A 288358-nucleotide genomic window follows, 5' to 3' on the forward strand; every position below is an offset into this window, starting at 1 on the left:
AATGAGAGCACATGGTATTGGGGGTAGTGTGTTGACATAGATAGAAAATTGGTTGGCAGACAGGAAGCAAAGAGTAGGAGTAAACGGGTCCTTTTCAGAATGGCAGGCAGTGGCGAGTGGAGTGCCGCAAGGCTCGGTGTTGGGGCCGCAACTGTTTACCATATATATTAATGATTTGGAAGAGGAATTAGAAGCAATACTAGCAAGTTTGCGGATGACACAAAGCTGGGTGGCAGTGTAAACTGTGAAAAGGATATTAGGAGGTTGCAGGGTGACCTGGACAGGTTGAGTGAGTGGGCAGATGCGTGGCAGAGGCTTTATAATACAGATAAATGTGAGGTTATCTACTTTAGACAATAGACAAAAGGTGCAGGAGTAGGCCATTCGGCCCTTCGAGCCAGCACCGCCATTCAATGTGATCACGGCTGATCATTCTCAATCAGTACCCCGTTCCTGCTTTCTCCCCATACCCCCTGACTCCGCTATCCTTAAGAGCTCTATCTAGCTCTCTCTTGAATGTATTCAGAGAATTGGCCTCCATTGCCCTCTGAGGCAGAGAATTCCACAGATTCACAACTCTCTGACTGAAAGAGTTTTTCCTCATCTCTGTTCTAAATGGCTTACCCCTTATTCTTAAACTGTGGCCCCTGGTTCTGGACTCCCCCAACATTGGGAACATGTTTCCTGCCTCTAACGTGCCCAACCCCTTAATAATCTTATACGTTTCGATAAGATCCCCTCTCATCCTTCTAAATTCCAGTGTATACAAGCCTAGTCGCTCCAGTCTTTCAACAGTCTTACTTTGGCGGCAAAAACAAGGAGGCAGATTATTATCTCAATGGTGTTAGGTTAGGTAAGGGGGAGGTGCAGCGAGACCTGGGTGTCCTTGTACACCAGTCACTGAAAGGTTGCTGGAAAAATCAGTGATGGACCTGTATTTATCTACATATGCTGTTAAACTGCTCCCTCTGCTGGTTACTTCAATGCTCGTACCAACTCATGATTGCAGAAACAATCATTTGTCACATACATTAGATATTAATCCAAAAGGTTTGATTTCCCACACAAGAACCAATGCAACTAAACTGAACAAAAAAGGTACCATGTAATATCTGTCATAACCTCAGGATGTCCAAAAGCACTTTATAGTACTTTAAAACATATTTTTATTGAAATGTAAGAAAATAAGGCAGTTAATTTACCCAAAAGAGCCACAAAGAGCAATGAGATAAATGGCTTTGATGGTTTTGGCTGAGACTGTCGATTAGGACTGAGGACAGCTTCCCTTGTTCTTTAATTGTTGCTTTGATATGAGTCCCAGGGGAAAAATAAGGTGCTTTATAGTATCCATAAAACGGCAGCTCCAAAAATGTGGCACTCCTGCAATTTACACTAAAATGTTTGACTCGGTTAGTTATCTGCTCACATCAATGAAGTGGAGCTTAATCGCTCAAACATCCCACTCGAGTGAGAAAGATTTATTTGAGTCCTGTCAGTAACTTTGCTTTTTTTTTGATGAATGATCCAAAGAAGCAAACAATTTTAAATTTCACTGCCTGAAAAATTCAAACTATCTCCATGAATTAGTTCCAATGGGAAAAAAATGAAATAAGTCTCTCTGAACCTTTCAAAATCTGGTGTTCCTTTTGGATTTATAATATTACAGGCAAGGCATAAACCAGTGCTTCTTAAACTGGTGAATGGTTCACCCAAGGGTGAATGAAATTATTTTTGGGGTGAATGAAACTAGAGGGGGGAATGAAGGGTGAATGACTTAATTTATTCAGATATTTATATATTTGTTTTCTATACTTAAAGGCATTGCCATTAAAGGGGTTAGTAAGCTCTTGTTGGTTTTAATGGCAGTGGAGCTGGAAATTTGATATGTTTTTCTCTCTACCTATGGTTTTCTAATTTCAAAGTAGCAGGATATTTACCAAATTTACTGTAATGTAACCTTTTAGGGAAGACCAGACAAGCCAGTGGGATCATAAATTTATAAATGGCAACACTGGAGGATCGCCGTAGGCAACTGTTGAACTGTAACTTTACTTTGTGCTGCCAATTTAGCTACTTTTCTACTAGAACTAGAATTCTATATATATTTACTGTACTTCAATCTACCAGCACTTATTTGCATCGCAACATGAATTCTAGCTATATTAAGATTTGAGCCCCATTTTTAGGCAATCTAAAGTCAGATTGTGCCATTTTCTTGTAGTGATATTCTACATTTTCTATTCTAACGACTTCAGTATTTTGTGAGTTTGATTTGCAGATTAAGACACTATGTCTTTGTTGAAGTACCTAAAGAAACCAGCTCTAGAGGAAGAGTGTGCAGGAGGAATTAGTTCATTTCTGAAAGAAAGTTAAATGAACAGGACTCAAGAGAAGGTATCTTCAGGACACAAATCACTTGTGAAGGGTGACAAGGAAACTGAGGATAATGAACTTAAAAATGCAGTTACTTATATGACTTTGTTAATGATACGGGCAAGAAAAAACTTCATCTCAAGAGGAAATGCCAGGAGCAAAGTACCCTCTCCTCAAAACTCAAGAAAAGAAAGTGGAACGAAGAATATATCTAGTACGGCTTTCTCCTTCCCCAAGGTGAACTAACCAGCCCTACTCCCTCAGCTCAGTGCCTGTTTTGCAGTGCAAAATATAGCAACCAGTGCTTGGCTCCTTCGAAATTACACTCACTTAAGAACAAAGCATGGCAATCATCAAAACAAGTCCATACAGCTTTTCAAAAACACTCGTGAGTATTTGTGGAAGCAGCAGAATTTCTTCCAGTCGATGGTAAAGAATGACACTGCGACTAAAAAAACTCTTCTTCTTGCCTCTTTTCAAATAGCACATGTGCTCATGAAAGAAAAAAATCCATATTCAGAGGCTGAGAAAGTTGTCAGACCATGTTCAAAAATCATTGCCAAGCAAGCAGTGGATAAAGTAGTGCAAATTTCTTTGTCCAATGACACAATGAAACTTCGATCTACTACGATTGCTGAAGATCTGAAGCATCAGCTGGTGGAAAAAATGTTGGAAGCACCATTTTTCGCTCTGCAGTTTGATGAACCTACAGACATTAAAAATTATTCACAACTTATTGTGTACTGTCGTTTCCCACATCAAAGCTTGGGAAAAATTGTCGAGCATTACCTCTTTTGCTTGCCAGTTGGAAAGCAAACTACAGGTGAATTTATTTTCCCATGCTTGACGAATTCATGGAAAATGAAGATTTATCTTGGAGCAAATGTGTTGCTGTGACTACAGACGGTGCTGCAACCATGATGGGGAAACATAAAGGAGCCACCGCTCGAATCAAAGAAAAATCCCATAATCGCACCTTTTTACAATGTCGTTTACATCAGGAAGCACTGGCTGCCACGAAACTGAACACTTGTTGCAATGACCAGAAAAATGAGCTGGAAGAATTGTTGCAAGATGAGGTGAAAATTGTCAATGCTATTCGTCCACAAGCTAAATAATTTTGGCTATTTTCAGAGCTATGCAAGGATATGTCTGCAGATCACATGATTCTCCTCCTGCATTCTGAGATTTGATGGTTGTCACATGGAAGAGTCCTTGAAAGTGTACTGTCCATGAAGAATGAACTGTCTGCATTTTTTACTGAGCAAAGTGACGTGAAAGCAATGTATTTCAACAATGATTTTTGGCTGGCCAAATTGTGTTACATGACTTCTATTTTTGAACATTTGAATCGGCTCAACTTGTCACTTCAAGGTAAAGGAGGTGACATCTTCAATGTCCTTGGGAAAATAGAAGCCATGAAAATGAAGATCACCATGTGGCCTATTAACATTCGTAAAGCAAATTTCTCCAATTTCAAACATTTGGAAAGCTTCCTCAAAGAGTGTGAGTGGGAAGAAAAGCAACCTGATTTGATTTCCCTTCAACACTGAAGGACATAATTTCCGACCATCTGCAATTGCTATCTAAAAATTTTGAAACATATTTTACTCAGAAGCATCTGCAGGACTTCAGATGTGAATAGTTAATCCTTTTATCACCAGCCACATCAAGCGAACAGATTTTGGGGAAATGTCAGAAGTGTTGATAGAGCTTCATTATGACCACTCAAAAATCATCTTTTGAGATGTACTGTTGGAGACTGTTGGATTGGATAACTTGCTTTCCCTGAATACAAATTAATTGCCTTGAAGGCCCTTCAACCACTAGTAATGATGACAACAACTTTCCTGTCTGAACAAAGATTTTCGACCTTGGTAGAATTGAAATCCAAAAAACGCAATTCACTTCAGTATGTTGATTCAGTAATGCGGGTTGCTTTGGAGAAGGAAATTGAACCTCGGTTTGAGAAGCTTGTCACAGGAGTACAGGAACATCCTAGTCATTGATGATAAGTGTAGGTATACTGCTTGCCATTTATTTGTGGTAAACATGCACAACAAGAAAACATTGTTTCTAAGAAACTAATTCTAAGTTCTAAGACAGTTGTTTACTAACTTTACTTTATGTAAACTAGAAAAATTCTAATAATGTTTCTGTTCTTAATTTTTTTGTCACTCCTAGTTGGGAGGATGCCAGATATTCAGAACTGAGCAACAGGCAATGTCGTGATGATGTTTTGAGCATGCATGTGACATATACATGTCAGTACACATGCACAACCTTTAAAATATATCTGGATTTGGAAGAGCCAGCTTCTGGCGAGAAGTATACCAAATATGGCAAGTTGATATTTGGTGGTATTGTGAGCTTTCGTCGGGGAGAAAGTTATATTAGTTGGATACTAATATATTAAATCACATACTCCATGGTGTTTTGAGCTAGTTTTCCAAGGAAAAATTACTTTTCCAAGTAATCAAAGCCCAAAAGGGTAGGATGGGGCTGAAGCCTAGTGTTTAGACATTGGAATTTTTTTTATCATTCTAATAATGATTTTCCAACTCCAGTGGTAATTAAACTCCTCGTTTTCACTCCTCGTTTTCTTTACATATTTTTAGGATGTTCAAAAAGTTGAATAAAATAAACACAAGAAATTAGTTGATTTATATTTTTTGCTCATGTGACAAAATAAATTATATATAAAATTATACACAAGGGAGAATAAGAAGAAAATTCCCCCAAAACATAAGAAAATTTAGTCGAGGGTGAATGAAATTTTGTGATAAAGACTCAAAGGTGAATGAGACTGAAATAGTTTAAGAAGCACTGGCATAAACTACATCAGTGCATCCCTGGTTTTACATACATTTGCAAAATGTGTAGGAAATAGACATTTTAATTTGCACAATTCCTTTCTCCCACATTTCCATGATCAAAAACAAACCTGCTCACAATGCCATATTTTGATATACCCACTTTTTGAGGAAACATCCGGTGAATATTGGAACACCGGAGGTAACAAAAAGGGCAAGTTACCAAAGGTAACAAAAAGGGCAATACGGGCTGAAAAGATGAAGTACGAGGGGAAGCTGGCCAAGAATATAAAGGAGGACAGTAAAAGCTTCTTTAGGTATGTTAAGATAAAAATATTAGTAAAGACAAATGTGGGTCCCTTGAAGGCAGAAACGGGTGAAATTATTATGGGTAACAAGGAAATGGCAGAAGAGTTGAACTGTCGGATCTGTCTTTACTAAGGAAGACACAATCTCCCAGTTGTACTAGAGGACAGAGGATCAAGGGAAACAGAGAAACTGAAATTTGCATTAGGCAAGAAATAGTATCGGGTAGACTGATGGGACTGAAGGCTGATAAATCCCCAGGGCCTGATGGTCTGCATCCTAGGGTCCTCAAGGAAGTGGCTCGAGAAATCGTGGATGCATTGGTGTTCATTTTCCAATGTTCAATAGATTCAGGATCAGTTCCTGTGGATTGGAGGGTAGCTAATGTTATCCCACTTTTCAAGAAAGGAGCAAGAGAGAAAACGGGGAATTTTAGACCAGTTAGCCTGACACCGGTGGCGGGGAAGATGCTGGAGTCAATAATTAAAGAGGTAATAACAGCACATTTGGATAGCAGTAAAAGGATTGGTCCAAGTCAGCATGGATTTATGAAGGGGAAATCATGCTTGACTAATCTTCTGGATTTTTTTGAGAATGTGACAAGTAAAATGCATAAAGGAGAGCCAGTGGATGTAGTGTATCTAGAATTTCAGAAAGACTTTGATAAGGTCCCACACAGGAGGTTGGTGAGCAAAATTAGAGCACATGGTATTGTGGGTAGGGTATTACCATAGAGAATTGGTTGGCAGACAGGAAGCAAAGAGTAGGAATAAATGGGTCTTTTTCAGAATGGCAGGCAGAGGCGAGTGCCGCAAGGCTCAGTGCTAGGGCCGCAACTATTTACAATATATATCAATGATTTGGATGATGAAATTAGAAGTAACACTTGCAAGTTTGCAGATGACACAAGGCTGGGTGGCAGTGTGAACTGCGAAGAGGATGTTAGGAGGTTGCAGGGTGTCTTGGACAGGTTGAGTGAGTGGGCAGATGCAGTTTTATGTAGATAAATGTGAGGTTATCCACTTTGGCATCAAAAACAAGGCGGCAGATTATCTCAATTATGTCAGATTAGGTAAAGGGGAAGTGCATCTAGACCTGGGTGTCCATGTACACCAGTCACTGAAAGTAAGCATGCAGGTACAGCAGGCAATGAAGAAAGCCTCTGGCATGTTGGCCTTCATAACGAGAGGATTTGAGTGTAGGAGTAAAGAGATCCTTCTGCAGTTGTATAGGGCCATGGTGAGACCACATCTGGAGTATTGTGTGCAGTTTTGGTCTCCTAATTTGAGGAAGGACATCCTTTCTATTGAGGCAGTGCAGCATAGGTTCACGAGGTTAATCCCTGGGATGGCGGACTGTCATATGAGGAAAGATTGCAAAGACTGGGCTTGTATTCACTGGAGTTTAGAAGGATGGGAGGAGATCTTATATAGAAGTATAAAATTATAAAAGGACTGGACAAGCTAGATGCAGGAAACATGTTCCCAATGTTGGGGTAGTCCAGAACCAGGGGCCACAGTCTAAGAATAAAGGGGAGGCCATTTAAAACAGGTGAGAAGAAACTTTTTCACCCAGAGTTGTGAATTTGTGGAATTCTCTGCCAGAGGCAGTAGAGGCAAATTTAAAAGAGAGTTAGAGCTCTAGGGGCTAGTGGAATCAGGGGATATGGGGAGGAGGCAGGCACTGACTACTGATTGTGGATGATCAGCCATGATCACAGTGAATGGCGGTGCTGGCTCAAAGGGCCAAATGGCCTCCTCCTGCATCTATTTTCTATGTCTATGTTTACATTATGAAGGAGCATTCATTGAAACCTAAATAGGCAAAACACATAATGAAACTAATAATTTTAAATATAAACCAAAATCTACAATGTGTGATGATCCAGATCTACATGCCCTGAGTGGTTGCATTTTCACAATGTTATGGAAGCATAACATTAAAGAGATAGATTGCTGTGATACAGCCACAAGTGGAAAACACTAAACTCTTGTGATGATAATATATTATGATGCAGTTCTTGCCCAATAGACAAATAGTTCTGGACCAATTTATTCACAGGGCTCAGCACAGGTCTAAAGCTTTACACACAATATCCAATAATATTCCCATAAAGTGAACAGGTTGTAAATCTTAAATATAGAAATTAAACATTTGGTGCCTGTTTTTATAGAATTAAATATATCGACTGAAATTGTTTATATATTTGTTATCTTGCAGTTATCTGTTCTTTTTTGTCTTGCTTTGGAGGTAGCATTTTCATTTCAAAGGGTTTGAAAAATTCCAGCAATGCTTTAACATATTGAAGTTCTAGACTGTATTCTTCAGCTATTTTATCAGCAGTCCATACTTGAGATTGGAGCTTGTGGTTGTTGAGTACTGTAAGAGCTTCCACAATGCTCAGCTTGCCTTTGGGAACACGTTTAATACCAAAAGGCTCATGATTCAAAGTGGCTTTGGGAAGTCTGTACTGCGGCACTTGCTTAGATGTTTGATCAATTAGCAGGTTCTGTAAAGGCAAAAAAGTGATATCGGTAAAATGTCTGTGCTACCTTTAGACAACAACACTTTGAGTCTTCTTTCAGCACGTGTTTTTAAAAGATCCGTTGATTATCAAGGCTTTGTATCAAACAGTCCATTTTTTGCCTGTTTTACATAGACATCCTCATGTTCTACAACTGGGTTCTAGGTTCATTTCAACCAGGTGGAGCCAATTTCAGATATAAACAATCTATTACTTTTAATAGAACCATTTACAATACAAACATAACAAGAAAAAAATCGCATACCAAGATTTTATCACTTTTTTCTGGAATGGCATACAGAAAGACTAACACAGCAATGGAGTGTAAAGTGAGGCTTTTGCTTTCTCTGTTCCTGAGCACCTTCAATACCTGCTCTGCTGCACAACTGAGTTAACAGGAACTGCTGAAAACTGCTCTCTCTTTTGGTAAAGGTTCAGCTCAGCACTTTACATTTTTTTACAGTGGAGATTTAACAATGCTCTCTATCTTGGTCTATGAATGAATCAGGGTACTTGGTGATACACAGAATAAATTAATTTGTTGTTGCAGTATGAGGTTTCACTTTTTTGATATTATTGATTCAAAAGCCATCCATTTAATTGCTCAATTCAAAAAGTCTTCACACGAGCCTTCTAAACCATTGTTAAAGTCAGTAAAACTCAAATTAGAGATGCAGTCAATAAGAGATAACTCAAATAGGTCAGTGAAACCAAGCCTACATCTGCTATTGACATCCAGTAAAATGGACAAAATGTAGGCCCTGTTACTAAATGAGTTGCGCATGAAAAGATAGTGCAAAAATAATTAAGATTTCTCAAAGCAAATATTCTAAACAAAAGAGAGCAGAATTGTATAATGTTTTGGTAGTTTCAATACTTCAATACTAAGATGTTAATTTTGAAATATTAAGATTTCTCCAAACCATGACAGACATGCTACAAATCAAGTTAGATGCTGCAGAAATTCTCTTGAGTTTTAAGATCCAGCCCATAAATAACAATCAACTGAAATATCTTGTACAAAATTATATTTCTTTCTTGAGTTCACCTGATCTGATTAATGGTATTCAATTAGGTTTCTGATCTTCTAAACCTTGATTCCCAGATCTTTGAGAAACATTTGGTCAGAGTCATACAGCATGGAAAAAGGCTCTTTGGCCCAACTTGGCTCTTGCAGACCAAGATGCTACATCTACACTAGTCCCATCTGCCCGTTTTTGGCCCATATCTCTTTAAACCTTTCATATGCATGTACCTGTCCAAATGTCTTTTAAATGTTGCTATAGTACCAGCCTTAACTACCTCCTCTGACAGAGAAATTATCTTAAATAGCATTCAGGTATTCCTCAACCCAAGTCTGAGTACACATTCTGTGTGAAATATAATCATTCTCACAATTTATGGACTTACACTGGAAAAGATGGTCACAGGAATAGCCAGATTTTCATACAAACCTATATGGTTCACCAATGCCTTTTAGAGAGAGGCATGCCGTCACTTTGTCTGGCCTATCGGCATTGTGAAGACCGTAACTAAACTTATAACAGTATTTCTATCAAGTTTACATTGGTTTCTGGTAGGCCTTTCTCATTTCCCCATACTTATCCCCAGAGCCTTGCAAATTATTTCTCTCAACTGCTCATCCAATTTTCTTTTGAGACCACTGATTGATTCTGTTTACATAAATTGCAAGCAATGAGTTTCAGATCTTACCTACTCAACATTTGCGACCTCAAGATTAGAGGAGAGATTGAAAAAAAGAAAGGGCCTCCAATTATACAGCGTTTTAATGTCCCTTTCAGGACTTCACAAAACTCTTAACAGCCGATGAAGTATGTTTGACCTGTAACCACAATGGGAATGAAGAGAAAGTGGTACCTACATTTCACGCAGCAAGCAAAGTCCACAAGTTGCAAAGTGATAATGATTTGATACTCTATTTTAGGTGGCCGTGACTGACGGAACAGGACAACAGTGATAATTCCCCGGCAAAGCACTCCCTTGGATCTGGACCAGAGCATCAACGTAGATTGGGTCTTAAACCAAAAATATGACTGCTACTAACTGAGGCACAGCTGACATAGGACAATAAACACCACAGTATCAGCATATTCATATCCGACCCACTCTAAAGGAATACTTTAAACGTACATGGCACTTTTCTAATAAATTTTATATTATTTAGTTTAGAACCTATCAAAAAATTAACTATTGTAGAGTTGTCAATGTACTAAAACTGGTAGTTTTACCAGTTTTAAAACTACCCAGGCTAAGTTATTTCAGAGGCTAAATTATTACATTCTTCCCCCCATGGTCCAACGCTAAACATTCACTGTGTGTAAGAAGGAACTGCTGATGCTGGTTTAAACTGAAGATAGACACAAAAAGCTGGAGAAACTCAGCTGGACAGGCAGCATCTCTGGAGAGAAGGAATGGGTGACGTTTCGGGTCGAGTCAAACATTTACTGCTGTGTATCTTTTACAATATTTACCTTTGAAGGAGAATCTGTTGAATCAACATAAACATCTTTCAGAAGAGACACAAGTTTTTCATTCTTGTTGTGAACTTCATTTACTTGAGGGTGGTCTGTGGAATTAAAGTAAAAGTTTAATGTTCATGGCTCAGTTAAGGAATCAGACGCAATCCCAGAACATATTCATGCGGGATGCATTTCATGAATTTGAAATTCGAGTACAACTACCCCTTAGTTTCTCTGTTGTTTGGTGTGGTAATTTATCAGTAATGTATTTGAAACGTTAGCAGTGACCATGACTGAAATATACAGCTAAAATATTAAGATGACAAATTAATTCATCACATACAGTCGACACAAATCAGAGGACTTTGTTCCATATTTTCATATCAAGTCATATGGGTACCACCTAAGCTCTCTGAATGTTTCAAGGACCAAAGGCTGATTTGAGAAAAGATCAAAGAAACTCCTGTTCTTCAATGATTACTTCATTGGTCCAGAATAACATTTTATTTCATGAGTATAAGAAAATAACTGCAGATGCTGGTACAAATCGGAGGAGAACTCAGCAGGATGCTGCCTGACCTGCTGAGTTACTCCAGCATTTTGTGAATAAATACCTTTTATTTCATGAGTTAACATAGACAAGAGTTTGAGATCAATGTTGCTGTTACTTAATAGGATGAGCTCTCTAAAGTTCTGCAAAAATATTTGGCCAAGGATATAATCTGAGAGAAAGAACTGAAGATGCAGTCTGTGGGAAAGGACTGAAAACTGTGGTGTTAGCTCAAATTACATTTGCTATAATTGAAGAAATTATAATTTATCAGATAATTTACATTGGACAAGGTATGTGACTGCAGAGATAGCCAAGGGTGAGGATGGGAGGTGGGCAGACAACAAACAATTAGACTAACCAAGTGGCATTGAAGAACATCAATGTGTATTCTACTTCAATAAATTCAATTTCTATAATAATCTTAACATTGCAAATTTCCCCCAAAGCATTTTACAGGGGTGTAAAATACATACATGCAGGAATGACTACCAGAGTTAGCCAGGACATTCAATCGCACTTCCAATTTTATGTTATGAGAGCACAAACTCAAGTCCAATTTAGCTTGGGATTTATTTTGATTAGGTTCTTTGGCATCAAAGAAGGACAGAGCAAAGGCAGCTAACAAACATGGATATTAAATGTTTGTGTTTGCATGGATTTGGAACGGATTAAAGGCTGAGCTCAGGCACCAGGAAATTAGATAACCTCAAACAACAAACAATCTGCCTGAGGGACTCCAGTCCTGATACTGGGTCTCGATCCGAAACATCAGCAATTCCTCCTCCACCCCACCCCCCCCCCCCTCTCCCCCCATAAATATAGCTCAACCTGCTCCAAGATTGTTTGGAGCACCAGATTTCAGCATTTGAAGTCTCTTGAATCTCTAAACTAGATTGGCAGGAGGGTGGGATCCAAAGCATTAGTGAAGCAACTTACACAAAAGTTGATACAAAACACAACAACAGCAAGTCTACATGACAATACGGGCAGTAGCATGGCAGGGAGTATAGGAGCAAAGACGTCTTTCTGCAGTTGTACAGGGCCCTAGTGAGACCACACCTGGAGTATTGTGTGCAGTTTTGGTCTCCAAACTTGAGGAAGGACATTCTTGCTATTGAGGGAGTGCAGTTAATTCCCGGAATGGCGGGACTGTCAGACATTGAAAGACTTGAGCGACTGGGCTTGTATACTGGAATTTAGAAGGATGAGAGGGGTCTTATTGAAACATATAAGATTATTAAGGGATTGGACACGCTAGAGGCAGGAAACATGTTCCCGGTGTTGGGGGAGTCCCGAACCAGGGGCCACAGTTTAAGAATAAGGGGTAGGCCATTTAGAATGGAGATGAGGAAAAACTTTTTCACTCCGAGAGTTGTGAAGCTGTGGAATTCTCTGCCTCAGAAGGCAGTGGAGACCAATTCTCTGGATGCTTTCAAGAGAGTTAGATAGAGGTCTTAATGATAGCGGAGTCAGGGGATATGGGGAGAAGGCAGGAACGGGGTACTGATTGTGCATGATCAGCCATGATCACGGTGAATGGCGGTGCTGGCTCAAAGGGCCGAATGGCCTACTCCTGCACCTATTGTCTGTTGAGTGAGGAAAAACTATTGGATGAAATTTATTTGAATACAAGAGGCCTGCCAGATGAGGTGCTCAAACTCAGAGTATGGAGAGGTTCACGGGTTTAAAATATTACAGCCATTATAAAAACATGGGTAAGGGAGGAACAGGACTGCCAGCTTGTTGCTCCAGGTTAACAGGCAGGATAGAGGTGGAGGAAAGAGGGAAAGGTGAGTTGCACTTTTGGCATTTTGAATGTCATTGCAGTAGTCCGAGATTAATTTAGAGGGATCATCCAGTAAGACATCATGATGGAGCTGAAAAATAAGAAGGGGGTTGATCACTTTGTTGGATCCCACTGTAGGCCCCCAAATAGTCAATGGAAATTAAAGGGGAAAAAATGCAGGGAGATTATGAGATTTGCGAGAATAATAGGGCTGACATACTTCCACTTTCCAGATATAGACTGGGACTGCCATAATGCTAAGACACAGTGGAATTCGTTAAGCTTTCTTATATATATGTATGTGTGTGTGCCCATGTGTCCAGAACCAGGGATCACAGTTTAAGGATAAGGGGGAAGTCTTTTAGGACCGAGATAAGAAAACATTTCTTCACACAGAGAGTGGTGAGTCTGTGGAATTCTCTGCCACAGAAGGTAGTTGAGGCCAGTTCATTGGCTATATTTAAGAGGGAGTTAGATGTGGCCCTTGTGGCTAAAGGGATCAGGGGGTATGGAGAGAAGGCTGGTACGGGGTACTGAGCTGGATGATCAGCCATGATCATATTGAATGGCGGTGCGTACAGGCTCGAAGGGCCGAATGGCCTACTCCTGCACCTATTTTCTATGTTTCTATGTATATACACACACACACACGAATGGGGGGGGGGGGGGGGCACTTTGGGATCAATTTATGGGCTTCACCTCAACTCTTCAATTTCTTGAGCAGAGCTGTTGCCAAACCAAGCTGAGATGCATCCAGATCAGATGCACCTGGAGTAGTTGGTCACAGGCGCTGGAGACAGAACAAATGTCCTAAGCCTCCGATGAAGTTGAAGCATCGGCATATAAAAGACAGGTCAATGAATAGGAAAGGCCGAGAGTTGTGTCGGACGCAGTTAATTGGGACTAGCTGAGTGGACCGAGAGTTAGGCCCAAGGACCAGGTAGGTGTTGTTTCCCTGCTGCCTGTGTTACTCCAGATAACCTCACAAAGTCACCTTCACCTCAGGCACCCGGCCGGCCGGCCTGTGTTTACCAAGTCGCCGTCAGGTTTACACACACACACACACAGACACAAGACAGACAGGCACCACACTGGAGGCGGAGAGTTGAGCTGCGAGTCCCATGGCTGCTGGGGCCAGTAGTCGGTCAGCTTGCGGGAGGGGGGGGAGAGAGTGTGTGGAGGGTACAGCGAGAGGGGGAGAGAGTGTGTGGAGGGTACAGTGAGAGGGGTAGAGAGTGTGTGGAGGGTACAGCGAGAGGGGGAGAGAGTGTGTGGAGGGTACAGTGAGAGGGTAGAGAGTGTGTGGAGGGTACAGTGAGAGGGGGAGAGAGTGTGTGGAGGGTACAGTGAGAGGGGTAGAGAGTGTGTGTGGAGGGTACAGCGAGAGGGGGAGAGAGTGTGTGGAGGGTACAGTGAGAGGGGTAGAGAGTGTGTGTGGAGGGTACAGCGGGAGGGGTAGAGAGTGTGTGGAGGGTACAGTGAGAGGGGTAGAGAGTGTGTGGAGGGTACAGTGAGAGGGGTAGAGAGTGTGTGGAGGGTACAGCGGGAGGGGTAGAGAGTGTGTGGAGGGTACAGTGAGAGGGGTAGAGAGTGTGTGGAGGGTACAGTGAGAGGGGTAGAGAGTGTGTGGAGGGTACAGTGAGAGGGGTAGAGAGTGTGTGTGGAGGGTACAGTGAGAGGGGTAGTGTGTGGAGGGTACAGTGGGAGGGGGAGAGAGTGTGTGGAGGGTACAGTGAGAGGGGTAGAGAGTGTGTGGAGGGTACAGTGGGAGGGGGAGAGAGTGTGTGGAGGGTACAGCGGGAGGGGTAGAGAGTGTGTGGAGGGTACAGCGAGAGGGGGAGAGAGTGTGTGGAGGGTACAGCGGGAGGGGTAGAGAGTGTGTGGAGGGTACAGTGAGAGGGGTAGAGAGTGTGTGTGGAGGGTACAGTGAGAGGGTAGAGAGTGTGTGGAGGGTACAGTGAGAGGGGTAGAGAGTGTGTGGAGGGTACAGCGGGAGGGGTAGAGAGTGTGTGTGGAGGGTACAGTGAGAGGGGTAGAGAGTGTGTGGAGGGTACAGTGAGAGGGGGAGAGAGTGTGTGGAGGGTACAGTGAGAGGGGTAGAGAGTGTGTGGAGGGTACAGCGGGAGGGGGAGAGAGTGTGTGGAGGGTACAGCGGGAGGGGGAGAGAGTGTTTGGAGGGTACAGCGGGAGGGGGAGAGAGTGTGTGGAGGGTACAGCGGGAGGGGGAGAGAGTGTGTGGAGGGTACAGTGAGAGGGGGAGAGAGTGTGTGGAGGGTACAGCGGGAGGACAGGTGGAGGAGAGCGCGGCGGGCTTTTCAGTTGCTTGTGCCCAGCACTCATTGTAGGGCCCTGTAGTCGCTCGCTTGTGGGAAAGGGAGTTTGTGTGTGTGTGTATGTGTGCGTGCATGCATGTATGCATGTATGTGTGCGTGCATGCATGTATGCATGTATGTGTGCGTGTATGCATGCGTGCATGTATGCATGTGTGTGTGTGTGTATGTATGTGTGTATGTGTACACGTACGAATGTATGCAGAGGGTGGAGGAAAGCGCAGCGAGGTCTTCAGTTGTGACTCTGCAGTTGCAGGTCCCGGTGGCCATTCGTTTGGGGGAAGGGGAGGATGGTGCGGTTTTGAGTTGAGCCCCTTACACTTGCAACAGGAGCGGGGGAAGGAGGAGAGCGCAGCGGGGTGTTAGTTTCTTGTGCCCTGCACTCGCTGCAGGGCCCGGCAGCCGCTCGCTCGCTCGCTCGCTCTCTCTCTCTCTGGCTGGCGGTCGGGGGGACACACACTGACTGACCGTGCAGCTGCTGCTGCAGCAGCGCCTCTGTGCCCGGGTGCCGCGGTGAGGGACGCGGCCGTTCCCGCCCGATCTCCCCGTGCGCCCGCTGCTCCAGGTTAAAGTTCCGCAGCGCGCGCGACACACGCCCGCCCATGGACCGGACCGCCTGCAGAGAGAGGGAGAGACAGAGAGCAGCTCCCCAGCACCGCCCGCCTGCACAGAGAGGCAGAGCAGCTCTGCAGCGCCGCCTACAGACAGAGAGAGAACAGCTCCCCAGCGCCGCCCGTCTGCACACAGAGACACAGAGCACCTCTCCAGCGCCGCCTACAGACAGAGAGAGCAGCTCCACAGCACCGCCCACCTGCACAGAGAGACAGAGCAGCTCTGCAGCACCGCCTACAGACAGAGAGAGAGAACAGCTCCCAGCACCGCCCGCCTGCACAGAGACACAGAGCAGCTCTGCAGCGCCGCCTACAGACAGAGAGAGCAGCTCCCCAGCACCGCCCGCCTGCACAGAGACAGACAAAGCAGCTCTGCAGCGCCGCCTACAGACAGAGAGAGAGAACAGCTCCCAGCACCGCCCGTCTGCACAGAGAGACAGAGCAGCTCTCCAGCGCCGCCTACAGACAGAGAGAGAGAACAGCTCCCAGCACCGCCCGCCTGCACAGAGAGACAAAGAGCAGCTCTGCAGCGCCGCCTACAGACAGAGAGAGCAGCTCCCCAGCACCGCCCGCCTGCACAGAGAGACAGACAAAGCAGCTCTGCAGCGCCGCCTACAGACAGAGAGAGAGAACAGCTCCCAGCACCGCCGTCTGCACAGAGAGACAGAGCAGCTCTCCAGCGCCACCTACAGACAGAGAGAGAGAACAGCTCCCAGCACCGCCCGTCTGCACAGAGAGACACAGAGCAGCTCTGCAGCGCCGCCTACAGACAGAGAGAGAACAGCTCCCCAGCGCCGCCCGTCTGCACACAGAGAGACACAGAGCAGCTCTCCAGCGCCGCCTACAGACAGAGAGAGCAGCTCCCCAGCACCGCCCACCTGCACAGAGAGACAGAGCAGCTCTGCAGCACCGCCTACAGACAGAGAGAGAACAGCTCCCCAGCGCCGCCCGTCTGCAGAGATCCACAGAGCAGCTCTCCAGCGAGATAGAGAGATAGAGATAGATAGAGAGAGAGAGGCTCTCTCTCACCCTGTCTCTCCCCCCCCCTCTCTCTCTCTCTCTCTCTCTCTCTCTCTCTCTCTCTCTCTCTCTCTCTCTCTCTCTCTCTCTCTCTCTCTCTCTCTCTCTCTCTCTCTCTCTCTCTCTCTCTCTCTCTCTTCACAAATGCAATCACATCTGCAAAGCAGTCATGGAGACATACAGCAAGAAAATTCTTTCTCCTCATTCTCTTTCTCTCTCTCTCTTTCTGTTCACAAATGCCATCTCACCTGCAAAGCATTCAGAGAGACATACAGCAAGAAAAAAGCACCTCGGTCATACTAGTCCATGACGGCCACGATGCCACATCTAAGATAGTCCCATTTGACTGTATTTACCCCCACATCTTTCTGAACCTTTCATATCCATGTACCTGTCCAAGTGTCTTTTAAATCCAATCATGGTACCCGGCTCAACTACCTCCTTGCAGCATTATTTTTTTAATATAATTTATATTGCAGATTTGCAACATTTTGTTTTTGGATGATGAACAACAGATAGTTGGGTTAGTAGGAACACGGAAAGAATACCCGGCCCTTCAAACTCCTTCGGTACTTAAATGAGACCTGTGACCTAATAGACAACATACATTTCTCTTTCCTGCATTATTACTTAACTTGTGGAGAAAGGAACTGGAGCTGCTGGTTTATACCGAAGATTGACACAAAGTGCTGGAGTAACTCAGTGGGTCAGGCAGCATTTCTGGACAAAAAGGATGGGTGATATTTTGGCTCCGACTTTTCTCTAGTCTTGGTTCGGAACCGAAAGGTCACATCCTTTTTGCTCCAGAGATGCTGCCTGACCTGCTGAGTTACTCCAGCACTTTGTGTTTATCACTTAATTTGTTGGCTGCCAAGAGAGGGGAGAGGGTTTCAGATAACAATATTGCAAAGACATGAAACCATTGATTGATGAATTCTCCTGCCATTCACAAACATACTCATTTAATATAATTTTCCTCCATGTAATTTGTTGATTTGAAATCGAGAATAACATAAAGAGCATCGCCGAGATAATGCTCCTGCAGGCCAGAAGCTCGAGTTAATCGTTAAACAACTAAATTGGAATTGATCTCTGCGGCATCGAGCATTAAAGAATCCATTGAAAATAAACAAACTAAATTGGACAGAAAATTGAGTTCCCTCAAAACATGAAATATGAACACTCGTCAAAAAACTGTACTGAAGTAAAATCTTGATGCAAGTTCTCACACAGTACAATATTTTCATGCGAACATTTTTTTTAAAGCCAGATGTTGGATATCTGAAACAAAAGCAGACAATGCTGGTAAAATCGATTAAGTCAGACAGCATAATGTGGAAAGAGGTGTAGGAAGGAACTGCAGATGTTGGTTTAAACCAAAGATAAACACAAAAAGCTGGAGTAACTCAGCTGGTCAGACAGCATCTCTGGAGAAAAGGAAGAGGTGACGGAGATGCGATTTTTCTCCGTATCGTATCTCCGTCCCCACTGCGGCATAACACCGAGGAGTTGGTGGCCTTTCCTGGAGACTGGCCCGACGCTTTATGCCGCGGGCACGGAGCGGATTTTAACATCGTGGAGCTTGCGATCCTTTGCCGAGGATCGACTGTGGAGAGCTCCAACCGCGGGGACTGTGGACTTTAACATTGAGAAGCCCGCGCGGTCTCTGGTAAAAAGAGGCCGACTCGGAAGCTCCAGGCCGCGGAGAGTTTTTCAACCGTCCCGGCGTCGGAGTTTTGATCATCCCGACGCGAGGGCTTGGACAGCCGGCAGCGGCGACTGCCAATGGTTCAACAGTCCTGACCGCGGGTGAACAAAGAGGAAGATGATTGAACTTTAGTACCTTCCATCACAGTGTGGAATGTGGAATCCGCTGTGGTGGATGTGGATGTTAAATTTTATTTTATGTGGTTGTGTGAATTGTTACTTTTTCACTTCGTATGGCTGTATGGTAACTCAAATTTCACTGTACGTTAATTGGTACACGTGACAATAAATTGATCTTGAAATCTTGAAATGACAGGCCATGTTGTGGTCATGTCCTACATGGCTAATGCTATGCCTTTATCTAAGAAGGATTGCAAGGAAAACCCTGAGAACTACAGCCAGTGAGTTTAACATCGATGATGCAAAAGTTATTGGAGAGTTTCTGAGAGCAATCACCTGCGGATTAGGACGATGCTTTGTGATGTGACGATTAGACCTTTATCTCTAAGAGGTCAAACATCAGTTCTCAGATACATCCTCATACCTTCCTTCAGAATATGAATCTACAGAATATCAGGCTGTTGTCACTCGAACATTCACGGACCTTGTTTTCTCCACAGATACTTTTCCTCCACACCTTCCAGTCTTGTAGTGTACCTGCTCTATGCTGCTCACTTTTAGATTTTTTTTAGATTTTTAGATTTAGAGATACAGCGCGGAAACAGGCGCTTCGGCACAGCGGGTCCGCGCCGCCCAGCGATCCCCGCACACTAACACTATCCTACACACACTAGGGACAATTTTTACATTTGCCCAGCCAATTAACCTACATACCTGTACGCCTTTGGAGTGTGGGGGGAAACCGAAGATCTCGGAGAAAACCCACGCAGGTCACGGGGAGAACGTACATACTCTGTATAGATGGCACCCATAGTCAGGATCGAACCTGAGTCTCAGGCGCTGCATTCGCCGTAAGGCAGCAACTCTACCGCTGCGCCACCGTGCCGCTTCTACCTCCTGCCCAAATCTTCGGGCAGACTTATTGTTTCAAACTGCTTTTGCTCCACCAAACCGTTGACATGATGTATTGACACTGCATTACTGAACTCCCTATCTCCTGAACTTCTCTTTGTTGTTTGAGATCCAGCCCACTATGGTGGTGTCATCTGCAAACATGTAAATGGAGTGAGAGCAAAATTTGGCCACACAGTCATGAGTGTATAGGGAATGTGATAATGGGGTGAGAACGCATCCATGTAGGACATCAGTGTTGAGAATTTGTTCTCACATTAAACACATCCATGTAGGGCATCAGTGTTGAGAATTTGTTCTCACATTAAACACATCCATGTAGGGCATCAGTGTTGAGAATTTGTTCTCATGTTAAACAACTTCTTCTCCAGCTGCACTCATGCAAAAGGGCCCAAAAGGCACACGTCATATCTCTAAACTAAACTAATCACAACAGACAGAATACCTATCTTTTCACTTCTTCCTTCCCATCTTACAGATGCCCAAACAGAATTTATCAGATGAAACAGCATTTCTTCCAATCTACTGCACTGTATTTGGAGTTCACAATGTGTTTCTTTAATTGGAGAAACCAAATGCAGATTGAGTGACTGCTTTGTGGAGCATCAGTGTTCAGTCTGCAGGATTGACCCAGGGCTCTCTGTGGCCTGCCACAGAGACACACTGATGACACACAGCTTTACCTCCCCCTGAAACCCAACAACCGGTCAAATTTAAACAGCCTCTTACACTGCCTTGAGGACATAAAATGTTGGATGGCTCAGAACTTCCTCCAATTAAACGAGAGCAAGTCTGAGGTCATCCTATTCGGCCCTCCCGACTCCATCAAATCGATAACAGGCAGTCTTGGAAGCCTATCCTGCCTAGTCAAACCGCATGTCAAAAACCTCGGCGTGATATTTGACTCTGCATTAAAGTTTGACAAGCAAGTCAACGCTGTGGTAAAAGCCAGCTTCTTCCAACTTCGTACCATAGCTAAAATCAAACCTTTCCTCCAATTCGACGACACTGAAAAAATCATTCACGCTTTCATTTCCTCCCGCCTAGACTACTGCAACTCCCTATACACTGGGATCAGCCAATTATCCCTGTCCCGCCTGCAACTGGTCCAAAACGCCGCAGCGAGACTCCTGACGGGTACCCGTAAAAGGGACCACATCACGCCGATTCTGGCCTCTCTCCACAAACTTGTTTTTCTTTTTTCCTCTCTTTCCCATTCATGACAAAGGGTCTTCAAGCTAGAGTATTAACTTTGTTTCTCGAGCCACAAATGCTGCCTGAATGTTGAATGTTTTAAAAATGTTCTATTTTTGTCCAATTTTGTGCATGGATTTTTACAGACATAAATTAGGTCATTGTGGACATGGGAGTGATGTTTTCAGTGGCCTAGATAATTTTCTTGTGTCTATTTTTGCAAAATTAGGCCAATGTCTGAATGCTGCCCCGTGCATGTATTGGCATGAGCTGCAGTGATAACATAAAAATCTCATCACTGCTTTTATCATCTTTAATAATCAGGGGGTTTTTTCTGGTGACATACTATCTTCATTAATTCATCACTGTTTTTTAAAATGAGTTTCATGTTAGAAGAATTTTTTATTACAATGCAGTTAGCTGGAGAAGTAGTTTGCCGTGACATAAAAATTGAACTATTTTTTTCTTATTTAAGCAGTGTCAAGGACAAAGCAAAGCAGATAGGTTACTGAAGCTCCTTGCATTACATGCAGAACACAATAGTCAGATATTCGTTAATCTTCCAAAGAGGAAACGCATCCAAACAAGTAGGATTTTAAACAAGGATAATTATTGACACAAAGTTCTGGTGTAACTCAGCGAGTCAAGCAGCAACTCTGGAGAAAATGGACATGATGACTTTTCCAGACAGGACACTTCTTCACACTGATTGAAGAGGGGGAAAGAAAGCTGGAAGAGAGGTGGAGGGGGGGGGGGGCAGGACTAAACCAAACACTTGTATCCACCTACCACTTGCCTAGATTTGGCCCTCCTCCACATCTCTTCCAGTTTTCTTCCAATTGATTGTGGGGGGGGGGGGGGTAGAAAGTTGGAAGAGACGGCAAAGCCTGGCAAAAACTAGATGGATGCAGGTGAGGGGGTTGGTGATGGGGGTTGGTGTGGGTGATTGTATCCTCCTATTGGTTACCAGGCTTTGTTCTGCCCTCCTTTCTTCCAGCTTTCTTCCACCCCTCACCACAATCAGTCTGAAGATGGGTTCCAACCCGAAACGTTACCTATTCATGTTCTCTAGAGATGCTGTCTGACCCGTTGAGTTCCTCCAGCACTTTGTATCTTTTTTTGTAGATCAGCACCTGCAGTTCCTTGTTTCTACAATTCTAATTATTGAGTTGGATTGAGATAGGCAAACATAATATTGCTCTAGTTTTCAATTATGAATCCTCAATATGGTAAGTATTCTGTCAGAAATACACTATATCCCCAGATTGAGGATCGAAGGCGATCGAAAACCCTGTGTCCTGGTGTCAAGACAAAAACCTTTCTCTCTATGTCAGCAAGTCAAAGGAGATAGTGATTGACTTTAGGAAGTGAAGCGGTACGCATACCCCAGTTTGCATTGATGGAGCTGAAGTAGAGATGGTTGAAAACTTCAAATGTCTAGGAGTCAATATCGGCTACAACTTCTCCTGGACCATCCATATTGAAGCAACAACCAAGAAAGCACACCAATGCCTCTACTTCCTTAGAAGGCTTAGGAAGTTTGGCATGTCCCCTACAACTCTCACCAACTTCTACAGATGCACCATAGAAAGCATTTTATCAGGATGCATCACAGCTTGGTTTAGGAACAGCTCCATCCAAGACCGCAAGAAATTGCAGCGAATTGTGGATGCAACCCAGACCATCACACAAGCCCTTCTATTGACTCCATTTATATCTCATGCTGCCTCGGCAAGGCAAGTAGCATAAACAAGGATGAATTGCCCCTCCGGCCACTCCCTCTTCTCCCCTCTGCCATCAGGCAAAAGGTATAGAAGTGTGAAAAAGCACATCTCCAGATTCGGGGACAGTTTTTCCCCAGCTGTTAGCAGGCAACTGAATCATCCTACCACAACCAGAGAGCAGTGTTGAACTACTATCTACCTCATTGGTGACCCTTGGACTAGCCCTGACCAGACTTTGCTGGCTTAACCTTTGACTAAACATTATTCCTTTATCATGTACACTGTAAATGGCTCGATTGTAATAATTTATTGTCTTTCTGCTGACTGTTTAGCACGCAACAAAAGCTTTTCACCATACCACGGTACACATGACAATAAACTAAACTAAACTAAATAAATAATCTAAACTAAAACTAGATCTTGTATCACAATTACCTAATTACTTCAGATATTAATCATTACTACTGTATATGTTAATGATTAAAGTTTAATGATAGGAAATTGGCAATATTGACTATTTAATCTAGACCGTCAACTCATGGCAAACTGAAAGATTTTCCAATATAGAATGTAACATATAAAACTTACATTTGAATCAGATGGCAGGTGCTTATCCTCTTTTGACCTATGGATTGTTGAAGTCTGCTCTCATATGTACAGTATGTTATTGGAGCACAGACTTGCAGAGTCGATTTACCAGTAATTTAAAGTATATTCGGATTCTAAAGTCTGAGGTTAGACAATAGACAATAGACAATAGGTGCAGGAGGAGGCCATTCGGCCCTTCGAGCCAGCACCGCCATTCAATGTGATCATGTCTGATCATTCTCAATCAGTACCCCGTTCCTGCCTTCTCCCCATACCCCCTTACTCCGCTATCCTTAAGAGCTCTATCTAGCTCTCTCTTGAATGCATTCAGAGAATTGGCCTCCACTGCCTTCTGAGGCAGAGAATTCCACAGATTCACAACTCTGACTGAAAAAGTTTTTCCTCATCTCAGTTCTAAATGGCGTACCCCTTATTCTTAACCGGTGGCCCCTTGTTCTGGACTCCCCCAACATTGGGAACATGTTTCCTGCCTCTAACGTGTCCAACCCCTTAATAATCTTATACGTTTCGATAAGATCTCCTCTCTTCCTTCTAAATTCCAGTGTATACAAGCCTAGTTGCTCCAGTCTTTCAACATATGACAGTCCCGCCATTCCAGGAATTAACCTAGTAAACCTACGCTGCACACCCAGGTTGATCATAATATTTGGCAACAGCTTTCTTAACGTTTGCATTGAGCAAATTGTTGACACTTTTGATTAAGATGATCTTCAACTCTCTTAGTTTCTTATTCCTCATGTTTTTTTGTTTGCATTTTTGTGAGGGTGATATATTGTTCAACATATTTATCTTATAAAGCATTAATCTGGTTTCAATTCTCTACAATTTCTTATCAGTTTGACTCTAGGTTTACATCCAACTACGAGTTAAATGTTGGTGAAATACAATATTTATTCAGGAATTTGGACAAATGATCCAGATTGCTAAAGGAATCAAGTGAGGTGGGGAGAAAGCAGGAACAGGGTACTGATTCTGGATGATCAGCCATGATCATATTGAATGGTGGTGCTGGCTCGAGCGGCCGAATGGCCTACTCCTGCACCTATTTTCTACGTTTCTATGTTTTAATGATGAGGTTCTGAGATGATACCATGTTTCAGATTAATTATTAAATTAAAGCCTTATCTGATGATATACAGTACAGGCCCACCAACGATTTTTCAGCACCCTTGGTTCCAGAGCCTTGCCGTATTATCTGTTTTGCCAGACCAACAGAGGTCATGGCCTTGGGGGTGCCAAGATACTGGCCCATAAAATTGGCCCTGGAAGTTGGCTCAAGGAATGATGGCTCTTGCCAGGCTTGAGTTCCAGAGCCCTGGCCGCAGTTGTCTTTTTTGATCCGACGATCAGCGCGGAAGTCCCGATGAGGTTGAGATCGGCCGCCTTACCCGGCCTAGGCGCTACATTTTCGGAAGATCTTCCAGATGGGATTTCAAGTGTGTTTATTAGTTATTAAGTGCTTTAGGATGCTTGAAAATCATGATGGATATTTTCTCTTTATTTTCTTTTATTATATAAAATTCTCTCTTTATTCATTCACATTTTCTCTCTCTTGCACAAGGTAAGAAGATAAACAGGAGCAGGAATGAATCACATGGCTCCTCACACCTGCTCCATTGTTCGATGAGATCCAAGCTAAACCTCTATCTCATATCCAGTTTCCTGCTCAATCTTCATAATCCCTTGATTCCATAAATCTGCTAAATCCGCTTTAAATATACTCAGCAGAAGAGAATTCGCAGCTCTTCAAGAAGAATTCCACAGATTCACACAACTCAACAAGAAGATTTTTTTTCCTCATCTCGGTCTTAGACTACTTATCCTGAGATTGTGCTCCCTGCCTTCAGAATGTCCGGTTATGGGAATAAAAGCTCATTGAGCCCACCTCCATTCGTTTGAACTCTGGAGAATATCGACTCAATTTATTCCACTAAGATAATGTCCAGACAGGACAGACTGCTAATCCTAAGGATCAACTCAGTAAATCTTTATTGCTCTGCCTCCATGGGAAGTGTAATGTAACAAGGCACCCTTGGTCTTGTATCTTTTCTATTAAGAACGGAAAAATGACAGATGAGTTTAGAGAGCTCTTTAAAATTATGAAAGGATCTCATACAGCAAATGCAGGGAAAATACATCCAGTTGTGAGGAAGAGCACACCTGGAGGCCTTCTTTTTAAACTTATTGCCATGCAATCTAAAAATAAATTAATAATAAAATCCTTTATTCAAAGAATGTTGAGAATGTGGACTTTGAAAGCTTAGACATCCAGATCGAACGACCAACTTCTTCCCTGCTGCTATCAGACTACTGAACCAATCACCTTTTCACACCCACTTGCCAGAGATGCTGCTGTGTACTCTTATTCTTAGTTCTATCTCATTCGGCTATTCCATTATTGTATTTTAATAATTTTTGCAATACCTTAGGTTGCACTACAATTGTTGCACCATGCTGCTCATTTGCACTCATTGTAACAAGTCAACAAGTCAAGTCAGGTCAAGTTTATTTGTCACATACACATACAAGATGTGCAGTGAAATGAAAGGTCACCCACAGTCCAGCAATAGAGCAATAAAAATAAACAATTTCACACACAATCACAACCAACACAAAACAAAAAACAAAAAAAAGAAACATCCATCACAGTGAGTTTCCTCCAGTCACCTCACTGTGATGGAAGGCCAGAATGTCTTTTCTCTTCCCCTGCCGTCTTCTCCCGCGGTCAGGCTGTTGAACTTGCCATGTTCCAGGCCGCGCCGGATGGTGAAAAGTCTGCAGCGGGCCGACCCAAGCCCTGCGATTCGGGGCGGACGAAGACGCTGCCGCTGCCGGAACTCCCGATGTCGGTCCCCACCCAGGGGCCTGCGAGCTTCCGACGTCCACGCGGCCCGCGACCCGCGGCCGAAGCATCCGGAGCCTCCGAAGGCGAGTCACAACCGCTCCCGCAGCGCCACCACAGCCTCCAAAGGCAGCCAGATGGTAAGTACAGTCCGCGGGCTCTGCAAACCAGAGCCCAGGTGGTCCCAGGTGGAGGCCGCCAGCTCCAGTGTTTGGCCGATGGTAGGCCGCAGCGGGAATGGAGACACGACCCAGAAAAAAGGTCGCGTCTCCGTTCGGAAGAGACCCCCCCCCCCCAACGTAGTACACAACCACAAAAAACTACATCACATCTAAACTACAATCAAGACAAAAAACAACAAAAAACACAAAAGACAGACGGACTGCAGGTGAGCTGCAGCTTCTAGGGCAGTGCGGCTCACCCTTGTATTTATCATTACTGTATAAATAGTTTACTCTGAGCTTCATGTGAACAAGTAATTTCATTGCTATCTGGCCAATATGATGATAAACTAATCTGAATCTGAAAAATGAGAGAAAAGGGAATGGGAGTTGTGTTGAAAGTTTAGATGTGGACTGATGGGGCATCAATGGATGTGTCATCTCAGCCTATTAAGATGTGAAAATGGACTGGATGGAGGATAGTGACAGGCCTATGATGGATGGGATGTATTCAATACTCTCAGCAGGTTCAGGCGGTCAAGAGAAGACAGATACTAAAAGCTGGACTAACTCGGCGGGACAGGCAGCCTCTCTGGAGAGAAGGAATGGGTAATGTTTCGGGTCGAGACCCTTCTTCAGACTCAGCATTTCCCTTACCAGGCTGAGATGCCATCACGATTTTGCTATAACGCATCCATAGCAGTTTGAGAGAATCCTCGTGGACACTCCAAATCTTTTAGATGCCTAAGAAAATTAATATGCTGATACACTTTCTTGATCGCCACATCATTGTAAAGGGACCAGATTAGGTTGCTGGTGAAATGGATATGTAGGAATTTAAAATTGTTAACCATCTCTACAGCAGCTGTGTTGATGAAGGTGAGTTTATGTTTACTCATCACTTCTTTAGGTCAACAACCAACTCTGCATTCTTGCTGATGTTAAGGGCTAGGTTGTGTAGGAAAAAACTGCAGATGCTGGTTTAAATTGAAGGTAGACACAAAATGCTGGAGTAACTCAGTGGGACAGGCAGCATCTCTGGAGAGAAGGAATTGGTTAAGTGGTAGGTTATTGTCCTGACTCTATGACACAAGGTTTTCGAGCTCTTTCCTGCACTTTGTTTCATCGTTGTTGTTCTGGCTGACAACGGTAGTATAATTGGTGAACTTAAATACCAAGTCAGTGTTGTACCTGTCCACAGAATCATGGGTGTACAGAGTCGAGCAAGGGACTGGGCACATAATCCTGAGGAACACCAGGAAGGAGGTTAGGAAGGAGGAAATGGTATAACCCATTCTAACAGACTGAGGTCCACTAGTCAGGAAGTCCAGAAGCAAGTTGCAGACAGAATCCTCAAGGTCAAGTTCCAGAAGTTTCGGGACGAGCTTATTCTTTATAATGGTGTTGAAGGCTGAACTGCAGTCATTGAATTGCATCCACACATAGGGGCTCTTACTGTCAAGGTGATCCAGGGCTGAATGTAATGCAATAGAGATGGCATTCTCCCACACATTGTGAGCTTCTTGGAACAGAAATAATGCAAAAAAAGCGAATTTATCGATTCTGATTTTTTTTGTACCGGTGACTTGATTATAGTTTGGAACCACAAATGATTATTTTAGTTCATGCTTTTTTTTTTGCTCATTAAATAACTTAACTATTTAATTCTAAACTTGTCATATTTTGTGTGTGTGAGATATGACAAATTTCAGTATCGATGCACAAAGTTCATGAAAAAATTAAATTAATGCTATTTTAATGCAAATCTTCTTTGTCAGCCATCACGCTGAGGGCATAGTGTTGCAATTGGGTGAGGTACTAATATGTGGAAGTAGAAAGAGATAATAGTTAAAGCAAGAAAGAGAAAGTCATCAATGAGAGATTTTTTTTTCACTTTGCTATAGTCACTTTCAAAATGGCATTACCAGAAGCGTATGGGCAAGTTTTCAGGACTTATGTTTTTTGGTGAATGTTTGTAGAAAATAAAACACAATCGCCAATATTTTAAAGATGCTTAATTTTGGTACTATACTATAATGTCATAACATTTTTAATTCTGGACTTTTCAAGTTCATAATTCTTATTCAGTCAAAACAAAAAAAAACTAAATTCCATCTGGATAAAGGGAAGAACAATATTGAATGCACACTTTTTCCTCCACTTAGAAATCTAATTGTTTATTTGTCAGCAGCAGAGTCCAAAGTAAAACGAAGGATTAGTTTGAGAATCCTATTAATCAGAGTGCCCATTCTTTATTTTGATTCTCAAAATGTAGACCTATTTTAAATTCATGCAGTTTCATTTTCAAATGGATGCGGGGCCCTGTGATTTTCTTTTCTTCAGCGACTGCAGAAACGACCAAAAGCTGTGCAAAGAGTGAGCAAGAAAAAAATGCAAAGGTGTTGCTTGCAGTCAGGGCCAAGGTGAAATCCTCAAGTCTCCCTCAACTCCCCCCGCCCTCGCCCTCGCCCTCGCCAGCACAACGTTCCACAGATTGACAGAAGCGGACAGAGCAGAGCGCTGCTCGTCACGCGTAAATCACAGTGCGCACGGTGGCGCTTTTGCTCCAGTTGTATGTTAAAGCCGTGCTCTCAGCAGCGTCGGGCGTACAAGAGACCAGGAGATTTGCCAGTGTACGTCTACGGTGCAGATGAAAAATTATGACTCGCATTTGCAAAATTCTCAGGATGCAAAGCCGGACAATAAACGCAGCACCCAAATAATTAAAAGCAGACGCATGGGGTGAGTGCAAGTTGCTACGTGTAATTAAGGATCAGACAGTGGTTCCGGGGAGTAGAAATTACCGGAGGGCTTCTGAATGCAGGGTTAGAAATGGCAATATTCTGTTGGTGGTCCGTATATATTATCAGCTTGGCGTTAAAACTGTTTCCGAGCCTTTAAGATTTGTGTGTTCGCCGGGATTGTATGGTTTGCATTGCCCTGTTATATGGGACGCTGTAAATGTGGTGAAAATAGCTTATTCTGTCATAAGACTTTAATTGACTTTAGCTTTACCATGGCAACATAGCTAGCTGTAAGACAGTACACTACGTGACCTTGCTTCAAAAGGGAGAGTTTGGACAGGAATTCGATATTATGATCTCATCCGAGTTGCGAGTAGATATTGGATATAATTAAAATTATAATCCATTTTACAACAAAGTGAAAATATAAATTTGATACGTTCTTAAACTAATGAATGCTGCGATAATATACTTAAAATGTTTAGGGAATGTTATGAATTTATTTGTTTTGAAATGTTGTAATTCATTGTAATTATAAACTGCCTTACTATTGATTTAAAGGTTGTTCCAATTTTAACTTGTACTCGTCATTCACGTGAGGAATCAGAACTGTAGTTTTCGGTTACGATAGAGGGCAGGTGATGATATCAGCTATTTTGTCCATTTTATACACTTGTATAGAAACATAGAAAATAGGGCCATTCGGCCCTTCGAGGCAGCACCGCCATTCAATATGACCATGGCTGATCATCCAGAACCAGTACCCCGTTCCTGCTTTCCCTCCACATCCCTTGATTCCTTTAGCCCTAAGAGCTAAATCTAACTCTCTCTTGAAAACATCCAGTGAATTGGCTTCCACTGCCTTCTGTGGCAGAGAATTCCAAAGATTCACAACTCTGGGTGAAAAAGTTTTTCCTCATCTCAGTCCTAAATGGCCTACCCCTTATTCTTAAACTGTGACCCCTGGTTCTTGACTCCCCCTACATCGGGTACATTTTTCCTACATCTTGCCTGTCCAATCCTTTAAGAATCTTATATGTTTCTATAAGATCCCCTCTCATCCTTCTAAATTCCAGTGAATACAAGCCCAGTCGACCTATTCTTTCATCATATGTCAATCTAGCCATCCCAGGAATTAACCCGGTGAACCTACACTGCACTCCCTCAATAACAATAATGTCCTTCCTCAAAGTAAGAGACCAAAACTCCAGGTGTGGTCTCACTGCAATAGGACCTCCTTGCTCCTAAACTCAAATCCTCTCGCAGTGAAGGTCAACATGCCATACCGAATTATTATGTGCTCATTTATAATCTAAACTGCAGTGTCTCCATGCAAAGAGTGTACCACCTTCGTCTTTAGGTATTCCTTTGGGATTGGGGTTAATTTCCTTTCACTTAAATTCTGTGGAGTTTGAGATGCTATAGAGTCTTGTGTTATCTCAGCAAATGCTGCTTCTTATGGGCCAAGTGCTGCTTAATGGAATGGGTGGGTAGTTTGGCATTTTATGTACTCCTCTGCTTGTGAATGGTCTTAGTAGTACTGTTTGAAGAAATGTGGTGCTGAGTGCCTTCATGGAGAATCTTTCTCTATTTTAAGTGGTCAAAGGACAGGGATTCCTCGAAGTGGGTAATGACCTTTACGACAAGGTGACTTTGAGCACATCCTTGAAGTGTGTGCCCTTCTGGGAATTTCCTTGCATGTTGAAACTTAGAGTAAGGTGCCCGTTTTGGAGGTCAGGTGCTAGATGTGCAGAAGGTATGACCTACATATGGAGCCATGATGTTGCTCGAGGAGTGGATTCAGAAAATTTCCAACATGTGCAAATAAATTATCAGCACCACTTTTAATGATCAGGCAACTTATTAATCAAATGTGTGGTGAAAAATTTAGTAATTAAATATTTCTGATATTAATCTTGCATCCACAAAAAAATGAGTCAGCTTTGCTATTATATATTTCTATATCCACATTAATACAAGCATAATCATGATCTGTTGTAATTGCACATATTGAAGTGATGATACAAACTTGCGCTTCAAATTATTATCTGTTGATGATGCTTGCATATGTGCAATCAGAGAAGGAAATCCAAACCAACATTGATTCTGCCATGGTTTATCAGAAGATGGGCCTTACATTAATGAGTAAACAGTTTGATAAAGAGTTACCTCCTTTGAACGTGCTCTTTCCACACAACGCCCTACCAAACAAGGTGCGTCAAGATTGAAATATTGTAGGAAAGAACTGCAGATGCTGGTTTAAATTGAAGGTAGACACAAAATGCTGGAGACCCTTGGTCTCGGCTCAAACGTCACCCATTCCTTCTCTCCAGAGTTGCTGCCTGACCCGCTGAGTTACTCCAGCATTTTGTGTCTTCCTGAAATATTGTAGATTATTTTCAGTTGAAGGGGAATCACTGCTCACTGAAGGTGGACATCAATGACAAATTCACCTCCTTTAACCCTTTACCTACCCTACAGAACTGTGTAGTTTTCCCGCTGACTGGATAGCACGCAACAAAAAGGTTTTCCACTATACCTCAGTACACGTGACAATAAACTAAACTAAACTACACCGTCCTTTCTCCCATGAACCCTGATCCTTCAATCCCATCCCTTTATCTGATATTCCCACATCCTCAACCTTTTCCTGATCTACGAGCTCAGAGTAAATGCCTTGCAGATGAAGAGCAGGGCAGCATGGCATGTTTAATTTAGTCTAGAGATACAGCGCGGAAACAGGCCCTTCGGCCCACCGAGTCCGCACTGACCAGTGATCCCCTCACATTAACACAAGCTTACACACACGAGGGACAATTTACACTTATACCAAGTATACAAACCCAAGTCAATTAACCTACAAATATGTACGACTTTGGAGTGCGGGTGAAACTGAAGATCTCAGAGAAAACCCACGGGGTCACAGGGAGAATGTACAATGTCCATACAGACTGCACCCGTAGTCGGTTTCGAACCCGGGTCTGGCGCTACAAGCGCTGCAAGGCAGCAACTCTACCGCTGTGCCACCGTGCTGCCACCAGCATTCTGAGACGTGTTGGTATTTCCCTAGACTGGAAACGGTGTGGCAAAGGAGTGACGGTTGGGATGGCCAACTAAATTGACACGTAACACAAACCCAAAACAACTGACAACATTTATTGTTTCTTTCGCATGATACTTGACCATCCCCCAAGCCTAATGTTGGTCTGAGCAACAAAATAACGTTGGCAGGTTCACTTGGTCGTCACTGGTAAAATGACATGATTTGAGAAAACAACATTCTGTGGGACCGTATCTCTGATGGGGAAAAAGTGCTTTACATAAATTTTCAATGGTGATGGTTTTCTTGAGCTGTAATTCAGGGTTCATCAGTTTGGTTATTATTCTGTGCTCTGTCAGAATTTTATATTTTTAAAAAAGACTCAAAATGCTGGAGTAACTCAACAGGTCAGGAAGCATAGGTGACGTCTTGGGTCAGGATCCCTCTTCAGACTGTTTTATATATTTTGAATCTTATTTGTACAATTAAATATTAAAATTATATGTTTCTCTCTTTTTTTCAGACATTATAGATGGAGTGCCAGGATTAGCATTGTTTTATGAAATGTACATATTATTGTGAAGATTTGTCGATTTCCTGAAATGGGTGTAAATTTGGAATAAAAAATAATATATTTCAAGTGAAATGGTATTCGAGTGCAGGGTAATAATTGCATCAAGTGTGCTTATCCACTCCAGTTCACATTTTAAAATGTGCATTTTTCATTTTTATGTTCCCTTGCATATCAAATATTTATATTAAATATGGATGCAGTCTTTGGAAATATGTTGCACTGCAATGGTATTTAGCAATAGTGGCACAACAGGCATATCATTTTTAATATGGATTGGAAATAATTTTAACAGAATAATAGTTTGGAATCTGGAGCATTGATGTGTCTTTGATCTATGATCAAATGAGGTTTAACTATTTTTAAAGCCACTACTTTAGAGTTGCTTGCACTCAAGCTGGAAAGGGTTCAGAGAAGATTTACAAGGATGTTGCCAAGACTCGAGGGTCTGAGCTATCGGGAGAGGTTGAGTAGTCTGGGGGCCCCATAGCAGAAGCGTCCACATCGCAGGGCTGGAAACTGGAAGTGTCCTGAGCTAATTCTGCTACCACCATCGTCTACTGTACGTGAGGCTCCCACTGATTGCTGCTGGAAGCTTCCTTTTCAGGACGGACGATGATAGTGATGTAACATTTGAATAATAATAACAATAATAATATATTCCTTTATTCGTCCCACACCGGGGAAATTTACAGTGTTACAGCAGCAAAGTGGATAGCAAGAGAGCAAGAGATCATTCATTATAAATAAAAGATACATAAATTGTCATCAGTTTTCTGTGTGTTCTTAGCTGTTATTGTTGACTCGTCTGCTGGGAGCAGTGCTGGTTGTGCAGTCTCACAGCAGCGGGAAGGAAGGACCTCCTATATCTCTCCTTCATGCACTTGGGGTGATGGACACGAAAGAAGAAGAAGTAAGCTGGGACTCTATTCTTTAGAGTGCAAGAGGATGAGGGGTGATCTAATAGAGCTATATAAAATCATGAGGGGAATTGAGCAGGTAGATGCACAGATTCTCTTACTCATAGCTGGCAAATCGAGGGCATGGTTTAAAGTTAAAGGGGAAAAAAATTAATTGGAATCTGAGTGGTAACTTTTTCACACAAAGGGTGGTGGGTGTTTGGAACGTGCTGCCGGAGGAGGTAGTTGAGGCAGGGACTATCCCAACATTTAAGAAACAATTAGACAGGTACATGGATAGGACAGGTTTGGAGGAATATGGGACAAACGCAGGCAGGTGGGATTAATGTAGCATGGACATGTTGGCCGTTGTGGGCATGTTGGGCCGAAGGGCCTCTTTCCACGCTGTATGACTCTATGATTTGAAGGGGTTTAAATGTACGCAGATGTCAATTTGAGGGTGAAGTTTCTGTAGGTTGACAGCTGCTTGGAAATTCTGAGTTCGAGCTCTTACAAAATGGACAGGTTATGTCAGGCTATTTTATATGCATATATTCATTTGCATCTTTAAAAAATGGAATGTACTGACTGCAAGGTATTTTTATATATGGGTGAGAGTTTTAAATTATTTGTGTATTCAATGAGCACTAATTCTGGAATTTTAAGGCTTGTTCGTTTTGCAGTCTGGGACTGAACAAAGTGTAAATTACTAATCAGTGACAACAACATGTTCACAGCACTTCGAGCTGAATGCTAAATTTCTGGCTCAATGTTGAGAATCTTTCCAACCAGATAAATAAGGTACCTGTACTTTGAAACTACATTCTGTCTTCTTTCCATTATTGCAACGTGGATATTGGAAAACCCATTAAAAATGATATAAGAAAATTATGTATATAACAGATTGCCACAACACTGTCTGTACGGTGTTTGTATGTTCTCCTCGTGACCTGCGTGGGTTTTCTCTGAGATCTTCGGTTTCCTCCCACACTCCAAAGATGTATAGGTTTGTAGGTAAATTGGCTTGGTAAATGTAAAAATTGTCCCTAGTGGGTATAGGATAGTATTAATGTGCGGGGATCGCTGGTCGGCGCGGACCCGGTGGGCCCTAAGGGCCTGTTTCCGCACTGTATCTCTAAACTCTAAACACTAATTAATCATGCAGTTAGACATATTAAAAGGACATGTGCAAACTCTACACAGTCAACACCCGAGGTCAGGATCAAACGTGAGTCTCTGGCGCTGTGAGGCTGCAGCTCTACCAGCTGCATCACTCCTGTAACTACACTTGTCTTGAGGTTTTGATGTCAACTCTGATGTTGCCGTTGTAATTTGAGCTGCAATTGGTTATTGATTTGAAAACTTGGTGCGATGTATAATCTTTCTAAGGTGAATTTAAGAATATTCTTGTCTTTTCTTCTGTTCATCTGGCAATATTTCACTGTAACAGAACTTTGTTTGGGGTGTTTGGTTTTGGACATGCAAACAATACTTTGCTATTTGTCTCTCAATGTTAGTAATGTCTTTAATATTAAATCTGTGAATATCGATGTATCTTGGGGGCCCCCATAGCTCCTGATGGCATTATAACCTCAGAGTTTGAGGCCGACATCAGAAGATCCTTCATGAGGGTGAATCCTCAAAGCGTCTGGACACGACATTGTTCATGGCTGAGTGCGTAAAGCCTGTGAAGACCAATTGGCTGGCGTTTTTGTGGACATCTTCAACATCTCATTACTAAGATCCGAGGTTCCAACCTGCTTTAAAAAGGCATCAATAATACTGATGCCCAAGGAGAGTGAGGTGACATGCCTCAATTACAACCGATTAGTGGCACTAATGTCATGGTGATGAACTGTTTTGAGAGATTAGTTATGGTGCATATGGAGTCCTAACATAGCAAGAACTTGGATCCCCTACAATTCGCCCACCACCACAATAGATCCACGGGGCATGTGAGTTCACTGACACTCTACTCTGCACTGGACTAGTTGGACAATAATAACATGTACATCATGAAATGGGTCTCTCTGCTCGTTCCTATGTAACTGGATCCTTGACATCCTGGCAGACCACAATCAGTACAAATTGGTAACAACACTTTCTCCGTGATAACCATTAACTCAGGAGCATCTCGGAGCTGTGTGCTCAGTCCCCTTATCTACTCACTTTATACTCATGACTTTGTAGCCAGACACAGTTCCAATGTCATCATTAAATTCACTGATACATCACCGTTATTGGACGAATAATGAGTAATGATGAGTTGGATTACAGAAGGGAGAATGAAAATCTGATTGTATGATGCCACAACAACAATCTTGCTCTCAACATCAGCAAGACCAAGGAGCTGATTGTTATCTTTGGATGGGAAAACCTGAGGATCCATAGCTAGATGATGGGTTGGTGGTAGAGAGAGCAAACGTCGTTCCAGGGCATACATACCTTTGAAGATTTGTCCTGGGCATGGCTCATTGATGCATCCAATCACTGTAAATGGTCTATTGTTCAGCATATTCACAGCTGAGATGACAGATTTTTAATATTAAAGGAGGAGGGAAAAATGGGAATTGGGTGCAGAAAATTGGAGCTTTGATAGAAAGTTAGATATAACATCATTGAATGGCAGATCAAGCACACTTGAGCTATGCTTTTATTCTTGCATATGTTTAAACTGAACAGCTGCTGATTGTGTTATTGTGAAAATTGCCACTTTGGCTGAAAACAGAGTGTGAATGGAAATAGTTGCCTCTTCTGTACTGAATTTTTTTTTTCTCTAAGTTCCAAACAAATCCATGTGTCAAATTGGTGCCAGATCCTTTGTGGATCTTGATGTGGAACCTCTGTTAATGGATGGTAGCAGATCCTACTCTGGGACTAGCACACAGTCGCCATGCTACAGGGCCATCATCTCTGTTGGTTGTGATGTATAAATGACTTGCACAAAAATGGAGATGGGTTGGTAAATAACTGTGCAGACAACAGATTGGTTGGTGGAGTTGTGGACAGTGAAGTTCAGTTAAAGATATGGGTGGAGAAATGGCAGATACAGTTTAATCCAGGCAAGTCTTAGAACTTTGGGAGGTCAATTGTCAAGTAAATGTACAGTAAATGGTGGGACTTAACAGCATTGACGTTCAGAGGCATCTTGGGGTCCAAATCGAGGAAAGTGGGTGCACAAGTAGCTAGAGTGGTACATAGGCGTATGGTATGCATGTCTTCATCTGTTGGGGTATTGACAGTAAGAGTCAAGAGGTCACCTTGCAGGTTTATGATACTTTGGTTACACTGCATTTGGAGAATTGTGTGCAGTCTGGTCACCCCAATGAGGAAGCTTTGGAGAGGCTGCAGGTTTACAGGATGTTGTGTGGATTAGCTACAAGAAGAGGTTGTAAACCTGGATTGTTTCCCCTGGAGTATCAGAAGCCGAGGACAGACATGATAGAAGTATATAAAATCATGAGAGACATATATAGGGTAGAGAGCCAAAATCTTTTCTCTGCTGCACGGTGGGTGACCTTAGTGACATATGCAGAATTATGAGGGGCCAGTATGGTCTTAATCCTCAGGTAGAGGTTTCTAAAGCCAGAAAGCTAAAGCTTAAATGAGAGGGGAAAGATTTCAGAAGGAAGTCAGGGTCAACTTTTTCTCTCTAGCAGTTCGCATCTGGAACAAGCTGTCAGAAGAAGCTCTTGGAGTAGATACAATTTAAGACTTTCAAAAAACACATGGATAGGAAGGGTTTGGAGCAGTGTAGGTTAAATGCATGTAAGTGGGATGAGCACAGAATGGCTACTTGTCTGAAGAAGGGTCTTGACCCGAAATGTCACCCATTCCCTCTCTCCGAGATGCTCCCTGCCCTGCTGAGTTACTCCAGCATTTTTTTATACCTTCGATTTGTACCAGCATCTACAGTTATTTTCCTACAGAATGCCAACTTTATCAGCATGGAAATGTTGACCAAATGGTCAAATGTTTCCATGCTGTATAGCTCTCTGACCCTGTTTGGTGTCATTTTTTTACCAAAAGCACCTTGCACTTTGTGTAGACTCATCAACCATTTCCTGTGGCCTGGTTAGGTGCTACCTAGTCTTTTGAAGTGGAACTTATAGCCCTCATCTCTAGATGGCAACAGAGGAACATCAACATGACTGAAGAAGGGTCTCGACCCCAAACGTCACCCATTCCTTCTCTCCAGAGATGCTGCCTGCCCCGCTGATTTACTCCAACATTTTGTGTCTACCATCAACATGACAGGTCCCAACCAAAACAAAACCTCTAAGCATCTCTCGGTCAACTTGATACCCTCAACCAACAGGAGCCACTGAATGTCTTTTGTGCTTGGACTGTCCTAGAGTACAGTAATTAACACCTAGAAGTTATTCTCACCCCAGAAAACAACAAAAATATTATATTTTATTTTTGTTTGGGGGGGTGGGATGGGTAAGCAAGGGTATCTTAACGTTGGTTATATACATTAATGATCTGGATGTGAATGTAGGAGGTATGGTTAGTAGGTTCAGAGCTGACACAAGTGGGTGGCAGTAATGGCGGCACGGTGGCGCAGCGGTAGAGTTGCTGTCTTACAGCGCTTGCAGCGCCGGAGACCCAGGTTCAATCCCGACTACGGGTGCTCTCTGGAGTTTGTGCATATTCCCCGCGACAGCGTATGTTTTCTCTGAGGTCTTCAGTTTCCTCCCACACTCCAAAGACGTACAGGTTTGTAGGTTAATTGGTTTGGTAATGGTATAAATTGTCCCTAGTTTGTGTAGGATAGTGTGAATGTGCGGGGATCACTTGTCGGTGTGGACTCGGTGGGCCAAAGGGCCAGTTTCCATTCTGTATCTCCAAACTAAACATAAACTAAATAAGTATCACTGGGGTCATTTATGGTGAAAACGGTAATCCTAGGTTACATTCGATAATGATGAGTTAGTAAGATCAGTTGAGCAATGCAGATGAAAATTAATCTGGATAAATGTGAGGTGATGCAATTTGGGAATACTACCAAGTATTTATATACATATAAAATACATGGCCTTTTAGAGTATTGAGCAACAGAGACTCTTCTGTTCAAGAATTCTAAAAGGTGACAGCACAGATCGATAAAGTGATTCAAATACTTGCCATTGTTAGGGCATAGAATGTGAGAGCCGAGACCTTCTGGTATGTTTAGAAAACATTGGTTTGGCCACGGCAGGAGTTCTGTGTACAGCTTGGGTCTCTGCACTATATGATGTTTTTACACTGATGGGGATGGGGAGGATATTCATCAGGATGTTTGTTGGGATGGAACTTTCACTTTTGAGGATAGTGTAGCTAGACTGGGGTTTATTTATTTTGGAATGGAGGAGAGTTTATCGCGATATCCAAAATTATATTGGCAGAGATAGAGTAGATGGTAAGAAATTTTGTTTTCCCATCGGCAGATAATTTTTAAACTAAAAGGAAAGGAATCTCCTTTAGAGGAGATTAGAGGTTTTTTTTAGTTAAAGATAGTTGGAATCTTGAATCAGGCCGTGTTGGCAAATGGGACGTGTAAATGGATAATTAATGGATTGCTAGCACATGGTGGTGGATGGGCCTGTTTTTGTGCCATGTGCCTTTATGATTTTGACACTAAGCCAGTTTTGAGAAGATTGACCAGGTGATCTCAAAACAGATTATGAGCAAATACAAAATGTTCTTCAATTAAAATTACCTTGTCTCGACGGAAGTATAGGTGTAACGGGTAAACACATTTATAGACTGAGCTCATTGTTGACTCTTTTGACGAAGGATAAGCAAGGATGGATTATTCCTAAATATTCAGAAAATAGGAAGCCCCTCTGTTAACTTGCTCTTGCATTACACCAAGCTTCACGTTCACCCTTCCCACAAATAAAGGTTCGTGGTGTGGCCCTGAAAGTTTTAATTATTTCTGTACCTTGGGAATCTCCACCCGGTGATAAAATTCACCATTTTCACTCGTGTTTCGGTATGGTATTTGACCAGTTTTAGGCCAAAATATACAAAGAGCAATTTCTCAAACCGGTTCTGCCAATGAACAGTGCTCCCTACCCTTGTGTATACTTTGGAGATGAAGACAACCTACAGTTGGCACCTTGAAGCACTGGACAAAAGCTACCAACATTTATCTGTGGATAATCCACTGTACAGAGGAAAAGGACAAAAGACCATGACTGCTCATGATTCAACAGTCTCCTTGTTGATGGTCTGATCATGCTCAAGCAGTTATATTTGAGAGGTCACACTGTCTACATAGCTAACACCATACTGCTGAAACAGTAATGTGGGAAGGAACTGCAGATGCTGGTTTAAATCGAAGATAAGTCTGAAGAAGGATCTTGACCCGAAACGTCACCCATTCCTTGTCTCCAGAGATGCTGCCTGTCCCTGTGAGTTACTCCAGCATTTTGTGTCTATTTGCTGAAACAGGTGCTCTGCTGTATCTTCTGGAAATCCCTTCCCATGATGGAGCTCGGAGTAAATAATCCAAGGAAGTTCTCAAAGTTGTCTTGGGGGTTGGTGGGATAATGGTGGGTGGGAGGTGGGGGTATGTGAAATGATAACTTCCCATCTTACTTGCTGGATTCTGACCATTCAATTTTGAGGAAGAGTGTTTGGATAAGTACTGAGCCTCTTCATTCCATGCAGCAAAAGCACATGGAGAAAAACACTGTAAAAGTCTGGCCTACCCCAACAGCTGCTGACGACATTCTACCGCTGCACCATAGAGAGCATCCTAACACTTGGCATCCCTGTGTGGTATCTCAGCTGCATGGAGGCAGAGAGGAAAGCTCTTCAGCGGGTAGTCCATAGAGCTCAGAGGACCATCGAACACAGCTACCAGCCTTGGAGGGCATCTACAACACACGATGCCTCAGAAAAGCCACCAGCATCCACAAAGACTCTTCACACCCCTGCAACAGTCTGTTCGAACTTTTACCATCGGGCAGACGATACAAGGCCTTCTAAGCCCTCACCTCCAGACTCAGGAACAGCTTCATCCCCAGGGCCATAGCTGCTATGAACCAGTCCTGCTGAGCCAGATGGTCACATCGCACAGTGAATCGGCACAGATCTACTTGCACTTTATTCTGTTTTAAAACTGTTCCAATTTGTTTCATTGGGTTGTTTAAATTAATACTGACTAGCTAATTAATTTATTGCATCGTATGGGAGGCGCATTCCCAATCTCGTTGTACCCCTGTACAATGACAATAAAGATATATTGTATTGTATTGTATTGTATTGGAGGCCACGTGCATATTGGAAGGAGTAGACATTATCCACTGCCCCTGCCACTACCATCTGTCCCATCTGTGGCAGAGATTACAGGTCTTGCATGAGACTTCTCAGCCATTTTCAAACCCACCAAACTGAAGTGAAAGCAAGTCATCCTTGATCCTGAGGAACTGCCTAAGAAAGTGGTGTAATAAACAGGATTAGATGTGACAAAATGGCATATTCTGTACCCTGCCCTGAGCATCCCATGAGAACTGCTCATTTTACTTTTCACCAATGGAGATTAAAGTTGGCATTTCAGCTCACGTAAAAATGATTCTGTCTGGAATCTCAGCCCATATTTTGCTTAAATGGCTTTATTTTCTTCTCTGTTAATGTTCGTTTTTGTTGCTGTAAGACATTTTGACAGCTTCATTTCTTATACTTCAGTACTTGAGTACAATTTTAAGCCAATGGGCAATGAAATATTGATAGCAGAAACAATGTTGATGTAAATGAAACATAATTTAATGACATTTAAAGGATGCATGTATTGTCTAAGCATGAAAAAGTGAAATGTATATCGAGTCCTCCTCACACTGCCTTACTGCCACAAGATGCCTTTTTATTACTTATTCATACTTGACCCTGATGTGCTGGCACTGATTTATCTTTCAGTGCTGAAAGAAATAGCAGAAAACCTGTGATTATCTTGAGAGTTAGATGGTGGGAATTACTGATAATCTTGTGCTGTATGTCAGGCAAACAATCTTTAAAGGTAGAGAAGAGGTCCCATGAGATGGGGGAACCGCCATGAGGGGGGGGGTAGAACGGTAGACAATTGGGACCCGTCGTGGGGGCCCACCGTCAAGAACAATGGACAATGGGGGACCTGGCATGGGGGGAGGTGGGGAAGAACTGGAGGGGTGTCCTTGTAAGCGCCCCTTGTGGGCGGCTAATTGCATACCATGGCAAATAATTTCACTGTGATTTGTCATGTGACAATAAAGTATTCAATTCAATTCATTTAGAAAATAGTCTATGCCTTTATTCCTACTACCGCAATGCATGACTCCACACTTTGCTACACTATATTCCATCTGCTATTTCTCTGCCCACTCTCCCAACCTGTCCAATTCTTTCTGCAGAGTCCCTGCTTTCTCTACACTGCCTGCCCCTCCACCTATTTTCATATCATCTGCAAACTTGGCCACATAGACTTCAATCCCCTCATCCAAATCATTAATATACAACGTGAAGAGTAACGGCCGCAGCACCGACCCCTGCGGAGTTCCGCTAGTCACTGGCAACCAAGCAGATAAAGCCCCCTTTATTGCCACTCTTTGCCTTCTGCCATCCAGCCAAGCTGCTATCCATGGTAGTATCTGCCTTTTGAAACCATGGGCTCTCATCTTCCTAGGCAGCCTCACGTGTGGCAGCTTATCAAAGGCTTTCTGAAAATCTAGGTATACAACTTGCATTGCCTCCCCTTTGTCTGTCCAGCTATTTACTTTAAAGAATTCCAGCAGATTTGTCAGGCAAGATCTCCTCTTCACAAAACCATGCTGACTTCGGCCCATTTTATCACGAACATCTAAGTACTCTGTAACCTCATCCTTTATAATAATAGACTCTAAAATCTTACCAACCGCTGAAGTCAGACTAACCGGCCTATGGTTTCCACTATTCTGCTTCGCTCCTTTCTTGTACAACAATCTTGCACAACAATGTCAACAATCTTCATTTTAATCAAAATTACTGCAAATCCATGTTTTTTTTTGTCGAACATGATCTATTAGAAATAATCAATTCATAGATTAGTTTTCATTTGCAAGAGATTCAATAATCTCATCATCAGGCCACGGAAACTACAAAGGAGATGCAATGATTTGAAAGACAATCTATTTGCCTTGATAAAACAGAGGTTGCGTTCATGAATTGCTGATATGACTTATTCACTGCAATGTTGTTAGCTGCTTTGTCACACCGTTCAACGAAAATCTATCAATTGATTACTTTCTTTCATTTAGCTTAATTGGCAGCTATTTATCTTCTAAACAAACACAATATTGTGATAATCTTTAATTTTGAAAACAAATGATTTCTGCAATCTGAAATAGAAATTGGAAATTATGTATCACTAGATAATGCTTATGGAGCCACAGAGGTATTGCTTCTGCTCAATGACACATCATTATTGTTGGGAAAATAGAGATCTTGAACGGGCTAGAGATTTTGTGACATTGCACCATGTTAATCTAGTAATCCCTGTAAAGCGTCTTTGAGTGTTTGAAAAGCGCTATATAAATGTAATGCATTATTATTATTATTATTATAACCTAAGAGATGGTTCCATATTGCACGATTCAGGAAATTTCTTTGAGGAAAAGAGGGCACTAACATGGGGAGCCTGCCTTTGATATTACAGAGATGTCAATCAAAGCACAGTGCAAAATTGACGACTCCATAACAAACATGCATTGGAAGTAGACACATTGCTGGAGTAACCCAGTGGCTCATGCAGTATCTGGAGAAAATGGATAGGTGACATTTCGGGTCAGAATCCTTCATTGGACTGCTGAGTTACTCCAGCATTTTGTGTCTATTTTTTGGTATAAACCAACATGTTTACCAGCAAGGAATCAACCAGTTCCTTTTTATTACATTTAATACACTTGAAGTACTGGATGTTCCACAGAATGACATTTTACTCAACTGCAAGAAACAGCTTTTATTAGAGAATGAAGTCGTGCTCCTGCATAAATTGAAGGGATCATGAAGTGCAAAGATGTCCTGTAATATAGGATGTCTTAAACTTCATCACTGGGGAGAGGCACTCCGTAACCAAGGTTTCTGAAACAAAAGCGCTGGAAGAACCCAGTAGGTCATGCAGCATCCGTGTGCAGAGATTTAGACTTTATATTTTGGGTTCTCGATCTTATATGAGAACTGGAAAGATGAAACATCCATAACTGGAATGGTGTTAAGTTGCAGAAATAGCAGGGTATGGATAAGAGAGGGAATGTCTGTCAAGGTAACAACTACTTTAAAAACTGGGAGATGGAGATGGACGAGAAATAAATAAACAGAAAGAAAGGTCCCGCCATGTCCATGGACAGACGACAAAAGGGGCAACCTGAAATGGTTACATTTAATATTAAGTTCTGAGAGTTATGACATTGGCACGATGGTGAACTGATGTTTCTTCGTCGTGCATTGGGCCATGTTGCCACATGTAGGTGAAAGAAGATGGGTCAAATTGAGAGTTGGATGAAGAATTAAAGGTACATGAGACAGGACGCTCAGTGTCACTCTTGCATCAATCTGTATTTGCTTCCTGCAGTGTAGCGGCGACCATATCGTGGGCACTGAATGCATTGTGCAAAATTGGAACATGTGCAAGTAAATTGTTACTTCACCAGGAAAGTCTATTTGGGACCCTGCAAGGGAAGAAATAAAAAAGTTAGGTGCTAGCATCTCGACTGATTGCATGGGGAAAGTGTTGCAAGAAGGAAAGTGAATAGTGATTTCCCCCCATCCCATTGATACCCCAACAAGAAATTACAGAGAATGATCAATTGATTGTAGAAATCGAGGACCAGATAAACAGATTGTTCTGGTGGTCGTGAGAGGGAATGAGAGCAGAAGTGCAGGAAATAGAGAAGTTGTGGTCGAGCGTATCCGAGGAAAAAAATGTTTGTTCCCCTGAAGAGTGGGGAGGGAGGAGGTGAGAGGGCATGTGTGACATCTCCTGTTGTTGTGTGGAACGGAAAACAGAAATTTGATGGAGGTGCAGGAGTGAATCAGAGGTCCAGTAATTTTGCAAATGCTGAAAGTTTCATGTAGCGATGCGGCATGGAAACGGGCCTCTCGGCCCAAGTCCACACTGACCATTCACACTAGTTCTATGTTATCCTACCTTTGCAATCACTCCCTGCACAGACCAGGGATAATTGACATATTAACCATTATTTTATTGTATTTATTGTATTGTATTATTTTATTGTATTAACACATACTTTTTGGTGATGTGAGAAGAAACCATAGCACAGAGGAAACGCATGTGGTCACAAGGAAGACATGCAAGCTCCGCACAAACAGCATCCGAGGACAAGATGCAATCTGGGTTTCTGCTGCTGAGAGGCGGCAGCTCGACCAACTGTGCCACTGTGCTGCCCACAGTGATAGGGGCAGGGAAGCTAAATTGCGATTGGAGTTGTGTTCCAAGTGCTGAAAATGTCAAAACGTGAAAATGTCAAATTGAAAATGTCAAAAGGATGTCGAGGCTGGTGATTGGAGGTGAAATGTAAGATTTGCTTTGTTGTTGCCTGCTAACCGTGAAGGAAAAATCACAGCTGGCAACTATAAGTAAGCAATCAGATAAACGGAGCAAATGGAAATTTGTAAAATATCCGAATATATTTGCAAAATCCTATTAACGGCCTTTGGTACTTAAAACATGATTCTGAAAAGTATTGGAAAATTACCCGAGCATTTAATTCATTCAATGTAATCGTGTAATTGTTTTCTCTGCATTTGAAGCATTATCGTGCGGAGATCTTGCCCCTCTCAGTCTCCTGGACTTGAGTTTATGGGATTTGTATAGATTTACAATTCCAGGAAAGCGGTATTTTTATTCTGTGGATTTAAATTCACAGAATGTAGCTCAAAGCTGCTTTGCTCTGATCTGTACAGCGTGTTGTGCTTTGGATTAGTTAAACATTATATAACTTAGCATTCCCATAAGAGAAGGAGCGAGTCGTTTACATGCAGGTGCCAATCTAGAAGTAACTTTTAAATATAAGCAACAATTAATTAGTAATATACCTCCATATTCTCTTGTTAAAACACATTGTGATCTTGGAAATGTGGGCCAAGGGCTACCAAAATCCAGTTTGCCAGCTAGTCATCAGTCACCTTTCCTCTGAATTGTTCCTACATGCCTCCATATTAAAGGTGTACCATGACATAAATAGTTACCTATTGACTGATAATATGAATGCAGTATTATTCATTCCTTGGTGCCAAACCATGTCCTCGAGGCTTGCTACCTGACCCTCTGAGTTACTCCAGCATTTTGTATCTTGCCTTTAATGATGGTTTGCATGTGAATTGATTCCAATATGGTGGTGAGCGAACACAATGGTTGTTATATTGTACAGGATGGACACCGGTCCATGAGCCACGATTTCTCGCCCACCACAACCTCACAGTCCTTCCAGACAGAGTAGACTGTTCTCAATGTTAGTTCGTGGGCAGTGTTAATTTCTGGCAGCACTGCCAAACTGCAACTCCATGTGCCAATTGCAGCTCCATGTTCCTTTTAAGGGCTTTCCTCGATGTTGCATAGTTGAAACTGAATTCCTCATTTGCTGAAGCTGTGCCTAGCTGTGGAGGGATCCATCCCTCCTCCATTAATGATGTTTAAGCAACTTTCAGATTTGTTGCTAATTGATTCTGCTGTCTGTTGCTACAAATCAAGAGTGTTTCATTGTCTAATGCATCGGGATGTGAACAATGAAATTCTTGCTTGCTGCAGCTTTACAGACGTGTTGAAGACAACAATGCAAATAAAGAAGGCAGGGTGCTGGAGAACTGTTGGGACTGAAGGAAGATAAATCCCCTGGGCCTGATGGTCTGCATCAAAGAGAACTCAAGGAGGTGGTCCTAGAAATTGCGGATGCATTGGTGATCATTTTCCAATGTTCTCTTGACACTGGCTACCCTCCAGTCCACAGGAACTGATCCAATGTAACTCCACTTTTTAAGAAAGGAGGGAGAGAGAAAACGGGGAATTATAGACCAGTTCGCCTTACATCGGCAGTGGGGAAGATGCTTGAATCGATTATTAAAGATGTTGTACCAGGGCATTTGGAATGTAATGACAGGATCGGTCAAAGTCTGCATGGATTTATGAAGGGGAAATCATGCTTGACTAATCTTCTCTAATTTTTCAGGATGTAACAAGTAGAATGGATAAAGGAGAGCCAGTGGATGTGGTGTATCTGGACTTTCAAAAAACCTTTGACAAGAGATTAGTGTACAAAATTAGGGCACATGGTATTGGGGGTAGGGTATTGACATGGATAGCGAACTGGTAGGCAGACAGGAAGCAAAGAGTTGCGATTAACGGGTCCTTTTCAGAATGGTAGGCAGTGACTAGTGGGGTGCCGCAAGGGTCGGTGCTGGGACCCCAGTTATTTACAATATATATTAACGATTTAGACGAGGGAATTAAATGTGACATCGCCAGGTTTGCAGATGACACAAAGCTGGGTGGCAGTGTGAGCTGCGATGAGGATGCTATGAGGCTGCAGGGTGACTTGGATAGGTTGGGTGAGTGGGCAGATGCATGGCAGATGCAGTGTAATGTGGTATAAATGTGAGGTTATCTACTTTGGTGGCAAGAACAGGAAGGCAGATTATTATCTGAATGGTGTCAGATTAGGGGAAGGGGAGGTGCAATGCGACCTGGGTGTGCTTGTACATCAGTCACTGAAAGTAGCAGGTACAGCAGACAGTGAAGAAAACTAATGGCATGTTGGCCTTCATTGCGAAAGGATTTGATTTTAGGAGCAAGGAGGTCCTACTGCAGTTGTACAGGGCCCTGGTGAGACCACACCTGAAGTATTGTGTGCAATTTTGATCTCCTAATTTGAGGAAGGACATTATTGCTTTTGAGGGAGTGCAGCGTAGGTTCACCAGGCTAGTTCCCTGGATGATGGGACTGACTTATGATGAAAGAATGGGTTGACTGGGCTTGTATTCACTGGAATTTAGGATAAGAGGGGGTCTTATAGAAACATATAAAATTCTTAAAGGATTGGACAGGCTAGATACAGGAAAAATATTCCTGATGTTGGGGAGTCCAGAACTAGGGGTCACAGTTTAAGAATAAGGGGTAGGCCAGTTCGGACTGAGATGAGGAAATATTTCTTTACCCAAAGAGTTGTGAATCGGTGAAATTCTTTTCAAGCCAGAGAATCTGTGAAATTCATTGCCACCATTGGCTGTGAAGAGCGAGACATTAGGTATTTTTAAAGTGTAGATAGGTTCTTGATTAGTGACAGCGTTAAAGGTATCGGGGAGAAGGCAAGAAAATGAGGTTGAGAGGAAAAAGCAGATCAGCCAAGATCGAATGGCGGAGCAGACGCGATGGGCCAAATGGCCTAATTCTGCTCTTGTCTTATGGTCTTGTGGTATGAAGCGAGAGTGAACAAACACGGGAAGAGCAGCTGCCAGCCAGCCTCACTGACTCACTGTGTTCTGCACTCCCTGCTTTGCTTGACTAGACCCAGGCCCCAATTGTCAGAGTCAGGGAGAGAAGGTACGTGGAAATGCCATGATTCCCTTCACGTGGTACATAATGATTTGGATAAGAGGATTGAAGGCTTTATGGCTAAGTTTGCAGATGATGCTAAGATAGGTGGAGGGTCAGGCAGTGTAGAGGAAGTAAGGACTCTGCAGAAGGACTTGGACGGGTTAAGAGAGTGGGCAGAGAAGTGCCAGATGAAATTCAGTACAGCAAAGTGCGGAGTCATGCATTTTGGTAATAACAATAAAGGCGTTGATTATTTTCAAAAAGGAGAGAGAATCCAGAAATAGGAGGTGCAAATGGACTTGAGAGTGCTGGTGCAGGACTCCCAAAAAGTTAATTTGCAAGTCAAATCGTTAGTGAGGAAGGCAAATTCAATGCTAGCATTTATTATCAAAAGGACTGAAATACAAAAACAGTGTTTTAATACTGAGGCTCAATAAGGCACTGGTCAGGCTGCATTTGGAATACTGTGAGCAAATTTGGGCCCCATATCTGAGGAAGGATGTGCTGGCTCTGGAAACGGTCCAGAGGAGGTTTACAAGAATGATTCTAGGAATGAGTGGGTTAACATATGATGAGCGTTTGACAGCACTGGGCCTGTCCTCGCTGGAGTTTAGAAGGTTGAGGGGGGACCTCATTGAAACCTACAGAATAATGAAAGGCATAGATAGAGTGGATGTGGAAAGGATGTTTCCACTGGTGGGAGAGTCTAGGACCAGATGTCATGGCCTCAGAATTAAAGGGCACTCTTTCAGAAAGGAGGTGAGGAGGAACTACTTTAGTCAGAGGGTAGTTAATCTGTGGAACTCATTGCCATAGAGGACTGTGCAGGCCAAGTCAGTGGATATTTTGAAGGCAAAGACAAATTCTTGATTAGAAAGGTGTCAAGGATTATGGGGAGAAGGCAGGAAAATTGGATTAAGAGGCAGCCATGATTGAATGGCAGAGAGACTCGATGGGCCGAATGGCCTAATTCTCCTCCTGTAACTTGTGAACTTGTGATGGCACTCAGCAGAAGATGACTGCAGTCGGCAAATCCATCTCTGTTCATCCCGCCAGTCCCCTAAGTATTCATTCATTTATAAGGGGTGTCCATACGTCAGGAATTAGTAATCAGGGGAGGACTTGTAACTGTAATAATTCCTCCAATGGAGATGATCGGGCAAGAAACATTATGGTTTGTATTGGCTGCATATGCTATCATGTAGCTCAGCAGGCAGCATGAATTTGGTGTGCTGGCTACACTGCGTGGAAGAGGCAGGGGCAAATATACATCTCGACCTCTCGCCCATTCACAGGGTCCATCCTATCTCAGCCCCATCATTTGTTAAATGGTATAAGAAGCCTGATGCACCCAGTCTTATATCCAGAACTACCAGATGAAATGTAACACATTAGTTTTAGATATTACTAGACAAAGTGGACCCGTTGGGCCCAAACCTCTCCTACATGAGTGCAGCACCCTGTCCTCCCTCCTCCCCTCTCTCCTCAACCCCCCCTCCCCTCTCCCTTCTCCCCCACTCCCCCTTCCCCCCTCCCTCCTCCCCTCCCCTCCCCTCCTTTTAAACTTTAAAATGTGAATAACTTTAAAAATATAACACCAATTTCAATAAAACTACTTGCATTATCACTAAAGTGACAATGGTGAGTAAGATGGGCCTAAAATTGTCGCGCTATCGTGTATCGTTTTGGCTGAAGTTCAGTCACAAACAAGATAACAAACGAGAGTTTTAGTATATAGATTGCAATCTCTTACTTTGAATTTGGATGGCCTTTTATTCTGAACAACCACGTGAAGCATCTGCTCCAGTTTATTATTTCTGTTGTGACATCTATAATGTACTAGAAAGCAAACTTACTGGTATAAAATCAACAACTTTTCAAATGAATGTACTGGACTTGAGATCTGATTCTCTGTCTGAGCAAATAACTTCCCATAGCCAACATTTACTTTAGTAACAGCCCATTGTCATTCAGCAAATAGACTAAATTGGAATAACTTCCTTGGTCAGCAGGTACGTTTTGAAAAGGCTAAGATGCAAATATCTTTGAGGCAGTGAAGAGAATTTTTTTATTTTAAGGGTTTTGTTTTAATGCAGCTAAAATTCATATTTTGTGTGGGCTTTTTAGTAATCCAATGAATTGTGGCATGCATAATGTTTGATATAGAGTGTGTATATTGCTGTAAGAAGATTATGTTGGTGGAAAGATGTTCTTTTGCTCAATAACTTACAAAAACATTGTGAAGCATGGAGAGCATTTTGCATAATACTCTTAAAATTGAGAATGTTGCTGTTCAAGTTAATGCAGAATTAATTTGCATGATAACAAGGTTTTTAAAACCTACTCTAAACCATCAAACCGTATTGCGGCATAAATGTATGTTTTCTTTCCATTAAACTGTGATCTTTGATTAACTTGGATGCGGTGTTGCTCATGAATATTATATGACAGCTTTTATAACATAATATAACCATTTTAATTGAGGTGTCCACCTTTGACTACTTTTAAACACAAGTAAAGCAAATATATAACTTATTCAATGTACTTTGTCCTCAAGGCATGCCTACTTTGTGGAAGTTCTCCTCCTCACTCCAGGAGTTCTGTGAGACCTTCTTTTACAGCTCCCCCTCAGTGATTACTGCTGTTCTCCTGCTCCTCCTGTCTAGCTTTCTCCCACCAGGTAGTCTGAAGGGTCCAAACCCAAAACAACGCCTGTCCATTCTCCAGAAATGCTGTCAGACCCGCTGAGTTACTCCAGCACCTTATCCTTTTTTTGATAAGCCAGCATCTGCTGTTCCTTTTTTAAATCCATTTTACTGCTCCACTGCAAAATCTCCTTAAGGCATGCCTACTTTGAAGAAGTTCTCCTCCTTTCTCCAGTGGGAGTTCAGTGAGATCCTCTCTCACTGTTTCCCCTCTGCGATTACTGCTTCTTTCTTCCTCTTCCTTCCCAGCTTTGTCTCTTCCCCATCCCTGACACCACAACGAATCTAAAGAAGGGTGCTGACCCAAAACGTCACCTATCCATGTTCTCCAGAGATGATGCCCGCTGAGTTACTCCAACACTTAGTCTTTCTTTTTGTCAACCAGCATCTGCAGTTCCTTGTTCATTTATTTATATTTTAACCGTTTAATTGGTATTTGCATGTTAGCATTTTTGATCTGAACATAGTTTTGAAACTTCTAATGCCAGTGTGCCAGTGGCGTTTTGTTAGGGTGCACAGGATACATACTATGTGCCTGAACATAAGGTTAGCAATAAACATCCATTACAAGCCTACAGACTCCCACCGCTACCTCAATTGTACTTCTCAACTGGCCTCCGCATGTTTCTCTGCCTCCGTTGTACCTGCCCTGACCATGAGACTTTACATACCTCCTAAAATATTTCTCTGTTTGAATTGTGGGTTCCCCTCTACCATAGTTGATTAGAGCTCTTGGCCTCATCTCGTGTTTTTCCCAGACTCTGCTGACACCCTGCAATGCAAACTCAATGCTGGCATTTATTTCGAGAGGGCTTGCATAAAAAAGCGGGGATGTAGTGCTGACGCTCTATGCGCTAGTAAGGCCGCATTTGGAATATTTAGAGCAATTTTGGGCACATTTATCTGAGGAAGGATATGCTGGCTCTGGTGAGGGCCCAGAGGTGGTTTTACAAGAATAATCCCAGGAATTAGTAGGTTGACATATGATGAGCATTTGACGGCTCTGGGCCTATACTCGCTGGAGTTAGAAGAATGAGGGGGGGACCTCATTGAAACATACAGAGTAGTGAAAGGCTTGGATAGAGTGGATGTGGAGAGTATTTTTCCACTAGTGGGAGAATCTAAGACGAGAGGTCATAGCCTCAGAATTAAAGGATGTTGTTTTAGGAAGGAGATGATGAGGAATTACTTTAGTCAGAGGGTGGTGAATCTGTGGAATTCAGTGGATATTTCTAAGGCAGAGATAGATAGATTCTTGATTAGTATGGGTGTCAGAGGTTATGGGGAGAAGGCAGGAGAATGGGGTGAGGAGGGAGAGATAGATCAGCCATGATTGAATGGTGGAGTAGACTTGATGGGCCGAACTGTCTAATTTTGTTCCTATCACTTATGATCTTATGAATCCTCTTTCCTTCTGGGCATGGCAAAGAGCTTCTCTGGTCCTCACCTTGTACCCTTTCAGCTTCTGCATGCCACAGATCATCCATCACAATTCTCACCACCTTCAATGAGATTCCATCACCAATTACATCTTTCCCTCCCCTTTCCTATCAACAGTCCACCATGGCTCCTTGGTCCTCTCATCCATCTCCACCAACTAATCCCCTTCTTACGGTATTTCAGTTTAGTTTATTGTCATGTGTAGCGAGGTACAGTGAAAAGCTTTTGTTGCATGCTAACCAGTCAGCCGAGAGACAATACATAATTGCACTTGAGACCTTTACAGTGTATAGACACATGGTAAGGGAATAATGTTTAATGCAAGTTAAAGCCAGTAAAGTCTGATCAAAGATAGTTCGAGGCACACCAATGAGGTAGATCGTAGTTCAGGACTGTTCGCTAGTTGTTGGTAGGATGATCCATTTGCGTGACAACAGCTGGGAAGAAACTGGCCATGAATCTGGGGGTGTGTGTTTTCCCATTTCTTTCCATATTTTTCCATGCAAGCATTGGAGATGTAATACAATGGAGATGCCATACAAGGTCCCAAACATTCTAACCAGGGGAAGTGATGATTCACCTGCAGTTCTTGTGTACTGCATACATTGTTCACATATTGGTCGTTTGTACGTTGGACTCTCTCTCTCTCTTTCTCCCCCTCCCCCTCCCCTTGCTTTTACTTTCCTTTTTCATGTTATTTCTTTTCGAGAGTCCTTAATAAGCCATTAGCCAGATTGCTTCATCAACAGCTAATCTGCATGGTAACCCAATGCTGACCTAAACCAAGATCTTCACATTCTTCCATCCAACCCTCCCCCACCTTGTCTGCACCTTAAAACCAACTAATTTACTCTCTTTTTTCCGTCCCACTTCTGAACGAGCCTCTGTGACCTGAGACAGTAACTATAACCATATAACATATAACCATATAACAATTACAGCACGGAAACAGGCCCGTTCGGCCCTACCAGTCCACGACGACCACTTTCTCTGACCTAGTCTCATCTACCTGCTAAACTTTTGTCCCTTAATTCTGAACTTATGTCCCCTTGTGGGAATCTTCCACACTCTCAAAGGGAAAAGCCTACCCACGTCAACTCTGTCCGTCCCTCTTAAAATTTTAAAAACCTCTATCAAGTCCCCCCTCAACCTTCTACGCTCCAAAAAATAAAGACCCAACCTGTTCAACCTCTCTCTGTAGCTTAAGTGCTGAAACCAAGGCAACATTCTAGTAAATCTCCTCTGTACCCTCTCCATTTTGTCGACATCCTTCCTATAATTTGGCGACCAGAACTGCACACCATACTCCAGATTCGGCCGCACCAATGCCCTGTACAATTTCAACATTACATCCCAACGTATATTCGATGCTCTGATTTATAAAGGCAAGCATACCAAACACCTTCACCACCCTATCCACATGAGATTCCACCTTCAGGGAACAATGCACAGTTATTCCCAGATCCCTCTGTTCCACTGCATTCCTCAATTCCCTACCATTTACCCTGTACGTCCTATTTTGATTTGTCCTACCAAAATGCAGCACCTCACACTTATCAGCATTAAACTCCATCTGCCATCTTTCTGCCCACCCTTCCAAAAGGCCCAAGTCTCTCTGTAGACTTTGAAAATCTACTTTTTTTAGACTCTGTTTTAGTTTTCTGCAGATGCTGCCCAATCTGCTGCGTGATTCTTGCATTTTCCGTTTTCTTAACATTTAAAACGCTTTCTTACTTTGTGGAATTTTGGATTCCAGCCTGGAGCTGTGTCCTTTGGGCAGAGTCCATTTTGGACCAGCTGAAATCTTGAATCTTCTAAAGATCATAGGTAATATGTATTATGTTTGTTAAATTTCTATTTTTTTGTGTTTTTGCTAACAGTAGGTGTAAAACTAGAGGGCTTAAGACTTAATGTATAAAACAACGACAAATAGTGGTGTTGATCTTTCATCCAAGATATTGAATGGCATTATTTATATGGCCAGTGTGGATTAAGTGGGAAAAAACGCTTGCTTTGTGCTGTACCTCTTTAAGACTCTCTAACAATCCCAATTAAGTCTCTTATTTTGCTAAACTGCTTTGTATTAAGGTTAATGGTCCAATTGCACTTTATTGTCGTGCGTACCCAAGTATAGTGAAATTCTTTTTTTGCATATAGTTCAGTGACATTCCTGCTGTACATCAGGCAAAATCATTCTAAGTACAAGAGTGTAAGATAGTGCACTATAATGAGGCCGTACACAAGATTCGCCACGTTTTAGGTTGTGATTCATTTTTGACATTTGCTCAAGTGTACAACATGCAAGGTTTGGTTACATTTCAACCATGAACTTTTTCGAGAGGGGCCCTGGTCAGAAAGGAATCCTCTGCATATTATTACAAAATGTCCCATAAATCAGAAGCACTGTACTTGCCTAACAACAAATGTTTAGAGCGTCATGGTTGATCTGTCTTTCCCTTTCAATCCCATTCTCCTGCTTCTCCGCATTGTTGCTCTTCCTTCTTCACCCCCCCCCCCCCCCCCCCCACTACACTGTTCCTCTACTTTCTGGATGATGGAATATGGGACAGCGAAGACAGCATTTTGTGACAGTGAGCCAAGGTGGAATAGGTAATGTGGCATCAGGGATGACAGCGGGTTCGGCAGTGATCACACCGACACTCTCAGTAGGGTGAGCTTGCATATGTATTTTATTTACAATGTAAGAAAGTCCAGGATCGCATGGGGCCACTGCCCCTCTCTATCAGGGCATATGTACGGAAACACTGCCGATCTTGGGCTTGCCCCGGCAGCTCAGTCCTGGTCTTTGATGGAGGAGGCATAGTGATCTTGGGCTTCTTCCTGTAGTTCGCCTTTGCCTCAAGGGGGGATGCTGGCGGTCTCTGGATTACCCTGGCAGCTCAGTCTTTGCCTGTGTGTGTGTGGATCCGTCCGTGGGCAGGAAGAGGCAGTGGCATCACAGGCTTGATACAGTCTTAGCCTGAGTACATGTACTGGCTGTCTAGGGCTTCTTCTCAGCAGCTCAGTGTTGACGACACGGTGGAGCTGGTGGTCTTCCCAGTGGCTGTCTTCTTCAAACCTGGGAGGTGGACGATGAGCTGTCACAGCAGATAGGCTGCAGATATATTTGGAGCAGGTTGAAGTTGTTTTTAGTTTATTGGTTTATTATCTGTGATACAGTGGAGAAAACTTAGTATGTTATCTCGTCAAAAACATGCTTTATATGAGTACAACCTAGTCATACACGAGAACTGCAGGTAGTGCAATGAGAAAAAAACCCAGAATGTAAAATATAGTATTACAGCTTTAACAGCATTATAGTCACATAGAGATTGCAAATTATTTTTTAAAGTGCAGTGTCTGCAATAAGTTTGGTTGGGAGATGAGGGCTACACCCTAACTTACGTAAGGACCATTCAGTAGCCTGATGGCAGTGCGGATGAAGCTGTCCTGAATCTGTTGGTACATGCTTTCAAACTTTTGTATGTTTTTCCTAATGGGAGAGGGTAGAGAAGAGAATGACTAGGGTGCACATAGTGGTGAAAGAGATAGATATATCAAGGGAATGGAAAGTATGGGCACAAAATGCAGAACATTTGATGGGAATTTGGAAAGAGTCACTGTAATTAGAATTGTAAATGAGAACGTTGACACTGAGCTTGGCAGTGGTTGAAAGATCTGAGAGAAGGGTGATGCACTTCACGGTATCAAAGGCTGGAGCGATCAAGGAGGAATTTTGCACTCTGCAAACTCAGGATGTTGTTTATGACTTGGAGTCGGGCTGCTTTTGTGTTGAGACGACACTAGAAACCAGATCAGAAAGATTCACATCAGGAATGAGGTTGAGATATTAAATGATATTTGAAGAAACCTGACGCAATCACCTGGATTATTTTAGTCTCTGAAGAAGGGTCTCGACCCAAAACGTCACCCATTCCTTCTCTCCAGAGATGCTGCCTGTTCTGCTGAATTACTCCAGCATTTTGGTTCTACCTTTGACTTAAACCAGCATCTGCAGTTCTTTCCTACATACTTGTTTTAGTCTCTGTTGAGTATGAACCTCTGAACTAGGTAAGTTGTTAAAGTGACATAACTGCATGCAGTATATAATTAGTAAATTGATTGTGTCAATGACACTTATCGAACCTGAATAAGTGGGGATGCGGAAATAAAATAAAACGTTTACGTTTCTCATTTGCTGAGGGGGAAAAAGCGATTTCAATTCTGTTCAGTATTCACGTTGCAAATAGCCTGCATTTTAGTGACATAATATATTTTCATTTTTAATTTTCAGCCTTTTAAAAACAGTATTATCCAACTTGCTGTCAATAACGACTCAAAAGACCGGTTGCTTTTCCAAGCTCGGAAGACCTACAAGCGTTGGCAAACTACTATCTTCGATTTCATCAGAAACTGTGGATGCTTGCCGTTGGTTCCACCCCCTGCCAAGGCGGTAACTTAGGCTACTGGATTGTTGCAACCTCTGCTTTCTGTGGTATTTTTCCAATTCATTGTCTGAAGAAATGTCTCGATCTGAAACGTCACCCATTCCTTCTCTCCAGAGATTTTGCCTGTCCCGCTGAGTTACTCCAGCTTTTTGTGTCTATCATCTCTATCTATTATTCATGTCCCATTATTTCACTCAAGAAATACTTTCCTTAAACAGAAAAGAAGCAAGCCACCAAGTCACTCTGTGTAGGAAGGAACTGCTGATGCTGGTTTAAACCAAAGATAGACTCAAAAGGCATAGGTGACCTTTCGGGTCGAGACAACTTCTTCAGACTGAGAGCCGGGGGAAAGGGAAACGAGACGGTGATTTGGAGAGATACATGAAAAATGAATGAAAGATATGCAAAACAGTAACGATGATCAAGGAAATGGTCCAAAGCTGGCTGTGGATTATGTGATAATGAGTTGTATAGACAATGAAACACACCAGGACAACGGTGAACTGGTACAATGACGAGGGTGGGGGAGGGACGGAGAGAGAACATGCAAGGGTTACTAAAAGTTAGATTGCCCAAGCGAAATATGAGGTGCTGTTCCTCCAATTTGATTTTGGCCTCGCACTGACAATGGAAGAGGTCCAGGACAGAAAGGTCAGTATGGGAATGGGAGTTAAAGAATGTTTCGGGAGTTTACCTTGGCCAACGTGATCTCCCGGTTGCCAATAGCCACCAACGGACTGTTTCCTTGATCATTGTTACTAGTTTGCATATCTTTCATTCATTTGTTCTATGTCTCTCTAAATCACACACAGCTTATATCTCACCTTTCCCTTTCCCCTGACTCTCAATCTGAAGAAGGGTCTCGACCCAAAATGTCACCTATTCCTTTTCTCCAGAGATGCTGCCTGACCCGCTGAATTACTCCAGCTTTTTGTATCTATCACCAATCACTTTGTTCTGTATATTTGGGTCCAGCTTGGTATTTACAGGAGGTTGCTAACCGACCAGGAATAACATTGCTTCTTTTCATTTCAAAATGTGCCTAACGGGGCAGATTAGCAAAAATACCTAAAAGACACAGGATTTATTTTTGCCAATCATTTATATATGTGTGTGTTTCACATAAAACTGCAATTTGTCCAATTTACCAAGAGCACGACTACAGTGTTATAAATGGATTTGTTGAAGAGAGTAACAGTGAGGCATGTAATGTTTGGAAGGTACAGCAGCATTTCATTGTAAATCAGCTGGTATGTATGTTTTGAAAGATATCGAGTGCAAGAAAGGATGTACTGAGTCAACAACAAATGTAACGAGTTTGTCAGCAAAGTGATTTAAAAAAAAAATAATGCATCACACATTATAACATGCAAAACATAATAGCAGTAGTTGCATAATAGTGTAATGCATCCTTTCATTTCCTGTTTTGGTGTTGGATGAATCCACACTTGTACAATTCACTCGAGTCCAGCCTACTCATGCTCATGTACTGCTGTCCCTTGTTGCATTTTCAGCTGGGATCCCTCGTGCACGTCCAAACATCTTTCACACCGATAGCTTCTGGGTCTGGATTGGAATATGCCATCTGAAATGTGCCTCAGGTACAGTGCATCTGCCCATTGAGTGCATGTGATGTCGCCTTGAACTGGTTGCGTCTAATTCAATTGATGGATTATTGTGTTAGATTGCGGAATTGAACCAATGAAATATTTCAGCAAATTGCATTGCAAGAAGTGCTGTTCGGAAGATGTAGAAAATTTAGTCAATTGATTTGTTTCTAGTTTCATTTTTAAGCTTCTTTTCGAAAGTTTATGTTCAACTCATAAAAATAGTTCTAATGAATGCTATGTACAAAATAACCATGTATTCTGTGCATCACCTCGGGTTCATTCGAAAGGATTTAGTTGTGAGCCAAGCAGTCATGAGATTTTCAAGGCTTTGCTTCTAATCCAGCATGTGGGCCACGCTAACTGAATGGTGCTTCCATTGTTTTCCAATTATTTATTACAGCGGGTGCCTTTTAGTCAATTCAAAAGGCTTGCTGTTTCTGTTTACTGTGCAGAATTTGACGCAGGAGATTTTTGTTTTTGTGTGTAAGTGGAGCACATTGCTTTGGATAAATTTTGAGTTTTGTTTGCTTGCAGCATTCAAGAAATGCTAACGGGTCACAGGCTTTGCCAATCAAAGTCTCACAAGGAGGCTGTCCTGGCAGCTCTGAATCAGCAGAGGATCGATGGGATACTCTGTGATATCATTCTGGTTGCTGAGGATCAAAAATTCCATGCCCACAAGGCAGTGCTGGCAGCGTGCAGTGATTATTTCAGGGTAAGTTTGAGATTGCCTTCATGTTCACGCAGGGATTTCAGAAACAATACATCCTAATAGACAATAAACAATAGACAATAGGTGCAGGAGTAGGCCATTTGGCCCTTCGAGCCAGCACCCCCATTCACTGTGATCATGGCTGATCATCCACAATCAATACCCCGTTCCTGCCTTCTCCCCATATCCCTTGACTCCGTTATCATTAACTCTATCTAACTCTCTCTTGAAAGCATCCAGAGAATTGGCCTCCACTGCCCTCTGAGGCAGAGAGTTCCACAGCTCCCCAACTCTCTGAGTGAAAAGGTTTTTCCTCATCTCCGTTCTAAATGGCCTACCCCTTATTCTAAACTGTGGCCCCTGGTTCGGGATTCCCCCAACATCGGGAACATGTTTCCTGCCTCTAGCGTGTCCAATCCCTTAATAATCTTATATGTTTCGATAAGATCCCCTCTCATCCTCCTAAATTCCAGAGTATACAAGCCCAGTCACTCCAGTCTTTCAACATACGACAGTCCCGCCATTCCAGAAATTAACCTCGTGAACCCACACTGCACTCCCTCAAGAGTAAGAATGTCCTTCCTCAAATTTGGAGACCAAAACTGCACACAGTACTCCAGGTGTGGTCTCACTAGGGCCCTGCACACTGCAGAAGGACCTCTTTGCTCCTATACTCAACTCCTCTTGTCATGGCCAACATTCCATTAGTTTTCTTCACTGCCTGCTGTACCTGCATGCTTACTTTCAGTGACTGATGAACTAGGACACCAGATCTCGTTGTACTTCCCCTTTTCCTAACTTGACACCATTCAGATAATAATCTGCCTTCCTGTTCTTACCACCAAATTGGATAACCGCACATTTATCCATAATAATCTGCGTCTGCCATGCATCTGCCCACTCACACACCCTGTCCAAGTCACCCTGCATCCTCATAGCATCCTCCTCACACTTCCCACTGCTACCCAGCATTGTGTCATCTGAAAATTTGCTAATGTTACTATTAATCCCTTCATCTAAGTCATTAATGTATATTGTAAATAGCTGTGGTCCATGCTTCGAGCCCTGCGGTACCAATTGATGCTTGTAAAATATTGCACAAAGTGAGTTATATTTAGATTGTTACCTGATCTTCATTTCTAAACTCTGACCTGTTTTATGGTTCTGTCCTGGGATTAACCTTTTTGTAAATGTTTGAATGTTTTTTTCTCATTTGATCATTTGAGATTACAGAAGATGCTAATCCTGGAGGTTGAATAGTGAGGGATATAATTGTCAAGTGCAATGCTTGTTTCAAGGTTTGGGAGCGATGGAAATTCATTTGTAAGATTTGTTTTATTTAACTTACATTTTTCTGAATGGGGTTTTGACACGTGCTCCAGAAAGTATCTTGAATCAACGATATTCTTAATAGGGAGGAGTTGGCTGCGCCTAACGGCTGCGGCTCTCTGGCAGTCTGTTTGTCTTTTTTTCTTTTTTTTTTGTTTGTGTCGGTGTTGGGATGGTTTTTGTTTCTGTTTTTGGCTGTGTATGTGTGGGGGGGGGTGGGTGGGTGTGTTGGGGTGGGGCAGGGGAAACCTTTCTTTTATTAGGTCTCTTCCCCGGGGCGCAGCTCGCCCGCGGGGCCTTCCATCGCCCGGCGCGGCTCGGCCGCTGGACTTAACATCGCCGGCGCGGCTCGGCTGCGGGACTTAACATCGCCGGCGCGGCTCGGCTGCGGGACGTTTCAGTGCCCGGTGCGGCTCGGCCGCGGGACGTTTCGGTGCTTGGTGCGGCTCGGCCGCTGGACTTAACATCACCCGGTGCGGCCGCGGGACGTTTCAGTGCCCGGGGCGGCTCGGCCGGGGGGCCTTCCATCCCCTTGCGGGGGCTGTGCGTGTCGGTTGCCTCGGTAGGGGTCGAGCTGTCTGTCCGTGGGTGCGGGGGGAGGAGAGGGGAAGTTTTGTTCCCTCCATCACAGTGAGGGGGTGTTTGGAGTCACTGTGATGGATGTTTGTGTTGGGGTCGTGTGTCCTGTGTTCTTTTCTTTTTTTGCTGTGACTGCTGAAATTTCGTTCGGTGTTGTGCCGAGTGACAATAAAGTTTTGTTATGTTATGTTATGTTATGTTTGTACACTATGCCGAAACATTAATTGAAAAATAATTTTTTGAAGATTGTTGAAGTAAAACAAAAGTTACTTTATGTCTTCAAGAGAGATTCTAGTCATTCAAGTTTTTTTTTGTCATTGGTTTGTGCTTGGTTTGTGGTAGGTGAATGTTTGTGGATGGCTTTGGCATTTGCAAATGTCCCAATATATTCCCAAACTATTAATAAAATTAATGAGTTTAAAATGATTGTTTAAAAAATTAACTGAAGTCCTGTAGAACCGGGTTATGAGTAGATGCAAGAAACTCCCAAAACTTTTTGACTTAATTTAATTTATTTGAATTTATTGTTTTTAATTGTGGTCTAACGTTCTTACTGTTTTTTAGAAATATTTAACTCATTTTAAAATAGTTTGCGCATGTCTTGCAATATTTGCAAATACCAGGTTGACCTAATACTGGTTCAGTGGACAGATCCCAGCCTCAGTGGGAATACTGTGAAAGTTTGCTCTTTGTCAACAGCGTGCAATAGAACTTTTCAGTGGTAGATTTGCCCCATCATTGTCAATGCCTATTGCAGATTAACTACATTCCTCAGCACATACATACAGGTATAAATGATTTTCTTGTCACCTCAGCAAGGTTTCACATTTCATTTTGATGCGTAGGGAATATATATTTCAAGTATTGGACCAGTGTGCGATGAAGTATTCAGTCACTTGAAAATTCCAATGGATTTTGGCTTTTTTTTAGTGGTCAGGAGTCATTTGATGTATATGCTGGAGCGCACAGACACCAATTTGTATCTGAAGCTGACAGCGCCCTAGTTCTACACACAGAGCTTTTTTATCCACGGAAAAGATCTCACTTTCTTTGAACATATAACATGTGGTCTATTGTGCATACCGAAGATACCAAATCATTTTTTCCATGATGTTCTAGCCATTAATCAGTCTATTTATAAAGTTTATCAAATTTATGGTCAATGTTTAACAATTGCAAAGATTGCTCAATACCCAGAACAATGCTGGGTTGTGATTCAAGATTACAAAATTAACACAAAGATAAAATTAGCTCATGAACATTGTGATTATTGTAACCTTGCCTCGGTGTGCTGTTTTGCACTTCAAACTTAGTTTTAGTTTGACCCATTTACAATCTTACTTTATAGTTCCCTTATTTATGATGGACTCATCAAATATTTAGCTATGGACTCTGAAATGAATCTATATTCTTTTTCATTACCGTTGCAGATTCCTGGGTGGAAGGAATGGGTGACGTTTTGGGTGGAGACACTTTTTCAAACTCAAGTCTGAAGAAGGGTCTCGACCCAAAACAGAGTCTGAACGTCACCCATTCCTTCTCTCCAGAGATGCTGCCTGTCCGGCTGAGTTACTCCAGCATTTTGGGTCTACCTTCGATTTAAACCGGCATCCGCAGTTCTTTCCTACACATTGGTAATTTCCTTTCACTTAATTGAATTAGGTTAGTGTTTGTAGCGTGCTGTCCCTAGTGTGTAGGATAGTGCTAGTGGACAGGGTGATCGCTGGGTGGTACAGACTCGGTGGGCCGAAGGGCCTGTTTCCATGCTGTACCTCTAAAGTAAAGTATAAAGGAAAGATCTTTATGCAAAGCTGCTGGCAGCCCATCTAGAGCTTTTGCTGATCGCATCTATTGACTGATATCAATTTGCAATGCTTTAATGGTTTTGATTAGAACGGGTGTCAAGGGTTATGGGGAGAAAGCAGGAAAATGGGATTTGGAGGCAGAGATCAGCCATGATTGAATGGCAGAGTAGACTCGATGGGCCGAATGGTCTAACTCTACTCCGATAACTTATGAACTTTAACCTCAAGGAAAATATATTGCCATATTTTATTTTACTTTTTATTGGTAGAAATTCAAATTTGTCATTATCACAAAATAGGAGTTGGCGTGTCAGTTGCTTATTGTGTACAGCTTCTGACATTTGCTTCCATTGAAGGCAGGAGGAGTGCAAATTAGATACTTCAGCAAACGTTTAGCGTGGATGAGCCAGGATGCATTGGTGCCAAAACCGTTGTTCCCATTTATTTGGTCAGAATCTGTTTGATGCATATGAGGAGAAGTCATTGAATTATTAAATTAAATTAAATTAAATTAAATTAACACACAGCCCTTTGTTAATATTAAACTATTGATTTATGGATTTTAAAAACAGGACTTGGTATCAAAGTTGTATTAGTACAGGCGACATGACATTTTACTGTGGCAAACAATTGAAACAGCTTTTATCTGAAATGAGTGATTATATGGAATCCAACATTTGTTCACTCCTGTATTCAAACTCTTTTATACAGAAAACAAATATGTAAAAAATGCTTGGACCAAGAAATAACTTTTGAGAATGTCTGCTTGTTGCTGTATAAATAATTTATTTCATTGAATTAGAATTATAAGGAAAAATTCCAAAACTAAAATGCTAATCTTTTACAGCTTGTCCATAAATGAAATTGTGAACAACAGTGACTATATTATTTCAAGAGCAGAAACACAAAATTGCAGATGCTGGTGTGAATAACTGGCCAGTTCCATTTAAGATATCTGTCCAAAATAGTGACTATAGTTTTTTTTCCATTCTCCATAGGCACAACCTAATATGTTGAGTATTTCCAGTGTGAGTCCATGACTTAGTCATAGACAATAGACAATAGGTGCAGGAGGAGGCCATTCGGCCCTTCGAGCCAGCACCGCTTGCTCGCCTGTACTGTCATGTTTCTGATAGTTGGTTTTTTTTTTAATACCCGAGGGTGTTTTTGTTGAGGCCAGAATTTATTGTGTCTCTCTAATTGTGCTGGAGAAGTTGGAGGTAAGCTCTCATTCTGGTGAAGAAAATCCCTCAGTGCTTTTGGACAGGGAGTTCTAGGAGTTAGACACAGAGAGGAAGAAACACCAGCAATGCACTTCGAGTTTAGTTTAGGTTATTGTCACATGTACCGAGGTACAGTGAAAAGGTTTGTTGCATGCTTACCAGTCAGCGGCAATACAATACAAGATTACAATCGAGTCATTTATAGTGTACAGATACTTGATGAAGGGAATGACATGAATAACATTCATTGCAAGATAAAGTCCAGTAAAGTCCGATCAAAGATAGTTCTAGGGTCTCCAATGAGATAGATGGCAACTCAGGACCGCTCTCGTCGTTGGTGGGATGGTTCAGTTGCCTGATAACAGCTGGGAAGAAACTGCCCCTGAATCTGGACATGTGTGTTTTCACCCTTCTGTACTAACACTTGCCTGATGGGAGAGGGGAAGTGGTGTGACTTGGAGGGAACTGCAAGTGATGATGTTCCAAGGCTGTTCTTGCCTTAATTGGTGGTAGAATTCACAGATTTAGGAGGTGCTTTCCGAGTAGCTTGGGTGAGTAACTGCAGTAGGTTTTGTCGATATATTTGTGTGCTGGTGGTCGAGGGATTGAATGCTTGAGGGATTGAATGCCTGGGGTGATGGATGTGTGGCAATCAAGCAGACTGTTTTGTTGGATGATGTTGAGCATTTTGAGTTGTGGCTGCTGCAATAATCTAGGCAAGTGGAGAGATTTCCATCACACTCCTGAGGGGGGCCTTGCAGATGGTGTAAAGGCTTTGGGGTGTGGAAAGTTCAGTCACTTGCTGCAAGCTACTCGGCCTCTGAGCTATTCTTGTGGCAATCGTATTTCATTTGAGTTTCTGCTCTTTGGTGCACTCAGGATATTAATGGTTGGAGATGCTATTGCCATGAGTCAATGATTATGGAGATGGCCATTGCCTGATTTATTTGTGGTGTGATCACTACTTGCCACTTATCAGCCTGTACCTGAAGGCAGTCCAGGTCTTGCTGCATGTGTGGACTACTTCATTTGTTGGGAGAGCTATAGATTGAATTGAACACTATGCATTCATAAGCAGAATTTCCCCTTTGTGACTTTATAGTTGAAGTAAGGTCATTGATAACGCAGCTGAAAACATAGGAGCAATCAACAGGAATTGTTATCTAATTGGAGGGACACCGCAAATGAGTGGTTCAGAAAGATCTAACGATCTAGAGCATGAATCACAAAAAAATGAGCAGGCGGATCCAACAAAAGGCATTTTAGCCTTAATTGGAAAGGGGTTGTAGATTTTAAAATAGGGAGGTTTTGGTACAATTGTACCAGGACGCCTTCCGGAGGTGCTGCTGTGGCAGAAGCATTCCATAGATGCCGCTGAGAAGCCGAGATCGGCAGTGGAGCCTCGCGGGCCGAAACCTCGCGGGTCGGAGGTGGAGCCGCACGGGTGGACGAGCCCGTGGGTAACGGTGCCTGGGTCAACGGAGCATGCGGCTGGGGCCTGGGTCGGCGCCATGGAGGCGTCCGGAGAGGACTCAGCAGCGTTACTAGAGAGGTTGGTGCAGCGGTCGATGATGGCGCTGAAAGATGGAAGACGACGACGGACACGTGGAAGTGCGGACGCCGCTGCGGAGGGAAGGAACAAAGGAGGACCTGGCTTGGGGTGACCGACGTGAGGGAGGGAGAAGAACAAAGGGGGAACTGGTGGGGTGGGGGGGTAATTTGTAACCTTGTTAGCGGCCCTTATGGGTGACTATTTGCATACCTTGGGTATGCAAGTAAAGAATTTCACTGTGACTTGTCACGTGGAGGAATATCTGGAATCTTGTGGCCTTGCTGTTTATATAATGTGGTTTGCAGAAGTCATTTGGTATTATGCCATGACCAATATTCAAGGGTTTTATATCTGGTTATTCCACTTTTATAGTTAATTAATAGGATGATTTTGAAATGATCCATTATGCTGAGGAGCTTTTGAGTTCTTTGACATCATAATTTGATTTTAAGTAGAATTCTGATCTTTTATTGAATTAATAAAAAAATAATTTAATTAATAAATTCTGTGTGGCTATCGTAGTTATTCTCCAAAGCTATCAGTATTTGATAAAGGAGACATTTTCAATGAATTTAAAAGGTAACCTCTTGAAAGGTTTCACGTAAAAAAGATAATTCATTATGAATTAATCTGCTCAGTTGAAACCCAGCAGTGACATTTACAGTTTCAGAGCACAGCTTGAATCCTTTGTTCAGAGTATTTCATCAATGTCTTTGTATTTATCCATCTGATCTTCAATCCTGCTATTGTGTGCATTTAGCTTCTCCCTTTCAAAGATGTTAATAAATAAACTATTAACTGATTCTGCTTTGAGTTCATATGATACACCTGCCGCCCTTGAACAGTGAAATGAGAATCTACTCTGCCATTAAAGAGATGGTAATGGGAGGTATTTACATCGGCTGCACCCCAATGTAATCAGTGTCACGTGATTCAATAATAGCTGCAACAACGTCATATTTATTTAACTTCTTCTAGAGTATGGTGGCGCAGCGGTAGTGTTGCTGCCTTCCAGCGAATGCAGCGCCGGAGACCCGGGTTCCAATTCGACCACGGGTACTGTCCGTACAGTGTTTGTACGTTCTCACCATATCCAGCGTGGGTTTTCTCCGAGATGTTCGATTTCCTCCCACACTCCAAAGACGCACACATTTGTAGGTCAATTGGCTTGGTAAATGTAAAAATGGTCCCTAGTGTGTAGGATAGTGTTAATGTGCAGGGATCACTGGTCGGCACGGACCCGGTGGGCGGAAGGGGCTGTTTCTGCGCTGTATCTCTAAACTAAACTAAACTAAACTAAACTAAACTAAACTAAAAGTAGAAGGTTACCCTAAGGACATCACAGTAAAGTTTCCAAACAAAATTTGAAAGGGAACAAAATTTGGCGATAATAATGTTGCTGCTCAAGGGAGATGCATTATTATTGGGGAAAACGACCAATTTGGCATCTGTATTTGTGTGCATTCTAAAGAATATATTTTACTTAGCTCTTGTGTCATGCTGTTTTGTAATTCATTTGGTGTATCTATGAATAGATAATGTGTTTGTTCTTTTTTTTATTGGGGCTTGGGAGTGGATGTAGTTTACTCCTGACAGATTTCAGTTTTCTTCGTCTCATTATACCTGTTTCCAAGTTGCCTATCCTTGCCGACTCCATAATTTAGTGGCTGCTTACTACTTGTTTATTGGTAAATAATCAGAAAAGCCAGGAATTGCTTTTAGATATGTGGTCTAATGAATTTCCTGTTGTGTTTTCCCATGGAAATTGGAATAAAAAACAATTGAGTTTGTATTGCAGGTTTCCTCTTCCCGTTGTTGTAATTATTTTTCTCTTATCTTGTCTCTTTCTTGAATTTAATTTCTTCATGGTTTGTGAGAACTCTTCTTACGTTTCGGTCGATTTCATGTGGGAGATGGAGGGAGCATTTTGAGTCTGAACGCCCTCAATTCAGCAACCTGAAATGCCGACCACCACTTTGCCTCGCAAGAGGTTGCTTGACCTGCTGTTTTTTGAGCTATGTGGTTTTTGTTCTAGATTCCAACGTTTGCAGTCTCTTCTGGAGCTATTATTTTGCCTTGTTTTTGCACTTCAGAGGTGCCATGTTGATTCTGCATTGTTTCAAGGATGAGAGTGATGGTTCCTTTGTATTAGATGGTTGTTCCATGAAGGAAAATGTTGGCAGAAAGGGCCTGTGGTCTCTGGAATTTAATACAATTTGACGTGATGTTTATTGAAATGCACAGGGTTATGAAGGAACTTTACTGGTTGGATCCTGTGTGGTTGTTTCCCCTTGTGATGAACCTAGAGTTGAGGGGCAGGGGGTATACTTTCAGAATAAGAGGTTGACCATGTAGGAATTGGATAAGTGAGCTGGCCTCTGAACCTCAGTCAGTATTCCTGACCATGATAAGAGGAGCATGTTGGCATGTAATCATCCTAATTTGTAATTCATTTTGGCCACTCATCAGAACAAAAACTTCAGTGCTGGTTCTATATCCCATTTCTTCCTCTTCTACTACTTCTCCTGGATTCTCACTTACAAATGCCTCCTTTATATGGCATCTGTTTCTGATCCTTCAGGCCTCGACTGTGGGTTTGACCACCTATTTGGACCCACGGTTTCCTCCTGCTCCAGCTTTGGGCTCTGTTGTGCCTACCATGATACCTGCCATTATTTCTCAGTAATGTCAGTTCCTTTATTTGGTTGACTAATACACCGCCTGTCGTGCTCCCACCCACCACCTCTTCACTCCATAACAAGTCTTTCAGATACAGCTTAGTGGCGCAGCAGTAAAGTTGCTGCCTTACAGTGCTTACAGCGCCAGAGACCATGGTTCAATCCCGACTACGGGTGCTGTAATAAAATAACTGCAGATGTTGGCACAAATCGAAGGTATTTCTTTCACAAAATGCTGGAGTAAATCAGCAGGTCAAGCAGCATCTCAGGAGAGAAGGAATGGGTGATGTTTCGGGTCGAGACCCTTCTTCAGTCTGAATAGGGGTCTCGACCCGAAACGTCACCCATTCCTTCTTTCCTGAGATGCTGCCTGACCTGCTGAGTTACTCCAGCATTTTGTGAAATGACTACCTCCGACTACGGGTGCTGTCGGTACGGAGTTTGTTCGTTCTCCCCGTGACCGCATGGTTTTCTCTGAGATCTTCAGTTTCCTCCCACACTCCAACATGCATATTTCTAGCTGTAAATGTAAATTGTCCCTAGTTGTGTGTAGGATAGTGGTAATGTGCGGGAATCGTTGGTTGGTGCGGACTAGGTGGGACGAAGGGCCTGTTTCTGCGCTGTATCTCTAAACTAAACTACTGCCTTGGCCTGCCCTTTTACCCCAGCAACACCTGTTCCTATTTTTAAATAATTCAATTTTAATCAATCCTCCTGTTGCTACTTTTGAGTTATTTTTGTCTGCTGCCTTCCAAAACCCTAGTTGTCTTCCTCCTCCTAATGCACATCACTTTCCTGCACATTTAATCTCTACCCTGACAGAGTTCAGCCTCTTCAACCTACAGTCAAGCTTTCATTTCCCACTGAAGTAAGATCTAATTTGCATCGATCGTTGGAGATTATAAGATCATCATCTGCGGCCAACATCAAGTGAATTAGGGTCACGGTGGTATTTGCATCAGAAAGATGTTCTGTTGTTAACTCAACATTAATACTCTCTGATCTACAGACCGGCTTGAAAATACCTGTTTCAGAAACCTGCCCAAATCGTGCATCTGCGATATTTTGGTAGCTGGACAAAACTTAAGTCTAGCAATGCCTTAAGAGATAATGTTTGGCCTTCTGTTGGACGTTTTATTTGACGTTAATTGATTTTACTTCTGTTTTCAGGCCATGTTTAGTCTCCGTATGGTGGAAAGTGTTGCTGAAGAAGTGAGCCTACATGGGGTAACCAGCCTGGGCTTGAAACAAGCGCTGGAGTTTGCATATACAGGACAGGTACAGAAATATTTGTTTTATAAAAGCAAAACACTTGCATTCATTTGACTTCCTTTTAGAAAATAATCTTGTGAGATTGTGCATATATGGCAGAGGGAAAGCAGGTATCAAATTATTTGTTTAAAATTGTCTGAACACTGCTACTGCAAGTAAGAATGTCATTGTCCTATCTGGAACATATGACAATAAAACACTCTCGACTCTTGATAATACCGAACCGCGCATTGTTCATCAAATACTTAAAAATAAAAAATGGCCCTTTTCACTTAAGAAGAAAATATTTATCAAACTTCATCAATGTTTGACACAATGCGATAAAACTGCTTCAGCTATTCAAGTGTATATTTTCCTTCGCCTGTAATGGATTAATAGTGTCACAAATTATTAGTGACTCCAAAGCCTGAATGGGATTGGATCATGACTTTTCATGACTGTCAACTTCCATGGAGGTCCATCCATAAACTTGAAAACCATTGAGAAAAACAAAGATCGACAATGCCAATAAATACACATTCTATTTTTTAAATTCTTTCCCCAGCCTCATTACTTTTAATTCTGAAATGGCTCTGATGTCTGGGATCTCAAACCCCTTTCTCTGCAGGCCCATGATGAATAGTTTATAAAACAATAATCCTAGAGGGCCATTCTTGTTGCTGGGAAGCAGAACCGTGGTGACTTCAGCAATGTTTTTGCACCAAACAATCATGGAATAGTGCCTGATTCAAGAATGGCTTCTTCCCCACTCCTATCATTGACTCTTGAATGGACCTCTCATATGCTAGGTCCGAATTCCAAATCTGCCTCATTGTGACCCTTGCACTTTTAGACAATAGACAATAGGTGCAGGAGTAGGCCATTCGGCCCTTCGAGCCAGCACCACCATTCAATGTGATCATGGCTGATCATTCTCAATCAGTACCCCCGTTCCTGCCTTCTCCCCATACCCCCTGACTCCGCTATCCTTAAGAGCTCTATCTAGCTCTCTCTTGAATGTATTCAGAGACTTGGCCTCCACTGCCTTCTGAGGCAGAGAATTCCACAGATTCACAACTCTCTGACTGAAAAAGTTTTCCCTCATCTCCGTTCTAAATGGCCTACCCCTTATTCTTAAACTGTGGCCCCTGGTTCTGGACTCCCCCAACATTGGGAACATGTTTCCTGCCTCTAACGTGTCCAACCCCTTAATAATCCCCTTTTATTTTATCTTCACTTTCTCTGAAACTGTAACACTATATTCTGCACTTTTATTTTCTCCTTCTGTACTATCTGAGGTACTAATGTATAGTACGATGTTTGACTGCAGAGCACATGATAACATGTTTTCACTATCTCGGTACACATGACAATAATAAACCAATACTAATGCAAACATTGAAATACCTGCAGCTGATAAACTGGTGAGAATAAAGTTGAGTATGTTGTGGCGGCTCCCAAGGGTCGGGCCATACTACTACCGACCCCTCGGCACGGGAATGGACCAGTCCAGGGAGGCGGTCTGGTACCATGTATATAAGGACAAGGTTTTGGGCGCGAAGCCATTCCGGCAGACTCGACCCGTCTGATAACCGAGGTATAATAAAATATAACGTCCCCGAAATACCTGGCTCCTTGCCTTTATTTCGGGCCTTTATCGACGCGCCACAAAGTCATAATTTTACTCGCCCTTGTTTAATTTTAGATTGTCTGGATTCTTTGAGTACTTGCAGAACCATGCCATTCCAGTTGTATATCACTGTGGCTTGGCTACTGATGGGTCTCTTGTTGCTATGTGGTGGAGGTTGAAAGAGCCTGGAATAATGCTTGACTTGTTATTCTTTAACATGAAATAAAGATGCATTTATGGTCTGTCGAGCAGTCCTCTGCTTTCAAAACTGAAGGTTTTATGTGATCATGAGGGCCAGTCCTATCTGCACAAGGATTGATAGGCCATCAATAATGAGCCACATATTGAAAGATAGTATCAGAAAAGAGGCCAAAGCTGGCAAGTTCTTTCCTGGTTGACTAAAAGCAAAGAAAGAAACTGTTTGCAAGTTTAGTTTCCTGGTGTTGTAATTTATGAGCAGACTTTTCAGGGAGGTGGGGGGGGGGGGGGGGGGCGTGTGGAGAGCTGAGAGTAGAATCAGAAGGTAGTAAAGCTAAGCTGGAAATGGGTGAAGGTAAGGAGATATGCTGGAAAGCCAAGGAAAAGGGAAATAATAGGGGTAATGATAATTAGAGTGGGTCATGATGGGGTTAATGATAATCAATGCGTTTTCTGAAGGGACAGAGCTTGCTGCCATAAGCAGTCTGAATAAGGGTTCTGACCCGAAATGTCACCCATCAATTTTCTCCAGTGATGCTGCCTGACCCGCTGAGTTACTACAGCACTTTGTGTCACCACAGTCCTGGCTGGGGAAAATAATCAGATAATAGTTAAATGCAAAATAAAACAATAAAAAGGGAATATATTTAACATTGGATTAGATTAGCATGTGGGTCTTATAAGGATAATTTGAAAATGGAATTAAAATAACAAACTAAATTCGGTTTTCTATACCTGTATTCATATAAATATGCAGAGTGCGGTAAATAAGAATGATCTTCAGACACAGGTAGCTGACCTACACTTGGGAACAATTGGCAATTTCAAAAAGTTGCATGTTACACCAAATTTGGGAGTAATGTGAACTGTGAAGAGGATACAGATAAATTACAGCTGGATCTACACAGAGAGACACATGTTAGATAAAACCTAATGTAGAGAAGTGTGAGGTGATGCATTTTGGGGAGAGGAATGATGAGAAGCACTAAGGAGTAAAGGATTCTGGTGCAAAAGGGGAGCAAGGGATGTGAGACTATGAGTGCACAAATGCAAGGCCCTTCACTAAAGTAGTTAATGAGACAAACACAATTTTCTGCACTTTGTCAGAGTCATTTAGTATAAATGCATGGATGTCATAGAAACATAGAAAATAGATGCAGGAAAAGGCCATTTGGCCCTTCGAGCCAACACCGCCATTCATTGTGATCACAGCTGATCATCTACAATCAGTAACCCGTGCCTGCCTTCCCCCCATATCCCTTGATTCCACTAGCCCCGACAGCTCTATCTAACTCACTTTTAAATTCATCCAGTGAATTGGCCTCCACTGCCTTCTGTGGCAGAGAATTCCACAACTCTCTGGGTGAAAAAGTTTCTTCTCCCCTCATTTTTAATGAACCTTTTATATAAAGCAGTACTGGCTTTAACTGGGTATTAGTTTCATTTCTGGTCACAAATTAGTAAACAGGATGGGACACATTGGAGAAAATGTGGAAAATAAATAGAATAATTCCTGAGTCATAGAGTGATACATTGTGGAAACAGGCCCTTCGACCCAACTTGCCCACACCGACCAACATGTCCCAGCTACACTAGTCCCACTTGCCTGCGCTTGGTCCATATTCCTCCAAACCTGTCCTATCCTTGTACCTGTCTAACTGTTTCTTAAATGATGGTATAGTCCCCGCCTCAACTACCTCCTCGTGCAGCTTGTTCCATACACCCACCACCTTTGTGTGTAAAAGTTACCACTCAGATTCTTATTAAATCTTTTCCCCTTCACCTTAAACCTATGTCCTCTGGTCCTCGATTTCTTCTACTCGGGGCAAGAGACTTTGTGCATCTACCCGATCTATTCCTCTCATGATTTTATACACCTCTATAAGATGACCCCTCATCCTTCTGCTCTCCAGGGAATAGTCCCAGCCTACTTAACCTCTCCCAATAACTCAGACCATCTATTCCTGGCAACATTCTCGTAAATCTTCTCTGTACCCTTTCCAGCTTGACACCATCTTTCCTATAACATGGTGCCCAGAACTGAACACAATAGTCTAAATGTGGTCTCACCAACGTCTTAGACAATTGCAACATGGCCTCCCAACTTCTGTACTCAATACTCTGACTGAAGAAGGCCAATGTACCAAAAGCCTTTTTGACTACATTATCTACCTGCGACTTGACCTTCAAGGAACCATGCACCTGCACTCCTATATCCCTCTGCTCTACAACACTCTCCAGAGGCCTACTATTCACTGTGTAAGTCCTGCCCAAGTTAGACTTCCCAAAATGCAACACCTCACACTTTTCTGTATTAAATTCCATCAATCATTCATCCGCCCACCTGGCCAATCGATCCAGATCCTGCTGCAATCTTTCACATCCATCTTCACAATCTGCAAAACCACCTACTTTTGTATCATCAGCAAACTTGTTAATCTTGCTATGTATGTTCTCATCCAAATCATTAATGTAGATGACAAACAGTAATGGGCCCAGCACCGAACCCTGAGGCACGCCACTAGTCACAGGCATCCAGTCTGAGAAGCAACCCTCCACCAACGCCCTCTACTTCATTCCATGAAGCTAATTTTCTAACCATTCAGCTATTTCTCCTTGGATCCCATGCGATCTAACCTTCCAGAGCAGTCGACCATGCGGAACTTTATCAAATGCCTTACTGAAATCCATGTATACAACATTTACACCTCTGCCCTTATTGACCTTTTTGGTCACATCTTCAATAAACTCAATCAGATTTCTGAGACATGACTGCCCATGTACAAAACCATGTTGACTATCCATTCAGCTATCTCTCCTTGGATCCCATGCGATCTAACCTTCCAGAGCAGTCGATCATGCGGAACTTTATCAAATGCCTTACTGAAATCCATGTATACAACATCTACAGCTCTGCCCTTATTGACCTTTTTGGTCACGTCTTCAAATAACTCGATCAGATTTCTGAGACATGACTGCCCATGTACAAAACCATGTTGACTACCTCTAATCAGCCCTTGTCCGTCTAAATGCCTGTGTATTCTATCCCTCAGAATACCCTCTATTAACTTTCCAACTACGGATGTTAAGCTCATTGGCCTATAGTTCCCAACATTTTCCCTGCAGCCCTTCTTGAAAAGAGGCACAACATTTGCCATCCTCCAGTCTTCCAGCACCTCTCCTGTATTTAAAGGCGACTCGTAAATTTGAACCAGGGCTCCTGCAATTTCCTCTCTAGTTTCCCACAATGTCCTCGGATATTTATGATCAGGCCCTGGAGATTTATCTACCTTCAAACACAATAGTACCTTCAGTACCTCTTCGACCTTAACACTGAGTGCTCTCAAAGACACTTCCAAGTTCCTCTGTCCTCCTGTCTTTCTCCTCGGTAAATACAGATTCCTGAGGGGTTCCACTCTCTCTCTAGTTAATCTTTTCTCCCTTATGTATTTATAAAATCTCTTGTGATTGCTCTTAATGCTATCTGCCAGAGCTATCTCCTGGCCCCTTTTTGCCCTTCTGATTTCCTTTTTCACTCTGCTCCTTAGTTCCCAAAACTACTCCAGGGATACACTTGATCCCAGCTGCCTATACCTGTCCCATACATCCTTCTGATTCTTAACCAATGCCTCTATTTCTCTCGTCAGCCAAGCTTCCTTGCGTTTGCCTGCCTTGCCCTTCACTCTAACAGGGATGTGCCCATCCTGAGCTTTTGTCAGCACACTTTTAAAAATATCCCACTTGGCTGATATTCCTTTCCCCTCAAATAACCTGCCCCAATCAAGTTGAGGGAAACCTTGGCTGCGGCAGAACCTGCATGATTCGGCTCTCATTGAAGCTGGCACCAAAACATGCGGGTGAAAGACTGCAGTTGCCAATATTGATTAGCGTGGTTAGGACGGTTTCCTTTGGAGAAGAGAACGTTGAGGAGAGGCACTCCTGCCTGTTCCAAACACAATTGTGGAGAGGATATTGGTCATTATTCAGAAAGGTCTTTCGTGAGGCCATGGCTTCTGATGCAGTTGGAGCTAATAGAAAGTGATGATATTCCCCTGTAATCTCACTTGTCCACAATCCTTTCGAAGAGAAGCAGTTGGATTTTGTAAGCAGCGACTATTTCCCTTTTCCTTCACTTTCCTTGCAGCCCCACTATCGATACTTTTCCATTCAGGACCTTGATTGGAAACTCTTCAGTCGGTGGAGGAAGAGGAAGAAAATAGCGATAAAACAAAATCATTTGATTTCTCCACTCTGACACTAACACCACATATAATGTATGGGTTAGTATAGAGGCGGGATGTCTACTTGGGCTGGCACCAGGCACTAGAACACTGCAGCCTGCATGTTTTGGTGCCAGCTTCAGTGAGTGTCGAATCATGCGGGTTCTGCTACAGTCAATGCAGAAGATGACCTCAGTGGATCAGGATGCAGAGGTTGAGCAGTGACCCTGCACACCCACAAGCATGGTCCACTGTGATCTTTGCCTGGATGTCTGTCCTCAAAATGAAACAGCTCAAAATGAAACAGCTTCAATTTGGCTCAGTGCTTTATGCAGAAGTTGGAACCCATCCTTCCGAAAACCAACAGGTGGACATCCCCATTAATGCACTTGTGAATCCAGCTAACGGCTGGTGTTTTGGTTTCTATTGAAATGCCAGTCCAGTGTTTGAATGCAGCATCACTATGAAAACAGCATGAAAGTAAGCATACAGGTGCAGCAGGCAGTGAAGAAAGCAAACGGCACGTTGGCCTTCATAGTGAGAGGATTTGAATATAGGAGCAAGGAGGTCCTACTGCAGTTGTACCGGGCCTAGTGAGATCACACCTGGAGTATTGTGTGCAGTTTTGAACTTCTAATTTGAGGACGGATATTCTTGCTATTGCGGGAGTGCAGTGTAGGTTCACCAGGTTAATTCCCGGGATGGCGGGACTGACATATGATGAAAGAATGGATCGACTGGGCTTATACTCACTGGAATTTAGGATGAGAGGGAATCTTATAGAAACATATAAAATTCTTAAGGGATTGGACAGACTAGATGCAGGAAAAATGTTCCCGAATTTGGGGGAATCCAGAACCAGGGGTCACAGTTTAAGAATAAGGGGCAGGCCATTTAGGACTGAGTTGAGGAAAAACCTTTTCACCAAGAGAGTTGTAAATCTGGAATTCTCTGCCACAGAAGGCAGTGGAGGCCAATTCACTGGATGTATTTAAGAGAGTTACATTTAGCTCTTAAGGTTAACAGAATAAGGGATATAGGGAAAAAGCAGGAATGGGGTACTGATTTTGGATGATCAGCCATGATATTGAATGGTGGTGCTGGCTCGAAGGGCCAAATGGCCTACTCCTGCACCTGTTTTCTATGTTTCTAATGTGGGATCAGATTGCTACCACTGTGGCTGTCGATGTGATGCATAAAGCAATTGCAGGGAGTCACAGTGTTCCAGTAATCCGTATCGACTTCCTCAATAATGTGGACATGGCTTTTTGTTGAGACCCCTTGCTTACAATTCTTCCTTTTTTCCATCTCAGACTGCTCAGTCTGCCTGTGGCTGCTCAATGCTAAGAGGAAGCCTTACTGGACCAGCCCTGAGGAGATGCAGTAGATCTATGTGTAGGCTGATAGAATAGTGCTTCAAGACTTGTAAAACCAATTCTCTAAAACATGTACAATTGTGTGAGATGCAAATTTGAGTGCTCACAATTACGATGCTCGAGACAATCTAGAGAAACAAGTATTTTATTTGCAAGTCTGCAGAGTTGGGTGCCTTCCCTCTCAAGACACACCGAGGTCGGGAAAATCCCTTCTTTTTATTCACTTCACTTTACAATTGTCACATCTTAAATTCCTCCCCTTCGGGCTCCTTCCAATCGGAGCACTGAGGTGCACAATCTACCGTCATCGCCCCTGTTGCCTCCCACATCATACATCGCATGTACATTTAAATGAGGCATCTTGTCATGCGGGGCGTTTTTGCAATATTCATTTATCTCATTAGGCATGCGCAGTACAGAGTAGTTCATGCCCTCTCCCCTAGTGCTCTGGTCATCTTGCCCTCTCTCCTAGTTCTTTGGATATCTTGCCCTTATCCTTGGAACGTCACTAGTTCCTTGGGTATCTTGCCCTCTCCTTGGAACGTCACTAGTTCCTTGGATATCTTGCCCTTATCCTCGGAATGTCACTATTTACTCTTGCGGTTCTTAGTCAGGTCAGCTATTTCTCATGGTCCTTAGTTTAAATCAATTAACCCTTTTTACTTCTCTCTCACAATCCACCCTTTTTCTTATGCCACGCTACTTTGATTTATACTATTTCCTCCTTTTCTAGTGCTAACAGCAGAGTCTTTGCCTCTCTATATTCCTCCTGCAGGTCATACTGTACTCTGCAGGCCATCATGGTGATGTCGTTCTTTGTCAGGGCTGTCTCTATCAATCGCTGAGACAACCGCCGTATGCAGGGAATGATACAACATCCGAATAGACACATCAACCCCATCACAACTACCACTGATGTTAGGGCTGATGTAAAGATGTGCTTCCATTTCCCAAACCAGGAGTCTAGAAACCCGGTCCAAGAGGTGTCTACCCCAGAGTTTTCGGCCAATTCGATAGAGAGGGAGGTGAGACTTGCTAGGGCTCTTGACACAGACCCATCAGGAGCAGTGTTGTTGGGGATGTAGGTGCAACATTGTTCCCCAAACATCACACACACCCCCCCTTTCTCAGCCAGGAGCATGTCCAAGGCTATGCGATTTTGCCAGGCCATTAGGCTGGTAGCTGTCAGTTGTTCCACTAATCCTTCAACCGCATCTCGAGTGTAATTTATAAAGCGTTGTTGATTGTAGTACAGGTAGTTGATCCAGTCCACATTTTTATTAATTGTGGACCACCAGAAGAGTATGGACTCAAAGCCAGCAGCTATCTGGTATCTGGCTTTGAATTCATCGGGTACCCCTCTTGGCACCCCTATTGCATCTATATAGATGTGTGTGTCAAATGATCCTCTCACCTCTCTCCTTTGTCGTCGGCCCCCTTCATTGAGTTTGACCGCATGCTCTACTGCTATGGTGAAGGGCATCATTAGTTGTGTAAGGGTACAGGTTCCTGTCCATGACCCTGGTAGCTGGGGCCATAGGGTATCCTCTCCGCACCACCACCAGACATCGGCTCTACTGACTATCTGCTTTATCAGCCAGGAGCTACTGAACAGTGACCCCTGTTCCTCAGCTGTTATGTTATACGTCTGATTGCAGTTTAGCACCTCCCCCATTTCCTGTCCATCTGGGTTATATCTTGTATAGCACTCAAATCCCTCCTCCCCTAGGGGAATGGTGAATGGCGGAGGTCGAGGGTCTTTCCTTTGGCCCTTCGTGTTGTTGTTACTAGCCGGGTATAGGTAATGGTAGCTCTGGCAGGTCTCATTCTTTGGTAGTATGGGATTCGTGAATAGTTGTAGTATACATGACATAGCCCCAGGTGTCCTATTCCAATTCAGGGGAAATGGTACGGGGACCAGCTGAGGCTTAGCTCCGGCGCAGGCATAGCAATTGGTTTGTTGCATACTTCTGGCCGTGTACATCATCCAGGTAAGCCAGGTGTTGGTTCCCTTTCCCCCTGTTGGTATTCCCTCCCCATACAATTGCATTAATTCTATTTCTCCTGTTACTATCATTATATTTAAATCCTTAGGCTCATATTCCGTGGTGACATTGTGGACTACAGGTGGTGCTGGGGTTGCCCAGGGATCCCTACTCTGACTGTCTTCTATCTGGAACATTGCCCCCTTATCCTCATATTTTACCATATATCCGTCCCGTTCTACCTTTATTTCAAACCTCAGGCATGCGTCCTTCCCTGTTCTATCTGCACATATCCAATACCTACCACTTTCCTTTATTCGAACCCTCTGTATGCTTACATATACACGTCCTGGCAATCCCTCATTTGGGTTTTGATATACTCTCCACCTATCAGTTTGATAGGTGGGCTTATGCCACCCCCCTCTAGATGAAGTGAATACCTCGTGCCAATCTTTACAGGGATGGGTGCATACATACATCCTATGACCACACCACCATTTTCCTTCACATATATCAAATGGGTTGGTGGTGGCCCTTCTATTCTGTGGTATAGTTATTTTTATGCATGTTACATTACTCACAACCTGGATAACCACCCAGCACCCGATCCACCAGCACAAAGTCTTCATTTTCCGTGCGGGGTCTTGGTGAATACCAAAGTCAATGGCTCCTTTCCTCCACGTGCCGTCTACGGGCTGATATTGTCTGGTGGGGCCTCCACGGGACCCTTAAATCGACTTGCGTGTGTCCACCCTTTTTCTTTTGTTCGTACTGCTGTCTCGGTGGTTAATAACACAAGGTAGGGTCCAGTCCACCTAGGTCGCAACTTTTCTTCCTTCCACGTTTTTATTAGTACCCAGTCTCCAGCCTTGACTGAGTGAATCGGAAAATCCAGTGGCAGGCTCTGGGCCAGTAATCCTTTAGTTTTTAGTTCTGCAAGAGATTGGGATACTGCCAGTAAATAGTTCCTTAAGAACACGTCGTTCCCTGGTATTGTTGGGATCCCTTCTATCTTTCCTAAGTACGGGAGCCCGAATAACATTTCATATGGGGATACCCCTATATCTTTCCGAGGTGCCGTTCGGATTCTTAACAAGGCTATCGGAAGGCACTTAGTCCAGGGGAGTCTCGTTTCCTCTACTAACTTGGTGATTTGGGTCTTTAAGGTGCCATTCATTCTTTCCACCTTTCCGGAACTCTGGGGATGCCATGGTGTATGTAATTTCCATTCAATTCCTAATGCTTCACATATCATTTTATGTGTTTTAGAGGCAAAATGGGTCCCTCTATCTGAGTCTATTGTTTCCACAATCCCATATCTGGGTATAATCCGGGGCAACTCGGTGAAGTCTACCTGTATTCTTTGGAAGGGCCTTATTGCCAATGGTTGTCCTCCTCCTGGGACTGCTCTCATGATTTTTTTGTTGATCCGCTGACATATTACACAACCCCCTATGACTTGTTTGGCCATGGTATACATCCCACGGCAAGCGTAGGTATAGAGGAGGGTATCACAGAGGGCTTGGGTTCCCCAATGGCTTTGCCCGTGCAACCTCCCTAATAACTCCCTTATAATTTCTTTGTTCAATTGCTGCTTTCCATCATTTCCCATTTGGGGTACGCCGGGCTCCCATTTCTCTCATGTGTTCCTGCTCTTTTTCACCAAAGATAGGTATCTTTTCCTCTGGTTCCCTTAAAGGTATCAGTGACATCATTTCTACCGTCTGATCTGTGGCTGCTCTCTTTGCCACCTCATCCGCTGCCCTATTTCCTCGGACTTCCAGGGTGTTACCCTTCTGATGCCCTGCCACATGTGCTATGGCTACCCGTTCTGGTTTCTGCAAGGCCTCCAGTGTCTGTCCTATCAATTGCTCATGCGCTAATTCTTTCCCCCGAGCTGTTATCATTCCTCGCTCTTTCCAGATCTTCCCAAAGGTGTGTACTACCCCAAAGGCGTATTTTGAGTCGGTATACACTGTTCCTTCCTTTCCCTCCAATAGTTCCAAAGCTCTCATTAGTGCATATAATTCACAAGATTGGGCTGACCAACTATCAGGCAGCCTGCCACTTTCAATTTCCTCCATAGTTTCCCCATTCACTATACCGTATCCACTATATCTTTTTCCATCTTTACAGAGTATACAACTGGACCACTACTCTTCCCTCTACCGGTGCTGTGCCTATTCCCAATTGTATTTGTAAATCTCTGCCCATTAAATTTACGCCAGCCTGGGGTACTAAGATCAGGTCCTCTACCGCCTCCCGGTTTCCATACCTTACATTCACTCCTCCTATCTCGGGAGCTACCATCACAGTTCCCCATACCCCGGTTATTTTTACTCTCCCTTGTCCTGCCTCCGTACCTGTTGGTACTTTGGTCACACTTGATCGCTCCGCTCCTGAATCTACCATGAACACCGTATCTTCTCCTTGGGGTCCTATTTTTAAATTTACCAGGGGCTCCCTTCTATAGTCTCTCGACCCCACGGACAGGAACCCCTGACCCCCCCTATTCATTTTCCATCATACTGTACGTGCGGGACTCCGCTACAAGCTCAGGGCACTCCCTTTTGAAGTGTCCTTCCTTATTACAAAAATAACATTTTGAAGGCCCTGTCCTCCAACCTTGCCCCGTACCCGTATTTCCCCGGCCCCTGCCGTAACCTTCTCCATATCCCCCTCTTCCACGGCCTCTGCCGCCTCCTCTCCCTCTGCCTTGGGCGTAACTCCCCCGCCGTCCTGTACCTCCCTGTTCCTTGTCTACTACTTGCTTTACTGCCTGTAACATAATCTTTGCCTTTCCCTTCTGTTTCTCCTCATCCCTCCGCACCTACACTTTCTGGGCCTCCGTAAGCAACTGAGGTAGTGATCTCTCATTCCAATCATCCATCTTTTCTAACTTTTTCCTCACATCAGGCCAGGATTTGCTCCAATAATACCTTGGCTACCGACTGTGAGGTGGCAGTTACTGTAGGGAATGCTTCTACCCATCTAGTGAAATGGTCTACTACCACTAACAGGTATTTCCATCTCTGTATTTAGTCACGAAATTTGCCCTGAGCAGTTGTTGTCCTGCCTCTGATGCCTGCTGATTACATGCCTGTGTTTCTGCGTTGCTGTCTCCCTCATACTCCTCATTTGCTGCCTGACGGGTCCCATAAATCTTTCTGTCCCTGAGGTCCCTGAGGTCCTGCAACCTTTTGATGTTTGCTTCTAGTTCCCGTGCTTCTTGCTTCATCCTTTCCTTTTCCCGCTGCCCCCTTCTCTATCTATATTCCTTTATGTCTTGCTCATCGTTCCAAGTGGTGACTTCTCCCTCTATCTCCACTATTCCCTTTTACCAAAGGGCACTGCTTTGTTCCGTCCTGGCTGGAATAGGGAGGGGGATACCCAGGGTCCCATAGGCTGGGGTACAGAGTTGATTTTTTTCTCCTGAAGCTCCTGACTTTCATGCTGTTTTGGGGGTCTTTCACCCTTGTTTGGGGTGGTATTCTTTTCCTGCTATGCTTTCCTCAGCCTTTCTCCTTCTATTCTAAACAATTTAAGTACGTCTAGTTATTTTTCCTTTTTCGTTACTCTGGTTTCTGATTTATCCTTAGGCTTATAGTTCTTAATTAACACTCCCATTTCATCACACATATTTATATCAAAATATAAATATATCAACATTTATATCATATTTATATCATTCCGTGGGCCATTTCGTAACCAATTCATATCATATCATATCATATATATACAGCGCGGAAACAGGCCTTTTCGGCCCACCAAGTCCGTGCCGCCCAGCGATCCCCGCACATTAACACTATTAACACTATCCTACACACTAGGGACAATTTTTACATTTACCCAGCCAATTTACCTACATACCTGTACGTCTTTGGAGTGTGGGAGGAAACCGAAGATCTCGGAGAAAACCCACGCAGGTCACGGGGAGAACGTACAAACTCCTTACAGTACAGCACCTGTAGTCAGGATCGAACCTGAGTCTCCGGCGCTGCATTCGCTGTAAAGCAGCAACTCTACCGCTGCGCTACCGTACCGCCAATTGTTTCGTCCTTTTTTTTTTTTTCCATTTCTCAGAGTGTTTTTTAAAAATAAATAAATTAATATCCTCTTTGGATACGGGGAACTTCCTACTTAGTAGTTGAACTGCAGTTATTTTATTCATTGTATTCGTCTTATGTTAGTGTACTTGGTCAGTCAGTTTAAATGCAGTCCTTGTTCTCACTCCGTTCCGTCTCTATAGTCACTGTGCTACCTATTACGCTATTTCTATCTTCTATAGTTCTACTATATTCCTTTAATATTTACTCCGAGGCATCGGCAAGCCTGTGATTTATTCTTTGCTTTCCCCTTACAAGCATAACAACTTTCCTCCAGATTAGGGGAAGCTTTTGAATTAACAAACACATTTAGTGCCTGCCGTACTCAATCCTCATCGGAGCCCAGTCGTGGCCACCAGACTGAACTCCCTTTTATTGGTTCCTTTGGCCAATCAAAATAACAGAACTTAATAATTTTTGTCTTCTCCAATCCCTGGGTTTTTCCCTGCCACCAATGGCTCAGCATTCGCCCCAACGGACTATCAGGCGGAATGCGGGGGTTGGGCTTACCGCCCTTCCCCTCCCTTTTGGGCTTTCCGTTTTCACTGCCAATCCTCCCGATCGGAATTTCCCCCTCCGATCTTTTATTCTCCCGATCGGAATTCCCCTCCGATCTTAGCTGTAATCGCCCGAGTAGTACTTAATAGTCAGTTTTCTTACCCGGGTCTTGTGCACAAGAATCACTCGATTTAGCTCCTCGCGATTTCCTGGTCCTCCCACTTGTTTCTCGAGTCTCTGGTCCAGGTATCACTCGCTCAAACTGCTGACGGCAAGCAAGGAGTCTGAGACCGCTGAACTCAGCGGGGTGCACCATCCCTTCTTCCGTATACTCCCGTCAGCCGGCCGGAGTGGCGATCCCGGACGAGCCCCCAAGCTGTGAGATGCAAATTTGAGTGCTCACAATTACGATGCTCGAGACAATCTAGAGAAACAAGTATTTTATTTGCAAGTCTGCAGAGTTGGGTGCCTTCCCTCTCAAGACACACCGAGGTCGGGAAAATCCCTTCTTTTTATTCACTTCACTTTACAATTGTCACATCTTAAATTCCTCCCCTTCGGGCTCCTTCCAATCGGAGCACTGAGGTGCACAATCTAACGACACCGCCCCTGTTGCCTCCCACATCATACATCGCATGTACATTTAAATGAGGCATCTTGTCATGCGGGGCGTTTTTGCAATATTCATTTATCTCATTAGGCATGCGCAGTACAGAGTAGTTCATGCCCTCTCCCCTAGTGCTCTGGTCATCTTGCCCTCTCTCCTAGTTCTTTGGATATCTTGCCCTTATCCTCGGAATGTCACTATTTACTCTTTGGATATCTTGCCCTTATCCTTGGAACGTCACTAGTTCCTTGGGTATCTTGCCCTCTCCTTGGAACGTCACTAGTTCCTTGGATATCTTGCCCTTATCCTCGGAATGTCACTATTTACTCTTGCGGTTCTTAGTCAGGTCAGCTATTTCTCATGGTCCTTAGTTTAAATCAATTAACCCTTTTTACTTCTCTCTCACAATTGTAGCAATGGACGGCGGAAGTGAACTCTCGTGTAATCTGCGGGCAGTTGAAGCTTTTGTTAAATTGGCACAGCTGGGAAGGCTTGATATTGCTTGGTGCTTTTTCAGCAGAGCAAAGATTAAAAGGAGTGTGAGGTGAAGTGTGAAACTCTAAAGAGGTATTGTTGTCATCTGGGTAGCTTTGTTTACTGATCAAAGTTATGGTCTTCATGCTCTGTATATTTCTGTTAAACAAGCCATGTCCGCTAAACAATTATCAAGATGAGGTGCTGTGGACTTTGTGCCGGAAGAGAATTTATCTGCTGTTTATTTTGGACCTTAAAATGGCCATTGAGTACAAAAGCAAAATGTTGGCGCGTCAAAATGGCTTTTCTAAATAGTGAACTTGTAAAGGGAACCTACAATGTACGTCATTCATTTATTCATGTGTAAGAAGCAACTGCAGATGCTGGTTTAAACTGAAGATAGACACAAAATGCTGGAGTAACTCAGTGAGGGAAATTGGCTGTTTCTGCGGTCGAGGAAGAAACGGAAGGCTTTAAGACCTTCCTGGTGGGGGATGGAGGTGTAGAGTGACTGAACGTCCATGGTAATATAAGAAGGGTCTCGACCCGAAACGTCACCCATTCCTTTTCTCCAGAGATGCAGCCTGTCCCGCTGAGTTACTCCAGCATTTTGTGTCTGTCATTCATGTATTCATATCTGGAATTCTCCCCTTCACTTCATTATTTGTTGTTATTCTTATAATTTATTATCACTTCCAAATAGCAGACTTGTTTATCAGTTGACATTCAAAATTTGTGTTCTTTCTTGCCTTTGGGTAATATATTTTTGCACATATTCATGATCTTTAATGCATTCATGACCCCTTGTGGTAATTAATTTAACTACAACGGAAATGCTCCGCTTCCTGACAGAATGAGACCAGCAACACTTACCTCATTCTAGGCTGGCTCAAACTAGATATATAGGAATTCCGAACAACTCTTCTCGACTCAGCGGTCAATAAACATTTATTAGCTGGTCATCCCCGAAAACAAAAGCCCCAAGTGGCCATAGCTAAATATTTGATACAATACAATACAATACAATACAATATATCTTTATTGTCATTGTACAGGGGGACAACGAGATTGGGAATGCGCCTCCCATACGATGCAATAATTTAATTCAGTATTAGAGTCATAGAGTCCTACAGCACAGAAAGAGGCCCTTCGGCCCATCGTGTCCGCGCCGCCCGTTACCAAAAACAGTCTAATTTTAATCCCATTTTCCCGCATTTGGACCGTAGCCCTGAATGTTGTAGCATTTCAAGTGCCCATCCAAATGCCTCTTAAACGTTGTGAGTGTTCCCGCCTCCACCACCACCCCAGGCAGTGAGTTCCAGACTCCAACCACCCTCTGGGTGAAAAAGTTCTTTCTCACATCCCCCCGAAACCTCCCTCCCCTTACCCTGTATCTATGTCCCCTCGTTGTTGAACCTTCCACCAGTGGAAGAATTTCCCCGCCATCTACCTTATCTATGCCCCTCATGATCTTGTACACCTCGATCGTGTCTCCTCTCAGCCTTCTCTGCTCCAGGGAAAACAACCCCAATCTGCTCAGTCTCTCCTCATAGCCGAGGCCCTTCATCCCTGGCAACATCCTGGTGAATCTCCTCTGCACCCTCTCCAAAGCTATCACATCCTTTCTATAATGTGGTGACCAGAACTGTACACAATACTCCAGCTGTGGCCTCACCAGTGTTCTGTACAATTCCATCATTACCCCCCTACTTTTATATTCGATGCCCCGGCTAATGAAGGCCAGTAACCCATATGCCTTTTTGACCACCCTGTCCACCTGTCCTGCTGCCTTCAAGGACTTGTGTACCTGTACTCCAAGGTCCCTCTGTATCCCTGTCTTCCCTAGGGTCCTTCCATTCATGGTGTACTCCCTCTCCAAGTTATTTCTGCCAAAGTGCATCACCTCGCACTTTTCAGGATTAAATTCCATCTGCCACTGCTCCGCCCATCTGACCATCTCATCTATATCTTCCTGCAGCTTGCAGATCCCTTCCTCGCTATTCACCACCCCCCCTACCTTTGTGTCATCTGCAAACTTGCTGATCATGCCCTGTACGTTAACATCCAGATCATTTATGTAGATTACAAACAGTAAGAGACCCAACACCGATCCCTGCGGCACCCCACTGGACACCGGCCTCCAGTCACAGAAGCACCCTTCTACCATCACCCTCTGCCTTCTGTCACTAAGCCAGTTTTTTATCCATTTTGCCAAGGTGCCCTGGATCCCATGGGCTCTTACCTTCTTGACTAGTCTCCTGTGTGGGACCTTGTCAAAAGCCTTACTGAAATCCATGTATACCACATCCACTGCACTACCCCCATCTACCTCCTTGGTCACCCCTTCAAAAAATTCAATCAAGTTAGTCAGACACGACCTTCCCTTAACAAAGCCATGTTGACTATCCTTAATTAACCCTCGATCGTCCAAGTGAAGACAGATTCTGTCCCTCAGAATCTTTTCTAGCAGCTTCCCCACCACCGATGTCAGACTCACCGGCCTGTAGTTCCCAGGTTTATCCCTACTGCCCTTTTTAAATAATGGCACCACATTAGCTATCCTCCAGTCCTCCGGTACATCCCCTGTTGCAAGAGGCTCTGAAAATTTGTGCCAGAGCCCCCGCAATCTCCTCCCTTGCCTCTCTCAGCATCCTGGGATACATCTCGTCAGGGCCCGGAGACTTTTCCACTTTTAAGCCTGCCAGAGCCTCCAGCACCTCCTCCCTGTCAATAGCAATATGCTCAAGAACAAATTAATTTAAACAACCCAATGAAACAAATTGTAACAGTTTTAAAACAGAATAAAGTGCAAGTAGATCTGTGCCGGATCACTGTGCGATGTGACCATCCGGCTCAGCAGGACCAGTTCATAGCAGCTATGGCCCTGGGGATGAAGCTGTTCCTGAGTCTGGAGGTGCGGGCATAGAAGGCCTTTTATCGTCTGCCCGATGGAAGAAGTTTGAACAGACTGTTGCAGGGGTGTGAAGAGTCTTTGTGGATGCTGGTGGCTTTTCTGAGGCATCGTTTGTTGTAGATGCCCTCCAAGGCTGGTAGCTGTGTTCCGATGGTCCTCTGAGCTCTATGTACTACGCGCTGAAGAGCTTTCCTCTCTGCCTCCGTGCAGCTGAGGTACCACACAGGGATGCCATGTGTTAGGATGCTCTCTGTGGTGCAGCGGTAGAATGTCTTCAGCAGCTGTTGGGGTAGACCAGACTTCTTCAGTGTTCTTAGGTAGAACAGTCGTTGCTGTGCCTTCTTGACCAGCGCAGCAGTGTTATTGGACCATGTTAGGTCCTCCGAAATGTGAGTGCCCAGATACTTGAAGCTGGACACTCTCTCCGCACTGTCCCCGTTGATACATATCGGGACTTTTTCCCTGTTATGTGACCTACATAAGTTGATGATCAGCTCCTTGGTCTTGGTGGTATTTAGGGACAGGTTGTTATCGGAGCACCAGCCCGCCAGGTTCTGCACCTCCGCTCTGTATTTTGTTTCATCACCGTTGGTGATGTGTTGAAAGGAACATCAATGCTGGTTTATACTGAAGATAGAAGGCTGGAGTAACTCATTGGGTCAGGCAGCATCCCTGGCGAAAAAGGATGGGTGACATTTTGCATTGGAACCCTTCCTCAGACAATGTCTGAGACACCCTTCCTCAGACACCCTTCCTGTCATCTGAGGAAGGGTACCTACCCGAAACATCACCCATCCTTTTTTCCAGAGATGCTGCCTGGCCTGCTGAGTGTGATGATGATGATGATACTTTATTGTTGCTTGTACCTAGCCAGGTGCAGTGAAATTCTTTCTTTTTGAATACAAGTTACTCCAGCACTTTGTGTTCATCTAAATATTTTGATAGTTGTATTTCTGTTTCCTTTTTTCATTCATTCCAACCTTATTTTTCTCTCTTCCTCCTCTTTACTTTTTTTGTTTTGTTTCTTGACAATTTCCTTTCATCTCATTTGTTAAATTAAGAGAGTGATGATATGGGTCTCAAGCCAAGAATGGTGAGCTGGTGGGATCTGATGAAGGCAGTCTGAGTCTGTGATTGTTTCGGAGGAAGTGGCAATAAACCAGCAGAGAGTTCTTGCAGAATGACGCTTGGGGAAAAAAAGACACTGCAAACCGAAAGGGAAAATTCTGTACATTACATAATATAGGAAAATTGTGGAAATTTAAACAAAAGTACCACGGTAGCAAAACTGGGATGAGAAAGGTCATTAAGTCAAATGAAAAGCTGCAAATCAAGTACTAGTAAAAATTCCGTTAAATGAATCCATATTTATTGATGCATTTTGAATTCCTACAAGAATTCGCACAGAGATCTTCAAATATTCAACCCTGTAAACCTTCTGCTGGTCATCTTCTAAGCGAATGTAAATTGCAACAGGTAATGACTTTTGGTTATTTTAATAAATCTACATGAAATGGGGGGGTCTGATAAGCAAGAGCACTCATTTATATTCTTCCTGGCAGCTGGCCTCATTTGATTCTTCATTCCATATAAAATTAAGAGAGGCATAGATAGAATAGGTTGTCAGAACCTTATTTCAGGGTGGAAATGTCAAAAACCAGACGGCATAATTTTAAGGTAAGAGATGCAAAGTTTAAAGGAGATATGTGGGGCAAATTGTTTAACATAGAAGATGTCGGGTGTCTGGAATGCACTGCTAGGGATGGTGGTGGAGGCAGATATGATATTGGCATTTGAGAGGCTCTTGGATAAGCATGGATATGCAGGGAATTGAGGAACATAGATCACAAGATAAATTTAGTTTAACTTTGCATCATGTTCAGCATGAACCTGGTGAGCCAATAAGCCTGTTTCTGTGCTGTACTTTTCTGTGTTTTATGTTCCATGGTGGTATTGCCACATTAACTAAATATATCTTCATGTGTCTTGTTCAACGTGTAAAATACTTGTATTCACATGTTCACAAATTATAGGAGTAGAACTAGGCCATTCGGCCCATTGAGTCTACTACTCCATTCAATCATGGCTGATCTCTGCCTCCTAATCCCATTTTCCTGCCTTCTCCCATTTTCCTGCCTTCTCCCTACAACCCTTGACACCCGTTCTGATCAAGAATTTATCTATCTCTGCCTTAAAAATATCCAATGACTTGGCCTCCACAACCCTCTGTGGCAATGAGTTCCACAGATGAACTACCCTCTGACTAAAGAAGTTCCTCCTCACCTCCTTTCTAAAAGATCGCCCTTTAATTCTGAGCATGTGACCTCTGGTCCTAAACTCTCCCACCAGTGGAAACATCCTTTCCACATCCACTCTATCTATGCCTTTCACTATTCTCTAAGTTACAATGAGGTCACCCCTCAACCTTCTAAACTCCAGCGAGTAGAGGCCCAGTGCTGTCAAACGATCATCATATGCTAACCCACTCATTCTTGGAATCATTCGTGTAAACCACCTCTGGAGCCTCTCCAGAGCCAGCACTTCCTTCCTCAGATATGGGGCACAAATTTACTCACTGTACTCCAAATGCGGCCTGACCAACGCCCTGCAGAGCTATTATTGGGTAAATGCAGGGTTCCCCAAATGACCAGATTTCCCAACCTTGCTGGATTGCTTGCAGCACAGCCAGGGGCTGCTATTTAGAATGCTGACCGTCAGACTCTCTGATCTTTGTTCTGGCTGAGATCTTTGATCTGTGCCCTCAAATATAATTTACACACGTCTGCTTTGCCCATCGAGGTTAAGGCCACTGGCACTCTCAATTTCCCAGGATCATGCCAGGCTGCTGCTGCGAAGCTCTGCCCCATCTCTCAGTTTGAAACTCACTGCTACATTTGGTAACCCATCGACACCCCATGCTGGAGAGGAGGTGACTTTTTCTATTTTTCCTTCAATGCACAAGAACCGAAAGGACACCTGTGGAGAATTGCTCAAATTGCTGCTTCAACAAAATGCAGTTATTCCTGAACTGCACTCTTGAAGTGTTTACCTTTGGGAAAACTCCTCAGGCAGCCTCTTTGCACAAAGAGCAAGCTTCGTTTGGGTGTAGTTCTTCACCTTCCTTCTAACCCACTGGGAGTACTCTCCCTTCCCCAATTCCATCATTGCAACTTTTATTCTATAAGCAGCAGCTCATCCAAGTAACTAAATGGCCTAACCCTTATCCGAACTTCGAATTCAACTTCGAACCATAGCTAAAATCAAACCTTTCCTCCAATTCGACGACACAGAAAAAATCATTCACGCTTTCATTTCCTCCCGCCTAGACTACTGCAACTCCCTATACACTGGGATCAGCCAATCTTCCCTGTTCCGCCTGCAACTGGTCCAAAACGCCGCAGCGAGACTCCTGACGGGTACCCGTAAAAGGGACCACATCACCCCGATTCTGGCCTCTCTCCACTGGCTCCCTGTACGGTACAGAATCAACTTCAAGCTCCTCCTATTCACGTATAAAGCCCTAAATGGACATTCCCCCCCTACATCAAAAATCTTCTAACCCCCCTCTCTAACTCCAGGTCCCTCAGGTCGGCCGACTTGGGGCTACTCACTATCCCGCGGTCTAGGCTAGGTCAGGGGTGACCGCGCTTTTGCGGTTGCAGCTCCTAGACTGTGGAACAGCATCCTTCTCCCCATCAGAACTGCCCCCTCCATCGACTCCTTTAAGTCCAGGCTCAAAACCTATTTCTACTCCCTAGCTTTTGAGGCTCATTGAGGAGGTGCTGTGAACTGTTTGCGTGCTACTGTATGTTTCATTTTTTTCCTTAGTACCTAATCAGATGTACAGCACTTTGGTCAACTTGGGTTGTTTTTAAATGTGCTATACAAATAAAATTGACTTGACTTGACTTGACTTATTCTTAAACTGTGGCCCCTGGTTCTGGACTCCCCCAACATTTGGAGCATGTTTCCTGCCTCTAACGTGTCCAACCCCTTAATAATCTTATATGTTTCAATAAGATCCCCTCTCATCCTTCTAAATTCCAGTGTACACAAACCTAGTCGATCCAGTCTTTCAACATACGACAGTCCCGCCATTCCGGGAATTAACTTCGTAAACCTACACTGCACGCCCTCAATAGCAAGAATATCCTTCCTCAAATTTGGAGACCAAAACTGCACACAGTACTCCAGGTGCGGTCTCACCAGGGCCCTGTACAACTGCAGAAGGACCTCTTTGCTCCTATACTCAACTCCTCTTGTTATGAAGGCCAACATTCCATTGGCTTTCTTCACTGCCTGCTGTACCTGCATGCTTCCTTTCAGTGACTGATGCACTAGGACACCCAGATCTCGTTGTACGTCCCCTTTTCCTAACTTGACACCATTTAGATAATAATCTGCCTTCCTATTCCTACCACCGAAGTGGATAATCTCACACTTATCCACATTAAACTGCATCTGCCATGCATCCGTCCACTCACACAAACTGTCCAACATACTCTTGTTCCTTGCCTGTTAGTTTTTTCTATATTAATTTGTTCATTACTCGCTTGGTTAAAACGTTATAGTTGTTTGTTGATGCTGGAATGACACAAGCCGCATGGCATTTCAGAAACTTGTTAAATTAGGTTCCACAGGCCCTGGCGAGACGAATTAGCACTGAAAAGTACATCCTCCAGGGCTTGGCATAAAAACCTAGCTTGACACTCCAGTGCACTGAAGCATGAGTGTGTAGTCTGTCATAGAGTGCAGAACAGTACAGTTTAGGAACGGGCCCTTTGGCCCACAATGTTCATGATGAATATTATGACAAGTTAAATAAATCTCCTCTGCCTGCATGATCCATATCCCTCTTTTCCCTGTACATCATTGTGCCTATCTGAGGCCTCTTAATTGGCACAATTGTATGCGTTTCCATCACCGTCCCTCAGCACATTTCAGGCTTCAAGAGTGTGTTAGAGTTCATGCCACAAGCAACATCAATGGTGCTGAAATGGAAATGGTTGAGAGCATTAATTTATTGGATGTTAATATTACCAATGATCTGTCTGGCCCAATCACCTTGATGCGACAGCCACGAAGACTCACCAATGCTTCCACTTCCTTAGGAGACTGATGAAATTTGGCATGCCTCCAATGACTCTTACAAACTTCTATAGATGCACCATCTTTCATGTTGGGAAGACGTTAGATGGGTCCAGTACAAATGCTGCCATCTATAGGTGGGGTCTGGTGCTGGGAAAGGTTTGGGTAGTGCTCAGTCCAGCTTCCTGATTTCACCTGCAATTAGGGTTGCCAACTGTCTGGTATTGGCCGGGACATCTCGTATTTTGGGCTAAATTGGTTTGTCCCGTACGGGACCGCCCTTGTCCCGTATTAGGCCCGGGGCGGCACTGTAGCCCCGGACGCTGTAGGCCCCGGGGACGCTGTAGGCCCGGGGACCGCTGTAGGTCCGGACAGTGTAGGTGCTGCCTAACGGAGGTTGCGTAGCAACCCGCCTCCCGGCCCGGGCAGCCGCCATTGGTGGAGCGGGAGCATGTGGCCGCTGGCTGGGTGAGATCACATGGAGCGCGGGGCGGTGATGTCACCTTGTCCCATATTTGGGAGTGAGATAGTTGGCATCTCTACCTGCAATGATCGTGGGTGATCTACTCTGGGTAATACTCTGACCTTTGCACTATTTGCTAACTTATTTTGGAGAGTCATAACAAATCACTGTCTCTTGGCGTTTGTTTTCCTTGGTCAGTTTTGAGACTGTGGGTTTCTGTGATTATGTACTAGTGACTTAGATATGACTAAGCAGCACAGAACCTTAAACTTTGAATTATATCAGACTCTGAGACATGTCAATAGTAAGGAAGAAGAAGTAGACTGCAGTGTCAGGCAGGCAGGCCAGCAGCAGGGAACATTTAACAATTGTGTGAAGTGACACATTTTTGTCAGAAGGAACAAGGAATCCCTATCTAAACATTGTGTGGAATCCCGGGGACTTAGTTTTATGAAAACATTAATCTTTGAAACTGGCTTGATATGTTGAGAGTGTTTGGGATCCAGGTTTCATAAACAAAGACATAGAATGCAATAAATGGTAGACACAAAATGCTGGAGTAACTCAGCTGGACAGGCAGCATCTCTGGAGAGAAGGAATGGGTAACTTTTCGGGTCGAGGCCCTTCTTCAACGAATGCAATGAGTGCCTATATTGAAACTTCTAGTTCCATCTAAACTTTGCAATGCTGCATACCTTTTTTAAATCGGCAGACTTAGACATATATTTCTCGATTTCATCATCTAAAATGTTAATAGATACTTTGAATAGTTGAGACCCCAATATAACCTTGAGATACTGTTAGTTGTTTCTTACCTGTTCGATTACCTCCCTTGCTGCCTCCTACCACTCAACATAACCAATACTTTGTCTTTAATTTCATGAGCACCTTCAGCCATCATTACTGCCTTGTGGCACCATGTAAACAAAATCTATGGACGCTCGCATGTGCACTGCTTCCAGCCATTGCTCAGAGGATCAAAAATCAGAGAACTCAACTTGCAGATATTTTGCAAAAAGACAAGAACTGTTAAATATTAAAATGATCTGTAACGCTATTAATTGTGAAAACACTTTGTTAGACACTTTCGAAGGAATATTGATGAAGATGAAATTTAAGAGCTATTGGGAAAATACATGGTAGTGGAACTCGATTGGATAGCTCCAACACTGAAACATGCACGAGATGCTGATTGGGGTCCTCCTTTGCTTCATTTTCAGAAAGGTGCTCCACGTGAGGCTGCTTAGATGATACTCCTATCACTTATGACCTTATGACATTACACTGTTTGCTGAGGACGATGTAACTTAGGGTTCAATAAATATTAATCCTGACCCATCAGTGTGAATAAAATTAAAGCTAACACATTTATCTTTGTATTATAAGAAAAAGCAGAATGAATACCTTCTATAGACACCTGTATTGATCAAATTTGTTATTTTTCCAGTCAAGGCTAAAGAACAAACTGTTTCCATCGTGCTGCTTCTTTTTAACATTGAGAAGCCCAGATCAACCACATTTACCCTGAATCCAAACTGGCATCCTTGTGAAGCTTTCGCGACATTATTTGTTCTGTGAAACTGCAGAGCAAGATCAATAGATGTCGGAACTCTCTTTATCCCTAAAGGTTGCTTAAACATTGTGCTGGATTGAATGGTTTGCCAGGAGGTAGGTTTGTGAGGGAAGTTAAAGGATGATTGAAGAAAGAGTCATAGAAATATTTTGGGGCTATAAAAGCAGTTACTTTCAACAAAAAGCCCAAGAAAGATCGCAAAGCAGAAATGATGGTAATTATTTAATTCTTCCAGTTCATGCTGCAACACAATGAGACGGCCCCTCCATCATAGAAGCTAATTGTCACTTGCATGATTCAGGAACTTTTACCTCCTTACTCCAGCTATTAATTACTGGCAACGTGAACAGGGCTCTCAGATTTAAATGGTCTTTTTAAAAAATAGATTTTACTGATATCCTTTTAAGTTGCGTGTTAAAAGCTGTCCTCAAAATTAACAGTTTCTAAACCAGTTGCTACTTCATCTTGATTCAGTTTAAAACTTCTTCCCCAAGCTGCTTCAGAGGTTAAGATGTTTCTTGTATTATCTCAATGGTGTCAGGTTAGGTAAGGGAAGAAGTGCAGTAAGACCCGGTTGTCCTTGTACACCAGTCACTGAAAGTTGGCGTGCAGGTACAGCAGGCAGTGAAGAAAGTTAATGGCATGTTGGCCTTCATAACGAGAGGATTTGAGTACAGGAGTAAAGAGGTTCTGCAGTTCTATAGGGCCCTGGTGAGACCACATCTGGAGTATTGTGTACAGTTTTGGTCCCCTAATTTGAGGAAGGACATCCTTGTAATTGTGGGAGAGCAGTGTAGGTTTACGAGAATGATCCCTGGGGTGGCGGGACTGTCAAATGAGGAAAGATTGAAAAGACTAGGCTTATATTCACTGGAGTTTAAAAGGATGAGAGGGGATCTTATAGAGACTTATAAAATTTATAAAAAGTCTGAACAAGCTAGATGCAGGAAGGATGTTCCCAATGTTGGAGTCCAGAATCAGGGGCCACAGTCTTAGAATGAAGGGGAGGCCATTTAAAACTGAGGTACGAAGGAACTTTTTCACCCAGAGAGTTGTGAATTTGTGGAATTCTCTGCCACAGAGGGCAGTGGAAGCCAAGTCACTGGATGAATTTAAGAGAGAGTTAGATAGAGCTCTGGGGGCTAGTGGAATCAAGGGATATGGGGAAGAAGTTGGGCAAGGGTTACTGGTTGTGGATGATCAGCCATGATCACAATGAATGGCGGTGCTGGCTTGAAGGGCCGAATGGCCTCCTCCTGCACCTATTTTCTATGTTTCTATGTTTTGTGGTCTCGACCATTTGCAGCCTTATTTAGTTCTTTGAATGCAACTGTTGTCCTGTGTGTAATTCATGAATGCTGAGCCACACCGTACTTTACCATGTGCTGAAAGATAGACCGTTTAACGTGTAGGCATTTATCTAGCTAAAACACAACTTGAGCTGAAATCAAACTTGAAATCTACCCCAATCGATCGCATAAATTATTCCACCCATTATTTAATTCAAGGTCACAATCCACAGGGTCGCCGAGTGTAACTAAACACTTTTTGCATGTTAGTCATATTAGAGTCTAATAATTCCACCATCCTTTGTCAACTCATTTCATTAATTTACTTACTGCATTGAGCTCTTTGTACCAAATTTGAGTTCCGTTGATTTTACTTTGCCCAAGTCACACAGACTTTTACTGACGGTAGACACAAAATGCTGGAGTAACTCAGCGGGTCAGGCAGCATCTCAGGAGAGAAGGAATGGGTGACGTTTTGGGTTGAGACCCTGCCTCAGACTGATGTCAGGGGAGGGGGCGGGACAAAGATATATTTCCCATAGCTATCTTGACTACACTTCTTCCCACCCTGTTTCCTGTAAAAACTCTATCCCCTACTCCCAGTTCCTCCGTCTGCGCCGCATCTGCGCCCAGGATGTGGTGTTTCATACTAGGGCATCAGAGATGTCCTCATTCTTTAGGAAACAGGGGTTCCCATATAATAAATATTTATATCACTGGAGTTTTATCTGAGTAAATGTGAGGTGTTGTACTTTGAGAGGTTGGATGTAAGGGGAAAGGTAAAAGACTCTGCATTTACCTTATCTATTCCTTTCATGATCTTATACACCTCTATAAGCTCACCCCTCATCCTTCTCCATTACAGGAGACAGACTATTGACGGACATCTACAGAAACCTACTGACTCCCATACCTATCTAGACCACACTTCTTCCCACCCTGCTTCCTGCAAAGACTCTATCCCCTACTCCCAATTCCTCTGCCGCATCTGCACCACATCTGCACCCAGGATGAGGTTTTCCATACTAGATCATCGGAGATGTCCTCATTCTTTAGAAAACGGGGGTTCCCCTTTTCCATTATAGATGAGGCTCTCACTTGGCTCTCCTCAATATCCCACAGCTTCACTCTTGCTCCCCCTCTCCCCATTCGCAACAAGGACAGCCCCCTTGTCCTCACCTTCCACCCCGTCAGCCATCGCATACAGCATATAATCTTCCAACACTTTCGCCCTCTCCAACGGGATCCACTACTGACCACATCTTGCCATCTCCACCCCTTTCTGCTTTCCTCAGAGACTGTTCCCTCCATATCTCCCTGGTCAACTCCTCCTTTCCCACCCTAACCACCCCCTCCCCAGGTACTTTCCCCTGCAACCGCAGGAGATGCAACACCTGTGACTTTACCTCCCCTCTCGACTCCATCCAAGGACCCCGACAGTCTTTTCAGGTGAGGCAGAGGTTCATCTGCACCTCCTCCAACCTCGTCTATTGTATCCGTTGTTCCAGATGTCAACTTCACTACATCGGCGAGACCAAAAGCAGGCTCGGCGATCGTTTCACTGAACACCTTCGCTCAGTCCACCTTAACCAACCTGATCTCCCGGGGGCTCAGCACTTCAACTCCCCCTCCCACTCCCAGTCTGACCTTTCTCTCATGGGCCTCCTCCATTGTCATAGTGAGGTCCAGCGCAAATTGGAGGAACAGCATCTCTTATTTCGCTTGGGCAGTTTACACCCCAGCGGTATGAACATTGATTTCTCTAACTTCAAATAGTTCCCCTGTCCCTCTCTTTCCCCTCCCCCTTCCCAGTTCTCCCATTGTCTTCCTGTCTCCTACTACATCCTATATTTGTCCCGCCCCCTCCCCTGACATCAGTCTGAAGAAGGGTCTCGACCCGCAACGTCACCCATTCCTTCTCTCCTGAGATGCTGCCTGACCCGCTGAGTTACTCCAGCATTTTGTGTCTACCTTCGATTTAAACCAGCATCTGCAGTTTCCCACAGACTTTTACTGTCCATCCAGTTGTCGGTGGCTCACCACCGGGTGGCTCACCACTCTCAAGGAACAATTGTGTATGGGCAGTAACTGCTCGCCTTGTCAGTGACTCTCGGATCCCTCAAAAAAGGAAGAAAAATGTACAGCGCATGAACAGATTTTGGAGATTAAGGAATGACAACGAATGATCGGAATGCTGATGCAGATCTAAACTTGCAATAAAGCCGATAGCGAAATTTGGATACCGTAGATGGCAATGGAGAAAGAGCAGTGAGGTTGGATAAGTTATAAAGCTTTGCCAAAGAATTGGAACAGGCATAAAAGGCCAAATGATGACGTGATTCTCAGACAAAAATTGAGGCAAATGAAGAGGAAGAAATAGGTTAGTAGTTACGTGAAACATAGAAACATAGAAAATACAGTAGGTGCAGGAGTAGGCCCTTCGAGCCAGCACTGCCATTCAATATGATCATGGCTGATCATCCAAAATCAGTACCCCATTCCTGCTTTCTCTCATATCCCTTAATTCCGTTAGCCCAAAGGGCAATATCTAACTCTCTCTTGAAAACATCCAGTGAATTGGCCTCCACTGCCTTCTGTGGCAGAGAATTCCTCAGATTCACAACTATCTGGGTGAAAAGGTTTTTCCACATCTCAGTCCTAAATGGCCGACCCCTTATTCTTAAACTGTGCCTCCAGGTTCTGGACTCCCTCAACATCGGGAACATTCTTCCACATTCAGCCTGTCCACTCAATAGCAAGAATGCCCTTTGTCAAATTAGGAGACCAAAACTGCACCCAATGCTCCAGGTGTGATCTCACCAGGGCCCTGTACAACTGCAGTGGGACCTCCTTGCTCCTATACTCAAATCCTCTCGCCAGGAAGGCCAACATGCCATTTGCTTTCTTCACTGCCTGCTGTACCTGCATGTTTACTTTCAGTCACTGATGTACAAGGACATCCAGGTCTTGTTGCACCTCCCCTTTCCCTAATCTGACACTGTTCAGATAATAATATGTTCTTGCCACCAGTGAATAACCTCACATATATCCACATTATACTGCATCTGCCATACATCTGCCCACTCACCCAACCTATCCAAATTACCCTGCAGCCTCATAGCATCCTCCTCGTAGCTCACACTGCCACCCAGCTTTGTATCATCTGCAAAGTCTGAGATGTTACATTTAGTTTATTCGTCAAAATCGTTAATATATATTGTAAATAACTTGGATCCCAGCACTGAGCCTTGCGGCACCCCACATTATACATAATGTTAAAAAGTTTTAGATAAAGAATAATACAAACCAAATTGTTAAACTAAATCACTGATGGAATTAAATGTAAAAGAAAATCTGGAGACAGGGTAAAACTGGAGTGAAATAAAAAAAATGTATATTTTAACTCTTCAGAAATTGTATTGTAATCCACAAGCCTAGCCTATATACATAATTGATTTGACTATTGTAAGAATATATATATATATATTTTTTAATATCAATAGACAATAGACAATAGGTGCAGGAGGAGGCCATTCGGCCCTTCGAGCCAGCACCGCCATTCAATGTGATCATGGCTGATCATTCTCAATCATTACCCCGTTCCTGCCTTCTCCCCATACCCCCTGACTCCGCTATCCTTAAGAGCTCTATCTAGCTCTCTCTTGAATGCATTCAGAGAATTGGCCTCCACTTCTCCACAGAATTCCACAGATTCACAACTCTCTGACTGAAAAAGTTTTTCTTCATCTCAGTACTAAATGGCCAACCCCTTATTCTTAAACTGCGGCCCCTTGTTCTGGATTTCCCCAACATTGGGAACATGTTTCCTGCCTCTAACGTGTCCAACCCCTTAATAATCTTATACGTTTCGATAAGATCTCCTCTCATCCTTCTAAATTCCAGTGTATACAAGCCTAGTCGCTCCAGTCTTTCAACATATGATAGTCCCGCCATTCCGGGAATTAATATCAAAAAATACTTTATTCAAGTAATAAATATTTACAAAACATCTTCTTTTCAACAACTCCATCCGACATTTCCGGAGGTTACACATTCAATGCAGATATTCATTTCCAAATTTACACAGAATCCCTTATTTGGAGGGGAGTCTCCACCACACCCTGCCCCCCCTCGTGTAGAAGTTAATTTGGGGCTGTTGTCCAGGATGACTGATATGGCATCCGCTGCCCTTTATGTGAGCTGCACCATCTAATAGAACGGAAGAAACATAAATGTGGTTTCTATTCTTTGTGGAAATGGATAATGGTTTGCATTGTACTTCTTCATCTTGAGAGTCAGCGTGACACAGCAACTATATTCAATCAAGCCTCCTGTTTGAAACTGCTGAAGAATAAATGTGAGTAATCCATTGGAATGAGATGTGCCTGGCCAGTTTATGACTGGGGAGATGCGGTTGGGGAGGAAACCAGGGAAATAGCTCCTCTCAGCAAAAAGAACATTGTAGACAGTCGTGAAATTAAGTACAGTTCAACATTTTCTAATTTTTGGATAACCAAAACATAAGTGACTTGTTCATTGATCTAATTTAATTTGTGTAGTTTGCATTTAATGTCACTCCAAACTATTAAAATAAATTTGGGTTTGCAGAAAGTTATCCCCCTGTCCGTGAATTTTATCAAGGTATCGCAAAATGCTGGTTTTGTGCTTCAGAAGAAGTCTGAAGAAGAGTCTCGACCTGAAACGTCACCCATTCCTTCTCTCCTGATATGCTGCCTGACCTGCTGAGTTACTTCAGCATTTTGTGATACCTTCGATTTGAACCAGCATCTGCACTTATTTTCCTAATGAATTTTATCAATCTCGCTGTTCTTGTGATTTTCATTTCTTATTATATTTATTTTTTGTTTACTTTAATCTATTTTAAGGTTCAGCAAAATAGTAAGAATTGTCAATGTTATTTTAAAGCATTGACTTGGTATTCTTCCCACTTCTGCCACCAGGTGGTGGTCCTGGAGAAGCTGGAGGTTCCCGGGTATTTAAACCAACACAAGTAGAAGAAAGAGGGAAAAAAAAGGGGATTTTGCTTTTCAGACTCTCTCAATCAAGATTAATATTAAAAGTCACACTGTTTGTCACATCTGCCCTTATTTTCTCCATGTCATTTTTCATTTAATCAGCTTCCTTTGTTTGCTTAAACAGCCCTTGATTATCCTTTTCATCAGCTTGAACTATTTGCTCACTCCACCACCACACACTATGGCTGCAATGTTTTAAATCTGCAAAATGCAATTACCAAAACCACTCTGATGGCACTTTTCATCCTTATGTTCCCTACTACTAAGAAGAACAGGCACCTGGGAACACTATCTCCTGTCCTAAGATGCACACCAGGTTTTTATTCACAAAATGCTGGAGTAACTCAGCAGGTCAGGCAGCATCTCGGGAAAGAAGGAATGGGTGACGTTTCGGGTCGAGACCCTTCTTCAGACTGATGTTTTATCTGTCTGAAGAAGGGTCTCGACCCGAAACGTCACCCATTCCTTCTCTCCCGAGATGCTGCCTGACCTGCTGAGTTACTCCAGCATTTTGTGAATAAAAACCTTCGATTTGTACCAGCATCTACAGTTATCTTCTTATACTACTAAGATGCACACCATCCTGATTTAGAAATATATTGCTGCTCCTTCATCATTTTGTGTCCAAATTCTGCAACACCCTTCTCAATAATAATAATAATAATAATAATATTTTATTGTAAGATTTTATCACAATAATAAGATTTTGAACATTGAATTGGTTCAAGAAGGCAACTACCTACCCATCATACAATACAATACAATACAATACAATACAATATATCTTTATTGTCATTGTACAGGGGTACAACGAGATTGGGAATGCGCCTCCCATACGATGCAATAAATTAATTAGCTAGTCAGTATTAATTTAAACAACCCAATGAAACAAATTGTAACAGTTTTAAAACAGAATAAAGTGCAAATAGATCTGTGCCGGTTCACTGTGCGATGTGACCATCCGGCTCAGCAGGACTGGTTCATAGCAGCTATGGCCCTGGGGATGAAGCTGTTCCTGTGTCTGGCGGTGCGGGCGTAGAAGGCCTTGTATCGTCTGCCCGATGGTAGAAGTTCGAACAGACTGTTGCAAGGGTGTGAGGAGTCTTTGTGGATGCTGGTGGCTTTTCTGAGGCATCGTGTGTTGTAGATGCCCTCCAAGGCTGGTAGCTGTGTTCCAATGGTCCTCTTGAGCTCTATTGACTACCCGCTGAAGAGCTTTTCTCTCTGCCTCCATGCAGCTGAGATACCACACAGGAATGCCATGCGTTAGGATGCTCTCTATGGTGCAGCGGTAGAATGTCGTCAGCAGCTGTTGGGGTAGACCAGACTTTTTCAGTGTTCTTAGGTAGAACAGTCATTGCTGTGCCTTCTTGACTAGCGCAGCAGTGTTATTGGACCATGTTAGATCCTCCGACATGTGAGTGCCCAGAAACTTGAAGCTGGACACTCTCTCCACACTGTCCCCGTTGATAAAGATCGAGGCGTATTCCCCGTTGTGCAACCTACGGAATCTTCCTGTTTAAACAAAAAATGCACTTGAGAAATCACTTATTGACTTCAATACTGATTTGTGAAAGAAAACAGTGGACGTGAAGTTTTCAAGGTAAAGAATTTGTTTCCAACTGCACTTTTGTTCTTTTGTTGTAACCTTAAATTCACTGAGCTTTTCGAACAACTGATGAGTGATTATTCATGTGATCATAATCCTGTAAATTTTGAGTATCCCAACACTAGTTACAGTCTCGCCGATCACTGAAGATTCTGGATAATAATTTTCCAGTGAAATGTTGCTGATTATGCAGATATTCCCTCGCTTTTGCGTTGTAAAATCCCAAACTGTAAACAACACCCTAACTTCAGCATGAGCTAATCTAGTTCTTCACTCTGAATTGCACAGAGATCGCCATCTGCACATTCACACACTTCAGATAAATTTAATTTGCACATTTTAAATTTCATAACTCATTTTAAATTATTTCCATATTATCTGCATTCAAATATATCAGACACTATTTATCCAATGCCCGACTCTATCCATGCCCTGTGCTCATCCTCATTACAAGTTAATCAGAGGCTAAACTGGAAGTAAAAAGAAGTTGTGTTGGTTGGAGCTAATCATTACACATCCTGGCTGCCAATAATCTAATTGTGAGCACACAGTTAAGATAATGGTGTGGGAAGATGCAAGGAGTTAAATGAAGAACTACAACAGTTTACTCAAGCACAGCAGCCATTCAAGCAGCTTTAACTTCTAAATTCTTGTTGAGAAATAAGTATATGAGTAACCTAAATTCATTAATAGTACCACAGAAACTGAAAGATTTTCTTTAATAATAACATGATGTGATAAAGTGCAGCAGTTTTTAACTTCCTCATTGGCTGGCCTTTTATACATGCTAAGATGTGCAGAAATGTAAAATATAATGGGAACAAATTCATCTTATGCCCTATTGCTCTAAAAATAATCTGAATGGTGTTTATTACTAAAGTTCATTGTATAGGAAAATAACTGCAGATGCTGGTTCAAATCGAAGGTATCACAAAATGCTGGAATAACTCAGCGGGTCAGGCAGCATCTCAGGAGAGAAGGAATGGGTGACGTTTCGGGTCGAGACCCTTCTTCAGACTGAACTAAAGTTCATTGCATCATCAAGAGTTCAATATATTAGCAAAAATACAAAATAAAATTGTTTTGACAATTTACAATATCTTTTTTTTTCCCCTTGCAACACTCTCTGGGCCCATTGTCCAGAATTTCAATTGGAATAATCAGTGCTGGCCCTGAAAGCATGTCATAGATTCTGAAAGTTCCAAGTTTCATGAGCCCAGATGCAATTTTTATAAAAAATACATTTCTCACCAATCAACAGCAACTCTAACGAAGCTAATGATGTGGAACCCGTATAATAAATATTTATATCACTGGAGTTTTATCTGAGTAAAACTCTGGGGCGGGACAAAGATATATTTCCCATAGCTATCTTGACTATACTTCTTCCCAACCTGTTTCCTGTAAAACCTGTATCCCCTACTCCCAGTTCCTCCGTCTACGCCGCATCTGCGCCCAGGATGTGGTGTTTCATACTAGGGCATCAGAGATGTCCTCATTCTTTAGGAAACAGGGGCTCCCGTATAATAAATATTTATATCACTGGAGTTTTATCTGAGTAAATGTGAGGTGTTGTACTTTGAGAGGTTGGACGTAAGGGGAAAGGTAAAATACTCTGCATTTACCTTATCTATTCCTTTCATGATCTTATACACCTCTATAAGCTCACCCCTCATCCTTCTCCATTACAGAAGACAGACTATTGACCGACATCTACAGAAACCTACTGACTCCCATACCTATCTGGACTACACTTCTTCCCACCCTGCTTCCTGCAAACACTCTATCCCCAACTCCCAATTCCTCTGCCGCATGTGCGCCACATCTGCGCCCAGGATGAGGTTTTCTATACTAGATCATCGGAGATGTCTTCATTCTTTAGAAAACGGGGGTTCCCCTCTTATAGATGAGGCTCTCACTGGGGTATCCTTGATATCCCGCAGCTCCGCTCTTGCTCCCCCTCCCCCCATTCGCAACAAGGACAGAGTCCCCCTTGTCCTCGCCTTCCACCCCGTCAGCCGTCGCATACAGCATATAATCTTCCAACACTTTCGCCACCTCCAACGGTATCCACTACTGGCCACATCTTCCCATCTCCACCCCTTTCTGCTTTCCGTAGAGAATATTCCCTCTGCAACTCCCTGGTTAACTCGTCCTTTGCCGTCCAAACCACCCCCTCCCCAGGTACTTTCCACTGCAACCGTAGGAGTTGCAACACCTGTCCCTTTACCTCCCCCCACAACTCCATCCAAGGACCCGGACAGTCTTTTCAGGTGAGACAGAGGTTCACTTGCACTTCCTCCAACCACATCTACTGTATCCGCTGTTCCAGGTATCAACTTCTGTACATCGGTGAGACCAAGTGCAGGCTCGGCGATCATTTTGCTGAACACCTCCGCTCAGTCCGCGTTAACCTACCTGATCTCCCGATTGCTCAGCATTTTAACTCCCCCTCCCATTCCCAATCTGACTTTTCTGTCCTGGGCCTCCTCCATTGTCAGAGTGAGGCTCAGCGCAAATTGGAGAAGCAGCACCTCATATCTCGCTTGGGTAGCTTACACCCCAGCGGTATGAACATTCTCTAACTTCAAATAGCCCTTGCTTTCCCTCTCTATCCCCTCCCCCTTCCCAGTTCTCCCACCAGTCTTACTGTCTCTGACTACATTCTGTCTCTGTCCCGACCACTCCACTGACATCTCTCTGAAGGGTCTCGACCCGAAACGTCACTCATTCCTTCTCTCCAGAGATGCTGCCTGTCCGGCTGAGTTACTCCAGCATTTTGTGTTTATCCTGTTAAATCCTCTCTGCACTCTTTCCAGTTTAACAACATCCTTTCTATAGCAGGGTGACCAAAATGGAATACAATAATCCAAGTACAGCCTCACTAACATCTTATACAACTGTTATAGACTTTATATCCTCAATATCTTGACTGCTGAAGGCCAATGTAACAAAAGCCTTCTTGACCGCCTGCGACACCACTTTCAAGGACCTCTGCTCTACGACACTCACCATGGCCCTGCCTTTCACTGCAAATCTCCTGCCATGGTTTGATTTCCTAAAATGCAACACCGAGCATTTATCTGCATTAAACTCCATGAACCATTCCTCGGCTCTCTTGCACAGTTGATCAAGATCCTGCTGTAATTTTTCATATTCATCATTGCTATCCACGACACCACCTGCTTTAGGTGTTATCTGCAAATTTACTAATCATGCCTTCTACATCCTCATCCAAATCATTAAATATAAACCACAAACAGCAATGTGCCCTGCACCAATTTCTGAGGCACACCATTAACCCAACAGCACTTCTTTTGCTCAAGATTCCAACATCCGCAGTTTCTTGTACCTCCATTCTTCTTTTGTTCTCGGGTTAATTTCATTTGCAGAACCCCAGCATCTGCTCTACATATGATGCACCTTTCCTTTAAGAGGTGCTTACTCACTTTAACGCAGTGCCAACTAGGAATTATGAACGATAAATTAGCCTTTGTTGTTTTTGTATGTGGTGGCTGCATGCAGTGCAAGCAGCGCAAAGTTAGAATGTTGCCGGAATTCCTCTCAACGCAGATTCACCAGCTGCTGAAATTCCTGAGCCCATTTCTTGAGGCTATCCAATTTACAGGCCAGTCAGTATCTTTAATCAGGTGTGTGGAATTAATTTTTTTCTGGATTTGATTTGTTGAACGTTGGTGTAAGATGATGCCTTTTAATGTCCATATCAAGAGTGAGCTAACAGCTTCGTGCACTCGCCAGTCAATGAGCAATAGCTGGTATGTGTTTTTTGAGCGCCTTTTGGTGAATCCTTGATTTTCCATTGTATGTTCCTATTGTTGTTTCATCTATCCTGACACTTGCAACTACAGCTCTAACTGTACACTACATGAGCACGATTGACAAGAGTGAAGAATGAGCTGAGTGCACTGTAATGTAGATCAATGAAAGGGAGCTGTTTCTCACTCATTTAGAGCGTGGTAATTCACCTGAGGAATCTTTTTATACTTGTCTGCTGCTTTAATGGTTCTTGACTTCCGAACAAGCTTAAAAAGAGATTTTACTATTTCAATGCAGTTATCCACTATCTCCAAAGTAGTATTTTGATTGTTCTGTTAGCAGCATTTGTTGCCTTTAGCTGAGGTCAATACCTTTCTGTCCTCCTGAGACTTATTTCTCTCCAGCCTGTGAAAGTATTTTTGTTTTACTGTACCTAATTGGATTACTGCTTGGCTTTGTTTCACCATATGCGTGACCTTTTATCCCTTGGGACAGCTGTGATTTTACATTGCATCTGAATGGTTTAAAAAGTATTCAATTTCTCTTTTATTTTGATAGTGTTTATGCTGAATAGAGTTGTAATACAGCTATGATTCGGAACAATGAGCATCGCAATAAAATGACTGATGTACGGAGAAAAAAGGGATAAAGTGTTCCTGCAGGCAGTTTAGGGGAAGTGAGAGGAGAGGTTAACAAACAAGACCTCAAAGAGGTCACCTGTAGATTGCACTTTCTACCACTTGCCAGTGAGTGTGGACGCCACGGGATAGCATTGATGGTATGGCTGATGAGATGGTGCAGACTTTGCCATCTTGAGCACAGAGGCTGGTTGTGAGCTGGGTGGGGCAAGTACAATCGGGATGGTTTTCTCTTCAAGAGCTGCAACATGTCTTTGTGGGAGGCTTGCACCTGCACAGTCCCCAACAAGGTGCAAAACAGGTAGATTGAAGGTGACCTGATAGAGACATACAAAATCATGAGGCACAGGTAAGGTCATAGTCTTTTTCAGAATAGAGGAGTCCAGAATGAGGGGGCATAGGTTTAAGGTGAGAGGGGATTTAAGAGATCTGAGGGACAATTTCTTCATCAAGAGGGCGATGCATGTATGGAACGCACTGCCAGAGGAAGCTGTTGAGGCAGGTACAATGGAGACATGTAAAATACATTTAGACACGTGTGTGAAAGGTTTTGGAGGGATATGGGCTAAATGCAGTAAATGGAACATGGTTGGCATGGATGAATGGGCTGATTAGAAAGAAATCTGATATTTTCCATGTTTCATGACTTTTTATATAATTCATTGATGGTGATAATGCAGGTTGCGTGCATGTTCCTGGGCTTGATAAAGAAAGGTATGAAATACAAGAGAAAGGAAATGATGGCAGACCTAGTTCGATCACATTTGTGGAATTGTGTCCAGTATGGATTCCATAGTTCAGAAAGGATGTAAAGGGTCGGATAGGAAATAAAAAAAGATTTACTGAAATGATTTCTGAGATTAGGAACTTTTGTTATGTGCACAGACTGGAGATCCTGGTATCGATCTCTTTGGAATAGAAGAGGGCGGGATAAATCTGATGGGAGTTATTTTTAAAAAAACAAAGAGGTAGACAGAGTAGATGGGGAGAAACTATTGCCTTTGAAGGTCAAGAAGCAGGGGTATAGAATGAAGATATTTGGCAAATGTCATCGAGGAAAATAATTTTTATAGTGAGTAGTTAGGATCAGGAAGGCACTGCCGGGGCTAGTAATGGAGACTACTAATACGTACATCTGAAAGGAAAGAATTTGCAGATTGTGGGATAGGGGCTGGGAAGTGGGGGATTGCACCTCCATACTGCTGTTGTGGATTCAACAGGGTAGATGACTTCCTGTGATTTGCAAAATATAAACACCAGAATTGTTTGATTTTCAGATCTTACTGGAACCGGGTATAATCCAAGACGTGCTTGCAGCAGGAAGTCACCTTCAATTACTGGAGCTCCTTAAACTCTGTTCTCACTACCTAATCCAGGTGAGCTGTTACTTAGTGTCATTTCACTGGGCTGCTGCCTTTGAAATCACACTGCACAAAAAGATGAAGCTAGATATTCTTTTGGACTTTAGAAAGTGCTAAACAATTTGAGAGGGTGTGTGTTTATCGAAGATGGTGGAAGCAAATATTATGTTCTATTGTTCTCTCAAAAATAAATCTCATTTAACACTGAAGAAGACATAGGGTACAAAACAGAATATGTATGGATGGGAGCAGCTAAGCAATACACTTGGTCAGCTAAATAAAAAATGTTATTCCGTATTCAACTACATGAAAACATGTGCATTGGCTATAGCAATTCCATTAATAGGCATTGAATGGGCAGAGTATTGGAATGTGGTCAAAGGATTCATAAGTTTAAAATCTTGACCATGTGTCATTGCATTTTGAACTGGAAACTGAAAGGTCTCCACAATGTTTAAAACCTTTGGGTCTGGGGCAGGTGGAGGTTGGTGATTGCTCAAATTTGCATGCCCTTCATTAAGCCCCATAAAACTAATGAATTACTACTACCTTATTGCATATAATGGACTTTGTTACAGGAACTGTTACGTTACAATGCTGACAACTATATTCTACTCTCTGCATCTTTCTCTTCTCCTTAGCTGGCTTGATTGTATATTTGTATAGTATCATCTGATGTGATTGTATGGCATGCAAAACAAAGCTTTTCACTGTACCTTCGTACACGTGACAATAATAAACATAAATCTAAACCAACGGTTTTGTGTGCCAGAGACCTTTTAAGGTGGTCATCCAGACAGTGAGTACAGAGCTGCAGATAATGGCTAAGGCCATAAGGAATAAAAGTAGCATTAGGCCATTTGGCCCATCAAGTCTACTCCGCCATTCAATCATGGCTGATCTAACTCTCCCTCCTAACCCCATTCTCCTGCCTTCTCCCCATAACATGTGACACCTATAACATATAACATATAACAACTACAGCATGGAAACAGGCCTGTCCGGCCCTACCAGTCCACGCCGACCATTCTCCCTGACCTAGTCTCATCTACCTGCACTCAGACCATAACCCTCCAATCCCCTCCTATCCATATACCTATCCAATTTACTCTTAAATAATAAAATCGAGCCAGCCTCCACCACTTCCACCGGAAGCCCATTCCATACAGCCACAACCCTCTGAGTAAAGAAGTTCCCCCTCATGTTACCCCTAAACCTTTGTCCCTCAATTCTGAAGCTATGTCCCCTTGTTGGAATCTTCCCCACTCTCAAAGGGAAAAGCCTACCCACGTCAACTCTGTCCGTCCCTCTCAAAATTTAAAAAACCTCTATCAAGTCCCCCCTCAACCTTCTACGCTCCAAAGAATAAAGACCCAACCTGTTCAACCTCTCTCTGTAGCCTAAGTGCTGAAACCCAGGCAACATTCTAGTAAATCTCCTCTGTACCCTCTCCATTTTGTTGACATCCTTCCTATAATTTGGCGACCAGAACTGCACACCATACTCCAGATTCGGCCTCACCAATGCCCTGTACAATTTCAACATTACATCCCAACTTCTATACTCGATGCTCTGATTTATAAAGGCAAGCATACCAAACGCCTTCTTCACCACCCTATCCACATGAGATTCCACCTTCAGGGAACAATGCACAGTTATTCCCAGATCCCTCTGTTCCACTGCATTCCTCAATTCCCTACCATTTACCCTGTACGTCCTATTTTGATTTGTCCTACCAAAATGCAGCACCTCACACTTATCAGCATTAAACTCCATCTGCCATCTTTCAGCCCACCCTTCCAAAAGGCCCAAGTCTCTCTGTAGACTTTGAAAATCTACCTCACTATCAACTACTCCACCTATCTTAGTATCATCTGCATATTTACTAATCCAATTTGCCACACCATCATCCAGATCATTAATGTAAATGACAAACAACAGTGGACCCAACACAGATCCTTGGGGCACTCCACTAGACACTGGCCTCCAACCTGACATACAATTGTCAACCGTTACCCTCTGGTATCTCCCATTCAGCCATCGTTGATGGCTATTGTTGTACTAATCAAGTTTCTATCTATCTCTGCCTTAACTGGGAAACTGGCTAACTGGGAAATACCTTTGACAGACATCCCTAGCTGGTAAAGTTTGAGCCAGGTCCCAAGGTGAAATGCATTTTAACAATTTCTAAATGCCTTTAACATCTTTATGCAAAAAAAAACACATATAAAAGCAATAAATAGTTCAAAGATTAAATCATTGCTGCAAAATATTATGAAGAAAATGTCCCTTTCCCTTTGTGTCCTCATCCACAGTCCTATACCTCGTTTAGTTTTGTTTAGAGATACAGCGCGGAAACAGGCCCTTTGGCCCACCAAGTCTGCGCCGACCAGCGATCCCCGCACAAGAACACTATCCTACACACACTAGGAACAATTTACAATTATACCAATCCAATTAACCTACATACCAGTACGTCTTTGGAGTTTGGGAGGAAACTGAAGATCTTGGAGAAAACCCACGCGGTCACAGGGAAAACGTACAAATTCCATACAGACAGCACCCGTTGTCGGGATCGAACCCGAGTCTCTGGCGCTGTAAAGCAGCAACACTCCCACTGCACCACTGTGCCGCAATATCACATTTTATTACAGGATTTTTTTTTTAGTTTGGTTTAGTTTATTGTCATGTGTACCAAGGTACAGTGAAAAGCTTTAGTTGCATGCTAACCAGTCAGCAGAAAGACAACACATGATTACAATCGAGCCATCCACAATGTGCAGATACATGATAAAGGGATTAACATTTAGTGCAAGATAGTCCAGTAATTAAAGATAGTCCGAGGGTCTCCAATGAGGTAGGTCAGGTGTCTCTCTAGGTGGTGATAGAGGGGTTTCGCTTGGGCAGCTTACAGCCCAGTGGTGCGAATATTGATTTCTCTCACTTCAGGTAGCCCCGGCATTCCCTCTCTATCCATGCCCCACCCATGTCGCACGAGCTTCTCAATTTCACCCAACAAACAGCTCACAATTGCCTGTAACAATCAACTTGATCATTGTTACTTTTGGAATATCTTTTATCCTTTGTTCTTTATCTCTCTACATCATCGTCTATATCTCTCATTTCCCTTACCCATATAGTCTGAAGAAGGGTCTCCACCCGAAACATCTCCCATTCCTTCTCTCCAGAGATGCTGCCTGTCCTGCTGAGTTACTCCAGCTTTTTGTGTCTATCTTATGAGTGGTTCAGTTGCCTGATAACAGCTGGGAAGAAACTGTCCCTGAATCTGAGGTGTGCATTTTTACACTCTTGTACCTCTTGCCTGATGGGAGAGGGGAGAACAGGGAGTGGCTGGGGCGAGACTCATCCATGTGGTGTTTCCTATCAATATGTGGGAGAATCCTAGCAAGATTGGGCCTGCCTTGATACTCCATGCAGAGTTCAATAGCTAAGTCACTGACAGATGTGACATCATCTGTCATTCAGCTATAGGGGCAGGGACAGTGATAGAGTCATGTAGCATGGAAATACACTCTTCAGCCCAACTTGCCCCAGCTGACCAAAATGCCCCATCTACACTCATCCCACCTGTCTACCTTTGTTGCTACTGTACTTGCCTCAACTAGTTCCTCTGGCAGCTATACACATTACCATCTATGTAAAAAATCTGCCACTCGGGTTCCTATTAAATCCTTTCGCTCACAGGTTAAACTAATGCCCTCTAGTCCTTGACTCCCATACTCTGGGGAGAAAGACTGTGCTATTCCTCTCGTGATCTTAAACACCTCCATAAGATCACCCCTCAGCCTCTTGCACCCTTCAGAAATAAAGACCTAGCTTGTTCAATCTCTCTCCTTAGGTCAGGCCCTCGAGTCCTGGTAACATCCTCGTAAATCTTCTCTGCACCTTTTTAGATGAATGACATATTTTCTATATCCAGGGTAGCCAAAGCTGAACATGATGCTTGCAAGTGCGGCCTCCCCGAGATCTGGACTTGGTGGTAACAAATGGTTTTGTTGGAAGTCCAGACAAATAATTGTAAAGCATTTTGCTTATGGGCAAAACAGTTTTGTCTTGGATGGCATTGAAGTTCATGAGACTTATTTGAAGTGCAATTGTTCAATTATTCCATCACATTATCACGATGTTGTCAAGCTGGAAAGTCGATTTACGATGATGTTGCCAGGGCTGGAGGGTGTGAGCTACAGGGAGAGGGTGAGTAGGCTGGGACTCTGTTCCTTGGTGCACAGGAGGATGAGTGGTGATCTTTTCAATGTGTTTAAGATCAGGAGAGGAATAGATCAGGTAGATGTACAGAGTCGATTTATTCACAAAATGCTGGAGTAACTCAGCAGGTCAGGCAGCATCTCGGGAGAGAAGGAATGGGCGACGTTTCGGGTCGAGACCCTTCTTCAGACTGATGTCAGGGGGGCGGGACAAAGGAAGGATATAGGTGGAGACAGGAAGATAGAGGGAGATCTGGGAAGGAGGAGGGGAAGGGAGGGACAGAGGAACTATCTAAAGTTGGAGAAGTCGACGTTCATACCACCGGGCTGCAAACTGCCCATGCGAAATATGAGGTGCTGTTCCTCCAATTTCCGGTGGGCCTCACTATGGCACTGGAGGAGGCCCATGACAGAAAGGTCAGACTGGGAATGGGAGGGGGAGTTAAAGTGCTCGGCCACCGGGAGATCAGTTTTGTTAATGCGGACCGAGCGGTCTCTTGCCCAGCGTAGGTGAATCGAGGACCAGAGGACATGGGTTTAAGGTGAAGGGGAAAAGATTTAATAGGAATCTGAGAGGTAATTTTTTCACACAAAGAGTGGCGGATGTATGGAACAAGCTGCCAGAGGAGGTAGTTGAGGCAGGGACTATCCCAACATTAAGCAACAGTTAGGCAGGTACATGGATAGGACAGGTTTGGAGGGATATGGACCAAAAACTGGCAGGTCGGACTAGTGCAGCTGGGACATGTTGGCCGGCGTGGGCAAGTTGGGCTGAAGGGCCTTTTTCCACACTGTATCACTCCACGACACTCTGACTCTATTCCTGACTTTTGCCTTGTAGTCAGCAGAACCCATTAGAGATAACGAGATGAGCCACTCACTGCAGGGGTGAATCACTGCAGAGGGCACCATGAATATATAGGATTTTACATTTTGAAAGGCTGAGTAACAATGATTAAATCAGACAATTGGCAAAACTGAGTGAGCTCAGTTTATTAAAGAAAGATTTGACCGGACAATCCCATTAGTATAATTAATCTTTTGCAATCTCTAAAAATAAATGTGTTAATTTTCCAACAAATTCTAAGATTTTGCATCATTCTCAAGTCAAATCAAACATCCTGGAGTGCTGGATGATGCAGGAACCAATTGGTGACCTCTGGTCACTTTGGTCCTGCCCTCTACTTTTGACACCAAGATCCAGATGGATCTGGTGGATTTCTATTGGAAGCACTGAGCCTCTGCTAAGGTTGTGAATCTCCTGATTGAGTAGGGTGGTCAGTCGCTGGTGAGTGGTTGCCACCTGAACCCCAGGTGATTCTCTGTCTTTGGACTTTGCCAAAGATACTAGAGGAGCAAGATGGACCAATCCATCGAAATCGCATATACTGAAGTGTAGTACGCAAAGGAGCGTAACATCCTCCATTTTAGTAAGCAAAACCCGCCGTTGGCTATGCCTCTCGCAGTGTAATCAGTGTTGTGGGTGAACAGTATGTGTGATGATACCATTAAAATGCAGAATATATCTCATCTATCAATTCACAAATTTTTGTTATTTTTCTTTTTAAATGGGGCCTACTAAAATGGCCCCATGACGTACTACGGTTTTTAGGGTCGAGTGGTCAATCTTGCTCTGCTCTATTATCTTTGGACTTTGCTGGCATATGTGTACACTGAGCATCCTTGCAGTATTTTTTCCTCCTGAGGCACTGCATTCAGGGTGTGACATGCTGATCCCAGTGATGAGCATTAGCCATGCTGCTCTGCAGGAGTGGCCTCCCTTTCACTGGGACCTTATCAGAGTTTTCTGGGCAGTGGGCAAGTCCTAAATGGGACTTGTACAGGAGTTGGACGACCCCGCCCCCACGTTGTCTCCACTGTCTTGTGTGCATGCCACATGTACAGTCGGCAAGTCGTTGGTTCCAGCGGCTTTAGGGCTTGTCTACCTAGCATGTGAAGTCTGTGTTCGGCAGATTGCTCGGAGGAAACCACCAGAAGGTTCAACGGGCAGAAAGATCTGCGCAACTCCCCACTTAAATCCAAGTCAAGCGTAAGTCATGCACTCCCCACTTAAATCCAAGTAAGTCATGAGGAGTTGAGTATAGGAGCAAAGAGGTCCTTCTGCAGTTGTACAGGGCCCTAGTGAGACCGCACCTGGAGTACTGTGTGCAGTACTGGAGTACTGACCCAGACTCGTTACCACAGCCATATCTGCTCCTGCTCCCCCCCCCGTACTGTGTGCAGTTTTGGTCTCCAAATTTGAGGAAGGATATTCTTGCTATTGAGGGCGTGCAGCGTAGGTTTACTAGGTTAATTCCCGGAATGGCGGGACTGTCATATGTTGAAAGGCTGGAGCGACTAGGTTTGTATACACTGGAATTTAGAAGGATGAGAGGGGATCTTATCGAAACGTATAAAATTATTAAGGGGTTGGACACGTTAGAGGCAGGAAACATGTTCCTAATGTTGGGGGAGTCCAGAACCAGGGGGCACAGTTTAAGAATAAGGGGTAGGTCATTTAGAACAAAGATGAGGAAAAACTTTTTTAGTCAGAGAGTTGTGAATCTGTGGAAATCTCTGCCTCTGAGGGCAGTGGAGGCCAATTCACTGAATACTTTCACGAGAGAGCTAGATAGAGCTCTTAAGGATAGCGGAGTCAGGGGGTATGGGGAGAAGGCAGGAACGGGGTACTGATTGAGAATGATCAGCCATGATCACATTGAATGGCGGTGCTGGCTCGAAGGGCCGAATGGCCTCCTCCTGCACCTATTGTCTATTGTCTATTGACCAACCCGATACCGTGCAACCACAAGTTCTGTGGCGATGGCAGAGTGGCGAAGCAGCAGGTGTGGATACACTGGAAGCTGTAGTCACGAACCTGCACACAGGCGGCCCAGGGCATAGGGTCGCTCTCTACTGGACCGAAGCAGCAGTGGAGTTCGGCAGCCCCCCGGGTGTCTGAGCAGCCCTCTTTAGGATTCGCTCTGCTCATCTCCATGGAGGAAGGGGCTAGAAAAGGTGCCTCAAACATAGCCTGCTTCACTTCTCCTTGGCCAGCATACCGCAGCTGGCGTGGATCCGAATCAGCGGTCGAAATAATAAGAAAAACAAGTTGAAGGTGCTCAACCTCAGCACGTGGAACGTGCGAACCCTGCTGGATAACATCAAGGCAGATAGATGCACTGCAGAGGCCCAGAGGAAACGCACTGCGCACAAGGCCCGGGCTACCTCCACATCCACTGCAGCACCCATCCACTTGTGTCCTAAGTGTGGGCGTGTCTTCCGGGCCCAGATTGGCCTCGCCTGTCACTTCCGGACCCACAGTCACCAATCCTCCAAATGAAAGTGAAGTCATGGTCATCTTCGAACCTGAAGGACGAACAACAACAACATCAGAGGTTTGGACAAGGAGTGCTCCCCAGCTGGCGAGGGAAGCCTTCTGGTTGTTTCAGAGGGATGGAGTGAACAACGAAGGGGCAAGCCTCTGGCTGTCCCATCACAATGGGCGTGGAAAGGGTTTGTGAGTCCAGGGTGATCTGGGCTGGGCTGGGCTGATTTCTGCTTGGCTGAAATTGCTCATCAGAACCAGGCCCAGAAACCTTCATTGGGAGCACATCTTGCACAACATGAGCCATCTGTTGGAAATATCCCTCTGTGCCTCTTCATTAGGAACATGGGCTGTTCCTGCACACTCTTATTTCTCGCCCTCGTTTGCCAGCTGGATATGTCATGGCAGTCCGTTATGTCATCCGGCAGTGAGGAGTGTTTCAAATGGTGGTCTCTCTGTGGAGAAGTCCTCCTCTTATTCTGTACATCAGGGTGGAGAGTGTTGCACAGAGCAGTGCGTGCAACTGATGTTTTAATTTGGTTTTATTGATCCCAGCCCACTTTTCATTTCTGTGACTTGGAATTGTCTGTGTTTCATCCGGATAGCGAATGGGAGAGGTGAGAAGGGTGGGGGACTTGGTTGTAGAAACAGAGGGAGCTAACAATGTCCACTGGCTCTCAGGAGGCCTTCGGGACCAGTGGATACCATAGGCACTGGAGTGCATCCTGGACAAAAAATTGTGATATTTTAATTCAATGTATATTTGTATATTTGTAAACAATGAATTGCGAATGATATAAATCATATTGTTGTCGGGAATTTTGAGAATGATAAGGAGGGTGAGTAGGCTATGATACGGTTAACCCTAGAACTCACATTCTCGGGAAACATGATGGGGAAAAATGGCCAAGATAGGAGTCAGAATAGCTAAAGTTGAAAAGCAGACTTTCTTATCAGTCGGGAGGAGGACAGTCCTTCGTAGGTCTGTCTAGGTTCTTCTCTGTTGCAATCTTGAGATTACAACTGCTCTTTGTTACTGTGTTTAGCAGGCAAGTCTCCCAAAGGTTACCAAACAACCTTTTTGACGAGGGGGACCCCATCTAGCGAGTAGAATCTCGACATTTATGGTATCAACACGTTACATACATGGGAGGGAGTTTCAAAACAATAGGAAACGTAAGATTAAAGTTAACAGTAACGAAAGACAAGGATGGAACGTTACAGAGATATTGATTAATGGTTTATTTCAACTCCACAACTAATTGTGTCATGAGGATATAAAATGTTGTGGTTACTATGGCTTATTGAAGCCGTTTGGGCTTGCTCACACTGTTTTCAATGTACATCGCCAAGGCCTTTAATAAACCGACTTGTTCGATAGACCGATTGCTGATCTATGAAGTGTTTTCTTTTGTGTCTGTGCCTATCTGAGTAAAGTCACATATAGGGTACAGGTAGAGTACAAAATTCCTTCCTACATTATCGAGAGTCAAGAGTGTTTTATTGTAATATGTCCCAGATAGAACAATGAAATTTTTCCTTGCAGCAGCACAACAGAATGTGTAAACATAGTTCACTTTAAACAATGTTATAAACGAGAATCAAAGTTCAGTGTGTGTATTTATGCACATACTCACAAATACACATTTATATTATATAGCCGGGCGTGGACCCGTTGGGCCCATATCTCCTGTGGGCCCGGTAACCCTCCGTGCCAACCTCTCCTGTGGCCAGCAGCAGGAGAGATCTCCTCACCCCCCTCCCCTCATTGGCCGCCACTCCCATCACTCATGCGGGGCCCGCCCCCCTCCGAGCGGCAACCCTCCCCCAACTGCGCACGTGCGGATGCGGTGGACATCTTACGTAAGTATTAAAGTTTAAAAACTGATTTTCAAATCTCTCCTGTGGGCCTAGCAACCCTCCCTGAAACCTCCCCTAGGGACGTGGCAACCCCCGTTGGGTGCAAGCCTCTCCTGCGGGCCCGCCAACCCTCCCCCAACTGACGATCCGTGGACCCGTTTTCAGCCAGGGAGTGTCCCCCGGGGCCGTGGGCGGGCGAGGGAAGACAGGAAACAGGAGAGGGAGCCACTCTCCTCTGCCCCGGGCGGCCATCGCGTCGGCCAGAGCGAGCCGTGGACCCTTTGGGTGGACACCTCTCCTGCAGCAGCAGCTTGGTGGCGAACGGCGGCCATGACCATCTTGTTTGACTCTCTGACGCCGCACTGCACCATGGGAGGAAGGTCAGGCACGGGGCATGCCGGGACGGGCGCCGGTCGCATTTGTTAAAGTTTCAACTCGACGGCTCAACAGCCCCCCCCCCCCATTGGCCGCCACTCCCGTCACTCGGGCAGTTCCTGCCCCCTGCAGCCATCTTGGGCACCCCCCCCCCCAATGGTCGCCACTCCCGTCACTCGGGCGGGTCCCATTGTGACGCCAAACGCGGCCAGGGTAATGGAAAAATTATTTTTTTAACTTACAAATGTCAATATCTTTAAAAATATAATACCAATTTGAACAAAACAGCCTCCAGCCCACCCCAGGACAATGGTGAATAAGGTAGGCCTAAAATTGTCGCGATACCGTGTCAACAGACACAAACATACGGCACAAACAAACAGCGGCACAAACAAACGGCAGAACAATCAAGATGATATATGACTGTGACTAGCAGTGTGCCTCAAGGTTCAGTGCTGGGCCCGGTACTGTTTGTCATCTAAATCAATGATTTGGATGAGAACATGCAGGGCAAGATTTGGACGCTCACTGATAAGACAAATGTGGGAGATTTTACAGATAGTGAAGATAGTTGTGAAAGATTGCAGCATTGTGATCGATTAGCCAGGTGGGCTGAGGAATGGTTGATGGAATTTAATACAGAGAAATGTGAGGTGGTGCATTTTGAGACGTCTAACAAGGGCAGGACCTACAGTGAATGGTAGGCCTCTTGGGAGTGTTGTAGAGCAGAGGGATCTAGGAGTGGAGGTGCATGGTTCCTTGAAGGTCGAGTCGCAGGTAGATAAGGTGGTCAAAAAGGCCTTTGGCACATTGGCCTTCATCAGTCAGAGTATTGAGTATAGAAGTTGGGAGGTCATTTTGCAATTGTATAAGACGTTGGTGAGACCACATTTAGAGTATTGTGTTCAGTTCTGTGCACCATGTTACAGGAAAGATATTGTCAAGCTTGAAAGGGTTCAGAGAAGATTTACGAGGATATTGCCAGGACTAGAGGGTCTGAGCTATAGGGAGAGGTTGTGTAGGCTGGGTCTCTATTCCTTGGAGCGGAGGAGGGTGAGGGGTGATCTTATAGAGATGTATAAAATAATGAGAGGAATAGATCGGATAGATGCACAGAATCTCTTGCCCAGAGTAAGGGAATCAAGGACCAGAGGACATAGGTTCAAGGTGAAGGGGAAAAGATTTAATAGGAAGCTGAGGGGTAACTTATTCACACAAAGGGTAGTGGGTGTATGGAACAAGCTGCCAGAGGAGGTAGCCGAGGCTGGGACTATCCCAACATTTAAGAAACAGTTAGATAGGTGCATGGATAGGACAAGTATGGAGGGATATGGACCAAGAGCAGGCTGATGGGACTCGTGTAGCTTGGACATGTTGGCTGGTGTGAGCAAGTTGGGCCGAAGGCATTGTTTCCACACTGTATTACTCTATGACTCTATCTATGACTCTTTATACATACATGTATATATACACACACACGCACACATATGTACACATATAAAACAAATAAACAATAATAGTGCAATAATAACAATAATAGTCTTTGTGATTCAGAACTTATTTGAGATTGTATTATCTAATGGCAAGAGGGAAGAAGCTGTTCCTAAACCTGGGCATAACAGTTTTCAGGCTCCTGTACCTTCTTCCCGATGGCAGGGGTGAAATGAGTGTGTGGCCAGGATGGTGTGTGGTTCTCTGATGATGCTGGCTGCCTTTTTGAGGCAGCAACTCCAGTAAATTCCTTCAATCGTGGGGAGGTCAGAACCCGTGATGGACTGGGCAGTGTTCACAACCTTTTGCTGTCTTCTTCACTCCTCGTCATTCAAGTTGCCGAACCAGGCCGTGTTGCACCCAGTCCATATGCTCTCTACCGTACACCTATAGTCAAGATGGAAGAAAAGCCTTTTTTTCAAATAAACAACTTCCTCCATTTTGCCCTTTGTTTGGTGGTTTAGAGCACTCTCAACTCAACTCAGGTATGTAGGTTAATTGGCTGGGTAAAGGTAAAAATTGTCCCTAGTGGGTGTAGGATAGTGTTAATATGCGGGGATCGCTGAGCGGCACGGACTTGGTGGGCCGAAAAGGCCTGTTTCCGGCTATATATATATATATGATATGATATGATATGATATGATAATGAGTTGATAGCTGACCATCCTGGTAATTAATTTGTAACCGTGTGCATTTTTCTCTCATGTTCTCTTTTCCTTCTTAATTTCCTGCATTCTGATGTTGGCCTTCTCATGATGTGTTCAGACCATTGTAGCTTTCTTCAACTTATCTATTTAACATGTTATGTTAGGACCCACCACCAATCTCAGGAACAGCTTCTACCCCTTCTTTAGCAGGCTTATGAGCAGTCCTTTCATAGGCTTAGGTATTATACGGTTCACCTCATCCCCCCCCCCCCCCCCCCCACACCCCATTGCAGACATTGGACTTGTCTCTGGAACTGATGCACTGACAATTTTGAAGACTATGCACCTTGTTCTACCTTTTGTGCTTGAGTTTGACTTCATTGTATTTATATACAGTACCATCTGATTTAATTGGATAGCATACTAAACACAGCCTTTTCACTGTACCTTGATGCACGTGATAATAATAAACCTAAGCCTGTGTCTGTAATGTTTTAGCACTTGTTCCCCATGGCAAATTACAATTTTTATTCCCCATCCATTCGAAACGAGTGACCAGAAAGCTACTAACAACCATAAAACACTTTCATTTAATGTTTCCCATTTGGTTTAATTGAAAATTATTCAGTCAATTCTTTTCATGCATGCTAAATTTTTAGAAATGTGAAAATGTGATCATTTACAACGAGTTTAAGTAAATGACAGTCACACATAATTCTAATAAGCCTGGGCAATTTTCCTGAAGTGCTTCTGCCCGACAGACAGTAATTTTCTGAAATCGGAAAGCAGCATTGGCTGGGTTAAGGCAGAAGGGAATGATTCCACTGTCCCAGGGAAAATGGCTCTGGGATTGTTGCAAATGCAAATGCACTCGTAGAATTGAAGTAGGGATGCTGACCTTGGGTGGATTCAGCAAGGTCAGGTAATTTTAATAAATTACACATGCTCATTGCACAGCTTGGGACTTGTACAGGGGTGTAATGAATTGGGGCCTGCCTAATCGGGACTGTATATTTCTTAAAGGACTGCTGTTTGCAATGAAAGATATTTAAAGGTAAATCACTGCATTTGAGCAATATTGACACTGGAGCTTCTTTGCAGGCATTGAAATAATCATAGGCATTTTCAGCCTTGGTGAAAATTGTAAGGTTTAGGCTGTAGAGAAAGAGTGGAGGAGCGTTAAACAGGCAAGGTCAAAAGGACAAAAAAGCATTGTGGTGATAAGAGATGAAATTTTAAAGTTTAAAACACACTGCCTCCAACTACACCCCATCCCCTCCACCCACCCTCGACTCATAAACGTAGGCATTCCAAATAGTGGGTACGAGTATAAATGTTATGAATAGAGTATGTCATTTATTGACAGCACATGTTCAAGAAAGGTTTGTCCGTCCCATATTACAGTATGCCAGCTCACTCCACCAAACTTACAAATTTCATATCATACCACCACAAAGCATCTTTGTCCTTTTGACCTTGTCTGTTAGCCCCTGCGCTGTTGCAACACATAAAGAGTCTATTTAACCCATCATGGTTTACCAGCGAGATGGGGCAGGTAGAGTAATAGTAATAGTTATAATAGTTTAATGCTTATTTAATGCTTTTATTGTTGGATTGTGGGTGACTGAATTTCGTCCAATATTGGATGACAAATAAAGCTATCTTGAATCTTGAATCAGTGGATTTTTAACTTAGTGGCCTGGTCTAAACATTTAGAGATCTGAGTTCAAATCCCACCAATACAACTGAAGTGAAATGCTAGTATCATTAGCGGTGACTATTAGAGGCTCGATGGCAGTAAAAATCCTTTTGCCTCACTAGGTTCATTATGGGAGGATGGGCCTGTAATTGCACATCCAAATTGGTGCACTGTGGATCAATGCACAGAGAGGCAATGCCATTTTTTAGTTGTTCAAGCTTCCAGCAGCTGCATTTTCTTATGTCGTTGCTTTTTTTTCAGTTACCAGCCAGACTCTATAAATATCATCAGTAATTTTGAACGTACGTTGCATGTGTTCAAGCAAAGGGTAGGTGGAGAAGATAAAGGTTGGAGATCATTGTGGGGACGGGGAAGGGTGGAGGGGGGGGTGGAGGTGGGTGGGGGGGATGGAATTGCTGCCTAGTTGGGGGAGGGGGGGGTTGGGTGAAGTTGGGGTAAACAGGACTTCATTTTGAAATGTGATGTACTTGTGATGGGGTTGCTGGGTTCAGTTAATCTGGAAATGTGAGCTGGGGTGACTGGGGTCAGGGATTTGGGACAACAGGACATTTGTGGGATTGGGGAGTTTGGGATGGTAATTGGTGGTGGGAAATCTCAGACTACTGTGAGGTCAAGAGTTGGGGAGTTCGTAGGTGTTGCAGATAAACAGTGGAATAACAGGCAAAATACAGAAGCTTAAACCTGGAAATTACTTTATAGTGGTCCTGCCATATCCAACCATGAATGATGGCAGACTATTGAGGAATTAAAGGAGAAGGGGCACAATAATTAGCCCCATTCTCAATGATGAAGATGCCCAGCAGATGAGTACTTAAGGTTGAAAACATTTGTTTGTAACACATTTAAATGGATACTCTACGTCATTCACTTGCTGACGTTCCCACAAAGAAATAAGTGAGTGGACTGGTGGTGAATCTGTGGAATTCTTTGCCACAGAAGCCTGTGGAGGCCAAGTCAGTGGATATTTTTAAGGTAGAGATAGATAGATTCTTGATTAGTACGGGTGTCATAGGTTATGGAGATAAGGCAGGAGAATGGGGTTAGGAGGGAGAGATAGATCAGCAATGATTGAATGGCGGAGTAGACTTGATGGGCTGAATGGCCTAATTCTACTCCTATTCCTTATGACCTAATGATCTTATGACTGTGTATTGTGGGCTCATCCACCAACATTTCCGTCACCTACAACGGGACCCCACCACTGGCCATATTTTCCCATCCCCTCCCCTCTCTGCATTCCGCAGAGACCGTTCCCTCCATAACTCCCTGGTCCACTCGTCCCTTCCTACCCAAACCACCCCATCCCCGGGCACTTTCCCCTGCAACGGCACGAGATGCAACACCTGTCCCTTTACCTCCCCCCTCAACTGTTTGGGTCCCCTCAACTCCATCCAAGGACCCAAACAGTCTTTCCAGGTGAGACAAAGGTTCACCTGCACCTCCTCCAACCTCATCTATTGCATCCGCTGCACTAGATGTCAACTTATTTACATCGGCGAAACCAAGCGCAGGCTCGGCGATCACTTCGCTCAACATCTGCGCTCGGTCCGCATTGACCAAACTGATCTCCCGGTGGCCGAGCACTTTAACTCCCCCTCCCATTCCCAGTCTGACCTTTCTGTCATGGGCCTCCTCCAGTGCCATAGCGAGGCCCACCGGAAATTGGAGGAACAGCACTTCATATTTCGCCTGGGCAGCTGGTAGCCCAGTGGTATGAATATCGACTTCTCCAACTTTAGATAGTTCCTCTGTCCCTCTCTTCCCCTCCTCCTTCCCAGATCTCCCTCTATCTTCCTGTCTCCACCTATATCCTTCCTTTGTCCCGCCCCCCTGACATCAGTCTGAAGAAGGGACTCGACCCGAAACGTCACCCATTCCTTCTCTCCCGAGATGCTGCCTGACCTGCTGAGTTACTCCAGCATTTTGTGAATAAATACCTTCGATTTGTACCAGCATCTGCAGTTATTTTCTTATATTATTCCACTATGGCTGTTAGGCTGGGAATCTATCTAACAAAGTGGAGAATTGTTTAAATATGTCCTGTCTACAAAAAAAAACTGGAGCAGATCAAATCCAACCAATTATTGCATAATCAGCCTAAAATTAATCCACAGAGTAATGCAAGAGGTTTTCATTACTGCATTTTTAAAATGAATTCATGAGATTTAGGATGTTACTGCCAAAGCCAGCATTTATTGTCCACTTCCAAGTTACCTGCACCACTAAGGCTGTTAAATATCAAACAAGTTGATTGCTCCGGAGTTGCAGGTTGGGGAAGGTAGGGTCAATAGATTTTTTTTTCCCTGGGGGTCATCAAATGGTTTTTGAACTAGTCTATTAATTTGTGTCATCATTATGGATAGTTTTGTGACATTCGATTCAATTAGTTGGATTTAAATTTATTGTTGTTCACAATCCTGAAACTTACTAATGTACAAAAGAAGGGCCTCGACCCGAAACGTCGCCCATTCCTTCTCTCCCGAGATGCTGCCTGACCTGCTGAGTTACTCCAGCATTTTGTGAATAAATACCTTCGATTTGTACCAGCATCTGCAGTTATTTTCTTACACTTAATGTACAACAATACTTCCCCATGTGGGAAACAGGCCCTTCAGCTCACTGAGTCCGCGCCGACCAGCGATTCCCGCATATTACACACTAACACTATCCTGCATGCACCAGGGACAATTTACAATTTCACCAAGCCAATTAACCTACAAACCTGTACTTCTTTGGAGTGTGGGAGGAAACTGAAGCACCTGGAGAAAATCCATGCAGTCACATGATCGAACCCGGGTCTCTGCGGCTGTAAGGCAACAACTTTACTGCTGCGCCACCATGCCACACCATATTGGTGCTTAAGAAGGCAATTCAGCACTGCCTTCTGAGGAAAGGAACAATAAGCAGCCGCCTAGCCATTGGAGCTTACATATTTCGGATGGATTTAAATAATGCCATTTCTGACAAGGAATTGGTAAGGATTTGTTCAACTATATTCTGTTATCTGAAGATGTGAAGATAGAGGCAGGAAGGTTTTGATGGGAAAGGTTAAAGGTTTATTGACGTCAAAAAAATATGGATAGGCAGGAGGCAATGGATGATGCCTTTGATTGCTTCAGAAATATTACAATGAACCTTGTTTGCAAAGGCTAGGCAAGCTAGGATTTGGAAAATACTACCTCTATTACAGCAGGTTAGTGCCCTTAATCAGAATTGGGAGAACTTTTATGATAATTTTGGATATTTGCTTTGTAATGGAGCATGATAACAAAAACTGAATTAGGGATCTTTGAAGTGAGGACTAGTTCCAACGTGTATCTTCTATTCTTTCCCTCGTGTTCCTATTTTCTTCTAAACCTTGGCTTTGCTAATGCACATTGAACAATTCTGAGGAGAGATTGACAACTCCAGAGTTTAGAAGAATGAGAAGAGATCTCAACAAAATATACAAAATTCTTAAAGAGTTCGATTGCTGGATGCAGGGAAAATGTTTCCCCTTGTTCAGAATTTCAGGATGCAGGGCACAGTTTCAGATCAAGGGGTAAGCTCTTCACGACTAAGATGAGGAGATTTTTTTTACTCAAGAAGGTTGTAACTTTTATAATTTTCTGCCATGGAGACTCAGTTATGTTCATTACATAGAAACATAGAAAATAGGTGCAGGAGTAGGCCATTCGGCCCTTTGTGCCAGCGCCGCCATTCAATATGATCATGGGTGATCATCGAAAATCAGTAACCCGTTCCTGCTTTTTCCCAATATTCCTTGATTCCTTTAGCCCTAAGAGTTAAATCTAACTCGCTTGAAAACATCCAGTGAATTGGCCTCCACTGCCTTCTGTGGCAGAATTCCACAGATTCACAACTCTATGGGTGAAAATACTGAATTAGGGATGAATTAGGGAGAAATACAGGAGTGTGGATTTTAGGGCATTAGTACATTTTAATATTGTCATGTACCGACATACAGTGAAAACATTGTTTTGTGTGCCACCCCGTCAAATCTTCCCATACGTGGGTGTAGTCAAGCCAGACATAAGTAAAAGAGTGGAACAATTGTGGTGGTTCATAGTAAGTCCTCTTCTGGGACTTGTAAAGAGTCGTCTGGCTCCAGTGCCATCTTGCAACTATTAGGTCTGAAGTCTCTGTGATATCAAGTTCTGTTCTTGGTCTAAGGAGATATACATTTCTAATGTTCTCACTTTGTTAACTTTAAGGGAATTATGAGTTGTAGTAGTGTTGGAAAATGACTTGAGATAGAAGATCATAGTGTAGGAAAATAACTGCAGATGCTGGTACAAATCGAAGGTATCACAAAATGCTGAAGAAGGGTCTCGACCCGAAACGTCACCCATTCCCTCTCTCCTAGATGCTGCCTGACCTGCTGAGTTACTCCAGCATTTTGTGATACCTTTGAGATAGAAGATCAGTCGTCTTGGGTTCCAAGTCCATTGCTCCCTGAAAGTGGCAACATTAGATAGAGTGGTAAAAAAGGCATATGATATGTGTTTTGAATGTTCCACTATGCATCCTTGCTTGGTTACAAATGAGTAGAGCTCATCAAAAAACATAATCGGCCATAAAACTCTGTGCCCTTGCATCCTTAATTTAAAGATTAAGCACCAGTAGATGGCAGTATGAACTCATTGAATGTAAGAAAGTCTCAAAATGCATGTTTTAGCAAAAGTTTCCTTTTAAAGGTTGGAGGGGTACCTTGTTTAAACATTTCAAATTTTTCTGCCATTGAAAATGTTCAATTTTAAATCATTAAAAATGGTAGTATTTCATTTCCTATGGTTGGCATTAATGCTGTTTACCAGCAAATCAATTATCATTGTGCATTATAAAACTAGTCATTTGTTATAATTTATATGTAAATTACACTTGCGTTTTACAAACAGGCTGACAGACTTGCAAAAGAGAGATTGTCGGGTTCATCTCCCTTCTTTCATACTTCAGTCATTAGGTCTGAATTAAACACATCTTATTAAACAAGGAGCATGTCCAGAGATGATATTGTAATGGCAAATTACTCTGGCCTATTATGAGTTTATTTTTAATTCACAGACATTAATTTGTTATTATGAACCATTAGTTTATCACTTTAATGTGCGGAACGTGATCTGAAAGAGGAACTTGCTGGAAGACGTGCAATTGCTATTCTTTGCTGTATTACTGTGCAGCTGCTTTGCATTATTGAAGAAGGCATTACAATGCAAAGTTGTAGTGAAGATCACTGGGTTACATGGATTATCCCATCGGTGTGCAATGACTTGGTAACTGCTTGTGGCTAATGTCACAAATGCCTTATTAAAGTCCTTTAAACAAGTTTTATTTTTACTTCAATTATTTTGCGATTGGCCTTTCTCAAGCCAGCGATTCTGTACAAGAACATAGTGGCGGTTAAATGCTGAGAAATCTCAGGCATGTAGGTAATGACTTTCTATCAATTTGTGACTTGAAACGTTCTCCCCTATGTATTTTTACAACCTGGTTCTAATGGGAAGGGAATCAAGAGGGTGGTGCAAAATTCCAGGTATAACCTTTGTATTATACAGGGTTAGATTTAGCAATATGCAATATTACGAATAATTGCGATATGCAATGCTAATAGAAACAAAATATCGGTGCAGAAGTGGGCCATTCGGCCCTTCGAGCCAGCACCGCCATTCAATATGATCATGGCTGATCACATAAAATCAGTACCCCATTCCTGCTTTCTCCCCATATCCATTGCTTCCGTTAGCCCTATGAGCTATATCTAGCTCTCTTGAATACATCTTGAATATTTAGAATAATCCTAGTAAAGGCTTTCTAATCCAGCCTGACTGTTATGTTGTTCTAATTTTTTATTCATGCTTTTTTAAATATTTGGAACTGGAACAGCCATTCAGTTCTTTTTCTGTTTGAATGGACACCTCAATAACTGTTATTTGCTTTTCCCCATATCTCTTGATGCCCCAACAAAATTGCTCAATCTTAGTCCTGAAAATGCAAACTAACACACATAACTCTCTGGAGAACAAAATCAAGAGTCAATCTTTTACATGAGAAAGTTCTCCAGATTATGTTCTTAATGGTGTGAAACATTGAAATTTAACATTCCAGAGGTTGAATGGAGAGCTGACACTCCTTAAGGTGGTCAGGGATTCATTAATGCTTACGTTAGGATGAATTGAGAAAGGCATTCACTCGACATGGTGCTTAGCATTCCACTAGTGGCATTAGTAATGTAAAGACAGGTGTACATATGTTTATCAGCAGTCATTTTATTATCAGTTTTTGAATCAAAGAGCTATTGATGTGTTAGTTGTGTAACATTTTAGAGTTATGGAGCCATAGAGCTGTTAAACAGGAACAGGCTCCTCAGCCCACATTGCCATGCTGACCAAGTTGACATACTGGGATTGTACCACTTTCCTGAATTTGGCCCTTGGCTCTATAAACTCTTCTTATCCTTATATCTGTCCAGATGTCTTTTAAAAGTTGTGATTTTGTCCACTTGTATAGCTTCCACTAGAAGCTCATTCCAGAAACCATCTATCCTTTGAGTGAGAAAGTTGTCCCTAAGATTCCTCTTAATTCTTTCCCCTCTCCTCTTAATCCCATGCCCTACAGTTATAGGATCCTATAGAATTATAGAATGTGACTTTATCCATGCCTCTCATGATCTTGTACATCTCAATAACGTCAGCCCTCGGTCTCCTTTGCTTAAAAAGAAAATCCAATCGAAATGCTGGTAGATAATGTTGGTAAGAATTCACTTAAAAACGTTCCCACCACTGACATCAGGCTCACTGGCTTGTATTCCCTGGTTTATCCATGCTGTCCCTTTTAAATAATAGTATAACATTAGCCACCCTCCATTCTTCTGGAACTTCATCTGTGGCTAGAGAAGATGCAAATATCTCTGATCTCAGGTGGATACAAGGCTCTCTGAAATTTCTTTCCCAACTTCCCACATGGTCCGAATGGAAGTCGCATTCCCAATCTCGTTGTACCCCTGTACAATGATAATAAAGATATATTGTATTGTATTGTATTGTAAAAACTTAAATTTGGATTCATTTCATCAAGATTGCTTCAAAAGAGTGATAGACAATAGACAATAGACAATAGGTGCAGGAGTAGGCCATTCAGCCCTTCGAGCCAGCACCGCCATTCAATGCGATCATGGCTGATCACTCTCAATCAGTATCCCGTTCCTGCCTTCTCCCCATACCCCCTCACTCCGCTATCCTTAAGAGCTCTATCCAGCTCTCTCTTGAAAGCATCCAACGAACTGGCCTCCACTGCCTTCTGAGGCAGAGAATTCCACACCTTCACCACCCTCTGACTGAAAAAGTTCTTCCTCATCTCCGTTCTAAATGGCCTACCCCTTATTCTTAAACTGTGGCCCCTTGTTCTGGACTCCCCCAACATTGGGAACATGTTATCTGCCTCTAATGTGTCCAATCCCCTAATTATCTTATATGTTTCAATAAGATCCCCCCTCATCCTTCTAAATTCCAGTGTATACAAGCCCAATCGCTCCAGCCTTTCAACATACGACAGTCCCGCCATTCCGGGAATTAACCTAGTGAACCTACGCTGCACGCCCTCCATAGCAAGAATATCCTTCCTCAAATTTGGAGACCAAAACTGCACACAGTACTCCAGGTGCGGTCTCACCAGGGCCCGGTACAACTGTAGAAGGACCTCTTTGCTCCTATACTCAACTCCTCTTGTTACGAAGGCCAACATTCCATTGGCTTTCTTCACTGCCTGCTGTACCTGCATGCTTCCTTTCATTGACTGATGCACTAGGACACCCAGATCTAGTTGAACTCCCCCTCCTCCTAACTTGACACCATTCAGATAATAATATGCCTTTCTATTCTTACTTCCAAAGTGAATAACCTCACACTTATCTACATTAAACTGCATCTGCCATGTATCCGCCCACTCACACAACCTGTCCAAGTCACCCTGCAGCCTTATTGCATCTTCCTCACAATTCACACTACCCCCCAACTTAGTATCATCTGCAAATTTGCTAATGGTACTTTTAATCCCTTCGTCTAAGTCATTAATGTATATCGTAAATAGCTGGGGTCCCAGCACCGAACCTTGCGGTACCCCACTGGTCACTGCCTGCCATTCCGAAAGGGACCCCTTTATCCCCACTCTTTGCTTTCTGTCTGTCAACCAATTTTCTATCCATGTCAGTACCCTACCCCCAATACCATGTGCCCTAATTTTGCCCACTAATCTCCTATGTGGGACCTTGTCGAAGGCTTTCTGAAAGTCGAGGTACACCACATCCACTGACTCTCCCTTGTCAATTTTCCTAGTTACATCCTCAAAAAATTCCAGTAGATTTGTCAAGCATGATTTCCCCTTCGTAAATCCATGCTGACTCGGAATGATCCCGTTACTGCTATCCAAATGCTCAGCAATTTCGTCTTTTATAATTGACTCCAGCATCTTCCCCACCACTGACGTCAGACTAACTGGTCTATAATTACCCGTTTTCTCTCTCCCTCCTTTCTTAAAAAGTGGGATAACATTTGCTATCCTCCAATCCACAGGAACTGATCCTGAATCTATAGAACATTGAAAAATGATCTCCAATGCTTCCACTATTTCTAGAGCCACCTCCTTAAGTACTCTGGGATGCAGACCATCAGGCCCTGGGGATTTATCAGCCTTCAGTCCCATCAGTCTACCCAAAACCATTTCCTGCCTAATGTGGATTTCCTTCAGTTCCTCCATCACCCTAGGTTCTCCGGCCCCTAGAACATTTGGGAGATTGTGTGTATCTTCCTCAGTGAAGACAGATCCAAAGTAACGGTTTAACTCGTCTGCCATTTCTTTGTTCCCCATAATAAATTCCCCTGCTTCTGTCTTCAAGGGACCCACATTTGCCTTGACTATTTTTTTCCTCTTCACGTACCTAAAAAAACTTTTGCTATCCTCCTTTATATTATTGGCTAGTTTACCCTCGTACCTCATCTTTTCTCCCCGTATTGCCTTTTTAGTTAACTTTTGTTGCTCTTTAAAAGAGTCCCAATCCTCTGTCTTCCCACTCTTCTTTGCTATGTTATACTTCCTCTCCTTAATTTTTATGCTGTCCCTGACTTCCCTTGTCAGCCACAGGTGTCTCTTACTCCCCTTAGAGTCTTTCCACCTCTTTGGAATAAATTGATCCTGCAACCTCTGCATTATTCCCAGGAATACCTGCCATTGCTGTTCTACCGTCTTCCCTGCCAGGGCCTCCTTCCAATCAATTTTGGCCAGCTCCTGCCTCATGCCTCTGTAATCCCCTTTGCTATACTGTAATACCGACACTTCCGATTTTCCCTTCTGCCTATCCATTTGCAGAGTAAAACTTATCATGTTGTGATCACTGCCTCCTAATGGCTCTTTTACCTCTAGTCCCCTTATCAGATCAGGATCATTACACAACACTAAATCCAGAATTGCCTTCTCCCTGGTAGGCTCCAGTACAAGCTGTTCTAAGAATCCATCTCGAAGGCACTCTACAAACTCTCTTTCCTTTAGTTTTTGCTAACTACTTCAAAAAAACTGAACTAGGTAATATTCCAGGCCTCAATCCTCTGTAACATAACATCACAAACCAAACATCACAGCAAGGTGTATCAGTGTAATTTTTGATAGTGCACTTTCCTTTCATACCTTGTGAGCTTGATCAGCCAAGACAGCCCTGTTCGAACATAGAACAGTACAGCACAAGAACAGGCCCTTTGGTCCTCAATGTCCTGCCAAATATGTTGTCAAGACCATCTCTTACCACCTGCACATAATCCATATCCCTCCTTTCCCTGCATATGCATATGTCTATCCAAAAGTCTCTCAAATTATTATCATATCTGCCTCAACCAGGCAGTGCATTCCAGGTACTCACCACCCTCTATGTTGAAATGTGTGAACATTATACATCCTGTTTTGGGGCAGGTTTCCTCTTTAGAGGTATTTTGTATATTAGGGAAAGTATTTCCCTGTACCTTCACTGCTGGGACAGTCACTTGTTAGAGATCAGGGGAACCAAAATAAATAGCAGAATTAGTGAGTACTGCACGGTGATGGACATTACCGTGAGAGGAAGAGAGATGGGGTAGGGTACACTGAAAAATTAGGAAGTACATTATTATTAATGTTATCCATTCAGATCGACTAAATGGACATGTTTTAATTACCTGCTTATTGACAATGCAAATCGTGGATGTTGTGCAACACTAATTTATGATGAGTGGCAAGGATGACAATGTTATTAGTTTTCAATCATCGTCACAGATAATGTTATTATTGAGTAAGTAAATTGAAAGGGAGTAAGGTTTTCCATCACCATTACGGATTCTCCACAGACGCCGGCCAAACATTAGATCACTGTGCACAGGCATTCAGTTTCCCCAGGAAGATTTTGCCGTACATCTGTTTGTTGCTTGAAATAAAGTTAAAAATGGCTGGAGAGGACTTTCATTGTATTCAAGAAAATGACATCAGGTTACATGGTCTTTTAAATAACTCTCATTTCTTTTTAAATCACAAACACTATTTCTCAGTAATGAGATAAGGGTGTCAAGTGGCTAAATCCTGTTCAAATAGGTTACTGATTATTGCAATGATCAAGAGTCTCAACTAATTTGTGGCAGCCGGTTAGGAAGGAGTGTTTTTAGAATGTGTATTTTCAAAGTTGTTGTCAGCGATTTTCTGCCACATAACTTTCTAAAGTGCTTTCATGCTTGAAAATATGTCTCTGGACTCTTTTTTTTAAATAGGTAAAATGATCACAGTAGAGTGTTCAGGTATTTCAGTTCAGTAATTAATTTCAAAAACATTATACTTATCCAAAAGTGATAACAATGTGATATTATTGTCTCACCACTGGTATGTTGTAAATTCAAAGGCAAAGATTAGTAGATTTGAAATGATAACATTGAAATCTATATATTAATCATCATTATTTCTCTTTAAGTAATGCGAACATATTGAGATTTCTTGTTCAGAATGATTTGATGTACTTTGCTTTTGTAATTGTTTTACATCAGCATTTATAATAGAACAATTCTATTTCAACAGGTGAACATTTTATGATTGCAAAACCCTCACATCAGCATTTGGTTAATTATAATTGCAATTAATTTATTAGCCAAGTATGTAAACATATATGGAATTTGATTTGCCAACAGTCGTATAAAAAAGCAACAAGATACATACCACATAAAAATTAAACATAGACTTTAGCAGCCACCACAACGGCGTGTGAGAATCCGCAGGGCACACAGCATAAGCAGGGACCCACAGCCAGTGCAGGTAACACGTCCATCTTGTTTTTTTCAGCGACCTCACATTCCCCACTGTGATGGAAGGCAAATAACTTATACCTTCTTTCCTCCTTTTCTCCCGCGGTCGGGGCAATCAAAGCTCCCGCATCGGGGCGGTGGGAGCTCAAGCGATTGGAGCTCCCGCAGTCGATTCCTAACAAAGGGACCGCCAGCACCATGATGTTAAAGCCGCAGTGCAGACAGAGATACAATGAAAAAGACACATCTCCGTCGAGGAAAGAGATTAAAAAAAGGTTTCTCCCAACCCTCACCCCCCCACATAATACAAAAATTAAAGAAGGACCAAAACAGCATAAGTGGAAAAAGAGACAGGCTGTTGATGAGGCTGCCATGTACGGCGCCACCTGGTGGACCGCGCGCTAATTATGGCTTACTGTGCCACAGGTGCCAATATCCTCAAGCTTTGTTACCAATTTAATACAAATGCAGCCAAGTATCCTCCGCAAAAGTATATGCCAACTCCAATCAATGTGTTTTTTTCTTTTTTTTTTGCTTAGCTCAGGTTTTCTGCCAATTCCTCCGCTGTTGTTCTAACAGTCTGCCTACTTGATACCATTAAGCTCTTCCACTCTTAAACACCCATATAAAACCACTAGTGCGTTTTATTTATTTCTTTCGTCTCCCCTGCACAACCCAATCTGAGCCTCCAACTTATCAGCACATCACCCTCCTCCATCCTAATTGTATGATTCAGCTGGTCTAGATCTCGGCATAAAGGTTTATGCATTGCTGATCGTGGAGAAGGGGATGAAGGCATAAACAATAGCAGAGCAAATGGGTGACCAGAACATTTAGGGAAAGCCTTGCTGCAGCAGGCGATTGCACTGCTAACAAATTGGGACTTGTTTAGCAGTTTGTTTGACATCAAACCAAAGGTGAAAAGGACTCGAGCCCCCTCAAGTAGATTCTCTGAAGGTGAAGGATTGAGACACCTAATGACCTATTAATATCATCCTCTCGTAATTGGCATCTGCTGTAGCAACTGTGCACAGACTTCAGTTGCTAAATCCTGGTTGTCATTTAGCAGAGGCACAAAGAACATAGAACAGTGCCACACAAGGATGCACCCTTTTGCCCACGACATCTGGACCAAAGATGATGCCAAGACCATCCTTTATCCACCTGCTATCCATATCCCTCCATTCTCTGCATATCCATTTGCCTATCCATGCACAGTAATTTCAGGAGTCCTCTCCTCCCGTCATCGTAAGAGTTAGTAACTGGCGTGGTTGCAGACCACCTTTGAGCAAGCAGTCCAAGAATAAAAACCATGAAAGCAACAGGAAGCAATTTTTCTGCTCTTTCCATAGAGTGGCGCGCAAATATTTCCTGTCTTAAGATAGATCATGAAATACTGCTGAAGGCTGACAATTCTACTTACCTCCTTATTTTCCACTTACTTTACATGTTTGTTTCAGTATTAGTTATAAGGCTTTGTTTTATTTTGTCTGGCACTGTAATTCTTGTCATAATACTCTGTTTATTTCTATGTTTATTTTTACGGTGCCAACAAATTGCCCTTGTGCTCAATAAGCTTATGTCTTAGTTAAGCTTGCCTTCAGACACACAAATATTTCCAATATTGTTTATTGTTAGCATTAATGCTCCCTTATTCCTAAAGTATTGATAAAGCATTTGTACAGTCTCTGAGAAACGCTGAATCTTCCTATGAGCCTGAGGATTGTCAAAGGTAATCTCACAATGACTTCATCTAGGCACAGCTCATTGCTCCAATAATTGCAACATGAGCAGTTGAAAAAAGCATAAGAAAGAGAAGGAGTAGGCAACTCAATTCCTTGTGCCAGATCAACCAATCAGTAAGATAATGGGTGATCTTTTACTGCAGCACCATTCCTGCCCCATCCACATATTCCTAGAATTTCTTGTGTAGGAAGGAACTGCAGATGCTGGTATAAACCGAAAATTGACACAAAAAGTTGGAATAACTCAGCGGGCCAGGCTGCATCTCTGGAGAGAAGGAATGGGTGACGTTTCGGATGGGGTCTGAAGAAGGGTGTCGACCCGAAACGTCACCCATTCCTTCTCTCCAGAGATGCTGCCTGTACCAGCTGAGTTACTCCAGCTTTTTGTGTCTAACCTAGAATTCCTTCATTTCCAATAATCTAGAGATTTCCTTCCTGACTATTTTAGCCAAAGATTTGTCCGAAGATTCCCCCCTCTCTGGGGGAAGGAATTTGAATCTGAATCCTATGTTTTGAGACTCTGTTCCACTCTTTCCAAATACTCTATGATTGTGGATCAGTGGAAGCAACATCCTTGCATCTGACCCATTGGGACTCATTTGAGTTTTGTAAGTTTCAATGAGATTGCCTTGTTTAATAAAGGGCCAGTCTAATTACTCTTTCTTTGTGAGACAAGCCTACCAATGAAAGATTTAATCTGGTGAACATTGGCCATAAATCCTCTGTTGCAAGTATATCCTTACTCGGACAGGGAGCAGATCTGTTCATAGTATTCCAAGTGTAGTCTCACCAAGGTTCTTGTATAACTCCATTTAGATGCCTGTACTCTTGTTCTCAAGTGCTATCGTATTGATCAGGCTTCTGAATATAATCAGATGTCTGGTCTACCTCTCGGTACAGAAGTTCAAATCCAAGGAATTCAATTCAGAGGATTAAATAAATCTGTAATTTAAAAAAAAGATAATAGATTGTTGTAAAAATCAATTAAGTACATAAGTATCCTTCAAAGAAGTAAATCTTCCGTCTTTATCAGTCTAGTCTTTGTGTGAGTCCAGGCTCATCAATGTGGTTTACTCTTAACTTCTCTATAAAATGCTTCCAAGCCAACTTGAGTATTAAGTGCTGTCATGGCTAGCGTATGTGTACAAAATGAAGTTGAAATCGTAATGATCAAGGTTTTTCCGAGATCTGTTGATTGTTTATTTTTTTTTAGAAGGGTTTATTTGGCTGCCCTTTGTAGCTTTTGCATAATTAAATATTCCCTCTTGACGTATTATACCTGAAATAGCAGGTACTATCGTTAATGTTTAAAAGACATTTGGATAGCTACATGGATAGAATAGGTTTAGTGGGTTATATGTCAAGCACAGGCAGGTGGGACTAGTATAGATGGGGCCCGTGGACTAGATAGGCAGAAGGGCCTGTTTCCACGCTGTATGACTCTGACTCTAAATGCATTTGCAATTTGTTTTCACAGTCTTCTACTTTGCTACTTCATGGTACTGATAAAGGGTGAATTATATAATGCTGTAAGTCCACTAAAGTGAAATTGAATAACATTCATGGGTGAGATGTTTCATTCTTAAGTTTAGCAAATGTTAGAAGATCTGTTCAGGATAGAATCACACAGACAATATTAAATGACCTTGCTGTGGAAAAAAAGTGAAGATATATATATGGCCAAAGCCATGATTAAATACTTAACAGTGAAAAATTCAAACTAGGCAACTGAAATTGCATACATTATAATAAAAAACTCTTGCACAACACTGTCTGCAAGACAAATTTTGTGAGCGTATAAATACGCTTTAAAAAACTTGAAATTATTCTGCTATAATTTAATCGTCGCCATTTTTAAAATGTTAACATAGAACAACAGAACATAGACCAGTACAGCACAGGAACAGCCCTTTTGGCCCACAATGTCTGTGCCGAACATGATGCCAAGCCCAACTCTTGTGCCTGCATGTAATCCATATCCCTCCATTCCCTGCATATCCATGTGCCTGTCCAAAAGTCTCTTGAATGCTACTTTCTTATCTGTCTCCACCATCACCCCGGCAGCTTGTTCCAGGCTCTCACCACCCTTCGTGTGTAAGCAAAACCCCTTGCCCCACACATCTCCTTTAAACATTGCTCCTCTCTCTTTAAAGCTCTGCCTTCTGGTATTTGACATTTCTAACCTGATAAAAAAGATTCTGACTGTCCGCCCTATCTATGCCTCAAACGTCAATGGACATTGTAACAATCATTAGTGTAGTCATATTTAAGGGAGGTGAGGAACCAAATAAAGAAGCTGACTGTCAGCACTGGAAATGATGTATAGATTTTAATCATACCCTTATGTACAGTGGCAGATACAGAAGCGAACTCTGCTCAGTACAACCACCATGATCTTAACCAGAAGACTATAACTGCTTCCCATTCAGATTGCAAGTAGTTGGGATGAGTGCAAAAACCCAGTCAATGACCAGAAATGTTCAGGAGCTGCAAGAGTTATTCATGCATCAACTTTATCATATCATATCATATATATACAGCCGGAAACAGGCCTTTTCGGCCCACCAAGTCCGTGCCGCCCAGCGATCCCCGTACATTAACACTATCCTACACCCACTAGGGACAATTTTTACATTTACCCAGCCAATTTTTCATCCTCACCTGCATGAAATCCATTATTTGCCCAATGAAAAGAGGGGGATGTATCTTCCCTCATGTTCTGAATAGTCGCAACTTTTTCATAACAACAGTCAAAGACACCAAGGCTGAAAGCCTGTTTAAAAATAATACTTATTATTTAAACTAATTATTTCCTGTAGTTTAGTTTAGTTCAGAGATACAGCGCGCGCGGAAACAGGCCCTTCGGCCCACCGAGTCCGCGCCGACCTTCGATCCAGCAGATTAACACTATCCTACACACACTTGGGATAGTTTTTTACATTTACCAAGCCAATTTACCTACATACCTGTACGTCTTTGGAGTGTGAGAGGAAACCGAAGATCTCCGAGAAAACCCACACGCAGGTCACGGGGAGAACGTACAAACTCCGTGGAGACAGCACCCGTAGTCGGGATCGAACCCGGGTCTCCGGCGCTGCAAGTGCTGTAAGGCTGCAACTCTCTCACTGCGCCACCGTGCCGCCCTGCAATTGTACATCAAGGCGCATCACACCAAAGAATTACCCATGGGAACAGAATCTTGTTACTTGTTTGGGCCAACAAAAGCCAGCAATGCATGTGGTGCAGCAGCTTGAGGGAAGCACAGTGGAGCAGCGGTAGAGTTGCTGCCTTACAGTGAATGCAGCGCCGGAGACTCAGGTTCGATCCTGACTACGGGCGCCATCTGTACAGAGTTTGTACGTTCTCCCCGTGACCTGCGTGGGTTTTCTCCGAGATCTTCAGTTTCCTCCCACACTCCAAAGACGTACAGGTATGTAGGTTAATTGACTGGGTAAATGTAAAAATTGTCCCTAGTGTGTGTAGGATAGTGTTAATGTGCGGGGATCGCTGGGCGGCATGGACTCGGTGGGCCGAAGGGCCTGTTTCCGTGCTATATCTCTAAATCTAAATCTAGAAAGCATCTTCATAGCGAGTGAAAGGTGTACAAAATCATAAGAGGAACAGATCGGGTAATCGGCCAGAGTCTCTTGCCCAAAGTAGGGAAATTTCGAACCAGAGGACATAGGTTTAAACTGAGGGGGGAAAGATTTAATAGGAACCTGAGGGGTCACTTTATACAAAGGGTGGTGGGTGTATGGAACAAACTGCTGGAGGAGGTAGTTGAGCCAGGCACTATCACAATGTTTAAAAAACGTTTAGACAGGTACATAGATAAGATAGGTTTAGAAGAATAAGTGTCAAACGCAGGCAGAAGGGACTAGTGTAGATGGGACATGTTGGTCAGTGTGGGTAAGTTGGCCTGTATCCACGCTACATGAATCTCTGACATTTCTTGGTCATTTTCAGGCAAATACATTTGTGCTCCCCGCATTGTATTTACATCCCAGCATCCATTTATCTACATCAGTGGGACTGAGAGAATGGTCACATTACAGGACCATCACCCAGAGGCACGAGTTTGAAGCACGAGTTTCGATGGGCCGAATGGCCTAATTCTACTCCTATAACTTGAGAACGTGAATCTGTTGGAAGCTGAGGAATTTAAATCCAAGAAATTAAATTAATCTGGGAATAGAAGAATCTACCATCTGCTGCTGAATTGTCATAAGGCCCACTGATTCGCGGATGCTGGGATGTCCTTCAGGGATGGAAGCCTGCCACTGTGACTCATCCTGGCATTACTATGAGCCCAGGCCCACCAACATGGTTGATTCTAACATTCCTCTGAGGTTAATGGGCAATTGGAATTAGAAATTGCATGCCACTCATATCCTAAACTATCATATCGTAAACGAATGACAAAGTAAATAAACAAAAAAATAACAAAAAATATGAGGATCAGGTGAGTCTGTAGTTTCAGACATGAGGCCCTAAGGTCATTGCCATTTGCCTTGTATTGGCAAAATAAGCATGAATACCTTGAGCCAGGGATGTTCATATCCTTACAATAATACTTAACCTCTATCTGCTTTTCTGACCTCAATGCAGATTGGTTCCTACCACAGCCTGTTGGGTAAGACATCAGTTTTGTGTCATTCTCGGTAGGCCTGGAAGATTAATTTGTTAGAGTGGATTAAGACCTTGCAAAAGTAGTGACATTTTTCGCTCCTTCACTTCGCTACACCCTGCAAAGTAGGTATTGAAGAATGTTTGTATTTCAGAAATTCTGTGGTTTCAAAAACATGATCACAGGCTCTCAAGATCAAAACTGTCACAGTTGCCATTGACCTTTTCAGCATTCAGCAGGATTGCTGATGAGCTCTCCATAGTTCTCATTAATAAGGCCTTGTTTTATCTAACTAAGAAACTGCCAGCTGGCTGTCTTTTCTGCTTACCAGCATGCTTCAACCATTGACTGACTCAGGAAGTATGTTTCACTTTATTTAATTCAAGCAGATTGGGTTTCTCATTTTGTCCTCTTTAGAAACTGAGAGAGAGAGAGCAAAGGCTTTGAAGCCTCGATGCTTGAAGTAGTAAGTAACTTCTAAGCAGTATCTTGCAGGCTGGGCTGGGCAGTTATCTGGCCTATTTGGCATATTATCATAATGTCTTAAGGGATAAAATGCAAGATTTATCCTTTAAGTGTTAGGTAAAACTTCAGTATGTGAAAGGATTATTAAGACTGCTACTCTTCAGCTTTAAGGGAGCTATTAATATCTCCAAGGGGGTTTGAGCTATGCCTTGTCTCCTTGACAGGCATATGTATGTAGCATGAGTCTCTTGTAGAATATCCAGAATTGTTTTAATTTTACAGAAGAAGTCAATCTTTTCTTCTGCAGTTACACCGTGAAGGAAATCGAGGCATCCGTCACCCTTCTGGAAGTAAAAGCATTAAACACATTCCAGCTGTATTTAAGAAATATTCTTACACATCTGCATTACTGGAAATCAGTCTAATTTCTTTCGAGTGATTTGTTATTTAACTTGAAAGTGATAATGTTTCTGAAGGTCATTCCATATCTAATGAACTTCATCCACGGTACGGCACGGTAGCGCAGCGGTAGAGTTGCTGCTTTACAGCGAATGCAGCGCCGGAGACTCAGGTTCGATCCTGACTGCGGGTGCTGCACTGTAAGGAGTTTGTACGTTCTCCCCGTGACCTGCGTGGGTTTTCTCCGAGATCTTCGGTTTCCTCCCACACTCCAAAGACGTACAGGTATGTAGGTTAATTGGCTGGGTAAATGTAAAAATTGTCCCTAGTGGGTGTAGGATAGTGTTAATGTACGGGGATCGCTGGGCGGCACGGACTTGGAGGGCCGAAAAGGCCTGTTTCCGGCTGTGTATATATGATATGATGTGATAAACCCCTGATGAGACCATATGGGAATATATTATGTATTTTGAATCTGATTGTCATTCAGTACCAGGTTTGTGATAGGTATTCATTTTAGGCTGTTGCACACCTATTATGAAGGAATCTAGTTTTGTCATTATTTTAAAGGATTCAATCACATCCACCTACCAAAGTGTAAATCCTTAGTTTTCAAAGTCTCTACTGATAATGTCGGGCACTTAAATTAAGCATCGGCCAGATAGCTCTGTTTGTCCCCTCTCTCTTAATCATTCGCAATGGGAAGGAAAAAGGGCAAATTCTGGATGTGGCTGGACCAAACCCTTATTCTGGGGAAGAACTGCCTTTCATGTTTTGTTTTTGACTGTTATGGCAGTGATTCTCAACATTCTATTTGGGTTTGCACACAGCTCTGCAACATTAGTCAAAACCTTTAATGATCGTTAAATTGCAGTCTCTCGTAGCAATGGTCACGCAACCTTGCTTGATGTATGCTTCGAATAGGTTCACCTAAAAGCAACAGGTTTTATTTGCTAACGTTAAAAACTTGTGGCATGCACAAACTTATTTGCTTCCTCATAGCTGTGCTAGGGTGTTAAGAAATGGGCTACTGAGATGATTAATGTGTTGGTCTCGATTTTCCAAAATATCCTACACTTGAATAAAGTTTCAGTAGATTGGAAAATAGAAAATGCTATTCCTTTATTCAAAAAGGAAGGAAGTCAGGAGGACACATCGCTTAGCATCTGACATTGCAAAAATGTTTGGAGTTATTATTAAAAATGTTATAGCAGAGCATTTGGAAAGATTTGAGGGAGTTGGATGATTTGGTGAAAAGGAAATCGTATTTCACCAGTTTTTGGAATGCTTTGAAGAATTACGTGCTGTAAATAATGGTAGATAAAACTTACTTTAATTTACAGAAACAATTTGATAAGAATCACATTGCTGATTATTGTGTAAAATAAAGGCTCTTGGTAGAGATCATATTGATGTGAATAGAAGATTAATTTGATTAACAGGAAACAGCGTGGTCATAATAATTTCTCAGCTTGCAAAGTGTAATGAGTGACGTGCTATTGGGATTGGTGCTGCGACTTCAGCCTTTTACAATTCATATGAATGATTTGGATGAAAGCACAGAGTGTGGCTGCTGAATTAACTAATGACACAAGGATATGTAGGAAACTCATAGAAAGTCCCTTGGGATGTCTTGATTTGGGTTTTATTATGGCTGATGGAACTTTACTTACTGGAGCTGAGGAATCGTGTAAGATTCTTTGGGGCCATGGGAGAATCTGGAACCAGAAGACATGGGTGCCCATTTAGAAACATAGAAACATAGAAAATAGGTGCAGGAGTAGGCCATTCGGCCCTTCGAGCCTGCACCGCCATTCAATATGATCATGGCTGATCATCCAGCTCAGTAGCCTGTACCTGCCTTCTCTCCATACCCCCTGATCCCTTTAGCAAAAAGGGCCACATCTAACTCCCTCTTAAATATAGCCAATGAACTGGCCTCAACTACCTTCTGTGACAGAAAATTCCACAGACTCACCACTCTCTGTGTGAAGAAATGTTTTCTCATCTCGGTCCTAAAAGACTTCCCCCTTATCCTTAAGCTGTGACCCCTGGTTCTGGACTCCCCCAACATCGGGAACAATCTTCCCGCATCTAGCCTCTCTAACCCCTTAAGAATTTTATATGTTTTTATAAGATCCCCCCTCAGTCTTCTAAATTCCAGCGAGTACAAGCCCAGTCTATCCAGTCTTTCCTCATATGAAAGTCCTGCCATCCCAGGGATCAATCTGGTGAACCTTCTCTGTGCTCCCTCTAAGGCAAGAACGTCTTTCCTCAGGTTAGGAGACCAAAACTGCACACAATACTCCAGGTGCGGTCTCACCAAGGCCCTGTACAACTGCAGCAGAACCTCCCTGCTCCTAAACTCAAATCCTCTTGCTATGAATGCCAACATACCATTTAAGACTGAGATGAGAACAAGTATCTGTTCTATGATGGTTGTGAATCTATCCCTGACATAGTAAAATGTGGGACAGGGTCCCTGAATATATTCAAGCCGCAGTGAGTAGATTTGTAACCTTTTTAAAAAAAGAAATCAAGAGTGTGAAGATGAAAGAGTCTGCAGATGCTGGAATCTGGAACAAAATAAAATAGAACGCTTGAGTAACTCAGTGGCTCAAGCTGCAACTGTGGAGGCTAAAAGTGTAAGTTGATATTTCGGGTTTGAGATCCTGCATCAGGACTGAGAGGGAAGAAGAAAGACTGCCAAGATGTAGCGATTTGAGTGGGAGGGGAATGTTAAAAGGCCAATAGTTGATAGGTGGAAACAGATGGGGAGGGAATGTTGGGCAGATGAAACCAGGTAGGAGGTGTGTATTCTCCCTTTGGTTCCCTTCACACTGTCTGATTCCATCTGTCTATATTGCATTCCCCCCCCCCCCCCTCCCCAAAACAAAAACCTTTCATCTTTTCAATTATTGCAAGGTACAGCAATCACCCTTCTACTGCTTTTCTGTATATGCAATCAAACGAGTGATGTCTATATCCTGGCTCATCCAAAATCTGTCTGGGGTAGCTCCCTTATCTGAAGACTCGTTTTCTCTATGCCATGAAATTTTCCAATGTCATCATACAACTGATATTATAGACAATAGACAATAGACAATAGGTGCAGGAGTAGGCCATTCAGCCCTTCGAGCCAGCACCGCCATTCAATGCGATCATGGCTGATCACTCTCAATCAGTACCCCTTTCCTGCCTTCTCCCCATACCCCCTCACTCCGCTATCCTTAAGAGCTCTATCCAGCTCTCTCTTGAAAGCATCCAACGAACTGGCCTCCACTGCCTTCTGAGGCAGAGAATTCCACACCTTCACCACTCTCTGACTGAAAATGTTCTTCCTCATCTCCGTTCTAAATGGCCTACCCCTTATTCTTAAACTGTGGCCCCTTGTTCTGGACTCCCCCAACATTGGGAACATGTTTCCTGCCTCTAATGTGTCCAATCCCCTAATTATCTTATATGTTTCAATAAGATCCCCCCTCATCCTTCTAAGTTCCAGTGTATACAAGCCTAATTGCTCCAGCCTTTCAACATACGACAGTCCCGCCATTCCGGGAATTACAATTGCAATTGTACCAGTGCTACCCAACCAGGTAATAATATGAAATTAATAATTGTGAAACTATAAGTGCCTTGCATACTCTGTATTGATTGACTGACAGGAATGGCATTATATTTTTATTTTGTTTTCCCAGGAGCTGACTAGTTTCAATTATTTGGACTTGTATAAACTTGCTGACCTATTTAACCTTACACTGCTGGAAGAAGCAGTGGTGAACTTCCTGATCAAACACCTTTCTGAACTACTGAAGAACCACGCAGACAAGGTCATGACTCTTCCCTACAGGCTGCTTCGAGAGGTTTTAAAGAGTGACCGTCTGACTTCGCTGAGTGAGGAGCAGATATGGCAGGTAATGTAGAAACTGAGATGTGTTCAACTCCCTGCAAAGTGTTCCAAGCTTTTTGAAAACGTTTTTGTTTCTTGTTGTACTGTGGGTCCACACTATCCCACGCCAGGTTTGTATTAAAGTGGTAGGGAGTAGTTGTTCAAGCAACTTCTTCTACTGTCTCCATTGTTCAAGATGTGGACTCTTATACATCGGCGAGACCAAACGTAGACTAGGCGATGGTTTCGCGGGACACCTTCGCTCAGCCCGCCCGAACCAACCTGATCTCCCAGTTGCCGGACACTTTAATTCTCCCTCCAACACAGACCTTTCTGTCTTCGGTCTCCTCCATTGTCAGAGTGAGGCTAAACACAAATTGGAGGAACAGCATCTCATATTTCGCTTGGGCAGCTTGCAGCCCAGTGGTATGAATATTGATTTCTCTCACTTCAGGTAACTCCGGCATTCTCTCTCTCTCTCTATCCCTCCCCCACCCAAGTCGCACTAGCTTCTCATTTTCACCCTACAAACAGCTTACAATGCCCTGTTTCCTTTATCAACGTTACTTCTTTGCATATCTTTCATTCATTGTTCTTTATCTCTCCACATCACCATCTATATCTCTTGTTTCCCTTATCCCTAAGTCTGAAGAAAAGTCTCGACCCGAAACGTCACCCATTCCTTCTCTCCAGAGATGCTACCAGTCCCGCTGATTCACTCCAGCTTTTTGTGTCTATCTTTTGTATTAAAGTGGGACTTCTGGTGTGATCCTTGAGTGTACATGTTGTTCGTTGTTCACATTAAATTTCCATTGTATAATTGCTAAGTGAGTGTACTGCAAATGTCCAGGAGGTGGTGCTGAATAGCACACTGGTGCACTGGATCCTGATCTAGAGATTAGAGTTAATTTTCATCATTATTGCTACTTTAGTTGATAGCCAAAGACTGGCATGCATGAAGGATTAAAACTGCAACCTTCCTGAACTGTAGTTGTCACCTTTCTATAACATAAATGTAGTTAAGATGAGAAAAAGTTATCTGGTCAAATTTTCCATTGGTGCTTTCTTGTGAGCCCACTATGGATGTCCAGACTAATTTTATATCCAGACTAAGTATTGTTTTTTTCAAAATTATTTAATCGCACTTTTCCGATGCGTGAACAGTTTAGTAGAATGGACTAATTTTAAGGCCTTCTACAATGGTTCGCAATATGGCTGTTGAAGTTATCTTTAGAGAAGAAAAGGGCTCATTTGATTCACTGCCTGTCTCCTGAGACCATAAAGATCTTTCGAAATAGGATGAGGGCCTTTTATTAATTGTTTATTGACTATTCATTTTAGGCTGATAAGCTTTCTTCCAAGCATTCTGCTTTGGTGGACGTATCATGGAAGGCATTGAGAAAGGGAATATCTGGATTACAAAGTGAAACAATTCACAGGTACAATTGTGATCACTCAACCATAGACATAGCAACATTCTCTGATTAAAAGAAGACTGTCACAAAAGTCCTGCCACTGTAAGATTATGTGTTTGTGTTGGAAGAGTTGATAGTCTTTGAGAATACTATTCCGTCACTGCATAAAATTAGTTAGCTGAATTTGAGGTCATTTGGATTTGGGAATATTAAATTTGACATTGCAATCCCTTTTGCCTTTGTACTCTTGCGTCTGCCCAACTGAGAATGCCAAGCTTTTATTTTAATATTATTTTTATTTTGGAGAAATCAAGATGATTTATTTGATCGTGCTAGCAACATTTCAGTAAATTCATTCAATAATATAACAGTCATTTCTGGCTAATTATTGTGTTGTATAAAGGCCTTATTAACTTACCATCTACAAGAGAAAGCTGACTAATTCTGGAAACTAATTTATTCTTTTAATATACTGTTGTGAAGACAGAGGCAATATATTTGCAACAGTGCAGTTGAGGTAGAAGATGGTTGATTTGTGTTACTGTAAGGCAAAGTGATGAACTATTTTATTTTAGTTTGGTGGAATATTTATTTCGCTCGGTCTATTATTTAGTGGACTTCCTGCAAATTGTATTATTAATGTTTGATGATGGAATATATATCCAGATTTGTGCGGCCATGTCAAATCGAACTTTAGCAAAATAACTCCATGCCACACAAAATTTTGATAGCATGTGTGCACATTCAAATGTTGTTTCTTGAAACCATATTTTCAACCCAATTAAAGGGCAGTTTATGTATTTCTCACAACGTTGATGTGTTGTCAGATGGAGGAAACATCTTTAAAAATACTTCTGTTGTCAAACTATACATAAAAAGCAATATTTTTTAAAATAATTTTCACTTCAAGTGCTAAATATGATAAAATTATTTGGGGGGGGAAACAAAATTCATAAAATATTTTGAAAATAACAAATTCATGACAAAATGGATAGAAAAGTGTTAATTTATTGGAAACGTGATTATTGTAAGATGTGTATCTTCTCATTCATTGACTAATCATCAAAGCCAATGAGCTACATTAATGCAGTCGTGTTTCTGATTTCTTCATGGTTTTGTGGTCTAAGTTTGAGCCTTCCCACTAACTTACTGATTTATTAATGATTTCAAACTCAATTAGTTTTATTTGTAAAATGGCTTAACATTTAAAATTAAATTGTATTCATTTCTTGAGTGAGTCCATAGTTACTTGAAAATGGCAACACGTGGACAGGGAGGGAAAGAAGGCATACAGCATACTTACCTATATTGGTCAAAGTTTTGAGTGTAAAAGTTGGGAAGTCATGTTGCAGCTGTATAAAACTTTACTTGGTCCACATTTGGAGTATTGTATATAGTTTTGCTCACCGCACTATAGAACCCATGTGGAACTTTGGACAGGGTGCAGAAGAGATTCACCTGGATGTTGCCTGGATTGGAGAGTGTCAATTATCAGGAGAGGTGGGACAAAGTTTGATTGTTTTTGGAGTGTCGGAGGCTGAGGGGAAAACTGGTAGAAGTATATACAATTATGAGAGACATAGGTTAGGTAGACAATAGACAATAGACAATAGGTGCAGGAGTAGGCCATTCAGCCCTTCGAGCCAGCACCGCCATTCAATGCGATCATGGCTGATCACTCTCAATCAGTAACCCGTTCCTGCCTTCTCCCCATACCCCCTCACTCCGCTATCCTTAAGAGCTCTATCCAGCTCTCTCTTGAAAGCATCCAACGAACTGGCCTCCACTGCCTTCTGAGGCAGAGAATTCCACACCTTCACCACCCTCTGACTGAAAAAGTTCTTCCTCATCTCCGTTCTAAATGGCCTACCCCTTATTCTCAAACTGTGGCCCCTTGTTCTGGACTCCCCCAACATTGGGAACATGTTATCTGCCTCTAATGTGTCCAATCCCCTAATTATCTTATATGTTTCAATAAGATCCCCCCTCATCCTTCTAAATTCCAGTGTATACAAGCCCAATCGCTCCAGCCTTTCAACATACGACAGTCCCGCCATTCCGGGAATTAACCTAGTGAACCTACGCTGCACGCCCTCCATAGCAAGAATATCCTTCCTCAAATTTGGAGACCAAAACTGCACACAGTACTCCAGGTGCGGTCTCACCAGGGCCCGGTACAACTGTAGAAGGACCTCTTTGCTCCTATACTCAACTCCTCTTGTTACGAAGGCCAACATTCCATTGGCTTTCTTCACTGCCTGCTGTACCTGCATGCTTCCTTTCATTGACTGATGCACTAGGACACCCAGATCTCGTTGAACTCCCCCTCCTCCTAACTTGACACCATTCAGATAATAATCTGCCTTTCTATTCTTACTTCCAAAGTGAATAACCTCACACTTATCTACATTAAACTGCATCTGCCATGTATCTGCCCACTCACACAACCTGTCCAAGTCACCCTGCAGCCTTATTGCATCTTCCTCACAATTCACACTACCCCCCAACTTAGTATCATCTGCAAATTTGCTAATGGTACTTTTAATCCCTTGTCAATTTTCCTAGTTACATCCTCAAAAAATTCCAGTAGATTTGTCAAGCATGATTTCCCCTTCGTAAATCCATGCTGACTCGGAATGATCCCGTTACTGCTATCCAAATGCTCAGCAATTTCGTCTTTTATAATTGACTCCAGCATCTTCCCCACCACTGATGTCAGACTAACTGGTCTATAATTACCCGTTTTCTCTCTCCCTCCTTTCTTAAAAAGTGGGATAACATTTGCTATCCTCCAATCCACAGGAACTGATCCTGAATCTATAGAACATTGAAAAATGATCTCCAATGCTTCCACTATTTCTAGAGCCACCTCCTTAAGTACTCTGGGATGCAGACCATCAGGCCCTGGGGATTTATCAGCCTTCAGTCCCATCAGTCTACCCAAAACCATTTCCTGCCTAATGTGGATTTCCTTCAGTTCCTCCATCACCCTAGATTCTCCGGCCCGTAGAACATTTGGGAGATTGTGTGTATCTTCCTCAGTGAAGACAGATCCAAAGTAACGGTTTAACTCGTCTGCCATTTCTTTGTTCCCTATAATAAATTACCCTGCTTCTGTCTTCAAGGGACCCACATTTGCCTTGACTATTTTTTTCCTCTTCACGTACCTAAAAAAACTTTTGCTATCCTCCTTTATATTATTGGCTAGTTTACCCTCGTACCTCATCTTTTCTCCCCGTATTGCCTTTTTAGTTAACTTATGTTGCTCTTTAAAAGAGTCCCAATCCTCTGTCTTCCCACTCTTCTTTGCTATGTTATACTTCCTCTCCTTAATTTTTATGCTGTCCCTGACTTCCCTTGTCAGCCACAGGTGTCTCTTACTCCCCTTAGACAGTCTGTCTTTCTCCAAGGGTGGAAATATCAAGCAGTGCAGGGTGAGAGGGGAAAAGACAGTCTGTCTTTCTCCAAGGGTGGAAATATCAAGCAGTGCAGGGTGAAAGGGGAAAAGTTTAAAGGAGATGGGCGAGGCAGGACTTTCTTTACACGGCGTTAGGTGACTGGAATGCGCTGACAGGGAGGTGGTGGAAATAGATATGATGGCTATGTTTAAGAGGCACTTCGACACATGAACAGGCAGGGAATAGAGGAATTTGAATGGTTTGCAGGCAATGGGATTAGTTAGATTGACATCATGATCAGGCAGACGTGGTGGTCCAACGGGCCTGTTCCTGTGCTATACTTTTCTCTGTTTTGACATGCTATGAAATATGAAACCGAATGTTATTGACTGGAGTGTTTCACTGTGCTCTTTAAATCCAGAGATGTGGACTGGAAGGTGCAATATTTGAAGAGGTTGTCCCTTGCTTTGATGTCTACCTGCTAAATGCCCACAGTAAAAAAAAAAGCGTAACAGTAGATTAGCAGCATTTATGTACACTTTGGATTGAATGAGATGTACGGAATGATTAAAATAATCACAAGGCGTGGGTTAATCTGTAACTTAATAGGAAAAAAGAAAATTCACTTAATTTAGTAGAGCATGGAAAAGAAGGGATTGAGTGGATAAACTAGTTATGTACTAACTTTTGCGGACTTTGTGAACTTTTCAAGGAAAGAGCGTTCACGTTGCGGCCCTGTTTCCACCAATCTTTCCACCACTACGCAAAGAAGCACAAGACTTGCTAGACGCCATTGTTTGCAGATGCTGAGAAGTGTGTTCAGCTCTGGATGAACAATTTCTAATCTTGTGACGTGGACTCGATAAGAAGAAGTGAACTGATATGATCATTGAGAAACATATCGGTGTCATGAATTATTGGCTGTATGTATTGGACAATTACATTTTTCCTGCCGCAGCTTTACATGCACATAACCTGCAATGCAACACAACCACAAAAACTACACAAAACACTATCAGTTATTCTAAGTAAACTGGACAGTGCAAAACTCAAACCACGTAGAACAACCATAGTAGTGCAAAATCTGCGGTGTAGATCAAAACAAAGCCCAAAATTCCTAATGCAACCCAGGAAGTTCTTAGTTTGAAGTTTTGGTGGAGTTTGTCGTATTCAATAGTCTGATGGATGTTGGCAAGAAGCTGTTCCTGAACCTGGACGTTACAGTTTTCAGACTCCTATACCTTGTTCTCGATGGCAGGAGTGAAATGAGAGTGTGGGAAGGGTGATGTGGGTCCTTGATGATGCTGGTTACCCTTTTTTGAGACAGTGCCTCTAATAAAATTAGAAAGGCAAATATGGATTGCTTTTGGAAATGGTTTGACAGCTGGAGGAAAAGATTTACAAAAAAATGACAGAGAAAGAAGATGTAGAGAAGTAAATTCATATAACAATTAGGGAGCCAACAAATAACAGCAGGAGCTATATAGGTAATGTAATGATATTCTAATAGTACTGTGATGTGTTGTCAGGGTAGAAGCTTAAATCCACATGGACCTGAACTAAGATAACAATATTCATAGATGAGGCATGTTGGCCGTATTTCCACTTTATAGTTCTGACATAGAATGGTGTGTCCTATTATTTTTTTTTCAGTCTGGGGGTTTTATAATGCATTGTTTTTGGAACTTTGCATCACTTGTAGGTAAATCTTAAAATCCATACTGAGAACTATCATTGTGCTTCTACTGCTCGAAATCTCTAATTTTTGGTAACACAAATAATTTTTGAAAGACAAATACACGTTTGTTTTAAAAAAAAGCTGTGATGTCATTCTTCTTCAGAAGGTCGTAGATGATAGGAGCAGAATTAGGCCATTCGGCCCATCAAGTCTACTCTGCCATTCAATCAGGACTGATCTATCTCTTCCTCCTTACTCGATTCTCCTGCCTTCTCCCCATAACCCATGGTACCCGTACTAATCAAGAATCTTCAGCAGAGCTTCTGCAGTCCCTTAGTTTATGATGGTATGAGTGTTATGTTCATATTTTAGTACCTTGGCGATTGAATTCATGGGCTTCATCTGTCTTGTTTTAACAATCTGCCTGAGCCAATGAATGGACTAAAGTGTATTGGCTGCATAAAAGCATTGTAAACATAGACCCTATTGATATTAGGTCATTCTTGCTTACTGGAATTCAATTTGGAACCACTTGCAACATGCAATCAGGCATCTGCTAACCGCCAACCAACCAACTTGATATTAATTAGCTAGAGACACAAGAGACTGCAGGTGGTGGAATCTTGAGCAAAGAAAACCTATGTGCTGGAGGAACCCAGCAAGCATCTGTGGAAGGAAAAGGACAGATGGCGTTTTGAATCAGGGCATTTCTTCAGATGGCTAAATTAATTAAAAATATAGACAGATGAGATGTGAAGTTGGAAGACTCAATTTGGAAGGGAGAAAGGGGGAGGAAACTTGTGCTGTATTCCCATGAGTAGAATGTTTGGTGCTGTAAGCACAGTATGGTTGGCGACACTGACAATTTGATGATATTCCTCTTGCTAGTGATGCTCTAGAAGTGACGGCAGTTAAGGGCTTGTCCATGCCACAAGGATCACCATCTTGAGGAAGACATTGCTAAAGTTTAGTTATGAGCACAATTGCTTCACTGTCTCTCACAATATTTACCCCATTAATGCTTACAGCCATGCACAGTAAGCCCCCCTGATGAATGAAAATTGAGTTAGTCTGTGGATGTTTGGGTGATGCTGGTTGAGGTAGGAATTCAAGGATCTATTTGCACACTTGAACTCAGCAGCCCAGGCAGCATCTCTGGAAGGCATGGATAGGTGACGTTTCAGGGGGATAGGACCCTTCGTCAGTCTGATGTTTCGGGGTCAGGACCCTTCTTCACGCTGATGTTTCGGGTCGGAATCGTTCTTCAGAGAGCCCGGGCATGAGATGTCATCTATTCATGTTCTCCAGAGATGCTGCCTGACCTGCTGAGTTACTCAAGCACTTTGTGTTCTATCAGTCTAATACTCCATTCCTTTTCCCTCACATCCTCATCCTGCCTTCCCATGAATGTATCTATATTATTCGCCTCAACCATTTCATTGTCACCACCACCTAAATCTGCACCTTCCAAGTAATCTGCCCCCTAATTCTTTTTATCAAAAAGTACTGCTTCACATTTATCTTCCACCCCATTTGCCAATTATTTATCCGTTCTGCAAGTTTAGTGATGTCCTGACCAGGAAACTGTGCCTCAGTTCAATGCCTAATTTGCGAGGTGATACTTCAACATTTTTTCATCAGACTGGACTACGTGCTCCAGCCCACACTGGGATTTCATTTTGGAGATAAATATGCCACCAACTGAGTCAATCTGACATTTAATATCTTGCTGCTTGCACTCTCATAAGCTATTATAGTAAAGTGTGACATAAAAAGCTGGAGTAACTCAGCGGGACAGGCAGCATCACTGGAGAGAAGGAATGGGTGACGTTTCGGGGTCGGGACCCTTCTTCAGACTCGAAACGTCACCCATTCCTTCTCTCCAGAGATGCTGCCAGTCCCGCTGAGTTGTGACTATCTTCGGTTTAAACCAGCATCTGAAGTTCGTTCCTACACATAGTTTTCTATTTAATTTTAACTCTATCATTTTTCAATATTAATGTCCACCACGCCCCAAAAGAAATCAATCACTTTTGTCAAAGCTGGAGAGAAGCCTCGACCACAACCAAAACAAGGGCGGGCCTCCTCTACACGGCCACTGACTGGCAGCTGCATGTGGATCTGGGCAAACAGATGAAATTTCCACAGCACATCACAGCAACATCACTCCGGCCAGGCATGATTATCACCTCCGAAGTGACAAAACAGCTGATCATTCTGAAGCTGACAGTGCCCTGGGAAGAGCGTATTGAAGAAGCTAATGAGAGGAAACGCGCAAAGTACCAGGAACTGGTGGAGATGCGCCAGGACAGAGGCTGGAAGACACGCTATGAACCCATAGAGGTGGGCTGTAGAGGCTTTACAGGACGCTCACTCTGCAAAGTCCTCAACCAGTTGGGCATTACGGGATTGGCAAAGAAGAGGGCCATTCAATCCGCAAGCGAAGCCGCAGAGAAAGCCACTAGATGGCTTTGGATTAAGAGGGCTGGTCCGTGGGCGGTTGCTGCTGGGACGCAAGTCGGGGCCTGATCAACCCCGGCTGGGTCGCCTGGGCGAGGGTGTCTGATGTTGTGAGACCCGAAACACCCGATGACCCCAGGTCACATCACTGAGGATGCGTCCCAGCGCATCCAGAAGATGTATCTTTCACATCACATCTTGCACCATCTTGGATGTTTTGCAGACGTCGTGTTCTACTTCACACTTCTACTTCTCATTTATCTTTTGTCAAAAGAGATCAGATTGAAAGATGGGTATTACCACGTGAAGAATTAAAGCTATTGCTCAGAAACTTTGCAATTTATCCTGTTGTAGCTAGGCCATGCACATTGCTTGTGTCCATTCACAGTCTGAGTTGTAAGCAGACAGATCCCATAGTAGTAGTATCTAAATCTCAAATTGTTTGAGGTAACACCGGTACCCACTTACCCCCCCCCCCCCCGTTAATTCTCATGGGTTACTTTGCTAGCCGTGGGTTCTAAAATATCTTGAATATCTTGAAGATATCTTGAAAACCCTGACCAGGACAAGGATAACTGTTTATTTTAATAGTTGCAAGACCAGTTTTATGCCATTAAACAAAGAATTTGAGAACAATAACGTATCAAAATTTTAGCCCATGATGATTCGGTATACTGTGGAAATATTAAATTTCGTTCAGCTGATTATTTGAATAACAATAAATATAATTGCTTATTTAATTTTAAATAGAATCATAGAGTGTGGTGACAGGCCCTTTGGAACAAATTGCCCACGCTGGCCAACATGCCCCATCTACACTAATCCCACCTCTCTGCATTTGGCCCATATCCCTCTGAACCTATCCTATCATTGTACCTGTCTAAAGGTTTCTTAAACATTGTGAAAGTATCTGCCCCAATGACTCCTCCAGCAGTTTATTTCATTTACCTACTATCCTTTATGTAAAAAATGGTGTTCCTCAGGTTCCTTTTAAATATTTCTCCCCTCCACTTAAATCCATGTCCTCTGTTTCTTAATTCTCCTACTCTGGGTATTTGTATGTCTTTAGAAGATTCCAAGGTTAATTAAAAAAAAAAAAAATTCAACTATGCAAATGTTGGTGCGGTCATTTGCAGAGATCTCTGTGCCAAATTTCTTGATTTAGATGAGGAAGCGGCTTGGCAGATTACCTGAGATGGTAGGAATTTAGTATATCAGATCAAATCTTCTGCCCTTCTCATAGTTACATCTATGGGATATATCAAAGCTTTTTCAAAGGCAAACCATTGGGATTCTGCCCTGTACATTCTGCCTTTTAAAAGGCTGGCCCAAGTTGTGTTACCCCGCGTTGAGTGTTAAGAAGGCTCTAAGATGATCGATCCCATTGTTGCTGAGGAATTAAACCAAACTGGGACTCAATGTCAAAATGATGAAGTAGTCAGCCATCTTGGCAGGGCAGTGCATTCACAATTCATAAACGTGATCTCCCGGTTGCTAAACACTTTAATTCTCCTTCCCATTCCCACACAGACCTTTCTATCCTAGGTCTCCTCCATCGTCAGAGTAAAGCTACACTCATTTGGAAGAACAGCATCTCATATTTCACTTGGGCAGCTTACAGCCCAGTGGTATGAATATTGATTTCTCTAACTTCAAGTAACCCCAGCATTCCCTCTCTCTCTATCCCTCCCCCACCCAAGTCGCACCAGCTTCTCGATTTCACCCTACAAACAGCTAACAATGGCCTGTTTCCTTTATCATCGTTACTTTTTTGCATATCTTTCATTCGTCGTTCTTTATCTCTCTATATCATCATCTATATCTCTCGTTTCCCTTATCCCTAACTAGTCCGAAGAAGGGTCTCGACCCGAAATGTCACCCATTCCTTCTCTCCAGAGATGCTGCCTGTCCCGCTGAGTTACTCCAGAATTTAGTGTCTATCTTCGATTTAAATCCACATCTACAGTTCCTTCCTGCGCAATAAATGCTCTTGTTCTGCATTTTTGGTTGGTATGATTTCTGGGGTAGAGTGGTATTTGGAGGGCCTATCTTCCAATACTTTACGTGGTAGTATGCAGCTCCAGGAATTTCAGGCCAATTATATTAAGGCACAATCGAGTAAAACTATTACTCATTTATTATTGATGATTAAGGGGTCTCGACCCGAAACGTCACCCATTCCATCTCTTCAGAGATGCTGCCTGTCCCGCTGTGTTTGTCCAGCATTTTGTGTCTAACTATTATTGATGATTGTTTGATATAAATAGCAGATTTCTTTTAATCTAAAATTACCTGCATCTTTATCATTCCTTTCGTGTTCTCCTTGAAGCTGGACTTTGTTATTTGGAGTCAATTAACAGGCATGTATGATTGTTAGCCAATTATATGTTCAGCGAAGCATGGATATTTGTTTTTGCTATTTAAGTAAACAGATAATTTAAATAGTAAACTCAACAGTGGAAAATAAAATTAACTGAACCATAATGTCTCAAGTGTAGTCAAGTTCCAGCATTTCTGCTGAGGTTATACTGTTAATGCAATATACCGTGGAAAAATCTAATATGCAGCCTTGGGTGAAGATTGGATAGTCTACAGGATTAGTGTCAGCATTCTTTATAGAAGTGAAACTTGATGGGCAGGCTGGAGACAGATCTACAAAATCTCATTAAATTGTTGAATTGTTCATTACCAAGCTCCCTGGCTTTAATAAAGTGCTCATTGACTTTCCTGCATCCTCAATCCCACTGAAAAAGAATAGCAGCTTGGAAGGTTGTTAGCCATGCAAGGAGAAAATGGAACAAAGCAGGACAGTCAAATTAAAGAGAGAGAGTGGGTTTCAGAGCTTGATTCAGCCAACTACTTTCCTTCAATACTAGGGGCATGTACTGGAGGGTTGGAAAACACAGTATGTAGCAACCTGGCCTAACAGCTTAGAAACGCGCTGCAATCAGATGAAAATGAGACCTGCCACAGCGATGATTACCTACAGCTCTCTGATCATCTGCCTCTTTTTAGTTAATGAGCAACATGAGGAATCCATGCCTTTTCGAGTGCCTGGCACCGAATAAGCTGCAGGGCTGAGAGTTTAGATAAAATAATTCACTGGGAATTTTTTTTTAATTCTCAAAGGGATTATAGAATATTAAAACTGTATGTTCCTTATAATAATCAAAAATAGTTTTCGAAAAATTGTCCCTTGAACCTCTAGATTTTGGATGGCATATATTTCTAAAACAAAATTGTCAGGGAAAATAGAATGACCCATCCTGTTATGTGAAATGAGCACGTCTTCATTATTTTAAAATAAAGCGAGAGTATGTTTATTATCGTATTATCTTATAAAGCACCGATGGCATTAGTCAGCATATGGAGGTGAGGTATGGCTTGTTTTGTTATATTTTTGACAACTAATATTCTCCAAGAAATCCCTTATCTACAGATTAAAATGGCTGCTTAAAATGTTGCAAGAATCCCACATACATTATGGGTAATGTTATTGCAGTGTGGAATATTCATTGTTCAAATATGTATTTTTGCAGTTGTCTGCCCTGTTTCCGACATGACCTTATTTGAATCCAAGAGCTGCAGGTGCCAAAGCTCACTACTGCAAGTGTACTTTTAGTACAGCTGCTTTAGAAATACTGAGGAAAATAGCATGAAAATGGAAGAGAATGAGGATAGTCTGTAGGGGTCATGTAGTTTTGAATCTGGAGATGCCTGATTTCTTGTTCTTATTTTATTGTTCAATGTCTGACGCGTCATATCTTGGTGAAGCCAAAATAAAAGATTGAAAACTTAACTAAAGATTAATTCTTGATTTTTAAACCAAAAGTTCAAGAAAACAAGACAAAGCAAGTTTTTCTCCGCTGCCATAGAAATGAATGAGATTGCAAAATGCAATTTGCTGGGATTCAAATTTTGGTGACAAAATTATCAAAGTTTTAAGGGAACTACAACAAAACTCTAGTATTGATGTAAGTGCCATATTTTTTGCTTGAAACCACCTTTTTTGATTCTTTCCCCATATTAACTAAAGCAAATCGAAAATTAAAATGGCACTTTTAAACATTAACTGTAGGTTTTTGATATTGGCTATTATTTTGGATTACCGCTCAGTGTCTGACATTTTCAATATTTACCTCTCTGCATTATCATCTTGGCATTAGGCAACAATGCTCATTTCATGCATGTTTCAACAATGGCCAGTGCATCTGTATCATCTTTGTTTTCTTCTCTCTGAGAAGAGAATGGGATTGAAAGAAACTGCCACAGTCGTTTCATCCCAGTGCTCCAACTCATTCACAAATGAATTTAGTTCCCTGACAGGTCCGATGGGTCACTGTCTTTTGAATTTGTTCAGATCTGTCCATGAGGTAATTAGAGAACTCCGTCCTTTGGAAACTAGAGATGAAGAAGGAGAAGGGTAGCAGCTGTACAGAAGCACCAAAAGCTGTGGGTTTCAGTCCAACTCGCACACCATTACATTCTTTCCACGTTCCTGGGCCTAAATTCCAGAGCGCCCTTGAAAAAGCATGTGGGATACTTAAAATATTTTTTTGTAAAGCAGGAAATGCTAGAAGCCCCTTGCACTCCAGGCTGCATCTGTGGAATGAGAAACCAAATTAATATTTTAGGTCAAAGACAATTTGTCAGAGCTGGGAAGGAGACAAAAGATGTTTGTTGAGCTGCAGGGTGGGTGAGGAAGGGACCTGCTTTTGATGGGGTAACATTGAGAAACCCATGGGAATAAAAACTGGAAATAAGGCTATCTGGTTAATGAGTGAATGGGAGCAGTTCCAGAACAAGAATATAGAAAAAGGAATTTTGGAGTTGTGGAATGCAGTGCAGGTAGACGTGCCTAGCAGGGTAGGCTGGGCATATCCTTCACTCCCAGGGGAAATTGATAAAAACAAAATACTGTAGAAGAAACACAATAAACAAGCTGAGCCGATATCACAGGTGGATGACTGATACAGACAGAAACAAAGTTAAATTAAGGTGGCGCAGCGGTAGAGTTGCTGCCTTATAGTGCGTGCAGCGACGGAGATCCGGGTTTCATCCCGTCTACGGGTGCTGTCTGTACAGAGTTTGTATGTTCTCACCTTGAGCGCGTGAGTTTTCTCCAAAATCTTCGGCTTCCTCCCACACTCCAAAGACGTACAGGTTTGTAAGTTAATTGGCTTGGTATAAAAATGTAAAAATTGTCCCCAGTGTGTGAAGGATGGTGTGAATGTGCTGGGATCGCTGCTCGGTGCGGACTCAGTGGGTTGAAGGGCCTGTTTCCACGTTGTATCTCTAAACTAAACTAAACTAAACCTGAAGTTGTTGGATTCAGTATTGAATCCAGAAGGCTGCAACATGCCCAGACGAAAGATGAGGTGCAGTTTGCCAAGCTTGCATTGGGTCTCATTGCAAAAATAAAGAGGCCACAGACTACTAGGCCAGATGGAAATAGAATGGAAAATTTAAATGGCATGCAACACGAAATTCAGTGTCACCCCTGAGGACTGAACATCAATGGTCTACATCGTGATAACTCAATCTATGGAGGAGACCACAATTTGCACATTGAATGAAGTGTGCTAGATTAGAAGAAGTACATGTGAATGGCTGTTCACAGGGACAGACTGTTTGGGTCAGTTTGGGACCATTTGAAATGTGGGATACCTTCATTGGTAATTGCTCATGTTAGTAATTTGAAAGAAATTCTTTGTTTTCAAATTGTCTAAAGAAGGTCTACCATTTTCTTTGTGTTGATGTGTAAAGTGGTTTCACAAGAACAAAAGAAATTGGAACAGAAATAGGCCATGCAGCCCCTTGTGTCTGTTTGGCCACTCAGTATTGATTACAATCAGATCAGTCATGATCTTTTTGGAAAGCACTTATTTAATATAATTGGAATGAAACATTTCTACTCCTGTATCCAAATCCTTTTGCAATAAAGGTTTACATTTAGAATGATAAAGTCATAAATCACGTAAACAGGTTCTTCGGCCCAAATCGTCCATACCAACTATAATGCCCCATCTAAGCTTAATGCCATTTGCCCCACTAGGCCCATACCTCTCTAAATCTTCCTTATCCATGCACTTGTATCCTGTCCAAGTGTCTTTTAAATGTTGTTATAATATCTGTTACAACTACCTCCGCTAGCAGCTCATTCCATTTACTCTCCACCCCCGAGTGGAAAAGATACAGTGATGTCCTTCCAAATCTTGTACATCCTTTCCAAGATGTTCACAATACTACAGATTTTATCTAACCTGGTCTTTCACCAGTTGAAAAGCTGGTCATTCCTATTGATTTTTACAAACAATCATGGATGTGTGGAGGAATTTACATTTTGGAAAGTCAAGTCCTTAAGATGATGAGGCAGGTGACCTGTATGTATGCAAGCTTGACTTTGTATTATACATATATTGAGGAAATCTGTGCCCCAACCTGTATGTATCTTGCACATGAACAATGACCACTTTAGTACTGTGCACGGAAGTGATCACAGTTGGTTGAATCCTAGCAAAGTAATCTCAACTTCAAGGAGAAAAAAAATATTGTGGAATAAAACCTGGTAAAACCATTGAGGATTTTAGGTTTTAGGTTAATTGGGATGTGTTACGTTTCTTCCTTTCCTCGACCAAAATACTTACCGAGTATTTTCCATTCAATTAAAAACGAATATATTAAAATGGCATGCATTAAAATTTACTTTGCATCCTGACAAAGATATCAGCATTGTTAAAATTCACATTGATTTCCAGAGCAGTTTATCAAATCTTATAATAAAAACAATGTTATCAGGAAAAATATATAGTTTAAGTATCAGACCTGGAAGCAGGATAAATGTGCAAATAAGGGAACCACAGTCCACACCTGTATTGGCAACTGAATGTTGGTGAGCTGAAGTTATATTCACGGAAGATGGTAATATTGGGATAATTAGTGTTTATGCAGTAAAAGTGGCAACAAGGACTGTTAAATTGTGACACTGAAAGAGTCCAGTTATTGCCTGACGGAAGAACTCCAACCAGCATATTTATTAGACTGCTAAAACAACAAAACTAATTGGCCCACCAGCCTTTACTTACATAACAGTGCAGATGATCTGTGCTTCCATGCAAAAACGGACGACTCAAATATCCACTCAGTTAATCGCTGCTCATTGAGCCATGGTGTTCTGCTCTTGACCTCCTTACAAACATTCTGCAGAGCATTTACCTCTCTGACCCTTGGCCCTGAGATATTAATTCAATGGAATGTAGCAAAGGAAGAAAAACATTTTTTTTTTTAGAATAATGTTGTTGCTATGATTCATTACTTTTAACTATTTATGTTTTTAAAATTTGCTTTAATTGACTGCCTTGCAAATAATATTTCATAATAACTTGTGTTGATTTTGATTGATCTAAAGCTGAATGCCAGGGACATTTATTGCATTGAATGCCTTCGAGCGTTCATAGCTCCTTCTTCTCCTACGGCTGCACTAGGGACACGGGCTTCCTGAATCACTTTGCTGCTTGAAGTCACTGTTGAAGTTTAGTTTAGTTTAGGTTAGAGATACAGTGCGGAAACAGGCCCTATGGCCTACCGGGACCGCACCGGCCAGTGATCCCTGCACATTAATACTATCCTACACACACCAGGGACAACTTACACATACGCTAAGCCAATTAACCTACATACCTGTACGTCTTTGGAGTGTGGGAGGAAATCGAAGATCTCGGAGAAAACCCACGCGGTCACGGGGCGAACATGCAAACTCCGTACAGTCAGCACCCATAGTCGGGATCGAACCCGGGTCTCCGGCGCTGCAAGCGCTGTAAGGCAACAATTCTAGCACTGCGCCACCGTGCCGCACTGCTGGCCTCCAGGTTGAGGAGGACAACTGAGATTGGTTCTTGTCCTCAACCCAGGTAAGGGTGGGCAGGCTGCACATATTGATTTTGGGCAGGGGAGCCAGTCCCATAAGATCCATAATATAATTACAAATTAGAAACGCAGGACATTGAGGGATATGGATCACATGCAGGCAGAGGAGGTTTGTTTAACTTGGTATCATGTTTGGCATGGACACTGGGCCCCAGGATCTGGTCATGTGCGGTACTGTTCTACGTTCTAACACTTCTGGTGGATCAAGTCTCACCGAGGTCCTGCACAATTGCAGTGAGACATCTTTTTCCTGTACTTGAGTCCACTCCATAAAGGCTAACAGAGATGAATTATGAGGGCATAAACAGGGTGGAGAGCAGGAAGCTTTTGGCCAGAGCAGAGATGTCTAAAACTAGAATGTGTACGTTTAAGCTAAGGAGTGAAAGATACAAAGAAATCTGGGGAAATTGTTTTATCAGCCACTGGGTGGTTGCAATCTGAAACAGGCTGCCTGGGGTGGTTGTGAAGGCAAGTAATCCCAATTGCGCTTTGGGTTCATGGAGTCCAGCGTTGGGACATGGACCTCTACCAATTTCTTAGTAATTAAACTGGCAGGCTTCCCAGCTCTTCCTTTTATTCAGTGCAAGCACAGAATAAGCAATTAAATTCAATTGAATGGAGAAAAATAGCTGTGAGGCAGGAGAACAAGCATAAGAGGATTTATTTGGGCACTTGCATCGCCAAGGAATAGAAGCTCAAGACCAAGAGTTAGTAAATGGGAATAGTATAGATGGATACTTGATGGTTTGGACGCGGTAAGCCAAAGGGTCAGTTTCTGTACTGTGCGACTCAGTGACTATACCAGTTGCCCTCTTCATCATCTCCAACTTGGAGTGACCAGTGCATCAGAAAATCCAGGTGGCTTTGAACACTAACACTTCCCAATCTCTTACTGTTTAACAAATCCTCTTCTTTTTTCTTTAGTGCCCCAACAAAAATCTGTCAAAAATATTTCAGATTTCTACCAATTGCCGTGTTCTGTTTCCCTCAGTTCCAACAGTGGAGGTAACAGAAATGGATTTCTTCGATGCACAAAACATGTGCTGCACATGCTCCTTGCGCCCAATCAGAATTCTTGACAAAATGCGAAATAGCCTCAAAATACATGAGGGGAAACGATGGGGTTTACTATTTTGTACAATAATGGGACCAAGGGTGGTTTCCATCAAGATTGCTTGTGCATCAATGCCATGCTGACTGCTGGGGATTAAGTCAACACTTAATGAACAGTCTCTGTGGTGGACACAGTGCAGCAGCAGTAAAGGCTGTCATAGGGATAAAGGAAAAAGGGGGAGGGGAGTGGACACTCTCACCCTGACCACCTCCCATTGATGCCGTGAACTATACCTGTACCTCATCGTCTTTTTGCATACAAAGGTCATAAGTGATAGGATTAGAACTAGGCCATTTGGCCCATCAAGTCTACGCCATTCAATCATGAGTACAGGCCCAGTGCCGACAAACGCTCATCATAGGTTAACCTACTAATTCCTGGGATCATTCTTGTAAACCTCCTCTGGTGCCTCTCCAGAGCCAGCACATCCTTCCTCAGATAAGGTGACCAAAATTGCTCACAATATTCCAAATGCGGCCTTACCAGCGCCTTAGCATTACATCCCTGTTTTTGTATACAAGCCCTCTTGAAATAAATGCCAGCATCAAGTTTGTTTAATGACAATAATATGACAATAAACTTGACTTCACTCGATAAACTTCCAAGTAGCATGTCACATGTATTGAGCATGCACAGGTCAAGGGACCCGTGGTCACTGCAGGTAGGTTCCCGTGTGCAAGGCACCACGCTGGCCATTGAAGAGTTGGGTGATGCTACATGCAAGCCATGGATATGACAGAATAGGCCTTTCAATTCATCATCATCAAGGACCCGAACCATTTGGGCAATGCCCTCTTCTCACTGCTACCATCGGGCAGGAGGTGCAAAAACCTGAAGCCTCACACTACTACCAGGTTCGAAAACTTTCCTACAACTATCGTACTTGAAACAACCTGCACAGCCCTTATGCTACCTTGACAAGTGAATTTGATTAGTACGGGTGTCAGAGCTTATTGGGAGAAGGCAGGAGAATGGAGCTTGGAGGGAGAGATAGATAGAAACATAGACAATAGGTGCAGGAGGAGGCCATTTGGCCCTTCGAGCCAGCACCACCATTCATTGAGATCATGGCTGATCATCCACAATCAATCACCTGTGCCAGCCTTCCCCTATCCCTTGATTCCACTAGCCCCTAGAGCACTTTCTAACTCTCTTTTAAATTCATCCAGTGAATTGGCCTCCACTGCCTTCTGTGGTCTTTTGTGGAATTCCACAAATTCACAACTCTGGGCGAAAAAGTTTCTTCTCACCTCAGTTTTAAATGGCCACTTTATTCTTAGACTTTGGCCCCTGGTTCTGGACTACCTCAACATTAAGATCAGCCATGATTGAATGGCGGAGTAGACTTGATGGGCCTAATTCTACTCCTATCACTTATGATCTTATGGTCGTGTAGGAAAATAACTGCAGATGTTGGTACAAATCGAAGGTATCACAAAATGCTGGAGTAACTCAGCAGGTCAGGCAGTATCTCTGGATAGAGTCTGAAGAAGGGTCTCGACCCGAAACCTCACCCATTCCTTCTCTCCGATGCTGCCTGACCTGCTGAGTTACTCCAGCATTTTGTGTTGCTCTTTATGGTCTGTGATCTTATGAACACTTCTCTTGCACTATCATGGACTTTTTTTCTAATTGTGTTTTGCAGTAATTTTTTTTGCAGTCTTCTTTCTTTTGGAAATATGCAATTTATGTGTAATTTACGTGTAATTTATTTCTGTGTTTGTGAATCTATGTCACTGTGATGCTTTGCAAGCAAGATTTTCGTTGTACCAATACCTTGCCAAACATGTACACGTGACAATAAACTCAACTTGACTTGATCATCCGTTACTTTGGATCTGTCTTCACTGAGGAAGATACACACAATCTCCCAAATGTTCTAGGGGCCGGAGAACCTAGGGTGATGGAGGAACTGAAGGAAATCCACATTAGGCAGGAAATGGTTTTGGGTAGACTGATGGGACTGAAGGCTGATAAATCCCTAGGGCCTGATGGTCTGCATCCCAGGGTATTTAAGGAGGTGGCTCTAGAAATAGTGGAAGCATTGGAGATTATTTTTCAATGTTCTATAGATTCAGGATCAGTTCCTGTGGATTGGAGGATAGCAAATGTTATCCCACTTTTTAAGAAAGGAGGGAGAGAGAAAACGGGTAATTATAGACCAGTTAGTCTGACATCAGTGGTGGGGAAGATGCTGGAGTCAATTATAAAAGACAAAATTGCTGAGCATTTGGATAGCAGTAACAGGATCATTCCGAGTCAGCATGGATTTACGAAGGGGAAATCATGCTTGACAAATCTACTGGAATTTTTTGAGGATGTAACTAGGAAAATTGACAGGGGAGAGTCGGTGGATGTGGTGTACCTCGACTTTCAGAAAGCCTTCGACAAGGTCCCACATAGGAGATTAGTGGGCAAAATTAGAGCACATGGTATTGGGGGTAGGGTGCTGACATGGATAGAAAATTGGTTGACAGACAGAAAGCAAAGAGTGGGGATAAATGGGTCCCTTTCGGAATGGCAGGCAGTGACCAGTGGAGTACCGCAAGGTTCGGTGCTGGGACCCCAGCTATTTATGATATACATTAATGACTTAGATGAAGGGATTAAAAGTACCATTAGCACATTTGCAGATGATACTAAGCTGGAGGGTAGTGTGAATTGTGTGGAAGATCCAATAAGGCTGCTGGGTGACTTGGACAGGTTGTGTGAGTGGGCGGATACATGGCAGATGCAGTTTAATGTAGATAAGTGTGAGGTTATTCACTTTGGAAGTAAGAATAGAAAGGCAGATTATTATCTGAATGGTGTCAAGTTAGGAAGAGGGGATGTTCAACGAGATCTGGGTGTCCTAGTGCATCAGTCACTGAAAGGAAGCATGCAGGTACAGCAGGCAGTGAAGAAAGCCAATGGAATGTTGGCCTTCGTAACAAGAGGAGTTGAGTATAGGAGCAAAGAGGTCCTTCTACAGTTGTACCGGGCGCTGGTGAGACCGCACCTGGAGTACTGTGCGCAGTTTTGGTCTCCAAATTTGAGGAAGGATATTCTTGCTATTGAGGGCGTGCAGCGTAGGTTCACTAGGTTAATTTCCGGAATGGCGGGACTGTCGTGTGTTGAAAGGCTGGAGCAATTAGGCTTGTATACACTGGAATTTAGGAGGATGAGGGGGGATCTTATTGAAACATATAAGATAATTAGGGGATTGGACACATTAGAGGCAGGAAACATGTTCCCAATGTTGGGGGAGTCCAGAACAAGGGGCCACAGTTTAAGAATAAGGGGGCCATTTAGAACGGAGATGAGGAAGAACTTTTTCAGTCAGAGAGTGGTGAAGGTGTGGAATTCTCTGCCTCAGAAGGCAGTGGAGGCCAGTTCGTTGGATGCTTTCAAGAGAGAGCTGGATAGAGCTCTTAAGGATAGCGGAGTGAGGGGGTATCGGGAGAAGGCAGGAACGGGGTACTGATTGAGAGTGATCAGCCATGATCGCATTGAATGGTGGTGCTGGCTCGAAGGGCTGAATGGCCTACTCCTGCACCTATTGTCTATTGTCTATTGTCTCATTCCCCAGCTGTGTAAAATGTCCCCCTGTTTTGTTTTGATTTATTAATGAAGGTCATGGATTTCCCCAGAGCTCCCATTTCTACTGGTAGTTGAGTTTTGGGTGACCTATGATACCATCTCCTTTGTAGCCCAGCTGTACTGAGAAGAATCATTCTTGCTTGTGGCAGGGCCAATTTCTGACTGTTGTTAACTGACCAAGAAACAATTGTCAGCACAATCGTATGTGCATAAAATGGCCATTTTGTGCAATCCTATCCACTGGCAACATGTTTCATACGCGGTTCTAGTTTCTGAGTTGCAGGCTGTGATTCACAAATACGGTTTCTATCACCATGGGTGATTCACTAGTTAAATTCAAGGTGCATTCATTACATTAACAGCAGTCGGTTTTAACTTGCTGTAAACTAAGAATGCTAATGTATTCTTTCTAGAACAAAATACTTTTTGAGGGCAAAGTAGTACTTAGTTATAAGAATAATATTATATAACTTTGGAAACAACATTGTAATAATATAAAACTAATCAAAACGTGATTTGCTGATGAAAATCAAAAAAAACCTGCAGATGCTGGAAATCTAATTTACTGATGATGGATTACTGATACTGATCATCTATTTACTGATGATGGATTAGTACAGAAATTGATGATGAAGGAAACAAATCACTACTTTAACAAGAATGAAAATTATGTCACGTTGAAAATCTCAATCAAGTCTGTTGGCGAGAGAATGATTGTACATTCGCTGTGAAGACTCTGCAGGGCTGAACTCTAGGCTAGAAAATTTGAGCAGGGGATCGTCAGTGTTCAATAAACTATTTTTTAAAAAGGAGTAGGAACATTAGCCAGATTTTAACACCCTGGTTCAATTTTAACACCCAGAGACCTGGCTGTGCTCATCTTTGTATAGTTAGATCGAGACAAAACTGTCTGTATCCTTAAAACTGAATAGATTCAGAACCCCATTCAGGGGGAGACGGTTTTCAAGAATGTCATCAATGATGCTGTGCCCAGGGTGTGAGTGCCAAAGACAAGGCTGAAGCATTTGCACCCAATTCAGCTAGAAGTGACAAGTCGATGATCCATCCCTGCTTCCTTGTGAGGTATCCACTATTACAAGTTACACTCCCTCTTGTTGCCGATAGTCATTACCTGGCACTTTACTGAGACATTAGGCCAGGCTTTACCTGGCTTTTACCTCGAACAAAGAGGGACCCAGCATGGGGGGGGGGGGGGGGGGGGGGGGGGAGGCAGCCGAGTAATAAGTGGGACCCGGTGTGTGGGTGGCTGAGGACAAAGCAGGGCCCATAAGAGAGGTAGTCGGGGGGACAAAGAAGGAACCAACATCAATTAATTAGTACTTTTTGTAACTTTGTCGGCTCCTCCGTGGTGACTCGTATGTGTGACTTTGTGTGCAAAAACAAAGAATTTCACTGTTCCTAGGTAAATGTGACAATAAATGAGCAGGTTCTTCATAATTATGGGCAGCATGATAGTACTGGTTTGTTCTGCCTTTCGTTAACAAATGCCAGCTGTTGTAACCTCTGGAGCAGCTTGGCTGAAGGCACAGATGACTTATGAGAATGTTGTCAGGAGGGCCTGAGCTACAGGGAGGAGTTGAACAGGAGTTTATTCCTTGGTGCATAGGAGAAAGAGGGGTGATCTTCTAAAGGTGTATGAGATCATGAGAGGAATAGGCAGGCTGAATGCTCTACTAGCTGCGCTTCTGTGTCACCTTCATAGCTCATGGAAAAGACTTCAATTATAGAGGTGTATAAAATTATGAAGGAATAGACAGGCTGAATGCACAGAGTTCTTTACCCAGAGGAGGGGAATCAAGAATCAGAGAACATAGGTTTAAGGTGAGAGATAAAAGATTGAATAGGAACTTGAGGAGCGGATGGGGGAAGGGATCAGAGAGGTGAACCATCAGCAAAGAACTTTAGGGCGGCACAGTGGCATAGCGGTAGAGTTGCTGCCTTAGAGCGCCACAGACCTGGGATCGATCCTGACTACGGGTGCCTGTCTGTACAGAGTTTGTACGTTCTCCCCAAGACCTGCGTGGGTTTTCTCCGAGATCTTTGGTTTACTTCCGCACGCCAAAGACGTACAGGTTTGTAGGTCAATTGGCTTGGTACAAATGTTTTAAAAAATGTCCCTAGTATGTGTAGGGTAGTGTTAATGTGCGGGGATCGTTGGTTGGCGCGGACATGGTGGGCCGAAGGGCCTGTTTTCACACTGCATCTCTAAACTAAAAAAATCTAAACTTGGGTTGATGGATATGTGGGTAATTGACCAGGTGAAGAAGGATGCAAAGTCAAGGGAACAGCGGGGGGAAGAGAGATAGAAAAGATGAACAAATGGAGAGAAACCCTAGGTGAACTGGCAGGAGTGGGTAAGGAACATGGGGGAGTTATCTGTGTGTCCCATTTGAAGAAGTTCTCTTCAAATGTGAGTTCCTCTCTACTGGGTCTCTCTCTCCTTTCTCCAACGGTCTCCAATGAGGTAGCTTAGGACCGCTCTCTCGTTGCTGGTAAGATGGTTCAGTTGTCTGATAATAGCTGGGAAGAAACTGTCCCTGAATTTGGAGGTGTGTGTTTTCACACTTCTCTACTTCTTGCCTGATGGGAGAGGGGACAAGAGGAAGTGGCTGGGGTGAGACTCGTTCTCAATTATGCTGCTGGCCTTACCAAGGCAGGTGAAGTGTAGATGGAGTCAATGGAAGGGAGGCAGGTTCGTGGGATGGTCTGGGCTGTATCCACAATTTCTTACAATTTCTTGAATGGAGTTGTTCCCAAACCATGTTGTGATGCATCCCGATCAACTGCTTTATATGTTGCAAGTGTCGATGTTGGTGAGGGTTGTTGGGGACATACCGAACCTCCCAAGCCTTCTAAGGAAGTAGAAATGTTAGTGTGCTTTCTTGGCCATTGCTTCGATAGGGCTGGTCCAGGACAAGTTGCTGATGGTATTTACTCCGAGGAACTTGAAGCTTTCGACCATCTCTTCTTTGGCGGCAACAATGTATAACTGGGGTATGGGTACCACTTTGTTTCCTGAAGTTGATCACTATCTCCTGTGTCTTGCTGACATTGAGAGAAAGGTTGTTGTCTTGGCACCAGGTTACGTGGTTCTCAATCTCCTTCCTGTACTCTGCCTCATCATTATTCGATATCTTGCCCATTAAGGTGTATCATCCGCGAATTGTAAATTGAGTTAGAGGTCACCCACTTTAGTGAGCATAGCACAAAATATTTGTTAAGTGGATGAGATTAGGACATGCGTGTACAGAAGTTACTGAAGGCCAACGTGAAAGTAAAGCAGTTAAAATGAAGGCAAATTGTATATTTGCCTTTGTAATGAGAAGGTTTGATTACAGTCTTATCTTAGTTGTATAGGGCCTGAATAAGACACCATCTGGGGTGTGGTGTGCAGCTTTCATCTCCTTATTGAAGAAAGGGTGTCCTGTCTATGGAGATGGAGGGCAGATGCACTGGATTGATTCCAGGGGTGGCAGGCTTGTATTGTTATGATTTAGCATGATCGTAGTGACGCACCTCACAAAGGAGTGTGTCCTCAGTGTGACAAAGGGAATTCTTCTCCTCAAGGCCTGTATAGTGGTCAGCTCTGTGTTTGCTATCATGGGCAGGTGCCTGTGCCACAGTTAGACTGTTAAAGGTGGATCTAAAATGCTGGAGTAACTCAGCAGGTCAGGCAGCATATCTGGACAAAAAGGATAGGTGATGTTTTGGGTTGAGATTCTTATGCAGACTGAAGAAGGGTCCGGAACCAAAATGTCCCCTATCCTTTTTCTCCAGAAGCGATTGTATTGCTGAACACCTTTGCTCAGTCCACCTTGGCACTACGTGATCTCCCGGTTGCCAAACAGTTGAACTCCCCTTTCCATTCCTGTACTGACCTTTCTGCCCTGGGCTTCCTCCATTGTCAGAGTGAGGTCAAACGCAAATTTGAGGAACAGCACCTCATATTTTGCTTAGGCAGCTTACAACCTAGCTGTATGAATTAAATTTCTCTAACTTCAAGAAAATTTGCATGCATTACATGTCTTGGCGTTGAAATAGGTAAAACGACAAATAAATTAGTAGTAGGATAGCCAATATCAAATTGGAATTTGTCAATGCCTGATGCTTTGTCATTGTTGTTGGAGGCTTACAGCAGCTACGGGCCATTTGTACATGATAAATTGCATCCACCTCTTTAATGTCCCATCTGTTTATAATTAGAGCAACAGTCTTCAGAGAGCCAACAATGGGAATTTAAAAAATATATTTATTTTTTTTTCCCCCCAAAGGTCCAGGGCCCAGAGGAACAGCCTCAGAATAAAAGGATGTGCCTTTAGAATGGAGATGAAGAGAAATTTCTTTAGCCAGAGGGTAGTGAATGTGTGAAATTCATTGCTACAGACAGCTGTGGAGCCCAAGTCAATAGACAATAGAGTAGGCCATTCGGCCCATCGAGCCAGCACCACCATTCAATGTGATCATGGCTGATCATTCTCAATCAGTACCCCATTCCTGCCTTCTCCCCATACCCCCTGACTCCACTATCTTTAAGAGCTCTATCTAGCTCTCTCTTGAATGCATTCAGAGACTTGGCCTCCACTTCCTTCTGAGGCAGTGAATTCCACAGATTTACAACTCTCTGACTGAAAACGATTTTCCTCATCTCTGTTCTAAATGGCCTATCCCCTTATTCTTAAACTGTGGCCCCTGGTTCTGGACTCCCCCAACATTGGGAACATGTTTCCTGCCTCTAACGTGTCCAACCCCTTAATAATCTTATATGTTTCGATAAGATCCCCTCTCATTCTTCTAAATTCCAGTGTATACAAGCCTAGCCACTCCAGTCTTTCAACATACGACAGTCCCGTCATTCCGGGAATCAACCTAGTAAACCTATGCTGCACGGCCTCAATAGCAAGAATATCCTTCCTCAAATTTGGAGACCAAAACTGCATACTGTACCCCAGGTGTGGTCTCACTAGGGCCCTGTACAACTGCAAAAGGACCTCTTTGCTCCTATACTCAACTCCTCTTGTTATGAAGGCCAACATTCCATTGGCTTTCTTCACTGCCTGCTGTACCTGCATGCTTCCTTTCAGTGACTTTTTACAGCGGAGATTGATAGGTTCATGTGAGGGGTTATAGGGAGAAGGTAGAAGAATGGTGTTGAGAGGGAAAAATAGATCATCCATGATTGAATGGTGAAGCAGACTCAATGGACTGAATGGCTTAATTCTGCTCCCATGTCTTATGATCTTATGAATGATCTTTTTGTTATTGGCAGGGGTCTTTCTGTGACTCCGCACTCATTGTGGTTAGCTCTAATACATTGCTCATACCTTTGGGTCACAGCTCATGAGGCAAGAGGCCTGACATCCATTATCTCCAAGATACAAGCTGCCACTGGAGCTACGGCAGGCTACCGAGTAAGTCACAATCCTGTGGCTCGATGTCAGACTGATTCTGACGTGGGGTAATTTGCTGCCTAGATAGGTTGATTTTTGTTGGTCAAAACATTTTAAATTAATTTACATTTTTTGTATCAACGGTAGTTGGCAACTGTGTAAGTGTTAACATAACCCTAGGATTGCCAACAGAACCAGGAGATATTTTGTCTGAAGAAGGGTCTTGACCCGAAACGTCACCCATTCCTTCTCTCCAGAGATGCTGCCTCTCCCGCTGAGTTACTCCAGCTTTTTGTGTCTATCTTCAGGAGATATTTTAACTCCATAATGCAATCCTATTTTAAATTTTCAGTTACTGATGCTAGTGATGTGACTGATGCTGATGCAATTACTGATGCTAGTAGGTAAAGAAATCATGTGGTATGCTTGCTTTTGTTGGTCGAGGCATTGTGTATAAGTTTCAAAAGTTAATGATACACATTTTGAGTATTGCGTGCGGTTCTGGTCTCCCCAACACAGGAACATTGTGGAGGCTTTGGAAAGGGTGCAGAGGAGGTTTATCTAGAAACATAGAAAATAGGTGCAGGAGTAGGCCATTCGGCCCTTCGAGCCTGCACCGGCATTCAATATGATCATGGCTGATCATCCAACTCAGTAGCCCGTACCTGCCTTCTCTCCATACTCCCTGATCCCTTTAGCCACAAGGGCCACATCTAACTCCCTCTTAAATATAGCCAATGAACTGGCCTCAACTACCTTCTGTGGCAGAGAATTCCACAGATTCACCACTCTCCGTGTGAAAAAAACTTTCTCATCTCGGTCCTAAAAGACTTCCCCCTTATCCTTAAACTGTGACCCCTTGTTCTGGACTTCCCCAACATCGGGAACAATCTTCCTGCATCTAGCCTGTCCAACCCCTTAAGAATTTTGTAAGTTTCTATAAGATCCCCCCTGAATCTTCTAAATTCCAGCGAGTACAAGCCGAACATCTAGAAGATGTTCTATGCTTCTTCTGGATTGGACAAAGGGTATAGCAAGTGACTTAAATCGGTAAGCACTTGCTTTCACAATTTCATTTTTTAAGAATGGAAATTTGATGTTGCACTTAAGAAGTAGCCAGGTGAACTATTGATGCCATTTTGTTTTATATTTTCAAGCAAAATGCTAAACAATAGTTTCATGTTTGGGAACATCATAGCATTTTTGGATAAGATAATTTACCAATGGCACCCTAAGAATTTGTGTACTATCTGGGTAGTGAGTTATGGAATAAGAATCTGGCCAGACATTGATGATGAATTTCATTTCATTTGATTGTTTTTTTATCCTCCATCTGCAAACTGATGAACATTTGCCAAATAGAAGTGCATATTTAATAAACAGAATATGGACACTTTAATATTTGTTCCTGTAAAATTTAGAATGGCATGGCACGAGAAATAGGGTGGCAGGGTGGCGCAGCGGTAGAGTTGCTGCCTTGCAGCAATTACAACGCCAGATATCCGGGTTCAATCCTGGCTAAGGGTGCTGTCTGTACGGAGTTTGTATGTTCTCCCTGTGACCGTGTCTGATTTCTCTGAGACCTTCGGTTTCCTCCCACACTCCAAAGACGTACAGGTTTGTAGGTTAATTGGCTTGGTATAAATGTAAATTGTCCCTAGTGTGTGTTAGGATAGTGTTAATGTGCGGGGATTGCAGGTCGGCATGGACTTGGTGGGCCAAAGGGCCTGTTTCGGCACTGTATCTCTAAACTACACAAAACTAAGCTAAATGCCTCATGGTATTCATAAGACATAGTAAGGATTGACAAGAGATGTTAAAACTATAGATTTGGTCACAATACAGTTAAGAACATTCATGAGAAACATTGAACAATACGGAATTCAGAAATGTAAATTTAGAGAATCTAAAAAATAAAATTGTGACTTGCTAAGTGTCCTGTGCAGACAACTTTTAATAGTGACACAGCAATCAAAAATTAAATAAATTTGCTATTGGCCATGGCTCAGTGATTAAAGTCCCACTCCAGAGACTTCAGTATGTTATCGTAAATGGTTTTCCGAACAGTACTGAGGAGTGCTGGACTGTCAAAGACACAATTTTGCATTTAGTGGTACATTAATCTGAAACTCCACGGCACACCAAAAGACTGATAGAAGTATCAGTGACAGTGTTATGAAATGACAATTGCATAACCTACTCGTGGATGCCCAGTTTTTTGATTTGTCACATGGCTCGACCCGCGGTTTAATTATAACCTTGGTCCGAACATGAATTTCAGAGGTGTCGTGAAAGTGACTGCCCTTAACATCAAGGCAGAACTTGACTGAGTATGGCTACTATGAGCCCTGGTTAAAAAAAAAAGTTCATGGGCATCAAGCAAAAACTAATGCGATAGATGGTCAAAGCTTGCAGTAAGAGAGGCGATGGTGTTCGGATGGGGTCTGAAGGCACGGTAGCGCAGCGGTAGAGTTGCTGCTTTACAGCGAATGCAGCGCCGGAGACTCAGGTTCGATCCTGACTACGGGTGCTGCACTGTAAGGAGTTTGTACGTTCTCCCCGTGACCTGCGTGGGTTTTCTCCGAGATCTTCGGTTTCCTCCCACACTCCAAAGACGTACAGGTATGTAGGTTAATTGGCTGGGTAAATGTAAAAATTGTCCCTAGTGGGTGTAGGATAGTGTTAATGTACGGGGATCGCTGGGCGGCACGGACTTGGAGGGCCGAAAAGGCCTGTTTCCGGCTGTATATATATGATATGATATGATATGAAGAAGGGTCTCGACCCGAAACGTCACCCATTCCTTCTCTCCAGAGATGCTGCTTGTCCCGTTGAGTTACTACAGCTTTATGTGTCTATCTTCGGTTTAAACCAGCATCTGTAATTCCTTCCTACACATTCATCTCAGCCTCAGGATGTCACAGTCCCTCAGGGCCATTTTGTAAAGCTTCACTTAGACAGATTTCTGGATATTTTTTCTCGTTATACAATGTCTAAATTTCATTAGTAGCTTCTGAGCAAATGAAGCAATACATGCCTGTATTCACAACATTCAGTCATGAGCCGAGAAGTGGTAATAATATTTATGTCATTGAAGTACCAGGCAATAACTATCTTCGCAAGAAAGAATGTAACCACCATTCCAGGAAATCAATGGCATTTTTGTTACGGTCCCCCACCACCAATATTCTACGTGTTTCTGATGAAAATTCAATTGGACCAGACAATTACTGTGACTACAATAGAGGGTCACAGACTATCATTTGATGTGTCTCCTGATACCCACCTTGGCTTTGTGCCATTAACAAGGCACGAAGGTGAGTGAATACTGTCTGCATGCTTGGATGAATGCAGCTCCATCAACACTCAAGAAACTCAACACCATCTGGGATCACATCACTCACTTAATTGATCCATCCACTGCCCTAAACATTTGTTCCTTACAGCTCTCCTGCTCAGTGACTGCAATGAGCACCATGTACAGCATAAGCTGCAGTGATTTGCCTTGGCTATTCCCACAGCATTTCAGAAAACCTGCAAACTTTATCGCACAGGGTGACAAAAGTAGCAAGTACATGGACCATCACGATCTGCAAGTTCCCCTCCTAATCACACACCATCTTTGACGTTGAAATGTACCATTACTCTTTCATCGTTGCTTGGTCTAAAAGTTTGAATCCAGATGTTGCAGCCTGATAGAGGTATATAAACTTATGAAAGCCACGGATAGACAGTCAGAACCTTTTTCCCCAGGCTGGAAGTATGAAATACTAGGGGGCATAGTTTTAAGGTTAGAGGGGCAACATTTAAAGGAGTCGATCGGGGAAGTTTTTTTACGCAGAGGATGGTCAATGCCTGGAAAGCATTGCCAGGGGTGGTGGTGAAAGCAGGTACGATGGTGCCATAAAAGAGACTTTGAATAAGCACATGATTTGGTAGGGGATTGAGGTAATATGGATTATTATGGATTGGTCTCGGCATCATGTTTGGCACAGACATTGTGGCCCGAAGGGCCTGTTCCTGTGCTGTAGTGTTCTATGTTCAATGCTCTACATTCCTCTCCTCCTTCCTCAACAGCACCGTAGAAATCAATTTACGAGTCCACTAAAGTTATTCAAAATGGAAACTCACCACCATCTTCTTAAGGGCAATTAGCAAAGGATAATAAACCCTAGTCTTATCAGTGTTACAATATGAATACCAAAAAAATATTATTAATTTGAGAGAGCAGGAAGATTGTTTCCTGTATCCTGAACAATATTTTTTGTTTGCTAATGCCTCCAAAAACATTAAAATTTTGTGTACAATTTGCCTGCCTTATTTCCCAGTTTTCAATATTAGTTATATTTCAACATTACTTGACTGAATGTAAATGCTTTAGTCCACATGTAGCTGTGAAAAACGGTTATATAATGCAACTTGATTCTATATTTCTCTGATTACGGTTTCAAAACTGAACTTCCAGTGAAAAATGAAGCCAATTTTCTTTTTGGCACTAGTCACTGCCTAGATATTCGAAAACCGAAGTACAAAGTGAAACACACAGTTAATCAGAAGGTTAAAAGGTCATAGTCATACCACGGAAACAGGTTTTTAGGCATCTTGTACAAGCCGACTAGGATGCCACATCTGAGTAGACCCATTTATCCCCGTTAGGGTCTTGTCCATCTAAACTTTTCCTATCCATGTACCTATTCAAATGTGTTTTAAATATTGTTATTGTACCTGCTTCAACTACCTCCTCCGACAGCTCATTCCATATAGCCACCCCCCTCTATGTGAAAAAGTTGCCCCTCAGGTCTTTTATTTTAGTTAGCCTTTATTGAGCATAGCTGCTGCAAGTATTTTCCATTGATGTGTCCTATAAAGCGATAAAATGCAACAAAGATAGTCAGTCTTTATTATTTTTTTCACGACCTTGTGGAGCTAAAATTTGAACTTCTAAAGAATTTTATGTGAACATTACAATAGTTGCAAGATCTGATGCACCCATCCTATGTTTTATAACACTCAGCTGCCATAACTTGTAACAAATCAAACATCCCCCCCTCAAGACACTCAAACGAAAACTAGAATTTAAGTGTAATTTCAAATTGTAAATGAAGAGAAGAGCCTTGAATGTTCATTTGCACCAATCATGCCTCCCTTTCATCTGGTCTGATTAGGCCTAGTGCAGTTTCATCAAACTATTCAATCACAGACCTGTCATTCCAGCCGTCTGTTGATTGAAAACAATCATTGCTGTGATGGCACAATTATTCTGACCCTTTAACTAGAGGCTGCTGCGATAATGAAAGGCTGATTATGATAGTTTGTGCCTCTTTCAGTTTCCTGAGAAGGTTAATTTGGGCATCAGACGGATGTTTAATGTGTGCTTGCTAGCTACACTGAGGTAAATGAGAACGTGCTATCTCCGATATTGCATGGATATAGCTCAGCTGTCAATCTTTGTCATTTAGAGATCGTGTCTTGAACGCTAGAGATTGCATTTTAGTTTCTTTCCTTGCCATTTATTTATTTCAGCCTCGAGAAGGAAGTTCATTTGCTCGGCGGTGACCTTCACAGCCTTTTGAACAGAACTGCAGTAGAGCTGGCTCTGACTTCTGTTTAGCTTTCTCTGTAAAGGAGATTGTCAGTCAATTCAGAATCTGCCAGGAAAAACCTACGGGGTCATTTCAGCATATTACTGCTTACCAGCATAGTTACCACCGTCAGATGGTCTTGTTTTAAAACCAAATGAAAAAGATGAAGTGTAATAAAAACTTGAATTTAAAATTCACGCCTTACGAGGGAGACAGGGCAGGCAGGGACACCTGAGAACAGTTCAGACCTGGGCTATCTTAACTCGCAGAACTCTAAATGGTATTGATTTTCCTCCTATCCAAAACTGCTGGGAAAGAGTTAAATGTGTGGAGGGAGGATGGGTCTTGGGACTTGATGCCTGTCCTTTCAGATAATGCAGTGTTTTTGTCGTCTCTGATGGATTTGTAAATTGTTTGAACTATTGTAGAGTCATAGAGTCAGGCAGCATGGAAGCAGGCCCTTCAGCCCAACTCGCCCATGCCGACCAAGCTGCCTCATCTACGTTAGTTCAATTAGCCTGCATTTGGCCAATTTCCCTCTAAACCTTTCCTATCCATGTAGCTGTCCAAATATCTTAAATGTTGTACCTGCCTCAACTACCTCTTCTGGCAGCTCATTCTATATATCTACCACCATCTTAATGAAAACCTTGCCCCTCAGGCTCCTGTCAATTTTATTTTTATTCTCCCCTTAAACCTATGTTCTTTGGTTCTTGATTCCATTAACATGGGTAAACTCTCTGTACATCCAGCCTATCCATTCCCCTCGTGATTTTATCCACCTCTATAATTGAAGACAATTCCAGGAGCTTTGAGGGCGACACAATGACGCAGCTAGTAAGATCAGTGTGGAGTTTGCCCTGTGACTGTTTGGATATTCTCCAGGCGCTCTGGTTGTTCTCCAGATCTGCCTGCTTGTTGGTTAATTGGCCTGGGAAAATTGCACCCAGTGTGTTGGGAAACTGATGCGAAAGTGGGATAACATGGAACCAGTGTGAATGGATGATCGATGGTGGGTGTGGGCTGAAGGGCATGTTCCCATGCTGTACTTTTCAATCATTCAATTCAATCACTATACTTCCCAGACAAGTACTGTGTCTTCCTTGTTCAGCAGGCCCACAAACATTGTCAGTCATGGTCTTGATGTGGTTGGGTTATTTCAACCATATATCTTGTGTCTTGTGACAAACTGCTACTGATCCAAACAGAAACAGTGGCTGACCTTGACAGTTCTAAAACAAAATTCCTTACAATTTTGAGTGAGAGAAAAAGCAAAGACTATTCGTACAATGAGTAATTCCATCTTTCAGCTGCAGCTTTACATGACTATACAGTTAAGTTATTTTAAGTGTATAGTCTTAAAATATACACTTTGATGTATATTTTAGTGTTATGAGTATTCCTCCTAGACGCCACCGTACTATAGACAGAATAAATGTTTTCAGCTTTCCTTAATTCATCAACCAATTCATTCACATCTATGTTGCCTGGTTTTTTGTTTGATATGGAGGTGTACGTTCTTTGGAGATGGTTTGACGTGTTTTATTAAAAATCTTGGAATAAGGAACAATATGTTCACTAGGCATGGACATTAAACAGGAGAGATAAAACAAAAAAAAGACCAGACCAGAGGTAAAGCGAAACATTTTAAAAAAATCTTTCATTACTGCAATTCTAAGAGGTAGGAATTGTAAACAAAACCGCTGTGAGCAACAGTAATGACTATTTTCTAATTTAATTAACATCTTACATTGCGCATTAGTTTACTGTCTCACACCTTTCAAAGCCACAGCAACCTGAAAAACAGCCTTCAGACATCATGGCTGTTAAAAAAAAAAGTCTGTTTTTTCAGACATTGCCCCTCAAAGCTTCAGACATTCAATGGGGAAGTAACTGCAGTAATGAGTCATACTCTGAATTTACTAAAGGGTGAATCAATTAAGAAATTATCTGAGTTCTCTCTGTGGAATAAACCAAACTCTTGTCATCTACCTATAAATGTCACAAATTCTAGCAATAATATAATTTTGCCACTATTTGCATCTACTATTTTATGTCTGTGCTCAGGTGATTGCACAGCTCCAGTTTTTATTTGTCGCCTCACGTTTATTGTGCAGAGCTGAATCAGTCTGCCATCAACAGTTTGGGCATGGATATCTGTTTCGTTTCAGTTAGAGTTGACAAAGATTTATTGCCCTGAAACGTTAATTTTGTTTCTCTATCCACTGCTGCTGCCTGATCAACTGAGTATTTCCAGCAGTTTTAATTTCAGATTTCCAGCTTTGCAGTTGTTTGATTTTCGATTGTAGACTCAATGCAGTGGTTCAAAGTGGAATTTGATGCAGTCATGGGCAGGCAAGTCATTGGTTGAGCTCCACTGCATACTTTGCCTTGAAACCCTTCAGTCTGCAGGCTTCATCTAATATGCCAACGAAAGCTTTCATTTACATAGTCTGAGAGTCATCGAGGCATACAGCACAGAAACAGGATCTTCAGCCCAACTCATCCATGCCGACCAAATGCCGCATCTTTGTCCCATTTGCCCAATATTGGCCCAAATCCCTCTAAACCTAGAGCAGTACAGTGCAGGAACGTGCCCTGCTAAGCATCATGCAAGCAACATAATCTGTGCTCTTATTTCTCGAAGTTAATTCACAAAGTGGGCTATTGAGGCTGTGGGATCTGTTGTTATCATCTCGGCAGCATAAAGAATGAGATTATTCCCCGTTAGTCCTTGCATTAGGGAGGGGAAACGGACAAGGATTTAGCATATCCTGAGACTGTTCCTGAAACAAGGACAGTTTCTTCCCAGCTGTTAGGCAACTGAACCAGCCTACCACAACCAGAGAGCAGTCCTGAACTACTATCTACTTCATTGGTGATCCTTGAACTATCCTTGTTTGGACTTTACTGGCTTTACCTTGCACTAAATGTTATACCCTTATCATGTATCTATACACTGTAAATGTAAGAAAATAACTGCAGATGCTGGTACAAATCGAAGGTATTTATTCACAAAATGCTGGTGTAACTCAGCAAGTCAGGCAGCATCTCAGGAGAGAAGGAATGGGTGATGTTTCGGGTCGAGACCCTTCTTCAGACTGATGTCAGAGGGGCGGGACAAAGGAAGGATATAGGTGGAGACAGGAAGATAGAGGGAGATCTGGGAAGGGGAGGGGAAGAGAAGGACAGAGGAACTATCTAAAGTTGGAGAAGTACATGTTCATACCGCTGGGTTGCAGGCTGCCGAAGCAAAATATGAGGTGCTGTTCCTCCAATTTCCGGTGGGCCTCACTATGGCACTGGAGGAGACCCATGACAGAAAGGACAGACTGGGAGGGGGAGTTGAAGTGCTCAGCCACCGGGAGATCAGGTTGGTTAAGGCGGACTGAGCGAAGGTGTTGAGCGAAACAATCGACGAGCCTGTGTTTGGTTTCGCCGATGTAAAGAAGTTGACATCTAGAGCTGCGGATGCAATAGATGAGGTTGGAGGAGGTGCAGGTGAACCTCTGTCTCACCTGGAAAGACTGATTGGGCCCTTGAATGGAGTTGAGGGGGGAAATAAAGGGACAGGTGTTGCATCTCATGCGGTTGCAGGGGAAAGTGCCCGGGGATGGGGTGCTTTGGGTAGGAAGGGACGAGTGGACCAGGGAGTTACGGAGGGAGCGGTCTCTGCGGAACGCAGAAAGGGGAGGGGATGGGAAGATGTGGCCAGTGGTGGGGTCCCGTTGTAGGTGACGGAAATGTTGGCGGATGATTTGTCGGATACGCTGGCTGGTGGGGTGGAAAGTGAGAGCGAGTAAATGGCTCGTTTGTAATCATGTATTGCCTTTCCGCTGACTGGAGAGCACGCAACAAAAGCTTTTCACTGAACCTTCACACACGTGGCAATAAACTAAACTGAACTGAACTGATAATCAAGGATCCTATAAAAGATATGAGTTACTTGAGAGAGGCTGACATGAACATGATGGACTGAATGGCCTTTTTGTGTGCTGGGGGTTTCTATTACCCTACAACTGTAACTATTCAACTGCAATTCAAGAATGTGCAACTGTGTGCCAGCATGGAGTGTGGTATCTTTAGAAAAAAAAAGAAATTAATGAGAAAATAAAGTGATATCTACACATTTGTCAGTGTAATGAAAGGCCATTATGATGTTGCCTTTCCCCATTTGAATTCATTTTTCAACCTCCCATCACCAGAGATGATGACAATTATATCGTACCAAGAGGATCTAAAATATCTAAGCTTGTTGCTGTTCCTGGTTTTCTTATCTAAGGATAATAAATCACATCTGTCTATTGCGCTAATATCTTGGGTGGATATTAAACAATGCAGGCATTGATTTATTTAGGCAAATGTTCTGTTGATGCAGAGGTTGATGTTAAAAACAATAAAACATTAAATAAACTATAAATACAGTTACGGTACAGTGGCATTTGGTCATGTGAGCTATTTAAAACAGATCTAGTTATCAAATATTTTAATTGAAAATAATCCCAAATGCAAAATAATGGCTTCTGGAGTATTATGGATTGTGCAGGGTTACTAAAATTTGAGGTCCATTGCAGGTGTGGGTGAGTGGGACCCAGAGCTGTGGGAGAGACAGGCCAAGGTGTGCAGTTTGCAGGTCAGAGTAAGATCAACACATGAAAAGATCCTCGGGCATTTCTAGCTCCTCAACGTTATAGTGTTACGTGACAGCTCCGATATGGAGGATGGTAAATCCTCTTTTAAATTTTATTAAATAAAACAATACATCAGCAATCTGGCGCATATCAAATTTAGTAATATAATTTCATTTCAACATATATTGCTTATCAAAGTTAGTATTATAAGTTTTGAAAACTGTATGGATTTCTATCTTTATACAGAACATGAAGTGCTGGAGTAACTCTACAGATGCATGTCTGGAGGGAGTGGAGAGACAACAACATGATTTGGGACTCTTCTCTGAGTCATTGTCGTATGGGCAGGAAGATGGGGGAAAAAGGTGGGGTGGGACAATGTCTGGCAAGTGATAGGTGGATACAGTGGTGAGGTATTTACTGGCAGAAGGATGGACAAAGGCTAAAGATTAAAAGTGGACAAAAGAGTGACAAAAGGAGAGAAAAGTGAGACAAGGAGGCAAAAGAGTGTCAGATGAGGAGAGGTGGAACGAAAGTAAAACCATTAAAGTTGAACCATATATGTAAAACCATAAGTGAAAAGGGATGGGTTGGGGGGAAACATGGGGACAGGGGCTAAATGGGAAAACTGGGTGCACATCGGGAAGGCATAGGAAAGAGATAAGGGAGGGTCATAAGGAATAGGACAATTAGGCCATTTGGCCTATCAAGTCTACTCTGCCATTCAATCATGGGTGATCCATCTCTCCCTTCTAACCCCATTTTCCTGCCTTCTCCCCATAACCTCTGACACCCGTACTGGTGTCAGGGGTGGCGCTACCTAAAATCGGAGAATTCAGTGTGCATACTGTTGGGTTGTAAGCGACCCAAGAGGAAGACGAGATGCTGCCTGACCCGCTCAATTACTCCAGCACGCTTTTTTTAATCCATTTGTTGTCATCACAGTCTTTGAGGTCCCAGCAATATAATTAATCCACTGATTTTGTGTCTTATACTGCTCTAATGTGATGTTTACATTTCTTTCCACAATTGGTAGGGACGATAAACTTTAACTCATTTTGTTTATACTTGGTTCCAGGATTCATTTGCAATATATTTTAAACTGTGGAAAGCCAAGGGGAAATTGCACAAATTTGAGAAAGCTGGAATTAACAGCTAATTTGGACAGTGTGGATTAAACAAAGAGGAAATCCAGCCTGGACCTGTTGTCAGGAAATTGTAATTAAGTTAATCGTAGTTTTTATGAGATTACAGAAAGGCATTTGATAATGTGTCAAATAATAAGATTGTTAGAAAAGTAAGGAACGAAATTAAGGAATTAAAGGTCGTCCCTTTAGGAAAGATGAGAAGGAATTTCTTTAGTCAGAAGGTGGTGAATCTACGGAATTCTTTGTCACAAAGGGCTGTGGAGGCCAAGTTAATGGATATTTTTAAGGCAGAGATAGATAGATTCTTGATCAGTATGGGTGTCAGGGGTTATGGGGAGAAGGCAGGAGAATGGTAACCCCATTCTCCAATGAGGGGAGAGATAGATCAGCCATGATTGAATGGCGGAGTAGACTTGATGGGCCGAAAAGATGATAAACTAAAAGGGACATGAAAGCATGGATTAAAAAACTGACTTTAGGTAATTAAGTTTGGGGATGAACCATTAATTTATAGAGCTGGGGGAAGAGCTTGAGGGTCAGTAATAAGTTCATTACTTTTCTTGGGGTATCTTGAAGTTAATTGATGGACCAAACAGCCTCTTTCCATCGTGCAATCATTCTATGATTTTGTAACATTAATGACCTTGCTGTGTAGGGCACTATTTAAAAATCTGCAAAAGATACAAACCTGGAAGCATGGTTTACAATCAGAAAGATATTACTGGAATGGACATACACAAGCCATTGGAGCTTAATGTAGTGATGTAATACATCTTGGAAGGAACAACTATATAAATTGAGGGCTTTAAACTATTATTTATTTTGATGCCTTCTTCTGTTATCCTGTCATTGACATTCATTCACTTGCCTTGGGCTCACACTCATGGTTTTATTCCCTTAAACAATTTGCCATCTCGTGTTCCTTTTACCTATTAACATTCGTTTTGCCTTCTAAGCCTTGTGTTAAAGGAACTGTGGTGATACTCCATCTTTGCTTGCACCCACTTTATTTCTGTTCAGCGAATGCCTTGGAAACTCTGGTGCATTTCTAGTCAATTTATTATTGTTATTGGGTGCATTTACTTTGCAGATTTTAGAAGTGACTAGACCAAGTGGACCCGTTGGGCACAAACCACTGGCATTGGTGCAGCACCCTCGTCTCCCCCTCCCTCCCCCTCCCTCCCCCTCCTTCCCCTTCCCCTCCCCCTCCCCTCTCCCAGCCCTCCCCCCTTCTCTCCCTCCCCTCCCCCTCCCTTCTTCTCCCTCCTCCCCCTCCCTCCTCCCCTCCCCCCTCCCCTCCTCCCTCCACTCCCCTTCCCCCCTCCCTACTCACCCCTCCCTCCTCCCTCCACCCCCCTCCCCCTCCCATTCCCCTCCACCCCCCACTCCATTACCCCTAAACCCCCCTTCTCCTCCCCCTCCCTCCTCCCTCCACCTCCCTCCCTCCCCCCTCCCTAGGAGATAGATTTAAAAATGTGAATAACTTTAAAAATATAACACCGATTTCAATGAAACTTCTTCCATTAGCACCAAAGGGACGACGGTGAGTAAAGTGGGCCTAAAATTGTCGTGCTATCATGTACCGTTTTGGCTGTAGTTCAGGAACAAACAAACGAGAGTTTTAATATATAGATAAATATTTTTGAATGTGTATTATTTCTGATGTTTTTTTAAAATTTTCCCAGATTCCATCTGAGATTGAATGGAGTGGAATTTTAACATCAGTCTTTAGGAATATTTTGCTTGATAAGTAGAATCATTCTAGATTTTTGTTGGAGAATTATGGGTCAGATAAGTTATGGGCCAAACGTGGGCATTTAGGACTAGTGTAGTTGGGGCATGTTGGTTGGTGTGGGCAAGTTGGGCCGAAGGGCTTGTTTCCATGCTGTATGACTTTATGACTCTATGACTAATTGGCAACATCCACTACTTCCTCTACTCCCTCTACCTCCTTGGAAGGCTTAGGAAGTTCGGCATGTCCCTTACAACTCTCACCAACTTCTACAGATGCACCATAGAAATAATTTTATCAGGATGAATCGCAGCTTGGTTTGGGAACAGCTCCGTCCAGGACCGCAAGAAATTGCAGCGAATTGTGAACGCAGCCCAGACCATCACACAAACCAACCTCCCTTCTATTGACTCAATTTATACCTCACGCTGCCTCGGCAAGGCCAGCAGCATAATCAAGGACGAGTCGCACCCTGGCCACTCCCTCTTCTCACCTCTCCCATCGGGCAAAAGGAATAGAAGTGTGAAAACGCACACCACCAGATTCAGGGACAGTTTCTTCCCAGCTGTTATCAGGCAACTGAATCATCCTACCGCAACCAGAGAGCAGCGATGAACTACTATCTACCTCTTTGATGTCCCTCGGACTATCCTTAACTGGACTTTGCTGGCTTAACCTTGCACTAAACGTTATTCCCTTATCATGTATCGATACACTGTAAATGGATTGATTGTAATCATGTAATCTGCTGACTGGTTAGCATGCACCAAAAAGCTTTTTACTGTACCTCAGTACACGTGACAATAAACTAAATTGAACACTAAATCAATGTTAAGATTTTAAATTATTATAATTATTGATAATTTAAAACATATTGGGATTTCTTCTTGCTCTAAAAGACTAATGGGCCTATATTGTTTCTGTTTGACAGCTGGCAGTGCGGTGGTTGGAACATGGTTGTCGTTATCAGTACATGGATGAACTCTTAGAGTACATACGCTTCGGTCTAATGGATGTGAATACACTTCACGCCGTGGCCCTGTCTCACCCTCTAGTGCAGGCCAGTGAAACAGCCACAGCTTTCATTAATGAGTCGTTGGAGTACCACCAGAGTATCTATGCACAGCCCATATGGCAAACCATCAGGACACGGCCTCGGTTCCAGTCAAAAACACTTTACATTGTAGGCGGTAAGAAACGTGAGATTTGCAAAGTGAGAGACCTGCGGTATTTTAACCCAGTGAGCCAGGAGAATGTTCACATCGCCGGCGTTTCAAACTGGAGTGAGCTGTGTCCAATGCCCGTCGGGAGAAGTCATCATTGCGTGACTGTCATGGGGGACTTCCTCTTTGTGGCAGGTGGGGAGGTGGAACATGCGACGGGCCGCACTTGTGCAGTCAGGACTGCATGCCGCTATGACCCTCGCAGCAACACCTGGACAGAGATAGCTCCCATGAAAAACTGCCGAGAGCATTTTGTACTTGGTACCTTGGATGAATACTTGTATGCAGTGGGTGGAAGAAATGAACTGCGACAGGTTTTGCCCACTGTGGAGAGGTACTGTACAAAGAAGAACAAGTGGACTTTCGTACAGTCGTTTGATAGATCGCTGTCTTGTCATGCAGGATGCATGGCTGATGGGCTGCTTTGGATATCAGGTAAGGGAGCACAATTTGAGTTTTAGTTCCCGCCAGTATATATTTTCAATGCAACAATCAGGTGTAATTTATTTGGGTAAAGGTAAGGCTCTCTGAAATGTGATGCATTAGGATAGCAATATTCTTAAATGGTTCGTTGAGTAAATGCCAGCTCTACTATGTATTCCTGTACTAATCTGGAAGCGGAGAGCTAAAGCCAATTGCCATGTTTTTGCTGCCTTCACCTCTTCTGGTTATTTCTTCAGAAAATTCAATAAGCTAATAAATAAGCTAATAAAGAAGGATGTTTATATTTCCAGTTCAGTGCAAGTGATAAGTGCTGACCACATTATGTTTTTTAATTTATCCCAAATATTACATTTGTGGTGGTGAATTGCAGTAAAGTTAAATACAGTGTGTTGAACTACAGTTTTGAAAACACAAAGACCTTAGGGTACAAATCTATAGCTCCTGGAAAGTGGGGATACAGGTGGTTAGGATAGTGAAGAAGACATTTAGTTGGTATGTCTTCTGAGGCCTTCATAACGAGAGGAGTTGAATATAGTAGCAAAGAGGTCCTTCTGCAGTTGCACTGGGCCCTGGTGAGAACATACCTGGAGTATTGTGTGCAGTTTTGGTCTCCTAATTTGAGGAAGGACATTCCTCCTATTGAGGGAGTGCAGCGTAGGTTCACAAGGTTAATTCCCGGGATGGAGGGGCTGTCATATGATGAAAGAATGGAGCGACTGGGCTTGTATTCGCTGGAATTTAGGATGAGAGGGGATCTTCTTGAAACATCTAAAATTATTAAGGGATTGGACACGCTAGATGCAGGAAACATGTTCCCGATGTTGGGGGAGTCCAGAACTAGGGGCTACAGTTTAAGAATAAGGAGTAGGCCATTTGGAACAGGGATGAGGAAAAACTTTTTCACACAGAGAGTTGTGAATTTGTGGAATTCTCTGCCTCAGAAAGCAGTGGAGGCCAATTCACTGGATGCATTCAAAAGAGAGTTAGATAGAGCTCTTAGGGCGAGTGGAATCTAGGGATATGGGGAGAAGGCAGGAACGGGGTACTGATTGTGGATGATCAGCCATGATCACATTGAATGGCGTTGCTGGCTCGAAGGGCCGAATGGCCTACTCCTGCACCTATTGTCTATGTATGTATGCATTGAGTATAAGAGTTGTGACATCATTTTGCAGCTGTACAACCCTTCAGTTTGATCACACTGCACATTTGGAGTATTGTGTATATTTCTAGTCATTGCACAGCAGGAAGAATGTGGTAGCAGTGGAGAGAGTGCAGAAGAGATTACCTAAGTTGGTTGCCAAAATCAAAAACAGTGGTCAACAGGAGAGATTGGATAGACTGGGGTTATTCTCATTGGAACATGGGAAGTTAGGGATGACCCCATAGAGGTTTTAAAATTTATGAGGGTACAGGTAGAATCAATAGAATCTTTTTTTTGCAGGGCAAAGAACTCTTGAACCAGAGCAAAAGGTTCAAGGTGATAGAGGAAACAGATCTTGGGTAAATGTTTCACACGAAGCGTGGTGGTTATTTGAAATGATCTGCCAGATGACCTGATTGGTGCAGACCTGATACAATGTTTAAAGACAATAGATAATAGGTGCAGGAGTAGGCCATTCGGCCCTTCGAGCCAGCATCGCCATTCAATGTGATCATGGCTGATCATTCTCAATCAGTACCCCGTTCCTGCCTTCTCCCCATACCCCCTGACTCCGCTATCCTTAAGAGCTCTATCTAGCTCTCTCTTGAAAGTTTAAAAGGCATTTTGGCAGGGATTTGAATAGGAAAGACATAGAGGAATACAGCCCTACTGCATGGATTGGCATCACAATAAGCATCTTTTTTTTATTGCTGTACAATTCTCTGATAGTATTTGTTTAAAGGAATAAAGTGTCTGGTCAGTTGCAAGGAGGTAACTGACAAAATATTCAGATCTTGTTTGAAGTTTTTGGTAGTCATATAGCATGGAAGCTGGCTCTTCGGCCCATCTTAACCATGCTGACCAATATGACCAATCTAGGCTTGTCCCATTTCCCCTCTAAAAAATTCTTATTCATTTACCTCTTAATAGAGTCATACAGCATGGAAATAGACCCTTTGGCCCAACATGCCCACTCCGGCCAACATGTCCCATCTACACTGGCCCATATTCCTCTTCAATACCTTTCTAATTATTTCTTAAACAGTCCAAATTTTAAGTGTTTAAGTGTTATTATTGTAACACCTGCCTCAACTACTTCCACTGGCACCTCATTCCGTTTACCCACCATCTCTGTGAAAAAATGTCTTCTCGGGTTACTATTAAATCTTTTCTCTCAATTTTTTGAAGATGTGAACAAGTAAAATGGATGAAGGAGAGCCAGTGGATGTAGTGTGTCTAGACTTTCAGAAAGCCCCATACCTTGGTGAGCAAAATTAGAGCACATGGTATTGGAGGTTGGGTATTGACATGTAAAGAGAATTGGTTGGCAGCAGGAAGCAATGAGCAGGAATAAACGAGTCCTTTTCAGAATGGCAGGCAGTGGTGAGTGGAGTGCCGCAAGGCTCGGTGCTGGGGCCGCAACTATTTACAATATATATTAATGATTTGGATGATGGAATCAGAAGTAACACTAGCAAGTTTGCGGATGACACAAAGCTGGGTGGCAGTGTGAACTGCAAAGAGGATGTTAGGAGGTTGCAGGATGACTTGAACAGGTTGAGTGAGTGGGCAGATGCATGGCAGATGCAGTATAATGTAGATAAATGTGAGGTTATCCACTTTGGCGGCAAAAACAAAGAGGCAGATTATTATCTCAATGGTGTCAGATTAGGTAAAGGGGAAGTGCAATGAGCCCTGGGTGACCTTGTACACCAGTCACTGAAAGTAAGCGTGCAGGTACAGCAGGCAGTGAAGAAAGCTGATGGCATGTTGGCCTTCATAACAAGAGGATTTGAGTATAGGAGCAAAGAAGTCTTCTGCAGTTGCATAGGGCCCTGGTGAGACCACATCTGGAGTATTGTGTGCAGTTTTGGCCTCCTAATTTGAGGAAGGACGGCCTTGCTGTTGAGGCAGTGCAGCGAAGGTTCACGAGGTTAATCCCTGGGATGGCGGGACTGTCATATGAGGAAAGATTGGAAAGACTGGGCTTGTATTCACTGGAGTTTAGAAGGATGAGAGGGGATTTTACAGAGACGTATAACATTATAAAAGGACTGAACAAGCTCGATGCAAGAAAAATGGTCCCAATGTTGGGGCAGTCCAGAATCAGGGGCCACAAAGAATAAAGGGGAGGCCATTTAAAACTGAGGTGAGAAGAAACTTTTTCACTCAGAGTTGTGAATTTGTGGAGTTATCTGCCACAGAAGGCAGTGGAGGCCAATTCACTGGATGAATTTAAAAGAGAGTTAGATAGAGCTCTAGAGGCTAGTGGAATCAAGAGATATGGGGAGAAGGCAGGCACAGATTATTGAATGTTAGTGGATCAGCCATGAATACAATGAATGGCGGTGCTGGCTCGAAGGACATAATGGCCTCCCCCTGCACCTATTTTCTATGTTTCAATATCCTGTAATTCTTGATTTCTCCAATGCTGAGAACATAACTCTGTGCATTCAATCTATCTATTTTCTTCATAATTTAATATACCCCTTAAAATCATTCCTCAGCCTCTTGTGTTTCCAGGAATAAACTCCCAACCTGCCTAGCCTCTTCCTATATCCTCGAGTCCAGACAGAAACAGGGGAATTTATTATGGGGAACAAAGAAATGGCAGACGAGTTAAACCGTTACTTTGGATCTGTCTTCACTGAGGAAGATACACACAATCTCCCAAATGTTCTAGGGGCCGGAGAACCTAGGGTGATGGAGGAACTGAAGGAAATCCACATTAGGCAGGAAATGGTTTTGGGTAGACTGATGGGACTGAAGGCTGATAAATCCCCAGGGCCTGATGGTCTGCATCCCAGGGTACTTAAGGAGGTGGCTCTAGAAATAGTGGAAGCATTGGAGATCATTTTTTAATGTTCTATAGATTCAGGATCAGTTCCTGTGGATTGGAGGATAGCAAATGTTATCCCACTTTTTAAGAAAGGAGGGAGAGAGAAAACGGGTAATTATAGACCAGTTAGTCTGACATCAGTGGTGGGGAAGATGCTGGAGTCAATTATAAAAGACGAAATTGCTGAGCATTTGGATAGCAGTAACGGGATCATTCCGAGTCAGCATGGATTTACGAAGGGGAAATCATGCTTGACAAATCTACTGGAATTTTTTGAGGATGTAACTAGGAAAATTGACAGGGGAGAGTCAGTGGATGTGGTGTACCTCGACTTTCAGAAAGCCTTTGACAAGGTCCCACATAGGAGATTAGTGGGCAAAATTAGGGCACATGGTATTGGGGGTAGGGTACTGACATGGATAGAAAATTGGTTGACAGACAGAAAGCAAAGAGTGGGGATAAATGGGTCCCTTTCGGAATGGGAGGCAGTGACCAGTGGGGTACCGCAAGGTTCGGTGCTGGGACCCCAGCTATTTACGATATACATTAATGACTTAGACGAAGGGATTAAAAGTACCATTAACAAATTTGCAGATGATACTAAGCTGGGGGGTAGTGTGAATTGTGAGGAAGATGCAATAAGGCTGCAGGGTGACTTGGACAGGTTGTGTGAGTGGGCGGATACATGGCAGATGCAGTTTAATGTAGATAAGTGTGAGGTTATTCACTTTGGAAGTAAGAATAGAAAGGCAGATTATTATCTGAATGGTGTCAAGTTAGGAGGAGGGGGAGTTCAACGAGATCTGGGTGTCCTAGTGCATCAGTCAATGAAAGGAAGCATGCAGGTACAGCAGGCAGTGAAGAAAGCCAATGGAATGTTGGCCTTCGTAACAAGATGAGTTGAGTATAGGAGCAAAGAGGTCCTTCTACAGTTGTACCGGGCCCTGGTGAGACCGCACCTGGAGTACTGTGTGCAGTTTTGGTCTCCAAATTTGAGGAAGGATATTCTTGCTATGGAGGGCGTGCAGCGTAGGTTCACTAGGTTAATTCCCGGAATGGCGGGACTGTCGTATGTTGAAAGGCTGGAGCGATTGGGCTTGTATACACTGGAATTTAGAAGGATGAGGGGGGATCTTATTGAAACATACAAGATAATTAGGGGATTGGACACATTAGAGGCAGGAAACATGTTCCCAATGTTGGGGGAGTCCAGAACAAGGGGCCACAGTTTAAGAATAAGGGGTAGGCCATTTAGAACGGAGATGAGGAAGAACTTTTTCAGTCAGAGAGTGGTGAAGGTGTGGAATTCTCTGCCTCAGAAGGCAGTGGAGGCCAGTTCGTTGGATGCTTTCAAGAGAGAGCTGGATAGAGCTCTTAAGGATAGCGGAGTGAGGGGGTATGGGGAGAAGGCAGGAACGGGGTACTGATTGAGAGTGATCAGCCATGATCGCATTGAATGGCGGTGCTGGCTCGAAGGGCTGAATGGCCTACTCCTGCACCTATTGTCTATTGTCTATTGACCAACATCCTTGCAAATCTTCTCTGCAACCTTTCCAGCTTAATGGCTTCTTTCCGATAGCAGGCCAAACAAAACGGAATACAATACTCCAAATGGGTCCTCAACAATATCTTATACAACTGTAACATAATGTCCCAACTTCTATTCTCAATAGCCTGTCTGATAAAGGTCAGCCTGCTAAAAGACGCCTTCACCATCCTATTTATCTATGATGTAACTTTCAGGGAACTATGTACTTGTAGTGCTAGATCCCTTCAGTCTATAACACTCCCCAGGGCCCAAAATGCTGGAGTATCTCAGTGGGACAGGCAGCATCTCTGGATAGAACGAATGGGTGACCTTTAAGGGTCGAGACCCTTCTTCAGACTGACCCGAAATATTACCCTCAGTCTGAAGAAGGTTCTCAGCCTGAAACGTCACCCATTCCTTCTAGCCAGAGATGCTGCCTGTCCCGCTGAGTTACTCCAGCATTTTGTGCCTATCTTTGGTGTTCCTTCCTACACTCCCCAGGGCCCTCCGTTTACTGTGAAGGTCCTGTTCTAGTACAACTTCCCAAAATATGACAACTCAAGGTTAGCTGAACTGGGTGAGTGAGCCATTCCTCGGGTGAGTGAGCCAAGCTGATCAAAATCTTGACAACATCATCACTGTCCACGATACCATATTTTCTCATAATCACTTCCATATGCATAACCTGGCTGGTTGATACTGAGTTGGACCAGGATCTGATTAAATCTAGATAGAAACATAGAAAATAGGTGCAAGAGTAGGCCATTCGGCCCCTCGAACCAGCACCGCCATTTAATATGATCATGGCTGATCATCCAAAATCAGTACCCCATTCCAGCTTTTTCCCCATATCCCTTGATTCCCTTAGCCCAAAGAGCTAAATTTAACTCGCTCTTGAAATTAAGACTAGGTATACCTAGTCTAAAGGAGGGCCTTGAACCAAAACATAAAATATCCATTTTATCCAGAGATATTGACCCGCTGAGCTAATCCAGCATTTTGTGTCTATCTCAGGATCTAGTTATTATTGTGCACAGAGGCAGAAGGGGTTATAAGGTTCTGCTGAAAGAATTGAGATGTCAGACTATTATGTGAGCCTAGTGAAAAATAAAATAACTAGGGCAATAGAGCTTCAAATTAGTCTGGTACACTTGGGAGAACTCTGAAAAGGGGAAAATGGAAAAACTTTAAGAAAGAATCATGGTTATAGCAGTTTGGTAAGAATAAACAGAAAACGTCAGAAATAGAAAATCAAGCAGATTAATACGGCATTGGTGAAAATCAGAAAAATGTTAAAGCTAAAATCATAAACTCGTAGAAACTCATCCAAAATCTCTTTTGCAAAAGTTGCAATATAGTAGTAGTGTTTGCCCATTGTACTTTCCCTCAAAAATGTAGAGTCGTTGACTTAAATAAGTTTCAACAGATTCCCACTCCTGAGCTGTGAATGTTGAATGACCACGGTTCAGAACGTAACATTCTGGGATGTTTGATTTATTAGAAAGGAGTCGGAATGCAATTCACCTTGAAAAATCAAGATGTGGAATTGGTTTTGAAGAAGCTAAGAAACTGCAGGATCATAAAATACAGGGACTGATCTATAGGTCCCTTAACAGTAGTGGCAGTATTAGACTCAGAATAAATAAGAAAATGAACCTGAATGAAACAAGGTTAATTCAGTTATCTTCACAGAGGCTACATTCAATAGTGTGGAGAGTAAATGTGAGATAGCTTATTGAGATCGGAATGATTTTATTAAAGGCAAATTTTGATTTAGTACAGTGCATTTGTGCATTGACAATAGACATTAGACAATAGGTGCAGGAGGAGGCCATTTGGCCCTTTGAGCCATTGTTAATTAATAACCTTGTGGGAGAGGAGACTTTGGGGAATAATGGTTGAAGTCATATTTTGTGACTACTTTAGTCTTAAACTAGGATATAAAACTTGGACAAAGTAAAAGATTTAAATATGAAAGGTGAGTTTGGTGAGATAGATTGGGAAACTAGATTAAAAGATATAATACTTTATAAGCAATGACAAATATTTAAAGAAATCCTAAATCCTAAAAAAATAAATGTTAACAAATTAACGTGATCAAATTGTTGCTAATCAGAGTAGTCAAAGATGGCGTTAGATTAAGGGCTTATTATGTGGGCAAAGAAAATCAAACACGAGGATTCAAAGAGTTTTTAGAATTTAGGAAAGGATCACCAATAAATTGACTGAGAATGAAAACTGAGTGAGAAACTAGCAAAAGGAATAAAAGTGTTTACAAAAGCATTAATTGGTAATATAAAAAGGATTAGTGCAAATAACTCAGCAGAAACATTGCAGTATAGACAATGTAGGACACTGAAGGAAGCCCACTGTATCTGTTGCAGTTAAAAAGAGTGACTCTGCCTTATCCCACCTTCCTGCAACTGTTCCATAGGTCACAATCAAAGTATTTCTAAAAAGTAGTGAGGGTTTCTGCCTCCCTGAATACCAATGATAATTGGCACCATCCTCCACAAAACACTGATCAAACATTATATTTTGTTTCTTGCGAGTAAGAAAATGCTGGTTGCAAAGTGCCAGTCCCTCAGATGCATTTTTACTCCTTCGATCAGCCGACCATAGATGACTTACCATAAACCTTCCTAATATCCATGCAGGCAACACAAAACACACTACCTCACCAACCTCCACGTTGCTTTCTCAAAGCATCCAACCAAGTTAGTCATGACCTTCTTTTAATAAGTCTATGTTGATTGTCCCTGATTATTCTGTGTCCTTCTGAATTAAGTTTTATGATGTCCCACCGAACTGATTCCAATAATGTTCCCACTTTCGAAGCTAAATTAATTGTCTTGTGATTACTTGGGTAATCTGTTTTTAAACAATGGTAAAAAGTTGTTTTTTTCAGTCATCAATGTACAGGAAGAATGATTTATCACGGTTCCCCCTGGACTAGAAGGCAGTAAACTTAACTCCTCTTTTAAGGGAACGAGGACAGCCCAATTTGAACTGTCAAGCACTTTAAGGGTAAATACTAGAATCAATCATATTATGGAGGACCTATGTCCTTTAGAAAAATGTATGTTTGGGGAGAGTCACGATGAATTAATAAAGACAAGATTTATGGATAGGAAAGGTTCAGAGGGATATGGGCCAAATGGGGCATGTGGGGCTAGCATGAATCTTGGTCGGCATGGGCAAATTGGCCTGGAGGGCCTGCTTCCATGCTTTATGAACCCAAGACTCTAAAATTGTGTTTGAAAATAAATTTGTTGGAATTTTTTTGAGATGATAACGAGCAGGCTGGTAGATTCTGAGGGCAGTAGTAGATGCGGTATATTTGTAATTGTAATACTTAAAGGGGAAGATCTCTAAGGTAGAGATAAATGGATTTCATTGTGTTTCCACATGTTTCCTGGGCTTGCTGGAATCGCCAGAGAAAGTATGATGTCAACACAGTGGCAATTGAGGAGATTGGAGATATGACAGGGAAATATGCCAAGGAGCACTGACACCTCACGACTGCTTACTTCTCTGCTACTATGAAAAGCTTTGTTGACAGTGATACTGCTGTTAGAGATTACTTTGCACATTCTGGATGTTATTTTTACAAATTTAGATTTATTTTTTTACAACTTTGGAAGTTTATACATCAGATATGCACTTCATTCTGCCATTTCCTTCTGGTGCACTCCCCGGGGCAAAATCCATCAAACTGCATGCAATCACTCTTTAAATGCTGGAAATGAAACGGCCTCATGCAGGTTGTTGATATTATCCATTCATGCTATTTGGTGGGGAAGCACAAAAATGCTGTGCCAAACAGGGGTTTGAAACCACAGATGGACACATAAAGCTGGAGGAACCCAGTGGGACAGGCAGCATCTCTGGAGAGAAGGAATGGCACCCTTCCTCAGACTGGTGGGTGGGAAGGGGGGGAAGATGGGGGGGGGGGGGGAGGGGGAGAAGGGAAGGGGGAAGGGAAGGGGGGAAAGGGGGGGAAGGGAAGGGGGGGAAGGGAAGGGGGGAGGGGAAGGGAAGGGGGGAAGGGAAGGGGGGGAAGGGAAGGGGGAAGGGAAGGGGGGAAGGGAAGGGGGGGAAGGGAAGGGGGGAAGGGAAGGGGGGGAGGGAAGGGGGGAAGGGAAGGGGGGGAGGGAAGGGAAGGGAAGGGGGGGAAGGGGGAAGGGAAGAAGGGGGGAAGGGAAGGGAGAAGGGGGGAGAGAGAGAGAGCGCCTTGTAGTTTAAATTGTCGAATGGAATGTGACGAGGGAAAACATAGTGAAACAATATCAAGATTAGCATAACGGAAGGGATAAAAGGATCAAAACTTGATTTTGCTCATCGCTAATTATGGTTTCAAGGCTTTTAACAACTGGTTTTTGCTGTAAATTTTTAACATTGGGGACAAAAATGCATCAGTTATGCCAGAAACATCGCTGTGAATTTTTGATTGTCAGTCACAATTAGTTAGAAATACTGCAATTATTACATCGATGATTAAAACCATGGCAGCTGGTAGTACTTGAAAACAAACTGCAAGTAACAAATTGCATACTATAAAATCACGATGAATAGAAAGAGGTTAGTCAAATTAATATTTTTTTTTAAATCTTGAGATGGGGAAAAGAGCCTTCTTTGTTTCTGCAGAAATTTTCTGTGAGGCTTCAAATTTCACAGACTTAAATCTACGAAAAGCTTCTTTACACCATAGAAATCTTCTTTTTCTTAGTGGTCAGAAATGGTCTTCTCTGAAAGTGCTTGAAAAACTGCATTTCCCACAAAAAAAAAAGCTGTTGCAAGTGTTTAGTTTGAAAACATAGGGAAAACATTTGAATATTTAACAAATTTTGTACATTTGAGGATGTTTAAATTATTGGACATCTTGTTGCCTTGTTCATGGATAAATGTAGATATAAAAAAATAAATATGCAGATATCCATACGCATAATTATATGTATTGCACCCACTACTGTCAGAAGATTTATAATCTTGAACATGCGTCTTTGCAATCAGCATAAGTCACGGCGCACCTTATTCTCACTCCTATTTCCAGTGTTTGTCCAATTCAGTATTTGCAGACTCTGCCATAGATGGAACGGGGGTGCCTGACTCAATGGTTGGATGTATGGCTCAGGATGCTGTATGCTGCTTCCAAAGTTTGTGCATTGTCTTCCATTGCAGAGACATCTTACCAAACGTTCCCTCTCTATTTTGACTGGCCAAGGATTTTGTGAGTCTGTGAAGAAATTGTCAAAGGGACTTTGAGAATGCCTTGGAGTCCCAGCTGCACTAGTCCCACCTGCCTGCGTTTGGTCCATATCCCTCCAAACCTGCCCTATCCATGCACCTGTAGGAAAGAACTGCAGATGCTGGTTTAAATCGAAGGTAGGCACAAAATGCTGGAGTAATTCAGCGGGACAGGCAGCATCTCTGGAGAGAAGGAACGGGTGACGTTTCGGGTCGAGATCAGTCTGAGGAAGGGTCTCGACCCGAAGCGTCACCTGTTCCTTCTCTCCAGAGATGCTGCCTGTTCCGTTGACTTACTCCAGCATTTTGTGTATATCCATGCACCCGTCTAACTGTATCTTAAACATTGGGATAGCCCCTGCCTCAACCACCTGGTTGCTCGTTTCATACACCCATCACCTTTGTGTGAAAAAAAATTACTCCTCATATTCCTATAAAATCTTTTCCCCTTCACCTTAAACCTATGTCCTCTGGTCCTCGATGTGCTTTCATCATACTCCCAGAAATCGCTTGGCTGTGCTGAAACTTGGCTGAGGAGAGTAATTGTTTTGAAAGTCTGGTATCAGGTACATGGATCAAGTGGCCTGCCCAACAGACCTGAAATTTAGAGTTTCAGTGTTGAGGATGTAGACCTGGGAGAGGACACTTGTCATTGTTTTCCCGATGCTGCCACTGCATTTCAAGTTTATTCTCACTGTCAAATAACCTTGGAGACTATTTATGAAAGGGCTTTCAGAGCATCGCATCAATTCACTAGTTCGCACTCTGACATAACCCAAAACCTTCTGGCCTTGACTGTCTCAGAGATGCACTCCACAGGGGCGGCATGGTAGCGCAGCGGTAGAGTTGCTGCTTTACAGCGCCAGAGACTGGGTTCATTCCTGAGTACGGGTGCTGTATGTGCCGAGTGTGTACGTTCTCCCCGTGACCGTGTGGGTTTTCCCCCGGTGCTCCGGTTTTGTTCCACATTCCAAAGACGTACAGGTTTGTAGGTTAATTTGGCTTTGGCAAAACTTGTAAATTGTCCCTGGAGTGTAGGATAGTACCATTGTATGGGAGTGATCACTGGTCGGTGCAGATTCAGTGGGCCGAAGGGCCTGTTTCCGCACTGTATCTCTAAACTAAATTAATCTAAGATATCTTCTTGGTGTCACATATCTGTGTTGGACTTTCTTGACTGGCCAAGAAGCTGCAGTCTATAGGTGAACACTCCTATCCCAGTGTTCTTCCTGGTCATCGGCTGAATCCTCAGTGGAGATTCAGCAGCTTTTCATTTTCCAAATTATAGTCTTTGGGAAAGCATTTAATTTGGTACAAAAGGATGGGAGAACAGATACACAAAATAGGCACTATATACATTTGTTTCGACAATGTTGGCACAGGTTGCTTAATTTTTTTAAAATGTGGATGCGGATACTTGTCTTTTAATGAAGTGCTGATTAATTGAAAGATACAGCATGGAAACAGCCCCTTCCCCTCCCCCCTTCCGCAGTCCACGCTAACCATCGATCACCCATTCACACCGGTTTTGTTATCCCACTTGCGCATCCACTTCCCAAACACTAGAGGCATTTTACAGAGACTAATTGACCTACGAATCTACATTGGGACGTGGGAGGAAACCAGAGTACGCAGAGGAAACCCACGCAGTCACAGCAAGAATATGTATCCAAGGTCAGGATCGAACATGCATCTCTTAGGCTGTGAGGCAGCAGCTCTGCTGCCTCTGCTTCACTGCCCTGCCCAGTGTTAGAAGTGACAGAAATGTAATTGGATGGTGACCATCAAAAAAATGAGAAGGATCATGACACATTTGGTGAACGAGAAACTCGAGTTTGTTGAACTTCTTTCTGCTAGCTTGTCTTTAAGAGTTTAGATAAAAAGGGCCACGGTAGTTGTTAATTTGTTTTTTTCTATCTCATCTGACCACTTTATATATTATACGGACCCGGAAGATGGCAATGACTGACCCCTCATTATGGGAAACAGGCACAGCATGCTGTTGTGGTCCTCTCAATGTCATTAGTTCCTACATTAACCACAACCTGTAGCTGATTAATTTAGCCCACATAAATTTCTGCCTTTAACCTATTTGATATCCTTTACGCTGGCATTAAGTAAGTGGCATGCAGTTTGAGATTAGTCATAAACTTAGAATAAAAGGACATTCCTTTAGGAACAAGATGAGGAGGAATATCTTTAATCAGAGGCTGGTGAATCTGTGGAATTCATTGCCACAGAAGACAGTGGAGGCCAAGACAATGGATAGTTTTAAGGCAGAGATAGATAGATTCTTGATTAGTATGGGTGTCAGGAGTTGTGGGGAGAAGGCAGGAGAATGGGGTTGAGAGGGAAAGATAGATCAGCCATGATTGAATGGCAGAGACTTGATGGGCTGAATGGCCTAATTCCGATCCTATCACTTGTGAACCATGTCAAGCCAAATGTCCCTTTGTCGGTCTCTGTCTCCATCTATGATCCATCTCTTCCTTCATGCATTCTAGGGCTCAGAAGTAGCAGGCCACATGGAGTCAATTACCACAGAACGACGTGCATTGTTTTCAGCTGGAGACTGATCATTGACCAAATTCTGACTTTCCAGGTCAGGACTTGGCCAGTTCCAGCCCCCCTGAGTCAATGTGTACACAGTGGAGGCCTTGCAGTCTCACATAAGAATCTCACAAATTTGCCACTCCATCAGGCTATTGCACAACATGTAAATTACATTTTTAATCAATAGCTCAATGGTATTTTATTGTCACGTGTGCTGAGATACTGTGAAAATTGTTATTTAATATACAGTATAATTCAGTAAAATCATACCATACATAAACACAATCACAATCAAGAATGCATGTTTGTAGTATAAGAATAGAAGATTTCAATGAAGCAGTACACAGAGTTGCATCACAGAGCTATGCTTCCTAGCTAACAGCTACCACAATTTTTGTTTGAGGAAAAAATGCAAAAAAGACAAACCACTGAAATGAAAACTGTATATGCTGTTGATCTGAAATTAAAAATACAGAGGAGAGCCAAGATTGTCTCTTGCCAGAGACACACTGTCACTACTGAAACCAAGAGCTGTAGAATCATCTTTAACAACATCAGGTGATTTAATCATGGCTGCACTGAAACCTTAGCATGCTGATTAGACCCCTGGGAAGCAAACAGAATGAAGTGTTAATCTGCCTGATACACTCAATAGGTGAGCCCTGGAATCCATGGGGCTTTGATTGCAAGGGATGATGTGCCAGCATGAGGTAGCATAACGTAACTGGAAAATCAGCTTGATGAATTTTGAGAACTTTAACAGGCAAATGCACCTCACTTTTAAGCAAATTAAACAATAAGGACACACTAAATGAATACCTGTTTTTGTACAATCAAATTTGTATGCAAATCTTCAGAGTTCCTCGCTGATAGGCATGGATATGAAGTGCACGTGGATGGAATTACATTCTGAAACTGAAATGAACGCTGAATATGTTCACTTTAAAATACAAATAATAGATATTCCATGGTGTTTCCTCCCATATAAAAAATATTCACTGCTTGGGGAAAAAAAAAGACTGAAGATATGTAAATGAAGCATATGAACTCCACCATGTCAAGGAGACTATCAGCCAAATCAGTGAGAGATTAACTCTGTATTTTCTGTGTGGGATACATACCAGCTTCCGCACAGCACGTTTCAAGAGGTGTAGGAAGGAACTGCAGATGCTGGTTTACATCGAAGATAGACACAAAATGCAGGAGTAACTCAGCGGGACAGGCAGCATCTCAGGAGAGAAGGAATGGGTGACGTTTCGGGCCTGAAGGGTGTCGACCCGAAAAGTCATCCATCCCTTCTCTCCAGAGATGCTGCCTGTCCTGCTGAGTTACTCCAGCATCTTGTGTCTCTGTATGAAGGAGTGATAGAGTCAGAAGAAGAGCCAACACTGCTTATTTATAATTTGCACTGGACGTGAATCAGAACAGGGATGTTGACAGACGATAGAAAAATGCAAAACCAACAGGGTTGTTGCAGTTGAGTGACTATAACTTCCTCAATATTGACTGGGACTTTACCAGTTCAAGAGGCTTTGATAGGTGCATCCAAGAGGGTTATTTGAAATAGTGTGCAGATAGTCTAACTGGAGATGCGACCATAACTGGGCCTTGTATTGGGATACAAGCTTGGCCAGGTGGCTGCCATTTCAGCGGGAGAGCATTTTGAGAACAGTGAACACAAATCTTGATGTTTTAAAATAGTTATGAATAAGGATATTCTGGACCTTGGGAGAAGGTCGAAATTGGTGTAAGGCAGATAATGTTATTGGCCAGCTTGGAGGATTTTTGTGAAACTAATTTTATTTCATCGCTAAATTGCTTAACTCTATAATTGCACCGGGATTCTCAATTGACACTTTGGAAAGGTTTATTTTAAATGTTCACCACTTAGAAATGTCAATGTAAAAGCATTGTTTAAAAAATGTAACAATAAATAGGTAGATAGATTCTGTTCCATTTTGATTGCTCAAGGTCTTTTTGTTAATTTAATTAAAATTGCAAACCTTGGATGGAGCTAGAGGATGCAGGTGAGGTCTTAAATGACTGTTTCCCATCGATGGAGAAGGACATTGTAGATGGAGAATTCTGGGAGGAGGATTGGGGAATTCTAGAACTAAGTACCAATGAAAAGGAATGTTTCAGTGGACTTAACGATAGAAAAATCCCCAGGGCACAATGAGATTATCTCATCGAGAGACTGGTTGGGAATTTGACTGAAAGTTTTATATCTTCTCTGGTCACAGAAGAAATGCCAGATAACTGTAGTGTCAGTGATGATGTAACTTTATTCCGGCAGCAGAGATACACCAGGTATAACAGGGTAATTAATCTAACGACAGTGGTAGAGAAGTTATTGAACTTAGAAATTACAGCAAAGGAACAGGTCCTTCGACCCACCATGTCTGTGCTAAACTCTGTGGAACATAGAACAGTACAAATTGGTAAAATGTTTTAAGGCTCAGGATTATTCTGGGCTTGTAAAGGCAGGGATTAATCAGGGATGGCTTTGTTTTGGTGCAAATTTTTCGAAGAGATGATTAAGTGAATTAATGAGAGCAGTTCAGTTGATGTACCATGGACTTCTCCAAAGTCTTTGACACGTCCCATCTGGAATTGTTCAATTGCTCTGTGAACTGGAAAAGCTCAAAGGGCAAAATGGTCTCCATCTACTTCACGAGAGGTGTGGTTCAATAAAAGCTAAGATGGAGAATATAAGATGGAGGATTGGTACAACCATACGAAACAGAAGGCACAATTTTGATAACCACACTTATTGGAAGGATGTCATTTGTACTGGAGGGGGTGGAGAGAAGCTCTACTTGGATGTTGTGTGTAGGAAGGTACTGCAGATGCTGGTTTAAACTGAAGATAAACACAATAAGGGTCTGAAGATGGGTCTCGACTCGAAATGTCACCAGTTCCTTCTCTCCAGAGATGCTGCCAGTCTCGCAGCGTTACTCCATCATTTTGTGTCTATCTTCACTTGGATGTTGCCTGGATTGGAGCAATTCAGATATGAAGCTGGATTCTAAAAGCTGAGTTGTTTTATTTCTGGATCTTAATTAAAGGGAGGACTTAATTGTGGTATCTAAGGGCATAGATAAAATAAATGGTGAGAAAGATCTGTCCCTTGGCAGAGGTGTGTGGCCAGAGATCACAGGTTTAAGGTAAGGCGTTAGAGGTTGAGAGGGAATTTTAGACAGAAATTATGCACCAAAGGGGTGATTGAAAGCTGAAACAGACTGCCTGAGGAGTGGTGTCACAAAAGTTAATAAGTATTTTGTTGAGTACTTGAGACAACATGACATAAAAAGCTGTGGGCCAAGTGCTGGAAAATGGGATTAGTGTAGATAGGCAACAGGTGGCTGGTGGATCGAAGGGCCTGTTTCTGTCTTGTACGATTCTGTGGCTTGGAGATAGATCAAAGAAGAGAACAGCCATATCTCTAGGATATGAAGCTAAAGTTTGCCAGAACTTGATTTAAGTGGGGTAAAGATGATTGAGCGAAATATGATCTACATCACTAAAACTCTGAGAGTCATCGATGATTTAAATGGAAACGAGTGCGGTAACCAGGCTGTGGCTTAGGCCTGGAGCAGACAGATTTAAAATTTACAAGTGTCAATTATGTCAAGAGGAATTTGTGAAGGAACAGTTTTTGCCCTAGAATAATGCATACAGTGCCCTCCATAATGTTTGGGATAAAGACCCATCATTTATTTATTTGCCTCTGTACTCCACAATTTGAGATTTGTAATAGAAAAAAAATCGCATGTGGTTTAAAGTGCACATTGTCAGATTTTAATAAGGGCCATTTTTATACATTTTGGTTTCACCGTGTGGAAATTACAGCAGTGTTTATACATAGTCCTCCCATTTCAGGGCACCATAATGTTTGGGACACAGCAATGTCATGTAAATGAAAGTAGTCATGTTTAGTATTTTGTTGCATATCCTTTATATGCAATGACTGCTTGAAGTCTGCGATTCATGGACATCACCAGTTGCTGGGTGTCTTCTCTGGTGATGCTCTGCCAGGCTTGTATTGCAGCCATCTTTAGCTTATGCTTGTTTTGGGGGCGGGCCCCCTACAGTTTTCTCTTCAGCATATAAAAGGCATGCTCAATTGGGTTTAGATCGGGTGATTGACTTGGCCACTCAAGTATTGACCATTTTTTAGCTTTGAAAAACTCCTTTGTTGCTTTAGCAGCATGTTTGGGATCATTGTCTTGCTGCAGAATGAACCGCCGGCCAATGAGTTTTAAGGCATTTGTTTGAACTTGAACAGATAGGATGTGTCTATACACTTCGGAATTCAATATGCTACTACCATTAGCAGTTGTATCATCAATGATGATACATGAGCTAGTACCTTCAGCAGCCTTACATACCCATTTCATAACACCCCCACCACTGTGTTTCACAGATGAGGTGGTATGCTTTGGATCTTGGGCAGTTCCTTTCCCCCTCCATACTTTGCTCCAGCCATCACTCTGATGTAAGTTAGTCCTCGTCTCATCTGTCCACAAGACCTTTTTCCAGAACCGTGTTTGCTCTTTTAAGTACTTCTTGGCAAACTGTAACCCGGCCATCCTATTTTTGCGGCTAACCAGTTTTTTGCATCTTGCAGTTTAGCCTCTGCATTTCTGTTCATGAAGTCTTCTGCGGACAGTAGACTTGTCATTGACAAATCCACACCTGAAGAGTGTTTCTGATCTGTCGGACAGGTGTTTGGGGATTTTTCTTTGTTATAGAGAGAATTTTTCTGTCATCAGCTGTGGAGGTCTTCCTTGGCCTGCCAGTTCCTTTGCGATTCGTAAGCTCACCAGTGCTCTCTTTCTTCTTAATGATGTTCCAAACAGTTGATTTTGGTAAGCCTAAGGTTTGGCTGATGTCTCTAACAGTTTTATTCTTGTTTCTCAGTCTCATAATGTTTATACAATATTTATTCAGGAATTTGGACAAATGATCCAGATTGCTAACGGAATCAAGCGGGACGGGGGGAAAGCAGGAACAGGGTACTAATTCTGGATGATCAGCTATGATCATATTGAAGGGCTGAATGGCCTACTCCTGCACCTATTTTCTATGTTTTCTATGAAATGGGGATGATTGAGAGGCAAGACAGGGTGAGAAGATGTTGATGAAAATTTGGAATGAAATGTAATAGTACGATGAAGTACTCACCAAGTTTTTAGCTGGAATTAATATTATTATTTTGTGTTAGGTGGAGTGACGAACACAGCTCAATACCAGAACAGACTTATGGTGTATGATCCAAGTCAGGTAAGCATCAATGTTATTCTGTACTGTAAAGACTCTTCATATGATTAGTCTTAACATTTGTAGGTGTGCACTGAAAATTAAAATTTTATGAAATGGGAACTAAACCTGCTAAGAGTAACTTTAACTGAAGTTATCTGACACATCATGAAGGTCGTCTGGTAGCCAGGGTTTCATTGCTATGAGCTGTTCATGGATACATTGCTTTAAGCAGGTACTAATAGATTTGCTCAAACGGATATTTCTAGTGAATTTATCATGCTTGAAAAAATTAACAAAGGCTAATTTCTCATCTTCCAGCGTTGTCATGTTCTCGGAGGTTTTAGTGACTTTTCTGAAAAGACACTTCAACAAGCTTGACATTAATATGTGCACTGTGGTAAGAAACAGTGGGAATCAATTCCAGCAGAAAGCTGATAAATGTTTTAAAAGTCTTACCTGAATAACAATCTGAAACAGTTGGAAAAATATACCAAAATGCCTTGTGATATGAAATTTATCCTCATTCAATTCAAAATATTTATCTTTCAAATAGTCAGGAGACGACCAACACTTTAAAGAAGATAGACACAAAATTGTGGGGTAGCATCTCTGGAGAGAAGGAATTGGTGACATTTCAGGTTGAGACCATCACCTGTTCCTTCTCTTTTTGAAAATTTTAATTTAGTTGAGTTTATTGTCACGTGTACCAAGGTACAGTGAAATGCTTTAACATAGAAAATAGCTGCAGGAGGAGGCCATTTGGCCCTTCGAGCCAGCACCGCCATTCATTGTGATCATGGCTGAGCATCCACAATCAGTAACCTGTGCCTGCCTTCTCCCCATATCTCCGATTCCACTAGCCCCTAGAGGTCTATCTAACTCTCTTTTAAATTCATCCAGTGAATTAGTCTCCACTGCCTTCTGTGGCAGAGAATTCCACAAATTCGCAACTCTCTGGGTGAAAAAGTTTCTTCTCACCTCAGTTTTAAATGGTCTCCCCATTATTCTTAGACTGTGGCCCCTGGTTCTGGACTCCCACAACATTGGGAACATTTTTCCTGCATCTAGTTTGTCCAGTCCTAATAATTTTATACGTCTCTATAAGATCCCCTCTCATCCTTCTAAATTCCAGTGAATACAAGCCCAGTCTTTCCTAAGTCTGAAGAAGGGTCTCGACCCGAAACGTCACCCATTCCTTCTCTCCCGAGATGCTGCCTGACCTGCTGAGTTACTCCAGCATTTTGTGAATAAACCCAGTCTTTCCTATCTTTCTTCATATGACAGTCCCACCATCCCAGGGATTATCTTCGTGAATTTACGCTGCACTGCTTCAACGGCAAGGACATCTATCTATCTATCTATATACTACTAAAACTCAGATCTTGAAGCGATGTTTGTATATATATTCCACTGATGTCGGCTGAAGGAAATTCCGGAAAAACGGTGAACCGTAGCGCCACGATTTTTGAACCGCATTAATCAGCATGCGGTTCGCTGCTGGAAAATGATATTTTTATTTAATTCGGACGCATATTTTTTAAGTTACAGAGGTCTAAAGGCGCTGCCCCCCCCTCATTTATCGAAGCTTTGACAGAAGGGGGGCGCTGCGGTCCGGCAGTGCTCAGTACGCATGCGCGGAATCTCCACACTCAGTACTACTCAACACGCATGCGCGGAATATCCTCACACGCACAAAAACAATGGACGCCGTTAGCGGAGCAAGCCCGCGATCACCGGCACACCTCTCCTCTCTCCCCTTGCTTCTCTCCTCTCCCCGCAAACCACCCCCCCCTCCCAACTCACTCTCTCACCCATCAACAAATACCGCAACATCTGTCATCACAAAATGGGTAAGAGTAGGGCTGGGGGAGGAGGGAATGGGGGGAGTGGGGACGGGCCCAACGGGCCCGCTTCCAACGGGCACACTTGTTCTAGTATATTACTAAAACTCAGATCTTGTGAATATATCTGTTTCTATATACGTAACAGTGATTACGGCAAAACGGTGAACCGTCGCGCCACAATTTTTGCACCGCCTTAACCGACAATCTCGCGCTCGCTCGGCCGTGATATTTTCATTTAATTTGGTCGCATATTTTTTAAGTTACGGAGGTTTAAAGCGGATTTATTGAAAAAAAAAGGTGAACCGTAGCGCCACGATTTTTGCACCGCCTTCATCACCGCGCTGAACTCTGCTGGAAAATGGTTTTTTTATTTGATACGGTCGCGTATATTTTAAGTTACAGAGGTTTTAGTAAAAAAAAAATTAAAAACAGTCAAGTCAAGTCAATTATATTTGTATAGCACATTTAAAAACAACCCACGTTGACCAAAGTGCTGCACATCTGATTAGGAAAAAAAAAAAAAGGAAGTTATAGTGGTCACTTGACATACACAGATCAGGAGGACGGGCCCAACGGGCACACTTGGAGAGTAAGAGTGGGGCTGGGGGAGGAGAGAATGGGGGGTGTGGGGACGGGCCCAACGGGGTCTGAGAATGGGGAATGGGACAACAGGGGTCGTGCGGAGGGGACTTGGTGGTGGGGGAAAGAGGGGTACTGGGAAAAGGGAAGGTCCATATCCCTCCCCTCTCACCCATCCCTCCCTCCCCCCTTCTCTCCCCCCCCTCCCTCCCTCCACAAATACCACCCCATCTTTCATCACACTCCCCCCTCCCTCACCCCACCATCCTCAACACATCCCTCCCTCCACTACTCCCTCCCCCTCGATCACTCCACACCTCCCTCCCCCAAACCACCCTCTCCCTCCCTCCCCCCTTCACTCCCTCCCCCCTCCCGGATACAATGGAAACCCTAAGAGGACGGGCCAAAGGGGAGAGTGTGGGGAGAGTAAGAGTGGGGATGGGGGAGGAGAGAATGGGGGAGTGGGGAATGGGCCCAACGGGCCCACTTTGTCTAGTCCTTCCTCAAATTAGGAGACCAAAACTGAACACAATACTCCAGATGTGGTCTCACCAGGGCCCTATACAACTGCTCCTATACTTAAATCCTCTCGTTATGAAGACCAACATGCCATCAGCTTTCTTCTCTGCCTGCTGTCCTGCTGTACCTGCACGCTTACTTTCAGTGAGTGGTGTACAAGGACACCCAGGTCTCGTTGCATTCCCCTTTATCTAATCTGATACCATTTGAGATAATAATCTGCCTCCTTGTTTTTGCCGCCAAAGTGGATAACCTCACATTTATCTACATTATACTGCATCTGCCATTCATCTTCCCACTCACTCAACCTGTCCAAGTCACCCTGCAACCTCCTAACATCCTCTTCGCAGTTCACACTGCCACCCAGCTTTGTGTCATCTGCAAACTTGCTAGTGTTACTTCTAATTCCATCATCCAAATCATTACTATATATTGTAAATAGCTGTGCCCCCAGCATCGAGCCTTGCGGCACTCCACTCACCACTGCCTTCCATTCTGAAAAGGAGCCGTTTATTCCTACTCTTTGCTTCCTGTCTGCCAACCAATTCTCTATCCTTGTGAATACCCTACCCTCAATACCATGTGCTCTAATTTTGCTCACCAACCTCCCATGTGGGACCTTATCAAAGGCTTTTGTTGCATGCTATCCAGTCTCTCCAGAGATGCTGCCTGTCTCGCTGAGTTACTCCAGCATTTTGTTTCTATCTTCGGTGTAAACCCGCATCTGCAGTTCCTTCCTACAAGTACTGACACTTAACCTGTGTGTAGATTGTAGAGACTGTACCCTGTGGGGTAACTGCACTCTATGGAGAGGCTGAAGGGACTGTGCATTATGGACAGACTGGAGGCATTGTAGCTACAGACAGACTGCAGAGACTGTACCCACTTGCCTGACCTTCTTTGATCGTAACTTGCTGAACAGGTCACATCCAAAGAAGAATATTTCCTCAGTATCTCGTCCCACCATCCCAGGGATTAACCTCGTGAACCTGAGATAATATTTAACTCAGCTTAACTCTCAAGCAAAACCACTCGGGTGTCCTTGCAGGGAAATCGTTAAATTATCAGAAACTGGTTTAGAAAATAATCAGAATTTGAAAGAAAAGTGTAGTATTTCGAGGACAGATGTAAAGCCACAATTACATACAACCCTGACTTACCTGCATCAACTGTGAGCATTTCTGAGATTCAACGTAAAGTATTAATGACAGCCTTGGAACAGATGCAGTATAAATTTACCTAAATGATACCTAAACGATCGCAATACTAGTAAACATTAAACACATGAGATTTGTGTTTCCTTGGACATAAAAGATTAAGTGTAATTTTATTTGTTTTCAAGATATCAAATAGAGTTGCATGACTAATAGGGTGGTCATAGTAGGGAATATTAATTTTCCTAGTGTAGACTGGGATTACCATCGTGCTAAGGGTTTAAGTGGGTAACCTCGGTATACGTGACAATAAACTTAACTCAAGAATATATTTCATGTGGTTCATCAAGTATTTGGAAACATTTGTCAAAACGTCTCCCTCACTATGTTGAGATTCTGGTATTTTTGATTTGGGTATATCACTCTTTTAACCATTCCTGGAGATTAGTTTAGTTTATTATCACGTGCACTGAGGTACAGTGAAAAGCTTTTGTTGCTAGCAGAAAGACTATACACGATTACAATCGAGCCATCCACATTGTACATATACATGATAAGGGGAATAATGTTTAGTGCAAGAAGTTCACCAAATTTACTAATAAGCATCAACAATGGTTAATCTTTTGTATCCAGGGATAACGTACAAAATCCGTACATAGTCAGGAATGAACCCAGGTCTCTGGTGCTGTAATGCAGCAACTCTACGCTATGCCACCCTTAGATAATAGGATTAGATTTAGAAGCTGGAGTAACTCAGCGGGGCAGGCAGCATCTCTGGAGAGAAGGAATACGTGACGTTTCGGATCGAGACCCTCCCTCGGACACCCGGAATGTCATCCATTCCTTCTCTCCAGAGATGCTGCCTGTCCCACTGAGTTACTCCAGTTTTTTGTGTCTATCTTCTGTTTAAGCCAGCATCTGCAGTTCCTTCGCACACATAGGATTAGGTTTAGTTTACTTTAAAGGTACAGTCATGGAAACAGTCCATGCCGACCAAGATGCCCATTAGTTTAGTTTACGATTAAACACAAGGTTTTTCCTTGGCAAGCACAGCTTCAATTAAAGTTTAACACTTAATTTGTTCATACAGTAAAGCAACCAATGTGAAATGTTACCACATTATGCACCTTAATTAAAACTGCAGCAGAATTAGTCTATTATTTGCAGATGAACTTTTAATAAAAAACTGCCATTGCAGTGTTCAAAGAGTGAATGTTTTTCTCATTAGGTCTGTTTCGTGTTTACACGTTCACTGGCTTTTTAAAAATTCATGTGGTGTTTTATTTGGATACAGTGTCCAACAAAAGTCACAGTTGGAAGGATATGGCTCTGAATTCCAATAAGTCTATCATTTGTCATTTAAGATGGGTTTTGTTTTCAGCACACTGCCGTGTGTGATAATAGCTGCCATGTGCGAAAGAGCACGCAGATAGCTGCTAACTGTGCTGACTCCTCTTTTTCTCCACTGATTAGTATCAGCTAGTCATTTATTTATTTTTGAATGACCACACAGTTCCCCAGTGTCTCTTTTCCTATTGAATACATCAGTATGGATGTCATGCCTTATTTAGAAAGGACATCGGAGAGACCACATCTGGAGTGCAGTGTACAGCATTGGTATCCTTATTTAAAAAATGACGACATGCATTTGAACACAATTCAGAGATGTACGAGACTAATACCTGGAATGCGCAGGTTGATCAAATTTGGCTGGAAGTGCGAGAAGTGACTTGATTGAAATAAATAAAATCATGAGCAATCTTAACAGGATGAACATGGAAAGTATATTTCCTCTTGTGGGAGAAGTAGGGGTCAGTGTTTAAAACTAAGGAGTCATCCATTTCAGAGAATGGTAGGGGTGCTGATGCACACTGGTATTGTTTTAGCCTGCAGTGTGCCCTATTTTCAACAGGAAGAGAGTACACTGAGGAAACATGTAAATATGTATGCCGAAGCTCATAGATATTCCCTTGCCAATACTTTTATTGTCAGAGATCGACACAAAAAGCTGGAGTAACTCAGCGGGACAGGCAGCATCTAAGGAGAGAAGGAATGGGTGGCGTTTTGGGTCGAGACCCTTCTTCACCAGTCTGAAGAAGGGTCTCGACCCGAAACATCAACCTATTCCTTCTCTCCATAGATGCTGCTGAGTTACTCCAGCTTTTTGTGTCTGTCTTCGGTTTAAACCAGCATCTGCAGTTCCTTCCTACACTTTTATTGTCAGGTCAGGTTCTGTTTGTAAATCTGGTGAAGAAATCTGCCAATGACAACATAAGTTCCTAAAGAAAGTAATCAATGAGCTGCAGATTCTCTTTGACTTACTCTTGGAAACCAGTTGTCAAAGATACAGTTGATCTCAACAGATTATTGTATCCTCGTCGTGAATCTAATAAAAGCTCCAACCTCCCTCTGGTTTATTGCCCCATCCGCAACCAGTCCGCACACTCACCGGGCTCTGACAAGGTGTAGGAACCAGCCGAACATCACAATATTGTTCAGTAACTGAGGGGTTCTGGGGACATGTTGCAGATCAGAATAGCTTTCGGGTCATGTCAGGATAATAGTACCAAAGAAATAGCCCTGAAATCCTTTTGTAATCATCTACATTTTTTTCTGACTCTCAGAATAAATGGATAAGCCACAGTCCCATGTTACAGAGGCGAGTTTATCATATTATGGCAGCTGTCAATAGAAAGCTCTATGTACTTGGTGGAAATGACTTGGACTATAATAATGATCGGATTTTGGTTCGACAAATTGACTGTTACAACATCGACACTGACCAGTGGGTACGCTGCCAATTCAACTTACTCACAGGTAGGTATTTAACCTTACATTTTAATTAGTCTGCATAAATGACAAATTACATCAATTAGTTTCTTATGAAGTCCTTTTTCACATTGTTTTAAAAAAAAATGTTTTTAGCATTCTATCTCCGTGTGTATTTAATTAGTTATATTATTCATTGGAGAAAAACACAAAGATGTTGAACTTTACACCGCCATTACTGCTGTTTGAGGGAAATGGGCAGCAATGGATTGCAGAGTAAAGACCTTGGATTGATTAGATGTCTCTTAGAAGTTCAATTTTAGTCTCATGTTAAACTTTTGCTTCACAATTGTCCGCATGATGTTCTCTGCTTCTGAAGTTAGGATTGCATTGACTTCATTGAATTCAATTTTGGAAGCATAGTATGAGACATAGGTGGAATCACATGTCTAATGCATGCAACTAGGATGGATTATAGTCCCTCTCATGTGTCTTCTGAAACCTATTTTAAAGGAAGTTTTTCTATTTGTATAATTCCAAGACCAAAATTACTGCAAAGAGTTTGCAGCTTATAAGTCAAGTAAATTTGAATAATTGTAAAGTAGCATACTTACCAATTGGAGTACTGGCAGATGTTTCTGGTAAATTCACTCATGAACATTAAACCTTGGTTATAAAATGTTCAGACCAAAATCTGATATTCCCCTGATATGGTACACATCCTCAGAGTCTATTGCAATTAGTTTATTCATTTATTACCTGATCTATTTAAGAGTATAAAGTGATTAATGGCATCACTGCCCATTTTTCAAAGACTGAAGATTGCCTTTATTTCAGTCCGTCTTCTTTAAAATCATTGTTCCTGGCTTTCAATGTCAAAAGCCAGTGGACCTGCTTATCACTAGTTAATTAGCTATAACTGACACATCTTTCCTTGCCCCTGCTAACTGAGCCTAGTCTCTCCCAAGCTTAGCCCTTAAATGAACAACACAGGAGCTGTTCGTGGTGTGTGTGCAGGGTGAGAAAGGGCTACCCAGCCTATACACACCTTCCAGCACTAGACCCAGAGCCTTGCAGGTCATGGTTTTTCTGAGTGATGAGTCATAGAGTCATAAAGTGATACAGTGTGGAAACTGGCCCTTCGGCCCAACTTTCCCATACCGGCCAAAGTGTCCCAGCTACACTTGTCCCACCGGCTCGCGATTGGTCATATCCCTCCAAACCTATACTATCCATGTACCTGTCTAACTGTTTTTTAAATGTTGGGTTAGTTCCTGTTTCATACATCCACCACCTTTTGTGTGAAAAAGTTACCCCTCAGATTCCTATTAAATCTTTTCACCTTAAACCCATGTCCTCTGGTCCTCGATTCACCTACTCTGGGCAAGAGACTCTGTGTATCTACCCGATCCATTCCTTTCATGATATCCAAATCTTTTTTTATCTAACTCACAGTTTTCGCTAAGTTGTCTTTTGTATCTAATTGTTTGAAACTTGACACCATCTAATAAAAAGCAAATGGTGTGATTGGCGCTCAACCTTCACCTTAAACGTTTATTCCCTTCACCACCAACACTCAATGACTGCATTGTGCACCATCTACGAAATGTACAGTTATTCACCCAGGCTACTCCTCTCTTCATACCTATATTCTTGTTTAGCAACTTACTTGATACCTTCTTGATTAGATGTATCTTGATTTGATTACAAGGATGTTGCCAGGACTAGAGCTATAGGGAGAGGTTAAGTAGGCTGGGTCTCCATTCCATGGAGTGCAGGAGGATGAAGGGAGATCTTATAAGTGGTGTACCAAATCATGAGAGGAATAGATCGGGTGGATGCACAGTCTTTTGTAGGGGAATCGAGGACCTTAGGTTCAAGGTGAATGGGAAAAGATTTAATAGGAATCTGAGCGGTACCTTTTCACACACAGGGTGGTGGGTGTATGGAACAAGCTGCCAGAGGAGGTAGTTGAGGCTTGGACTATCCCATTATTTAAGAAACAGTTAGACAGGTACATGGATAGGACAGGTTTGGAGGGATATGGACCAAGCGCAGGCAGGTGGGACTCATGTAGCTGGGAAATTGTTGGCTGGTATGGGCGAGTTGGGCCGAAGGGCTTTTTTCCACACTGTATCACTCTATGTCCTTTTTGTTTTTTGTATTTTAAAATGTGAATTTTCCTCAGCCTAACACCAGTATTTAACTTCGCTGGTTGTCGAACACGTTGGGCATACTGAGGTTGTGTTTTTTTTCTTTGTTCACACTTTTATTATAGATAATTTCTTTCTCTATTTTGTTGTAGAATTTGCTTTTTTTTAAAAATGTTACGTATAAGATGTCCTGATCTTTACACAAGCAGATCTTCCCATTGAATGAACGTGGAAGTCTAAACATCAACCATACTCACCTTTAATAAATCAGAAAATGTAAGGGAAAGGTCTGTCATAGGGGTTCTGATAGAGCTCCTGGGCAGTGTTGTAGAAAAGAGGGATCTAAGAGTACAAGGACATGGTTTCCTGAAAGTGTTCCGTCCCAGGTAGATCGGGTAGTGAAGAATGCTTTTGCCACGGTGGCCTTTCTTCAGTCAGGGACTTGAGTATAGAAGGTGGGACATTACATTACAATTGTACAAGATGTTAGTGAAGCTGCACTTGGAGTATTGGGTTCAGTTTTTAATCACACGGTTACAGGAAAGATGCCATTAAGCTGGAAAGGTGCAGAGAAGATTTATGAGGATGTTGCTCGGAGTTGAAGGCATGAGCTTTAGGGAGAGATTGGGTAGGCTAAGACTTTATTCTTTGGAGCACAGGAAGCTGAGGGGTGATTTTGGATCAAGAGAGAAATTAAAAGGATGAATGCTCATGGTCTTTTTTTCAGGATAAGGGAATCACGAACTAGAGTACATAGGTTTAAGGTGAGAGGGGAAAGATATAATAAAAAACAGAGGGTCATCTTTTGTACAGTGACACTGGTGGGTATATGGAACAAGCTGCCAGTGGTACTTACAGCAGATACATCTCTGTCAGCTTGCATGAGTTGGGACGAAGGGCCTGTTTCCGTGTTTATCGACTCTATGACTCTAAGACGAAAGAAACATCAATGTCGATGCATCGAGCTCCACAAGAGTAACTAAATTCAACACATTAGTAATGGTTAAAAAGCATTGACTAACAGATATTATCAACTATTGTTTGTACTGCACTCTGCCGACAACTGTGTAATTTTCAACTTTTATTCAGAATTCCAATACAATATTCAAATTCCATAGAATTAAGCTAAGTGGTAGATTTTTTTTACAAATCATTACCTTGTATTTTTCTACATTAGGTCAAAATGAATCTGGCGTCGCAGTGCACAATGAAAGAATATACCTAGTTGGCGGGTATTCCATATGGACCAATGAGCCACTAGCTTGTATCCAGGTCAGAATCTTGGTTCATTTGTGGTATTGAATACATTTTATGAAGAACTTTAGTCGCAATCTTCAAGATGCAACCTAGTAGAAAATGCCACAATGGCATACATCTGTTGGTTCAGATTTTAAAGTATTAAAAATGTTGTGACTATTGGCATTGCTACTTGTTCGATAATGAAACCAGCAACAAATTCTCAATTTTTGTGTATGTGTCGCTTGACATGAAAATCTAGAAGGAGTGGTCTGTGATTTAGTCTTCCTGCGCAGAATGTGCTTTTGGCAGTTTTCACCAAAAGAATCACTGAAAATCATTTCAATTACTGTTAATCTAAAGACACTTACTGTCAAACATATGCTTTGTAGCTCAATTGGCTTTTGAATCTAATTTTAAGCTACTTTAGCTGTTTAAAAAAAACTATTTTTATGTTTGTGAATTATAGTTGCGTCATATTTTAATTAAAAAATCAGTTAATTTTTCCAATATTTATTTTGGATATTTCAACTTTAATCTTATTTATAGTTAATTAATTGCAGTAGTGTTTTCTAAAATGTTAAAAGAAAAGTTAATTCAACACTGCTTTTTTTTTCATCTTGCTTGTGTAAAAATTCTTTGATTAACCACATTGCTAATTCAAGCTGATGGGCTCCAGGGATCCTATTGAATTGATGCCTTGGAGCAACAGGCATTAGAAAATGGCCCATTTTTGTGCAGATCTACAGTCGGCACCATTGCTTTGCCACTATCCACGACTATAAGGAATCTTGATGAGACTGTAACAAATGAAATTGACAGCTATAATTAACCAAATTTGTGGCATACCTAGTTTTGGATATTGTAAAATATGAAATGAACTTTCCCTGTAATCCATTTGGTCGAGACTCGCCCAACCACAGATATCGTCTTTGTTTTATCCATCCCTCCAGCCACTATCTCTCCTAATTTAAATTAACATTTTATAATATCTCTTTCGGTGTTCTGACCTGTAACACAAGATAAGATGAACAGGAAAACAAATTATAGGTTTGAAGTTTAAATGGTTCAAAAGAACTTATTAACGCTATTATTCAGGTATCACAAAATGCAGGAGTAACTCAGCAGGTCAGGCAGCATCCAGGAGAGAAGGAATGAGTGAATCTAAACCTATGTTAAATCAGAAATAAATATAGAAAACACCCAATAGGTCAGGGTAACATCTGTGGAAGGAGAAACAGAATTAATGTCACAGGTCAGAATGATGAAAGAAAAATGTTTAAATGTTAATTTAAGTTTGCAGAGAAAGCAGCTGGTGGGATAGATTATAACAAAGACAGTATCTTTGGTCGGGTGAGACTCGTCCAAATGGATTACAGGGTGAATATGCTTCTTTGTCGATATTCTATATGTTGGCAGTAGCAAGGCTGAGAGACCTGTGCAGCAGGTAACACTGTACTAATGGACAGGGTAAAATTGAACCAATATTTCAGATTGATGCACTAAACATTATTCCCTTATCATGTATCTATGTAGTGCAAATGACTCGATGGTAATCATGTATTGTCTTTCCGCTGACCGGATAGCATGCAACAAAAGCTATTCACTGTGCCTCGGTACACGTGACAATAAACTAAACTGAACTGACCTACAGGTATCGGTTATGATACAAATGACCACTTCTGATCCAGGCAGATAAAGTGAGATACCCGAAGTTGGTGAATTCTTTATCTAGTCCAGAAAACTGCAATGCGTTCAGATGGAAAAATAAGTGATGTTCCATTTTGAGAACACTGTATGCAATACAGTACGCTGGAAGAAGGACAAACAAATTAAGGCTTCACCTGGAAGGACTGGTTGGATCCCAGTATGGTGGGAGGGGAAGAGGAGAAAGGACAGGCCTTGCATCTTGTGGTTGCAAGGGAAAATTCCATAAAATATGGAGTGGTTAGTGAGAACATAGGCTTGTATACACTAGAATTTAGAAGGATGAGGGGGGATCTTATTGAAACATATAAGATAATTAGGGGGTTGGACACATTAGAGGCAGGAAACATGTTCCCAATGTTGGGGGAGTCCAGAACAAGGGGCCACAGTTTAAGAATAAGGGGTAGGCCATTTAGAACGGAGATGAGGAAGAACTTTTTCAGTCAGAGAGTGGTGAAGGTGTGGAATTCTCTGCCTCAGAAGGCAGTGGAGGCCAGTTCGTTGGATGCTTTCAAGAGAGAGCTGGATAGAGCTCTTAAGGATAGCGGAGTGAGGGGGTATGGGGAGAAGGCAGGAACGGGGTACTGATTGAGAGTGATCAGCCATGATCGCATTGAATGGCGGTGCTGGCTCGAAGGGCTGAATAACCTACTCCTGCACGTATTGTCTATTGTCTAACATGCCAGAGAATTGCGAAGGGAATTATTCTCTTAAAATGCTAAAAGGGGAGGTGAAGGCATGCCTGCTGCTTAAATCTCAGCAGACATTAAAAATGCAAGTGAGAACATGGTATATTTTAACCAGGAAATTCTTGTGATGAAAATATATATGACTAATAAAAATGCACGTGAAACTCAAAAATCTATGTTGTTTTGCCAGATACTGGATGTTAGTACGGAAGGCAAAGAAGAGGTGTTTTATGGGCCAACGCTACCATTTGCATCCAATGGAATAGCAGGATGTTTTCTTCCAGCCCCGTATTTTACATGCCCTAACCTTCAGACGCTGCAAGTGCCTCATCACAGGATTGGTGCTGTGTGAGAAGAGGGTTTAAGGTTTCAAACCACCGGCACTATTGAATGGATATGGCTGTATGTGGCATCAACACTGATTCCAAGATCTTTGCACAGGGCAAACCCTATATTTGCTTGCTATGCACTTCAATCAAGACCACAAACAGATAATCTGCCTTTTCGTGAGTGCATGCGATCATAACTGAAATTCTCTGCGGGAGTTGCCATTTTATATAGAAAGCACTGTACTGCTACCGCTGTAAGCAATCAAATTTAGTTATTCACACTTTCAGAAGAACAAAGAAAATCCCAGTTTAATTTGAAAACAATTATTGAATCTGAACAGCAAAATTGCTCAGATTAGCCTCATATTTTTACGAGGAAATGGTTACCAACTTGCTGTCAATGCTGTCATTCATGTTTCTATATATTTCCTAACGTACTCATTTTTTAACTGTACAGTTGGTTAGTTTATTAATAGCTACCTTCTTCATTTTGTGTCCAGCTAATCTATGTTTTTTCTTGTCTCGCAACCTGCCGAGCGAGGTTTCCTCACCAAACAATAAAAATTATTAAGAGTGCTACTTGCAGGTGAACATTTAACCTGTTCAGACGGCAAACCTCCCAGGCAGAATATTAAAACCTTTCTCCGAAATAAGACCAGAGAAGCATCTTTGGAATTGTTTTTGCTCGTCCACTATAATCATGAATTTATCACACACAACAAGAACAGATTCTCACCTTGATTCATTTCATTTCTGAAGACTCTTTACTGCAAATCTAAATAAAGGTTTGGAGGAGATGTGCAAAACTCTCTGGCAACCCAAGCCTACGACAAATAATGTGAGTGAATCAACAAATAAGCTGCTGGAGGAACTCCGCTGGTCAAGCACATCCTTCGGGAGAGCAGCTAAGGATTGGTCGATGTTTCAACGCAAAATATTGACAATAGACAATAGGTGCAGGAGGAGGCCATTCGGCCCTTCGAGCCAGCACCGCCATTCAATGTGATCATGGCTAATCATTCTCAATCAGTACCCCGTTCCTGCCTTCTCCCCATACCCCCTGACTTCGCTATCCTTAAGAGCTCTATCCAGCTCTCTCTTGAATGCATTCAGAGAATTGGCCTCCACTGCCTTCTCAGGCAGAGAATTCCACAGATTCACAACTCTCTGACTGAAAAAGTTTTTCCTCATCTCCGTTACATTCCCTTCAAATCGATGAGTTCCTCCAGCAGTTCATCTGGTGTTCCAGACTTAAGCATCTGCAGTCACTTGTGTCTCCAATGTTCGTGAATATTGTGTACTGTATGTATGTTTCGGGGTGCCAAGGCTGGGCCACCAGCAGAGGCTAAATTGCATCCACGAAGACTGGAGCCAGATGTACATTTGCCAAAATGCTACTTAGTCAAGAGTTAAGTACATTTTTACATAATCGATAATAGTAAAGATTACAGAATAAGGGAAATGAAATGCAATGTTCTTCAGTGCACTAATAAATTATGACTTATTGCAGCAGTGGGGCAAAATACAGTACACTAAAATTGTACCATATTGTGTACGATCATTTAAAATTACACAGCACACGTATTTTTACACTTTCACTTACCACAAAGTTGTCATTACATGATTGTATACTTCATTCTCACTTGTCACTAGAGGACTGTTTGCTGTAATTTAAAGTTTGAACACTGCCCTAATGCTCGTCTATCTCAGTAGGAACATCTGCCCCACCGGCTATTGCCGCTGACGGTGTTGATCAAGATGCAGCTTTGAGGTTCCACATGCTGAAGAGTTGCAGGAGGCTGAGGGGTGATCTTGATCTTAATGGAGGGAGGGGTGATCTTGAAAGAGGGGCAATCACATGGCAGTGTATAAAATTATGAGCGAAATAAATAGGGTGAATGCACACTTTTTCCCAGGCTAGGGGAATCAAGAACTAAAGGGCACAGGTTTATGGCTTAAGGGTAAGGATTAAATAGGAACCAGAGCGGCTACTTTTTCACACAGGGAATGGCGAGCAAATGGGACAAGGTGCCCGAGGAGGTATGTTTAAGGTGAATGAGAAAAGATTTAATAGGAATCTGAGGGGTAACTTTTTCACACAAAGGGTGGTGGGTGTATGGAACAAACTACCAGAGGAGGTAGTTGATGCAGGGACATACCCAACATTTAAGAAACAGTTAGACAGGTACATGGATAGGACAGGTTTGGAGGGAAATTCTGGCAGGTGAGACTTGCTGGCAGTGTGGGCAAGTTGGGCCGATGGACCTGTTTCCACACTTTATGACTCTAAGTGGTTGAGGAAGGTACAATAATAGCATTTAACAAACATTTGGACAGGACAATGGATAGGTGCAGGTACATGAGACTAGCTTGGATGGGTTATATTGGTCGGCTTGGCTAGTTGGGCCAAAGGGCTATTCCTGCACTCTAGGACTTAAAAAAAAAAGGAAGGTTGGAAATAATTTTCAGGTTGGATAGCAGCTGTGGAAAGAGAAAGAGAACTGCCTATTTATCTCTCTTTTGCAGTCCTGACAATAAGTCCTCTACCTGTAACTTAACTCGGTTAAGTTACAGGTAGAGGATTATTGTCAGGACTGCAAAAGAGAGATAAATAGGCAGTTCTAAGTTGGAAAGGAAGTGGTGAGAGGGTTCATCCAATCCCTTCCTCCTGCACCGTCCTCTGGAACTTAAAACTCTCTTTCCAAGTTCTTACCAATCGTCTTTGACTCATAATGTTAATTGTGTTTCTCTTTCACAATTTCTACCTAACTTGTGGGGTATTTCCAACATCTTCTATTTTTATTGCAGTCATCCAACATCTTTAGTTTAAAAAAAAAAATTGCATCTGCAGCTTTAAAATTTTTAATATTTCTAATCCCGTCCGTTCTAGTTTTATTTATCTTCAATGTCAAAATACTTCTAAAAGCTCCAATACACCACATCATTTGGGATCATACCTAATCTATCTTGATAATTCTAATATAAAAACAACATATTTGACAAAGATGATTTAGCTGTCATAAATTCACACTGGTCTCAATCTATTGAAAATGTTCTAAAGTTTTTAGATTATCTTCATCAATGGTTCCATTCTTACTATTCATCATCATATCATCATATATATACAGCCGGAAACAGGCCTTTTCGGCCCTCCAAGTCCGTGCCGCCCAGCGATCCCCGTACACTATCCTACACCCACTAGGGACAATTTTTACATTTACCCAGCCAATTAACCTACATACATTCTCAGAACAGTAGATCTCGTTGGTAAATCTAATTTCACAAGTTTCTTCTAATTCCCTTTGTTATCCTTTAAGGGTGACACTCTTTATTACTTTTTTGCAGCATTCTGTCCTTGCTATTCAGCAGAGACACCAACCTGAAAAATATGTTCCGGATGGTTTTTTTTCCCCATTGCTTGTTGTTTCTTGAATCTGGCAACTTGCTTCTCAAAGGATTTAATTATAACTTCTTGCAAGTGCACTCTCCAGAAGATTTGTCGATTCAGGATATCCCACTTCCTGTACATCACAAATGCAATGATTTTAGTGTTCACATTAAATATCTCAGTTTAATTGTTGCAAAGTTTCATTTTAATATTTTAGTTTGTACCTTCAGAGTCCAAATCCTCCAATTCATGCTGTTCCATTCCTTGTAAGAAAATTATCCCACCTATTAACATAGAACTTAACATAATGCAGCACAATAACATCCCCTTCTGCCCAGTGGCCATGCCGAACATAATGCCAATTTGAACTAATCCACTCTGCCTGGATGTGATCCATATCCCTACATATCCATGTGCCTAAACAAAAGCCTCTTAAATGCCACTATCGTAACTGCCTCCACCACCACCACCCCTGGCAGTGCATTCCAGGCACCAACCACCCTCCATGTGAAAAAAAACTTGCCCTGCACATCTCTTTTAAACATTCTCCCTCCAACTTTGAAGCTATGCCGAAAATGGACACAAAAAGTTGGAGTAACTCAGCGGGTCAGCCAACATCTCTGGTGAAAAGGAATAGGTGACGTTTCGGGTCGAGACCCTTCTTCAGACAGTCTGAAGATGGGTCTTAACCTGTAAAGTCACCTATTCTTTTTCTCCAGAGATGCTGGTTGACCCCACTGAGTCACAATAGCTTTTTGTGTCCATCTTCAGTTTAAACCAGTATTTGCGGTTCCTTCCTACACATTGAATCTATGCCCTATAGTCTTTGACATTTCTATTATAGGAAAAAAGGTTCTGACTGTCTACACTATCAATGCCTGATGTACTTTTATATAGTTCAATCAGGTCTCCCCTCAACCTCTGACGCTCCAGGGAAAACAATTACATTTTAGTCCAACAGCTCTTTATGGCTAAAACACTTTAATGCAAGCTACATTCTGGTAAACCTCTTAGAACCTCTCTGCACCTTCTTCAATACTGCCACATACTTCTTGCAATGGGGTAATCAGAACTGCACACAATACTCTAAATGCAGCCTAACCAAAGTTTTATAAAGCTGCTCTGCATGACTTCCTGACTCTTACATTCAATGCCTCAACTGGTGAAGGCAAGCATACCATACACCTTCTTTGCCACTCTATCTACAGGTGTTGCCACTTTCGGAGAGCTATGGACTTGGACCTGAATATCCCTCTGTACATCAATGCTCGGCATTAACTTTTTTATTTACCCCTTACAAAAGTGCAGCAGCTCACACTAGCACAGATTAAATTCCATCTGCTATTTCTCTACTCATATCAAATCTAAATCTTAGACCAGCCCTGGCAGATTACCTCCCAAACGAAAATTCACCCCCTGGTAGCATGTAAACAGGCATTTGTAGAAAAATATATATTTTCTCCCTTTTGCACTGCCTCTGCAAAAGATTAATTGCCTTATCTACTCACGAAAGAATCAAACAAAAACACAGAAGCAGTATTGAAAAGCCCCCAACTGCAATCTGAATCTCATCTCAAGATTCAATAGCCACCCATGTAATATATCCAGCAATGTTAGTGAACAATGGATTCTTTATCTGTTGTCAGAAAGGTTACATACATCCCTTGTGTTATGGCATGTTTGACATATGGGCCTTTCAGATCCCACTAAAAGTCACATTAATCTATATTGCGTGCCTTTGGCACAATAGCCTAAATTTAGCCTAATTAGTTACTGTATATTTTATAGAACATGCATTTTATTCTCATTCAACCTCAGTATATTTACCAATGTTAACTGTGAAGATTTAAAAAAACTGTACGCAACAGGTTTAATAAGAAACATCAGTACTGTAAAGGCTAATCCCAAACACAATGAACTCAGACTGAAATATGATGATGAGCCGTTTGACCAATCAAATCCGCACCAGTGCTGTTTTAGCTGCTTGTTATTAAAAGCCAATTGCCTAGAAATTCATCCCCAGTCTCTTCAGTCAATGGCAGAGAATTTCAACGCCAAGATGCAACATTGCTATTGTTCCTACATAGTGCAAAAAATGCGACTGACGAACGAACTGTTAAGCAGCAATGGACTGAATCACTTTCGATGACTTCACGGGCTGGATAGGAGAAAACATCAGTCAAGCCTTTGAACAACATTTATTTAACACTGTATCTATTGTTATGGGCTTCCTTAACAAAAACATTGTGATAGATTATTTGATGCCTGTGATATGTAAAATAAAGTAACATGTAAAATAATACGTTTCAAAGTAAGCGTTCTTTATTTTCTCGAGCAAATTTTGAACAACTTCCAATTACACAGCATTAGAAAACAGAACTGCTTAGGCGGGCAGTGTCTGTGCAGATACTGTAGATTCTGCCGCTTCTAATAACGTGGCACCAACCTGAAATATTTACTCTGTTTCTATTTCCATATTTGCAATTTTACCTGCTGAGCATTTTTAATTTTCCACTTTCAATTTTTATTTTACTGGGACTTGCGGGTTTACGTTTTAAGAATGAGGCTCAGGGATAGCCTTATCAAACTTATCAAAGGCACAAAATCATGAGGGGCATAATCAAAGTGAACACTCACAACCTTTTCCCCTGGGTAAAGGATACTAAAACCAGAGCGCATCGGCTCAAGTTAAGAGGGGAGAGATTCAAGAGGGACTTTGGGCGCAATTTCCTCACTCAGTATCTGGAATAAAGTGCTCGAGAAAGTTCTGGAAGTGGATACAATTACGGTTTTTAAAAGACATTTGGACCAATGTATGGATAGGAAGGGTTTGGGGGGGGTATGTGCCAAATGCAAGCAAATAGGACCAACCCAGAATGCCCACATTGTTAGCATGGATATGTTTGGCCTTAGGGCCTGTTTCTATGCTGGAGAGCTCTATGCCTTCAGATTTCTAGCAGCCACAGTATACTGGTTTGCCCATTTAAATCAAACTGTTATAGTGTGGCAAATCTGCAATTTTTTGACAGAAGCAGTATCAAGACCCACATAAGAGTTCAGCACAAATCACCGAAAGCTTGTGAGAAAGGTTCATTCTAAGGAGCATCTCAAAATCAAAAGAAAGTAACAGAGCAACGTAGCTCTATAACAATGTTTCAGGTTCTCCGGTTTCATCTCACATTCAATAGACGAAAGGTGTAGGAATAGGCCATTCGGCCCTTCGAGCCAGCACCGCCATTCACCGTGATCATGGCTAATCATCCGCAATCAGTACCCCGTTCCTGCCTTCTCCCCATATCCCTTGACTCTGCTATCATTAAGAGCTCCATCTAACTCTCTCTTGAAAGCATCCAGAGAATTGGCCATCACTGCCTTCTGAGGCAGAGAATTCCACAGCTTCACAACTCTGAGTGAAAGTTTTTCCTCATCTCCGTTCTAAAAGGCCTACCCCTTATTCTTAAACCGTGAACCCTGGTTCGGGACTCCCCCAACATCGGGAACATGTTTCCTGCCTCTAGTGTGTCCAATCCCTTAATAATTTTATATGTTTCAATAAGATTACCTCACATCCTTCTAAATTCCAGACTATACAAGCCCAGTCGCTCCAGTCTTTCAATGTACGACAGCTTTCAAGAGAGAGCTGGATGCTTTCAAGAGAGAGCTGATGCTTTCAAGAGAGAGCTGGATAGAGCTCTTAAGGATAGCGGAGTGAGGGGGTATGGGGAGAAGGCAGGAATGGGGTACTGATTGATAGTGATCAGCCATGATCGCATTGAATGGCGGTGCTGGCTCGAAGGGCTGAATGGCCTACTCCTGCACCTATTGTCTATTGTCTATTGTCTATTGACAGTCTCACCATTCCGGGAATTAACCTCGTGAACCTACGCTGCACTCCCTCCCACTTCCTAAGACGTACAGATTTGTAGGTTAATTGGCTTGGTAAAATTGTAAATTGTCCCTTGTGTGTAGGATAGTGTTGGTGTGAGAATCGCTGAAGAGCCTGTTTCTGCGTTGTATCTCCAAAGTAAAACTAAACAATTTAGGGAGGAGATGATAGAGTTGAGGATCTTGGCAGATGATGGCACTGCCGCTAATGGTGGGACAAGGAAATTTGGGGATGATCGAGGTACAGGATTGGAGATGTGCAGGTTACATTGGAGGGGCTAGATACAGAGAGACATGAAAACACAATAAATATTTAAATCAATCTACTGTCGAGATAACAAGCCTCTTTCCCCACCCCAACTCTCAATTTATCTATTTTCCTGTAGACAAATCAAAGATCTATTTCACACTTGTCACATCCAATGTTTAAATGTTTTCATCTTGGATCATACCCACAAGGTCCCGACAGATATTTATTTCACAACATGCCTCCTTCAGTTGAATGGAACAGTAACATACCTGCATCATATGAAATACCCTATTCTTAAATCACATTCCAAACAAGATGTTTTTTTAACCCGTTTGAACATTAGTGGCCTTTAGAATGTGATGCCTGCCACAAATTACCTTCATTGTTCCTTCACTTCTACAGATACGGCGTGGAAACAGGCCCTTTGGCCCACAGAGTCCACGCTGACCAACAATCGCCTTTGCTCTAGTTCTATGTTATCCCATTTTCCCATCCAACACAAGAGGGGCAATTTAAGAAGCCAATTAACCTACAAACCTTCACGTTGTTGGAATGTGGGAGGACCCAGGAAAAAACCCACACGGTCACATAGAGAACGTACAAACTCAGCACGGATGGCAGCCTTAGTCAGGATCGAACCTGCGTCTCTGATCTGATGATGTGAGGCAGCAACTCTATTGATCTGCCACTGCGCTGCCACCACTCTCAGGCTCAGACTTCCGCTGGGAGCCCAGGTCTCAGCGCATTGGGAAACTGCAGCACAGCACAAGGTCTCTCCCTGCCCAAGAGGCTACTGCAGTGATGGTGAAATCATGCCCCAATGCTCACAGGCTGCCAGAGCTGCCACTTTACATGTTTGACATTTTGTTTGTCTTTTTCGAAGGAATGTTTTAAAAAATTGAATTTTTGAAATGTTTCAAAATTAAAAGACTAAAAATGACATGCAAAGAATGAAACCATTTACGCTAAATTAAAGCAAATAAAATCTTATACTTGCCTTTCTCCCGGCAGCTGATTTCTCCCGGTCATTCTGTATCAGGTCTCATTTGATGGATTTTCCAGCTCAGGCCCCCACAACATCACGGTTACTCAGACACAGCGGTCTGCCGGAACAAGCCTTCATTTGGAATTGGCTCAACTTCTGGTTTAGCTACCAGCAGATCAGGGCTGATCTCCTTGGAATATGTGCCCTATATTGACTCAACTTTTATTAAACTTTGAGTAGGAGATGGATCCAAATATCCCATATATCCAAATATCCCATTAGTGTGTAATAGAGAAAAAAAATCTTCTAACCGTGCCTTTTCTTCAAGATACCTTGAATCAGGTTCGTACAACCCAAAAGCCCATGGTGACCCAGTAATTCATAATCCCAGATACCTATTTCTCCAGTCTTTAAAACAATTTTTTAATGGAATGTGCTGATTGTTAAACTTCAACTCTTACCTTTGTTCAAGTTTAAAATTGGATTGAAAGTATTTACAGCCAATGCCAGTTTTGCAACCTCAACCTCAACCCATTTCTCCAAGGTTAATTTGATTGGATCCAAATGAGGAAAACCTTGGTGATTTCCCATCTCTGGGTTAGGAATGCTGTAGTTAATTGTAGCGGGCTCAAAATGACTGCATCTGAGATTAACTAACTCCATACGGTTTAGAAATTTAGGTTTAGCCTAAGGCTGCGTGGCTCCTAATCCCCTGAAAGGAACCAGAACTTGAAAATCATGTAAAATTCGATCCCATCTCGTTTTATGTCATTGTCTCAGCAGAGGCTTCTGTCCCACAACAATTCCACAGCTCAGCTGTCCTACACACTTGATATGACTCACGTCTGACAGGTGAAACAGTCCTGTCACACATTTTGATGGGTGCATCTAGCTTGTAAGATATTACACTCATCACTAATGTGTCCTGTATGTATTGCTTGCCCTTGTCACATAGGCCGCCACAGCATTGTTTCCCAACAACCTGACGGATAAAGCAGTGTTTTTCACCAAGATAAAATAGTCAAGTACCATACCAGCGCTAATGCTTTGTACTGACTACACTGAGAAACAATAATGAACTTAAATCACATATCAGCATCCTAATGAGGAAAATAATAAGAACATGCAAGTATTCCATTTTTACACTCATTAGCCAGCCAGCTAATATACAATACACAGAAAAGTGAAACAATGGGAACCTTCAGGGACAGGAAGAATTCTAAATTAAGTTAGCTGAGATTTTCAATTGTAACACTTTGTGTATATGCAGTGTCTGCCTTAAATTTCACATAGTTTGATTTCGAAGTAATGATAAAATGAAAATTTCAATCTTTTTTTATGTCAGGATGAAAGATGAGTTACTTCTTCCACTCCAGTTGTGAGACCTGCAAGGTGCATGTGCGTGTTTTTAAAATGGGGAAGCCTTTACACACCCAGCTACCATATAGTTTTAATTGGGCATGGTCTCATTCCAAAGGGTAGAAGGTCCAAGACAACTGGAGACCAGACTCAACATACGCACAGACATGGTCACAGACAGACACACAAACAGAAATGCTCTTCCTAGCCAAATCATCCCTATCCCACCCTCATGCCCACCATCTTAATCCCAGTTGACATTCAACCCTTCTTCTCTAACTGTCCCCTCATTCCATCTGCCTCTCAACTCCACTTCACCCAATCACTTGGAATTCCTTGGGTTCATAAGTGATAGGAGCTGAATTAGGCCATTTAGCCCATTGAGTCTACTCCGCCATTCAATCTATCTCCCTCCTAATCCCATTCTCCTGCCTTCTCCCCATAACCCTGACACCCGTACGAATCAAGAAGTTTAGTTCCAAGTTGAGTTCCCTGGAACACAATGGAGAGCTGGTAGATGTCCTTCAAAGAAACCATGCAAACGAGTGATTATTGTCCGCAGTATAGATCCTATAGCAGATAATTCACAGCAACATGGTGCTGTTTATGGCTACAAGGCTGACTATCACACCATAATATTAGCGGGATGATTTTCAATTCAGATTTGCTATGGCAAATTATGCTGCTCACCCCATCTCTCATGAGGAACAACTATTGCCAACTGCACACCAAGAGAGAAATCAAATCCACAATTGTCTGTTATCCCACAACCAAGTAGTGACTACCTTTTTTGGAGTTTTATCAGTCTCAACTTATTAATTGGGTCATAGAATCATACACACAGAAATAGGCCCTTCAGCTCAATGAATCTGTGCCAACCATCAAATGCCCATTTACAATTATCCTACACGTCCAATTTTATTCACCCTTCCCCTTAGCCCATCCCTCATGTACACATTATGGGTGATTTACAGAACACAATTAGCCTGCCAACCCATTCATCTTTGGGGGGGGGGGGGGGGGGTGAGAGAATAAAGGAGTCCCTGGAGGAATCCCATACAGTAACACAGAGAAGGGCAAACTCCACACCCAAAGTCAGGATTGATCCCAGATCAATTGTGCAGCGAGATATTTACTCAACTTCCCAAAGGAAAACTTATAATAAGAACTGAAGGCATAAATTTATGCAGCATATTCATGACTCAAATCATTCCAAAGCACTTCGCAACCTTTGAAGAGTGGCCACTTTTCAGTCATCATGTCTGAGGGAAACTCACCAGGACACAGATCAGACATGGGGAAGGAAACCTAGTCTTGGTCACCAGCTACTGCATTCCCTCAGCTGAAGAATCAGTGCTCTTCTATGTTAAACAACATCTGGAAGAATCACTGAATGGAGCAAGATTCATCGCCAAGGGGGCCTTGGTCGCTCCAGCCCTGACCAAGCTGACAGATGCCTGAATGACATACCTGCCAGCAAAGAGCAAACTGCTGGAATAACTTAGCAGGTCAGGAGCATCTGTAGAAGGAAGTGGACAGACAACATTCCAAGTCCATAAGACCAAGTCAATGGGTATTTTTAAGGCAGTGATGGATAGATTCTTGATTAGTACCGATGCCAGGGGTTATGACGGGTGTCATGATTGAATGGCGGAGTAGACTTGATGGGCCGAATGGCCTAATCTATCACTTAAGAAGTTATAAGACATTAGAGCAGAATTAGGCCATTCGGCCCATCAAGTCCACTCCACCATTCCACCATGGTTGATCTATTTTCCCCTCTCAACCCCATTCTACTGCCCTCTCCTCAGATCATGAAGAAGGGTCCCAACCCATAAAGTCACTCATCCATTTCCCCCCACAGATAGTGCCTCACCCGCTGGGTTCCTCCAACAGTTTGCTTTTAGCTCAAGGTTCCAGCATTTGCAGTCTCTTGTGCCGACATGCCTGTCAGACTGGGTGGCAGCAGGTTGCAAGTGAACGAACACAAGGGATCAACCTATTTGACCTATATCTCACCATTCTATCCGTGGCAAGAGCAATTGTCCGTGACAGCAACCTTTGCAAGGATGACAAATGCTGGTTGGGATATTAAGGCCCACACCATGAAAACTTTATGAATAAAATAAAATAAAAACATAACATCTTGTTGCATGCAACAACTTTCTCCTCTAACTTCCCCCTCTTTCCACCTGCCTCTCCACTTCACACAATCCCTTGGAATTTCATGGGTTCCTTGGAACTCCATGGAGAGCTGGTGGATGTCCTGCGGGGAAACCGTGCAAACAAGTCATTATCATCCGCAGTATAGATCCTCTAGTCTAGTAGATATTTCACAGCAACCAGGATGACCATTCATACTGCGGCTTTGAAAATTTCTAGCCTGTTGGAAAAAATACAATTTTCTTAAGTATATAATAAAAAGATTAAAGAGCTATTCAGAATGGATCATCTTCCCCAGAGATATTTCCTGATGTGTCATATGTAAGGGTTACTCCATCTGTGAAATGAACTATGCCAAAATTGACAGGAAATTGAGGTAAAAATAAGTGAGCCTTGATATCACATTTAAATTTCTTGATTATCATCTTGATTGTCTTAAGGGGTTGGAGAGGCTAGATGCGGGAAGATTGTTCCCGATGTTGGGGAAGTCCAGAACCAGGAGTCACAGCTTAGGGATAAGGGGGAAGTCTTTTAGGACCGAGATGAGAAAACATTTCTTCACACAGAGAGTGGTGAGTCTGTGGAATTCTCTGCCACAGAAGGTAGTTGAGGCCAGTTAATTGGCTATATTTAAGAGGGAGTTAGATGTGGCCCTTGTGGCTAAAGGGATCAGGGGGTATGGAGTGAAGGCAGGTACAGGTTACTGAGCTGGATGATCAGCCATGATCATATTGAATGGCGGTGCAGGCTCGAAGGGCCGAATGGCCTACTCCTGCACCTATTTTCTCTGTTTCAATGTTTCTATCATTAGCTATGGCATGCAAATATAGTTTTAGATATTGTTTCTGACATGTTTTCTTCCTCCCATTTTGTTGTTGGCCACACAAGTTTACTGTGACAAATACTGAAACCATGCTTCAAAAGCACGAATGGAATCGCCAAGGATATTCATGAGAAAGCATGTCAACTGATAGGCCACAAGCCTTGCCGAAATCACCATTATCAATCAGCACGTTACCATCCTGAAACCTTATTCCTCCCCAACATTTCATCAATCCATACTGTCTCTATTTTGTCAACACAACTCTCGCCATTGCTTCTCTGAAGTTTGATGTTTCCTCCAAAACTCTGAAAATGATTATATTCATTCTTTTTTTTTGCATGAAACAAAATAGATCATATTTTGCACCGGGTTATTTTCTCTCCCTTTCATGTTTTTTTTTAAATTAAAGAAACTGTTAAGTTTCGATTTATCTCATCTTTAGAGCTACAATAATTTAGTTTAGTTTAGTTTAGTTTAGAAATATAGCGCTAAAACAGGCCCTTCAGCCCATCGAGTCCACGCCAACCAGTAACCCTTGTTACACTAGCACACACTACACGCCTGGGACAATTTACAATTTTTTATCGAAGCCAATTAACCTACACACCTGTAATGGACACAAAATGCTGGGGTAACTCAGCAGGACAAGCAGTATCCCTGGAGGGAAGGAATGGGTGACATTTCGGTTCGAGACCCTTCTTCAGACTGAAGAAGTGTCTCAACCTGAAACATCACCCATTCCTTCTCTCCAGAGATGCTGCCTTTCCCGCTGAGTTACCCCAGCATTTTGTGTCTATTTTTGGTGTATAATCAGCATCAGCAGTTCCTGCCTACAGACCTGTACGTCTTTGGGGTGTGGGAGGAAACTGGAGCACCTGGGGGAAACCCACGCAGTCACGGGAAGGACATACAAACTCCATAAAGACAGCACCCATAGTCAGGATCGTACCCGGGTTTAGTTTATTAGTTTAGAGATACAGCATGGAAACAGGCCCTTTTGGCCCACAGAGTCTGCGCCGACCAGTGATCCCCGCACATTCACACTATCCTACACCCACGAGGGACAATTTTTACATTTATCAAGCCAATTAACCTACATACCTGTACGTCTTTGGAGTGTGGGAGGAAACCGAAGATCTCCGAGAAAACCCACGCAGATCACATGGCGAACGTACAAACTCCGTGCAGACAGCACCCGTAGTCGGGATCAAACCCGGGTCTCCGGCGCTGCATTCGCTGTAAGGCAGCAACTCTACCGCTGCGCCACCGTGCCGCCTCATTTTCAATTTCTATCATCTTCATCATGAAGTTCTGGCCTTGAGTTTCTCAAAGAAAGTTAGTTGCTGTAATCCACAAGTTTTGCTTGGTAGCACGCAAAGATGATTTTTAAATGCTCACAATGATACCATCATTTACCACGTTTGCAAATACTTCTCCAGGTATGGTCCACGATTGAGACCGCTATTGCATTCTCAGGACACTATGCTTTTTATTTATTCACAAAATGCTGGAGTAACTCAGCAGGTCAGGCAGCATCTCGGGAGAGAAGGAATGGGTGACGTTTCGGGTCGAGACCCTTCTTCAGGTCTCGACCCGAAACGTCACCCATTCCTTCTCTCCCGAGATGCTGCCTGACCTGCTGAGTTACTCCAGCATTTTGTGAATAAATCGATTTGTACCAGCATCTGCAGTTATTTTCTTATGCTTTTTATTTAATTACATCAGATACAAATCTGCAGATTTTAACATTATATTTCAGCAGTTTTGTTACTGTTCTGTAAATATGTTTGCATTGTTTGAATTGATGCCGAAACAGATATTTTAACCATTTGAAAATACTGTATAAAATTGCCTGTTATTTGAGGTATTCCCCACTGATCAAAATGTTGAACAATCTAAAATGAATTAGCAACAGTAAATTGCCTTGAGTCACATAACACAGGATATTATTTAAAAAGCCTATTTCAATCTGCCTTTGTGACATTTATCCCAATTAATACTGAAATACACAATTTCCCATCCAATATCAGCTAACAAACTCAAAAGCCAGAGAGGAGCCTAAGCGAATGCAATGCAACCCATCAAGACTCAGACTTTGACTATTTGCCATATCTTGGTTCGACAGTCACGAACAGATATTGTGTATAACAAAGCAATCTGTTCCCATTATAAATGACACGTATTTAAAAAAAGACAATGAAATGCATTGTCAAAAATATCTCTGCTGCTTCATATTTTGGCGCTGCCTTGCAGACTGCTGGTCTTTATATAGAGATCTCACAAAAAGCCAACTCTCACCACTCTCACTACATGACTGCTGTAAAGTGCAGAATATACTCGTGGCCTCAATTCAGGAAGTGATACTGTAGACATCTGCTCCGCTATCTCTGCTTCATCACAAGCACTCAAATTACGAAGACATCGGAATAAATCAGACTTTATTAGTTAAAGCTTTTAGACATAGCCAGGGCTCGGGGGACACATAAAACCTATCCCAGGTGTCTGTGCTTTACAAGTAGTTACAGAACAAGTTCATATGTCAAATTCACATTGAAAAAGGATCTTGCTGTTCTGGGCCCATAAGTGGTCTACAGAGGCTTTTAGTTACTACATTTAGGTAAGTAATGAAAGCTGATTAAGTGAACTGATAATTTGTTCCTCCATTCCTAACTACAGGCAGAACACACCGATTGTAGTAATTGGCAACAATTAACAACTTGTAACTGCCTAAATTACAAGCTCCCTGTCTGTGCGTACATGTGGATCTTTATATTCTGATAATTAGTACTGAGCCTGTTTATATTAATATATCTCATAACATTTCAAAATGAATTGTGAAAAATTAATTGTTGGTATGACATGTAAAATATTAACATTATGTTGGATGCATCTCAGCCTATGTTTATACCAGTCTGATGTCTTGAACTTCTGTGGAGTGGAAGTTGCCCAGGATGGTCAAGTGGCTGCTAAACCTACTCCCTACCTTGAACGTACCCGGCAGCGATAACATTCTTTGTGAAGCCAGCTTCTACCTGATCAGCAAAGTGCAAGCTCGTCTGATTGTAAACCCCAATGGAAACATTTTGAGGATAAATCAAGCCTCAATCCTATAGTGTCAATCTTAGCAATCTGGTCAATCAGGAAATAAGTACAGAAGAATGAAAACGCACACCTCCAGATACAAGGAGTTTCTTCTCAGCCATTATCAGGCAACTGAACCATCCTAGCACCAACCAGAAAGTGGACCTAACCTACCATCTACCTCACCTGGAGTATTGTGTGCAGTTTTGGTCTCCTAACCTGAGGAAAGACGTTCTTGCCTTAGAGGGAGTACAGAGAAGGTTCACCAGATTGATTCCTGGGATGGCGGGACTTTCATATGAGGAAAGACTGGGCTTGTACTCGCTGGAATTTAGAAGGCTGAGGGGGGATCTTATTGAAACATTTAAAATTCTTAAGGGGTTGGAGAGGCTAGATGCGGGAAGATTGTTCCCGATGTTGGGGGAGTCCAGAACCAGGGGTCACAGCTTAAGGATAAGGGGGAAGTCTTTTAGGACCGAGATGAGAAAACATTTCTTCACACAGAGAGTGGTGAGTCTGTGGAATTCTCTGCCACAGAAGGTAGTTGAAGCCAGTTCATTGGCTATATTTAAGAGGGAGTTAGATGTGGCCCTTGTGGCTAAAGGGATCAGGGGGTATGGAGAGAAGGCAGGTACAGGCTACTGAGCTGGATGATCAGCCATGATCATATTGAATGGCGGTGCAGGCTCGAAGGGCCGAATGGCCTACTCCTGCATCTATTTTCTATATTTCTATGTTTCTATGTTACCGCATTGGAGACCCTCGGGCTATCTTTAATCGGACTTTACTGGACTTGCACTAAACGTTATTCCCTTTATCCTGTATCTGTATACAGTGGACGGCTTGATTGTGATCACATATTGTCCTTCTGCTGACTGGATAGCACGAAACAAAAAAGCATTTCACTTTACCTCAGTACACGTGACAAAAAACTGAATTAAACAAAGAACTATAATATTTTAATGGAACAAAGCATATGATTCAAATCTTAAAAATTATAACATTTTAAAACCCATGTTAAAAATACAAAGACCAATTAACCCAACTATAAATAAAGTCAATGACATGAATTAAGTTTTGCCTTAACAGCAATTCTACTTCATTCACGTGATGGGCTCATAGCTCCGAGTGTAAGTGGCAAGGGGGCTTACACTGAGACATTCATTCAATGTTCAGGCCATGTTACTGAATTTCATGAGGATTCCAATGACAAATAAATAACAGGAAATCTTTGGCGATCAACTGTACACATTCTTGGGATTTATGTTATCATCCAGAACATCAACACAGATGTAAAGGTTAATGCCAGCAATTCAAGTGTCAAGAGTGTTTAATTGCCATATGTACCGACAACGGAACGACGAAGTTCTTACTTGCAGCAGTATAACAGGCCTGTAAGCACAATACTCATAGACATCATGTAATAAGCAACAAAACAAATCAATAAATTAATAACCCCAATACTAGTGCAAAGGAGCCCAAAGCCTTGAAGTTTTTGTGGAAGCTTTGAGCTAATCTGTTATTTTATAAGTTGCCTGCATGTGTTTCTGAGCAAGGAACGCTACCTTAGGTCATAAATAAAATGTAATTTCAATGAGCTAGTTATGAAGAAATACTAGTTATATCATTCGTCTTAATGGCTTTTCTGTAGCAGAAAATACTGCCAGACCTGGCAGCGCCAGTGGAGAAAGAATCATAAAACTGGCGATTTGGGTCAAAGAAACCTTCTGCCAAATGTGACCTGCTGGGTGCTTCTTGTGTTTTCTATTTTGTTGCTGATTTCCAGCATCTGGTTTGTTTGCTCCAATTGTGTTTGTGTGGATTTCTTTTGAATTTATGGCTCATTCTGGCTCTCATTTGTGTTCAGCTTAACTGAGCAACAAAGAACACTTTAAAATGCAATCAGACAACTAATTCCTGATAATGTTAAATGTAAATGCAAATTTAAATCATTCAATCAGATAATCATATTTTTGGCCCCCTACTGCTAACTAAAATTTCATGGAATACAAATTCCAGTATAATTATCAGTTTAGCTCTGCAGCAGCACCATTACCTTATAATCAGCACTTTCTCGACTGGCATTTCAGTATGGGACTGCTGCCCTTTGATTTAGGCAATAAACCTGCCTGTTTATTTTGTGGTGAACCACTGGGGAAGACAGTAATAGACTTTCTTGGGGTTTTAAGTGACATTTATCCTTCAACTAACATCACTTTAGTTTTGAACTACAGCGTGGAAACAGGCCCTTTGGCCAACCAAGTCCACGGCAACCAGAGATCACCCGTACACTCGTTCTACACACTAAAAACAATTTACAGAAGCCGTGATAAAACCTACAAACCTGCACATCTTTGGAATGTAGGAGGAAACCGGAGCACAGGAGAAAACCGAGAGCACTGGATCACGAGAGCACCTGGAGAAAACCCATATGACAAATAGGGAGAACGTACAAACTCTGTACGGACTGCACCCGTAGTCAGAATCAAACCCGGGTCTCAAGCGCTGTACAGTAACAACTCTACCACTTTGCCACAGTGCTGACCCAATTTACCTCCTTGATTTCTGTGCGGACCGTACATAATAGTTTAAACTCTGAACTGCTTGGGTCGCACTAAGGACTTTGGGGTTTGTTTTGTTTTTTTGCACTATACTGTTTTTAACAAAATTATTGAACTACTTGCTGTTCTGTTTATTATATTATCTATCGAGGACGGTGTCTACAGACCAGCATTATTGCTGCTACAAGTTGGAATTTCAATGTTCGGTTTCAGGATAAATGTCAATAAGACACTCTTGACTTAGTATCACACCGTATTCAATAATCATCCCCCTGTAAATAGATCACCTAAGGGATTACCTGAAATGTGTGTCGGTTCCATGCATGGACAAAATGGCAGCAATGATGTTCGTGTTCCAAAAGGCAATTCTTCAGAGGGGAACAGCAGAAAAGGCCCCTCTGAGGACCTACAAGAACTCCAGGGTGCTAAGAAATTGTCAGGAGTGGGAAAGCAAGTTAGCGATTAGCCAACTTCTTTCAAACCTGATCCAAGATACTTTTGTGATTAGAGGCGAAAAGCTGTTCTGAATTGAGGAGGTTCCAGTGGTATCTAAAGGATATCTGCCACAGGAACAATACTTTTTATTCACAAAATGCTGGAGTAACTCAGCAGGTCAAGCAGCATCTCGGGAGAGAAGGAATGGGTGACGTTTTGGGTCGAGACCCTTCTTCAGTCTGAAGAAGGGTCTCGACCCGAAACGTCACCCATTCCTTCTCTCCCGAGATGCTGCCTGACCTGCTGAGTTACTCCAGCATTTTGTGAATAAATCGATTTGTACCAGCATCTGCAGTTATTTTCTTATACAGGAACAATACTGTTCTGTTGAAACTGGTGCAGTGCAAACCTGCTCTTTATCACTCATCATCACAGAAGTGTCCAGCAACAGTCATTGGACCCGCACCATTTTATGCTGGGCCAAATGATGCCCAAATGGGCCAGGTTTTACAGGCAGCTGGCCGAATCCTACTGACTTCACGTAGTCTTTCTTTACCGAACAAAGATGGATGGCACTGCAGCTGGATGTTTTCCTCTTCTGCAACCAGAGGCAGACGTTGAATCAGATGTTTTTTTTGTCCGACAGAGATAAGCTGAAACTGAAAAGAGCAACCATGTGGAAATAGCAGTGAGAAGCAGGACTCACATTCGACAATAGATGAAAGAGCCAGCAGGCCAGGAAGGGTGCCTTGTACAGTGTGGGAAGCGAAGGTCAAACGAGAACTGCTCCCAATATCTCTGATATCAGATATCTTAAAATGACTGCACACTTATCAGTCCCACATCCCGTCCAAACTAGTGAAGAAATGATACAGTTCGTGCATTTCAATTGTATGCTCAGCTTGTGGTATCTCCCGGGTAGGAGTTTCCTAATGGAACTGCAGACAATTCATTTTCGATGGAGCACAATGAATTGATGAAAGTAAATGGCTATCACACACCAGCTCAAAAGCAAAACCCATAGCGATTAGAACTAATGGAACACGAGTTCATCCAAACCAGTATTACATACAATTATATCTTTTGCCAATTACTGGTCACTCTTCCTGTTTTTCTTACGCACAAGAGTAAAGGACTACAGCCTCAAGTTCCTGTTTCAGTACGTTAGAAATAAAATGATCAGAAGCATAGTTCTCACAAAGCAAAGCAATTCAGATAAAATTCAAATATTTTTTTTAAAAGAACACAAATTTTAAATGACATTTACACATTTGTCAGCCAGACTTTGTTAATTCATCCCAATATTTCAGCTGTTCCTTTCTCTGTAACCTTCTCCAATGCCACAGTCCGCTATACAACGCTGATTCTCATGAGATTCCTATTCAATTCCTGCTGTTATCCAGCAGGCCTTCAGCCTTCTCAAACTACATCTTGGAATTCCTTTGCTCAACCGTCCCACCTTCTTTAAGGCTGTCCTTAACAATCTCTCTCTTTTAATAGGTTTTGTTCAGAAGCTGGAGAGGCACGGTGGCGCAGCGTTAGAGTTGTTTGTGACTGAACTTCAGCCAAAACGGTACACAATAGCGTGACAATTTTAGGCCCACCTTACTCACCATTGTCACTTTAGTGATAATGCATGTAGTTTTATTGAAATCGGTCTTATATTTTTAAAGTTATTCACATTTTAAACTTTAAAAGGAGGGGAGGGGGAGGGAATGGGGGAGAAGGGAGGGGGTTGAGGAGAGAGGGGAGGGGGGAGGACAGGGTGCTGCACCAATGCAGGAGAGGTTTGGGCCCAACGGGTCCACTTTGTCTAGTAATACTCTAAATGCTGCCTTACAGCGCCAAATTATAGAAAATAATACTCTAAATGCAGCCTCACCAACACCTTAGATCACTGCAACATGACCTCCCAACTTCCATATTCAATATTCTGACTGATGAAGGCCAATGTGCCAAAAGCCATTTTAACCACCCTATCTACCTGTAACGCCACCTTCAAGGAACTATGTACCTGCACTCCTGGACCCCTCTGTCTACAACACTCTCCAGAGCCCTATCATTCACTGTGTAGGTCCTGCCCATGTTAGACTTTCCAGCATGCAAACACCACACATTTCTCTGTAACGTTAACCTAATGTTAATCTCTCTGTATTTAGACACAAAATGCTGGAATAACTCAGCGGGACAGGCAGGATCTCTGGAGAGAAGGAATCGTTCGAGACCCTTCTTCAGACTCTCTGTGAGTAGAGTGGGGTGATTTGAAAACAGCTCTAAGTACTTATTGTAAAAACAGTACTTACATGCTGTATTTTGATGCAGACGTCAACATTATCATCAAGGCTCCTGAAAATGCCACAGATCTATCGCAACGTATTTAAATGTGCAGAACCCTGGAGATCACTTTTTACTTTAAATAAATCACCTGGAGATTTTGGTGATAGATGTGATACAACTGAAATAATTGGTGATGAATTTCCTGGAGACTGGGACCAACATTTAAGAAAAGGCTGGGGGATAAACAAGGATTGTTAGTGCAGTTAGAGTTGTAAACTTTTAATTTCCTCGTGGTGCAAGCTGCTCTTGTAATGATTTTACTGAGTTTTGTGAAAGCAGGGGGAGAGAGTAGATGCTGCTCGCGATTTTTTTCCATTTCACTTGAACTTGAGTGTGTCGAAAGGAACTGCAGATGCTGGTTTACACCGAAGATAGACACAAAGTGCTGGAGTGACTCAGCAGGTCAGGCAGCATCTCTGGAGAAAAAGATTGGGTGACGTTTCAGCTCAGAACCCTTCTTCGGACTGAAAGTAAAAGGGAGGGAAGTCGATGTAGGAAAAGGCCAAAACAAATCAGTCGTTCTTGAACTTGAACTGAGACTGAGAACGATGGATTAGGCAATGTGGGACCTGTCCTGTGACACTTGGTTATGGTGAACTTAAGAGCCCTATTCACACTCTGCACAGAAGCATTTAGCTGACCATCCAAAATCTTCATCTACTTTGAATTATGGAGTCAGCTTTTAGTTCTAATCAATGCGGCAGCACAGTGATGCAGCTGGTAGAGCTGCTGCCTCACAGTTCCAGAGACCCGGGTTCGATCCTGCCCTCAGGACCCTGTCTGTGGAGTTTGCATGTTTTTGTTGTGATCCTGTGTGGGTTTCCTCTGGGTACTCCGGTTTCTTTTCTGCTTTCTACTGCACAACCGCCAAAAGCTGGGCTATCTCATGCAGGTTTCGCTCGCGCGGGTACTGGTTTCAGAAGGGTTATTTAGATTTTTATGTGGGCAAGTTTGGTGAGATGATCCATATCCAAGTTGTCGAGCTAAAGTTGTCTGGGATGTGGGAAGTTGTCTTCTCACATCCCAGAGACGTGCAAGTTTGTAGGTTAATTGGTCTCCGTAAATTGCCCCTAGTTTGTAGGGAATGGGATACCATGAACAGGTGGACTCGAAGGACCTGTTTCCACACTGTGTCTAAACTAAATTAAATGCAGAGAAATTTCTATCCAACAGTCCCTATCACTCAGGCATCACAATGGCACAGCTGGTAGTGCCACTGCTGAAAGCAGGTTCAATCCTGACCTTCGGTGTTGGCTGTAAGGAATTTGCACATTCTCCCTGAAATCAGGTGGGTTTCCTCTCGGTGCTCCCATTTCCTCCCACATCGTAAAGACAAAATGGTTGGGAATTGGCCACTGCAAATTGACCTAGTCTGATGGTGAGTTGGTGGAAATGTGAGGTAGATTAAGAAAAAATCAACATAAGTGAAATTCAAAATCAATTGCAATAACATTTCTCCAATAACATAGATCAGTCTGTGTTATGGTACTTCTATTTATTTACACACGCCTCATTTACAGTTTATCAGATAATGACTGCAGCCGATTTCAACTCACGACAGAACAGGTAGACAAAAGTTGATTTAAAAGTTTTTACTTAAAATGCTTCTCTCATTTCTCTTGCACAATAATATATTTATGAAACAATACATTTATAAACAACTGTACAGATTACTTCAACATTATTTTTAAGAGGCACTCTGATATTTGCTGATCCAAGCTTCATCTCAGTCGCTATCCTTTTCTAATTTAATGATTTCAGCTTGTCCTTCTTCCCCAAGGTGGACCAAAAGTCTTCTGTACGACTGTCTGTGCAGGAGATCAAAAAAATTCAGAAAGGGATTGAAGAACCAGATTTAGTTTAGTTTAGTTTATTGACATGTGTACCAAGGTACAGTGAATAGTTTTTTGTGGCGTGCTAACCAGGCAGCAGAAAGACAATACACGATTGCAATCATTTACACTGTATTGACTGTCATTTACACATGATTTATAGATAGATTCAGAAGTAGATCATTTGGCCCATTGAGTCTACTCCACCATTCAATCATGGCAGATCCAGCTTTCCTTCTCAACTCCATTCTCCTGCCTTCTCCACATAATCTTTGACACCCTCACTAATCAAGAATCTGTCAATCACCGCCTTAAAAATACCCAATGACTTTGCCTCCACAGCGTCTGTGGCAATGAATTCCGCAGATTCACCACCCTCTAACTAAAGAACTTCCTCCTCGTCTCATAGAAACATAGAAAATAGGTGCAGGAGTAGGCCATTCGGCCCTTCGAGCCTGCACCGCCATTCAATATGATCATGGCTGATCATCCAACTCAGTATCCCGTACCTGCCTTCTCTCCATACCCCCTGATCCCTTTAGCCACAAGGGCCACATCTAACTCCCTCTTAAATATAGCCAATGAACTGGCCTCAACTACCTTCTGTGGCAGAGAATTCCACAGATTCACCACTCTCTGTGTGAAAAAAAACTTTCTCATCTCGGTCCTAAAAGACTTCCCCCTTATCCTTAAACTGTGACCCCTTGTTCTGGACTTCCTCAACATCGGGAACAATCTTCCTGCATCTAGCCTGTCCAACCCCTTAAGAATTTTGTACGTTTCTATAAGATCCCCCCTCAATCTTCTAAATTCCAGCGAGTACAAGCCGAGTCTATCCAGTCTTTCTTCATATGAAAGTCCTGCCATCCCAGGAATTAATCTGGTGAACCTTCTCTGTACTCCCTCTATGGCAAGAATGTCTTTCCTCAGATTAGGAGACCAAAACTGTACGCAATACTCCAGGTGTGGTCTCACCAAGGCCCTGTACAACTGCAGCAGAACCTCCCTGCTCCTATACTCAAATCCCCTCGCTATGAATGCCAACATACCATTCGCTTTCTTCACCTTTCTCCTTTCGAAAGGTGCTTCCTTTTATTCTGAGTCGATGGCCTCTGGTCCGAGACTCTCCCACTAGTGGAAACATTCTCTCCGCATCCATGATACTTTTTCAGACAGAATGCCATAAAATCTGACCACAATGGTATAGCTTAGTTTCTTTCAATATGAAAAAAAATGTGTTAGCTTTAAACTAGACAAGCTTTTCCATTCAAGAATCTAAGTTCCAGCTCCAGTTCATCATTTAAGAATTGTACAATCTCTCTCCAACTAACCAATCACGATAAGGTGGCCGTTGACATTTTAAGTCCCTTTAAAAACGCATGTCAACGTATATCAATACATTTCTGATGACCGCTGCATACAGTAATATTTAAATATATATTTCTTGACAAATTATGATTAATTCCTTGTTTCAGTGGATCAGGCAGCATCTCTGGAGAAAATGAACAGGTGTTGGAAGGTTTCCTCAGATGGAAAGTAGAGGTGGGTGGAAATAAACTGGAGGTGAGAAAACTCACAAGGAATGGTACAGCTAATGCCCTTGCTAACATGGAATACTATCTAGATAATGATAACTAAGTAAATGAGTTAGATGCAAATGGTTTATAAAATAGCCATGTGGCTGGTTATTCGAATGCAACTGGTAACGTTCTTCTGTATAAACAGCAGCAAGCTCGGGGCTTCCATACAAGCATTGTCAGGCTCCAGCCTTGCTGGTGCCTTTGAGAGTCCCATGACTCTGCTCCATTGCTGGGATCATTTGTAGAGATTCCCCTGCATTACACTGGGGATTCACCTTCAGAATCCTACACTGAGCTGGAGAATCCAAGACGTTTAGGATCGGAACCCTTGTTCAGTCTTCAAGAGTTCTGACCCAAACATCACAGAAGGCAGTGGTGGCGAATTCACTGGATGTTTTCAAGAGAGAGTTAGATTTAGCTCTTAGGGCTAACGGAGTCAAGGGATATGGGGAAAAAGCAGGAACGGGGTACTGATTTTGGATGATCAGCCATGATCATATTGAATGGCGATGCTGGCTCGAAAGGCCTACTCCTGCACCTATTTTTTAATGTTTCTATTCCTTTTCTCCAGAGATGCTGCCTGACCCGCTGAGCATTTGCTTTTTGTATCTATCTATAAATCAGAATCTGCAGTTCCTTCCTACACAAGAAAAAAAAAATCTTTGAAATATGTCCACACCTCATTTGGATGATACAATGTGAAAGTAGTGGAATTGTAATGCAATTTATTGTTTCAAGAGCTTTGTTTAAAAAAAGTGACAGAGTAATTGAACGTGGATTTTAGCTGAACCTCTATCCTATTTCCCCATGCTCACTATGCACACTGACACGCAATGGTGCCAATTAAGTAACATCTTTATTTTATTCATCCTCATCAGCTTCCTCTCCAGAGCACTGGCAAACCCCAAATTCAGGCCCCTTCATCATTCATTATTTTAATTGTATAAGAAGTAACTGCAGATGCTGGTTTGAACAAAAGATAGACACAAAAAGCTGGAGTAACTCTGCGGGTCAGGCAGCATCTCTGGAGAGAAGGAATGGGTGTCTTTTCGGGTCGAGACCCTTTTTCATTTTGTTCTTCTTAATTGTTGCTAATAATTAGCTTCATACTTCCTGCCAGGAAGAGAGATTTCCAATTTATAAACAGTCTTGCTTGATCAATGGGATCAAGCCCTATGTCTTCCATTGTAGGGCTCTAATCTTTTGAACTGCAACTCCAATGTTTTTTTTCCTTAATTTTAGATCTTCCTTAAATCATACCACTTCGAGCTAGCTTTTGGCCATCTACTCCAATATCTAGACACAACCAACTGTAGCTTCTGGTTTTCAAGAAAAGGCACAAAGTTTGGGAGAACGTGGATAGGCATATGCTGCCCAACTTGCTAACTTATTCCAGCACAGTGTGTCTTTTTTTTTTACACCCCTGTGCAGATCAGTGTAACTGGTGTTTAATAATGTTTCTGCAAAGTTTGTTGAAATACACTGAAGACATCAACGTCTTCTAAAAATGATACCATTCTGTGAAGAAGACATACCTCTGTGAATTGTTTCTTCCGAGTCCTTGTTTATGTTCAGTGTCCTTTAGAGTTTGACTTAGTGTGGGAATGAGACTGATAACCAAATCTCGATTTAAGACTGCAACCATTTCTACGATGTTGTACACCTGGTGATCGTAGATCCCAAAATACTCCTGAATAAATTGCCTGGAAAAGGTTCAATATCGTCTATTAATACATTTGAAATTCCACAACGAGATCCCTCACAGGTTTAAGAAGCAATAGGCAGATCTCACTTACATAACTTATATTTATAGAAACAAGTGATGCATAGCCAAGTATGTATCAAAACAGACAAACAAGTACAGGTATGTGACTTTCACAACTCAATCTATTCCAAGCAAACATAAATGTAACTTGATGATTTTATCAAAATCCACTCTGAGATTAGCTTCATACTTCCTGCCAGGAAGAGAGATTTCCAATTTATAAACAGTCTTGCTTGATCAATGGGATTTGAGGCAGCAGGAGTTTATTCATGGCTGGAACTGTGCGACAAATTGGTGGAGATAATGGGTGGGGTGAAATTTTTTTTTAAAAAAAAACACAATATACTCGAAAGATTCATTGCACTTAAGAGTGGTGGCTTGCATCCCCAATTGTTAAAGATGGAGATGCAGTGGATGGGCTTGCCAACGTCTCACAATCTTCCTCAGACATGCGGCGGGTACCGGAAGAATGATTAGGTAGGTGTATAAACATGCCCATTAACTAACTACAAGCCAGTCAGTTTAACATTAGTTGTCAATAAGGAACATAATTAGGGAAAACATGAACAGGCTTTTGGACAAATTTGGGTTAATTAAAGAGAGCCAGCACAGACCTGTAAAAGGCTGGTCATCAATGAAACCAACAGAATCTTTCTGCTCCACTACAACACCACTGCTCCAATGTGACTCCTCCTACCTCTAAAATAAATAGGCTCCATCATTTGTATCTGGTTTACCTCATTCAATTATTTTTAATCACTTTCTGATAGCTTGTAGACACTTGCATGCAATGGACATAACATCCTGTTGACATCGCAAAGGAGTTTGTTTGTTTTACCACCCCCAGGTTACTCGAGCACTCAGGGCAAAGTAAGGCCAACCACTCAGTTCAGTTCAAGTTAGTTTATTGTCACGTGTACTGAGGTACAGTAAAAAGCTTTTGTTGCGTGCTATCCAGTCAGCGGAAAGACAATACATGATTACCATCAAGATATTTACAGTGTATAGAGGATTAGAGATTTAAGGATGTGGAGCGATTGTAATATGTAATTGTAGATCTGCTTCTGTGGCTAGCATGCAAATAGTCGCCTTGGTTGGGCGCCATCTTGGAAGGTTACACATAGAATACACTAAATTACATTGCACACTAGAAAGTGTAAGGAAGGTAGACCTTAAAAATACCTACCTTAGTACAGAGGTCAAGTGAGGACACATCTGACAGGGAGTTAGTGACTGGCAATTTTCAATTATACACTGCATGACCTCAGTGGCCAATTTCTTCACTGAAAAGTAAAAAATAAATTGACATGGAATAATTATAAAGCTGTTCACTGCCAAGTTTTTGTTTTCATTATTGGTCATGGTCCGAGTCTACACGGGGGTGGCACTGAACAGGTTAAAAAAAAAAATCAGCTTTGTGAGGGCAATTATGGACTTGCTCTGTTGAATGCAATTCCCTACAAGTTCTCCCCATCCCTACCCCCTACCACCAGAAATGTACGGGAGGATTTAGGTGCATAATTATCTCACCAAGTTCAATTGGCTCAGTTACAACTTGTCGAATTTTGGATTGAACTATTATTCAGGATCTTGAATAGATAACCTTGTGTGGTATTTCAGTAAGGTACTAAAGGACTGTCACATTGCCAGAGGTGTCAACTTTTGGTGAGACATGAAATCAAGACTCCATCTGCCGAAACAGATGAATGTACGAGATGCTGCAACATGGTTTGAAGAAAAGCAAGTTCTTCCAGCTTCCTTGGCACCAGATATCCTTGCAGCAGCATTGCTAAAATATAAGTATAACGTGCGTTTCCACAACGCAAATTGGATATAACTCATTCAATGAACGAGGGAACACTGCTTTCATTCTGCAGGTCTAATTGGTTATAACAAGATTCCGAACAGGAACTAAAGAACCGCTTCAAAGTTACTTTTCTAATTGGCAGGCAGAAAAAAAAAGCTGTCTTGGAAAAAAAACTCCTTTCATGTACCTTCCCCACAATAATCAGACACCATTGTCTCTTTAAGAACAAACCACTACTTTCACTGGTGGAGGCCATTGCAATTAATAAGAGATCGCCTTTGTTGATATTTGTGTAATATTACACAATTATCACAATGTAACATATAGCCTTTAGTGTCATTGGCTTGCAATAACCAAAATAAATTTATAGTTATTAAAAAGCCTGTGGGCAAAAGCAACTTTGTATTGCAAGTCTGAAAGCCTCTGGCCCCGAAACCTCTTTCCCCATTGATAAATTGTTTTATAACATGATTTTCCATAACAGAAGGTCTAAGGAACATAACTATCGCGTTATAGCAGAATTACCAGTATATGACCGTGCACATGTTGGCTGCTATTTTGGACCTCACAGCATGAAAGTTCTTCCTTTTATCCGCATAATTGCAGAATTCAAAGAATTGCATTGCACTGTATAAAGCTTTTCTTTAAAATAAGCTGAAACTCTGTGGCATCATTAACTAAAATACAATGGAAATTCAGCACATCCAGATTGAAGACTCTGAAGACTGAATGATGAAAGCAACATCAATGGGGGAAGATCAATTGGGCCAAATATGCCACTGAATATTTATGGCTTTAAATTAAGTCACAACCATCTTGATGGCCTCATAAAGTCCAGTCAGACAGAACAAAGTTTTATAATTTCTACTGACTCCTGATGTGGAGGTTAAAATGAAGTTATATCTCAAGGAAAGTCAAGCAAGTACAACTGAAATCCATTGCCATGGCAATTACATCTTTAAAGCGATGTGGCACAGTTGTGCAATAGTACTACTTAATTCTCAGTTAAACAATGCAGTTTGATTAGTTAACTTTTAATTTAAATAGTGAATGTAAAGTTATCAAATGACAGGCAGCAAATGCCTGTTGTTTGATAACTTTAAATTTAAATAGTGAATGTAAAGCAAAATTACAATGTCTAGCTGCTCTGTCTCATAAAACTAGTTTAGGTAAGAAACAAAACCATGCACATTACTTAAATTGAATCGGTAGATAAATTAGAGCGGTAATCTACATCATACTGACTGCCACAGTTTGCACACATTAGTGCCATGTATCATTTCCATAAAGGTGGCGTAGCGGTAGAGTTGCTGCCTTCCAGCGCCAGAGACCCGGGTTCAATTCTGACTACAGGTGCTTGTCTGTATGGAGTTTGTACATTCCCCCTGTGACCTGTGTGGATTTCCTCCGAGATTTTCGGTTTCCTCCCACACTCCAAAGACATAGAGGTTTGTAGGTTAATTGGCGCTGTAAATGTAAAATTGTCCCTAGTGTGTGTTGGATAGTATTAATGTGCGCGGAACGCTGGTTGGTGCAGACTCGGTGGGCCGAAGGGCCTGTTTCTGCGCTGTACCTCTAAACTAAATTAAGCCAATCAATGCGTTATCAATCAGAAATTGTTGCCAATGTTTGCTTATAATTGTTGCCAAACTTCAGTATGTTTGCTTTTAATACAATAAAAACTGAGCTAGATAAACAACATCCATAATACTACTTGTTATTTCCTTCCATCCTGTTCCATTTAGAACACGTGAGTGGCTTCAGCACAGGCTGTCATGTCTGTTGTTAATTCAGATGCTCCTGTGGCCTCTGATAATGCCATCATGTGACAAATGCACTGGCATCATACTCAACATTTTTTAAAGCTGTGTGCCGCAAATGTTACATTTAATAACTCAAGCGCATTTTTACCTCCTGAGGATACTGTTTATTTAAGTTTTAAAAAAAAGCCAGTTGTAACAGAATTAGGCCAACACACCCCAAATCAGGCAACTTCCCCAGGGTGATGTGAGCTCATCATATTTGTCACTGTGCTGCAAGCTTCGTGCTTAGGGAGAAATGGGAAAAGGTCAGTGATGTACCGTTGTGGCTTCTCGGATGTGCACAAAATAAACACTAATTTGCCAACAGGTCCCATCACCTGCCACATAAATTGAAAGCATTCATTCCTCAGCTGGACAGGTTAGATACGTTGTGGCAGCACAGCGTCTAAACTTGAGAGATGAAAGAGCAAATCAAAATATAAAACCTGACACAAACTAAGTTTATCCTACAGCTATATGTAGCACATCAGTTACTAACGAGAGGAGTCGACGGTTGATGCTGAACCTTGACTATTTTCTGTGGAAACAGTTTTTTGGGCTGAAATCTGACAAAACTAATTCTGGTTACTTCCTGCTTATGAATGAGACATGAAGCCAAAGAACATCCACTCATTTGTAATTCCCTTGAAATTGATGGGATCGGTGCAAATGCGGCTGAAATTTAAGCTTATTAGGTCATGACAACGTAAGTTGTCGTGATTTTTTTGGTTGTTTTTACACACCAGGAGAAGTATCCCCAAAACTGGCCCTGGTACCAGGTGAACTGAAAATGAAAAGCAAGTTTCACTTATTGTGTTGATTTGAAGGTCTTGAAACACTAAGATTTAAGATGCAACTTTTGAATGCAGCGGCAGTAAGTAATGGTTAAAATTTTGACCAGGATGCCGTCCATGAATGGAATTTTTTTTTTAACAGAAAAGGAAAACCTTGGCCTTTTAAAAAGCTGCCTGATTACGCAGGTTTGTGGCACGTTCTAAAATTGGTGAAGTGCAAACGTCCGAGTGAAATCTTATATTGAGGTTGGTGGGGGGGGGGAGGAGATTAAATGCTTTTCCAAATAAGTGCAATCTGTGCCGGAATCGACAAATGCACCTAAAGGAAAAACTCTATTCTGAAGATTTTGGACCACATTTTCCTTCTCCTTCGTTGAGGAAAAAGAGGCTTGAGATTGGATTTCAACCTCACCCGCGGTTGACTGGACCTAATAACCGTGATACTGTGAAAATGTTTGCCGCTTCAGTCTTCATTTCCTAGTCGAGCAATGAATGAGCAATTAAACAGAATTGCAAAACTTATCAATCAACTGGAGATTATGAGAAAACATACCTTGCGGTTCATTGACCAACATTAGACATTTCAGCACGGTTGGTAAGAGGAGCTTGGCCTCGCTGGCTGCATCACTGTTTTGGTTCCTTCGTAATAGCTCAAAAAGAAATGACAAGGTTGCTGCTAAGCGAGGAGGAGGTGCGTGACTTCTGAACTGCAAGTAGTTCTCACTGGAGAGGATAATTGATGAGGATAAGATCAGAAGCTGTGGAGGCCATTCACATGCACTGAAAGTATTGACAATCAAAACTTGTACAAATTAAACTTCTAATATGTTACAACGTATTAATCTGTACAACAAGACTATGATATTACCCTAATACATGGTACACATTCATTGAAGAGACTGGATCTCGAAATACTAAGGCCTACTTTTCACCTCATAAGCTTTTCACTGTACCTCGGTACACGTGACAATAAACTAAACTGTTAACTGTTCTTCCTTTGTGTTTTGTGGCTCCATGAAGAATGCCGCCTGGATTAGAGGGTATTGCTTATAAGTTGGACACACTTAGACGTTTTTTTCTGGAACGTCGGAGGTTGAGGCGAAACCAGATGGAAGTATATAACATTATGAGAGGCATAGAGAGGGTGGACAGTCAGAACCTTTATCTCTGGGTGCAAACGTCAAGAATGAGCACCATAGCTTTAAGGTGAGAGGGGTAAGGTTTAAAGCAGATTTGCGGAGCAAGTTTATTTTTTTAAACACAAAGTGGTGAGTGTCCAGGGCAGTGGTGGAGGCAGATACAATACTGGCACTTAAGAGGCTTTCAGATAGGTATATGGATATGCAGCGAATGGGGAAATATGGATCATGCGCATACAGAGGAGTTGCATTCCTGGCTCAAATTATGAACTAATGAAGGCAAACATACCGCACACCTATTTTAGCAGCTTATTTGCTTGCATTGACATTTTCAGTGAGCTATGGACCTGGACCCTAAAAGCCATCTGTAGAACATCAATGCTCTTTAGGGACTTGGAGACTAAGGGACTTTATACTCTCCTCTTAGATTCGACCTCTCGACGTGCAACACCTCGTCCTTGCTTGGTTTAAAATCCATTTCTCAGCCCATTTCTGTAGCTGATCTATATCCTGCTATATACTTTGACAGCTTTCTTCGCTGTCTACAACTCCACCAATTTTTGTGATGCCTGCAAACTTACTAACCAGCCCATCGATATTTACATTCATATGCATTGTACACAATTGAGGTGGCAGCACAGATCCCTGTAGAACTTCCCTGCTCACAGATCTCCAGTCAGAATTATACCCTTTCACCAAAACCCTCTGTCTTCTCTGGGTTAGCCAGTTCAGAATCTAAATGACCAAGTCACCGCGGATCCACCACATCTTAATCTTCTGGATCAGCCCACCGTGAGAAACTTTATCAAATGCCTTACTAATATCCATGCTGACATCAACCCTCAACAATCACCTTCGTCACCTCCTCAAAAACCTCAATCATGTTCGTAAGACATAACCTCCCACAAACAAAGCCCTGCCGCTTGTCCCTAACTAGCCAATATTCTCCTAAATACGAGTAAATTCTATCCCGAAGGTCCTTTCCGATAACTTCCCTAGTGTTGACATGAGACCCACCAACCTAGAATTTCCTGGATTATTTCTACATCCCTTCTTAAACAAAGGAACAATATTGGCTACTCTCCAGTACTCTCAACTGTGGCCAGAGAAGATAGAAAGATCTTCATCAAGGCTCCTACGGTCTCATCTGTGGCCTCTCTCAATAAAGTCTTAATAAGGCAGCCCAGCGATAAAAAAACGTGCATGTTTATATAGTTCCTACAATTTAAGATAACATTAATTTAATGATCTAATTTTATCAATGTCTTGACTCAAATTGAATTGCATTTTCTAGGGCCCCTTTATACACATTTCAAGATGATGTTGTGCCCTTGGACTGCAACGTGTAGGAAGGAACTACAGATGCTGGTTTACACCAAAGATAGGCACAAAATGCTGGAGTAACTCAACGGGACTGGATAGAAGGAATGGGTGATGTTTTGGGTTGAGACCCCTCATCAGACTGGTCTGAAGCCTGAAGAAGCCTGACCCGAAGTGTCAGCCATTCCTTCTATCCAGAGATGCTGCCTGTCTCGCTGACTTACTCCAGCATTTTGTGTCAACCCTTGGACTGCAAGTTGTAAACTAGGCATATATATGTTTTCATCCAATCCACCCACTTGATATCTGTTCTACGTCGTCAATTGGATTTGGCACTCTTTCAGTGGGAAGATTTGGGTATCATACAGTTCTTCCTGACGATTACCATTTATGCTTAATCATAAACAGGTATGCAAATGCAAGGGCAAACCGAGTCTAGATTTTGAGTGACAGTCAGGATTCTCATTTAAACAAAACTACCCAGAAATGAACCATCTCAAACAAAATGTGCAATTATAAACTGATGGCTACAGTCTGAATATCCTTGCAGGAGGTCTGCTTTGGTCTGCAGAACACAAACTGTTGAGCAACAAGGTCGTTTATCAAATTAATGTGTTCACCTTTGATCTGCAGATACTGCATTTGGTCTCCACTTGAAACTCTCCCGCATAATGTTTGAGTTTAGTTTAAAGTAATTTCCTTATCTCATATTCGCATTGAATAATTAAGAATAACTTTCCCAAAGAGCTGGACTAGGATAGAATCAACACAGCACCAGATCCCTGCAGCAGTTGCAAGTTCTGAGTGAGCACTGGGACCAATGGTGACAAGTGTGTTCTGGTCCTCAAAATTAGTAATGGATGTACAAGTTCCTTCAATTAGCAAAGCACTTAAGGAAAAGGTAATGAGTGAAGGCGTTGGTGGACAGGTTATTTAAATAATAAATTGCTTTACAAAAGTGTTATTCTGAGTCTACCTGATGCAGCAGAGATAACGAATTCTTGAACATCTGTAATTAGCTTTTGAAATATATATATATATATATTTTAAAATCACCTGGGTACAAACCATGACATGCTGCGATAGAAAATTGCCAATTTCACACAACTACTCGACGAATACATACTGTAAAACGTCATTAATATAGGATGGCTCAAAAATCTTTTACCTTATAACCAGAACAAGGGTGCTCCGCAGAATCTGATGTTGAGCCACTGCGGTTGATTCACAGAGTGCAAGTAATATAGGATGATTTACGACGCCTGACCCCGTCAATGGAAGGAAACGTTCAAAATACTTCTGGATAACATTTCGAAGCAGCTGCTTAACGTAAGCAGTCTGAGCTGTTATTTGTCCAACAATGGTTGCCAGTCCCTGAAACAAGAAAAGTTACAGACTGTGTTCAACTCCAATCCATATATTTCAAAAAATCCCTCTTTTCTTCTTTTCCTTGGGTTCTCAAATTGAATCCACTCGTCCCACGATATTTTGCACTCTGCATCTTCCCCTTTGCTTTGGGCATTGTACTCATGTTTGCATCTGTGTATAGAAAATCCCATCTGTTTGGATTGCATGCAAGACAAAGCTTTTCAATGTACTTCAGTATATGTGGCAATAATAAACCTGAACCAACTCAGTCAAGGCAGGCACCAAGATGACTAAAACTAAGTGGTTCTTTATTGCTCCACATTAAAATTGGGGCTTGAACGTTCCATTTTCCTTTTGGTTCCATTTAGGCGCCTTTTGGTTTATGGTTGTATTCAGCAAAATTAGTTAATTTTAGCTCTTGAATGTCCAATGTCGTGTGAACTCTTGCAAGTGACATTGCCAGAGAGGGAATCACATGTGCACAATTTCCATTTCAGCAATTACAGTATTCATTCTGTGATCATTCATGACATTATAGAATGTAAACAGGATATTTGCAGCAGGATTGCTGCATTACCCAGGTAATGGTCATTTTCTACATCAGTCACCATGCTTGCATTGTATTGCAAATCATTTCAAAACCCCTCTGGTGAATACTTACTGTAAACCTATCAGGTATGTGGAGGAGTTCTTGCTGCAGGTGTTCTTGCAAAACAGCAAGATGCCCATTCACATTCAATATGGTCCCCGATTGCATATTGCTGGACAAATTCATGCTTTTGCTGCTTAATTTTTTCATCTTTTGTCAAATGAAAAATTTATTTCCCATAAATGTGCACAGCCTCAAATCTGCTAATTCTTACTCCTCTGGCTTCCCCCGCCCCTCACCCCCCACCACTGTCAGACCACTGACCAGCATGTTCCGCTGTCAAGGAGAATTGGTCAGTCGCCTATGTGTGCTTTTTGAATAGCCGCCTGCAGCATATTGAGAGCAAATCTTATTTCTACACTGGTGACAATTATTGCAAGTGTGAAAGATTACTGGTGAAAATTAAATGAGTTTCCAGGTTTTCTTTTGAGTCAGAACTAAAAATATTCAAGTCCTAATTATAAATAGGATCATGAATAGACATCAAATTAAGAAATGTCTTCAATGACTAGTCAACACTGTTTTAGGGTATGTTTGACAAAGTAGGCCTATTATTGTTAAGGGGGAAGGCAGAGAAATATTTCCACACCAACGTGGCACAGATGAAAAAGAATCACCTCCAATATTTCATGTCAAAATCAGGTATTGCCAAGAATAGAGTTGGAGAACAGAGTAGAGCTGAGGATAGACAAAAAATGCTGGAGTAACTCAGCGGGACAGGCAGCATCTCTGGAGAGAAGGAATGGGTGACGTTTTGGGATCGAGCCCCTTCTTCAGTCTTCAGACCCATTCCTTCTCTCCAAAGATGCTGCCTGTCCTGCTGGGTTACTCCAGCATTTTGTGTCTATCTTCGGTTTAAACCAGCATCTACAGTGCCCTCTATAATGTTTGGAACAAAGACCCATCATTTATTTATACTCCACAATTTGAGATTTGTCATAGAAAATATCACATGTGGTTAAAGTACACATTATCAGATTATAATAAAGGCAATTTTTATACATTTTGGTTTCACCATGTAGAAATTTATACAGAGTCCCCCCCCCCATTGTGTTTATACATAGTCCCCCCATTTCAGGGCATCATGTTTGGGTCACATGGCTTTACAGGTGTTTGTAATTGCTCAGGTGTGTTTAATTGCCTCCTTAATGCAGGTATAAGAGTGCTCTCAGCACCTAGTCTTTCCTCCAGTCTTTCCATCACGTTTGGAAACTTTTATTGCTGTTTATCAACGTGAGGACCAAAGTTATACCAATGAAAGTCAAAGAAGCTATTACGAGACTGAGAAACAAGAATAAAACTGTTAGAGACATCAGCCAAACCTTAGGCTTACCAAAATCAACTGTTTGGAACATCATTAAGAAAGAGAGCTTACTAATCACAAAGGAATTGGAAGGCCAAGGAAGACCTCCACAGCTGATAACAGGAATTTTCTCTATAATAAAGAAAAATCCCCAAACGCCTGTCTGCCAGATCAGAAACACTCTTCAGGTGTCAGGTGTGGATTTGTCAATGACCACTGTCTGCAGAGAACTTCATGAACAGAAATACAGAGGCTACACTGCAAGATGCAAACCATTGGTTGGCCGCAAAAATAGGATGGCCAGGTTACAGTTTGCCAAGAAGTACTTAAAAGAGTAATTACAATTCTGGAGAAAGATCTTGAGGATCGATGAGATGAAGATTAACTTATATCAGAGTCATGGCAAGAGCAAAGTATAGAGGAGAGAAGGTACTGCCCAAGATCCAAAGCATACCCCTGATCTGTGAAACACGGTGGTGGGGGTGTTATGGCCTGGGCATGTATGGCTGCTGAAGGTACTGGCTCACTTATTTTCATTGATGATACAACTGCTGATGGTAGTAGCATAATGAATTCTGAGGTGCATAGACACATCCTGTCTGCTCAAGTTCAAACAACTGCCTCAAAACTCATTGGCCAACGGTTCATTCTACAGCAAGGCAATGATCCCAAACATACTGCAAAAGCAACAAAGGAGTTTTTCAAAGCTAAAAAATGGTAAATTCTTGAGTGGCCAAGTCAATCATCCGCTGAACCCAATTGAGGATGCCTTTTATGTGCTGAAGAGAAAACTGAAGGGGACTAGCCCCCAAAACAAGCTTAACCTAAAGATGGCTGCAATACAGGCCTGGCAGAGCATCACCAGAGAAGACACCCAGCAACTGGTGATGTCCATGAATCGCAGACTTCAAGCAGTCATTGGATGCAAAGGATATGCAACAAAATATTAAACTCGACTATTTTCATTTACATGACATTGCTGTGTCCCAAACATTATGGTGCCCTGAAATGGGGGGACTATGTATAAACACTGCTGTAATTTCTACATGGTGAAACCAAAATGTATAAAAATGGCCCTTATTAAAATCTGACAACGTGCACTTTAACTACATGTGATTTTTTTTCTATTACAAATCTCAAATTGTGGAGTACAGAGGCAAATAAATAAATGATGGGTCTTTGTCCCAAACATTATGGGGGGGGCACTGTATCTGCATTTCCCTCCTACACAGAGTAGAGACTCAGAATGGAAATTGGACCAGGAATATTAGAATGGTGACTTTTGAAAAGCAAGGGTTTGAATCAATAGAACAGCTCCTCTCACCTCAGTTAAACTGGTTACATAGAAACATAGAAAATAGGTGCAGGAGTAGGCCATTCGGCCCTTCGAGCCTGCACCGCCATTCAATATGATCATGGCTGATCATCCAGCTCAGTAGCCTGTACCAGCCTTCTCTCCATACCCCCTGATCCCTTTAGCAAAAAGGGCCACATCTAACTCCCTCTTAAATATAGTCAATGAACTGGCCTCAACTACCTTCTGTGGCAGAGAATTCCACAGGTTTAGGGAAAGAGGAGTTGCTCCATCTAAACTGATCTGACACTAGTCTGGCAAACTCTATAACAGCTGTGATGGATGAGATTTTAACTGTGTGCTATGCTCAAGTGGGGCAGGTGGGAGTACTTAAAAATAGTCAAAAGCAGTAATAGAAATGTTAAGTTCGTTAAATAATGATTTAGAATAGACAATAGGTGCAGGAGTCGGTCTTTCAGCCCTTCGAGCCAGCACCGCCATTCACTGTGATCATGGCCTATCATCCACAATCAATACCCCGTTCCTGCCTTCTCCCCATATCCCTTGACTCCACTATCTTTAAGAGCTCTTTCGAACTCTCTCTTGAAAGCATCCAGAGAATCGGCCTGCACTGCCTTCTGAGGCAGAGAATTCCAGATTCACAACTCTGGGTGAAAAGATTTTTCCTCATCTCTGTTCAAAATGGCCTACCCCTTATTCTTAAACTGTGGCCCCTGGTTTTGGACTCCCCCAACATTGAGAACATGTTTCCTGCTTCTAGTGTATATAATCCCTTAATAATCTTATATGTTTCAATAAGATCCCCTCTCATCCTTCTAAATTCCAGTGTATACAAGCTCAGTCGCTCCATTCTTTCAAAATATGACAGTCCCGCCATCCCGGGAATTAACCTTATGAACCTATGCTGCACTTCCTCATTGGCAAAAATGTCCCTCACATTTGGAGATCAAAACTGCACACAATACTCCAGGTGTGGTCTCACCAGGTGCCCTGCACAACTGCAGAAGGACCTCTTTGCTACTCTACTCAACTACTCTTGTTATGAAGGCCAACATGCCATTTAAGGAAAAATAAGCAGTACGAGTCCAGATATTGCAAAGCCAATACCAAATGAAAATAACAGCAATAAGTTTACATATGCAGCATCTTTAATAACATACTCTACAGCACAGGAACAGGGCCTTCAGCCCACAATGTCCATCCCGAACATGATGCCTTTAAATTAATCTCCTTAGCCTGAACGTGATCCCTATCCCTCCATTTTCTGCATATCCAAAAGTCTCTTAAATCTCACTCTTATATCTACTTCTACCACCGTCACTTCTATCAGGTCTTCTCTCAGTTTCCAACGGTCCAAAGAAAACAATCCAAATTAAGGCAGCATTAAGTGTTTCAATGTTTGGAAAAAATGATCAAACTTCATGGGAGCACGATCAAACAAATATGATCGTGAGACATGTTATGAAATACTAAAGCAAATGACCAAAGATTTGGTTCGATGGTTAAATAGGTAGAGAGCAAGGATACTTTGGGAGTGAATTGCAAAACCTGAAGCTTTGACTGCGTGGCCCCTAATGGTGATGCTTTAAAATGTATCCAAGCAGACACAAAACACAATAATGCAAATATTTTGGTGACTTAATGGGCTAGAGGAAATTATAGATGTAGGGAGCAGCAAGGGCATGGAAGGATATGAAAATAAGAATAAGAATATGGAAATCAAGGACATTATGTAAGCAGGAGCCAATGTAGATCCAATGTAAATCATAAAAGTCAGAGGTGACAGGCGAAGAGCACATAGGCAGCAGATTATCTGGAGGACCTTAAATTTACAGAGTACAAGGGAGATTAGCGAAACATGTATAAGAATAGTCAATACTAAAGATGTCAAAGACAAATATGAAACTTCCAACATTAGAACAGTTAAGTTGGGGACAGAGTTGGGCAATGTCAAGGAGGTGAAAGTAGGTGATATTACTGAGGCCACAGCAACACAGTCCAAACTTTATTGGATTAGAAACCTCGACAATGATTGCAAATCATGTGAAGTCTGGATCAGTTTCAGAGGGTTCCAGTTGAATACCTGGAAAATAGTGTGTACAGCAGGAATCAAAGATGATGGCTTTGGTCCTCCCAGTACTTAGTTTGAGGACATTTATGCTCACCCAGTATTGGAAGATAGAACAACAATGCGTGACATTAGAGATTGTGAAGAGAACCAGAGGAATGTCACTGTATTAGGGCTAAGTGTTGTCACTGTGCATGTGGAAACTACATCATTACCAAGGATTGCCTGCGAACAAGAATTTGGAGTAGGGCAAAGACAGATCCTTGGGATGTATGAACATTAATGGTGGCAGGGAATTAGAAAACAACAACACAGAAAAGAAAAAAAAATCCAATGCCATAGGAAATACGCACAAAGCTTTTACAGAGTCGGGACTGCAATATTCCAAACTATTAGAGCATTGAACTTTTAAAAAACATAAGCAGAATGGAAATCAACCAGCAAAATAACAGCCAAGATGATAAAGGATATGATAAAGGTTGCGAATTTGAGAAGTCTTAGTATAAAGTCAAACTGGATAAAGAAACGGGACGGGACAAAAAACGGAAAGAAGAAAAGATTTTTGTTGTCTTTGTACACGATTGTAGTTTCAGAAAGAGTATTAAATTATTTTACCCAAGATTAGGAAAGAGAAAAAAACAGTTGTCCACAATGTGGTGATGATGACCACTGACGTTCGTAATATCCAACACTAAATACCTGAAGATAATTTCTATCTAAAACTGGATAGATTTACACTATACAATATTTGCAGTAGTATTAACCATCCGAACAGTACATCGTTCATGCAGCCATTCACAGCACAAAAAGACATTCAGAGATCTGAAAAGAAAGCATTAGTTTTCAACAAGCCAACAATATTGAAGAAAGAATAACACTCAAAAAGGCATACATCGATAAAGCCCTCAGGACACCTCGAAGGTAACCATGATGTGACAGTGGCAGTGCTTACCTGCAGATAGAGAGGCAAGTTATCTCGAATGGCAGACAGCATTGCTGGGGGCAATCCTGTGCCCTGCTGAAAGAGGGTATGTGGCAATAACAGGCGATCAATGATGCAAAACAAAAGTTGTTGAGACTTTGAAGTGGCTAGTATTAGGGCCCAGTGCTTGACAATGCAACCTATGAATAAAAATAAAGTGGTACTACATTTGCTTAAGAAACAGTTAATTAATGTCAGGCAATTTTAGTTGTGATGTATATACATTGTTTGAATCAACTTCATTATTAACACTATAATCAGCAACTTAATGGTGTTCTTTTGTTACTTTCATTGGTGATATTTTGAAATGTCATTGGATTTTTTTTTTACACAATACTTAATTTCAGGTTGGTTTTACAGATGACAACAAACTCTGAAATGCTAGGTTTACTCTGACTTTAGTTGTTTAGCATTTACTCCATCATCATGATGTAGTAATGGAAGTAAATCTCACCGAGGGGTTCCAAAGTGATAAATTGTACATTCATCTCCAAGTTAATTAATGGAGGAAGTCAAATTTGTTAAATTTGCATGAACAGAATCAGCGTAGATCCGATAAGAGTGCATTAACTAGTAGTACCTAGACTGTGGAACAGCATCCCTCTCCCCATCAGAACTGCCCCCTCCATCGACTCCTTTAAGTCCAGGCTCAAAACTTATTTCTATTCCCTAGCGTTTGAGGCCCTCTGAGAGGGCGCTGTAAACTGTAAACTGTTTATGTATGTGTTGTTAGGTTTGTGTGCTATTGTATGTTCTTTTTAGTACCTGCACTGATGTACAGCACTTTGGTCAACGTGGGTTGTGTTTAAATGTGCTGTACAAATAAAATTGACTTGACTTGACTAGTATATGCAGTGCAAACACATGTTTGGTCACTTCAGTGCAACATTTTGAAATGCACGAGACTCATGATGATCTTCACCATGGAACAAACTACGGGTTTCTTCAGCCATTGAAGAGGATATGGTTTAGTTAAACAAAGAGTGGATGCACAAGTGGTGATGGTGGTGGGTGGGGTGGGGTTTTGGATGATGTGTGGGCTTGGTGGGTGGGGGAGGAGGGTGGTGTTGCGTAGCATCACAAGAGACCAAAGTGAGGTGGAGAGGAAACCAGAGGTCAGGTAGATGACAGGCAATATTGTTGATAGAGTGGCGGAGATCAAGTGCCATGGCTGGGGTAATGCGGTGGGGTTGGGAGGCAAGTCTAATACAACAGACATCTTCCTAAAAAAGAACTTAACCAAGTCAGATGCCAGAGCTGGATTCTGCAAAGAAAAAAGTACAAAAGACATTTAGAAAAACAAGTAAATGGTAGTCTGTAGTGTTCTGTTGCCGAGGTAGGACTAGGGTTGTGGAGCTCAGTTTGAGAATCTGACATCTGTAAGAAAGTAGCCTTTCCTGAACCGGGTGATGTGGAATTTCAGGTTTCTGTACCTCCTGCCCGTTGGTAGCAGAGAGGAGAGGGCTTGGCACGGTTCTGTTCTGAGATAAATAACAGAGGGGAGGTTGATCCGGGTGCTGAGTTGCAATTAATTGCATATTCCTGTAAGCTTCCCCTGAATCCCCTCCACTTTTCCACCTCTTGCAACAGATGGGTTATCAACACAAGCAATTCAGTTTGAAATATTTCTGAAGAATTAAAATAAAATAATGTTCATACACTGCATCTTTAAGGAGTTGACAATGTACCATTCTTTTATCCAAAAGCAGTAAGGGTATCAGGGGTTAGTTATGGGGAGAAGGCGGGAGAATGGGGTAAAGAGGGAAAGACAGATCAGCCATGATTGAATGGCAGAGGAGGCTTGATGGGCTCAATGGTCTACTCAATTGTTCCTATGCCTTAGGAATCTATCGAAAATCATGTATCTATAAACTATAAATGGCTCGACTGTAATCATCTACCGTCTTTCCGCTGACTGGTTAGCACGCAACAAAAGCTTTTCACTGTACCTCGGTACACGTGTTAATAAACTAAACTCAACCCAGTTCTTCAATCTCTTTCTGAAATCATATTTTTTTACCTCCTGCACAGTCTTACAGAAGACTTTTGGTCCATCTTGGTGAAGAAGGACAAGCTGAAATCATTAAATTAGAAAAGGATAGCTACTAAGTACATCAGAGAAGAAGCTTGGATTAATTCTACTATCACTTATCAACTTTCAAGATCTGCACATCAAAACACCTTCAGTTTATGTCTCGAAGGAAACTACAAGCAAAAATTCCAGTAATTAAGATGACATGATCCCCTTTAAAAGTCAATAATAACCATGTTTAAGTTATGTTTCCTCTCACCAACGGTTTAATCTGGACAGACATCAATCGGTTGTGATCAGGCATTTTTTTGGAACCTAAAAGATCGTTACGTCTAATGAATCTGACGCCCAAAACAGTATCTAAGCATTTCCAGGCAAACTGTCAGTTGTATTGGAAACCACACCATAAAGTCCAGTAGCAAGGGGTGATGGTGTCTCAATTACAGCCTTGTGAGAGCCAAGAACTGCATTATCAGCACATGGTGCCCTGCTAAATTTACATATTAGACTAATACAGTGAGATTTCCATGGAGCTTGGCAGTCGCTTCTGTAGATTGGCAGTGTTATAGAGTCCTGCTGTACTTGCCTGTTGAATCAGTGTGTTGTGGCTGTTTTTAATGTTGATCTGGTTTTGTTAATTACCACTTTTGAATAGATTGATGTGTATTCCTTTACAGTGACTAATTAGATATTTTGGTATGAAAAAGGTTTAATTAGCATGTAATTAAAGAAAGTTTAGCTGCTTTGGTCTTGGTGGTACTTGTCTCTTAGTTATGCATTTATTGTGGTCAGATTCGGTTTGGCCTTCCTCAGTAACATATGCCCAACTAAAACGTGCAATTCAATTTCAATTGAACCTCTAATTGTATGTCAAAGTTCGAAAGGACCAGGAACCGTGAGCATTCACAGTTAAATACTGTAAATGACCCTCTAACATTGAACTATCTTACGCCGTGTCAATTAGTGCAGTTCAAAGATGTTAATTCACGCTTAACAACCAAAATAAAAAATAAAAATCACATTCTGAAATTCAGAAAAACATTCAATTTTCCAATTTGCTTATTTGCGAATAAGAGGGAACAATTAAACGTAAAGCAAATAGATTGGAATAGACAATAGACAATAGACAATAGGTGCAGGAGTAGGCCATTCAGCCCTTCGAGCCAGCACCGCCATTCAATGCGATCATGGCTGATCACTCTCAATCAGTACCCCGTTCCTGCCTTCTCCCCATACCCCCTCACTCCGCTATCCTTAAGAGCTCTATCCAGCTCTCTCTTGAAAGCATCCAACGAACTGGCCTCCACTGCCTTCTGAGGCAGAGAATTCCACACCTTCACCACTCTCTGAATGAAAAAGTTCTTCCTCATCTCCGTTCTAAATGGCCTACCCCATATTCTTAAACTGTGGCCCCTTGTTCTGGACTCCCCCAACATTGGGAACATGTTTCCTGCCTCTAATGTGTCCAATCCCCTAATTATCTTATATGTTTCAATAAGATCCCCCCTCATCCTTCTAAATTCCAGTGTATACAAGCCCAATCGCTCCAGCCTTTCAACATACGACAGTCCCGCCATTCCGGGAATTAACCTAGTGAACCTACGCTGCACGCCCTCCATAGCAAGAATATCCTTCCTCAAATTTGGAGACCAAAACTGCACACAGTACTCCAGGTGCGGTCTCACCAGGGCCCGGTACAACTGTAGAAGGACCTCTTTGCTCCTATACTCAACTCCTCTTGTTATGAAGGCCAACATTCCATTGGCTTTCTTCACTGCCTGCTGTATCTGCATGCTTCCTTTCATTGACTGATGCACTAGGACACCCAGATCTCGTTGAACTCCCCCTCCTCCTAACTTGACACCATTCAGATAATAATCTGCCTTTCTATTCTTACTTCCAAAGTTAATAACCTCACACTTATCTACATTAAACTGCATCTGCCATGTATCCGCCCACTCACACAACCTGTCTAAGTCACCCTGCAGCCTTATTGCATCTTCCTCACAATTCACACTACCCCCCAGCTTAGTATCATCTGCAAATTTGCTAATGGTACTTTTAATCCCTTCGTCTAAGTCATTAATGTATATCGTAAATAGCTGGGGTCCCAGCACCGAACCTTGCGGTACCCCACTGGTCACTGCCTGCCATTCCGAAAGGGACCCATTTATCCCCACTCTTTGCTTTCTGTCTGTCAACCAATGTTCTATCCATGTCAGTACCCTACCCCCAATACCATGTGCCCTAATTTTTCCCACTAATCTCCTATGTGGGACCTTGTCGAAGGCTTTCTGAAAGTCGAGGTACACCACATCCACTGACTCTCCCCTGTCAATTTTCCTAGTTACATCCTCAAAAAATTCCAGTAGATTTGTCAAGCATGATTTCCCCTTCGTAAATCCATGCTGACTCGGAATGATCCTGTTACTGCTATCCAAATGCTCAGCAATTTCGTCTTTTATAATTGACTCCAGCATCTTCCCCACCACTGATGTCAGACTAACTGGTCCATAATTACCCGTTTTCTCTCTCCCTCCTTTCTTAAAAAGTGGGATAACATTTGCTATCCTCCAATCCACAGGAACTGATCCTGAATCTATAGAACATTGAAAAATTATCTCCAATGCTTCCACTATTTCTAGAGCCACCTCCTTAAGTACCCTGGGATGCAGGCCATCAGGCCCTGGGGATTTATCAGCCTTCAGTCCCATCAGTCTACCCAAAACCATTTCCTGCCTAATGTGGATTTCCTTCAGTTCCTCCATCACCCTAGGTTCTCCGGCCCCTAGAACATTTGGGTGATTGTGTGTATCTTCCTCAGTGAAGACAGATCCAAAGTAACGGTTTAACTCGTCTGCCATTTCTTTGTTCCCCATAATAAATTCCCCTGCTTCTGTCTTCAAGGGACCCACATTTGCCTTGACTATTTTTTTCCTCTTCACGTACCTAAAAAAACTTTTGCTATCCTCCTTTATATTATTGGCTAGTTTACCCTCGTACCTCATCTTTTCTCCCCGTATTGCCTTTTTAGTTAACTTTTGTTGCTCTTTAAAAGAGTCCCAATCCTCTGTCTTCCCACTCTTCTTTGCTATGTTATACTTCCTCTCCTTAATTTTTATGCTGTCCCTGACTTCCCTTGTCAGCCACAGGTGTCTCTTACTCCCCTTAGAGTCTTTCCACCTCTTTGGAATAAATTGATCCTGCAACCTCTGCATTATTCCCAGGAATACCTGCCATTGCTGTTCTACCGTCTTCCCTGCTAGGGCCTCCTTCCAGTCAATTTTGGCCAGCTCCTGCCTCATGCCTCTGTAATCCCCTTTGCTGTACTGTAATACTGACACTTCCGATTTTCCCTTCTGCCTTTCCATTTGCAGAGTAAAACTTATCATGTTGTGATCACTGCCTCCTAATGGCTCTTTTACCTCTAGTCCCCTTATCAGATCAGGATCATTACACAACACTAAATCCAGAATTGCCTTCTCCCTGGTAGGCTCCAGTACAAGCTGTTCTAAGAATCCATCTCGAAGGCACTCTACAAACTCTCTTTCCTGGGGTCCATTTCCAACCTGATTTTCCCAGTCTACCTGCATGTTGAAATCTCCCATAACCACCGGTTATGTCCAAGGTAAATTAAGCCATTTTGTTTTCTTTGTACATCGGAAGATCTTCTTTATCTTTGGCAAATATGCTTTTGCTACAGCATTCGGCACTTTAACCTCCTCCAGCTCAGCTGAAATCTGAATGGCAAGCTCCCATTTGAGGTTGAAAGGTCTCAACCCAGAAAAAAAGCAGGTTTAATAAACTAAGATTAAAGTCGAATGCTGTCCAAGAAGACGGTTATTTCATTAGCGTCTTCCACCAGCTCAAATAAAATCATCATTATTGGCTGATATGATCTGTGTACCACAATGCAATGACTCTGCTCAACAACTTACAATACCCTGCAGTGGCAATTTGTAACTGCAGAAGATTGCCTTAGATTAATCTCAACAGTTCCTTCAAAATAATGACTACTTGTTTAGGGCAATAATGGCACTTTCATAATCATTTTAGCCTTTATCACAAAAGTGCTCATTCAGTTCCTTGCTAAACTTACATTCCTGCATTAAAACACTCATCCAATGCAGAGAAATATCATCAAATGCCAATAAATAAATAAATAAATAATAATTTGATGATGAGAACGAATAAGGATTCGCAAACTAGTCGTTCTCATATCAGTTGTTGGTAAATATAGGAATTCATTATAAAAAATGTGGTAATGAGCCACCCGGCAGCCCAAGTAGTTTTGTGAAAGTAATGATATTTGAATAATCCAAGAATGATTTTTGATGTAGCAAGGTAGAAAAAGGTTATCAATGCATACGGCATATCATATTGTCAAAAGATATTTGATAATATACCGCACAAAAGGTTGCTTGAGTGTAACAAACTGAGCCAAATAACAATTGCCTTTGGCCAGCAATTTATAACCGTTGCCCTTGCACATTGGAGGTATTGAGTGTCCTCGAGGCCAGGTGCCAATGCACATGATCTCTCACTTTGTCCCTGGTTCACCATTGAGAAATATCAGGCAAACCCATTCATTTAAACTGGGTCACCAACTTTCATTAAAGAAGTAGGCAAAGGTGAAGCTTTGTGCTTCTTCTTCTTCTTTATTTCACCTTAGATCACATGAGGCAGGGTTAAGGTATCAGTTTGCAGTCGCTCCTCTTGTGTTTGTTACTCTCATCACCCAAAATTATTAGCCTGACTGGTGACTGCCACTTTGATCTGCCTCATGTTTTCATTCTGCTAGTTCAATTCCTTTTTTAGTTTAGATGGGACACAAAAAGCTGGAGTAACTCAGCAGGATAGACAGCATCTCTGGAGAGGCCCTTCGGCCCGAGTCTGCACCGACCAGTGATCCCCGCACACTAACACCATCCTACACTCAAATGGGATAATTACACATACCACTAGCCAATTAACCGATATACCTGTACGTCTTTGGAGTGTGGGAGGAAACCGAAGATCTCGGAGAAAACCCTTGAACAGAGATTAAGTGGAAAGATTATTCACTGGAGTTTAGGTCAAAAGTATGTGATCTAATTGAAACACATGCAATTCTCCAATGGATAAGACATGGTAGGTGACACTATGCTCTTTCCTTTCGAAGGGGAGCCTTCTCTTATATTAGAATCAGGCTTTCAGAATTGAGACGAGACACTACTTTTTATTATTCAGAGGACTGTGCATCTTTAGAAGTCTCCACATCAGAGGGCTATGATTGATCAGTTCCTGAGCACGTCCAAGGCTGCATTTGATAGATTTTGGGACACCAAAAGGTATTAATGGATAACAGGATTATGGAAAAACCGTGGAGTTGAGATAGAAGATCAGCGATTATCTGACTGAATGCAAGAGAAGTTGAGAGCAACCCAAAGCCACCTCCTGCTATCTCCTTTGTTCCTCTATTATCATTGTCACACTGTGGAACAGTGGGACACCAATGCTTTTTTCTACAACGACAAAAATTGATGAAGCCTTTTAAGTGACAGATTTTTTTTAAAAATCGATGAAGGACAATTGAATTTCGCCATTGGATGATTAGAGTTCCAAATCACAGGAATGGTTGAAGATGGATCCTTTAAGATGGCAATGGCGGTGGACTGAGGGGAGGAACCCTGCCTGTGAGCGGGTGGAGGCTCACCTTCCGCATCATCGGAAGCGCCCTGGGTACTCCGAGGTTGCCAGTGGGACTGCGGGAGGCGTCCTGGAGCATAGAGTCGGAGTCAGAGTGGTGGGCTGTGGGAGGCCAGGGATGGTGCATTCGGAATTTGACGTGTTTGGGTCTATGAGCTCGTGGATTGGGCCACTGGAGGCCCTGCAGCGGCTGGGGGATCGCGTGGATCAGGCGCCGCTGGAATGAAAAACCTTTTCATTGTACCTTAGTACGCATGACAATAAATGAAACTAACGTAAATTCTGCACAGAGATCAGGCAAGCACTTGTGTCCAACGCAGCCTGCAGCATCTTGGAGGATACCGACAACATCGCCAGGCCATGCCAACATGCATTTCCGACTTAACACTGCTGCCAGGACAATGGGCATTTAAGGCAAAGATAAGACTCTACATCTTTAAGAAATTTGAACTTGAAGGATACAAGATGATGCCGAGAACTATTCTTACACTCTTGTAACTTAGGTATGATTACGATTACATATAGCAAAAATTTATTGAATTATATGCAAAATGGAAATTTCACTATACCTAGACACATGTGACAATATTGAACCATTGATACTTGAGTGGAGTTTAATTTATTGTCACATGTATCGAGGTATAGTGAAAAACTTTTGTTGTGTGCGAACCAGTCAGAGGAAAGACAAGACATGATTACCATCAAGCCATCCACAGTGTACAGATAGATACACGATGAAGGGAATAAATTACATGCAAGCATCGCAAATTAATTGACAGTGTAAAAATAGAAGAATGACCCCTTTCATTTGCTGCAGTTCCCAATTTATTTAGGTGTCACAACAGGTTGGCATCCTAAACTTTACACGACATTATGCAAGGCAACACAAGTGCATGTCCTTGTTTTAGCATGCTGTGGATTAATGGAATTATTTGACAAATCATTGCAAAAGATTTCAGACAGTGAAGTAAGGTTGTGAAATGCATTTTAGAGTTCACAAGTGAACCAATGGCATTGCCAAGTTAGTTAAGAAACAAAAGGGGAAATAATCTATGGAGGGGAGGGAGAGCACAATTTTACAATAACATGACTATCGCATGTAGTAAGACACACTGAAAGGTAAAATGAATTTGTTATGCAATGACATTTTTGTACAATCCTACATTATGTACATACTCCGAAGGACAAGAAACTTACCAACAGCCCAGTACAATAACTGCAGACCTTCATTTGGCCCCTTGGTAGCTAAATATGGCTTAGTGTACTTCAGGATATCACCAGCATACACCAGGGCTTTTGAGGCCAAAGAAGATTTGTCTCCGAGAGTTTGTAGTTGGGTGTATGTTTTCCCAACAGCCTGCAGGAGAACAATGAAAAGATACATCTTACATCAGATCCAACTGTACACCTGGCACATCAGGGGTACATTTTCACAATTTTCTTTTGCAGATTGTCGCTTTCTTTAAAGAAGAATTAAGCTTGATATCATAATTCAAATTCGACTACAGTAAGAAAAATTATAGAATGTATTAAAAAAGTAATTGAATAAGAGTTGCAAGATAATGTGGCAGATCCATCAAAATGAGAAATAACAGCAGAAACAACATTGAAGAGTATGTTCCACTAGTAGGAGAGTCGAGGACCAGAGGCTATAGCTTCAGAATAAAAGGACGTACCTTAGATCTCTATCTAACTCTCTTTTAAATTCATCCAGTGAATTGGCCTCCACTGCCTTCTGTGGCAGAGAATTCCACAAATTCACAACTCTCTGGGTGAAAAAGTTTCTTCTCACCTCAGTTTTAAATGGCCTCACCTTTATTCTTAGACTGTGGCCCCTGGTTCTGGACTCCCCCAACATTGGGAACATTTTTCCTGCATCCAGCTTGTGCAGTCCTTTTATAATTTTATACGTCTCTATAAGATCCCCTCTCATCCTTCTAAACTCCAGTGAATACAAGCCCAGTCTTTCCAATCTTTCCTCCTATGACAGTCCCGCCATCCCGGGGAAAGCTTTTGTTTCCACAGCCAACCACGAGTAGAGATGACAACCTACTATTGCTTTTCCAAGCCCACCCCCCCCAGAGCTCTTCGAGATCTGAAAGTGGAGGTGCAGATTTTACATCCACTGCTGATTTTTTTTTAAATATGAAAAGTAAAAATACGGTCATAACTCAAGTGGTTCAGAGTGTGAGTGAACTATCTGCTCCCAGGAACCAAATTGATCAATCTCGTTAGGAAGTATAAGACAGTAACTGCAGATGCTGGTACAAATCGAAGGTATTTATTCACAAAATGCTGGGTGACGTTTCGGGTCGAGACCCTTCTTCAGACTTCCTTTGTCCCGCCCCCCTGACATCAGACTGAAGAAGGGTCTCGACCCGAAACGTCACCCATTCCTTCTCTCCTGAGATGCTGCCTGACCTGCTGAGTTACTCCAGCATTTTGTGAACAAATCTCATTAAGAAGGTGCCTCCATTTTAACAGCGTTTTATTTTTTTTAAATCACGGAGGTTGAAATTTCTGACGGTCACGAACACTGGCATAATATGTCAGGAAGACCCGGAGTGCCTGGTGGAGGCACCTATGTTGCACTTGTTGTCGGCTGGAGGAACAGAAGAGGTTACTTAAAACCCAACAGACAACTGTACTCACTCCAGACTTCACTCCGGTCCCACGATCAGCAGGCCACCGCACTAACAACCCTGTCTCCACCTGCTTGCACTCTGCGCAGTGACCAATTCTCCACCCCTCACCACCACTGACTGATTTCCCCCATTGAGTCCTTGCCCCTCAATCTCCCACTGTGCCCTATTTACCTGACTTGTGGGAACGATATTGAAAAAGCACAGGAGATAATTAAGGTCTATAAATGAAACTTATAGTACTTTCAGCGTTTCCATCCGACGATTCTCTCTTCTCGCCAGCTGCCACTGCCCCTCTCCCCAACCCCGACTACCTTCCCCTTGGAGAAGGGAATTACTTTCACTGAGATCATACATGACGCCACCGCCACAAGATTTATTTTTACATAATATAGCTGTTAGACAATAGACAATAGGTGCCGGAGGAGGCCATTCAGCCCTTCGAGCCAGCACCACCATTCAATGTGATCATGGTTGATCATTCTCAATCAGTACCCCGTCCCTGCCTTCTCCCCATACCCCCTGACTCCGCTATCCTTAAGAGCTCTATCTAGCTCTCTCTTGAATGCAGATGACACTCTTCACTACCGCCCCAAACTTCAACAAGAATAATTTGTACAAACCATACTTAAAACAGCATGAACCCAAGTGTACAGGGTATTTTGTTGCATATACGGGTGACGCTATTTCAGAATGGACTTTACCTTAATGAATAAGAGTAGAGCAGCTTTAGGCTCCAAATTGGCCGTTGACTGATCAAGGTGAGACTGGCTGAGTAGGTTTTCCATCTCTGGCAGCTTGTACACTATCCTGGTTAATCCTGTCAACTGTTCCAAGGTTACCCTTCCTTTTGAAACAAAAAATAAACAGATTATCTCTGAGGCCATGTTTCAGAATGGATTAGATTGGCGATAAATTTAGTTAATAATTTCATCACTAGCATAACGTTATATTTTAAGAAACATTGTCTAACTTGTTGTACATAATCATCAACTGCCATGGGCATTTGCAATGGAGATGGTAACTCCATTAATATCCAAGATATTAATAGGTAATATCCGAGATAAGGTAATATAGAAAGGAACTAATTGTCATAATAAATTCACTTCAGTGATTTTAGAGTTACAGGGTCATACAGCACGGAAATAGGCCTCTCAGTCCAACTCGTCCATGCTGCCCAAGATGCTCATCTAAGCAAGTCCCATTTGCATACGTTTGGCCTATAGCCCTTTAATCCTTTTCTATCCGTGTCTTTTAAATGCTGTTTATAGTACCTGCCTCAACTACCTCTTCTGGCAGATTCATCCATGTGCCACATCCCTCTGAATGTCCTGGTTTATATTAAATCTCTCACCTCTAAAGTCCTAGCCTGTTTAACCTCTCCATATAGCTCAGCATCTCAAGTCCCGGCAACATCCTCGTAAATCTCTGCTCTCTTTCCCTCTTAAAGACATTGTCCTATCGCAGGTTGCCCAAAACTGAACACAGTACACAAATTCGGCCTCACAAACGTCTTGTGCAACTGTAACTTAACATCCAAATTTCTATACTCAGTATCCTGCTTGAGGAACGCCAATGTACCAAAAGCTTTCTTTATCATCTTATCTACCCGTGATGTATTTTCCAGGAACTATGCACCTGTACTCCTCGATCCTTCTATTCCAACAACACTCTCTAGGACCCTACCATTCACTGTGACGGTCCTGCCCTGCTTTGGCTTCCGAAGACCTCGCGCTAATCTGCATTAAACTCCATTAGCTGTGGAGTTCTCCACCAACGCCGAAATCAGGATCGAACCCGGGTCTCTGGTGTTGTGAGGCAGCAGCTCTAGTGGAGCTGGTTCAGTGAGAGATAACTCTAAGAGATAATGCCGCCAGATGGAATTTTCACCGCCAGATGGAAAACTGACTACGGCAAATTATCCAGCATTAATTTCAATTGAGCTTGGTGAATAACGGGTAGCTAATCTGCTTACAATGGAATTCAGTTCCATGGTAAAAATTAAAATCTATCTTTAGGGCCACAGTCCATCAAATTAATGAAACTGTGTAGCATATCAATGGAGAAAATTGCATTCTAGGTTGTCAGCAAGTGGGCCCACAGGATAAATTGGATGTAGCTGCTGAGACTGTACCCTGCTGTACTTGTGCACATGACAATAATATCGGCAAAGAGTTGACAAATTGGCTAATCTTCCCCCTCCCATGCATCATCAGTACAGTAAGTCTACTTTATTTTGGTGCTTCAGTCATCAGTGACAATAAAATGAAACATGTTTTACAGTTAAGAACTCTGTGAATCTATGCCTCAGTTAACGGAGCATTTTTCCAGTTAATGTTCTCATGCATTAACTCAAATTATTCACTTACCACTAAACGTGTTAGTGTGTGTTCTGTCTGTTATGCCAGCAGGCTGATTCAAATGCTGCTGCAAAATGCATCGAAACCAAGAATGGATCGTAAATGTTTGGTACGAACTGCATCCTAAGCTTTTGAGAGCATCCACTAAGGTGCTGAGGAGGAAGAAAATCAAAAGAATAATTAGGCATTTGCAATTTATTTCTTCTTTCATGATATTCAGGAATTACTTTGGATGGGATTGCAGCACAGTTATATCTAAATACCGTGGTGTGTATATCCACATTCCAGGAGAACATGCATCCTACTCCACTAGGAAGTGTAATTTAACGTGCTTTTTAAACTATCACTTTATGCTTTATCTGTCTCAGTAAGTTGCAATCAAATCAATTTTAAAGCCTGAAATGGCATTTCAGCACCTACTACTTCTGCAAAAAGATGTGTATATTTCAAGAGACCTTGTTGGAAAGAATTTTGTTTGGGGTGCTAATTTTGCAATCTTAAAAGGTGTAAAAGATTATATAATCTGGAGAACAATGAAGTGCATGATAACTATTGGGATTGAATGTGCTTCAGGAACAACAATACTTAAATCTGCAATCATGAACCACAAACATGAAAGTAAAATCATCAAGGCTGCAAGATTGAAAGATCATGTTCCAAGCATGAACTGGTTCAGAATAAGGTGACATGATGTTTTCAGTTGATTCGACCGATTGGAATATTGTAATCACCACAGAGAATTCCTATATTTGCTGCCCTTTGAAGAAATTTATTTTCTGTTCTGCCGTAAATCGCTATCTCCACATTTTGAGATGGCATTCACGAGCTCTAGGTATCCCAATCTGGAGAAAATATTTTCTCACGATCTTCTCACTATCTATCCTGTCAAGTTTCAATGAACTAACCTCTCATTCCCATACACTTCAGAGAATAGATGTTTAATCTCTTTAACCTCTCAAAGGACTACTCTTTCCATCTATTGTCACATGTACCGATGTGCTTAGGTGCAGTAAAATCCCTTGTATTGCATACAATCCATTAAAATCATACAATAGATAAGTACAATCATAGATAAGTACAAAATTGCAATGATTGTATTGTAATAGTCAACTTCACAGAGACAGTATACAAAGAGTCGCTGTTTCTGGCGCACACAAAGTTTCAAAGTCCTTACATGGTGGCGGATCAGGTATCTCTCAACAATATTAATTATTTAGCTGAGAGCTAGAACTGCCATGGCTAAAGGCAACATGCTGGGAAATGGGTTTTCTGTTGATAGGCAATTCATAAGGGGGCTAAAGTGCCAGATTCCACGCTGTGTGGCTTTATGATAATATAATTTCCTTCCAAAATCCTAGTTTCCTCCTCTGTGCAATATAATCCTAAATAAATATAAAGCCTGTCAAATATGATTTCCCTTCCAAGCTGGCTCCATACTATCCATTTTTAAAGTGCCTTATTATCAATAAAAGATTCTAGCATTTTTTCCCACTAGTGGTGTTAAGCAAACTCTTTCTACCATCATTTGCTGTCTCTCTCACTCTTAAATAGTTCTAAAATAATTAATTTACAAGCTTCCAATCTGTGGCAACTACTCTGGAATCAACATAATCTTGAAAAAAATGACAGCCAGTGCAATCCACCCTGTCTCTACCCGAGCTGCAATCTGAGCCCACCCTCCTCCACCCCACCAGTGCAACCCATCCACCACCCACCCCTGCCCAGAGCAATCTAGAGATGCAATGCTGAGGCTCCATAAGGTGCTAGTCAGGCTGCATTTGGAGTACTGTAAACAAATTTGGGCCCCATATCTGAGAAAGGATGTGCTGGCTCTGGAGAGGGCCCAGAGGAAGTTAACAAGAATGATCCCAGGAATAAGTGGGTTAGCACATGATGAGTGTCTGACAGCATGGGCCTCTACTCGCTGGAGTTTAGAAGGGTGAAAGGGGAACTTACCGAATAGTGAAAGGCATAGAGGAACTTCTTTAGTCAGAGGCTAGACAAACTGTGGAACTCATTGCCACAAAGGCCAAGTCAGCAGATATTTTTAAGGCAGAGATAGACAAATTCTTGATTAGAACGGGTGTCCAGGGTTATGGGGAGAAGGCAGGAGAATGGGATTAGGAGGGAGAGATCAGCCATGATTGAATGGCGGAGTAGACGCGATGGGCCAAATGGCCTAATTCTACTCCTTGAATTTGTGAATCTGCCCACAGCTGGTGTAATCCGGTCTCTTCCCCTTGCCCTTCTCCCCTCCCAGTTTAATCCACCCTCCCCCCACCTGTGTAACTTTGCCTTATTTGTACCCCATCAACCTCAGTGCAAATCAATTCCCTCCCCCCAAACCCAGTGCAATTCACCCTCTTTCCCCTCCAGTGCATTTACTCACTGCATAACTACCTTTTGCAAAATCTTGAGTCCTGAGGTTCTTGGGGATTTATGAGCTCTCAGTCCTATTAAGTTATCGACTCCTGTTTTGTTTTGCTGCTGCTAATTTATTTCAACTTCTTATCCTCCCTGGGCCAGTTGTCCTTCGCTATTTTTTTCTTTATCAGCAAAAGAATATAGAGAAACTGAATGTTCCCAAATCTTGAACACAATGCTCTTTGCAACCTGAAGTGTTTTCAATTAATTAGATTTTCTCTTGTTATCATGGTCTTCTTCTTCTTTCTTGTCCTTCATCCATGTTCCAAATGTTACATCACTGTCATTGTCCGTCCTGAAAAGGACGCAAGCTTCCGGCGACAATCAGTGGGAATCATCACTTGTACAATAGATGATGGTGGTAGCAGAATTAGCTCAGGACACTTCCAGTTTCCAGCCACGCGACATGGACCCTTCTGCTATGTGGTATCATGGTGAGACCACTATTCCGGTTGTATTTCTGTGCCTCAACGGGATATATATTTGTTGCAAGATGAGTATTAACTTTTAAAATTACAGTCAAATGCTTGTCTACTAATAATCCTCTTTAGAAATTTCCTTTTTCACCGTAACCAACTCATAGCTCATGACGAAGAGAGGGTCTCGACCCAAAATGTCACCCATTCCTTCTCTCCAGAGATGCTGCCTGTCCTGCTGAGTTATTCCAGCATTTTGTGTCTATCATAGCTCATGACTGTAAGTTAATAAATAACTCTTGGAAGAGTCAGGGAATATGAAATCCAATGCAGACGAAACGGGCATTTTTTGAGAAATGCATGCCTGACAGGACATTTATATCTACAGAGGAGAAGACCTCCTCCAGGTTTTAAAGCTTCCAAAGATCATCTGATGTGACTTTTGGGAGGCAATGCCGCCAGTTAAACCTGTTCTAGTGTCCGGCTGCGGAAATCACAGAGCCCTGCGGGGTTTTGCAAAGACCTAATTTGCTTGTCATTTGGCACTCAAGTAGGAACGCTGAGATGACTGCAGGCTATTTTTCCAGACAGGTTTATCAACCACTTCTGCCCTGTGGTTGAAAAGCCCATGGTCCTTGACAACTGATTTCTCACCTTCACCATCCAGGTTCCTCTCTCGTCTCAAATGTATCTTTAATCCTGGCATCAGTCATCCAAGACAATCTCCATTTGCAATCCCGTCGACTGTGGTATCTTCACCATGACCATGTTCCTTTCCACCCGCCCCATTTAATGATCTCAGCACCTTAGTGTCCTGGTCAGGTTTTGTAATGATTCTGCACCCTTTTCCTTTATCAACATAGGCAGAAGAACCTCATTGCTGTTGACTATGGTCAAGGACAAAAGTACCAGCAACAGGTGTAACTGAACTGCCATCACACTTTCCTGCACCGGAACACTAACCAGACCTGTATCACCACTTTGAATTGACTGATTGATTGAATGAATGTCACAGCATGGACAGAGACTCTTCAGCCCAGAGTCAATGCCGACCAACAATCATTCATTCTAGTTCTTGATTGTAGACCAACATGCTAGTTCTATGTAATCTCACTTATGCATCTGCTCCCTGCACACGTGGGGCAATTTACAACGGTCAATTAACCTACAAATCGCACATCTTTGGGATGTGGGAGGAAATCGAAGCCACCCGAGGAAACCCAGGCGGTCACAGAGAGAACATGCAAACTCCGTACAGACAGCACCCGTGGTCAGGATCGCACCCGAGACAGGATCGAACCCGGGTTTCTGTCGCTGTGAGGTAGCTGCTCTATTAGTTGCGCCACCGTGCCACCCAAAGGGACCATCTTATGGATCAAAGCAGAGTGACTATCTTCTGGATAGTGGAAGTGTCTAGAAATTCTGGAAGTGTCTAAAAACCTCTCTCCTTCCCTGATGCCTCTCAATATTAAATACTGAAACAGTGGTATGTTCTCTTTGTCCAAAGCCTCTGGATAATAAAACAATTATAACTGGAGACATATTAAATGAGCGCTGTTGTTCATCAAATGCTGGTGTAACTCAGCGGGACAGGCAGCATCTCTGGAGATAAGGAATGGGTGACATTTCGGGTCGAGACCCTTTTCTCCTCCTCGCTTCATCATGAGCTATGAATTGGTTACGGTGAAAAAGGAAATATATATCCCGTTGAGGCACAGAATAGTGGTCTCACCGTGATACCACATAGCAGAAGCGTTCATGTCGCGGGGCGAGAAATTATCTTTTCATGTTCATTGGGAGAATAAATTCAGCAATATTCTTGAAATTTGCACAAGAAAATTATTTTGGTGAAAGATTTCAGAATCTCATCCAGAAAGTTGTTAGTTACTTAATATAAATTGTGCCCTTTTAAATTCAAAGTTCTGGATTGTACCTGCGAAAAATGTGCATTGCGAAGTAAATGGAACTTAGTGCTGACAGAAATAGGACCATTCCCAGGGGTTGAAGCTTCAACAGAAATAAAATGACAGATCAGAGAGAAAAAAAACCAAGAAAGCAATTTTTTACCTGGTTTGAATTAGGTGACTGAGATATCGTGAAACCAACTGAGGGTGGACCATGTCATCCCAGCCAAACAGTTGCATCATGTGTACGAGAGGCTGCGGCTGTTGGTCTGAAGGTGCAGAGCTCGGCATATCCATTGCCAAGAGAGTGAAACCTGAATTATGCATTATTTCCAGCTTTATTAAAAATTGCATGAACAATATCCACTGCATACAGAAACCCGCATGTTGCGCATTGATTAAAGCTCTAGCGTCACAATTATTATTTTTTTGCACCTGTGTTCCTGTTCATTGGGTCAAATGATTTTAATAGAACAGAAGGAAATCATCAGTTATCAAATGAGCACATTGCAAAGAAGAGTGAGAAGCAATAATTGTGAAGTTACAGTATAATCTAAATGCAGCTACCCAGCATTAAAAAAGGTAAACACATAAAGAGACCCCAAAAAATCTAATAGCTTTCAGTCCCTTCTTTGTTTTGACTCTGATCAGAGTATTGCCACAGATTATGGCTATTACCATTGTAAAGCATATAACGTCCAAGATAATTGTGTGGAAATAATGAAATTCAGTAATACAACAGAACCTTCTGATCTGGAAATGCCCCTTGCAATATTTTAAACCAGAATCCTGTGTTATGAGAGGCGTTTGTTTTCATAAAGACAGGAAATCATTTTCAAGAACATTTTTGTTTCTTGATAGTAAATTCTGATTTTTAAAAACTTTATACGACCAGCTCATTGGGATCCAATCAAAATTAATATACACGATGTAAATGCCTGAACAGGAAACTCAGCAAGGAATGAATAGCAAATCATTTTTTAAATATTGATAGAATGATTAAAAACTCAAGCAATCCTTAACACATACAAAGGAGAACTGGATACGACGGGCTGCGTCAGGAATGGCAAACTGAGATTAGAAGGAGCAATTTTCATGTGCCTAAAGCCCTGTTAACACAGGGAATCATTTTTTTAAGAGATTAATTGTTGTTCAGTGGCTACTCAATGTTTGGCAACTAATGTTTGAGTGGACTTTAAAAAGTGCTTTCATTGATTCAAAGTCAAGATCCTCTCTATGTTATAGGCACTCTTAAGATTTTCAAGACCAAAGGGAAATGTCTGTGTTTGAACTTTAGATTCCTGACGAGGATTGTGGTGAAATACGTCACAAAATTCATTGGTGGTGGAGGCAGTTCTGATAGTGGCGTTTAAGAGGCTTTTGGATAGGCACATGGAAGAGCAGTGAATAAGGATATGGATCATGTACAGGAAGATGAGATCAGTTTGACGGCATCATGTTCGGCACAGACATTGTGGGTCAAAGGGCCCGTTCCTATGCTGTACTTTCTGTTTTATGGAATAGGCCCTTAAGTCCACCAAGTCTGCAATGACCATCAAACATCAAATTTTAAAAAAACGAATCCTACCTAATCCATTTTATTTTCTTCACATTGCCATTTGTCAGAGGTTATGGGGAAAAAGGCAGGAGAATGGGGTTAGGAGGGAGAGATAGATCAGCCATCATTGAATGGCAGAGTAGACTTGATGGGCCGAATGGCCTAATTCTGCTCCAATCACTAATGATCTTATGATCAAATACTTATCAATTATAGACTAGCGATAATTTACTGAGGCCAAATAACCTACCAACCCATACATATTTGAGATGTAGAAGGAAACTGGAGCACCCATGAAAACTCACCAGTTACAGGGAGAACATGCAAACTCCACAAAGATAGCCACGGAGGTCAGGATTGCTGAAGCTGTGAAACAGCAGTTCCTATGATGCAATGTCTTTAGATTTCAGAGATACAGCATGGAAACAGGCCGTTCGGCCCACTAAATCTGCACCGACCAGTGATCACCCCGTGCACTAACACTATCCTACACACTAGGGACAAAAGCCAATTAACCTACAAACTTGCACGTCTTTGGAGTGTGGGAGGAAACCGGAGCACCCGAGCAACACCCACACAATCACAGGGAGAACGTACAAACTCTGTATGGACAGCCCCCCTAGTCAGGATCAAACCCAGGTCTCTGGTGCTGTAAGGCAGCAACGCTACCGCTGTGCCACCGTGCCGCCCGAAAGGGAAAATCCAAAAAGGAACGATATAAATGACCCTTCAGATGACTTGTACATTGATTGACAATTATCTGAGCACAACTGTATGGAGTTTGTACGTTCTCCCTGTGACCTGCGTGGGTTTTCTCCGAGATCTTTGGTTTCCTCCCACACTCCAAAGATGTACAGGTATGTAGGTTAATTGACTGGGTAAAATGTAAAAAAATTGTCCCTAGTGTGTGTAGGATAGTGTTAATGTGCGGGGATCGCTGGGCGGCGCGGACTTGGTGGGCCAAAGGGGCCTGTTTCCGCGCTGTATCTCTAAATCTAAAAAATCTAAATCTAAACTGTACAGTACTGTGATCTCTCTCTGATATTAATACAATATATTATTTTCACAACAAACTACTTGATCTTTGTGCAAAGGTTTTAATGAAACTTTGCAGAAACTCACAAGTATTTGTGGTCACATCAACTCCAATGAGCTTCAGGCTTGAGGCACTTACAGCAATGGGTTCACAACTTTAATGAGAGTAATTCAATCTAAGCAGTTATTTTACAGTGGCCTCAAACTTTCCCTTTCCTACATTGCAGAATTAGTTACGTCGAGTGTGTGCGATGCATAATTATCATGAGCTGAAACCGAAACAGGATTTATATCGAAAAACACAACGATAGCAAGCTTGAAACATGATCTTGAACAAGTGGGAACAGGAATCTTTCACGTTCTTAGGCAGTTTTCAGATGCTGAGAACTGGGACAGCTACTGACCTGCAGCAACGTCAGCTGTCTGTGAAAAAGGCGTCTGCGACAGTCTCTGGCTCTTCACGAAAGGGAAGAAATTCTTCCAGAGAGCACTGGCGATAGCTAGGTGGCGCTCTTTGGCAACTAATGGTGCTGGAAGGTTGCGTGAAGGCACTGGAGGCTGTTGGACTGAGCGCTTGTGCACACTCCTGAGGAGAGAAGACGGAAGAAAATAAAAGTATTCCGAGGCGCGTTGAATTCTAAACGGGCAATTTTTATTCCATGTTTGTGGATCAAGGCAGTTCACGTTCAAATACACATTTTTTTTTTTCTGCAGCTCATTTTGTTCATATAATTTATATTTCCCCCCGATGAATTTATTAGGTTTCCTTTTCACTTTATCACACTGCTTCGTTGTTCCCCTTTCCACTTAACATTTCCACCTGACCAGCTCACCTACGCCACCATCCCTCCCGCCACAACCCACCCACCCACCTCGTTGCATATCTAATGCAACCAAGGCTCTGGGCAGCTCCTCACACTGAGGCAGTGACATCCGAGTGTAATCTGAGAACCACACTTAGAATATCTGAGCAATAATCAAACTCATAATATTGGAGAATATGGGAATGGAGCCAAATAATGAAGAATGAACTGTCATTTTGTTTTACTCAATTGTTTAGTCATAGAATCATAGAGTGATACAGTGTGGAAACAGGCCCTTCAGCACAACTTGCCCACATTGATCAACATGTCCCAGCTACACTAGTCCCACCTGCCCGCATTTGGTCCATATCCCTCCAAACCTGTCCTATCCATGTACCTGTCTAACTATTTCTTAAACGTTGGGATAGTCCTTACCTCAACTACCTCCTCTGGCAAGTTGTTCGATACACCCACCACCCTTTGTGTGAAGATTGTTTAATTGATCATAAATTTAAAACATTCCATTGGCTTCAACTCGACAAATGTCAGTTAATTGAATATTTTTTAGTCAATTTACATGTTCCGTAAGCTTACCAATGTGAAGATTTTTCTTTAAATTGTTAAACATTCATCATAACAAGTACACCCATTATATCATAAGATGTAACCACACTAATGTTTTTGCAGTAAAACTATCCACAAAAAATCCTTGACTACCTCTGTGCCCAAGTCTTCTATTCTAGGTCAACTCTGAACGAATTATCATTGGGACTGTTTATAATGCTTGCACAGTTTGGAGACATTTCACTCTATATTCTATAGATAGTCTTGCATCTGAAAGAGGCTGTAAAACTTCTTATATTACAATGTAACAAAAATCTGCTCAACTAATGCATTACTGCTCATTTGTAACCTGGGAACCATTCTGGAGGTTGACATCTCTATAGCTAGATGGCTAGATTGTTTTAGTAAAATGAATTACTTACAATAATGAATACAAAATCTTGTACTATTAAATAATGCAAATATTATCTCTGCGCTTTACATTAAGAAAGGAATGCCAGCTTTATCCTTAATATACTATTATACCTTGGATGCCAAAATAGATTACAAGCATTCATTGTAATCTCGGGAACTGCTACGACAATTTACAACTAAAGTCTATTTCTCCAAATTTGAAACTGGTTAGTAATCAATTTTTGAGCGTCGAATGGCTTTGAGTCATTAAGATTAAATGGAGTCAACCTGCTACATTCTCCAGATTAAATTATAGCCATGACCTCGCAAAGATATATTGAGATATATTTATTTTGAATGTTTTTTTTAAACACGGGTCTCATCAATATTAAATCTAGTACGTACAATAGAACCAAATGTGCTTCCTTCATCCACCTGCAGATAAGTTGTTTTCTTTGAGATTGTTCTTTAATTACACTGTGCTCTCATGCATTGCTTTCATGATATACACTAGTACATGATCCTGTGTGACAGGCAACACATACTTCAGGGAGAATGTTCCAATTACTGTGCACAGTTGTTTTACTAGCAGGGGGTTCAAGCAATAATCTGGTTCTTGGCCTATTCTATATCAGCAGTACAATGACATTTCTGCCTTCTCTGACTACTGTGATGTCTTCCGAATCACTATAAAATGTTACACTAGAAGAAAATTGAAAACTGTACAAGCTTTACTGACATAACCGAAAATTAAAACAAAAATAACTGCAAAAAAAAGGTAGAAAAAGTCAAAAATGAAGATATGCCAAAAAGAATATGGCAGGATCAAATAATTACTTTGTTCTTCATGACTTTATTGGAGTAACACAACAGGTCATCATTTTAATTTGATCACTGCATCTTGACAACTCCCAAGGAAGCAAGCAGTCAATTCCAGTTCTCGGCACAGGTGATACTGTGGTACTGCCATGGCAGATGAGAATAAAAGGAGTCGCTGAACACAACATTTATTTAACAAACAATCTGATTCTGATAACTCCTTGAGATGGGCACAAAAAACTGGAGTAACTCAGCGGGGCAGGCAGCATCTCTGGAGAGAAAGAATGGGTGAGGTTTCGGGTCGGGCCCCTTCTTGAGACCAGTCTGAAGAAGGGTCTCGACCCGAAACGTCACCCATTCCTTCTCTCCAGAGATGCTGCCTGTCCCACTGAGTTACTCCAGCTTTTTGTGCCTATCTTCAGTTAAACCAACATCTGCAGTTCCTTCCTACTGATAACTCCTTATTCCTTTGTGAATAACTTTGGCAGGCAGCAAAAGGTCTAAAGGATTTGAACTTCACTTTAACTACATCTGGATGAGGCAAATAAAAAAATCTTACAGAGGAAGATTTCTAGTCTCATTAAGGATATGAAAGTTGCTATCAGCCAGAATCAACGCTTCAAACATTTTTGGGATAGATATTTCGCTCTCCCTCTATGCACTCCCAAAATGATATCATTTGCATATCTTGGAGATTTTCTTTAGTTTAGTGATATAGACAATAGACAATAGGTGCAGGAGTAGGCCATTCAGCTCTTCAAGCCAGCACCGCCATTCAATGCGATCATGGCTGATCACTCTCAATCAGTACCCCGTTCCTGCCTTCTCCCCATACCCCCTCACTCCGCTATCCTTAAGAGCTCTATCCAGCTCTCTCTTGAAAGCATCCAACGAACTGGCCTCCACTGCCTTCTGAGGCAGAGAATTCCACACCTTCACCACTCTCTGACTGAAAAAGTTCTTCCTCATCTCCGTTCTAAATGGCCTACCCCTTATTCTTAAACTGTGGCCCCTTGTTGTGGACTCCCCCAACATTGGGAACATGTTTCCTGCCTCTAATGTGTCCAATCCCCTAATTATCTTATATGTTTCAATAAGATCCCCCCTCATCCTTCTAAATTCCAGTGTATACAAGCCCAATCGCTCCAGCCTTTCAACATACGACAGTCCCGCCATTCCGGGAATTAACCTAGTGAACCTATATGACATGGAAACAGGCCCGTCGGGCCACCAAGTCCACACCGAGCATTCACACTAGTTCTGTGTTATTCCACTTTTTCATCCAGTCGCCACACATTATGTGCAACTTTACAGAACCCGAATAACCTGCAATCCCGCACGTCTTTAGATTGTGGGGGGGAACTGGAGTATCTGGAGGAAACCCACGCGACCACAGGGACAACGTGCATACTCCGCACAGACTGCACCCGAGGTCAAGATTAAACCCGGGTCTCTGGTGCTGTGAGGCAGCAGCTCTACCAGCTGTCAACTGTGCCGTCCTAAATTTAATTTATGCAACTATTGAATTTAATTATATTGAATATGTTCCTTACCAAAACACATTGAGGAGGACACCTCGAGATAACATGTTTAGAATTGGAACAGAAAAGTGCTGTTCAGGTACAAGGCAGTATTAAACTAAACAAAGGTTAATTGAGTGTCAATTAAAGCATCTTTTTTCCTTGAGATGTTTGCCTTTTATATATCCGCGAAGCAACAACTAAAACAAATGCTCTTCCATATATGCCTTGATTATATTCTGTGTTAACTAGGAAAATTGCCACTCAGTCCCACAAATATCGAAACGCCTAATGTAAAAAAATAAACGAAACCTCAATGATAGCAAATCTTTAAAAAAATAATGCATATATAATTCAAAGTAGTTGTCTAGGACTGTTCACCTATCAGATTCAATGAGCATGAACAGCCTTGTTGTCTGATATAAGGAAAATATCCCTCTATAAAATACTATATCTCATCTGAGACAATGTGGCATGAATTCAATAACATACTCAATTTTCTCCAATTTCAGGAGTGGTGTTTCTGCCACTTAATCTAATTTTGAAGTTGCACGTTTCCAAAGGTTTAATACAGATATCTCTGCAGGGAATCAATGTTTCTGTTGAAAAGGACACATTAACAAATCTATCTATAAGACTAGGTTGGAATGTATTATACCAGCAGGCTGATAAACTAAATAACATGCTTATTAGAAACAACCTGTGGAAATGTGCCACTGCTCCTCCTTCCATTTATCTTTTGGTCAAGTCAATTGGGATTCTGCATCAGTGTTCAAACCATATTACTGTGTTTGTATTATTAAATTCCAGAAACATTGTTATTGAGATGCAGCTGAGATATATGAATACAACATAATATGATTTGATACTCATCAGGGCGACCTTCAAAACCGTGAAGACCCACCGAGACGAGACGCGCTTTGAAACAGTGACTCCCTTGCTCAGAAACTTTCGGCTGCCACTGCACATTACTGTGGGACTGAATTCAATCCAGTGATTTCAATGAAATTATGGGCAGAATGCCTGCTCCACAGTGTGAGCCCCCTAAGTGGGTACATTTTGGCAGCTAGGCTTCCAATGTTGTCACAGAGAGAAAGCTGCCATCTAACACAAACAGACAAATTGACAAACAAGCACTATAATTACAAATCGATTGTTTGCGGCCTTCTTTTTGGGACCACTGCATTTCTGATCAATTTTGACCGACAGGTTACTCTTTGAACGGTTAATGTTATCAGTCGAATACCTCCATTGGAACAAACATCTTTATCTGGATTCACTGATGTTGTAAATGTGGTACTGACCTTCAAATGAATCGGTTAAATATATTATTTGCCTCAACACATGCCAACGGATACTCAACCTTTCTACACAAATAGGTTTAGTTTAGTTTGGAGATGCAGCGCGGAAATAGGGCCTTCGGTTCACCGAGTCCACGCCGACCATCGATCCCCACACACTAACGCTATCCTACACACACTAGGGACAATTTACAATTGCACCAAGGTAATTAAACTACCAACCTGTAGAAATGGACTGGTTTAAACTGAAGATAGACACAAAATGCTGGTGTAACTCAGCGGGGCAGGCAGAATTTCTGGATAAAAGGAATGTGTGACATTTCGGGCCGAGAACCTTCTTCAGATTGAAGAAGGGTCTTGACCCGAAACATCACCCATTCCTTCTATCCAGGGATGCTGCCTGTCCCGCTGAGTTACTCCAGCATTTTGTGTCTATCTTCAACCTACAAACCTGCACATCTTTGGAGTGTGGGAGGAAACCGGATATCCCAGAGAAAATCGACGCAGGTCACGGGGAGAACGTACAAACTCTGTCCAGACAAACGCCCGTAGTTTTCAAGTCACTGTTTCAATTCCTTTCCTCTTACAATTCAGATGTGGTCATGCATACCAGCTGCTCACGTGAATGCTTTGCCTCCCCTTTGTTCTAAATGGCTAACGTAGATAAGCAATGGGGGCAACAAAATCGTGCCAGGCCAGTCCAGTCCAGTCGACATGCTTACACTATTGCCTGCTTGGGTTCAGGAGTGAGAACCCTGCTTAACTGTTCCTTCTTCTCAACACCCATGAACGGAGAACCTTACCACTGTATCTTCCATCAGCATTCTGCTCTGGGTTCCACTTGGTTTGCAAGCCCTTTCGTAAACTAGTTAACAAAATATGACCGACTTCTGGTTAGGCAGCAAATTAGAACTGAGAAGGACAAATTAGAACTGAGAAGGCCATTCCAACTTAAAATATTTCACTTTCCTTTAACCACTCCTGTCTGAATTTGTACACGATTGATAGCAAATATTTTACTGACTGTTCAAGATATAATGGTGGCTGTGCCAGAATGACCGGGACAAACAATGTATCTAATTTTTCTTGCTGTTAAAATTAATGGAAAGGAAATTCTGATCAGCTGAATAACTAGAAGTCCATTCACTACTATGATAAAAATTATTCTGTTTATTTTGCATCATTCTCAAATAAAATGTCTTTTTGACAATTACAATTTCTAGTTTATAAATGAAAAAAAAAGTTTTTATTTTCGGGTGTTTTCCCCCCACACAACCAACCTTTACTAAGCGTAAGGTCTCCTTCAGTAAACTCACAAAACAGCACCTGGTAAATTGTGCATCACAGGATACCAACTTGATTAGATGGAGAGATCTCTGCATCATTTACAAACCTCACAAAAGGATTTAAGGCAGAGATAAACAAATTCTTGATTAGAACGGGTGTCAAGGGTTATGGGGGAGAAGGCAGGAAAATGGGATTAGGAGGCAGAGAGCAGCCATGATTGAATGGTGGAGTAGATTCAATGGGCCGAATGGCCTAATTCTATTCCTTTAAGTATACTCGTGTACAGAATCATGAGAGAAATAGATTGGGTAGATGCACAGAGTCTCTTGCCCAGAGTAAGGGAATCGAAGACCAGAGGACATAGGTTCAAGGTGAAGGGGAAAAGATTTAATAGGAGTCCGAGGGGTAACTTTCTCACATAAAGGGTGGTGGGTGTATGGAACAAGCTGCCAGAGGAGGAAGTTGAGGATGAGACGATCCCATTGTTTAAGAAACAAGTTAGACAGGTACATGGATAGGACAGGTTTGGAGGGATATGGACCAAGCGCAGGCAGGTGGGACGAGTGTAGCTGGGACATTGTTGGCTGGTGTGGGCAAGTTGGCCCACGGGCCTGTTTCCACACTGTATGACTATGACTATAACTAGTGAACTTGAGAAGAGGATGAAAAATGCAAATTTTTATAGTCAAAACCAAATATTTGACAAAAATTGTTTATTAATTATTAGGTGCCAACCATACTTTTTAAAACAACAAAACTCAACATTTTGAGCAAGCATTTAATCTTCCCTGCTGCAAAAAAATATGAACTTCTCTCCAAATAACTTGCCACGGGATGTATGACAAACTTGCAATTAATATCCCAAGAGAAGGTGGTGAGGCTGTGCCACCTTTTTCCACTACTGAAAACCTTGTGGTGCAGTTACTCCTGTTAGATTAGGAATCTCCAGGGGTTTGTCTCAGGAAAGATGAAATAACACTGATATAATCTCAGGTCAAATTGGTGTTAGATCATAGACCAGTACAGCACAGGAACATGTCCTTCAGTCCACAATGTCGGTGCTGAACGTGACACCACAGAACATGGAAAACAGAACAGTGCAGCACAAGAACAGGCACTCCGACCCACAATGATTGCGCCGAACATGATGCCAAGACCATCCGCGCATAATCCATATCCCTCCGTATCCATATGCCTGTACAAAAGAATCTTAAATGCCACTATCGTATCTGCCTCAACCACCGACCCTGGCAGGGTACTAAGATAAACTAATCTCGTCTGCCTGCACATGACCCACATTCCTCCATTTTTTTAGTATATCCATCTGTCCATTTAAAAGTCTCTTAAACTATCATACCTGCCTCCACCACCACCCCTGACAGGATCATCTAGACAATCACCACCCACTGTGTCAAAAAGAACTTGCCCCACACGTCTCCTTTAAACTCTACCTGTTTCACGTTAAAGCTCTGCCCCCAGTCTTTGACATTTTCACCCTGCTAACCTGGAAGATAATTAAATTTGGGGTATCGCTCTGACTATCTTTATCATGCTTGGCATTCCACATATGGCACCCAGAACTGGATACAATATTCCACGTGAGGTTGAACCTATGATTAATCAGAGTTCAGCATGACCTTCACTTTGGCAAGTCATACCTCGATTTATAAAGTCACAGATCCCTTATGGCATTTCAAACAGCTTGATCGACTTTCTCACCTCCTTCAGAAATATGTGTGTATGAACCAGAATCAGGATACAAATAGTCCCTTTCTACTCTAATTGAAAAACACCAATTGATAATTTCAATAACATTGAACTCTGGAGAAATCAAACAGGGAGAACAATAGTCAATTAACTTTTAATTTGTTAAACATTTCCCCAGAAAGTTGGGACAAACTCACTCGTGTAAATTATATTAATTTATGCCAAACAACAAATTTTCAATTCCGAAATATTGGGTCAGCAAGTAACACAGCAGCCTTACCAGATACAGATTAGAGATGTGTAAATTGGTGATGTTTCATCTACATTTATTGGTGTATGTGCATAGGTTTGGGTGCCAGCTGGCTTATCACAATACATTAAAGGTAACCCTTACATGAATGACATTTAGTAGGCAAATTTAGGATTAGCCTTGATGGATGAAAACAAAGGTGATAATCTGTGGAGCATAATGGTCGTGGAACGACAATGAAGATTGGAGCACGTGGTGGGAAGCGCATGAGGAAAGAAGTGTAAGAAAATAACTGCAGATGCTGGTACAAATCGAAGGTATTTATTCACAAAATGCTGGAGTAACTCAGCAGGTCAGGCAGCATCTCAGGAGAGAGGGAATGGGTGACGTTTCGGGTCGAGACCCTTCTTCAGACTGATGTCAGGGGGGCGGGACAAAGGAAGGATATAGGTGGAGACAGGAAGATACAGGGAGAACTGGGAAGGGGGGGGGGGAAGAGAGGGACAGAGGTATGAACATTGACTTCTCCAACTTTAGATAGTTCCTCTGTCCCTCTCTTCCCCCCCCCCTTTCCAGTTCTCCCTCTATCTTCCTGGCTCCACCTATATCCTTCCTTTGTCCCGCCCCCCTGACATCAGTCTGAAGAAGGGTCTCGACCCAAAACGTCGCCCATTCCTTCTCTCCTGAGATGCTGCCTGACCTGCTGAATTACTCCAGCATTTTGTGAAAGGAAAGAAGTGTAGATAGTTTAGTCTCAAAAGTAAGTAATCATTTGAAAAAATGTTAAGCTTTTCTACACTGTCTCATTTGACAAATGTTCTGCTGTTGAGTAGTCATACAGTGTGGAAACAGGCCCTTTGGCCCAACTTGCCCACTCCAACCAACACATCCCATCTACACTAGTCCCACCTGCCTGCGTTAGGCCGATATCTTTCTAAACCTGTCCTATCCATGCACCTGCGAAGGCTGTAGTCCCAATCTCCCAACCTACATAATTTCAGCCCTTGCACTTTATTTTTAATCTGCACTTTCTCTGTAACAGTAATGCATTAATGCTGCAACACTACACCCTGCACCCTGGTATTTTTATCTTTGCACTACCCGTTGTACTTGTGTATGGTTTGATTGTACGCATGTATAAATAAGATTTTACACAAAGTTTTTCACTGTATCTCAGTACACTTGGCAATAATAAACCAATACCAATACTCTGGCAGGTTGGTTTAAGAACAGATGAGCTTTTTCACCTTCTATT

The 288358-nt window shown here is 42.3% G+C and overlaps 3 protein-coding genes across 6 annotated transcripts in view; 1 reads left to right on the forward strand and 2 right to left on the reverse strand.

Annotated features, from left to right (window-relative positions):
- Positions 1-4410: 4410 nt before the first annotated feature.
- On the reverse strand, positions 4411-15811 carry ndufaf4 (NADH:ubiquinone oxidoreductase complex assembly factor 4). The gene is made up of 3 exons (XM_078400197.1): positions 15634-15811; positions 10509-10603; positions 4411-8001 (listed from the first exon to the last, which is right to left on the reverse strand). Exons 1-3 carry the CDS (start codon positions 15767-15769, stop codon positions 7702-7704), a joined length of 531 nt encoding a protein of 176 aa, XP_078256323.1. The 5' UTR covers positions 15770-15811; the 3' UTR covers positions 4411-7701.
- A 12818-nt stretch (positions 15812-28629) lies between these two features.
- klhl32 (kelch-like family member 32) lies at positions 28630-219937 on the forward strand. Of its 4 annotated transcripts, none has more exons than XM_078399687.1 (12): positions 28630-28807; positions 56307-56507; positions 57975-58061; positions 58605-58785; positions 69119-69226; positions 107958-108056; positions 143926-144141; positions 185119-185845; positions 204393-204451; positions 211151-211343; positions 214626-214720; positions 217271-219937. In XM_078399687.1, the coding sequence occupies exons 3-12, from the start codon at positions 58039-58041 to the stop codon at positions 217430-217432; spliced, it is 1863 nt and encodes a 620-aa protein (XP_078255813.1). In that variant the 5' UTR covers positions 28630-28807; positions 56307-56507; positions 57975-58038; the 3' UTR covers positions 217433-219937. The 4 variants fall into 4 exon arrangements, with proteins under 4 accessions (XP_078255813.1, XP_078255814.1, XP_078255815.1 ...); XM_078399688.1 differs by having other exon boundaries at positions 56307-56465; XM_078399689.1 differs by lacking the exons at positions 56307-56507; positions 57975-58061; positions 58605-58785.
- Positions 219938-240218: 20281 nt separating this feature from the next.
- Positions 240219-288358, reverse strand: part of mms22l (MMS22-like, DNA repair protein) — a 114650-nt gene continuing 66510 nt past the window's right edge. The window contains exons 14-24 of the mRNA XM_078400198.1: positions 278864-279045; positions 276030-276180; positions 271132-271274; positions 269467-269609; positions 267318-267477; positions 258371-258540; positions 251884-252089; positions 248810-248979; positions 245040-245136; positions 243624-243791; positions 240219-240484 (exon numbers count right to left, since the gene is read on the reverse strand). Of these exons, the coding sequence (XP_078256324.1) occupies positions 240403-240484; positions 243624-243791; positions 245040-245136; positions 248810-248979; positions 251884-252089; positions 258371-258540; positions 267318-267477; positions 269467-269609; positions 271132-271274; positions 276030-276180; positions 278864-279045 (1672 nt within the window). The 3' untranslated portion in view covers positions 240219-240402. The remainder of the gene's footprint in view (positions 240485-243623; positions 243792-245039; positions 245137-248809; positions 248980-251883; positions 252090-258370; positions 258541-267317; positions 267478-269466; positions 269610-271131; positions 271275-276029; positions 276181-278863; positions 279046-288358) is intronic.

Source organism: Rhinoraja longicauda, chromosome 5 (assembly GCF_053455715.1).
Source record: "Rhinoraja longicauda isolate Sanriku21f chromosome 5, sRhiLon1.1, whole genome shotgun sequence".
In the NCBI taxonomy this organism is placed as follows: Eukaryota; Metazoa; Chordata; class Chondrichthyes; order Rajiformes; family Arhynchobatidae; genus Rhinoraja; species Rhinoraja longicauda.

Excerpts from the sequence above, each read along its gene's own strand:
- klhl32 (XM_078399687.1), top strand. The coding sequence starts at position 58,039 with ATGCCATCTGAAATGTGCCTCAG. Across the intron at positions 58,786-69,118 it reads CGTGCAGTGATTATTTCAGG|GCCATGTTTAGTCTCCGTAT; the intron begins GTAAGTTTGAGA and ends TTCTGTTTTCAG. Across the intron at positions 69,227-107,957 it reads AGTTTGCATATACAGGACAG|ATCTTACTGGAACCGGGTAT; the intron begins GTACAGAAATAT and ends TTTGATTTTCAG.
- ndufaf4 (XM_078400197.1), bottom strand. The coding sequence starts at position 15,769 with ATGGGCGGGCGTGTGTCGCGCGCGCTGCGGAACTTTAACCTGGAGCAG. Across the intron at positions 10,604-15,633 it reads GCTGCAGCAGCAGCTGCACG|ACCACCCTCAAGTAAATGAA; the intron begins GTCAGTCAGTGT and ends TTAATTCCACAG. Across the intron at positions 8,002-10,508 it reads CAACAGATTCTCCTTCAAAG|AACCTGCTAATTGATCAAAC; the intron begins GTAAATATTGTA and ends TTGCCTTTACAG.